Source organism: Mytilus californianus, unplaced genomic scaffold, assembly GCF_021869535.1.
Source record: "Mytilus californianus isolate M0D057914Y unplaced genomic scaffold, xbMytCali1.0.p SCAF_2, whole genome shotgun sequence".
Lineage (NCBI taxonomy): Eukaryota > Metazoa > Mollusca > Bivalvia > Mytilida > Mytilidae > Mytilus > Mytilus californianus.
In genome coordinates, this window is record NW_026262668.1 from 17,696,369 (window position 1) to 17,984,726 (window position 288,358).

Consider the following 288,358-nt stretch of genomic DNA (forward strand, 5'->3'; position numbering starts at 1 on the left):
TAACATCGATGGCTGAATATTCATAGCCTTATGGTGACGTTGTAACCCGCATAATTTCTGACATTAGATGATTTATAGGCTAGTCTTTTAAGGCCCCATTTGATTTTTCATGCTCTTAGAAGATGATATCTGAAGAAAGCTAGAAGTGTCATTCAATCATATTTGAGTTCATGCGATCCACTAAGTTTTTATTTTGTTTCTTTGATTTGTATATTTTTAATGGATTTATGAGATTTGAACGTCGTTATAATACTTTTGCTGAAATTCATCTTAGCAGTATCACTCATTACTACAAATAGCGCAATGATGAAACAAATCTTAATAGCCAGTAATACCTGTATTGTATTGACAAGCTTAACCTGAAAAAACTGAGGAAAGAAACATTAAGCCAACCCATGATCAATATTACCTCGGTGAGAAGATAAAGTGGTCTAGAATTACAACATATAAATACAGAAATTTAGAAAATCTGTTTCGTTCATTTTTCTTCTACAAATGTTGACTTTAATTTTGAATTGTAAAGCTCTGGTTTAACTTGCAAAATCTCACACTTTTCCTCCTTTGCTACATTTATATTTTCAAAATAAGTAATTTGGACTACATTTCAAAATGGGTACTCGAGGCATCTCATCGTCTACAACGTATGCCCCCTGTGGAGTTTGTGACACTTTTAAACTTTCTTTTGATATAATCTTAAAACGAGACGATAACTTTGGCTTAACTTTTTTCTATCAGATAAAAAAGCCACAATTATTTACAGCTGGAGACTTCCATGTCAATTGCCTAACTTTTGTTTGATTCTTCCTCGGTTGAGTAAAGCCTGATATAATTGATGTACTAACTAATCAAAACCATCAATATTTACATTGAGGGATTTGTTAACTGTCGAAATTAACAAAATGAACCGCTATTAAAGCGAAGAAACGGAAAATGATGGAAATTTAAAAAGATTGACTACACTGATTTAAAATATTTAAATGTAAAGTTACAGTAGGTTGTTTAAACTTATTAAATATAAGAACATCTTTTGAATATATTATTTCTACTAAAGAGAGGTGGAAGATACTACAGGTATATTCAAACTCATAAGTCGAAAACAAACTGACAATGCCGTGGACAAAAAACAACAACAACAAAAAAAGATCAAAGGACACAAAAAACTGGTGGTGATCTCATATAACATGCATGTGAATGTATATGCAATATAATATCAAAGTTTTTCAAAAACTAAAAAAAAGAGAAGTCTATAAATCCTGGCAAAATTAAACGCTCTACATAAATCGACCAAAAGAACGAATGGAAAACAAAAGTTCCTGACTTAGTACAGTCATTTTCAGAAGAAAATGGTGGGTTAAAACTGGTTTTATAGCTAGCTAAACCTCCCATTTGCATGACAATTTTTTCATAGTTTCGTTATATTGACAGCAATTGGGTGAACAACACTAACAGAAAAAATTAGTGAACGTGACAAATGCAGTTTCCAAAATTATAATAAATACTGAAAATAAAGAAAATAGTGTATTTCGTCCGTCAGCCCTTCCACAACTGAACTCCTCTGTCGTTGTTGGGCGACAACATATATATGGCCTTCCAAATACCGTTTCGATTCCTAACATCACTGAAGAGACATTAATTGTCGAAATCCGGATATGGTGTACAAATTTTTGCACCTCATGTTTGCGGTATACCATCTTTTCCGCAAGTTTATTGTTTTCTGTTTGGTTTTAAATTAATATAATTAAGATCCATTGTGTTACATCTGTGATCCGTTTATTTGGCAATCGCCATGGCAGTCAGCAGGGTTTAAGAACATCCGTTGTTCGACCTGCTAGTCAAATGCGTTTTGTTAAAATATACTTTTTCACTTTTTTGGTCTTTTGGAAAATGTTGTTTGTGCTGTATTTAGACCCCTCTACAAAGAAATTTGTTTTGCATGCACACGTATAAAAATTGCGGTTTTTATCCAACGCAATCATAGGTTTGAACGTTGTTTTCAATTTAGACTTGTTTATATATATATATATATATATATATATACAAGTCTAAATTGAAAACAACAAATAGCCTTCTTCGGTGTCAATAATTTTAACAATACTTAATAATTATTGACACCGAAGAAGGCTATTTGTTAAGCCGAAATATTTGTCAACACGATTTAATAACAACATCTTCGTATAATACCATCTTATATTAGTATCGTTGTGCAAATCTCTAGACTTATATAATTTTTCCTTATCTGCACAGTATCGTCTATTCTAGACGATCCGGTACATAGTAAATTTGCTGGTTGGTCCTTTTTATAGACTTTTATATATAACAAGTCTAAATTGAAAACAACGTTCAAACCTATGATTGCGTTGGATAAAAACCGCATATATATATATATATATATATTATCATTTTGACGTAACATTGACGTTTTACAGTACAATTAGAGTCAAATTTTTACATGACTGGTTTTATTTTCCTTTTAAGATCTTTCAATAATGTTTTACATTGTTTTGTATTCTTTGATTCAATATTTTTTTCTGTGTGCAATTTTTAAGTACAATTTAATACCGTCAAAAGCTGACGACTACTGATATATTCCATACGCCGTAGCCATAATCCCGTCTACTTTTTTTCGATTGGTACATCACCAAATGCGTCACTTGTTTACACGCAGTGAATATTACGACGGATGTCATTATTAAAGTCGGAAATGATACATACTCACCTTTCGGAGCACCCGAGCTCACAACCGTTCTTCTAAGGATTCATTTTGCTCAATTTTGAGTTTTCTATGCATTTTTTTGTGAACTGTTGGCGATGTTTTCATCCTTATAGGCCATCATTTTATATTATCCGAGTTATGAGTTTGTATTGTTCACTGGGTATAATCTCCCTCTTTACAAAAACTGATTTATTTTATCTTGCTGTTTTAACCATATCCCTTCATCAATAAAATTTCTGGGATTTTCGAAAATGCAAAATACGTTAGATTTATCATAAAGAATCAGCAAAATCTCTTTCTAAATGGTTAAAAAAGGTATTTTTCTTTAAAAAAATGTTTTTAATATGTAATCATTTATTGAGTTAATTGATAAGTTTATTTATTTCTGTTGAAAGAATACTCTTAGAAGATACCAGAAAACTTTTAATGGTAAACATGTATTTTCAAATACTGTATTAAATTTATAAAATTGTTAAAAGAATTTAGATATCAGAATCCATTTTATGCTCCTAGGTTAAAATTGCGAGAAAGAGGAAAAACAACAATAATAACAAAATAACAGAAATAAACAGACAAAATTTCTCAAATGCATGCATGTTCTTCAAATATATTTATATTTACAAGTTAGGAAAATACGGTAACGTGGTATGATTATCTGTGAGACACATTTTCAACAATGACCATAGAAACATGGGTGTAGACAACCCTACAGATCAACGTACGTTCTTCAACAAAAAATAGAGTATCGAAAGCTAAAAAACGCTAGTGTATAACAAACTGAGATAATTCAAGAGAAACCTAAAGCTAGGAATAAAGCTAGTAACATTACACGAAAAACAATATGGCAGATGGCAACCAACGACAACCCCTGGACTACAGGCTCTTTCAAAGACACACGATGAAAGTGGCGGGGTATAAAATGTCTGAGAGAGCGCAATCAACCCCGAACATGCGATGTATAATAGCACAATATTTGAACACACTGTTAAACTCAAATCATCCTTTACCTTAAAGAAATATTGACTTTTTACAAATGAATATTTTTTTTTTAACATATAAAAAAAAAACTTTATCATTTCGTGAATTAAAGCTAATTCTTTTACATCGCACTTTTCAACGCGAGTTATGCATGACGTAAATATTCTCGGTAAAATTTACATAATTAGTTTTTTTTAAAGTAAATTCATCCTGTTTATGACATTGACAGATGGTCCAGAATTTGGAGAAGATTGTTTTGTCAAATAAGATAAGTCAGTTTAACACAATTTTTACTACTTTTTATCACTCTATCAAATATGTTTTGAAAATTTCAAAGGCTAACATATTTTTAAAAACGAATAAGATTTTTTCAATCAAGGTTGCTTTTAATAAGTGTTCATTCAAAGTTATCTAAAAACATTGCTATGGTTTTTACCAAATAAGGATACCTTCTACAAATAAGTCCAATATAAACAGACAACAAGGTGGCCAATTAGAAAAATGAAGAAAAAAAAAGCCAAAAATCAAAGAACAGAAAAATAGAGCTTGCACAAAACAATCCAAACCTTAAACTGGGGATAAAAAACTCAGATGCTCAAAAACTTGTTATTATGCACCATATAAAAGTCAAGTGTCAAATGTCTCTTGTGCAGCCCTAAGACATTACCAAATTTATAAAACATCGGTAGTTGTAACTTCTAAAAACCTAAAACATTTCCGATTAAGGAAATTTAAAATGAAAGCACTGTTTCTTATGGCAACGGATACACAAGGCTATACCCGATAACAAGTAAAAATATAACTCGAAAAATGTATCCATTCATGAAATGTTACAACTGTGTACATCCTTTCCGTAAGTAAACTCTTTAGAGATCAAATCCTGAAATAAATGATGTTGCAGTTGTTGTAAAAACCTCGTACAAAATTAAATGTTTTGTAGTTTTAAGAATGGAAATAACAGTTTCAGAATGCGTGCGCCCATAGCGCATTTCTGGTGACTTTATCAAGAACGCTCCAACCTAAACATTTGAAAGCCAGGGATGTATAAACACGTTATAAAGACGAGAAAGATACCAAAGGAATATTCAAACTCATAAGTCGAAAAAAAACTGACAACGCCATGGCAAATCACAAAAAAAAAACGACCGACAGACAAACAAAGAACACAAAACACAACACAGAAAACTAAAGAGCAAGACAAACTCTACTGAAAACCGATTGATATGACCATGAAGAGATGCATAGCGTAGCTTAATCTGGAGATGCTAAACTTTCGAATGAAACAGGTATTTAATCGTAATCAATGTAATTCAAACTCCTTAGGCGACCTTTTTCCCTCAGTCACTTTTCTATATAGTACAAAACTCTCATTACAAATTGACAAATCACAACACCGCAAAACAGATAAAAAGCTGAAGGAGAAAAGTTGCAATTGTTATTTTGCTTTTCTAACAATTATTTTGATTTATTTGTACACTGATTTGTTAAAACATATAGGTTAACTGACTCAGCTTGATCAAACGTGCAATTTTAACAGAAATCAGTAATTACTTATTATTTAAAAAATGCTTCCCTCTTATGAATCATTCCTTTACACATTTCAAAGATTAAACCACGATGGCGGAATGAAAATGTCTGACAATAAAGACACCAATTAAAGTAAATATCTACAAATTAAGATTTTGATCATTATAATTAAACCTAATTATCACAATTCCAATAATTCATATCTCCAAATCAGCGTCATTAGGTCAAATGAGCGTTTTGTTACGCGATATATTTACACAAATTGTGTTATGACAAGAATTCGGGTCGAGACTGAAAATTTGAAAGTTATTATTCTGGATGAGTTGACAATCTAAATGCTCCAACTATCTCGTTAACGATGATCGTATTCATTTTGTACAATATAACAAAAGTTTATTATAGGCAATATAATGAATGCACATATCATAAAAAGACCCCGGTTAGATCTAAATGTCATTATTTAACTATTTCTTAAAACATCATGGAATTGTCAAGCACATTATCTCATTTGAAGATCGGCGTGAAATTCTGATACCTATATAGATATGTATTAGAACTTTGATTATCTATGTGTGGTGTATTTTATGTTCTTTACAAAGTTGTTGGTATCAATTTTACAACTTGAAAAGCAGCAAGCATTATCCTTTCACTCCACGTTCCGTTATACTTATGATGTTCTTTCACTGTATAAGTTAAATGTTTGGTGCCTATGTTAATCACATCTATACTATTTAAATCTAAATAAGCGTATTTGTATATCTAAAATGACCACAAATATGTTACACAACATCTCCATTCTCCGTTGAGCTCAGAATGTGACTGATCTCCTTATTTCTAAGTGTCGTACGCAATCCGAAAGGTTCCAGAAATGGTGAAAGAACTATGTACCTTGCCAGAGTACCTAAATGAACCTATGTTTTTGGTGAGAAGTTCATATTGCTCAATCTAAAGTTTTCCATATAGTTCTTAGTTACTTTTTTCCCATATAAATAAAGACAACAGTAGTATACCGCTGTTAAAGTCATAATTCGATTAAGCAAAAACAAATCCGGGTAACAAACTTAAACCGAGGGAAACACATCAACTATAAGTGGAAATAAACGGAACAACAGAAACAACAAAAGCAAACGGCAACATACATAGAAAAGGACTGGTAACAACTGCCATATTTCTGACTTGGTACAGGACATTTTAAGAAAAAAAAAATATAAGTCATTGCTTTTCGTTTTCGTTCGTCCATTGGCTTAATTATCTGTCCTTTGATTCAAGAGTTATATCAGTAGCAAGCGTCAGTCAATAAGTAACGAACTTTCCAACTCCTTCAGGCAAAGTTGACCTTGGATGGATTTGGCTATTGTTTTAGTGATCCTTTTGTAAACATGTTTTTTTATTATTCAGAAAACAGAGGTCTTAGACTCTTAACCTTTTCAATATTTATGACATTTAGTATTAATAGATAGTGAGTAAAAAGGGTCTTTTTTTGCCATTCCTTTTATCTAATGTTTTGTTTTGGACATGAACTTTAGATTGAAAGCTATTTTTATGATATTAAAGAAACAGTGATAATAGTATCGCCATGTTGGCTAAGATCAAGAAAAATATTTTGTATTGCTTGACACAAGAAACAAAATGTAAAACGGGACCATAGAATGAGGGTAAAAGTAAAGCTGTAACAAATTTAATGATGAAAAATAACAATAAAAAGAAAACAATAGGGGTTAACCGGGATGAAGGGCGGGAAATATTTACTGCCACTGAAAAAAATGAGGTCGTATTGGATAAGAACTGAAATCTAGCCATGCAACAGGCCACATATGGACCCCTCAAACAGCTGTTGCAATGGTTCTAAATTTGCACTCTTTCTACACGAGGCATCAGATTTAACGTCTCCATTCTAGCCGGACGTGGCTGCATTTTTATACACAACAAGAAGAAAGTAATAAAAACGAACAAAACATAACCTAACATAACATAACATACCATAACATAACGTGTAAAATCAAAGCAATTAGTCAGTCAAATATATTTATGATGTTGTCAAACAAACAATAAAACAAGAAATCCGTCAAACCTACAAAAAATATTTGTAAATCAAATGGAATTAAACCAAGCGTTCAAAATATAACCGTCTTTTCTACAATTCAAAAAGCACTGCCCTCAATAGTCACATGTAACAGGTCATTGAAAGATTTTAAAATTCCTTTATGTCCAGTAACTGTGAATAAACATGTCGATATTTAGTTTTTTTTTTAAATGTCTTCTCCAATGACAGTTTGTATTATCAAATCAATCTGCTTCACCAGTAATCAATGTGTCAATGAAAGAAGAAAGCATCAGTGTGTTCATTAGACTTGAAATCAACAGTTTATAATAAAAAAAAAAAACAATTACTATGCCCTACAACTGGCAGAATATCGAGGAAAATGTCAAGAAATGAAGCAGTTGCGGACAATGCAAAAAAAATGGGCAAAGCTCGAGCCAGATGAATAAAAAACTGGACAATTTATCTGAAAAGATGAAAACTGTTCGTTCACTCCTTGAATATAGCATCCAAAGTCTACGACGTACAATGAGCACACGGGGTTCTAACCCTTTCAAGAACACCGAGTTGTGGATGCTTTATAAACTCTCCACGACAGACATGATGTTGAGATAACAAACAAAGCCTCTATCAACAGTTTTGATTGTGAATATTTAACTTATGTACTTGGAACGAAGGGAGGAGATTTTTGTTAGAAAATCACTAATCCATCTTTCTCTCTTTTGGTTTGAACACAAAAAGACGATGGAAATTTCCCGTTCTTATACTGGATACCTATATAAAAAAAATCCTTATAAAGAACGATATATAACCGGGATATCAAGATATTCGACAAAACATCTTTCTAGAAGAGTGGCGAAAGATACCAGAGGGACATTCAAACTCATAAATTGAAAATAAACTGACAACGCCATGGTTAAAAAAGAAAAAGACAAACAGACAAACAATAGTACACAAAACACAACATAGAAAACTAAAGACTAAGCAACACGAACCCCACCAAAAACTGGAGGTGATCACAGGTGCTCCGGAAGGGTAAGCAGATCCTGCTCCACATGTGGCACCCGTCGTGTTGCTCATGTTATTAGAAACCCGGTAAATAGTAATTCGGTAGGTCACATTCCTGAAAAGGGAACGGGATTGTTTTAATGGTTTTTGACGAATCCCCATCTACTTGACATTGCTTGTTAAATATATCTTTTCACAATATTTCTGAAAGCCACCTGTTATTGTAAAATAAATGGTGGTAAGTTCTCTAGACGCCATCACGAGTTTGTTGACCGTTATGGAATATCCGTTTCACAGATGATAGCGGATATGTTCCCAATGTCGTAACTAGATCTACTGAAAAATCTTCAATCACAATCTTTAAAATTTGGCAGTAATATCAAAACTTTGTTTTTGCTACGCTTTACACTACTATTCCCCAGGCTGATTTGAAAGATTGAATACATAGTCTCATTAAACAGAGCTTTTTGTAGAAATAGTATTCATAGATACATTCTAAAGGCGGGATTTATGTTAAAAAAAACGGAACTATTTAACATACAATCCCGCCTTTACTAACCTTTCCCGTTTGATACGTGCCAATTGGCAGATTATTGCCAAACACCCCAAATTATCCAAGATCTTTCCCAAACCTCCTGTATTATCTTTTCGGAGACCAAAAAGTCTGAAAGACTTATTTGTGAGAGTTGATGTCTCCTCTAATAAAAGCTCTTCAACTGCAGGGTTGGTGCAAGTCGTGTGGTCTGACTTGCCAACAAATACTGAATACTCAAACATTTACTATTGCAATGTAACTTGCAAAACCCAGACTGTTGTTTACCTTCTTCGGTGTCGATGTGGCATGCAGTATGCTGGCGAGACAGAAAAGCCATTCAATAAACGCATGAATGGTCATCGAAGGGACTACACCTGCAAGCCCGACCTTCCCGTAAGTCGTCATTTGAGATCACCTGGGCACGCCCAAGCTGATCTCAAAAACCTTACCATCGATATCATAGACCACAAGGAGGGTTGGTCAAGGGCCGAAAGAATTGCTCGGGAAAGTTTTTGGATAAGAAAGTTAAGGACAGTTTCTCCAGAGGGCATTAATGGAAAAACATGGAATGAGTCCCTACCATCACTTTTTTCCTGTATTTCAGGCTTCTAAAGGACTCTTACAGTTTTAAGGAATTTATTCCTACTCCCAAACATCAATATTAAATTGCGGAAAAGACTTATCTATCCAGGTGAAATCGGATGTAGATGATAAGAAACTTTTGCAGCTCAATGTATATGTTGCACTTGAATTTAGCTGCCTTGAAAATAATACATAATTTGGATGAAGTTCAAGTTCAAAGTTCCAATGGACGTTGCTAACTTCAACTACCAATTTTGTAAAAATCTTGAACTTCATCCAAATTATGTATTATTTTCAAGGCAGCTAAATTCAAGTGCAACATATACATTGAGCTGCAAAAGTTTCTTATCATCTACATCCGATTTCACCTGGATAGATGCACGCTTGATAAAGCTAGTTAGTCTAGCGAAATATTGCGTTTATTTTCATCATTTTGTAAATATTTTAAACATTCTTATATTTACATACTAAATAGTGTGTTAAAATTACATTGTTAGGCAATCTATATATATATATATATATATATATATATATATATATATAAGGTAGTAAATCCAGAAAAGCGCTTCGGACGCATGAAATTATTAAACGTGTTTGTTTTCATTTTTTATAACATTCTTTTAAAAAGCTTGTTATTGTTACAGTAGCGAACATCCTTGAACACGTTTAAAAATAAGTAAATAAATAAACTCTATAGAATAATCGAAAAATTAACATCTAACTTTTATATTACTTATCAGTTGGTAAATAAGTTTTATTTTCATGTATCAATTTTTTATACAGACAATGGCAAGTTAATCAATTGTCTTTATACTGATTCTTACCCTTCTAACGTTGATGAAATACATTACTGTGGTTACTATTATTCTAAAGCAGTTCAGCACTTATTGAACCATTTGATTTTATTGCATATTCAATTGGGTAAAATTCAAAGTTGATAGCAATAAAAAAAACAGTAAGCAACGTATTGCAAATAAGTTTTATATGTCTACCCGAAAAATAGTAAACCAAAGTCATTAATTCAAAAGTAGACTAACAAAAATACCGAACTCCAAGGAAAATTCAAAACGGAAAGTCCCTTATCAAATGGCAAAATCAAAAGCTCAAACACGTCAAACGAATGGAGATCAGCTGTCATATTCCTGACTTGGTACAGGCATTTTCTTATGTAGAAAATGGTAAGTTTAGATACAGTTAAAAGATATAATTATCGATTGCTTGATTAATTTGTCTGGTATTATATCTTATTATATCATTTCATATTGTAAATGCAAACGTATGTGCACTAGACGTCTTTCCGGAGAAGCATTTATCAGGTTTTCTCAGGACAAAACATTTTAACACCTCATAAATAAAACATTTAAGAGTATCTGAAACCAATACTCCTGAATAGCGTATAAACGAAAAGAGCTGATTAACAATTAAAATCTGATTTCATGATGAAAAAATAATTAGGTTTAGAACTTAAGATCTTTAAAAAAAAATATTTTTTTTAAATTATAGACCGTAAGGTAATCGTTCTGAGACAAGCTATGTATAAATCTATCAAAAATTTGATATGTATTCATACAAAAGCGATTTACATTATCACAATAGAAATTGCAACAGTTGCCATTTCGTCAAATTGAGTTGATAGCTTGTTTTAATCGTAGATTATTTAAGTTGAAAAATGAAACCATATTTTCCTTTCATCTTGTCACGAAATGGGTATAAATGACATAATTATTATAAATTAGGATTAAATAGACCTGGAAAGTACTATTTCTGGCCAATATGATGTACACTTTATGTCAATTAAAATCAATATGATACCAAACAATAAATTTATAAATTTTATCATAATATAATAAAGTCCTCTTAATAAATCACCACCAAGCACTTTCGATCTCACTTGGTGTCCCTTTGATATGCATGTAATTCTAAACCTCAAGCTTAAAAAAAGAGAGAAAAAAATATAACACACACCAAGTAAAAACCAACTCATTATGTCAGTGTATTTATTGATAAGGTTTTAAGATTAAAGGTCGCAGACTAAGAGGTTTTCTGACTTGAAATGTTGTTGAGTTGTTATCTCATGACGTCACCTCATAGCTATTATTCGTGGAAATGTAAGCAGTTGGAATCAAAGGCAGTAAGACCAATAATAATCACATGGTAATGTCTCACTAACCGTCGTACTATTTCAAAGTTATATCCTAGGTATGTAATTTAAAGCAACAGCAGTCTACCGATGTCCAAGTCTCAATAATCGATTAACAAAGTAACAAGCAAGCAATGAAGGAAGAGCTTGAACTCTAAAAAGAGAGATACCGTGTGAATAGACAACTTTCGAGTTCGATGCATTTCCGTCAAAAACTTTGGTTTTAGTGAACATCATCCGTGCGTTTAGGGGCGTCGTCATTTCCGTTCCAATGTTGAGCGAGTGGTTGGAAAATTATAAAGCTATATGGCACGAATTATTCGGCAAATTGAATTCTCATAATTGTCTTTCAGCACTGCTGTCATTAGGGAATTGTGATTAAGAACCTACAGAACAAATATTATTTCTAGTTTATCCTGCACAATAACGATCACTAAGACGCTTGATGAACGTTTATAGTGCAGGGATACAGGCGATCCCCTCTATCTGGTAAATATCGTCATAAAGGCGCGCATAATTGACGATTTTTTTCCGGTGACGGACAAACTCGAAAGTGGTCTATTGATAGGGTACGCGTCGTCTGCTATGCATGCATCATTAATTTGCGGATCCACATTGAGTAAAAATCTAACAATCAGGAGTGAAAGACATATCCGGTAGAATTGCAGATAAAACCGACACCAAGACTGCAAAAAAAAAACGGTTCTTTTATAGCCGACTATACCGTTTTTCTCATTGTTGAAGGCCATACGGTTGCCTATAATTGCTTACATCCACTTCATTTGAACGTTGATGGATAGTTGTCACATTGTCAATCAAACCACATCTCCTTATTTTATATATGTAGTGTTGATGTCAGTTGTTCTTCCTTATAACTCTGATGGAACAGGGAACTTATAATACAGGAAAACCTGGATTATAAATTTATTACGAAGTTTAAAAAAATATATATTGAAATCTGAATTTGAACAGTAGGAAATGTATAATATATTTTCAAACACAAAGAAATAAAGATTTAAACACTAATAATTTCCTTTTGGCTACTGAAAAAACCAAAACAAAAACTTTAAAGCTATATAACCCCCGCCCGAAATACCTAATTACATGGACATTATGTCAGTGGTTAGAGGGCATTGCCGATGTTCGATGCCTGAAACCATTTGTATAGATATTGCAGGGTTTACATTCATTTTCAGAGAGCACCTGAGATCACCCTCGATTTTTGGTAGGGTTCGTTTTTCTCTGTTTTTACTTTACTATATTGTGTTTTGTGGACTGTTTGTCTTCGCTGTGTTATTTTGCACTGTCGTTGTGTCAGTTTGGGTTTGACTTAGGAGTTTGAATATCCGTTTGGTATCTTCCGCCTTTCTTTTAAGAACAAGGTACTAATTCAAGATGCCAAATACATTTGAACAAATATTGCAAAGAACTTGTTTTGCCGAGGGAAACCCAAAAATACAATATAAATGCAATTAATCATAAGATACCAAAAATTTTTATCGATCTAATGAGTCGTCTTTTTCAACAGATATTTGATAGTTTGTTCTTATGTTGTCCTGTAACATTACTGTTCCAGATTAGTGGGAGGGTTGGGCTCCCCCAAACATCTTTAACCCCGCCACACGTTATATGTTCCTGTTCTAAGTCAGTAGTCTGTATTGCAATGGTTGTGGTTTGTTGCTATAAATCATATTATGTTTTTTGTTTGCTGCTTTTGTACAAAACTCGGGCTGTTGATTTTCCCTTTTGAAGTGTTTTATATTTTGTTATGAATGAGCCTTTAATAGCTTCCTAAGCGGTATCGGTTTTGCTCATTATTGAATGCCGTACGGTGATCTATACTGTTAATAACATATAAAACCAGGTTTAATCCACCAATTTCTACATAAAGAAATGCCTGTACCAAGACAGTTGTTTTCCATTCGTTTGATGTGCTTGAGCTTTTGATTTTGCCGTTTGATAAGGGACTTTCCGTTTGGAATTTTCCTTGGAGTTCGGTTTTTTTGTTATTTCACTTTATACTCCATTTAGTCTCTGGTAGATAATTGTCTCATAGGCAATCATGCCACATCTCCTTAATTTGTATTGACATACCAGTGTCGACTAAGAAGACGAGGGACAAAATACAGTGTAAGTTCACTATGACCAATAAACCTATTGTCGCTTTTTATATTCTAATATTGACTGTGACTTAATTTGAACATTTGGGCGTATATTGATAGTTTCAAAATGTAGATAACACAGTCAAATAGATGATATCTTTTCGATTGATTTGAGTACAATACATATTTCTTTTTATCCGATAACGATAAAATTTATAGGGTTATATTGAAAAAATTTAACTAGCAAAAGTCTTTTAGTGTGTGAAAAGGGAACTGTGTATGATATGAACGGGTTTTAAGATATATATTCACAAACAAATCATATACTTCACAAGAGCGCAAAATACCCACCCATTTGACATTAGGGTATATTTTAGTTACAAGAATAATATCTTCAACGATTATGATTTCTGTTCACATATGAAAATAGTATTGACTTGTTTCTTAAGAGAATCAAAATATCATTTAAGATGCCTTTGCATTCAATTTTACAAAGCAGACACACCAGTCTAAGAATAACAATACAATTTGTTTTTAAAGTGCTCATCTGTTGAATTGAATAAAACCCCAAAGTTTCCTTTTTAATTAATGTCCCTGTTTCGCCAAAATGAATGTGTACAAATAATACTCTTCATATGAAGATCAAAGTGAAACTGTCCCTAGTCGTTAATTGACATACTAAAAAAGAAACTAGTACTGGTTGACACCGGAAACGTTTAAGAATTGAATGGAAAGTTTTAAAAGTGGTAGTGCTCAATCCAACAAATAGCAAATTGATATATTTTGCCCATCCAATCAGGATAATGACAACAATATCCATTCATACTATATACATAGTGAGAATATGTATTATGCATTGGTTATTGCATGTACACTATATAGACCAAAATATGAAATACGAAGTGTGACATCATGCAACACACTTTCAATTATTATTACATGTAGTAACAATATTTTCAGAAATTAAAGTTATGATCCTACGGTATTTAAGCTTTACTCAGTACTCGGTACTCGGAGTACAAATTCAAACAGCAATCCAGTATTTTGTTTGGTTGAATTCTGAGTTTGAGTAGGATCATCGAACTCTAATTTTTTATGACCTCAGGGCCACATCTCCGGTTGTATCTGTAGATACTAAAAGGTTATCATATTGTATAAGATGTATGTCTATATTGTTTTGGACCTAATGTTGACCTCTAGATATCTTTTGATTGTTGTGTTGTTTGATTGCTGTCTTATTGACCTATATCTTACATATCTTTTTTTTATTTCTATCTAAATATACTTGTTTCTATTACATATCTAGTTTGTGTCATGTTTAAAACAAATAAAATTCTTTCCGATAATTTCACTTATTCAAATATTATTGCGCAAAATCAGTTTTTTCCCCTATCTTTGATTAATTTCTAAACGATCTCTTTTTTAATTGTTGTTCTGTATAGATAAGTGATGACATGGCATTTGATTACCGAAGGGCTTAAGTTAACAACCCTTTTGAAATATACCAATATAGGAAAAAACTGAATGAAACGCGTTAACTGGAAACGGATTGAGACCGGTGCATCGACAGGGTAAGTGTCTCCTTCTATGAATGCAAGACCTGCTACAGAATGGCTATATAGACCAAATAAAAAAAAACATCATACGTTTCACAAACACGAATGTAGTACGTTCAAATAAAAGTATGTAAACACTTGAATTACTACTGTGGCTGTTAATGTAATGATACACAATTACACTTTCTTTAACCTGGTGTGCTGTGACAATATACAAAGATTAAATAAATATAATAACCTGTTTTATTTTGAATAAAGTAAACGATTGGTTAAATGAAAGCTAGTATTTACAAAATAGTTGAATTTTCTTTGAAAAGACTAAATTAAAAACTAGAAAAACCGAAATTCTTCTGACACGTAAAACCCTCCGATACCGTTATATATATATATATATATATATCTTTCAGAGATATAAAATTGTCAACCTTTAGAAGACTTGTTTGTGTACCAATCATTTACTCCCAAAATGCTGATTAATGATTGATATACACAAATTAATTCATATAAAAGAAATAAGAAATAAGAATATGGCAAAAACTAACGACAACTACTAAATTGCATGCAACAGCCTCAATCAAGTGATGGGGTTAAATGGATTCCTAGCACTAACCACCTGTGGCAGTGATGTAACACACAACATAAGAACACACTTTAACAACCAGTTGGAATGGGCTTGACTCGTCAGATCGGAATGAAGAGCGAAATAAACTTTAAAAAAAAAAACACATTAAGTTTTAATCTAACAATACTCGCAGTTATTGAAAGCTAATCCATAGCCAATTACAACTGATAAAGAAATCATATTTCCCTGATTAAGACATCAATTAGTATATATCCAACGGAGTAAGTGTAAAGACATCATAAATAGTTTAAGAAAAGCATGCCCTTATGTCATGCAAAAAGTATCGACAGGATGCAGACCAATAGTGTTCATAACAGTAATATAGTAACATAAATTTAGTTTAGTTGAATTTAAGATATAAATACATTTTTGTGGGTTTTTTCTCAGTAGTGCATTTTGGGAGAGAGAGGCGAAGAGAAAACAAAAAAAAGGAAATTCCGAAAAGTGGTGCGAAAAAGGGTTTGATACACTATAATTAAAAATGTATTCGAGTTTTTGGGCAAAGTTGTAGCTATCTTACCGTCGTTTAACATGATATGCACTTCATGTCGAATGAAGAAAGACTGACGCATTCAAAAGCATGGCATTTCGTTTTAAAAGAATTGCAATAAAAATGATGATAAACATTGAGTAATATCTGACCACGTTGTGAAACAGAAAAAATAAACCAAAACAACTCTTGATCTCAATAAGCCAATAAGTGCCAGCACGAAAAATAAACTGTATTATTTATCTAACATACTATGTCATTGTAACGGCATCTTCCGATAAAAGTACATAATTTAAGAACAGAAACAAAGTTTTGATATCACTCCAGTTTTTGATTGGGTTCATAAAAAGCTGAAAGGAGCTTATTGTTATGTGATATGTCAACTTGAAATTTTCTATATGCTTCAGAGAAAATTCACAGAGAACAATGCGAGAACAACACTTAAACGACCCTGACATTAATTGTTTGATACTGTCACCTTCATTGAGTGATGAATGCTATATTTCCCAATAATATTATCATAAAACATAAGTAACCATAAATATATTTGTTATTTAAAATCACTTCCACGACTCTCATTGGAACCATCGCAGAATAACTGTTGTATATGAAAATAAGTATCCATATATACGTGATACTCTTTTGTAAAATCACTTCTAACGACTCTCATTGGAACCATTGCAGATTAACTGTTGAAGGCGATTTTGTTTGAAAAATCGCCCAATTGAATGATAGTTATCTAATTTGATATTTATTTTGGAGGCAACGACCTAAATCATTAGTACTAATGTATTTTTTTTTGTCGGAAGCACATGTGAAATGAATTAAAAAGGTTCCATTAATAATATATATTTATATAGTTCTTATGATTAAAAAATGATACCAGAATCATTAGAATAATTATTTCCTTTTAATATTTCTTTAATTGAAATATTTACATTGGTATATATTTTGACTATCAATTTTCAAATTAATTTCATTGAAGTATTTTTATAATGGTATCTTATTCTAATACAAACTAATAGTTATTTACATCAAAGTTGAACATTATATGAACAAATATTGATATCCTTATTTGAAATTTACTTAAGTTTTCACACCTTGGTTTATTGGGTGATTGTATATAAAAATTGAAGTGTGTTAAGTGTGCATCAAAAAGTTACCTTAAGTTTTGTATGTGTCATGATACAAATACGTCCAAAATAAAAGTTTTCAAAAGATATAATGAGCGGATAGTTTCTCCACTTGAATACATACACAATCATGTGTTCTTGAAATGCAAACCTATTTTCCACTGGTATTTGCAAAAATATAGTATTGATTCATCATAATTTTTATATTTTCTCTTACGTAAATTTTTTCAAATTGCTAAATATATAAATAAGAAGATGTGGTATGAGTGCCAATGAGACAACTATCAATCCGAGTCACAATGCGTAAAAAGTAAACAACTATAGGTCAAAGTACGGCTTCAACACGGAGCCTTGGCTCACACCGAACAGCAAGCTATAAAGGGCCCCAAAAAGACTAGTGTAGAATGTATTTGCCAATGTGAAGAAAGAAAAACTACATCAATTTCACAATTATTTACACGTAAAAAAATACATGTGTTGTTACACACATTTTTTTAAGGACATGTTTATCTTTTGTATTATTTTTTAAGTAACCGAAAAAAAACATCTGTATTGGTCATTCTGTTTTTAAAATATTCCACATACTAGAAAATACATATTGATCTCTCGTCTCCTTACTTTTCCTGCATCGCACAATAGTCGATAAACATTGTTTCTCTCTCTTTTTTTAACACGAATTTCAGTTGTCACAAATGTTAATTCACAAACATAAACTTACTTCAACGTCATTTTTTCACACCGTTAGATGAAACTTTATTTTTTCTAGTGATAACGATTTCAAATAAAGTCAAAAATACAAATTTCATAATTGTAATAATGAATTAATATGTATCAATTTATAATTTTTCACAACCTTAGAATGAACCTACTTTGTGAGCTTTGGAAGATAATGATTTCAACTCAAGTCCTACAAAATTAATTGTAGTATTAAATTGTGTTTTATGAAGACAAAATCCATAAATATCTGAGTCTTCTATCAACCCAATGGGTTTTTAACGTTAAAGTGATACAACATCATTTTTTTTTTAAACTGGCAGTCTTTAAAAATCGCTGGAGTGCAAAATCTAGTTCTGAAAAAGTTCTATTCATAGACATACCAGTCATTATATGATTGACATTTTTCTATTAACAGAAATATCAGTCCTTGACTATTATCGGGTTCAAATGCACCGCATTCAACATATTTGAACATATTGAAATAATTTGATGGATCTTATTTGTACTCGAAAAATTCTTAGTCATTTATGAAAGCAGTAGGATCATTTTCCCTTGATTTAGTTTTACACTATGACTATTAAAAAAAGTCTTTCGAACGTAATTACTTTCATAGCATAACAGCCAATTAATTGTGTGTACTTTAAAAGAGAGGCGGAAGCTACCAAAGGGATAGTCAAATTCATTAGTCGAAAACAAACCGCCAATGCCATTGCAAACAATAAAAAACAACCAAAAGACAAACAAAATAGATATAAGAAGATGTGGTATGAGTGCCAATGAGACAACTCTCCATCCAAGTCAAAATTTATAAAGGTAAACCATTATAGGTCACAGTACGGTCTTCAATACGGAGCCTTGGCTCACACCGAACAGTGAGCTATAAAGGGCCCCAAAAATTACTAGTGTAAAACCATTCAAACGGGAAAACCAACGGTCTAATTTATATAAAAAACGAGAAACGAGAAACACTTATAAACCACATCAACAAACGACAACTACTGAACATCAGATTCCTGACTTAGGACAGGTGCAAACAAATGCAGTGGGTTTAAACGTTTTAATGGTACAAAACCTTCCAATTTTTTCCGAATCAATAGTGTAACATCACAACATAGAAAGACACACTATAAAAGTCTACAAAACACAACATAAAAACTGAAGACTGGGCAACACGAACACTACAAAAAAATAGGTTTCTATCAACACTTTAGTTTGTTTCTAAACGAAATGTTGACAAATTTTGAGTATTCGTCTCAAAACTGTTCAAGAAGGACATTGTTGACTCAAACCGAAATTATATCTGACGTAAAGCAAGGTATTGTATATCGGTAACAAAAAATTCATTTTGGGTAGCGATGTACCTTCGATGAAAAATTTTGTGAAAACTTGTATCAAAATGCCTTTAACAGTGACAAGTAGCTTTGAATATTTGCTTTGGATTTTATGGAAAATGTTAAATTGTGAAACTGGATTTAAAGTATATAATAAAGCCTCTTTTTGCTTTCAATTTCCAGTAGGATTTGACAGCTTTTAGATTTTGACCAGGCATGTGAGGTAAAACAAATACAGGGTAACGGCCCTAAACTTCTTTCTTTATATACTTTTAGAGGTAGTAGGAACCGTGATATGTGCTGGGGATAGCATCTATAAAACCAGGTTTAATCCACCATTTTCTACATAAGGAAATGTCTGTAGCAAGTCAGGAATATGACAGTTGTTTTCCATTCGTTTCATTTGTTGGAACTTTTGATTTTGCCATTGACAAAGGACTTTCCGTTTTTAATTTTCCTTTTAGTTCGGTATTTTTGTTATCTTTCTTTTTAAAGGGAGGGGATAATCCTGACAAAAATAGGAATAGTCTTATTTTCACCTGGATATACGTGATGTAGAAAAGCGGTTAGAACACCCTGCATTACCATATATAGTTATTTCGAATTAAGTTATGTATTTCATATTGTTTTCCCCATAATTTTGTAAACAGTAAAGGTTGCTTATTCAGAATCTCAGAATCAAGGACAACACATTTACTACAATAACATAAACGGTACAAATGTTTCTGCACCAGATGCGCATTTCGACAATCAATGTTTCTTCAGTGATACTCGAGGTCAAAATATTTGAAAATCAAAAACTTATCAAAAAGATGAAGAGCTGTATACAAAAAAGTATAGCCAAAGCCGGACAAGGAATCAGAGCTTTGCATGAGGGAGATACATTCCTTAATTTTGAATAATTTCCCAAATTTTGTAACAGCAATTTTAATAACACAAAATCCGTATTTTCATGCCAGTACCGAAGTACTGGCTACTGGGCTGGTGATGCCATCGGGGACTATCAGTCCACTAGCAGAGGCATCGACCCAGTGGTAGTAATAACATAAACGGTACAAATTTTTCTGCACCAGATGCGTATTTCGACAATCAATGTCTCTTCAGTGATGCTCGAGGTCAAAATATTTGAAAATCCAAAGTTTATTAAAAAGATGAAGAGCCATAAACCAAAAAGGACGAAAAAGTATAGCCAAAGCCGGACAAGGAATCAGAGCTTTGCATGAGTGAGATACATTCCTTTATTTTAAATATTTTCCAAAATTTTGTAACAGCAAATTTTAATAACACAAAATCCGTATTTTCATTCCAGTACCGAAGTACTGGCTACTGGGCTGGTGATACCCTCGGGGACTATCAGTCCACCAGCAGAAGCATCGACCGAGTACAAAATATAGACACACAACGGTCAGCATATTAAACCCAGTAACGAAAATAAAAGGAAAACCACATTAAAGCATTACGTCCGGAGTTTATACACATATTTTTGTAATAAATGATATTATATGATAGATATGAGTATAAAATGATTGTAATATCATGAGATTAAGATACGAAACAAAAAGATTTCAGCGACCATTCGCCGTCAATCTCAATGAAACAGACATGCCACCCAAATGACTGTGCTACTGCATCCCGCCATTGTGTTATTGTGCTATGGTAATTTGTTGTATTCTTGTCTTTCATTTTTGCTTATACGCTTTGTCTATATTCCTTTTTGTTTTTCTTTGTTGGCATATTTGTTAGTTTTTATAGTTATTAAGATTATAACACAATTTTGACTGCTGTTACCCTATTTTTGACATTTTAACCTATAATGTCTGTTTGTCAAGTTTAATCCACCATTTTCTACACAAGGAAATGCCTGTACCAAGTCAGGAATATGACAGTTGTTTTCCATTCGTTTGATGTGTTTGAGCTTTTGATTTTACCATTTGATAAGGGACTTTCCGTTTGAATTTTCATTGGAGTTTAAAGTTCGATATATTTGTTATTTTACTTTTTGATAACTATTGAAGGAATCAGAATGATAGGACAGAACAGTATCTTAGTTAATACAAGGACTGTGCTAATGCATTGATAACTATTGAAGAAATCAGAATGATAGGGTAGAACAGTATCTTATTCATACAAGGACTGTGCTACTGCATTGATATTTATTGAAGAAATCAGAATGATACGGTAAAACAGTATCTTAGTTAATACAAGGACTGTGCTAATGCATTGATAACTATTGAAGAAATCAGAATGATAGGACAGAACAGTATCTTAGTCAATACAAGGACTGCGCTACTGCATTGATAACTATTGAAGAAATCAGAATGATAGGGTAAAACAGTATCTTAGTCAATACAAAGCATTCCTATTTCATTGATAACTATTGAAGGAATCAGAATGATTGGGTAGAACAGTATCTTAGTCAATACAAGGACTGTGCTACTGCATTGATAATTATTGAAGAAATCAGAATGATACGGTAAAACAGTATCTTAGCCAATACAAGGACTGTGCTACTTCATTGATAACAATTAAAGGAATCAGAATGATAGGGTAGAACAGTATCTTAGTCAATACAAGGACTGTGCTACTGCATTGATAATTATTGAAGAAATCAGAATGATACGGTAAAACAGTATCTTAGTCAATACAAGGACTGTGCTACTTCATTGATAACAATTAAAGGAATCAGAATGATAGGGTAGAACAGTACCTTAGTCAATACAAGGATTGTGCTACTGCATTGATAATCATTGAAGGAATCAGGAAGATAGGGCAGAACAGTATCTTAGTCAATACACAATAATTAGACAAAACATAAAGATATAGCATTATGCTCTGTAGGCCATTACGTAAATATTTGGAGAATTTAAATAGTTTTGTTTGTGCCTAACTCTTTCCCTATTATCATCTCGATTAGTTGAAGAACAATGAAAAGTACACATGTAAAATCGCAAACTCAATCTGGACATCAAAATCAGTAATAAACAAATACATCATGTTCAGGAGGGGTATTTGCGAAACCAACATTCCCTCTACAACTGGTACTTCTCGAAATTGCCACCCTGAACATGACATTTGTTTTTATTCCATAATGTTTTGCTGTCAAGATTCAACATAACTAGAAAATTTGCATTAAATAGAACACACATAGGATAAGGCGCCTCCATGATAGATAAAAAAGGCACATTCGTTAAGGCAAAAACCACGACGGAGAGTGTAAAAAGGGCATATTTTTTGTGCAAATACCACGGCGGCGGTTAAACTTGAACGATATTCATTTCAAAAAGGAAACTACATAAAAAATCAACCAATCAAATACATCATACTTATATAAGTTGTAATTAAGCATAAAACAGAAAAGCAGCTACAAAAAACCCTCAATATTACATTACTAAAGTATGCTTACAAAGATGTATAGAGATTGGTAAAAATAAATGCACCAATATTCCAATTATTTATTATCAGGATAATTTACAGGAAAGTTTAATCATCAATGTCCAATGTAAATGATGGGAATGATTCTTGGTTTCCCACATCTACAATGATCTTTGTTATATTAAGTATTTTCTAAGTTCTACTTCATACTAATGCAATAAATAGTAACGTCAATATCTAAATTACTACACAGTCTATTGATAAACTTATTTATATATTTAATTACTTACTAATTGATTTCGTTCTAAAAATAGACAATAAGTGTTATATAAATTCTGACTGATTTACAACTCTCCTATATTCTTTTTTACTTTTCGGTTAAACGTTACAATTCATTATAAAGACGAATGACGACGCGGAATATGTTTAATGCTCACATTAACGTTTTAAAGTGGACCAATTAATGAAAAGCTTGGATTCAGATAACTTTGATGATAATCAATTAAGTGATGAGAAATTTATTGAAATGAGTAAAATTTTACCGTATTGAAATTGTATTGTTCGCACTTAATGCCAAGATACGGATCGTGAATCGGATTTAATAGTACTTTTAATTTAAATATCATATTTAGAAATTAGGATATTACATAATTATTTAAATTTTAACCATAAATTGCTCAGACCAGACAAAGCCATGTTTATAATAAATCGGGTAAAATACTAATTAGGAAGAAAAATTAGACATTTATTTAAATATTTTGGTAATATTGCCACCTCTCTGAACTGAAATTGACAGTTTTGTATTAATTGAAGTTTGGTTCATATTGTGTGTATCTGAATAATTTTTCTAAAGGAAGAAATCAATTGTTATCTCTTGTATTATGTAGTATATATCTGTATATAAATTCTTTTCAATTGGTTAACCAAATGATTAAGAATAAAGCATCAATTTTTAATATTGACTTCAGCTGCAACCTTTTGAATTTTGTACAGAAAAGATACTCGTCATTTTACAATTTATGTCCATTTCCTGAACTACAGTACCAGGCCCTAGAACTATTTTTCTCACTCTAAATACGTTTTTCTTGGTTTTGTTGCTGTATTATTGGTGTTTTTTTCGTTCCCACACTCACATCATCAAATACTAAAATGTGCATTTCGACAAACAGTACAATTTGAGATGTCTTTTTGGTTTTGTGTTCTGTTTGCTGTTTTATCAAAGTATAACCTTAGTTTCCTTCTAATCACATCTTTGTTTAGTGTTACTCGAGGCCATAATATTTGTGCATCTGTTAAGTCAAATGACTGACATATCACGAAAGAAAGAAGTTATGATTGAGATAAACATTATTTCTAAATGATTCTTTGGCTTTAGCAAAAATATGACCAGATCTTCATACACATTCTATACTTTATTTAAAAGCCCCCCTTTGCTAACATTAAAATTGAAGATGCGCATCATTTCGAGTTGTTGCCTGATGTAGTTTTCATAAATTTCACTCTTGATCAAATAAAAAGACCAAGCTTTATGAAGTTAAAAACGTAGCGTATTTCAGTGTTCTCGGACGCAGTCGAATAAATCATGACAGAAATAATGAATAGGAAAATAAACCACAAGAATACAAAATCATTAAAAGTAGAAATTGTCAGACAGAGTGCAAATAGTAAGAATAATATTTTGTCAAAGGTTTTGTTCACTTTTAATTTCAAATAAACTAATCATAGATATCACGATTAAAATTTTGTACGCCAGACTCGCGTTTCGCCTACAAAAGACTCACCAGTGACGCTCGAATAAAAAAAGCTTAAAAGGCCAAAGAAAGTACGAAGTTAAAAAGCGTTCAGGAACCAAAATTCCGAAAGGTTTTGCCAAACACAGCAAAGGTAATCTATTCTTAGGGTAGAAAATCCTTAGTATTTCGAAAACTCATAGTTTTGTAAGCAGTTGATTTATATTATGACCATATCAATGATAATTCATTTCAACACAGAGACAATCTACTCACATTTAATTATAAGGGTTGAGATTATTCAAATTGAAATTAGGTGAAATTCAGAAAATATGACGTCTCAACAAACAACAAATGTAGAAAAAATAATTTATAATCGTTTTCATGAAAGTACAGAGATTTTGGCTGATTTTTCAAATTCACCTCGGAGAAAAAAAAAATAGAAATCAATGCTTTAACAGTTGTTTAAGTATACTTTAACAGACTAAAAGTATGATTTCTTGAAAATTTGTTTTACTTAAACAATTGTATTTTGTGTCTATCAACATTTTCGTTTATATAATAGAATTGTTTTTAAATAATTCTTTTGTGCAGAATTAAAAACGAAGGAAGAAACACAGAAACAAATGTTTGTTTCATTAAATCGGAAATATTGACATAACCAACATTTAATTTTATTAATAATAGTAATAATAATAGTAATAACTAGAATTGCTATTGCAAGCAATAGCGGATGTCACCCGCCCCCATTGCCACGGTTACGGCAGCCATTCTGAAAATTCCAAAGTCGAATGCTAGATACTATATGCAAGTTAACATTTCTTTAAAGTTTCGTTAAATTTGAAGCATTTTGAAATTTTTTACATATTTGCTGTTTCCATGGCAACGGCAGCCATTTTGGAATTCCAAAATCAAAAGTCTAATTTCTTACTTGCCAGTTAACATTTATATTAAGTTTCATGAAGTTCGGAGCATTTTGATACTTTTGACAATTTTGCTATTTCCATGGCAACCGTTTCCATTTTACAAAATTCTAAATATTATTCCACAGTATTACATAATAAACAACAAATCTACAAAGTGTATTTTAAAATATGATCTTATTATTTAAAAAAATAAATGGTACTTATGTGTTTCCCATAGGGTCTATGTTAACCATTTTTAGGAAAAAATCGCTGCCATGTAGTTCCGAAGACAGCAAAATTATCAAAAACCTGCATATAGTGGACACCACTATTGCATAAAAAAATCATAATTCTAAGTTGAGGCATACTCAAATTATGCCCAAAAAACTAAAATTCTATTTTTCATATTTGTTCTGTTACCATGGTAACGGCCGCCATTTTAAAAAATCTATAGTCTAACTGCACATCTACAGTTAGTGGTGCTCATTATGGTAAACAATCATTAAGATTGGTTACATAAGCTCAGAGATATTTAGTGGACAAGAAAATAGGTAAGAAAAATAATAAGAAGAACAAAGTACAGAGAAAAAGCAATATGTCACCCGACATTGTCGATCGGGTGACATAATAATGAAAATTTATAAAGCACCCTATATAAAAAGTAAAAATTACTCTAAGGCGCTGTACATGCAGCAGGGTAATTAAAACAAATCAAAGAGAAAAACACAAAACATACACCATATCAGATGCAAATAATGAAATAAAAATACAACAAAAATGCCTACCATAAAAAGGTCAATACGGAAATACACGTAAAAACAAAATAATAAAATTTATCAATCTTTCTAAAATCATGCGAAACAACCAAAAACCCTAAAAAGGAATAAAAAATGTTGCATAAAAGTAGAAAGAAAAAGAGTTAAAACCCTTAAAAGAAAAAAAGAAAAATCTAATTAAAGAGCAATGCGATAAAAACGAGTTTAAAGATGAGATTTAAAGCACTCTAGGGACTTGCATTGTCTCAAACTGTTTGGGAGATTGTTCAAGAGAAATGCCGCTGTCCAATCAAATTGTCTTTCGCCGTACGTATTAGAAAAAGGTCCTTAAAATTTGTTGGCATCCTTAGTCTAATTTTTTTTCCAAATAAGCTAACTGTTAAAACTTGCCGTTGTGTCTTATTTTCTGCTGATTTGACAAGTTTTAAAGGTCACGGTGGGCCATATACTCGTAAAAAATGTTTGATTTGAAGGCAATCTTATGATTGAAAAAAAAACTCTCAAAGATGTATGTACAAACTTATTTATTTTGACAAATTAAATACTAACACATTTAAAATTAATTTCAAACTATGCAGTTGAAAAATTTACACTCTTTGTACGGTTTAGAATGATATTATATATCAATAAGATAACAACTCTGCAACACAATAAGAAACGGTGAATAAAAGACAAGCCTCTGTGTGTATTCCTTCATTTTATTGCCAAGGTTTAATCAACTTCCTGTTTGGTATCATTAGGTAAAGGAAATAAAAATAGTGGAAGTAAAAAAAAAAGCAGGTGACTCTAGAATTTAACAGATTTGTATGGACCAGTAAAAAAAACAAAACAAAATTCAATATCTAATGTGTTTTTGGGACTTCAAAAGATCAGTTTAAATACGCGTCTTTTTTGTCGTTTGATTGCTGTGACGTGTTTCATAATCCTCCTTTTATTAATTCAGAAAACAATTGATTTACAATAATAATAATAATAACAATTATAGATTCCAATATGTTAACAAAAAAAAAAAGAAAATTAATTCATTTGACAAAGGGTTAAAAAATGCCATTTTTATTTCAAAAAAGAAGAGAATTTAAATTTAATGAGCATAAAAAAATGCATCCCTATAAATAATAGGAAATTTAATTTATTTCATAGAACATCAGTTTAAATAAATATTTTACCAAAAACAATCATAATAAAAGAATGTAAATTTATTTTCAGAAATGATTGACCAACCAAATTGCTTCAAACCTTTCTCAAACAAATAATAGTACATCAGATGGGTGCATGACGTCTTAATCAAATATTTAATGAAGTTTTGAAGTGGCCATTAACTAAATCATATGCAGATTATGTGTAATGAAATCATACCACAAACTGAATTAAAACGGCGATTTGCTTAACAGATTGTTATGTGCAAATATTTAATGGTTATTTTTTGTCAAAGCTCTTTTGATAACGTATGCTATTAGACAACCCATAATTCATCTTTAAAAATTTTGATTAATAGAAAAAAAGCACAACTAATGATTTCAACAAATCGTATTTGCAATCGCATTTGTAAAAGTTATGGCTTCTCCTTTTTCAAATCGGGAATATCTTAATTTCTTTTAAATTCCAGTCACGAATATTGTATAACTATATGAAAATTAGGAGATATATGACTTTTTCCATATTTACCAAACTATATATTCAATATTTATATTTATGTTGTGGATAAGTTGTTTTTTGAACGCATCGTAATGTGTTCAGACTTTTAGTACCAGTTATCATTATTTTTACACGCCTCTTCTTTTACCATGCGGGAGATAAAAATGTTATCTTCAATAAGTAACCATGTTTCATCTACAAATTTATATTTTCCAGTCTGCCATTAAACACTTTCTTTTTGGAGTAGACCTGCAAATAAGGACACTTAATTGGGTTCAATTCTTTTTATATAATTTCGTTATACAAAATTCTAAAAAGTAAAATAACAAAAATACAGAACTCCAAGGAAAACTCAAAACGGAAAGTCCCTTATCAAATGGCAAAATAAAAAGCTCAAACTCTTCAAACGAATGGAAAACAGCTGTCATATTCCTGACTTGATACAGACATTTCTTTATGTTTAAAATTGTGGGTTAAACGAGGTTTTATAGCTAGCTAAACCTCTTACTTGTATGACAGAATTCCATTATATTGACAATGTGTGAGCAAAACAAACTGACACAAAAAGTAAAAAAAAATGGGGTACTGCAGTCAACATTGTGTTATAATCTTAATCACTTTATAAACAATGACAACAAAGAAAAACAAAATGGTATATAGACACTCTATAGACAAAGCATATAACCAAAAATGAAAGACAAGAATACAAAAAATAACCATAGCACAATAACACAATGGCGAGATGTATGAATACCGAGACACGCCAAAAGGATATTACCAAACATGGACGAAATAGTTACAAAGCCAAAAAAAAAAGAACACTATAACACGTAATCAAGATAATAAACAACGTCTATACTTTAAGACCATCATATATAATTTGTAAAGTTGATACGGAATATTTATCAACAAGGTCTTGGTATCTTCCGATGAACTTTTTTTAGAAAAAAGACGAGACGTTCTTTGACATGGCCTGGTTCATCAACTTTCTGTTAGACACTGATGACAATTTACAAAGTCTGAGTAGCAGCTGCAAAATCTTGAATACCGAATGAGTTGGGGAATATATATTCGATATGCAGGTGAAGTTGGTATATTGCTGCTAAGGTGGAGGAAATTCATAATTTCAAAATTAAAATCGTCTCGTTTGTAACCCGGATTTGTTTTTATCTCTATCGATTTATCGAGTTTCGAACAGCGATATACTACTGTTGCCTTTATTTGTCATAGATTCTGGTATTGAGATGACCAGTTTTGTCAAATTCGAGGTATTCGTCTAAAAATGAGGCGGAGGAAGCCGTGTCTGTTGTTTCCTTAATTTCTAGTTCTGGGGGATATATTATTTGAACCAAATCATAAGATATTGGGTTGTTAATGGAATGAACATCATCAATATATCTGAATGTGGAATTAAGTTATCTAGCTTCTTTGATCTGCTTGTTTTTGACAAGTGTCTTAAGGAACTCCGACTCATATGAAAATAAGAAGACGTCGGCAAAAGAGTAATGCCGATAATTTGTTGAAAAGGTCTACCTCCAAATTTAACAAATATTTTGTCAATAAGAAACTCCAGCATACTGATCATGTGTTTCTCGGTTTAGCACGTTTTAACTTTTTGTTTACTTTTAACAACATATGCAGTATGGTATCCCAAAGCAATAAATCTATAGCGTATGCTAACATTTTTATATAAAAAAGCATTGTGGATTATTTCTTTTAGACGATTTCTCAATTGCACATGGGGAAGGTGGTATAAAGGGTTAAAAAATCAAAGTTTTTGTTAGAATTAATTACAGAGACAAATCGAGATTAAGAATTATCCAGAAGTTCTTTAGAGTTTTTTATAATACACATATGGTTAATACCACTACGCGAGTTAACAATTTCATAGTATTTCTGAGGAATTTCTTTCACTGCGGACAGAATTTTTGTCAATCTAATGGACAATTCCTTTGTAGAACATGAAGATGAGCCGGCAATTGATTGTACCAAGTTTTGTGAAGCTTAGGTGTTCAATACAAACAAGGTAAGTCCTCAGAATTGCTGTTCGATGTAATGTTCATTGAAGCCATGAAGGACTTATGGTTCGCCAAAATCTCATCCTTGTAAAATGATATGTTTTTGTTTGTGGTATTACCTGAATGCTCATTTATTCCTACTTCTTTTACAAGACACTCGTAGAAGTATGATTTACATACAAAAACAATATTATTTGAAGCTTTGTCCTCAGGGACAACAACATATTTATCGTGAAGACTTGATAGACATTTCACAGCTTCTTCGTCTCTGAATACGGACTTTGGTCGATCAGTCACACAGTTTTTCAACTTTTGGATTCGACGTTTTATCAGAGACCTGATTAATTTAACCCATTCTGACAAAGTGTCCAGTTCAACCTCTTCTCGTTTAGTCCATGCCCTGGCGTAGTTCTCAATGGAAACCATATTTTTTTAAAGTTATAGTTCAAATTGATGTGTTCGGGTTCTCTGAACGTACGACCAGGATATATCACTTTTTTGAGATGTTCATGTTGAAATATGTTTAGATCCCAAGTAATAACATGGCCAGAGGGGCTGTAAATACGGCGAGTGGGAACAGTCAAATGTCAGGTTATTTTATGTATTCTTCTAAATCAAGGTCCTATAATGCTTGTGTATAGTTAAATACTTTAGATGCAATGGTTTTGGTGCAGGATACAAAAGGAACAAAATGATTTTGAAAATAAAGTGGATTTTTAGATGTTACCTCTTTGTGTTGAAGAACGTTGATGATATAGATAGCATCGATTCCTTTATTAGAAAACTGACCTGAAAAGAATTACCTATTTTCATCAGTGATAGTTCCAATCTTTCTCGTTTAAAAGACGGAAAAGAGCTACATCACAAATTATACTGACAAGTCTGTATATTGGAGAAAATGTATTTATACATCCCTTGTCAAGGGCATAATCTCTGAAACATTTTAGAAAATTAACAGGCAGTAAAAAAACTAATAGTTCTAATATAATGTAACTTAGCGGGTTCCCTAAATATGTAAAAGTGTCTTTTATTTAAATTGTGTATCAATGTTATATATAAATGTGATAAGCTTGTTCCATCCAATTGTGTACTTGTTAATATAGAAAATTTCACAACTTTCGCACAACAAATAGAGATATATACTATCTAAATAAATTGTTCACACAACAGTAAGTAATTCTTTATTTATACAATTTCATTTCAGGTTCTGTTATTATTCTATTGGTGATGGAACAAACCATTTAAATACGGTTGAAACACAGAAACACAGAAAGAAAAAATCAAGTTGTTTAAAAATGAATAATGAGTCGTGTATCTTGCTGTACAATTTTGCTAGATGTGAAAAAATATAAGAAGGTCAGAAGGGAGTTAACAATGGAAAATTAAATAAGTGATGTAACTTTTTGTATTTTTAAATAATTACATTACATGTATGTTTCAGAAAAATCCGTTATTTTGATTGGATAACAACGCTTTCGCGTCATACTAAAACTGACCTTCATATCCCAATGAAGTGTAATATTCATGATGACACGTGCCATCGCAATTAAGTGCACAGGTTAATTAAAGAAATAAATGAAAGAAATCGATTTTTCATGACCCTAGCAACAAATGTAATTACAAAAATTGAATGCTTCTTTAAACAATTTTATAGGGTTGTAATAGTGTTGATCGTGCGCACATTTCTAGAATGAAGCGCTTCCGCGCTTCATCCAAAATGTGCATTTAAAGTACCGCTGGGCGTTAAGTGGCCATCCATCATCAACATATTTGTTATTATGAATAATCTTTATATTTTCCTTTGTTACTTGTAACATGAATACGTATAGATGTAATAAAAAAGTGCGCGCACTTGTAAATAAAATTGATCCCAAATTGCCCGCAAAAGAAATACGCCGAATTCATTGATTGATAGTATCACTTATTTGGAGAAGATGATTCCAATTCTTATATCGCAGGTTTGCTCTAGAGAACTGAATATATGGACATGTATTATATTGTATAAACGTTCATCTATAAAGTAGTTTTAGATATTAAAACAGACATTACTATTCTTTTATTTTTATATTTTACAAATTTACATTTGTTTATAAACTAAGATTAGGTTAATAGCCATTTGACTATAATTACAAGATGCCGCATTTTATTAGTCTTTAACTTGTGATCCATGTTCCACTTTATGTTCACAGTAAACAAAGAACACGTTAAAAGCTTTATCTTGAAAAAAGAAAATATTCAAAGCAGTCACAATATCATTTACATAATCAAATATATCACCACAGCTTACGTCTAAATGGCCTGTAATAATACTATTCAATTTCAACACAACGAGAAACTCGATATATCATAGATACTGGATACCTTTTCAGTAGAGCGCAATTTTCCACATGTAACATACGCAATCTATTGAAAACAATTCTCGGTTAAGTCATCCAGTTAATTATCAACAATGGACCAATCAATTAAACGCCTTTGATTTGCTGCGGCACATGTCCCTATCGCGTAGAGTGTTAAATTTGTGTGAAAGATGAGTCCGGTTGCTGGTCTGAATATAGATATTACTGATAACGTTAAATGAAGATGTATAGTGAGCATTGAAATTGTGGCGGAATATTTGAATGTAAAGTTTACTTTTCCCAGAAATGCCATAATTTTCATTGCTTACACAGAAGAGAGAACACTAAAAAGTTTGAAAACGACTTTTTCATTTATATTGAATCCAATATAACTGTTGACAGGCAACATTTTCAAACACGTTTCCTTAAACAATAAGGCTTTTATGTAATATGTTTTGCAGATATTTAGGTTTTTGTTCTGTTGGAGCATTCCCGTTGTCAATAACTGGGCAACTATAGCATTTAAAAACGTTATATTTAAACACACTATTAAGTCTTAAACAATAGACAGATGTCAATACAAAAGTTCGAGTTATAAATTGCCCTACGTTTAAAATAGTGTGCATAGAATTAGCGGTGGACCAAAAAAGCTTATACCATTTACCTGCAATATATTTCATGAGTTATCCATGAACGAAGACATACATTTTATGTTTTAAAAAAATCTCCTTTCTTTAATTATATTGCATTAGTTCTACATTCGATTGCTTTGATCTGACATATATTGAAATAAATAGAATGTCTTGGACGTTCTAATTTCTAACTTCCAATAGTTGCATTCAAATGGAAACTTATTTAGATGCTTTTTTTTGTATTTGTATGAAGCAGAGCTCATCCATGTGTTTGCAAATATAGACTGAATAATTTCGCTGGATCGGGGATAGTTATTCGATCACAAACATTTTTAATCCCGTCACATTGTTCATGTGCTTGTTCCAAGTCAGGAATATCTATTTATGGTTGTCGTCGATTTTCTGTCTGTCATATTTGTTTTTCGTTCATATTTTAAGCTTAAGTCAGACATTTTATTTTTGTCTTTTGAATTGTTTAACATTTTTTCATACTGAAGCCTTTTATAATTTGCTATATGGTATGGGTTTTGTTCATTGTTGAAGGTGATACAGTGCTCTATAGTTGTTTACATTTTCGTACTTTGATCTTTGGTGGTTAGTTGTGTCATGGACAATCATACGATATCCCTTTTTTTATTTATATAGTAAAACGTTGGCCCATTGACAAATTGCTGTAAATATTCATTTTACAAGATTTGATAACAAAGGGATTTATAAACGAAAGCTATCGCTTGCAAAAAAAGATATACTCACAAATTATGTGCTCTACATATTTAACTCAAAGTTTAAGTAGAGTAAATATCATCATGTTTTGAATTTCATCATTTAAATCCACCATTTTCTACATAAGAAAATGCCTGTACCAAGTCAGGAATATGACAGTTGTTATCCATTCGTTTGATGTGTTTGAGCTTTTGATTTTGCCATTTGATTAGAGACTTTCCTTTTTGAATTTTCCTCGGAGTCCAGTATTTTTGTGATTTTACTTTTTATGAAGGTTGTAACTCAACCAAGCAAAGTTGACCTTTGATGGAAATGGCTATTATTTTAGGTCCTTTTTAGTCATATAGCTCTTCAACTGTTTCGGTTCTTATACATCCTTGTCTTTCAAATATTAGGCTTTTTGTGGTGTTGATGAAAGTAAATCAAGAGAAGTGTTTCGGACACATGAAATTTATAAAGTGTTGTTTTAATTTTTAGAACACTTGGTTAAATATTTGTTCCCGAGGGTAACATCAGCTCAGTAGTAAATATACTCGGTGCTGACATGATTTATAACAAAGTTTTCTAAATTGTCTGTATATAAATTTTGTAGTTATTAGGAAACTAGGGCTTCAGCTCCCTACGGAAAAATTGACATTAGATTAATTTGGTAGGTTTTTTTTTTTAGTTCTTTTTTGTCATTTAGCTCATCAACTGGTTCGGTTCTTACATCCTTTGCTCTCAAATATTCGATTTTGAGCGTTCCTGGTGAAGGTAAATCCAGAAAACCGGTTTAGCATCTTTACCATCAGTTAGTTCATGTCGATACTATTTTGATCAAGATAACAAACAATAAATAAACGCTATACTCAGATTGGAACTGAAAACAATGTTAACATCTTTACCGAGACTAAGTTCAAGTTAATCTTATTTTGATCAAGAAAACAAAAAATAAGATAAACTCTGTAAGCAATTTGGAACTTAAAACTATGTTTACATCGTTACCATGAGTAAGTTCAAGTCGGTTCTAATTGCATCAAAAAGATAACTTCAACGTTATAAACAGATAGGAAAAGAGCAAAGTAGGTCGGTACTATTCGAACCAGGAAAATACTAGAATCAACGCTTTAACCAGATTGGAATAAAGACTCTCTGGACCTCTTTTTCGTCTTTATTTTCTCTTCAGTTTTTAAAATATTTTGGCCTCGAGCATCACTGAAGAGACATTTATTGTCAAAATGCGCATATTTTGCAGTACAATTGGAACCGTTTATGCTATTGTTTTATCATGATTACAACAACAAAGAGATTTGGTATGATTGCCAATGAGACAACTCTACAGGTTTACATATATTTGTATGTTATTAGGTCAGTTAAAGGGGAACCAATTAGTGATAGGTCACTGATATCTGGTATGCAGATATAATAGCATTGACACATCTCATTTCCATGGAGATAATATGACATATGGCACCGGCCCCTCATCATGGTTCATTTACTTTGAATCTTTTGCATAATGAATAAGTTTACAAGTTAAAGCTTGTTTTTAAGGTTAGCTTGAAAGGAACCATTTATGATAAGTCAATGGTAATTGGTATTCAGTTTTATAAGCATGGACATTTCTCATGTCCATGGAGATTATTTGCCCCTGTACCTTCAATCATGGTTTATTGACTTTGAATGTTTAGTATTGATTACATGTTTAAATGTTTAAATTTTAATTTTATGACTTGCATGATACTATCATAATTACAAAAACCGAGACATATTTACGTGTCAACTATCATTGCTTGTTACATTGATTTTTCTCTTTCTAATCGATGTATGAGATTTGAAAATTGGTAAACTACTGTCTCTTTTATTAAGGAAATCCCTTGCTAGATTATTTCCTGTATCAAGATATTATATCAATATCCTTATTTTCATTAGTATTTTCATGGTCATACATTGTTTTGAATGCTCTTAACCACCACCTTTTTTCAAGGAATTTTAAACCAACAAAGAGGGGCGAAAGATGCCAGAGGGACATTCAAACTCATCAATCGAAAATACACTGACAACTCCATGGCTAAAAAAAAAAGACAAACAGACAAACAATAGTACACAAAACACAACATAGAAAACTAAAGACTAAGCAAAACGAACCCCACAAAACACTGGGGGTGATCTCAGGTGCTCCGGAAGGGAAAGCAGATCCTGCTCCACATGTGGCACCCGTCATGTTGCTCATGTTAGTAAAAACCCGGTAAATAGTCTAATTTGGTAGGTCACATTCGTGAAAAAGGGAACGGGATTGTAGTTACGACATTAGGAACATCAAGGCATCATGACCATAAGTGCATAAAAGCCATGGCAATATGAAAAAGATAAACCACAGCCCATTAATCATTACACGTACTCGGGTAACGTTTCTCGTGCATTAGGGGACCAGTGGTTCTCATTGCAATTAAAAACGAAGTAATAAATACTAGCCAATGCTACTGCAGTTGGGCCTTTTATCTACGATGGTATCACCAGCCCAGTAATCAGTACTTCTGTGTTGACATGAAATATCATTGATACAATCCTTTTTGTAAATTGAATGCTCTTCTGATTTTGTAACCGAGGTATAAATAATTTTAGATTAAAGAAACCACAGATGATACATTTTCCTCCGCCTCATTTTTATACATTCACCTCGAGTTTGACTACAGCGGTCATCTCAGTACCAGAATCTAAGACAAACTCAGACTTTGTAATACGTCATTGGTGTCTGAGCAAAAACAAAATAATGAGCCATAGTTTTGTCAAAGAACATCTAGAACTTTTTCTCAAAAAGGTTATTGATAGTACCAAGACCAAAAAGATAAATATTCAGTGTCTATTTTACAAATAACACAGGAGACCATGAGTTCTAAATTCTAGCTGCTGACGTTATATATCATTTTATTAACTTAACCGTTTTCCCTTCATATGTCTTTGTACTATTAAATTCCTTTTGATTGTATGACTCTTGACGTGGCTTGATATTTGTCAATCCAGCTTTCCGGTTTTTGGCTATGGGCGTTCCTGATGAGGGTGGGTAAAGAGGTGCGATTCGGGCGCTTGATGTTTTTGTAGTGTTGTTTTCATTTTATATATCCTTTTTATCATATTTTAGTTTATTTGTACTTGATCGGAAAGTTTATATGTCATAATGTTTTACTATACTTAATGCTGAATCCCAATTATAGTCACGTTAACCAATTATGTTTGTTCGGATTACTCGTTTAATTTTGTCAATATTCCACGTGCATGTTCCTTGCGTAAGTGCGTCACTATTTGTGATGTGCTGTGGTGTCTGCAGTTGATGGACGATGTTTGTTGTTGTTCTGCGGTTTGCATGTTGTGTCCACTATTATTTTATTTGTTTGTGCTGTCACGTAGTGTTGTCATTTTAGCGATATTTTTTAACATTGTCATATAAGCAGGAGGTTTGGCTAGCCATAAAACCAGGTTCAACCCACCATTTTTTCTTAAAATGTCCTGTACCGAGTCAGGAATATGGCAGTTGTTATCAAACAGTTCGTTTTTATGTATGTTGGCGTTTGTTTTTGTTGCACTTCAGTGTTCCTGTTGTTCCTTTGTTTTCCTCTTATAGTTGATGTGTTTCCCTCGATTTTAGTTTGTAACCCGGATTTGTTTTCTCTCAATCGATTTATGACTTTTGAACACCGGTATACTACTGTTGCCTTTATTTAAGCCACTATTTTTATCGGTAAGTGCCTGTACCAAGTCAGGAATATGACAGTTCTTTTCCAGTCCGTTGGTTGATATAGTCGAGAGTTTAATTTTGTCAGGTTTTATGGACTTCCCCGTTTTGGATTTACTATGGAGTTTGGTATTTTGTTACTATTTTTTACCTTTTACAGTGGTTTCGTTAGTTTCTGTCTGCCATGTTTTTTGCTAATTAATGTGTCATGAACTAGGCCGTTGGTTTATTTTTCGTCTAAGTTGTTTCACATTTTGTCATGTCTAGGCATCTTATAGCTGACTATAAGGTGTTGGTTTTGTTATTGTTGAAGGCCGTACATAACGTATATTTGCTAAAATACGCTTCATTTGAAATCTATTGGATGGTGTCATTGGCAATCATACAACGTCTCCTTATTTTACATTTAAAAAAAGCATGATTCTTTTTACAACTATTTGGTCGATGCCACCTGATGATGAAAGTTTCGTCTCTGAGGGTATCACCAGCCTAATGATCAGAACTTCTATGTTGAATAATACAATCATTTTTTTAATCTAATGTTATTCATATGTTAAAATATTCGAAACACTAAGGATTTTCTAACCACGGAATATATCACCTTTGCCGTATTTGGAAAATGTTTAAAAATATTTGGTTTTCAATGCTCTTTAATTTCTGACTTGATTTTGACTTTCCAATATGTTGATTTCAGCGTCACTGATGAGTCCTAAGAAGACAAAACAGGAGTCTAGTACGCCATATCATAAGCTTGGTATCTTTGATGAGTATTATTACCACTTTGTCGATGCCACTACTGGCAGTCGTTTCGTCCCCGAGGTTATCACCATCACAGTAATCAGCACGTCAGAGTTGACATGATATTTCATTGTTTCACTAATTTCTATTAATTTACTGTTATCAAAATGTTCAACTATTCGAAGCAATATGTATTTTCGAACCCAGGCATAGGCTACCTTAGTAGTTGGCGCAACATATTTTAAATTTCTGGTTTCAATGGTCTTCAACTTCGAATCTGAATTTGCAATTCCACTGATTGAAGTGCCACTGTTGAGTCTTATGTAGACACAACGTGTGCCATAAAAGCGGGAGGTTTGGCTAGCCACAAAACCAGGTTCAACCCGCCATTTTTTTCTTAAAATGTCTTGTAACAAGTCAGGAAAATGGCCATTGTTATATTATAGTTCGTTTCTGTGTGTGTTACATCTTTATGTTGTGTTTCTGTTGTGTCGTAGTTCTCCTCTTATATTTGATGTGTTTCCCTCAGTTTTAGTTTGTAACCCGGATTTGTTTTTTTCTCAATCGATTTATGAATTTCGAACATCGGTATACTACTGTTGCTTTTATTTGTGTACATAATACTGTAAATTAGCTCATTTTTGCATGAGATTAATTTTCGCGACTTTCGCGAGAAGAAAAATAACGCGAATATAAATCGCCGCGAATACGTATAACTTGGATCTTTCCTATATAACTACATCAAATTTATTTGAAAACGCGAAATTAAATCGCCGGGAAGTGGACTAGAAAGGGCTAAACGCGAAATAAAGTATCCGCGAAAATAAGTTGGTTTACAGTAGTTAGCCCGATACTTTGTGTTCAAAAATTTAGGAGGCTTGGAACCGCAAAACCTGGCAATACTTACTATTTGTTTTTTTTAATTAAAAAAGCGTTTGTTTAAGCTCATGAATGACTGCTAATGAAGTTTATCGATCTTTTAGTTAGCTAGGAATTTTCAAAAACGCCCTAGGGAAATAGTTTTCCTTTGTTGTATATTCCTTCTTTGTCGATATCTTGGTAAATGTTGCTACGTAGACTCTAATGGTGAGCTTATGACAAAACAATCTTTTCATTTTTTGTAATATATGACAGAGAGTTGAGTCAATCAAACTCCATCCATGCTACAGCCAAACTGCTTTTGAAATATTTTTGTTTAAATAGAACTTACGACCGAGAATCTGAACCTACTACTGGCATCTTTTTAAAATTTGGTCAACTGGAATTTCCTATAGAGGTTATTTGTTGTATTAACAATTAGAATACTAAATATGCCTAGTCTTTGTGCAATTCGATTATAACTATTGACAATAGATTTTCAACATTTCCCTGTAATTTGTTTTAATTTGGTTTGGTTAGTGATTGTGCTCCCAGGTGAGTCTACTTTGCATGTTTCACCTGTCACCTTCACAGGTGTTAAAAAAAGACAAACCAGTTAAGAAAAATGACCAGGACATGTTATTCTTTGTATAAACTGAATTTATAACACCTTAGCACGACATTAAATTATATTTCAAAATTATAATGGGATATCTCCTTTCAGATAAATACAATTTATAACTAATTTACTGTAATCATAATTCATAATTTATTTTCGTACATTTAAATAGTAGCGGAAATGGAAATATTGAAGTGACTTTGCAAGTATGTGTTAGCAAACTTACAAATACCACAGGAATAATCTTATAGTTCTGATAGTCGGGGGTTAAAACAAGCCATGAAGTTTTGTTCTGTTGTTCTATATAACCATGAATAAAAGTAGGATTTAAATGATTTGAGTGAATCAGGATTAATTTGGTAGAATGCGATATTTTGAGACTTTAAACAATCTCATCAGTTCAATATATAAGTCGAAGAAACAGCAAAGAACAATTTTAAGGCATAGCGGTAATTACAACAAAAACATAATAATGACGACAACAATAAATATTGAACTAAATTAGATGAAAACTAATGAAATTAAAAAAAGAATGATTAATATAAAAGCATTTTAGGTCAATTACAAGGGCATAAGACATGTGTAAGAAAAATGTAAGATTAGAAATTGAACAAAAGTTAAGCGTGATACAGGACGGAGGAACGGTCGTACAAAACATAGTGCCATATAGCAAGCTCCATTAAACCTTAAACGATAGCTACAGTTCCTTGCTTCAGGTAAAATGTAGTTTCACTAGTCCATTGCAGCTTTTTTGTCAGTTTGCCCAAAACAGATAACATTTTGAAATATATGGATTTCCGGGATATGTGATCATTTCCCCGTTAACGTTGGGTCAAATTTACGCCTTCAAATAAGTAGAAATACAAGGATGGAAGTATTATCAAGAAAAATCGTTGACACGAAGGTTTGGCGACACGGGAACTACAATTTTGACAAATTAATAACACATGACAAATTATTAATTATTTTATCAATAGATATACAAATGTCGTAAACATAAAAATTAAATGACTGAAAGTAAAAGACATATTAAAATTTTGTTGTTTAAAAAGATATCCAGTCAAATGGTGATTAGCGAATGTCGCAACAGATTTTTATCAGAATGAATGAATTATCATGGACCATCTAATCTGAGTATCTAGAACAGTTTCTGATTTCTCTAACGATAAATAACGCGCGACATACATTGTTTAAAACGACAGTCGCTGGGTTGTAGAGCAGTATACAGTAACTGTTAATCATAAAAAAAGTCAAAACTACAAATTAAGACTTTTGTGACAATTTTGAATAATTGTAGACAATTTGTTTTACCTAAGAGACAATCAAGCTGTATGACAAATATTTATTTTTAGATTAATCGATTTTCATTTTTTAATATGGGTGCAAGTAAACTGCGTCCATTCTAAAAGACATCTTACAAAACTCCTGCATCACGCAGTAATGAAAAAGTTATAAGTTTTAATTAACAAATATTCGTATGTACCGCTTTAATATCAAAATAGAAGAAAATAACACACGTATGATTCTAACCCCCTCCCCCCCCCCCCCCCCAAAAAAAAAAAAATTAAATAAAAATAAAAATGGCAATTATATTTTAAATTGCTTAAATACCCGTCAGAAATATTAAGCCGAGTCGGACTATCGATCCTGTCAATAAATATGATTTTGAAGAGAACGAAATAGATATAAGTAGATGTCTGAATACTCATTTGAGTAAAATCGGGAGAGACACTTCAAATTAACTGTATTGCAAACCTGATATCTGAATTGAATATAGCCCATTGCCGAGGCAAAAAAAAACCAGATAGCTATGAATTATTCGAGATGTTCTGTTTCAAATGCATTATGTTGGATTAAAGGACAATATTCCAAAGAGTTCCTATAGTATGATGGTGATACGATGGTCGAAACTTATGTGATCTATATATCTTTCTTTCTGTTTCTGTAACGATATCGACAGAATGGCAGCTAGAGTTGTAAAATGAGAGCGTAGTACAGTAGTTTACTGACATTCAGATCTGCTAAATCCATTAAGAAGAAACAAAGCAAATAAATAAAACAAAAATTGAAGGAATCGCATCAACTCAAAACGGACCGATACAGGGTGCGTCATCAGGGTAAGCATCTTCTGACATGCCTGCATAAAAACAGTTACAACCGGAAAAAACCTGGTCTGAGGATGACGTTTATATTGTGGATGCAAACGAATATGAATACCTCGGTTACGACTTTGATATTTCATATCAATGAAATAACTAATAGAAAGATCAAACTGATTGAATAGAAGAGATTTGAATTTCTTGGAACTGTCGCTTAATGCACAAATTATATTTTTTTATTGACGATGTTGGTTATTGGTTATGCTTGTAACGAATAAATTGGTTCATTTGATGATGTTTCGGAATAGATTACATTTCAAAACTTTCGAAAAAGGAGCGACAGATACCGGATGTAGAATCAAAACTCATAAGAAAGACCGGCAAAAACCTAAACGACAAAAAAGCAAACAACAATCTACAAAACTCTACATAAAAAACTGGAGAAGACTGATAAACACGAACCCAACCACAAATATAGAGTGATATCCCACTAAATGTTACTTTAAATAAACTACCAGATATTTATAAGTTTCATAACGAGTGATAATTGGATACCGCTTGATATCTGAAGAAGACTGATAAACACGAACCCAACCACAAATATAGAGTGATATCCCACTAAATGATACTTTGAATAAACTATCCGATATTTATAAGTTTCATAATGAATGATAATTGGATATCGCTTGATATCAACTCCAGTTATTAAATTTCAATATAATAATAAACGAGTCTTTGATGAGTTTATCATTATTATTTAAATTGAATAACTAATATCTAATGCTCACGAGTTGTTAAACCTATTTCTCGTATGATGAACATTCTCTTTGTGTAAAAAAGAAAAGTCTGCGACTCGTTAATATACCAGTATGACATCATATAAATTTTAATATCGGACATTTTAAAACTGTCTGTACGCTTCAGAATATAATAAAATTTAACAAAAATAAGATTTGCAATGAAAAGTGTAAGTATTTTTGTAAACGATGAAAAAACTCACATATCTCTGTTGTCATAAATGTTCACATCGTTTTGGCAGATAAAATTCATCAATGACCTAACGTAGGCCAATGGAAATGTCGCAATACCGTTTCATGATGCTGGATAGGCCAATAAAATTTACTTTTTCTGATCACATTACGTGCAGTATGATACGAAAAATATCTCTTCGTGCAACAAATAGACCAAAGGCCACAACCATAAGTGAAAGAATTTTAGTGCCTAATGTAGGGTAGATATTAAATAACGGTTTTATGTATGTCTATGCCTGTGTTCTAATAATTTAAAAATCGTTTTATTTATGTCTAGGAATGTGTTCTTACATTTTAGAGATTGTTTAGTCATGTCCAGGAATGTGTTCCAACATTTTAAAGATTTTTCTATTGATGTCCATGACTGTGTGCTAACATTTCAGGGATTGCTTCATCTATGTCCATGACTGTGTTACATTTTAAACATTGTTTTATTCATTTACATGACTGTTTTCTAACATTTTAGAGATTATTTTATTCATGTCAACGACTGTTTGCTAACATTTTAGATATTTTTATTAATGTCCATGACTGTGTGTTAACATTGAAGAGATTGTTTTAGAGGTTTTGTTTTATGTGTGACTGTAATAGTGATTTAAAGGACTTCTAGTTTTATTTCTTTAGTGTGTCATGTATGTCATTGTTCTTAGGGACTTCCATCATACAAATATAATCTACCATAGTTAATATAAGTAAATAGCAGCAGACGCACTTTCATTCCACAGTATTCATAGGAGATATATGTACATAAACGCGGCTATGGAATATTCATGGAATATACAAAATACAAACTGTTCGGGGAAAACTTAGTAGACATTCTTGTGGTGAGAAATATTTTGCGAAACATGAAAAAGAACGTTAAGGTTATGGCAATATCTACTATGGCTCTTCGAATCGGGCCAATTAAACAAGATTACACAGTCTAAAATGTTTAATTACACTTTACCAAAAGTAGGTGACCTCTTTCTTATAAAATCTCATGAACTAACCAAATAATGAAAACGAAACTTAACTTTTACCAATTAACTATGAAGGTTAGGTGGAAGTAAGGTTGGCCCTTTCGATGGACAATCAATCTATACATTGAATGTAGTTGACCTAATCATTTGACCATTAAAGCATGCAAATAAGATCAATGTCACATAAACATATATATATACCTTATAACTATTCTATAAAGCCTACATATGTGTCTAACTATTCACAGTATCGGAGAAATGGACATAAACACAAAACCAAAACCAACAAAACAAAACAAAAAAATGAGCAAAGGTCAGATGAACCTTGTCAGACGAACCTTGCCAGACGAACCTGCATACAATTGAATCATGCAAGACACCGAATATACTTAACATTAATTGATCAGGAAGTGAAATAAATACAGCTTGTACAATATAAATAACAAACAATTCATAACACTGGGGGCAATTGAGCACGTCAGTTATAAAATATGTTGAGACTTCTTTTTTGGTGCCGAAATCGTTTGTCAACATCGTAGTAAACACAAAGTTTAAAATATCTAGGTCAATCATGGTTTTGACCATTTATTCAACGGAGATGCATACAACATCAAAGATAAATGAACCAGGCGGTCATCTGACATAAAGCTTCGATCAAACGCATTTATACTCATCGGTCCATTGTCAGGGTTCAATATAAATAATATGGACCGGATACAAACATATGATAACAAATTGAATCTAGAAACTCACAACTAAATGCTTAAAAAAATCCGGTTAAATCTAATTTGATAATACATTCAAGAATAAAACATTGCTACATGCTCTGCTACATAATAAATTGTAAATGTCAACCGAGTGTGGTAATGCAATGATTTTTTTTTTAAATTAATAATCATTAAAAGGAAAATTTTAGTAAGTGTATTGTATGAATCGTTACGCCGTAAACTAGCCTAATTTTGAAGAAAACTTAACGTTAATCTCTGAACCATGAAATAAGGTCAAGGCCGGTCGAACCCTGTCTGATGGACATGTAGACTTAACAAAGATCACATATACCAAATATAATTATCATATTACTCATATTTTCAATCTAGCGTACACAATTATAAGACTGGTATCTATGATGAGTTTATTCACTTAAATAGTCACGCGGGATGTGTCAAAACTTCATGAAAATTTGTTAGGGCAGCATTGATTCGTAATAAATTGAAAGAATTGATGCATGGACGACGTGTGGACAGAGTATAACAAAAGTTAGCAAAGGGATGATTTCAGCTTCCCAATAAAAAAGTTTCCATTTCTATGTAGCAACATTCAAGCAGCGCATGCATACGGAGTATAAATCTCCCAATTGATACGATATTCCAGGGCTTGAATTTCCTATCATGATTTCCTTGATAGAGGGTTGCTGCTCACAAGAAACCTATTAAACCAAGTGGTGACGTTAAAGTCATCCCTTCGTAAATTTTACGGACGCCATCACGAGTTGGTTGATCGTTATGGAATATCCGTTTCACAGACGATAGCAGATATGTTCCAATTGTCGTAACTTCAATCGTATCCCCCTTTCCCCGAATGTGACCTACCGAATTAGACTTCTTCACTAACATGAGCAACACGACGGGTGCCACATGTGGAGCAGGATCTGCTTACTCTTCCGGAGCACCTGAGATAACCCCCAGTTTTTGTTGGGGTTCGTGTTGCTCAGTCTTTAGTTTTCTAAGTTGTGTTTTATGTACTGTTGTTTGTCTGTTTATCTGTTGGTCTTTTTCTTTTTTATCCACGGCGTTGTCAGTTTACTTTTGATTTATGAGTTTGAATGTCCCTTTGGTATCTTTCGCCTCTCTTTAGCAAAAGTACAATTTCAATTTAAAAGCGTGCAGAAAAGTCTTCCCTTTATCCTAAACACAATCCTGAATTTCCTCTGCTAAATTAGTAAAAGACTTTGGTAAGATTTATTTATTTCAGTACATTAATGTTATTCCCGGGGGTTAAAAGTATAAAATTAAAAATCTTTGGCCCAAAATAAATAAATAAAGAGTGTAGCCGGCTAATTTATTCTAGTACAACTTTACCCCATGTGAAGATCGCTGACACGTTTAAACTCTCTTTGATTAAATCTTGAAAAGAAATTATAAATGTGACTTTTTTTAAAGATCTGATAAGGATAAAAATTACAATCATTTATAAAATGTCAATTTCCTTGTTGTGGAAACTCCTCAATCTGTTTCCAATAATACTTTTACTTTTTTTAAATAGTAGTAAAATATGTAGTCTTACTTTATCGGACAGTATAATTAAACGAAATTATTTCGTACTGAATCGTACAATGATTTGGTCTACAGCGGATGAAAGTGCAATCATTTAATTCTTAAACTATGCCTAATATTTTTAAAAAGTGATTCACAATGCAAGGGAAATAACTCTTTATAAGTCAACAGCACATTTTCATAAATAACCATTTCATTAATTCTTACGATCGGCATCAGGCATCTTCAATTGATAGATTGTTGCAGTGTGTATGTTTCTTTTAACAAATGGATACATTTTATCGCTGTCATAACAGTTACATATAAAACAAATAAGAAGATCGGCATCACCTTCAATTGATAGATTGTTGTAGTGTGTATGTTTCTTTTACCAAATGGATACATTTTATCGCTGTCATAACAGTTACAAATAAAAAAATAAGAAGATTTGTAATGATCTCCAATCGAATAACTTTCTAACATATTCAAAATGACATAGATGCAAGCATCTATATCACAATTAGTAAAACCTATACTGCACGGACAGCTATAAAAGGGCACACGCTCACACACAGATTTATTCCCGCCACATTCTGTATGAGTCTGTCCCAAGTCAGGATGATGTTATTCAGTGGTTGTGTGTTACTTTATATCATATTTTGTTTTCGTTTATTGTTTTGTTAATAAATCAGGCCGTCAGTTTTCTCGCTTGAATTATTCTATATTTGTCATTTCAGGGCCGTATATACTTTGCTATGCGGTATGAGTTTTGTTCATTGTTGAAGGCCGTATAGTTGCTAACTTTTACGTCAGTTGGTCTCTGGTGGAGAGTTACCTCATTGGCAATCATACCACATCTTCATATTTTTGTATTTGAGCAAAGTGTGAAACCAAAGTGTACTTTTCCATTGAGTATGGTGATGAAGAACAATAGTTATCGCGTATAGTTGAATTACAGCCATTCTTCAAAGAGATATTTTCATTAAATGGACCGAGCTAAATGTATGTCAATAAACTCATCATATATACCAGGATTAAAATTTTGTATGCCAGAGGCGTGTGTCCGCTACAAAAGACTCACCAGTGACGCCCGAATCACAATACTTAAAAAGGCCGAATAAAGTACGAAGTTGAAAGGGATTGAGGGCTCCAAAATGTTGATAGGTCACTAAATTCGCATTTTTCATTTTTTGTTTTTGTTTTTGTTTATGCAGTTTGATACTTTTCTCATATCATGTTCACAAAGTTTATTTTTTCAAACAGCAGGTATTACATTTATGTTTCTTATTCCTGTATAAACAGGTTTAGGAAATATATGCTGGAAATCTTTTTCTAATTTTCCTTCAAATAAAAATAATCTATACTTAAAATTGTAAGGACCTAATCTTCCTATAATGACTTGTATGCTTTTGTCATTTAACGTTGAGTTTCCGGTAACACTGGCTTCCTAAATCTGTAATCTGTGAACAATACACAAAGGTACTTGTAACTTCTAGAATTCAACAAGAAATTCTCTTTTGTTATGGTCTATTGAGCTTTTTATTACTGAATTATTTTTTTTCAGTCTACACTACATAAAATTAATCTGTAAATCATTTATCTCAGAATCATTATGAGATTAATCAGGTAGTATTTTTGTTTAAATGAAATAGACAATTAAATCCCTATGAATAAATTAATGCATGTGTATATTTTACTTTTCAATTCATGCGTTATTTCTTAAGAATTAGAAAAATATATCAGTGATTCTCTCTGGAAAAATTTGGAATTTTATTTCAATTTCAGTTTAGATAATTAAGAAGCTAACTTGATAACACCTTATTTGGTGGGATAATTCCTTAAAAAATAATTAGTCTCTCTCTTTCCAAAAACGGTTCATCACTCAATACTCAAAATAGGAAACATTGATTTTGATATTAGCTAAAAAAAAAAAAAAAAAAACAAGTAAAAAAATTTTAAAACTTTTCATTTTAGATTTGTCCATTTTTCATTTATCAACAGTAAAGCCACTAGACTTCCTTTTAAAGACATTATTAAATATTTAGGACGATATCTAAAAGTCAAGAGAAATAACCGCCACAAATATTGAATTATGCAACTTTTTATTTGCAAAAATGAAATATAATCTAGTGGTGGGTTAAATGAATTTGGATAAAATAATGACTGATAATAGTTCTTATGCATATGAATTAGTCTTTGAATATAAAATGAAATGTTAAATTTGTTTATGCTTATTCCGATCTTTTGTAGTCCCATTATAACTTTGATGTTATGATAAAATGAATCTGTGAGCAATCTATTACTATTCATATTCTACTTAAATAAAGCGTGCAACATTTATTCCTTCCAAAATATCTTAACAAAAGGCATGTGTTTGTAGTGAAATAAACTTATGAGATATTCTCTGAAATAAATATGATGAAAAAAATTGTACATTCACAAATGTCAAATCACACTTTTGATTTGCATTGTTATATTCGTTCACGTCTCCCCACTTCTGATTACAAAATACTATTTAAAACAACGTGACATTATTTATGGAATAAATATTTTTCGATTCAGTTGATCTGAATAGACGTTTGTCAATATAGATGACTGAATAAAGAATTGAACTCAATCGTTACATCTTTATTATGCTATTTATGAGGAGAGTTCAAATAGCACATATCGGCGTATTTGGTGAGGGAGTTCTTATGTTGCAAGTTATTTTGATAGAAGAGTGGCAGGCAGAATACTTCTGATTATGAGAAATTTACTATGTTTCATATTTTTTTCAATAACGAATAGAAAATAGAAAATCCACAGAAAAACACACGAACACGAAATAACGTTACAGGCGCATGAACAAACGAGAAAAGACATTCATGTATACGCACAACTCAAATGTTTGACAATATAAAGTTCAATAACATCTAGGAGTGTAATCGGGCGCGCTAGAAGGGTTGACATATTCTGATTTGTATACCACATTCGTCTTCCTGGCAAGTTTAAAAATTTATGACGGGGTTTCTGTGATTCCTGGATTAACCTTTATAAGGTTTGCTCGTGGCACGACCCTTGTTCCTGGTTTTACCTTTATTACAGGCTGATATTCAGTAGAAATTAAGCAAAATAAATTGAAACTCTTTATAAAAAAAAGTAAAAAATAACAAAAATACCGAACTCCAAGGAAAATTCAAAACGGAAAGTCCCTTATCAAATGGCAAAATCAAATGCTCAAAAACATCAAACGAATGGAAAACAACTCTCATATTCCTGACTTGGTACAGATATTTCCTTATGAAGAAAATGGTGGATTAAAGAAAAGATATAAATGGTCAAGTTGGTATAGTTGTATTGTTTACGTCTGTTATCATGGGCTTCAATAGTTTGAAGTAGGTGCATAATTTATGATATTTTGCATTTAATATACGTGTGCATAGTTAACTAATAGTATGGAGCTTCGAGCTATTCGTAAACTTTTAAAGAAAGCCACATTTCACAAAACAGTCGTTTACGGTAGGTGCAAAACCCTGTGGATCTGTTTTGCGCATAAGCATAAATTAATTCCACAGAAAAAAAATCCACAGAAAGATAAAAGAATGATTTTTAAAGCAATAATCTCTGCCACCGGCAAATTTTTTGTGAAAAAAACCCCTAAAAAATGGCAATTATCTCATCAAAAACCGGGTGCACAAGGTCATGTTTTCTCTAACTGTTAATAACGTCTTTACACTAAATCCATTGGATGGTGGATGTGTACTGGTTGATATTTTGTTCTTAGATACATGATTTTTTTTCATTAGTTTTTATTGGCTTTGAACTAGCTGTCAGTAATTGCGAGTACTCTCAGATCTGTACATAGTGTCTTTTTGTTTTTGGGATGTGTAATTACCCGTCCACGTCCACTTTGTGTTTTTGTTAGATGCATTTCTGTTTGTATTCATCTGATGAGTTAAGCCATTTTCAACTGATTTTTATAGTTTGTTCTTATGTTTTTACTGTTACACCACTGTCCCAGGTTAGGGGAGGGTTGAGCGCTCACAAACATGTTTAACCCCGCCACATTCTGTATGTGCCTGTCCCATGTCAGGAGCCTGTAGTTCAGTGGTTGTGGTTGGTTCATGTCTGTCATATTTGATTTTCGTAATCTGTTTTGTTATAAATTAGGCCGTTAGTTTTCTCAATTGAATTGTTTCATATTTTTTTTCATGTCGGGGCCTTTTATAGCCGACCATACGGTATGGGATTTTCTCATTGTTGAAGTCGTACGGTTGCCTATAATTGCTTGCAACCACTTCAATTGAACTTTGGTGGATAGTTGTCTCATTGGCAATCATACCACATCTCCTTATTTTAATATATGTCGACCGAGTTGGTAGTTATAACATCAACGTTACCAATTTTACTGCAGCAAGTGCGCATTTTGACGATTTAGTGTCTCTTCTGTGATGCTCAAAGGCAAAAATATATTAAAATCTAAAGCCTAATAAAACGATTAAAGAGCTGATAAAACCAAAAATGACTACAAGTGTAGCCAGGATGATTCAAAATGTCTAGGTAGATTCAGAGAAAAATAGATTAAAAACTTTTGCGAAGAGACAGACGCCGTGTGATTTCCCTAAGGGACAAATAAGCTTAAAACGTAAACCATTTGTGACAGAAACAGATCGAAAGCTACAATAAACTAGCAATTTCCGAGAGCATGGATCGCCAACCTGCATTAATTTTGTACAATGAGCAAAAAATGCCTCTTATAAGAACGAAAGCATTAACACATGGCACATATCTGGCAAGTTTGATTTTAATTGGTTTAGTAATTTCTGAGGAGAAGACTTTTTGAAAGCGGCTGTGTTCCTTCTAAGGAATAGTTTTACCAGGTTTATTTTAATTTCACTTCGTCTGATTAAGCACCACATCGTCTTATTTTCAGAGAGGTAGAATAAAAAATGTAGAAGGTAAATACAAGATGTACTTTGAGCTATTGAATTTGCTAATTTACTATATCACTGCATATATATGAAGATATGCCTATATATGGGGTTTGAGCAAAGAGGAAGAACACAGAAGCATTTGATAACTTGTGAATTAAAATCAAAATTTCATTTATGTGGATAACATCTTAAATTTATATAAGTATTGGTCATCGATAGGAGATACTTGCATTAAAAAGCAAATATTCTTCTGAGATGAAAACAATCAACATTAGGTCGAGCTTACAGTCGTCAACGTTTTTTACCATGCACACACGAATTTGAAATGAGGGAAAATACTTAAACGAAAGATAAAAATCATCCTATTGTGAGATAAAAGATGTTAACAATCCTAGATTGTCTTACGAGGACAAAATGATAGAAAACACATGGAAAAGTAATGTGTGAGACACTCCAACTGATTTAGGGTAGCACTGACGGACGACTTCAAACTAAAATCCTTGACAAACGTGATGATTTCATCTTTCCATTTGTCTACTTTCCATTTCTCATTAGTAACATATCCTCTGTCCCATCGTATGGCGTTTACATATCTAAATTAATTCACAAAGCTCGTACATGTTCACACTGTACGGACTTCATTGTGAATGAACCGGAAGATAACAAGTGAACATTCTCAAAATATGAAAAGAGGTATGTTCCTTACTTGAAACTACTCTCAAACAGAGTTCACCATCACAAATTTTTCAGCCGATACCAAGTGTCCGTATATCAACTCACTAACGACATACTCTCGCGGTGTTAGGTCTTTAGATACCTGGATAGTAGTTTGATCTGTAATTTCCATGATTCTCATTGCGGGTGATGCATGAACAGAAGGAAACGTTTTCCATGTCCAAGAACCCCCTGTGAGAGGTTTAGCTGGCTATAAAACCAGGTTTAATCCACCATTTTCTACATAAAGAAATGCCTGTACCGAGTCAGGAATACAACAGTTGTTTTCGATTCGTTTGATGTGTTTGAGCTTTTGATTTTGCCATTTCATTAAGGACTTTCCGTTTTGAATTTCCCTTGAAGTTCGGTATTTGTGTTATTTTACTTTGTTTGGGCCATTGAGGTCGTACAATGCATCCTAGTTAACATCGATTTACAGATGAATATCATGAAATATTATAAAGACAGTCAAAATTGGTCATAATATGCATATGATATCTATATAGCAAATAGTGTAGAACGTTTCATGAGTTTTTCAAATCCAATTGCATTACGTAACAACAAAAGTAATCCGGCAGAATCATTCACAGAAATCTATGCTAGCTGGCGATATTCAAAGCAGCAAATAGTAATCAGAACCAATACAATGTCTTACTACAAGCCAATGGATCCAGACGACGATAAGGAAATCAATTCATCAATGTCACAAAGACAAATAAGTTAATACACCATACCTGGGCGTATTGATATCGGAACTAATCAAATCAAATTATTCTCCAATTGAACAGCAACATGTATAATCAATTGTGTTTTTGCATTTTTACATGGCTTAAAAAAGGCTGAAGCCGTAAATTCGCTAGAGAGTTATTTCAGCACCGAAAGTTTTATTGTTAGGTTTGTAAAATAAATATTTATTTAGTAGTTTAGAGGGTCATTAGGGGCAGGTATATCGATTTCAATTTATATTGAAAGTTGGCATGGACGAAACAATATTTCAATAACAGTCTTTTGCGTGGCTGTAACCTTTCAGAATGTCAATCGACTGATCGGTCAGTGAAGACCGATTTTAACCAGTATTTAACGGCTACCCCCCCCCCCCCCCCACACCTTGTCTGTTAAAATTTATATTTTCATCTTCCTATATATTTAATCACACATTCAACTTCTACATCATTTGGTCTCTGGTGGAGAGTTGTCTCATTGATAATCATACCACATCTTCCTAATTTTATATTCAGGTTAGAAAAAAAAAATGCCAGTCACTGACATTTGATCAAATTACTATAAATCAAAACGTTTTGTCTAATATAATTCATCTATTTTGACAGTTAATGTGATGAATTTATCGAAATTTCTTTCTCTGTCATACAACCAAACTGATCAGCTGGTAAATGAAAATAACAATTAATAAATTTCGTGCGTCCAAAGCCAATTTTCATATATTAAAAAACAAAAGAACAATATTTTGGTAAGCATCTTAACTTTTTTTTTTATGATAATTTTTTTTATCGCCATGTTGAATTTCTAACGAAGCCAAAAAAAAATACTTTAAAAACCCGCTCATATTCATACATTCCTATCACCCTGGAGCAATCTAATTAAAATATAGAACTCGGGTATGCAGTATAACGAAATCCGAGTTCTATATTTTAATTAGATTGACCCTGGAGTGACCTTATAGTTAGACAGTCGTACCAATTACTGATTTATTCCAAAACAAAACAAATCCTTGTAGACCGACAAGTTAGACGGATTTGTCTAGAAAAAGAAATCGTGCCACATTTTTAGCTAGATGGTAGACTGTCAGTCCCCGACGGTATCATCATCTCAGAAGTCAGTATTTCGGTAATGGCATGATTTATGACAAACCTTTCTGAAATTGTCCAATTATAAATTAAGATATTATTAAGGAACTAATGTTTCAACCCCCTTAGGCAAAGTTGACCTTTGATGGATTTGGCTATTATTGTAGGTCCTTTTTGTTCTTATAGCTCTTCATTTGTTTCGGTTCTTATACATCGTTGGCATTCCAATATTCGGCTTTGAGCGTTTCGGATGAAGGTAAACCCAGAAAGCGCTTCGGACGCATGAAATTTATAAAGTCTTGTTTAAATTTGTATGTATAGATATTTGGAAAAGCATGACTGGTTTTTGAGATTTAAAGTCTCAATGAACCGGGAAACGCATGTCCAAGGTACAAAAACTTTACTCGATTGTACGCATTGGATGAATATAAAAGCACGTGAATTTACGATTAAAAAACTTTTGATTCATAATGATATATAAAAATGAAATTTTGGTCGACGAGTAGGATACATATCCGTGATTTGTACTAGAGTGTTACACAACACATAAAATACGAGCTTATGATATAGATTTTACAGTGAAACGAATTCACTGCAAAATTGTGTGATCAGCTAAGGGGATCAATAAAGGAAACACCACAAAATAAAACGTAGAAATTACAAAAACAACAATTATTTGATAGTATTACAATTATTATGATAAAGTTAATTAGCTGCAGAGTGGTGTATATTTTTTTTTAATTTTATTCTTGTGGAAACGTAATTACTCAGCGTAGTAATTTGTACGTTTCGCTTAACTAGCACGTAAATAAAATAAAGATTTATTTGTGGACTATGAACAAAAAAATAAAATAAAAAAATTACTGAACTCCAAAGAAAATTAAAACGGAAAGTCCCTTATCGAATGGCAAAATCAAAAGCTCAAACACATCATACTGTAAAACAACTGTCATATTCCTGACTTGGTACAGGCATTTCCTTATGTAGAAAATGGTGGATTAAATCTGGCTTTATAGCTAACTTAACATCTCACTTGTATGACAGTCGCATAGAATTCCATTATATTGCCAACAAACAATGTGTGAGCAAACCAAACAGACATAATACGTAAAAATGTCAAAAATTGGGCAACAGCAGTCAACATTCTGTTGTAGTCTTAATCACTATAAAAACAAACAACTATGTCAACAAAGAAAAACAAAATGGCATATATACACTCTATAGACAAAGCACAAAAGCAAAAAATGAAAGACAAAATTACAAAAAGTAATCATAGCACAATAACACAATGGCGGGATGTATAAATACCGAACCACGCCAAAAGGATATTACAAAAAATGAACTAAACAGTAAAGGTTACAAATATACAAAGACAAATAAAAAGAACACTATAACACGTTATTAAGATGATAAACAATGGCAGTACCTCGAATCTATACTTCAAGACAATCACGTATTATTTGTGAAGTTGATACGGAATATTTATCAACATGGTCTTGGTATCTTCCGATGAACTGTTTTTTTTAGAAAAATGACGAGACTTTCTTTGACATAACCCTGGTTCATCAACTTTCTGCTCAGATACTGGTGACGTTTTGTAAAGTATGAGTAGCAGCTGCAAGCTATTGAATACCAAATGAGTTGGGAAATGTATGGTATATTGCTGCTAAGGTGGGGGAAATTGATAATTTCAAAATTAAAATCGTCTTGTTTGCTATAGATTCTAGTACTGAGATGACCACTTATGTCAAATTCGAGGTATAAGTATAAAAATGAGGCGGTGGAAGCCATGTGTGTTATTTCTTTAATTTCTACTTCTGGAGGATATATTATTGGAAACCAATCAGAAAATTTTGGATTGTTAATGGAAATAACATCATCGATATATCTGAATGCGAAATTAAATGATCTGGCTTCTTTGAACTTCTTGTTTTTGACCAGTGTCTGACGGAAATCCGACTCATATGAAAAAAAGAAGAGATCGTCAAGGAGAGGCACGCAGTTCGTTCCCATAGAAATGCCGACAATTTGTTGAAAAAGTCTACCTCCAAAGTTAACAAATATGTTGTCAATAAGAAACTTCAGCATACTGATCACTTGTTCCTCGGTGTAGCATGTTTTATCTTTTTGTTTACTGTTAACAAAATATGCCGTATGGTATCCCAAAACAATAAATTTTATAGCGTATTCTACCATTTTTATATTGAAAAGCATTGTGGATAATTTCCTCTAGACGATTTTTCAATTTCACATGGGGAATGTTGGTATAAATGGTTGAAAAATCATAGGTTTTGATAGAATTACTTTCAGAGAAAGATTGATTTAAGATTATCCAGAAGATCTTGAGATTTTTTCAGAATTGACATATGGTTAATACCACTACGCGAGTAAACAGTTTCGCAGTATGTCTGAAGACCTTCTTTCACTGCGGACAGAATTTTTGTCAATCAAATGGATAATTCTTTTGTAAGAGAGAGGCGAAAGATACCAGATGGACATTCAAACTATGGTCAAAAATAAACTGACAACGACATGGCTAAAAAGACAAAGACAAACAGACAAACAGACAAGTACACAAAACACAACATAGAAAACTAAAGACTGAGCAACACGAACCCCAACAAAACCTTGGGGTGATCTCAGGTGCTCTGGAAGGATGAGCAGATCATGCTCCACATATGGGACCCGTCGTGTTGCTCATGTTAGTACAAACCCGGTAATAAGTCTCTTTCGGTAGGTCACATTCGGGAAAAGGGGGACGGGATTGTAGTCACGACGATTGGAACATATCCGCTATAATCTGTGAAACGGATATTCCATAGAGGACAACCAACTCGTGATGGCGTCTGTAAAATTTACGAAGTGATGACTTCAACTTCACCACTTGGAACTCTTGGTTTATAGATTCCTTGTGAGCAGCAACCCTCTATCAAGGAAATCATGATAGGAAATAAAAGCTCTGGAATATCGTATCAACTCGGAGATTTATACTCCGTATGCAGGCGCTGCTGGAATGTTGCTAAATAGAAATGGAAAGTTCACAATTGGGAAGCTAAAAGCATCCCTTTTGTCGTAAAGTTTTGTTTTCAACCGGCCCTCATTGTCAATTTCTAGTTGTCAGTCAAGATATGAGGCAGAATTAACTGTATCTGTTTTTACCTTTATCTCAAGTTCGATGGGATAGATGCGTTTAATATAGTCAATAAATTTTGAATTATTTAGTTAGAGAACATCATCTATATAGCGGAAAGTAAAGTTAAAGGATACTGCTATAACATGCAGATGAGTGTTCAATTTACCGTTGTTTGTACGGAATTATGTGAAGCTTAGGTATCCAACACAAACAAGGTAAGTCCTCAGATTTTCTGTTCAATGTAATGTTTATTGAAGCCATGAAGGACTTATGATTCGTCAAAATCTCATCCTTTTCAAAAGATATGTTTTTGTATGTGGAATTACCTGAGTGCTCATTTATTCCTAATGCTTTTACAAGACACTAGTAGTATTACGATTTACATACAAAAATAATATTATTTGAAGCTTTGTCCGCAGGAACAACAACATATTTATCGTAAAGGGATGATAGACATTTCGCAGCTTCTTTGTCTCTAAATACGGACTTTGGTCGATCATTCACACAGTTTTTCAACTTTTTGATTCGAAGTTTTATCAGAGACCTGATTGCTTTCATACATTCCGACAAAGTGTCCAGTTCAACTTCTTCTTGTTTAGTAAATGCTCTGGCGTAGTCATCAATGGTATCCATAATTATTTTGAAGTTATGGTTCCAAATGATGTGTTGGGGTTCTCTGCACTTAAGACCATGAGATATCACCTTTCGGAGATGTTTGTTTTGAATTATGTTTAGATCCCCCAGTAATAAAACAGCTATAGGGGCTGTAAATATAAGGCGAGTGGGATCAGTCATATGTGAGAGGGTTTTTAGATATTTTTCTAAATTAAGGTCCTGCAAAATGTTTGCTTATAGCTAAATAATAGGTGCAATGGTTTTGGTGTAACTGCAGGATACAATAGGAACAGACTGATTTTGAAAAATAAAGTGGAATTTTAGATGTTATCTCTTTATGATGTTGATAGCATCGATTCCTTTATCAGAAAACTGAACTGGAAAGAATTTCCTATTTTCATCATGCAATGGTTCCAATCTTACTGGTTTCAAAAGACGGAAAAAAGCTACATCAAATTATACTGACTAGATATTGGAGAAAATGCATCCCTTGTCAAGTGCATACTCTCTCAAACGTTTTAGAAAATTAACAGGCAGTGAAACAAGAACAGTTCTACTGTAATGTAACCCTAGAGGATGATGAAGATGTGAAAGATCTAAATTTGGAAGACTTTTTTTACATTGGGCCGATAGTAATAAGTTTGCCCCTTACAACACTTGGGTCTTAAGTTCGAATGAAATAAGTTGATTACATTTACATAACAAATATAGACCATTATCAGAGAACTGTTGTTGTATAATTGTTTCAGTAGTCTATCATGCCTGTTGTAGACTGTTATTGTCATTTTTCGTTTTTTTCCCATGGTATTGTCAGTTTGTTTTCGACTTATGAGTTTGAATATTTCTTTGGTATCTTCCTCTTTTTTAGTACTCCAAGGCTGTCAATAGTAGGATTCCTACTATTAAATTCCTTAATTACTAGATGAAAAACCGTTAATGAGCTGGATTTTCTTAGACGAGGAACACCAAGATAGATTTTGCTCTTAAATGGAGATGGTAGCTTTTTGGGCGATGACTGTTAACAAGATAATGACCGATCAAAATTTCAGTGTAGGCAGGTGTCAAGCTTATAGAGGATTTCTTTCGGCAGATTTCATTGTAAACGTCATCATCGTCAGGTTTTTGTTATTTATTGATATTTTTAAGTGTTAATTTCATTTGGTGTTATACATGACTGTGAATATTAAATAAAGATACATTGACTGCAGGACTTCATAGTTTATAATCAAAACAAAGGCCAAGATCTTTTTTGTTATCATAATCGTTATCACTAGGAGGAATCTGAAATATAATGATATTATAGTTTATCTAGCACACAAAAAATATCTTTTATCTGTCTAAGAAACAAAGATTCTTTAAAAACAACAACAACAAAACGTTACCTACAAAAATGAGACAGATTCAAATTTTAAAAGTTGCAATCTAATATTGGATTATCGTTAGCAAACGACAGCAGATTTTGCATTGATGAATTTCCTCATATATACAAATACAAAGTGTCAATAGGTGACCTAAAAAATCAACCAGAACAAACATTAAACATAAAAATGCACAACTGCATGTGCTTGGAATAATTTATCATGTTTGGCTCCACTCCTATGTTAACTCTAAGATAATATGTATTGACGAACTTCCACATATATGTAAAAATGCAAGGTCCATGTTTTACAATGGGAAACCCTAACAATACATCTAAGTTATAAAATATGGAGGCGCATAACTATATGTGGTGTGAAGTAATTTTTCTTGTTAAGTTCTAACCTTTGTGGTCCTTTGTGATAGATCAACATTATGTAAGTTAAGGATGAATGCTTATACTTCATCAGTTGAAAGAAGGCGATATTTAGATATAGCGAAGTAGGGAAGGATATGTATTTGATGCAAAAATGGAGACATTGCAGATGAACTACATTTTCTTTTAAAATCCTCAACCTATAAATATTTGAGAGAAAACCTCATCAAAAAATTAAATAGTGTTCTATTGAACAACAAATTGCTTTCTTTATCAAATAACTTGCTTATATCAATTCTGAATAGTAATCCTCCAATAGTATTAAAAATTGTTGTAAATTATTTGAATGAATGCTTGTTGGTAAGAAACTCATTGTCAAAAGATACTTGATTTTTATTTTTTTTCTCATACTTATCCACTGTCACTCCTTCATCATACATTCATTAGTGTAGTTTGTCTGTATTTTTTTGTTGCCATACTCATTTATTATTAATGTGTTAGTGCTAATAAAGTTATAACTGTTATCCTATGTAAACTGCAAGGGACTATGCTAAGATAAAACCCAATCTAGCTCCTAGGAGCTGATTCTTTCATCTTGCAAAAAATATGACTTTCCGATGTAGGTTTTTACTTTTTTATTGATTTGTTTTTCTGGAATTATTTATTTTCAACTGAACAGCTTTTTGATGGTGTTCAAGTGAAATTAAAGTCAATATGTTTTTACTTTGGTACTAGGAATATGTGTTTGTTTACTTAACATCAGGATGAAAATATATTTACAAAATCCTACCAGGCCTCCCTGTCTTTCTACTAATAAAATTAACCCCACCTAAGCTGCCATAATAATATTAAAGACCAATAAAATTACTTGATGATCTCAATTTCCATTATTGTACTAAGAGGTCAAAAGCTTATAACATTTATCATTTAGGGGCTATAACTCAAATTAACAGTTATTTGACAGTTGCAATTCTATTGCAGGCTGACTATTAATCACCGAGGATAATCCTGGTTTTTTTTTTATGTCCCGTTTGGTAAGATATCTCATACGTATTCAAGTAGTTATATATCTTTTGCTTTCAAATTTTTGGTTTTAGCGTTTTGGCTAACCAAATCTTTAAAGTGTGTTTTTTTTCACTGGTTGATACCGCTGTCGATCGACTGTTATTTCCCGAGGGTAACATCAGCTCAGAAGTCAGTCCTTCTGTACTGACATGATTTATTATATCCTTTTCTTAATTTTTCCGTTGATAAACTAAGAAATTATCCAGAAACTAATGCCCCCCTTTTAGATACGTTGACCTGAGAATTTGTTTATGCTCCTTCTGCCATATAGCTCCTCATATATTTAGGTATTAATATTCATATAGCCTGATCTTTAAAAAAAAAATGAACGTTCCAGATGAATTAAATCAAGAAAAAGGTTTTGGCGCACAAAACTTTAACTTGTTCTTTACCTGGTTTAAAATTACTAAGATATATTCAATAAATGTACCCCACTTTTGACTTTTAATCTATTATGTCTGTTTGTTTTGCTCACACATAGAAACGAACTATTTGATAACAACTGCCATATTCCTGACTTGGTACAGGACTAGTCAGGAATATGACAGTTGTTTTCCATTCGTTTGATGTGTATGAGCTTTTGATTTCGTCATTTGATAAAGGACATTCCGTTTTGAATTTTCCTTGGAGTTCGGTATTTTTTTTTCTTTTACTTTTTTTCATATATAATTTTATTCTCCAATTTATCAATAAGCTCTATTTTTTATACAAAATCAGTATCTTAAATTAATTGAAAAAAATAAGTTTTATAGTGCCTTTTCCGGGAAAACTGTCAAATCAAAATTTAAAACAAAATAAACTTTGTCAGCCTTGGAAACTTCCTCCATTTTGAGTGTCCAATAGAAGTCTGAACTCTATCCAACCATATAAATACTTGTATGACAAAATACCCAGGGGGATATTTTAATCGGAAAAGAAGACCATAAAGCATTGCATCTTCTTAAATAAAAACGTATTAACTATTTGTTCTGGAATTAATTCTCAAACTTAGGACATCATAATTAAAAGTTAATTTTATTATTTCGAAAATGAAAATTGCTTTATGCCATCCTGCAATCATTCATCTTTAAAGTAAAATGATATTTATTAAAATCAATAAGCAATCATAAGATGGGTTAGTAAAAGACTCATGTTTGAACAATAGTTGTTTAAATACAAATTAGATGGGACATTGATACTGAAAAACAATCTTAGTTTTATTTCTCTTTATGTATTGGTCTCATATGCCATTGCTTAATACGTTTTATGCCAAGCTTTTATCCTTTCACTTTGTTAGTGTCTATCAAAATGTGTAGTGATTGCTGGTCCCATGGTCAGTACGTAGAGGAATGCTTGCTTCATTGTTATAAGTTAGCGTAGGTCCAGAAATCACAGTTTGAAATGCTTTGTTTCTACTTGCATGCCCTTTAATTTGTTTTCTTTTGCATGAAACTGTGTGACTTTAATGGGATAGGCGGTTAGAGAGCTCACAAGAGCTCATATAGAATTGAGAAGTTTTAGAGTTCTAATATAACGTTCTACTTTCGCTTTGTAAACAAGCAATGTTCTAATTCAAATAGAACATGGGGTGAACGTGATTGACGTATGTCACACTTAAAGTTGGGTCCTGAGGAGCGATTCGGACGCAAGAGAGTTTTTACAGTGTTGTTTTCATTTTGTTTACTGTAAATTCAGAAATTGTAATGAGGTTTTAATTAAAGCGAATAAAGCGGCTGGGTGAGTATCGCAATAATAAGAAATCGCATTCTGAATTCGTTACACATATGTGCCTTCTTAAATCGTAATAATTAATCTCGCATTTATATATATTCTTCAAAAATCGCAATAATAAATGCACCCAATAATTTCTGAATTTCTGAATTTATTTATATTTTACTTAATTTGTACTTTATCTAGAAGGTGTGCGCTACAAACGGTATTATCGATTAACTACAAATACTTTTCTATCGGCGTCTTTGTTAATATACTGTCAACTACAACAACTTGTTTTGCCTCTTTGTTAGAATTATTTGTATGGTTGTTTGAATTTTTGAGTTAGTATGTTTACACAATTTTGACTGCTTGGTCCCAATTATTGTCACATTTACCTACTATATCTGTTTTGTGTTGCTCATCAAATTTTGTCAATTTAAACAGACGATAAACAACTATCATACAAGTGGGACGTTTAGCTAGCTTTAAAAACAGGTTTAATCCACCATTTTCTTCGGGTATTGTCAGTTTGTTTTCGACTCATGAGTTTGAATATCTCTTTGGTATCTTCCTCTTTTTTAGTACTCCAAGGCTGTCAATAGTAGGATTCCTACTATTAAATTCCTTAATTACTAGATGAAAAACCGTTAATGAGCTGGATTTTCTAACAGACGAGGAACACCAAGATAGATTTTGCTCTTAAATGGAGATGGTACAGCTTTTTGGACGATGACTGTTAACAAGATAATGACCGATCAAAATTTCAGTGAAGGCAGGTGTCAAGCTTATAGAGGATTTCTTTCGACAGATTTCATTGTAAACGTCATCATCGTCAGGTTTTTGTTATTTATTGATATTTTTAAGTGTTAATTTCATTTGGTGTTATACATGACTGTGAATATTAAATAAAGATACATTGACTGCAGGACTTCATAGTTTATAAACAAAACAAAGGCCAAGATCTTTTTTCTTATATTAATCGTTATCACTAGGAGGAAACTGAAATATAATGATATTATATTTTATCTAGCACACAAAAAATATCTTTTTATCTGTCTAAGAAACAAAGATTCTTTAAAAACAACAACAACAAAACGTTACCTACAAAAATGAGACAGATTCAAATTTTAAAAGTTGCTATCTAATATTGGATTATCGTTAGCAAACGACAGCAGATTTTGCATTGATAAATTTCCTCATATATACAAATACAAAGTGTCAATAGATACGCTAAAAAATCAACCAGAACAAGAATTAAACATAAAAATGCACAACTGCATGTGCTTGGAATAATTTATCATGTTTGGCTCCACTCCTATGTTAACTGTAAGATAATATGTATTGACGAACTTCCACATATATGTAAAAATGCAAGGTCCATGTTTTACAATGGGAAACCCTAACAATACATCTAAGTTATAAAATATGGAGGCGCATAACTATATGTGGTGTGAAGTAATTTTTCTTGTTAAGTTCTATCCTTTGTGGTCCTTTGTGATAGATCAACATTATGTAAGTTAAGGATGAATGCTTATACTTTATCAGTTGAAAGAAGGCGATATTTAGATATAGCGAAGTAGGGAAGGATATGTATTTGATGCAAAAATGGAGACATTGCAGATGAACTACATTTTCTTTTAAAATCCTCAACCTATAACTATTTGAGAGAAAACCTCATCAAAAAATTAAATAGTGTTCTATTGAACAACAAATTGCTTTCTTTATCAAATAACTTGCTGATATCAATTCTGAATAGTAATCCTCCAATAGTATTAAAAATTGTTGTAAATTATTTGAATGAATGCTTGTTGGTAAGAAACTCATTGTCAAAAGATACTTGATTTTTATTTTTTTTGCTCATACTTATCCACTGTCACTCCTTCATCATACATTCATTAGTGTAGTTTGTCTGTATTTTTTTGTTGCCATACTCATTTATTATTAATGTGTTAGTGCTAATAAAGTTATAAACTGCAAGGGACTATGCTAAGATAAAACCCAATCTAGCTCCTAGGAGCTGATTCTTTCATCTTGCAAAAAATATGATTTTCCGATGTAGGTTTTTACTTTTTTATTGATTTGTTTTTCTGGAATTATTTATTTTCAACTGAACAGCTTTTTGATGGTGTTCAAGTGAAATTAAAGTCAATATGTTTTTACTTTGGTACTAGGAATATGTGTTTGTTTACTTAACATCAGGATGAAAATATATTTACAAAATCCTACCAGGCCTCCCTGTCTTTCTACTAATAAAATTAACCCCACCTAAGCTGCCATAATAATATTAAAGACCAATAAAATTACTTGATGATCTCAATTTCCATTATTGTACAAAGAGGTCAAAAGCGTATCACATGTATCATTTAGGGGCTATAACTCAAATTAACAGTTATTTGACAGTTGCAATTCTGTTGCAGGCTGACTATTAATCACCGAGGATAATCCTGGTTTTTTTTTTATGTCCCGTTTGGTAAGATATCTCATACGTATTCAAGTAGTTATATATCTTTTGCTTTCAAATTTTTGGGTTTAGCGTTTTGGCTAACCCAATCTTTAAAGTATGTTTTTTTTTCACTGGTTGATGCCGCTGCCGATCGACTGTTATTTCCCGAGGGTAACATCAGCTCAGAAGTCAGTCCTTCTGTACTGACATGATTTATTATATCCTTTTCTTAATTTTTCCGTTGATAAACTAAGAAATTATCCAGAAACTAATGCCCCCCCCTTTTAGATACGTTGACCTGAGAACTTGTTTATGTTCCTTCTGCCATATAGCTCCTCATATATTTAGGTATTAATATTCATATAGCCTGATCTTAAAAAAAAATGAACGTTCCAGATGAATTAAATCAAGAAAAAGGTTTTGGCGCACAAAACTTTAACTTGTTCTTTACCTGGTTTAAAATTACTAAGAAATATTCAATAAATGTACCCCACTTTTGACTTTTAATCTATTATGTCTGTTTGTTTTGCTCACACATAGAAACGAACTATTTGATAACAACTGCCATATTCCTGACTTGGTACAGGACTAGTCAGGAATATGACAGTTGTTTTCCATTCGTTTGATATGTTTGAGCTTTTGATTTCGTCATTTGATAAACGACATTCCGTTTTGTTTTTTCCTTGAAGTTCGGTATTTTTTTTTTCTTTTACTTTTTTTCATATATAAGTTTATTCACCAATTTATCAATAAACTCTATTTTTGAGAGAAAATCAGTATCTTAAATTTATTGGAAAAATAAGTTTTATAGTGCCTTTTCCGGGAAAACTTTCAAATCAAAATTTAAAACAAAATAAACTTTGTCAGCCTTGGAAACTTCCTCCATTTTGAGTGTCCAATAGTAGTCTAAACTCTATCCAACCATATAAATACTTGCATGACAAAATACCCAGGGGGATATTTTAATCGGAAAAGAAGACCATAAAGCATTGCATCTTCTTAAATAAAAACGTATTAACTATTTGTTCTGGAATTAATTCTCAGACTTAGGACATCAGAACTAAAAGTTAATTTTATTATTTCGAAAATGAAAATTGCTTTATGCCATCCTGCAATCATTCATCTTTAAAGTAAAATGATATTTATTAAAATCAATAAGCAATCATAAGATGGGTTAGTAAAAGACTCATGTTTGAACAATAGTTGTTTAAATACAAATTAGATGGGACATTGATACTGAAAAACAATCTTAGTTTTATTTCTCTTTATGTATTGGTCACATATGCCATTGCTTAATACGTTTTATGCCAAGCTTTTATCCTTTCACTTTGTTAGTGTCTATTAAAATGTGTAGTGATTGCTGGTCCCATGGTCAGTACGTAAAGGAATGCTTGCTTCATTGTCATAAGTTAGCGTAGGTCCAGAAATCACAGTTTGAAATGCTTTGTTTCTACTTGCATGCCCTTTAATTTGTTTTCTTTTGCATGAAACTGTGTGACTTTAATGGGATAGGCGGTCAGAGAGCTCACAAAAGCTCATATAGAATTGAGAAGTTTTAGAGTTCTAATATAACGTTCTACTTTCGCTTTGTAAACAAAGCAATGTTCTAATTCAAATAGAACATGGGGTGAACGTGATTGACGTATGTCACACTTAAAGTTGGGTCCTAAGGAGCGATTCGGACGCAAGAGAGTTTTTGACAGTGTTGTTTTCATTTTGTTTACTGTAAATTCAGAAATTGTAATGAGGTTTTAATTAAAGCGAATAAAGCGGCTGGTTGAGTATCGCAATAATAAGAAATCGCATTCTGAATTCGTTACACATATGTGCCTTCTTAAATCGTAATAATTAATCTCGCATTAATATCTATTCTTCAAAAATCGCATTAATAAATGCACCGAATAGTTTCTGAATTTCTGAATTTATTTATATTTTACTTAATTTGTACTTTATCTAGAAAGTGTGCGCTACAAACGGTATTATCGATTAACTACAAAGACTTTTCTATCGGCGTCTTTGTTAACATACTGTCAACTACAACAACTTGTTTTGCCTCTTTGTTAGAATTATTTGTATGGTTGTTTAAAGTTTTGAGTTAGTATGTTTACACAATTGTGACTGCTTGATCCCAATTATTGTCACATTTACCTACTATATCTGTTTTGTGTTGCTCATCAAATTTTGTCAATTTAAACAGACTATAATTAACTGTCATACAAGTGGGACGTTTAGCTAGCTTTAAAAACAGGTTTAACTCACCATTTTCTTCGGGAAATGTCTGTACCAAGTCAGTAATATGACAGTTGTTTTTTCACTCGTTCCGTTGATTGATAACGTTTGATTTTGTCACTTTTTATGGACTTCCCCTCTTTCAATTTTTCCCTGTAGTTTTGGTTTTTTTTATACTTTTTTATAATGTCACTTGTATTTAGAATAACGCAGGAGATCAAAACGGACATTTGTGTTGTTGTTCCGCGCTAAGAAAATAAATAAAGTCATTCTTAAAATAATTGTATAAAGTAGTTTATATGTATCTGTTCATTTTTTAAGCGTGTCATGGTTCGTTTTCGATACCGTGTTGGCTTCATCAAATCAAAATGCCAGCCTTTCTACTGTGTCTTAAAGGTCCACTTCGACGTACAAAAGTTATAAATCGTCCTATTAGAATCGGAGTAATTCTATCATGACATGCTCTATATTCATTTAAAAATGGAAATCTCCTCGAATGTGACCTATCGAATTAGACTTATCACCGGTTTGTTCCTACATGAGCAACACGACAGGTGCCACATGTACAACAGGATCTGTTTACCCTTCCGGAACACTTAACCCTAGTTTTGTTTTAAAGGGGTTCGTGATGCTCTTGCTTTGGTTTTAAGTGTTGTTCTTTGTGCTTTTTAATGTGTTAATGGTCGTGTTGCTTTTACCAGTAACAGTCTTTCTATCCTTTGTTATGAATAACGTTACAATTAAGTATAAAAATATTGACAAATATATCGCATACCCAGGTTAAAATGAGCATAAAGCATGGCATGAAAGAATTATGTCTTAAACAGTCTCCTTTGTTTTGGAAAACTTGGATTTGTCCTAAAACATAGTTGCAATGTATTTACTTTTTTGTATACCACATAAATGAAATGACATTGTCATTATATTACGTGTTGAGAATAGTACGAAGTAATTACGTTACGTTTCCCGTATTTACGTTCACATGTGTGTGACGTTACTAGCACCTTGTATGGGCTTCGCCATTGTAAATAATATACGCAAAGTAAACACAACGCAAAGTACATATACGACTTACTTAGTTTATTCCACACATTACGTAAATAGATTACCAAGACAATGAAGTAAAACCTATCTAAGTATTACCTGAACCCCTCATTGACTGAGTCGATCAAATCAGGGATGTTTACGACATAAACTTGTTAGATAATTAAAGTTTCACTACATGTCTTTAATTCAGATTTTTGTAGACAGCTGTAAAGTTTACAGGTGATTTGATTAGACAGATTTCACTTTTAATGTCATAACCTTGGCTGTGAATATCCAATAAACACCATAACTGCTAGACTTCACAGGTTGCAAAATAACCAAAACCTATGATCGTCTTGATATTATAATCTGCTTATATAGTAATATGACGGAATAGTGATGCATGCATAGCTGGATATGCTTGCCTTGTCGACGCAATCGGGCTTACAGTCATAACACTTTGAGTATGATTATCGTACTTAGACTTTATTGACAAACTTTCACATATGTAAAAATGCAAACTCCGTGATTTGATATGGAAAACTCTTAAAATCCATCTAATTAGAAATAATAGAAAAGTGCATAACTATATATGGTGTATGTAATTCTTTCATGTTTAGTTCTATCCTATGTGAGCTTCAAGAGACTTAGCATTGTTAAACTTCCCCATATTTAGATATGGTAAAAACCATATGTTGCTAAAATAATGATCCCCTCAACTGGTAAAAATATAACCTTTTAATTCTTTAATGATCTATTGTCCTTGAATTGTGTATTTTCAATTCAACAGCTTTTTGAATGTGTTCAATTGAGATAAGATAATTTGTTTTATATTTGGTACTAGGATAATATTTTTGTTTACTGTACATCAGGACGGAAAAAATATATTTATGAAATCTTCCCAATCCTGCCTTTCCTTCTGTTAATTAAATTTCCCTCCACTAAGCAACCATCCTACCTATGAAATGATTTGCAGATAACAATTTCCTTATTTATTTTTTGTCTTCACAATTTCTTTCTATTTATTATTGTGAAAAAAAAGTTTATAAAAACCATCACTAAAGGCTAAAAAATCAAATTAATAGTCAATTGACAGTTTAAATTTGAAATTGGTATCTTCTTCCAAGGTTATTTTCGTGTTCGTGTTGCTCTGTCTTTAGTTTTTTATGTTGTGTTTTGTGTACTGTTTGTGTTTTCGTCGTTTTACGTTTTTTGCCATGGCATTGTCAGTATGAATTTGAATGTCCCTTTGGTATCTTTCGCCTCTCTAGTTTTCAAAATAAAAGGCTTCAATGATAATATTTGAAAAAAATCGTCATCTTTGGGCATAACTTTTATTAGGAGTTACTTGGTTGTTGCAGTCATTAAAGCACTTATAACTTGTAGATTCATATTTGGCGGTAAGAGTTACTTGTTTACTGATATTCAAAAACTTTTGAAGTTTTCGTAATTAGGTACATATCTGGATAATTTAACAATAAGTCAATCACATTTTGTTTATGGAATGATTGAAATGTGCACATGTCAGTCTGGCATGGTTCATCTTACCTTCAACTCATTTTTGTTGATCAATGGTCAAAATTAAGTTCTCTTGTCAAATACTATATTGTACCACCTAGGTTGTTTAGTGGAAGCGTGTTTGCTTCCGAGTGCGGGAGGTCGTGGGTTCAATCTCCCTCCAGGTCAATATAGACTCAAAAATGGTAGTTGCTGCTTCTCTGCTTAGCACTTTTCTCCCTAAGAGCAGACTGGGCTGCCAAGAGTCAGAATAATGTGTTTAGGAAGGTGGCATGTCTTCCAGTTGACAGTTACCTTATGCTCTAGCATGTTAAAATCTGACTCAATGTGTAGGTCTAGTGCAAGGCAGGGTTTATATTCATTTCACGTTAATAGAAAAGAAAGGATATGCGTTATCCGCCCACGACACAAAATCAGTACACGCACAGCAATGAAAACATTACCATGGTCTTGTCCAGAATATACATTGAACTTGCCACCTATATACCATACCGCATAGGTTTACCATATTTGGTGTATAAAATGATTGTAATGCGTAAATTCCGTCTTGCAAAGTTCATCTGTCCTTGACATCAAGATTAATTGGACAACACTCAGTTAACATGAACATGTCCGTTTCTTAGATACAAGTAGCTAAATATATCAACTATTTTTGGTATATAAACTCATCATAGATACCAGGCATAAATGGTATATACTAGTATATAGATACATGTCCTTCCAACAGAGTTAATCTGACCTTCACCACAAATTCATTGATCATTGACATTGTTAATTTATATAATACCTGCAGTAAGCCCCTAGTCTTTAGTAAGGCTTGCAACATAAAATTTATAAAGACATTTCAGCGTGTGCACTCTTGTTATTGAAATAATTTCTAAAATGAAATCAATTTCATACAATTTACAATTCTACATTTCAATCACAGGGACTCGGTTAGCAGATTAAAATTTTGGTTATCAATGTTTTTCAAATCTTTTTTCGTATTTCCTGTCTATTTGTATTACATTATTAACGTTTTTAATGTTGTCATAAATATTTCTTTGTTTTCTAGCAATGTGCAGTTTACTATCCATATCCGTATACTGAAAAATCCTAGCTGACAAACAAAATTTTAATCTGCTAACCGAGTCCCTGTGATTTCAATCCCTTAAGTTAATACAAGAGAGGCGAAGGATACCTAAGGGGCATTCAAACTCATAAGTCAAAAAAATAAACTGACAAAGCCATGGCTAAAAAGGAAAAAAACAAATAAACAAACAATAGCACACAAAACACAACGGTAAGCAGATCCTGTTCCACATGTGGCATCCGTCATGTTCTCATGTTAGTACAAACCCGGTGATAAGTCTAATTCGGTAGGTCATCATGTTCAAACATAAATTATTCCTTTGGGAAAAAATAACTTGGTCTTAATCAAGGCGGATGTTTTGAATGCCTAAATAGAAATTTGTACATCTGGATTGAACAAAAAAAACTGCAACCTGTTTTAGGAAGATAACTATATCTCAGTTCTCCAAAATTAAGAATAGTTCACATTTACAAATTAACTTTACTGTTGATTATTCGTCATTTAAATAACTAAATAACAAAATTAGGCTAGAATAAGATTTGCAGAAGTAAGAGACAGGTTTCTGAGGCGATTGTTGAAAATCAGAACATTTCCACCCATTTTTGGTCCATGAAGTCATATTGGACTTTTTAATCAGTACCAAAGTAACAAAACTTGGCAATTGACTTCTAACGAACATTTCTGTATGGTTTGTTTTCAATTCACTAATCACTTTATCTGATCTTGACAAAAAAGCAAACTGTTACTTGACATAGCTTATCAGTGTGAACTTTGACCTCTACTGCTTGTCATATGAAATTCCAATCAACACCTAGTGAACACACGTGTAAGGATCATAACATGAACATAATTGCTAAGTTGGATTACAATTGGTTAAGTTGTTCTTGAGAAGTTTTCGAAATTTCAGCTGATCTGATATTAGGCCATGGTGGTTACGTTTGTTGACTAATCTGCACTAAAAGTAATACTTGGAAAGGATCTTGTATGGAACATCATCGCCAAGTTAAGTTTCATTCTATTCAGTGGTTCTCAAAATGAAGATCAAAATCTGAAAAGTTAACAGACAGTTGACAGACAACAGATAATGGCAAAAGATCGACTGGCCTTTGGCAAGGTTTTAGCAAAAACAAGAAATGAGCTGTCAAATTGACAGCAAACCAGGTTTTCTGTATTTTGAAGGCGCTTTCAGGCTTGTTTAACTATTAGTTATTGCAACTTAACAACATAAAGTGCCATTTTCCAATCTACCAAGGACCATTACTCCTGAACATTAAAAGTGAAAATCTTCAATATCGAACTTGACCTCCATTTAGTCATCACTAACAGCATATTAAAATTTGAAAAGCATTGGTGAAACCATTCATAAGTTATTGCACAGACCAACATAAAGTGTCATTTTCCAATATATCAAGAACCATAACTCATGAACAGTAAAAGTGAAAATCTACAATATTGATCCTGATATCTGTTTTGTTATCAGTAACAACATATTAAAATTTGAAAAGCAATGGTTGAACTGTTTATAAGTTATTGTATAGAAACTGTTGGCAGCCACCTGCCATACTTTACCAAATTAATAACCAGTTTTTTCCTACGGAAAAAGAAGTCAATAAAGAGTATTCTATGCATTTTAATAAAAGGAGTTCTATGGTATATATAAAAATAAGGAGATGTGGTATGATTTCCAATGAGACAACTATCCACCAAAGTTCAAATAAAGTGGATGTAAGCAATTATAGGCAACCGTACGGCCTTCAACAATGAGAAAAAACCATACCATATGGTCGGCTATAAAAGGTCCCGACATGAAAAATATGAAACAATTCAATTGAGAAAACTAACGGCCTAATTTATAACAAAACAATTAACGAAAAACAAATATGACAGATATGAACCAACGACAACCACTGAACTACAGGCTCCTGACTTGGGACAGGCCCATAAAGAATGTGGCAGGGTTACACATGTTTGTGAGCGCTAAATCATCCCCCTAACCTGGGACAGTGGTGTAATTGTACAACATAAGAACAAACTAAAAAAATCAGTTGGGTAGGCTTAACTCATCAGATGGAAATGCATCTAAAAAAAACACAGAGTGACTGTGGACGGGTTCTTATACATCCCCACAACAAAAAAGACAGATCTGAGAGTACTCACAGTTACTGACAGCTAGTTCAATGCCAATAACAACTAATAAAAAAAATCATGTATCTAAGACTATATGTCTATTGGACAGCAACAGAATGACTAAATAAACAAAAGACACATATGTTTTGTTTTGAGTCCTTTCTGTGTCTGTACTGACATCAAGATTCCTTCTTTCAGGTCTTTTTTGTGTTTACTCAGTGGTATACATAAAATTCCTTTTGAAACTAGAGGCTCCATGGTGCCCATGGCAAGTGATACATCATAGTATAATTCACAAATTGAAATCTTTGAAAGAGCAATTACTCCTATATTGAGCCAATGATGGTTTCAGTCACATTGGGTTTTTGTAGATCATGTATTGCTGATAAATAAAAGATTTTCTGTACCCATTATGGCTTTCAAAATATTAGACAATAACTTGCATTTTTAATGAAATCCAAGTTGAGCTAGATTAATATTGAATACCATATTCAACAAGGATAAACTTTAATCCAAGTTGAGTTTTAAATTTAGGAGTCTATTTTTAACAAGAATAAATCTGAATCCAAGTTGAATATTACAACCATATTTTTTCAATAGGGTCCAGTTGTAAAATGTATAGTCTATTTCAAAGTTGTAAATTAAATAGTCCATTTCATAAGCTTTTTTTTTTTTGCAACAAGGATAAAAATAAATCCAAGTTGTAGTTATAATAATTTTTCGATAGAGTCAAAGTTGAAAAATTATAGTCTATTTCGAAGTTGTAAATTAAATAGTACATTTCACAAAATAAGTTTTACAACAAGGATAAATATAAATCTAAGTTGTAGTTATATTTCATTAACGTCAAAGTTGAACGTCTATAGTCTATTTCAAATTTGTAATATATATAGTCTATTTCACAAAGTAAGGATAGATTCATAATCCAAATTGTGTTTTAATCAATTTCAACAAGGATAAAAAGTCATCTAAGTTGAATAATTCTTAAAAAAAAAAAGCACAAGATTAACAAGGATAAAATTTAATCCAAGTTGATTAGTAAATTGAAACTCTTGATTCCATTTAGCAGTCAAAAGTAAGATGTATAATTTTAGAAATAGACAACCTAGTATGTCTACGGGATCAATGTCTTTAGGTAGGGGAAGGGGAAGGGGACCTGGAATAAACCCACCTAGTAGTTTAGCCATTTCCAACCATGCCATATCATCTGGGAATATGGAGGCCCATTTTTCAGGGGAACCTAGAAACTCTCATGATTATTTTAATGCAAGGTTGAATATCCCTGAATTCAATCATGGGGAGACAATAAATAAGTATCCAAATATATGGCCTACTTCAATTAATAAAGGAGAGAGGGAGATAACTCATTTGACTGATGAAAATCCTCGTACCATGGATCATACTATCAACTTACCTGCTATAAGTAAAGAAATTGAGAATAACTCTAACCCGTTCCTTGTTCCAACTCAAGTCGAAGTGATAGCGCTTTAATTTCAAGATCAACCAATTCTGATAGTGATGAGCTCACACAATTAAGAAGACAATTAGATGCCTTAAAGAATGAAAATTTTGAATTAAAGAGAACAGCCCAACAAAACAGCCTCCCGATACCAAGTTCATGTCAAACAAACCCTAATCAAAATCGGTTGAACACAATTACCCAGTCAACAGAGCAGTTAGGGCCAATTGTATATGCTGGTACCCATAGTTATGTAAACCAAGATATTGCAAGTAGCAAAATTTCACAGAATCCATTTATTAACAATAACATGAACCGGTATACTCAGAATCAATTTTTGAGCAACACATATCCTAACAATACAGTTCAAAGAGGTGACTACTCACAAAATCCAATTCCAAATAGCAACTTTATGCAGAGTAAAGACCCAAACAGTAATTTTCTACAATATCCAGTTCAAAACAGAGATTCCCAACAGTATCAACCAATCACAGAGCCAAACTTGATAGCAATACAGCAGCCCAGTGGACCACAGTATATCAACACATCAGAAGTTACAACAGTAGATGAAAATGGACGCAGAACAAGAGTGCCATTCTATAACGGGTAGGATCCATGGAATGCATATGTGATGCAATTTGAATTGATTGCAGAAATGAATAATTGGAGTCCATCAACCAAAGCCATAGAACTGGTTACAGCTCTCAAAGATGAAGCAATGGTCTATGCCTCATTTCTTACACCAGAGACAAAAAGAACATATTCAGAACTTTGTAGTCATGTCCAACAGATTCGGAGACCATGGGTACCCTGAAATATACAGACAAGAGCTTCATACTCTGAGAAAGTATGATTGAGAAACAATTCCGGAGTATGCTTCAAGGGTCGAGATGTTAGTCAGGAAGTCTTTCCCCACAATTGACACAGCAACACAGTACACTTAGTGTGGAGTATATGCTTAGAGGATTGCCGGACCAGAGTATTGATATTGAGCTACTGACAAAAAGGATTACCAGCATAACAGAGGCAATACACCAAGTTACCCTGTATGAAACATATAAGAGAGGTACAAGAGATAGAAACATCCGTCAGCTTGGTAAAACAGATGACATTTAAAGAAATGATTGCGGGTCCGAAGATATAGAGGTCAGAAAAGTAGGAGGGAAAAGATTTGTTACAGAGGAATGATTGACTCAGTTTGAAAGAGGAATTGCGGAGACACTAGAGACAACCATTAAGAGAGAAATGGCAAAGTACTATACACAACAGGAGTATGACAGTAGTCAATGGCAAAATAAGCAAGTGTATAAAGACCATACGACCAAGATGAAGAATTCCAGATGCTTTAACTGTAATGAGGAAGGCCATTACATAAGAGATTGTACAAAAGAAAAGAGAAGCCCTATCATAAGAAAACAGAAGTGGCTTTATAAGGAATAATGAAAGGAGTCAACCCCAAACTGAAGTCTTTAAACTGCTAAGGGTTGAGACTATCGGCCGAGTGTCAGCCCCTAAACATGGTAAAGAAAAAGTTAAAGAGAATAATTTGAAATATGAAGAGAAACCTTGCCAAATGAAAGAGCATTTGATTGAACCGAAAAAATCAATGAATACCGCTTATATAAAGAGATCATTTAAAGAAGATAGCCTAGATATACGGGACCTAGATTTAAACCTAGAGATGTTGTTTGACGAGTCTAAGGAGATACAACAGAACACACCAGAGAACAAACAAAAGGAGGTAATGGGTAGTGCAGAACCGATCAACAGGATAGAAGGAAAAATTATCATTGCTCGGGTGACAGCAGCTAGCATTACAGTTCCAGTGGTCATTAACAAGATTGTGACTAATGCAGTTATTGACACTGGAGCAGAGGTGACGGTTCTTAGTGAAAAGCTGTATAAACAGATTCCTGAGGGTCAACGGCCAAAATTAAGGAGAGCAACAAGGAATTTGGTGGTTGCTGATGCTGGAAAGAACCTAACAACAAGAGGAATTACAGAGGTAGACTTTGATCTAGGAAGTGAAACCTTCAAATGGCCAGTGTATGTAGCACCTATTGGTGACAATATGCTATTAGGTTGTGACCTGATAGAGGACATGGACATCACAATTAATTCCAAGAGAGGCCTACAGATAAATGGTCAGTGGATTGATTGTGAGACTAAGAGGCAAACTAATGGAGTAACCAGAGTCGGAGAAAAGGACACCAATTCTGGGCTTATCATTGACAAAGAAGCGGAAAGAAGTGAGTTCCTGTCAACCAGAGATTCAATGGTAGAGCCGGTAAGGGCAGATGACAGAAAACCCATGGTAGCAAGTACGCAGGACATGCATGTATATATAGGAAATATTACAAGTGCAAGTTATAAGGGTACACAGACGGACAAGGTCGATGTCCAGATGTTGCCTGAACTGTTGCAACAAATTACAGAAGAAAATGTAAATGTTACAAAAGAAAATGTAAATGTTACAAAAGAAAATGTAAATGTTACAGAAGAAAACGTTAATGTAACAGAAGAGAACGTTAATATTACAGAAGAAAATGTAAATGTTACTGAAGAAACCATTAATGTTACAGAAGAAAACGTTAAAATTATAGAAGAAAATGTAAATGTTACAGAAGAAAACGTTAATGTTACAGAAGAAATTGTTAATGTTACAGAAGAAATCGTTAATATTACAGAAGAAAATGTAAATAATACAGAAGAAAATATAAATGTTACAGAAGAAACTGTAAATGTTACAGAAGAAAATATAAATGTTAATGAAGAAAATGTTAATGTTACAGAAGAAAATGTTAATGTTACAGAAGAAATTGTGAATGTTCCAGTAACAGAAGAAAATGAAAATGTTCCAGTTACGGAAGAAATTGTAAATGTTTCAGTTAAAAAAGAGGATGGAAACATGTTCTGTCAGGAGGAAAAAATAAGTCAACTGAAAGAAAGTTTCCGTAAAACAGATTTAGACCAAACTAAGAAAGAACTTGAGAATGAAAAACAGGTAGCTCAAGACACACAAAAAGATTGGAGGAAAAGGAAGAAAAGAGCAGAAGAAGACACAGAAAGAGAAAAGAACAGAAGAGGACACATAAAGAGAAAAGAACAGAAGACACAGAAAGAAAGAAAAAAAGAGACAGACCAATAATACAGTGAAGTTGTTGGACAAAGAAGACATTTAAAATTTTAAAAAACATTTTATTATACTGGTAGACACAAAACTACAAATGTGTTGACATTATTTATATGTATATTGTTTTATATATCATTGGTACACTTTTACTATTATACGTGTCAAGAATCGTGATATCAGGTTATTCATGATCTAGTCAACATTGCCAAAAAAAAAAAAATTTTATAAAACAAATTTTGAAATTTTCTTAATTTTAATATTCTACTGAGACAGCAGGTGCTTGTTTAGATTTTGTTTGATTGTATCTAATGATTTAATATTTCGCAATTATTTAATTTTCGAGACGAAATTCTATTTGGACGGAGGGCAGTATTGTGAACGTTAAATAACGCGGTTTTACCTGTGTGTTTACGTAACATCGTTCCTGGCAAAATTGACAGTTGCTGATTTAGCGTTACGAAATTCCGCCAACATGTAGCATTCGAATAACATCTTTGTTTTCTAGCTTGTTATTAATCCTACATTTCTTTAGTTACTTGTATTCATATGCTTTATATTGATAAATTGGGGTCGATACGTATGAAATCTTGATTGCTTTCTTTATAATCCAATATTTACGTATGTATTGACAGTGATTTATATGATTAACCTTGACCGGTAGCGACCTATTTTCTTACACGCAAGGATAAAGCGTGCCAAGTACTATAATAAAATGCTCCGCTGGGCGCAGCTTGATACGACCGCAGAGGTCGAACCCTGAACAGTTGGGGCAAGTATGGACACAACATTCAAGCTTGATACAGCACAGAATTTGGATTGTATTTAAATATTTGACACAGCATAGGTTTCTGACACAGAATGAATGTGGTCTAAGAACTTAAAAATTTTTAATTTACATCTTCAAACCATATCATTATTATTTGCTTTTATATATAAATCAGAAATAACCAATTTAAATTAGAAAATTTTAAAGAAAAAAAAGGAAAAAAAAATCCCCCCCCCCCCAAATTTTTTTGAACCCCCTTATGATTCATCACCCCCAAACTCGATCCCAGCCTTCCCTTTGTGGTATGGTACCTTACAGTACAATTTCAGAGAGATCCATACACTTGAACACAAGTTATTGTCTGGAAACTAGAAAAATGCTTGATTTTTGGCCCCTTTTTGGCCCAAAATTTCTAAATGTTTAGGGCAATTACCCCAAAACTCAAACCCAGCTTTCCCTTTGTGATATGGAACCTTGTAGTACAATTTCATAAAGATCCATACACTTACACACAAGTTATTGTCCTGAAACTAGAAAAATGCTTGTTTTTTTGCCACTTTTTGGCCCCTAATTCCTAAAATTTTGAGGCAATTAACCCCAAAATCAATCCCAGACTTCCCTTTGTGGTCTGGTACCTTGCAGTACAATTTCAGAGAGATCCATACACTTGAACACAAGTTATTGTCTGGAAACTAGAAAAATGCTTATTTTTGGCCCCTTATTCCTAAATGTTTTGGGCAATTACCCCCAAACTCAATTCCAGCTTTCCCTTTGTCATATGGAACCTTGTAGTACAATTTCATAAAGATCCATACACTTACACACAAGTTATTGTCATGAAATTAGAAAACTGCTTGTTTTTTGCCCCTTTTTTGGCCCCTAATTCCTAAAATTTGGAGGCAATTACCCCCAAAATCAATCTCAGCATTCCCTTTGTGATATGGAACCTTGTGGTACAAATGTCAGAGAGATCCATACACTAACACACAAGTTATGTCTGGAAGTTACAAAAATGCTTATTTTTGGCCCCTAATTCCTTAACTGTTGGTACCATAACCCCCAAAATCAATCCCAACCTTCCTTTTGTGGTATTGAACCTTATGGTAAAATTTCATAGAGATCCATTCACTTAAACTAAAGTTAGAGTGCGAAAACCAATTTGTCTTCAGACGACGACGACGCCGACGCCAACGTCATACCAATATACTACTGCAAAATTTTTTTGCGGTCGTATAAAAAGGGGATTTCGGACCGGCAAAACGAATTTGAACTCATCTTTACAGAAACTTAATAGGTAAATACTTCACGCACGAAAATCACAGAAAACCGTTAAACATATAGTACTTTCATTCTTTGTAGTAATTTATAGTTATAATAATAATTTCTATTTCTTGAAATAGTAGTTTAGTTGTTATTTTATTTAGAAAACCCGGCAAAGGTATTTCAACTATTGAATAGAATAAATATCTAGAGACTAAAAGTATTGTAAGAAAGATTGAGAACAATCTTTACAAGTGGTAACAAAGAAGATCTTTGTTCAGGAACTAAAGATGCTAAGTGATTGCAAATTCAAACTGGCTATTGAAGTTTTTGAAATAAAAAAAAAAGTCATTTAATGGTAATAAATCTTATAACTAGTGTGGTAATTTGACCATGTTGACTTTCTCACAGATATTATTTTGCTGATCATTTTTGCTTTCACTCTCCAAAAATGGATAAAAGTCATCATTCAGGGGAAATAACTCCTATAAAGAATCAATTGACAATTTCTGACACAGTAACTGATTTGTAGATCTTATTGTGCTGAACATTTTTGATATATACTGTTGCTCCCGATCTATTTTTGTTTTAGCAAAAAATTCATAAAATGGTAAAAATGGTCCTTCAGGGCAATGACTCCTAAAAGAAGTCAGTTGGTAATTTGTAGTTCTGATTGTGCCTAACATCTTTGCTCATTTCAATTTCTCTCTGTCTATAACAGTTTCTGCAAAAAATGAAAAAAAAGATAACAATCATCTTTCAAAGACAACTATAAGCACTCAATTGACAATTTTGGCCAAGTATGACTTATTTGTAGAACTTATTTTGCTGAACACTATTGCTTTTAAAATTTCTCTTTATCTATAATAGTTCCTGAAAAAAGCAAAAAATTGTTATAATTAGTCTTACAAGGACAATAATTATGAGTTATTGATGATTCATCCATTGTTGAACATTTTCTACTATCCAACTATTCTCTCTATCATCTATAGTTTTGTATAAATTAAAATGTAAAAAGGGTAAAAATCATCATTTAAAGGCAATAATTCCTATAAAGTGTCAATTGAAGATTTCCAACAAGTTGACTAATTTATAGATCTTATTGTTCTGGTCATTTATACAGAATAAAAATTCTCTCTATCTGTTATTTTTTTTCAAGATAATTACTAAAAACTGTGAAATTTGCACAATTTGATATTTCAGGGGCAATAACTCCAAATTTGGTCATCTGGTTTTTCAAAAAATTCCACTGGAGATAAACCTTGACCTGCTGATCAAAAATATACTGCCAGATTTCTTTAGAATTTGAGATATAAAAATTTACATTTCAGGGCAATAACTCTAAATTGGGTTGTACAATTTTCTGGCAATTCTGCAGGAGACAGAACTTGACCCGCTGATAATTTTAATAACTGCTTTAGTTTTTGAGCACTACATTTTCCCCTATGTTCTATTTTTAGCCATCGGGGTCTGGTTTCTGATATATGGACAAGAATAAAAACACAAATGTTATACTAGATACTCTAAGGATCTTTCAGCCCAAGTTTGGTTGAAATTGGTTCAGAGAAGATCTTTGAAAAAGTTTACACCGAACGACAGATGCAAAGGGATGGCAAAAGCTCTTAAGGTGCAGATTTGACTCTTGATAAACAATTTTGTAAAAGTACTCCATGTTACATATTCATTAAATATTATCAAACATAAATTTGCAGACATTATTTATTAAAGAGTAATAATATAAAGACCAGACCTCTGTATAATAAATATTGTAATGGATCTCATTCCCATTAATTGTTCTTGAATCACTTACTCATATCAGTGACTCACAAATAATTACAATAGGTACATGTTACATAAACAAATATCATTTTAACTGGTTTATTTGTTTGTTTTAGTTTTTAATATAACTCAAACACAATGATCTCCATAACAGACAATTAAGGCCAAATGATTAGGTCGTTCAGTATCTATTTTCCTTTCGTCCCTCAATAATTCCTAGTCACATCCTCTCGTGTTTTTCCTGTATTTTTAGGCATTTTCTTTCCTGATCCGTCATCCAGTTCCTTGGACTTGTAATAATGAGGTGCAACTTCTAATAACCAGCTGTTTTCTATTTCTATTACCTAAAATTAATTATATCACATGTTAAATAAATCACTGATGATTATGTTTCATTCATAATTCACTGACAATTTTATTGTGTATAACCAGTTTATCTTAAGCAATTTGTCAAATAACAAAATATCCACAATAACCAGGTCTAATCTGGAAAGGCTTGTGGTGTGTGTGTGTGTGTGTGTTCTTAACTGAAATGCTATAAATAGACATTAATTTTATTGGTAAACTTCCTTTATTCAGGGATGATTTTGCTTTTAAATAATATTTACTGAAAAAATCATTACAACTTATTTGAAAACACCTCAACACCCTTTCAAACGTCTCTTTTTCTACCAGATTTTAGTAGATTCTGCAACTTTTGAAAAACATTTAAGAATAAGAAAAGGAATATAACTGAAATCAGGTTTAGATAACTGATAAAAATCAACCCTGTTTAATCAAAGTTCCTATACCAGTGAATGCTAATTGGTTTTGATTTATTTGTTTGTAAACATGTATTTTTGAAACAAAACAAGAGTTGATATACTATAATGTCTTGCCGGCTGCAACATTTGAAATATTATACAACTGATGAACTCTGAAACTAGGTTCAAGGACAAATTAAACCGGTCAAATACACATGTACATCTTATAATAAATTCACATACAAAACATAGTTGCTCTCAAATATGTTGAATTTCAAAGGTAATGATCTAGGCCAAAAACATTAAACCTGTCTAATAACATCAATGTGAATGAAGTTGAAGCTTAACATTTCTAGCTAGCTATAAAACTAGGTTTAACCCGCCACTTTCTTCTGAAAATACCTGTCCCAAGTCAGGAATATGACAGTTGTTTTCCCCTTGTTCCGTTGGTTGATAACGTTTGATTTTGTCAGTTTTTATGGACTTCCCCTTTTTGAATTTACCTTGGAGTTCTGTATTTTTGTTAAATTTTTTTTTCACAGACCTATACTTCTTAAAATAATACATACATCAAATGCTTTGTTACTTAGGAAAAAGATATAATAACAAATAATACCGAAATTCAAGTTAAATTCAAAAAAGGGAAGCCCAGAAAAACTGACAAAATAAAAGGCTCGACTAAATCAACCAACAGAAAGACTGGAAAACAGCTGTCATATTTCTGACTTGGTACAGACATTTTCCGAAGAAAATGGTGGAATAAACCTGGTTTTATAGTTAGCTAAAACCAACAATTTATGTGACAGCTAGCTAGTTGTATATAGTTTTGCTTTATTGACAAAATTGTTTGAGAAATCCTAGATTAGTCCCAACCCTTAAAAATAAATTTAAACACTAGTATGTCAAAATAAGTTCATGGCCATATGAGTCGGAGTATATATAATATTTATGACATATGTCAGATGGACATATCCTCATAACAAATAATCAATAACTATAAACCTGTCTGAGTTTCAGAGAAATAGGCTGAATGGTGACCTCTAGATGCCAACTTTTCTGTCATTTGGTCTCATAGGCAATCATACCACATCGTCTTGTTTTAGCTGGACTACTGCACACATTTATTCATAAATTTATCGTAAAGTGCTTAAATATTCATATCTATGTTTATTTGCTTCAGTGTCTTTTAAGCACCTGACCTTGGTGACTCCTGCATTTGGATAACTATAATATTTGTTCAAATGCATCAGCTATGAAGAGGAGTTTACTCATAAAAGCTTATTTCATAATGGATATGATGCTGCTTCTTGTGCATGGTCAACTAACATTGAACATTATGGTTTATGGTTTATATGGTTATATTATTAGTTTTAGGTTTCTTAGTTGTTACATTTTTTTTGTATACCTTTATCATAAATTGTATTTTTTATTTATTAATTTTTGAAAACATAATCACCTGTCTCATGAATTCTTTAGTGGTGAAAACAAGTTCATGATAGATAAGCCATCTTGGTCGATCTTCAAACAAACTACTGTTAGGGTGTACCATAACTGTTTGCTGATGTTTTACAGTTCTGTAATTACCTCCCTTTGATAATCTAGCTGTGTGGTAGAAAAATCCTGCTGTGATGGCCTGAAAAAAAGCAATAAATCACATTTTCAAAATTAGATTCTGAAGCAAATAATGTATACACAAGAAGAACACAATAGATACTCAAGAAGAACACAATAGATACACAAGAAGAACACAATAGATGATCAAGAAGAACACAATAGATACACAAGAAGAACACAATAGATACACAAGAAGAATAGATAGATGAACAAGAAGAACACAATAGATACACAAGAAAAACACTGTAGATACACAAGATGAACAAATAGATATACAAGAAAAACACAATAGATGAACAAGAAGCACACAATAGATGAACAAGAAGAACACAATAGATACACAAGAAGAACACAATAGATACACACGAAAAACACTATAGGTACACAAGATGAACAAATAGATACAGGAGAAAAACACAATAGCCACACAAGAAGAACACAACAGATACACATGTCATTGAATTAGATAACTTTCAACTTATTTGTTACCAGATACACATCCCATATCAAAACTCCGTTAAATTGATGCTTAATATGTTGCCTCTTTTTGCTTGCATTTATAGGACAAAGTAATGATGTTCATATCAGGACTGTTCCATTTAAAAACATACATGGTACCCAGCCCAGGGGAGGCACTTTGAATTTTACTCTTTCACTGTACAATAAAATGCTCCCCTGGGGCGCAGCTTGATACAACCTCAGAGGTCGAAACCCTGAACAGTTGGGGCAAGTATGGACACAACATTCAAGCTTGATACAGCACTGAATTTGGATTGTAATTAAATATTTGACACAGCATAGGTTTCTGACACAGAATGAATGTGGTCTAAGAACTTAAAAAATTTTAATTTACCTATTCAAACCATATCATTATTATTTGCTTTTATATATAAATCAGAAATAACCAATTTAAAATGGAAAATTTTAAAGAAAAAAAAAGGAAAAAAAAATCCCCCCCAAATTTTTTGAACCCCCTTATGATTCATCACCCCTAAACTCAATCCCAGCCTTCCCTTTGTGGTATGGTACCTTGCAGTACAATTTAAGAGAGATCCATGCACTTGAACACAAGTTATTGTCTGGAAACTAGAAAAATGCTTGTTTTTTGGACCCTTTTTGGCCCCAAATTCCAAAACGTTTAGGGCAATTACCCCCAAACTCAAACCCAGCTTTCCCTTTGTGATATGGAACCTTGCAGTACAATTTCATAAAGATCCATACACTTACACACAAGTTATTGTCCTGAAACTAGAAAAATGCTTGTTTTTTTGCCCCTTAATGGCCCCTAATTCCTAAAATTTTGAGGGAACTACCCCCAAAATCAATCCTAGCCTTCCCTTTGTGGTATGGTACCTTGCAGTACAATTTCAGAGAGATCCATACACTTGAATACAAGTTATTGTCTGGAAACTAGAAAAATGCTTATTTTTGGCCCCTTTTTGGCCCCTTATTCCTAAACGTTTTGGGCAATTACCCCCAAACTCAATTCCAGCTTTTCCTTTGTGATATGGAACCTTGTAGTACAATTTCATAAAGATCCATACACTTACACACAAGTTATTGTCATGAAACTAGAAAAATGCTTGTTTTTTGCCCCTTTTTTGGCCCCTAATTCCTAAAATTTGGAGGCAATTACCCCCAATATCAATCCTAGCATTCCTTTTGTGATATGGAACCTTGTGGTACAATGTCAGAGAGATCCATACACTTACACACAAGTTATTGTCATGAAACTAGAAAAACGCTTGTTTTTTGTCCCTTTTTGGCCCCTAATTCCTAAAATTTGGAGGCACCTACCCCCAAAATCAATCCCAGCATTCCCTTTGTGATATGGAACCTTGTGGTACAATGTCAGAGAGATCAATACACTAACACACAAGTTATGTCTGGAAGTTACAAAAATGCTTATTTTTGGCCCCTAATTCCTTAACTGTTGATAACATAACCCCCAAAATCAATCCCCACCTTTCTGTTGTGGTATTGAACCTTATGGTAAAATTTCATAGAGATCCATTCACTTAAACTAAAGTTAGAGTGCGAAAACCAATGTGTCTTCGGACGACGGAGACGACGACGCCAACGTCATACCAATATACGACCACAAAATTTTTTGCGGTCGTATAAAAACACCACTCATAGATGAGACTTTGAAGTATCCTCCCTAGGTCCCGTGCACTTTTTTTCTGTTAAAGTCTTGAGGGTATTTTAGCCTGCAGTAAGATTTAATTAATTCTTTTGCATATTATTAAACAATAAAAATCTTTTGTTGTGTCAGTAACAAAAAATAAACTTCTAAAATAAAATTCTACAAAAGTGCAATACTTAATTCTAACTTACAATATAAAAATAAGGAGATGATGTATGATTGCCAATGAAACAACTATCCACCAGAGTACAAATGAAGTGGATGTAAGCAATTATAGGCCACTGTAAGGCCTTCAACAATGAGAAAAATACATACTGTATAGTCAGATATAAAAGGCCTCATCATGAAAAATATGAAACAATTCAACGAGAAAATAAACAGCCTCATTTATAATATGCAATTTACAAAATAATAAAAATGACAGACATGAACCAACAACAAACACTGAACCACAAAGGCTTCTGATTTGGGACAGGCACATACAGAATGTGGCGGGGTTAATATTTTTTTAGGGAAAAAAATTGCATTGGAAATGGCTGCACAGGGGAAGCACTTTTGTTTCATTGTTTGTGAAAACATCAATGGTTCATGAAGTTTTTAATTTGTGTTTAAAGAGTAACAGATTTGAATTCATTGGAAATAATGTATACTGTATAGTACTAAATTTTTTAGTTTGAAGCAAGCATGAATCATCAAAAATTCAAAAATTGATACCCCTGAACAAAAATATCTTTACAGTTATACCTATACATAAACTTAGACTGTTGGTTTTCCTGTTTGAATTGTTTTACACTAGTCATTTTGAGGCCCTTTATAGCTTGCTGTTCGGTGTGAGCCAAAGCTCCGTGTTGAAGGCTGTACTTTGACCTATAATTGTTAACTTTTTATAAATTGTGACTTGGATGGAGAGTTGTCTCATTGGCACTCATACCACATCTTCTTATTTATATCATCATAGATACCAGGGTTAAAATTTTGTATGCCAGACCAGGGCCTAATCTAGGAATTTGAAGAGGGAGAAGTGACTTCTCCTTCCATGAGAGAGAAGGGAGAAGTGGTCAACTTCTTGGAGAAGTGAGATTCCATTACCGTTCGGTTGCATCGTGTTTTCAAGCTTATCACTAAGGAAATTGTTTTATATTCAATAAAAGATGTACTTGCAGTTTTTTCAGATGTTATTGTACACAATGTATATATAGAAAGTTCTTAATAAAAAGGTTTAGACAATATATAGTTGTTATTTATTTATTGATACCATAATGTGTTCTAAATAAAATTTGTTGATTTGGGACATGAGGGAGTAGCATAGTAATATTATCAAGATTATGATGCATTAAATTCATGTGCATCTGCCTCAATTTATTTTTAAAACTCCAGAAAAATATGATGAATTTCACATGACTGGGAATTTAATTTATATCACCACTTGTCATTGTTTTGTAAAACATTATTGAATGTCCAGGACACTTATGTTAGTTGTAGTAAATTGAGATTATCGTTAAAGATTGTAAGTTTATAAATGAAAATATCTTTCAATCTCAAGTTAATTATCCGATAAAGGGCTAATTTATATCATTTTTTAAAAATATCATCCATATCAACGAAGTGGTCATGAGAAAAAATCCACTGCTGATCACAATCTGGTCGAGTGTCGTACGTTTGCAATCACATTATCCATCAGCTGTCTTTCTACCTTTTATATTTCAATTTTTATTCAATGAATATAATAAATCTACCATTAATTCCCACCCTTTACCTACTGAATAGTAAAATTGATCGACTCGTGTAGGTAATAAAAATAAAACAAATCAGCTGAGTGATTACACAACATCCTCAGATGAAAATCATCGTAAAACGATAACTTAAACAGACAGTCAGTTTTCCGTTTGAACAGTTTTGAAAGTTATATCCGAGGATGTTCAAAGTCGCTGTTGTATTTATTTAATTTGATTGTTTACAGTATTAGTCCTGGGTCGTTTCAGAAATCTCGATTTTCCTTGTCAGCCGCCATTTTTTTTTATCTGTGAGACTTGTCAATCACAAGTTGTCTCCCTTTTACCGATTTTGATAGCGATTTGACTTCGCTATGAAGTCAGTCGGCCGGCGAGATTTAGCGATTTTCAAAATTCTTTGGCGACTTAAATCGTCATTTCGCCGGCAAGATTATGGCCTGCCAGACGTGCGTTTTGTCTACAAAAGACTCATCAGTGACACTCGAATCAAAAAAGTTAAAAAGGCCAAATAAAGTACGAAGTTGATCAGCATTGAGGACCCGAAATTCAGAAAGGTTTTGTCAAATAAAGCTAAGGTAATATATTCCTGGAGTATAAAGTGTTCTCCACTATCAAGTTTGTTTATCATAAAAAAAAAATTTATTTACATTTCAAGAAATATTATAATGATCCTTTTAAATGATACACAGGCAAATTTTGCTCACATGCATTGCACATGAATCACTCATGATATTCACTTGAAATTCACCTCAAATGAGTTTTTACATGAAACTCAAGTGAATAGAGATTCACATGAATCTCACATGAATTTTTTAATGTGAACTTTACAAACAAACAAAAATTGGTATTTTTCATGACTTTAATTAAATTTGAAAATTTAGATGTTATTTGACCAACTTTATTTTGAAAATTCATGTGAAAAAAAATTGTGTGATTTTTACATGAAATTCTTTTGTGTGAGTTTCAGGTATAAGCTCTTTTGAGGTAAAAATTCAAGTGAGATATTTTTGATAAATTACTTAGTTTTACTGCTATGAATGAAAATGCAGGATTTACTATATTGATTTATAATTCAATGTACAGATGAATTTGTATTGAAAACTCACCACTCTTTTCTCTCTCTCTTTCTCTCTATCTTATATATGTATATTTAGAAAAAAAAAAAATGCTTCCTAAGAAAGATGAATATTGATTAGATAATATTGATAGATTTATATATTATATATTGCTAATATATTTGTGTATATTATGCTGTTAATTGGAAGTTATAAATAATAATATATTCAAGTGAGATTCAGTGAATATGAATTGACCTGAAATTTATGTGAGTGAAATTTTACTGTGTAAATTTCTCTAATCAAATGCAAAGTATGTGTATTTTTTACCTTTCTAAGTGCGGTTGTGTCACCAGGTTTTGAAGTCACTTCAATCTCAACTCTTTCTAACAATCCTTCTAACTGGTCTCTAACATCTCTTGCTCGTTTCATTGACCGATGTTGAATAAAGTTTTCAAAACACCACTGAGTGGAGTAATCAGTTTCCTCCCATTGTTCATAAATATTTAATAAAGTCAGATGATCTCCCCCTGGTCGGAAGAAATTCTGCCTGGCAGTATCAGCATGAACCACTTTATCTTTAGGACGGTAAAATATTGAATTATTAACAGATAACATTGCTGTAATGGATAAAATTTCTTTTGCACACTGATATCTGAAATTAAAAATGTGAAAACAGTGAGAAAAAAATAAACATCCTATATTAATACATATGAAAAAATAAAAATTTCTAAATTTCAAAAAATTTGCTGCACACTATTTCCAAAATGCAAGATTGCAACTAGAATATAAGTTTAGCACCTTGCAGAATATTATTGGACTCTACATCATTTTCTTCATGCAATACAATGTTATCTAATAAGTAAACAGTCAGAAGCTGGAGACTTGAGTACCGAGACATAAAGTTTTCTTCTAAATCTTAAAACAAGAGTGCACACGCTGAAATGTCTCACCTGTTTTACTGACCATTGATTTTATGTTGAAAGTCTTAAAGATAAAGGTTTTACTACAAGTATCACATAAACTTAACATTTTTATAGATCTATGACAATGAGGTCATGGTCAGATAAAAACTGTCACACAGACATGTACACCTTACAATTATTCCATACACCAAATACAGTTGACCCATTGCTTATGGTAATTGAAAAACAGACCAGAACACAAAAACTTAACCTTAACCAATGAACCATGAAAATGAGGTCAAGGTCAGATGATACTGGCTAGACAGACATGTACACCTTACAATCATTCCATACACCAATTATAGTTGACCTATTAATATTAGTATTTGAAAAAAAAACCAAAACACAAAAACTTAACAATGACCAATGAACCATGAAAATGAGGTCAAGGTCAGATGACACAGGCTAGACAGACATGTATACCTTACAATCATTCCATAAACCAAATATAGTTGACCTATTGCTTATAGTACTTGAAAAACAGACCAAAACACAGAAACTTAAACATTGACCAATGAACCATGAAAATGAGGTCAAGTTCAGATGACACCAGCTAGACAGACATGAACACCTTACAATCACTCCATACACCAAATATAGTTGACCTGTTGCTTACAGTACTTGAAAAACAGACCAAAACACAAAAAATTAACAAATGACCAATGAACCATGAAAATGAGGTCAAGGTCAGATGAAACCTGCCAGTCTGACATGTACCCCTTACAATCATTCCATACACCACATTTAGTTGACCTGCTGCTTGTAGTGTCTGAGAAACGGACCTAATCACCTAACTTTAACCTTGATCACTGATCCATGAATTGAGGTCGAGGTTAGGTTAACCCTGTCTGACTGACATGTAGATGTTACAAGGAACCCATATATCAAATATAGTTATCCTATTGCTCATAATAAGTGAGAAATTCACACGACAAAAAACTGTAATTTGTTTTCAAGCAGTTGCTAAACCATGAAAATGAGGTCAAGGACAATAGGCATATGACAGACGGAAACTTCGTAACATAAGGTATCTGCATACAAGGTATGAAGCAACCAGGTCTTCTACCTTCTAAAATATAAAGCTTTATACAAATAGTTTACGCCCCTGCCACCGCCGCTGCCGGATAGTAACACCTATGTCTCGTATACTGCGACTTTCGTCGCAGGCTTGACAAAAATTACTTATCTAATGTATTTTAAAAATAAATTTCTAGTTCTAAGTATTTTCATTACGGAAAATTTTTTCACGTAAATGCATACAGAATTAACAGAAACTTAAATTGCTTAGAAATCTTAAAAATATACCAATTTGAAATGATAAAATTTCATTAACAAACAAATTTGTGAATCTGGGTCAAAACTCTACTTTGACATATATTCAAAAACGTTTACATCTAAGGAAAATGTGTACTAAGTTCCAAGTTCATTTGTATATGATTTCTTGGTAAGCTACCTTCAAACCTTTAAACCTAAAAATTGTACTGATTTCATACTATCACTTTTTCCTGTTCAGTACACTACAATATCCGAGTCAAATCCCTTATTTGTAAATAATTTTCTTGTCATAAGGAACATGTGAACTAAATTGCAAATTGATGACACCATGATAAACTATCTTAAACCTAATATGGAACAGACAATAAGTCAGAAAGACAGAGACACAAAAACATAATGAACCTTTCTATCTTTGGTGGAGGATAAAAAATAAAAACTGCTTCGCTGAGCGCAGCTGGATACGCCCGCAGAGGTCCAACCCTGAACAGTTGGGGCAAAAATGGACACAATATTCAAGCTTGATACAGGTCTGAATTTGGATTGTATTAAATATTTGACATATTATAGGTTTCTGAATAAATGTAGTCAAAGAACTTGAAATTGGTTATATGAATTGAATTTATATTCAAGTAAAGATTTTTTGCTGTTGTGCAATACACTGTGCTGTTGCGCAATACTTAGTAAATCTGTTGTCAGACTATAAACAATTAAAGTTCAATTAATTCTCAATGTCATATTAGAAATTTATGAAAATGTAAAGGGAGCTTACATCAATAGATATAAACAATTCACCAAAGTTTCATGATAACTGCTGAAAGCATTTTTGACTTTTTGTCTGAAAACTGGAAAATCCCCCTTTTTTTATGAATAAAACCCTGTAACTCTGAAAAGTAAAATCTAAAATATATAAAAATCGAAAGGGAGCTCATTTCTATAGATATAAACAATTCACCACAATTTCTTGCAAGTTGGTGAAAGCATTCTTGAGTTATTGTCCGAAAACTGGAAAATCCCCCTTTTTTTAATGAATAAAACCCCATAACTCGGAAACGTAAAATCTAAAACTCATAAAAAACGAAAGGGAGCTCACGTCAATAGATATAAACAATTCACCAAAGTTTTATGCAAATTGGTTAAAGCGTTTTTGAGTTAATGTCCGACATGTTGACGATGGACGGACAGACAGACGGACAGACGGACGGACGGACAGACGGACAGACAAACAAAGGTATACCATAATACGTCCCGTAAACGGGCGTATAAAAACAATCCTCAAGTGCATTCAAACTCACTGTTCTGAGGCCAGTATCATCTTAGACATCATAGGATCTACAGGAAATTCTGCCATTCTCCTACCAAGTTTAGTCAACTCTCCACGATTATTCAAGGCTCCTAGAGCATACAGTTGTTCTAATGCCAGAACTAATGTCTCATGTGGTGGAGGATCCATAAAATCAAAATGAATCAGGTCATTTATACCCAAACTTTTGAGCAGTAAGACAACATTGCCTAAGTTTGTTCTCTGAATCTCTGGTATTGTATTATCTTCAAGTTCATTTTTGTATGCCCATGCAGTATACAGTCTGAAACATTTCCCTGCTGACACACGCCCAGCTCTTCCTGCTCTCTGATTGGCTGATGCCTAAAATTAAAACAGCTTTAATTACATATTTCGTCATATAGACAAAAAAGACTTTCCGTCTTTCATTTCAATAATGACACAAGATTCAAATAAAAAATCTCTATTTGATAGCAGAGGATTATAATAGCAAGCAACCTTAATCTGAATTAAATTGAGTCGACTGTATTGACTTGTTGAATTGTAATGAAAATAAGATAAGTAAACTCTACAAGTCAGGAGCCTGTAATTCAGTGGTTGTCGTTTGTTGCTGTGTAACATATTTGTTTTTCGTTCATTATTTTGTACATAAATTAGGCCGTTAGTTTTCTTGATTGAATTGTTTTACATTTGTCATTTCAGGGCCTTTTATAGCTGACTATGCGGCATGGGCTTTGCTCATTGTCGAAGGCCATACGGTGACCTATGGTTGTTAATTTCGGTGTGATTTGGTCTCTTGTTGAGAGTTGTCTCATTGGCAATCATACCACATCTTCTTACTTTTATATCTACAACACCATTAGTGGCTAGGCAATCATACAAAGCATGCAAAAAATATGTTGTCACTCTCATGTAATAGTGACAACATAAACAAATGTTTTTGTTTTTTTATTATGCCTTATAAACCTCATGCTTAGCATACAAAAATAATCATTGTTTTTCAAGTATGATTCAAATTTCAAACAAAGGGAGACCTGATAAGGTTCAAAGACACAAAGTATCAATATAATAGTACTCCCAGCTCTAAAAGTTTGTTCAGAGCCTAATTTCAACTAATAAATAATAATAAACAAAAAATGTTTCTCCAGTACTGTTCTTCATTTATCTGTGTTGCTTCTCCTCATTTTGAGACAGATATCATTAAATGGAAAGCTTGACCAATTATGATCATGTGTTTTATAGATGAATTTTTCATTTCCATTTTATGAATAGACTGTCCCAGTTGACCTGGGGTCATTCATGGGGAAAACACATCATAGAATTTCGTGACATGAAGCTATTTGCTTTATGACATAAACTTTTTTTCTGTTAAAAAGCATGAATTTAAAGATTAGTTATTGTTTTAACTTGATCTGCTAGAGTAAAAGAGTTGAATTGAATACTTAAAAAAAACCTGAACATAACCAAATGATTATGTGACTATCCAAAGACAGAACCCTTGTTCTTTTGTTTTTAGTCAATCAATAGAATTAGGTGATTTATTTGCAGACTTTTGAATTGTTTCAAAACATCAGGACTGTCATTTAGAGCATACTCTATTATTTGGACCAACTCTTCATGGTAGGCTCTAGATTTATTCGTACTGCCTTGTGTTACTGGGATTCTATCTGACATTAACCACATATCTATTTATCTTAATTATGAGTATTCTGGAAGTTATGGTTTGACTGTAACTTATCTTTGATATAGGTGTAACAACTAATGATTCATAATGACTATTCTGGAAGTTATGGTTTGACTGTAACTTACCTTTGATATTGGTGTAACAACTAATGATTCATTATGACTATTCTTGGGAGTTATGGTTTGACTGTAACTTATCTTTGATATAGGTGTAACAACTAATGATTCATTATGACTATTCTGGGACATATGGTTTGACTATAGATTACCTTTGATATAGGTGTAACAACTAATGATTCATTATGACTATTCTGGGAGGTATGGTTTGACTGTAACTTACCTTTGATATAGGTGCAACAACTAATGATTCATTATGACTATTCTGGAAGTTATGGTTTGACTGTAACTTACCTTTGATATAGGTGTAACAACTAATGATTCATTATGACTATTCTGGGAGTTATGGTTTGACTGTAACTTATCTTTGATATAGGTGTAACAACTAATGATTCATTATGACTATTCTGGGACATATGGTTTGACTGTAGATTACCTTTGATATAGGTGTAACAACTAATGATTCATTATGACTATTCTGGGAGGTATGGTTTGACTGTAACTTACCTTTGATATAAGTGTAACAACTAATGATTCATTATGACTATTCTGGCAGTTATGGTTTGACTGTAAGTTACCTTTGATATAGGTGTAACAACTAATGATTCATTATGACTATTCTGGGAGGTATGGTTTGACTGTAAGTTACCTTTGATATAGGTGTAACAACTAATGATTCATTATGACTATTCTGGAAGTTATGGTTTGACTGTAACTTACCTTTGATATAGGTGTGACAACTAACGATTCCATCCCTGTCCTAGCATTGTAACTGTTTTGTTTACAAAATCCTGGATCAATGACATATTTGATTCCATCAATGGTCAAAGAGGTCTCTGCTATATTAGTGGCTAAGATGACCTAAAAAAACAAAAAACAGCATATTTCTTGTTTGCTTGTTTGTTTTAGACAGGAATAAAAGCCCTGTTCATTGATAATTTTCTATGTTTTCTATGTATTGTGTGCGATTTTTTCCCATGTACATTTACTCCATATCCTTTCATTTTCTATTTAGAAAAAAACATTGTTTTGTTCATTCATACTGCAACTTTATGGCACAGAAAAATAAGATTTCTACTGAAGATGCAGCTATATTAACACACAAAAAGGGTGCTGGCTTTAACTTACAGCTGATAAATATAAAGTTGTAAAAAATCCATCTTTCCGATTTGATCACCTTAAAACTGTTCAAAGGGTAATAACTCAACTTGACAAATAGACAAGAGTAGACATTTATACCTCACATTTGTGGCTTCCATGAAATGTAAGTATTTGTGGGTAGGAATTAAATACACAAAATGTAACTATTTTCATGCTTTAATGACTTCCATGAAATCTATATGGGCTATTTATAGTTATTGACACAACAGTTGCTGCTGATATAATAAACATATTTCAAGCAGTACCTTTCTGGCTCCTGGTGGTGTTGGTTCAAAGATCTTTGCCTGCATATCTGATGGAAGGTTGGCATATATAGGTAAAATAATAAGCTCTTTAATCTTACTGCCAAGTTTTCTTGTCCTCTCCTATAAAATAAACATAAAGCACATTCATAAACTGATTTATGGGTTTAAAATTGTTCAGTTAAATGTAGCAATTAGTGTGATCCTTATCAGCCACAAATACTATTCAAGTGCAATCACATAACCTGTTTCTCATTTGTCAAATTCTATAATTTGAAATATTTTACTGAGATTCTGCATATAAACTACATAATTTTAACTGAAGGCTCTACTAAAGTAGGCATTTTTGACCTTCGATGGTTTGGTGGTGTTTTTTTTTTTTATTTTTGGAGGTATCCAATCTTTAAGGTATTAGCATACATACTGAAAATTTATTAAAAAAAAAAGCCCTTTCCACTTTTTGTTCACAGTATACCATGTATTGGGAAATTTCAGTGTGTGTCTAATTTTTGCTAATTTTACCGTGAAATTAACCCTACATGAACATTTCGCTGTTAATTAAAGTGCATTGTACAAGGGTATGAAAAGTGAATAATAAACACAGCAAAGATTTAAATGTCCAATCTGTCCCAATCTGCAAACAAAACCTGGCGCAAAACAACCCAATGAATGGTATTAAATCTCTGTGACATCAGACTATAAATTTTCATAAATGTGCAGTTCTGTTTCAATGTTCTGTCCTTATGTTCAAGAATTTACCTACTGGCTCATTATTTTTCAACCATCTGTTAGATCTTCAAACAACCATGGATTTCAATATTTTACCAATTTTCATCTTTAGAAACAACATTTATATCTTGCTTAAAGTGACAGATTTAATGATATCTATCCTATACAGTGGACAGATACCCTAATATTTCACCAATTGGTTCCAATTCCTTCTGACAGCAAAGCAAACTAGCATATCTTCAGCGGATTAAAAACAAATAATAGCCCCTCCCATTTTACCTGTAACATTTCACTCCATGTTTCTATCTCCTTCTGACAGCCAAGCAGATTGAATACAATTGATAGCCCCTCCAATTATTTACCTGTAACATTTCATTGGATGTTTCTATTTCTTCCTGACCAGTCATGAACACCAGAATATCTCCAGTAGGTTGAGTGACATGTATTTGTAGAACTGATACAACAGCAGCATCCAAGTAGTCAGCCTCCGGGGCTTTGGTATAGTATATATCTACAGGATACCTTCTACCAGGGATACGGAATATAGGAGCATCATCAAAAAACTGTAACAAAATTATTAAAATAAAATAATAAACTTAACACAGAGATATGTGTCGCCTTTTTGTTATTTTGATATTAAAATGCAAATGTTGAAATTAAATTAGCAATACTTTAACATGTAAGTTATGCAAAATATTCAGTCAATGAACTATTACTGAAGGTACAAGGCCAAACAATCTCCATGGAAATGAGATGTGCCAATGCTAGTACAACTGCATACCAAATATCACTGACCTACCACTAGTGGTTCCCCATAAACAGACCTAATCATAAACTAATACATTGTTGACACCGCTGCTGCCACCACCACCCCAAGCAGCATACCTATGTCTCCCTTTTTTTCCGTCAAGGGGAGACAAAATTAAGTAAACAATAAGTGGCATAATTTAAACCATATAATCTTCCAAAATCAGAAAATTAATAATGGACTGGTTATGTTATTAGTATTAGTGCCAAAAATATCTTCAACCCCTATAACACTTAAAAGAGTTTGTGTATGTTATAACCGTCTGCGTATATGTAATTTTGTATCTGAACTTTTGTTTACACTAGGTTTTATAAATTTAATCAATGTTTTAAACTGACATAACAATTTCATACTTCAGAAAACTTCTCTGCATCCAAGGTAGCACTAGAAATTAGAAGTTTAAGGTCTGGTCTGAATCTGGCTATATCTTTAACTAATCCAAACAATACATCTGTATGTAACGTTCTTTCATGAGCTTCATCAATTATCATTACACTGAAGAAAAAAAATAATTCAATTAAAATCTAATTTCAAATTATTGTAATGGCAGAACTTTTGGATTCATTTCCTGTCAGGAAAAACATAATGTATATACAATAAAACACGGTTTTGACAGTTTTCTTGAATATTCTGATCCAAATTGCCAATTTATTCTAATTTTCCTAAAATGAATATGATTTTCTTTAAATCATGGTTTTCTACTAGATCAAAACATCTAGCACGACTGACTCTCATTACTTCAATCTAATATTTTTACCAGTCTGTAACTAATATAACCTGCCATTTGCATGTGATTTCTTCAATAATAAACAATATAATTAGATGTCACGCTTATAAATCTCCTGAAGCATACATAAAACCTATAAATGTCTGTTGTTTACTTTTAATGTCAGAAGCTTATCTATGACATCTTACTGTTGAAGTACCAAAGACAAGAACAATGTCTCACTGAATTTTTGATTTAAGAGATTTTTACATGGAATAGTTTGTTTATATGGCATAAGACCCAAAGCTCATTTCCTTAGTTCAACTATAAATCTCTAGATAAACTCAATTTGTGACTTTTTAAACCTACTTTAACATAGGCTAAGCTTATAATACAATTATCTCCTAAATAGTTGTGAACATAAAAAATGAAAGTATTTAACTGTTGATAAATGTCTATAAAGTTTGGGCTATTTATGAAAACTAACATGAAATTCTGTACTTAAACAGTCAGATAAGATAAAATAGATAAGACCACAAGCTTTTAACTTCTAAAAGAGTCTTGAAAACCTAGTAAAATGAAAAATATTTAGGAATATAAAGCTTCTATTTGTTCCTTTGGAAAAGCGTTGACTGAAGCACATTTTGTATGACACGTGGAACCCAATAAAATTACAAAAAGAAGCAATTCTTATTATTACATTTTTATGCTACAACCATAAAATTACGAGCTATAGCAAATTTTTCATTCCTTTTCCTTTGCATTGTTGTGAAGCTGTCATGAGAAGCATGTGCTGTCATGAATGTTGAATTTTACTGAGAAAAACAATTTGATATTAAAATGCCTCACAATTGCTTTCAGTCAATAAAACTATGGATTCTTACGAAAAATACATGTAGTGTAATTATAAGGAATGCATATTTGTTTGATTAAGCCTCCAAGATCTACCTACTTTCCTTCCCTATCTTACATCACTGACTCAAATGATTACCTATATCTTCCAAGATCTGGTTCTACTCCCCCCCTCCTTCCCAAAAACTAATCTTACATTATTGACTCAAATTATTACCTATATCCTCCAAGATCTGGTTCCGACAGGAATTCTCTTAACAACATACCATCTGTCATATACTTAATAATGGTCCTCTCTGATGTACAGTCTTCAAATCTAATACTGTATCCCACCTACAAAAATATACATAATTCATGTTCCATTACACTTATCTGACAGATTCTCTAATTAATCTATCAATTCTATATTTTAAGATCTTTTTACTGTAGAAATGTAAGGTGTACATGTGATTTCCAGAAATTTTCTTGACAGATATCTCATTTATTCCTTTCAAAGAAACAGTAAAATCAAGGATTACCATATGCAAGAAAATTTTCTTTATTATTAAAGAAACTGACCAACTGTGGATGTTTAATGTTTGTGATTTCCTAATAATTTTTATGACGGAGGTTGTGGCAGAAAATGTTGTATATTTTAGATAATTCATCAAACATAGAAGTCGTATTTCAATGTGAAGCTCACAAAATTTCTGTCTGTAAATGCCTTTGAAATATATCAAAAGTTTTCAATCAATTAGTGAACAAGCATTCTGAGAGTATTGCTAGCAATACATAGTCCCCTACCGGTTAAAAATTCATTGTACTGGAACAAAATGCTAACTTAATCTATAACTTGTCATGGTGTAAACTATATAATAAATATCAAGTCAATATCTTCAAGCATGACGAAAAAAAGTGTGGAAAACTGATTATTTGAGTGAATTTTCTAAGTCCAAGGACCATAACTCTGCATAAAATCATCAGACTGGAACAAAATTCGAACTTGATCTGTAACTTGTCATGATAAAACTATATACCAATTATCAAATCAAAATCTTCAAGCATAACGAAAAAAAAGTGCGGAAAACTGATTATTTGAGTGAATTTTCTAAGTCCAAGGACCATAACTCTGCACAAAATCATCAGACCGAAACAATCTTTGAACTTGATCTGTAACTTGTCATGATAAAACAATAAACCAAATATCAAATCAATATCTTCAAGCACGAAGAAAAAAAGTGTGGAAAACTGACTTCGTCAGCAGGGGACTAATAAAAAGAATGACAACAAGGGAATTTCAACCTAAAATGCATGATCTACATACAGCAAAGTGAAAAGGAATATGTTGTCAAAAAATCGTTTAAAAGGAAGCTTAAAGGCTAAAATTTCAATTCAATTCTATCTTTATGGAGAATAACTTTACACTTCCTAAACAACTGGTCAATGATGATGATGATGGATGGTTGCTTAACGTCCAACGACAAATTAATATGCATATTCAGGATGAGAACATTTTAATGTAATATAAATAAGAAGATGTGGTATGAGTGCCAATGAGACAACTCTCCATCAAAATCACAAGTTACCCTGCTTTGTACTAGTCTAACATGCTGAACCATATTTTTCATGCGCTAGTTTACAAGGTAACAGTCCACAGGAAGACTTGTTACTTTACCCAGACACATTATTCTGACTCCGAGCCGACTAGTCTTTGCTCTTACTCCTTAATGCTGCATGCTTAGCGGAGAAGTAGCAAATACCAATTTTAATTTTTTTCTTCATATTGGTCATCTTTCTTTCTATATCAAGCTTTTATAAGTTAATTGAAAATGAAATTAAATCCGATAAAAACCAAGTTGTACTAACCTCATTCCCCAGTTTATATCCCATTTCCTCTGACACCCTGGCTGCTACTGACATGGCTGCCACTCTCCTCGGCTGTGTACAACCAATCTTCTTTTCTCCTCTAGTATATCCCTAAAACAATAGAGTTAATCACTGATACACACATTACTGATATTTATACTATTAATTTACACAGATAAAATTTTTATTTTAGGAAAACACGTTCTAACAGTACTATGAGTTTTTGTAAGTACTTAGTTTTTATTTTACTTTTTCACTTTCTAAACAAATAAACATTGATCAAGTTAATGGTAAAAGTCTTACACATATTTAATGGCTATAATTTGATCCAAAATCAAATACCATTGTTTCAACTTATATGCTTAAACCTTGTGTAATAATCTAAAAGTACCAATTTTACTGTACCAGATGCACAATTCGACAATTAATATCTCTTCAGTGATGCTCAAGGCCAAAATATTTGAAAATCCAGGTAAGCTTAAGTATCTATTAAAAAAAAAAATTGTCTCCCTGTTACTTACTGCCTGGACGAGATATGTGGTATTTGAGTTGTCCTTCCTTTCACTTAATGCCTGGGTGAGATATTATGGTATTTGAGTTATCTCCCCTGTTACTTACTGCCTGGTTAAGATATTGTGGTATTTGAGTTGTCTCCCCTGTTACTGCCTGGGTGAGATATTGAGGTATTTGATTTTTTTCCCCTGTAACTTACTACCTGGTTGAGATATTGTGGTGTTTGAATTGTCTTACATGTTACTTTCTATAAAAATAAGAAGATGTGGTATAATTGCCAATAAGACAACTCTCCACATGTTAAAATATTGCCGTATTTGAGTTGTCTCCCGTTACTTACTGCCTGTGTGAGATATAGTGGTATTTGAGCTGTCTCTCCTCTTTCTGCCTGGGTGAGTTATTGTGGTATTTGAGTTCTCTCTTCTCTTACTTACTGCCTGGTTGAGATATTATGGTATTTGAGTTGTCTCCCCTGTTACTTACTACCTGGATGAGATATGTGGTATTTGAGTTGTCTCCCCTGTTACTTACTACCTGGATGAGATATGTGGTATTTGAGTTGTCTCCCTGTTACTTACTGCCTGGACAAGATATGTGGTATTTGAGTTGTCTCACTGTTACTTACTGCCTGGATGAGATATGTGGTATTTGAGTTGTCTTCCCTGTAACTCACTGCCTGGACAAGATATGTGGTATTAGAGTTGTCTCCTAGTTACTAACTGCCTGGACCAGATATGTGGTATTTGAGTTGTCTTCCCTGTTACTCACTGCCTGGACGAGATATGTGGTATTTGAATTGTCTTCCGAGTGACAAACTGCCTGGACGAGATATGTGGCATTTGATTTGTCTTCCATGTTACTTACTGCCTGGACAAGATATGTGGTATTTGAGTTGTCTCCCCTGTTACTTACTGCCTGGACGAGATATGTGGTATTTGAGTTGTCTTTCATGTTACTTACTGCTTGGACGAGATATGTGGTATTTGAGTTGTCTTCCCTGTAACTCACTGCCTGGACAAGATATGTGGTATTTGAGTTGTCTCCCTGTTACTTACTGCCTGAATGAGATATGTGGTATTTGAGTTGTCTTTCATGTTACTTACTGCCTGGACGAGATATGTGGTATTTGAGTTGTCTCCCTGTTACTTACTGCCTGGACGAGATATGTGGTATTTGAGTTGTCTTCCCTGTAACTCACTGCCTGAATGAGATATGTGGTATTTGAGTTGTCTTCCCTGTTACTCACTGCCTGGACGAGATATGTGGTATTTGAATTGTCTCCCCTGTTACTTACTGCCTGGGTGAGATATTGTGGTATTTGACTTATCTGAGCTATTACTTACTGCTCAGGTGAGATATTTTGGTATTTGAATTGTCTCCCCTGTTACTTACTGCCTGGACGAGCTATGTGGTATTTGAGTTGTCTTCCTGTTACTTACTGCCTGGACGAGATATGTGGTATTTGAATTGTCTCCCCTGTTACTTACCGCCTGGGTGAGATATTGTGGTATTTGACCTATCTGACCTATTACTTACTGCTCGGGTGAGATATTTTGGTATTTGAATTGTCTCCCCTATTACTTACTGCCTGGACAAGATATTGTGGTATTTGAGTTATCTCCCTTGTTACTTACTGCCTGGTGAGATATTGTGGTATTTGAGTTATCTGTCCTCTTACTTACTGCCTGGGTGATATAGTGTGGTATTTGAGTTATCTCCCTTGTTACTTACTGCCTGGGTTAGATATTGTGGTATTTGAGTTGTCTTCCCTGAGCCTGTCTCCCCTTCTATGATAAGAACTTGATGTTCCTCCATGGCAGCAATCAAATCTTCTTTGAAAGGATAAATAGGTAAACTTTTCTGTGTTTCTTCTATTGTTAATTTCTTCATCTCACTTTCTGACAAATCTGGTTCATCCTGTAAATATATATCTAATCATACTGGGTCCTTAACATCAAGATATGACATGGATTATACAAAGTTAAGTCCTGTAGTGACAAACTTAATAATAGTAACCAACCCTTAGACTTCTTTCCACCACAAAATTTTACCTGAAATCACTCTTTTGAAATTTGAAAAAATAGTTCTTCTTAACCACAATATTAACTGCTTTAACCTGTATTCCATATCTATAATTCAATTCTTCTAAGATATAAAATACCACACCCACCAAACAAAACAAAACAACTGTTGGCTATATTGGCATCTTACTATTTTAGACAAACATTTATCATTTCTCCAGGATGATTTTATCAACAGTTTTTACCTTTCTGGTCCCTGGCATCTGTAAAGCTTGAATAAATTCTATTTCCTCATCCATAATCACATCGTAGTCCTTTACAGACTTTTTCTCTCGTGCCTTCTCTTTGGCATCCTTGGCTCCAAATCTCATAATTGCTGCCCCTACATGATCCTCTTCCCAGCGCTTTTGTTCATAATTTGGTCCTTTTTCTGTTTCATCTTCTTCATACTTTTCTGTAGGTTTAACATCATCTTTAGGCATGTAATAATGGTCTGCTTTCTGTTTCTCGCCAGCTTTACGATGTTCTTTTGCCAATTGCAACACTTTTTTCTTGTATTTCATATCTTTCTTTTCTCTTTCTGTTAAACTAAGTAAAAAACACTGTGTATATAACACTTATTTCCAAAACACTTATTTCTGTCATTTCAAAACTTAAGAAATTAAAATTTGACAATCATTTCAGCTAACAATGGTATTGGCAGTTCATGGGGGTGCACATAGAACTTAACCCCCCCCCCCCATCCCCTACCCCCACCCCAAAACCCCTAAACAAAATGCATAAATAGTTAACACCAGTGTGTCAAAAAATGTGCTCCTTTTTTTTTTATTTGCTTGTCTCACATTAATAGTATTTGTATAGAATGTTCACAATTCCTTTGTGATGGGTAGATCTGATTCTGTTAGTTTAAAAATTAATAGCTTTCTAAGCCATGCACATATTTTGATACAGAATCACTGCATAGCAGGATTTCAAAACAAAGAGCAAGTCAGATAAATTGTAATCCCATTTTCAATTTATCTCTTTTCCATGTGTAAATGAAGGCACTCGAGACAATTTAGGTACCATTTAGATGTCCAAGGGCAAGGAATCTTGTCATAACACTTCATAGTTTTTGTTGCATATATTTTAGACATATTTAGGGCATAGCACTGGATCCAGTGTCCTGTAATCGTTTTTAGCCTGGTCGTTAGGACCACTAATGCAATAAATATGTCGGTCCCAGTGAAAATTTGGTGTATTTGCAGAAAATTTTGGCTATAAATTATTGCCATACATGTAGGTATAAATTAATTTAGGCCAATTTGCACACTAATTATATGGTTTCATTTCTAACATTGATAAAAATTGTAATTAGGAGCTATACTAAGTACCAAACAACCTAAAAACAAGCATTCTGTGAGTATTGCATGGCAATACATAGTCCCCTACCGGTTAAAAATTCATTGTAATGGAACGAAATTCTAACTTGATCTTTAACTTGTCATGGTGTAAACGACATAAAAATATCAAATCAAAATCCTCAAGCATGACGAAAAAAACTGTTGAAAACTGATTATTTAAGTGAATTTTCTATGTCCAAAGACCATAACTCTGCACAAAATCATCAGACCGGAACAAAATTCCAACTTGATCTGTAACTTGTCATGATAAAACTATATACTAATTATCAAATCAATATCTTCAAGAATGACCATCAAACCTACCACTAAATTCTTCAAAAATTTACCAAAGAAAAGGAAAAAAATCCAAAATGTCATTTTGTCTTTTAAAATTTTTAAAAAAATGAGTTATTTCCCTTTGAACAGAAATCTACTAATTAATAAGTATTTCATCAAAATTTTAATTCTAGGTAAAGGGCTTTAACTGAACAAAGAGAAAAGCTAAAATCGTGAAAATTGAACTTGATCTGTAACTTATCATGATAAAACAATAAATCAAATATCAAATCAATATCTTCAAGCATGAAGAAAAAAAGTCTGGAAAACTGATTTGCCAGACAGACAGACAGACAGACAGAGTGCAAACCTAAAGTCCCCTTCAACTTCGTCGGTAGGGGACTAAAAAGAATAAAACTACCACAACCTTTTTATTGAACATCAGGACCACTAGTACACTCAAAATTGGTGGACCCAATTAATTTTTCAAGATCACTACTATTCAAGAACACTGTGGCTCCCCCTTTACTCAACACCTGTTTCAAAACAGACAAATAAATAACTCACAAAAATAATGGAATCAGATACAAAAAAAACAGATACAAGATACATACGGCATGTCACCAAATAAAAATTCTTCATCCATGATTTCAGCTTCTAAATCGTCTAGTTTATCCCTATGTCTCTTTTTATAGTAGTCTCTTCGAGATTTCTTCCTTAAGTCTGGTATTATGTTATTTCTGCTTTCTCTCTCTAATTGCAGACGTTTTGTTGCCTCTTCATATGCCTAAAAAGAAAATATAATGAAAACAATCAGAAACTATAAATCGATAAAAAGACAGAAAATACCATGACCAAAAGAAAAACAGAAAAAGATATTCACACAAATGTTATGATTAAACTGATTAAAATAAGAACTAAATCATTGATTGATTGATTGTTGCTTGCTTAACGTCTAATGGCAAATCAACTTAATCATTGAAAAGAACTTCATCTTATATACTGAGCATTCTACTGAGCACCTGTAGGGCTGCCTACTTGGAAAAGTTTTTCATTACTATTATATAGTTAGATGGTACCATACATTACCTAAATTTTCAAAAATTATAATTAACTAAATTTTCATTTTCACATACAAAAACCAACAACTTTTATACCATATTATTTTGTTATTCAAGGGAGTTGATATAGCTTCAGGGGAGTTAACTTTTGGCATGCCTATAAACTTCAATATTCTGTTGTTACAAGTTTTAGCTATGGTGATATTGAAGATGGAATCTGATCACAGAAATGAATTTGAAAAGTAGAATATGACATAAAATTCCTATCAAATAAGGTACAAAAGAAATGTTGTGTCATTATAAAATGAAAAAGAAAGCAAATATTTTAATTTTGTCTGATTTGTTGATTACATTTGTATTACAGGTTGAATTTGGCGGGAGACCTTGTTAAACTTTTGTTATTTTAGAATGCTCATAAAAATTTGGTTCCCCACTTATCCTTATATATATTTTTAAAAAAATGGTTTAGGGCTTCTTATATATTTTTAGAAAAATGGTTTAGGGCTTCTTAAACCATTTTTCTAAAAATATATATAAGGATAAGTGGGGAACCAAATTTTTATGAGCATTCTAAAATAACAAAGGTAACAAACTATAATGCATTCATTTCAAAATGTGCAGTCTGCATAAAGACATCTCACCCTTCACAGACACATTACTCTAACTCTGAGCTGATCAGTCTTTGTTCTTACTACTAAATGCAGTGTGCTTAGGTAGCAATACACAGTTAGGAGTTTGGTTTCGCATTTTGGCCCCGGTGGATTTTTCAAATATGAAAGTTATTGTGTAATAAAATTCATTTTTAGACAGCTGAGTACTAATTTAGCCTTCAAAGGTGGTTTATAAGAACATCAAGATTATTTTTTACATGTTTTATGGGCTATTTTCTGTTTGACTCTCCGTATTTTCATAGCTAGACCGGTCATCGGTCCAGAAATTAATGTAATGTTTACAAACACTTTTTTTCTACACGAAGTTTTTGACGCAATTTTACAAAAAAATGAGACGAAAGACATATGATTTTCATTGGATTTATTGAAAGATATATGTAGACAGTTTCAGAAAAGGTATTACTTGAAGTGATTGAAATTCTACTTTTGGTCAAATTTTGGGAAAATATGTTACATCTTTTCCCCCCTTTTTGCTATATTTTATAACAAAAAAATGCAGATTGTTGCCATGGATACACCAAAATGAAATTATATTTTACCATTTTATATACTGGATATGAAATCTATGGAAGATTCTGATTACATACATATGCACATATATGACACAAACAGTAAGCTTAATATTGCAAGAAGTCAATGAAAAAGGGATGGTAAAATTTATGAGGGAAAATTTTAACATTTTTTCCTAACTGTTTATTGCTACCTTAGCTTAGAAGCAACAAATATGTATTTTGAAGTCCTTGGATTTACCCAGCAAAGGGTTCAAGTTACCCTCAAGGCTAGCATGCTACAACAAGACCACTGAGCATTTCAGTAACAAATATCATATCTTTTTTTTTCAATTATGCATCTCATCCTTCAACATATCACAAAACCACAAAAAATTGTAACTCATCTGTGATGTCAATACGGCATGATATAGGAAAATTTGAAATTTCATTGTAATAATAGAGTTGTGCCCCTTTGACCAAAAAAAAATCTTCATTTAAATAAAGTTGTACTAACTGAAAGCTTACGAGTTTTACAAAAAAAAAAATCATTTTGTTTAGATAACACATCTGATGAATTTCTGTTTTTAATGAAAATTTCTTGATATCAAGTATTTCTGTTTTAAATGAACAAGTCAGTCTGTGAAATATTTACTTAGAAATACCCATTTTTCTCTACCTTTTTCTCTGATTTTGACATGACTTTTCTCTGTGAATCTTTATCTTTTTCTCTTAGTCTGTTAGCAAATTTATCCCTTTCTTCCAGATCCTGTAACCTTTCTTTTTCTGAATCACTTGAGTCCGAATCCATTTTATCATCTGCATCAAGGTCCCTAAAAAGATTACAAATTTCAAACTTCTCACACAGCATAGTATATCAGTTTTTTTTTTTTCTGTTTCTACAAATTCTCCAAAGTTTTTTCACTTTGTATTTTGAAACAACTGACACTACAGACTAGTTTGTGATAAGTTCTTGACCATTCCTAGCATTATTAAAAAACCTCTTAAGGTTAAAAACAATATTTTTCCCAACAAAAATGCAGTATAAATGTACATTCTAAATTCTACAGCAAAATAAAGCATTTTTGTGGTCAAAGGTCTTACTGGACATGCCTTCTGTCAACTGTTGAAGACTACATACGGACCTCTGGATGTTTTGTGGTAATTTGTGTTTGGGTAGCTGTCTTATTGACACATACTCCACCTCTCCTCTTATTTGATTATATCACAAAAAGTTTGATCAGTAAATCAATAACTTACATTAAATGTCAAGATAAAGGTAGAATTTAAGTGGTTGTTTCGATGTCAAAACTGGAACTTAGCTTTTCCACAAGAAGAACAGCAATAAAAGCATTTTTCATATAATTTAAGATTCGAAATGAGTAAATTGGACAATAGTGTGTTAGTAAATCAATTCTTTTTCTGTTTGTTAGGAATTGAAATTATAATAATTTATAATTCATTTTGTTTTAATAATTATTGTTCAGACAAACATACACTGCCTTTTTTCTTAATTCCTAAAATTCCAAATTTTCAAGAGTAAATGTGCTTTTATACGTGTTAAGAAAGTTAAAAATTTATTTCTAAGAAATCTGTTTTAGATCAAAACTAACAGCATGATATTTTCATAACAAAAATATCAACAATATTTTATCTTACATAATAGAAATAATCATTATAGCTCAGCATGCATTTTCTTTATAAAATATAGACAAATAAATTTACTATTTTTACGAAATTATCTGAAAAAGACTATTTATACCTGTTAATAGTTTCAAAAACTATTTACTGTGTATGAACTTTTTACTGTGTATGTGAACTATTTACTGGAAGTAAACATTTTTCCAGTAAAAAGACTATTTACCTGTTAATAGTTTCAAAACTATTTACTGGGTATGAACTATTTAGTGGAAGCAAACATTTTCCCATACTTTCTCTATAATAAAACACTTATTTACTGGTTGTTAGGACAATAGCAAGTTTATTGTCCTCATAGCCAGTAAATAACAGTATACTATTAATCTGTGATGTTTATACAAATTGTACATGATTATTTTATTTTATGTAACAGCTTATAACAAACGTATCATTTATAAACTGAAGTGTAATTTTTTGGTTTAACTTTACATGATTTTTATTGTTTGTTCTAATTTTGTGCTGTTACACCACTGTCCCAGGTTAGGGGAGGGTTGACGCTCAAAAACATGTTTAACCCTGACTCATTCTTTATGTGCAAGTTCCAAGTCAGGAGCCTGTAGTTCAGTGGTTGTCTTTTGTTCATGTCTTTCATATTTGTTTTTCATAAATTGTTTTATTATAAATTAGGACTTTGGTTTTCTCAATTGAATTATTTCATATTTTCATGTCAGGGCCTTTTAAAGTCGACTATATAGTACGGGTTTTTCTCATTGTTGAAGGCTGTACTGCTAGCTATAATTGATTACATCTACTTCATTTGAACTTTGGAGGATAGTTGTCTCATTGGCAATCATACCTCATCTCCTTATTTTTATATGTACTTATACATTTTCCTACCTATCTGGATTTGCATCACTTTCATCTGAAGATTCTTGCTTTCTGCGTAAATGCTTCTGTCTTTTTTCTGCCTTCCGTCTCTGAAAGATAACAAACACCTCTAATAATCTATCCTCTGTAAAGCTTGGACGCCAAAAAATGTCTTGTGTGAGCATTGCTCAATTTTTTGCTTGAAAAGAAATAAGAGTTGAACATATTGTATTGACACCTCTTACAGAACGTATGTTGACATCTAGATTTCTTTTGGTTTATTTTTGTTAAGTCGCTGTCTCATTGCTTGCCCAATACAGTATCCCATGTCTCCTTTAATTCATAGTTCACCTAAATGTAAGCCAACTCAAATCTACACAACCTTTTTCTATATATTTCTATTAGATGGATTGGTTTACCTTTGGTTGAACAGAATATTCATCCTCATCACTTCCAGATGAAACAAGCTTATAACTCTGGTTCTTCTTTTGTAGCTCTAATGATTGCCTTTCTAAAACTCTTCCTGCCTTTTCTGTAACAGCTTTTCTTGGTGCCTGAAAGTATTGATTTAGCAAATTTCTTCTCCTTTTAACATATTGTATTAAAGAACATATACACAATATACAATAATACTCAGATCAATAACACATAGATTACTTAATAATTGTGTTTCTGGAATTCTGACCTACATTGTACATGTAGTCATGACCTGTTGTAGAATTTTTCAGCAATTACACTTTTGAAAAAAATTTTGGTAAGATATATATCTCTTTCATCTCTTCACTCTACATGCCCTATATCTAGCACAATTTCAACTCCCAATTTTCTAAGAAAATCATATCTATTAATGAAGTATATTCCTTTCCAAAGTAAAGATGGCTTTATTGGGGAAATTATCAAGGCATGGAGGTCATAAAAATGAAGCATGAAGGTACACCAACTATGACACAGAAATTGATTAAAATAAATTAACAGCATGGAAATTAAATAAATGTAAACTATGGTATGCAGTATGGCTTTTGCTTATTGTTGAAGGCTGTACATGGACCTAAAGTTGCTAACTTCTATGTCACTTGGTCTCTGGTGGAGAGTTGTCTCATTGGCAATCATACAGCATTTTTTTTTTTTTTTAATAAAACCAATTGTTGTCTTCTACGTCTTCTCATATAATTTATGATGGCATGTAACTAAACTAAACTAAACCCAGGAGGGATTGTGCTTGATTTTCATATGATGAAGATATATTCTTTCAATCAGTTTAATTGACGTCGGGAGCTGGCATGTCACTCAGTTACTGCTTGTAGTGACTAAGTCCTTTGTTCATTTATGTCGATAATTGTCATTTTGCTTAGTTTCTTTTGTTTACTATTCTAACATCAGACTCAGACTTCATTTAAACTGAATTTTACTGTGCATATTGCTGTGTGTTTGTTTATTCTTCATTGCCTAGATGTATAGGGGGAGGGTTCAGATCACACAAAACATGTTTAACCCCACAGTATTTATGCGCCTATCCCAAGTCAGGAACCTCTAGCCTTTGTTAGTCTTGTGTGTTTTTTAATTTTAGTTCATTTATATGTTTTAGATTTTAGTGTGGCGACTATTTTGCTGAACTAGTATACATTATTGTTGAGGGGCCAGGTGAAGCCAGCCTCCGGGTGCGGGATTTTCTCGCTTCGTTGAAGACCCATTGATGGCCTTGGGCTGTTTTCTGCTCTTTGGTCGGGTTGTTGTCTCTTTGACACATTCCCTGTTTCTATTCTCAATTCTATTACAATCTATCTTAAATACTTCAGAGAAAATTATCAATCTACATGTAACTTGGATAATAACTAGTCACACAATTACTTTTTTTTACTTTTGCTTATGCCACTGACATCATTCTTTAAAATGATTGTGGCCTATAGACTTTTTTTCCATAAGCTAACCTTTAATTAACATGATTAAATTCATATAATCCTTCAAATTTAACAAAAGATATGAATATGTTTTAGTCTTCAAGATCAAACTTTTAAATCTACAGGCCGAGAGCTCAATTTTTGGAAAATTTTAGTTAGATTCTGATGGCCTGTAGAGATGATTTTTACAGGCCCCAAAGCAATTTTACAAGACTTGGCTGCTGGTTCTGTGTTATCATCATGAAGACTAATGTTTTATTACATGTATTATACAATGTATTGTTTTATAAAACATGTGCTTCTAACATGTCTAATTATTTTATCTAAATCTTTGGACATGTATTGCTATTGAAATATTTTTTGTTGGTAATACATTAAAACATTCAATTATATGTTAAACATTCTTAATAAATGTAAAAAAAACATGCACAGAGGACTTAGTTTTGTATATAAATATACATGTATATATACATGCACTGTTTCAATAATTTCCCGAACATATAATCCACAGAAACGCAATTGATATAACTTTAAAATGAACACATAAATACATGAATATATAAAACCTAGAACCATTCAATAATAAAAGATGAGGGCCAAAAAACTCTGGGTGAACATGTAGATGTACATGTAAAATGGGCGACAAATCTCAATACCAATAGAAGACTTTCATATTCATCATTTCTCTTGCATTTTTCGATGTCAGAATGCTTAAGCTATCACATCATAGTAATAGATGATTGTTCAATAAAGTCATTTACACCAATTGACCCTGGGTCTACCATAGTCCTATCATATAAAGACTTTGTAGGTCCATATTGTTTGCATTCAATGCTTTTTATAGGACATCTTTTTTTACTATCAATGTGTGGTTCAGCATTGATATATAGTCCAAGTGCATTTGCCCTTGGTCTCTTTTCCATTCAAGTGACTTGTATTATTTATTCCTTCAACTTGCTTTTCTGGATAAGAGACAAGGTGGACCTCTGTGAGCAAACTATATGATAAAATTATTTTATTATTTGTATTGGCACTCTAGCATGGCAGTTAAAGATATGAAACTTTGAAAGAACTAAACTAATATATAAAAAAATAATAATAATTATAAGAATATGTTTTATGTTGTGATATTTCATATGATTATATGTATGATATATATTCTATGATAGACATGATAATCTCATCCACTATATGTGAATTTTAATTTTACTTCCATTTATATGTTTATGTGTTATGAATGAGACTGTATTGTATATTGTTGTCATTACGTCCCGTTAGGGACCCTTGGCCTTGATTGGAAAATAAAGAACTTAGAACTTTTAGTAATATGTCTTATTGACTTATATTATATGACTAGGGTCCACTGGTGTAACTCATTCATAAACAAGTTGCCGCTGGACGTAAAACAGCCATCCATCATCATTATCTGACATCATTCATAAACAAAAACTCAAGATCTGTTCACTCAGTCTGTTGTATCGGCAATGAGAATTCGTGAGAAAATTATCGAAATCAACTCTTTTCTGTAAACACAACTTCAATGAGTTTTTTAGAAGACTATATAGATTACCCTTTCCCATAATTCCTTCGCAAACTGAATAACTTGCGCATTTATGTCAACTGCTTCAGTTTCTCTAAGGCTATCAATGAATCCATCTGAACTTGTTGCTTTTTTACACAAACCAATCAAATACTGTGAGATGTATTTGTCAGATATTCCTAAGATGTCATGCAGTCTGTCGCTGACCCATGTATCAAGGGATGACATTGTTAACTAGTAATGTGTTTGGTGATTATTATGAGAAATCGGGAAACTTAGTTTTTGTACTGGAGGCTGACATATTGAAAACGATTTCTCGCGTTTTCGTGACGTTTTGTGCATGACAAGGGAGGCAACTGCAAAGGGTCTCACTAATTAGCGACAAGAAGCGTCAAAAAGCGACAAGAAGCGACAAGAAACGTCAAGAAGCGTCAAGAAGAATAAATTTAGCGACAAGAAGACTATTTAGCGACAAGAAAACTTCAAAAAAATATTATTATAACAAATATATTAAAAAAAATATGCATTGACAGCAATAAAGAGATTTCATTTTTTTTTTATTATATTGATAGATGAAGAAATTAATGAGTCAAGATAACATTTGGAGGTTTGCCTGTGATCTGAACAATTTCTTTCAAAGAATTAATATTGATGACAGCTTGCATATATCATCAGCAATATTTTGTTTGTTTAATAGGATAGGTACCTATGTATTCTGCTATTGCTTTATTCATGGTTTCAAGAGAATGAATGGCCAGGCATTTTTTTCGAACCAGCTGATTATTTTCTTGTAAGAATGACTTCTTTTCATAAAAGCATAATGACGGTTAAGGATGAACAAATTGGTTGGAGTAACGGACGTGTGTCCCTTATTGTATTGCTACAATAACATTCAATTAACACCTATAACTTTGTACACGCGTCAGACTATGACAACTAGACGCGCCAGAATATACAATAATTGTAAATAGTGAGCAACTGTTGAACACTCAACATTGTCTATAATTACCTTTAATCTTCAATCAACTTTAAACTATGCATAAACATCATACATATCGTTTGATAAGTCAATACCCAAATAAAATATTCACGTTTTAGTAACATTATCTTTTCTGGACACTGATTCACGTATAATCATGGCATTTTGCAGGCAGTCAGTTTATTATATTTTAGACAAAGAGAGTGTTAAAAAAATTATAAAATGAATATATTATTGTTCTAAAACACAAGAACATGTAAAAATTAATATCATACTATGACAGGAAAATTTCTATATTTATCAATATCTATCAATATATCTAAAAAAAAATGAAAATCACTTTACTTTCCGTATAAGAATTTTATTAATCTAATCAAGAACCCTTAAAGGGCATCATTTACAACAATATTAAGCACAATATGATTGGAAAAAAGAAAAACTATATCCTAATATAATACTATCATATATTGGACAGGATCAGAGCCTAACACATCATGTGTCTTACATAACATTAACAATAATTGCATAATAATTTTATATATTTTGTATCCACCTGGATCTTATTTCTAAACACTTAATTATATAATTGCCTAGGCACATAAGAGTTGGTAAATGCTCATTTGTGAACAGCCAGAAATATTTTTTATCCTTGGGTAATTCTTTAAAATTATTACAAAAACTGTTTACTTTATCCCATAATAAAATAAAAAAATATATTAAAATAAAAATGTCAATGCATATTTTTTTAATAAAATAAAAAAATATATTAAAATAAAAATGTCAATGCATATTTTTTTAATATATTTATTTTAATAATATTTTTATTAAGTTTTCTTGTCGCTAAATAGTCTTCTTGTCGCTTCTTGTCGCTAAATTTATTCTTCTTGTCGCTTCTTGACGCTTCTTGTCGCTTCTTGTCGCTAAAATTCTTCTTGTCGCTAATTAGTGAGACCGACTGCAAATATTAAGGTGGGTTTGATTTATTTTGCCCACATTCAGAAATTTAAATAATTTGGTTTTTAATTTTGTATATGTCATTCAAATCTAAATTAGACTCAAGTTAAATATAAACACATTTTCACTGCCTTAACTGCCTACTCGCCGAAAGAAAGTATTCAATGTTTTTCCAACATATAAATTCAGTTGGTAGTCAAACATTCCTGAACTTGTGAAAAGAGCTCACGCATGGTGATTGAGGTAAGTATATATTGAAAACAGAAATTAGTCTACAGTAAATGATGGCAGATGTCATCCTTTAAATGAACAATAAATAACATACTGAGAGTGTGAGTTTTTGTAAAAATATGTTGAATTTTTAAACAATTCCTTGGTAAACAGTGCGACAATGACTACTTGTCAGTGTAAATTATAAAATTATTTGTTACCCTTTTCCTTAGTCAAAATAATTGTGACGCTTGAAAGGCTATTTTAACGTTTTACTGTGACGCCTTCCTATGACATTACTAGTATAACATCAAAGCCATTGGTTTCATCTGGACTTAGAGAAAACTTTTGCAATGAAATCTTTATTGAATACTGACGTTAAGAAATGTTTGCACACTATGATAACATGTATAAATATAAAAAAAATTTTATCAAAATTTCCCTGATTTCCCATGATCGTTCACTTTGGGAGAATATTGAATATATCTACCAAAAAAACTCCCTAATATTTGATAGACCCTAATATCTGACATGTCTTTATGTATATCATCTGAAAATTTAGGTCTGTCAAATTTTACAATTTGGTTTTAAAAGTTATTGTAGTGTTCAAGCTGAATGAACTATCTGTAGAAAATGTTCCTGACTCCGTGAAGGTTTCCATAAGTCTTCGCCAGAAGTCGCGTTCCAGATGAACAAATAATGCTTCCGTTTTAGAAGTGTCATCACACCAGACAAAGTAAAGTTCTACAAGTCACCCTAGGATTCCCGACATGCTCTAAAGAAGCTCCAAGGAAAAATTTGTCGACCTCGATTTTCAGTAATATTGCCTTATGTCGTCACATGAGTTTTGAAAAATTATCAATCCAAATGCACATGATTCCAATATTGGACAAAATAAACATGTTATTCTCTAATATGGACTTTGAATTGTCTGCTGTCATTTTCTCCAACATTGAAATAGCCACACAGGATGCAGAATATAGAGTATTATAAGCAAGAAACCATAGAAAAATTTGATTTTGCAATGTTTGTTTATGTTCCGCCTTCTTTGTTATTAAAATTGTAGGGGGGCCCAGGGCTTGAAATTAGCGGTTGTCTGGTCGTCATAGACAACTTCAAAATTGTGGTGGGCAACTTAAAACTTTGCAATTTAACTGTTTGGTTGTCAGGTTGTTTTATTGCTGGTAAGGAAAAAAAAATCATGTAAAATTTCACCTGAGAATGATGCTTTCAGGTCTCTTTATGTATTGCAAGTTTTGTTTATTCATAGAACCTATAATTTATTGAAAGCGTTAATGCGATCCTTCAATTTTCCCTGAAGTCTCCCTGTCAGGTTCTGAAGGTTTTTTGGACCTGAGTGGTCTTTTGTTCCAGTTAATTGTAATTGTTCAAGCATTACTGGTCTAGTCAGTGTTTTATCAGTCTTTTACATTATGAGTATTACAAAATTCTTACATCTCCACTGGTCATTTGGTCCAGTTATTGATGTCAGTTTACTGATCCAAACCATTTATTACTGGACATTGCAACATGTCTGACGGACCTTGGGAATGACTGCTCTGTTGGCTCTTCACTAAGTCTGCACAAAAATCTTCTCCAACTACTAGTCTGAAGACCAATATTCATACATTTTCCTTATGTGTCTTAACAAAGCTGTGCAAAAATTTACTTGTCTAGGGGCATCTTACTTGTGGCTAACAGTGAAGGCTGTTAACTTCTCCCTGTTCATGCTGTTGGCTCTTCACTTCTCTCAGTTTGGTTGCCATGGAGAAGTCAATTCTCCATATAATTCTGAAGTGTGGTGACCCCTGTTTGTCTGTCTGAATAGAGTCCAGGTTGATGAACCTACATGGCCAACATTGCCTCTAATAGAGCATAGAGGTCAAAGTTGAGTTTTTGGCTTATATCTCCAAAACTAAAGGAATTAAAGAAAACCTATCAGGATATCATATATATGGTAATGTCTACTCTGAAAATTTTAGAAAAATCTGTGAATTTGTTTTGGAGTTACATTTTGTATTGCCCTAAAATGTAGATTGTTTGTCTCACCTTTCTGGTAGTGTTGTTTGTCAGCATCAACAATTGTTAAGTTTTTTTTATAGGAACTACTTGTGATAGATCTATGATCTTTTCTATAAAGTTGCATTACTATCAGTCATATCAGTTTGACGACTAATTCGAGGCCCTGCCACCGTAGGTCATGGTCCAGAGACTTTGAATAAATTAGCAATTTTCAATGTTAAGTTTGACAGGAACTACTTATGATATAGACAATGAAGTTTCTGCAGAGTTGCATTACTATCAGTACATCTCAGTTTGACAATCATTTTGACGAGCTACCCCTATGTCATAGTCTGATAGGCGAGACATATCTCTGTGTTAACAGTTTATTTAGACTTTATTGACAGTTCTTGGCTATAGTTTTGAAAAGAAAATGAGTAAGAATAAAAGGAGAAATTGTTAAATGATTAGCATGGCAAGTTCTATCTACCTTCATGGAAATTTATGAAATTTGGGCAGAAGCTTGTTTTAAATATGACCAAAATACAGTATCCAGAGCAAAATTAAAAAAAAAATTATTTTCATTTTTCCAAATTTTACTGATAAATGGACTTACTTTTTAAGTCAACATTATACTTTTACACTGACAGCAGCAATTGCAGGAGAGACAAAGGGTTCTGAAGAACCCCATAGGAATTTTATTCAATTTTACCCCTATAGCCCATTTTGTGTAGTTTTCACGAAAATTTGGCTTACCTATGGCATGTATGGTAAGTCTACAATACCACAAACTGACATAAAATACATGTACTTAAACATGTTAAAATACTTCATGTAAATTATGTCGTCAATATGTTTGATAAAATTTACATTACAATATCTGTTGTCAACTTAATGTATATGAAATTAAAAAATGTAATGGGATGAGACAATTATCCACGAAAGAACAATGATCTTAACTTATAGATTTGTATGATTATATTGTACATGTACATGTTTCATATTTTTCCTGAAGTTTATTGCATTTTATAAACTATTGAAGGGCAAGGAATATTAATTTCCTTTCATGTAGTATGCCCAACTTTTTCTTCCCGCTATTCCATTATAGTATCAGTGATTGCTTTGGGGGAAAAAGGCAGCAATGAAAGTAGGTACTTTTATGAACAATGAGGCTAGACTTAAAAATATTTCTGTTTGCCCAAACACTACCGACCAGTCTCAGGTGGGGGTAGGTAGGTAGGGAAATTCTTTTTTTATGCCCCCGCCGTAGCGGAGGGGGCATTAAGTTTTACCCTTGTCCGTCTGTACGTACGTACGTACGTACGTACGTCCCGAAATTGGTTTCCGTTCTCTAACTTCAGTTTGCCTCAACCAAATGTTATGAAACTTATACACAATGCTTATTACCACAAAACACAGATCAAGTTTGAATTTTGGTGGCGTCACTTTAACCGATCTAGAGTTATGCCCCTTTATAAAAGGAAATATTGCAAAATTTTTAGTTTCCGTTCTCTAACTTAAGTTTGCCTCAACCAAATGTTATGAAACTTATACACAATGCTTATTACCACAAAACACAGATCAAGTTTGAATTTTGGTGGTGTCACTTTAACCAATCTAGAGTTATGCCCCTTTATAAAAGGAAAAATTGCAAAATTTTTATTTTCTTCTAAATATCAAGTTTATATAATATATTTTTAAAATTGGAGTTATCTTCCTTTGACCATGATTATAGTTGAATCAACTACAATCATTGCTTTATACAATGCAATGTTTAATTTTGACTTCCACTGATAAAACACAGATCAAGTTGAATTTGGGTAGTGTCACTTTAACCATTATTGAGTTATGCCCCTTTATAAATAGAAAGATTGCAAAATTTTTTAGTTTCCATTCTGTAACTGAAGTTTTCCCCAGCCAAACATTATGAAACCTATACACAATATTCATTACCACAAAACTCAGTAAGGATCAAGTACAATTTTTTTGTTTCAGTTCTCTAACTTGAGTTTGCCTCAACCAAATGTTATGAAACTTATACACAATGCTTATTACTACATAATACAGATTAAGTACGAAATTAGGTGGCAACACTTTTACCATTCTAGAGTTATGTCCCTTTATAAACATAAAAATTGCTGAATTTTTTAGTTTGTCTCAACCAAATGTTGTAAAACTTATACACAACCGTTCTAGAGTTATGCGTGTTTACAAATAGAAAAATTGCTGAATTTTTAGTTTCTGTTCTCTACTTAAGTTAGCCTCAACCAAATGTTATGAGACTTACACACAATGCTTATTACCACAAAACTCAGATCAAGTTCAAATTTGATTAGCGTCACTTTTACCGTTCTTCAGTTATGTCCCTTTATAACTATATGATATGCAAGCGGGGGCATCATCTGTGTCCACATGTGGACACTATCCACATTTATTTTTTTTTTTTACTTTTAGAGAAAAATAGGGGAAAAAATTATTTTACCTTGTAAACAACTTTTAAAATGAAAGACTATTATAGAGTTTTGTATAAATTGTCAGACACATATGCCATGATCTATAATTTTGTACTAGAAAGATTTTTTCTATTAACAGTTTTTTTTTCAGCATTCATCCTCAATGTTCACACTTTTTTCTGAATGTTTACATTGTAAATACAGACAAACATTTTAAATGAGTTTATACTCGGTACTACGAGAGAAAAATATTTCCTTGAAATAAGAAGAGAGATCAATGATAAAATCACACCAACAAAATGGAACTGCACCTTCACGAACAAAACAGTGATAGTACAATTGCTTATAGACAGTTCAAAATATAAGGAGCTGTTTGATAACTGTGAAAAATTCCAGGAAAATATTAAAAACAAAACCAGAAATATATTATTCCAAATGCATATAGAAAGATTGAAAATTATGGACAACAAATAGCAAGACATATAGTGCATATACGTATATATATACATGTACATATATCTCAAAATGGAGGAAATGACAAACAAATGAAAATAGTGTTTTTCATAAGTGACATATATATACAAACACAGAGTCTGAAGCTCTGGACAAATATTAAAAGCTATGAAAATGAAATTAATTAATTAATAAAAAGGTCCCTGTAAATATGCCATGCATGATACTTTTATTGTTTTATATTTATATGTGCTGTACATATGTTGGAAGAAACGTTTTTGTTTTGTTCTTTCAAATTTAAAGTTAAGGAAAAACTCCATATATTTAAAGTGTCTCCTAATTTTAGGAGGCTCATACTAAGAAGAAGAATGGAAGAAGTTTATTTGAATACAAAATTCAAATACAAAACACTTGAACAAAACACTGTTGACAGAACTTCTGTCAGAATAATATCATTTTAATCAAATTTTAATGCCGAATCAAATTCCTGAACAACTTGGATTGGTTCCTCAAAATCGAGCTCAAACGAGTGTCCCGATCGGTCAGAGACAGTCGCACAAATTTCATCAGTTTTCCGTAGCATGAAATCATCATCACACACTTTATCAAACACCTCTTTCCATGTTTTAGCGTTTTCAAAACGATAGAATTTGTTGGAAACTACGGGTTTTGATTTTAATCCAACCTTTATTTGTACTAGACGGTAACATGTTTTTAGCTCACCTGGCCCAAAGGGCCAAGTGAGCTTTTCTCATCACTTGGTGTCCGTCGTCCGTCGTCGTCGTTAACTTTTACAAAAATCTTCTCCTCTGAAACTACTGGGCCAAATTTGACCAAACTTGGCCACAATCATAATTGGGGTATCTAGTTTAAAAAATGTGTCCGGTGACCTGGCCAACCAACCAAGATGGCCGCCATGGCTAAAAATAGAACATAGGGGTGAAATGTAGATTTTGGCTTATATCTCTGAAACCAAAGCATTTAGAGCAAATCTGACATGAAGTAAAATTGTTTATCAGGTCAAGATCTATCTGCCCTGAAATTTTCAGATGAATCGGACAACCCGTTGTTGGGTTGCTGCCCCTGAATTGGTAATTTTAAGGAAATTTTGCAGTTTTTGGTTATTATCTTGAATATTATTATAGATAGAGATAAACTGTAAACAGCAATAATATTCAGCAAAGTAAGATCTACAAATAAGTCAACTTGACCGAAATGGTCAGTTGACCACTTAAGGAGTTATTGCCCTTTATAGTCAATTTTTAACAATTTTTCGTAAATTTTTGTAATCTTTTACCAAAATCTTCTCCTCTGAAACTACTAAGACAAATTTAACCAAATTGTCCACAATCATCATTAGGGTATCTAGTTTAAAAAATGTGTCCGATGACCCCGTCTGCGAACCAAGATGGTCAACATGGCTAAAAAATAGTACATATGGTAAAATGCAGTTTTTGGCTCATATCTCTGAAACCAAAGCATTTAGAGCAAATCTGATGAGGATAAAATTGTTCATTAGGTCAAGATCTATCTGCCCTGAAATTTTCAGACCAATCAGACAACACGTTGTTGGGTTGCTGCCCCTGAATTGGTAATTTTAAGAAAATTTTGCAGCTTTTGGTTATTATCTTGAATATTATTATAGATAGAGATAAACTGTAAATAGCAAAGTTAGATCTACAAATAAATCAACATGACCAAAATTGTCAATGGACCCCTTAAGGAGTTATTGCCCTTTATAGTCAATTTTTTACAATTTTCATAAATTTTATGAATTTTTGTAAATTTTTATACGACCGCAAAAAAATTTTTGTGGTCGTATATTGGTATGACGTTGGCGTCGTCGTCGTCGTCATCCGGCGGCGTCGTCGTCCGAATACACATTAGTTTTCGCACTCTAACTTTAGTTTAAGTAAATGGATCTCAATGAAATTTTACCATAAGGTTCAATACCACAAAAGGAAGGTGGGGATTGATTTTGGGGGTTATGGTACTAACAGTTAAGGAATTAGGGGCCAAAAGGGGCCAAAAATAAGCATTTTTGTAACTTCCAGACATAACTTGTGTGTAAGTGTATGGATCTCTCTGACATTGTACCACAAGGTTCCATATCACAAAGGGAATGCTGGGATTGATTTTGGGGGTAATTGCCTCCAAATTTTAGGAATTGGGGGCCAAAAAGGGGCAAAAAACAAGCATTTTTATACGACCATGACAATATCTTGTTTGTAAGTGTATGGATCTTTATGAAATTGTACTACAAGGTTCCATATCACAAAAGGAATACTGGGATTGATTTTTGGGGTAATTTCCTCCAAATTTTAGGAATTAGGGGCCAAAAAGGGGCAAAAAACAAGCATTTTTCTAGTTTCATGACAATAACTTGTTTGTAAGTGTATGGATCTTTATGAAATTGTACTACAAGGTTCCATATCACAAAGTGAAGGCTGGGATTGATTTTGGGGTTAATTGCCTCAAAATTTTAGTAATTAGGGGCCATAAAAGGGCAAAAAAAACATGCATTTTTCTAGTTTCAGGACAATAACTTGTGTGTAAGTGTATGGATCTTTATGAAATTGTACTGCAAGGTTCCATATCACAAAGGGAAAGCTGGAATTGAGTTTGGGGGTAATTGCCCTAAATGTTTAGGAATTTGGGGCCAAAAAGGGGCCAAAAAACAAGCATTTTTCTAGTTTCCAGACAATAACTTGTGTTCAAGTGTATGAATCTCTCTGAAATTGTACTGCAAGGTACCATACCACAAAGGGAAAGCTGGGATTGAGTTTGGGGGTGATGAATCATAAGGGGGTTCAAAAAATTGGGGGGGGGATTTTTTTTTCCTTTTTTTTCTTTAACATTTTCCATTTTAAATTGGTTATTTCTGATTTATATATAAAAGCAAATAATAATGATATGGTTTGAATAGGCATACATGTGAACCTCCCGACGGGAGTACAATAATCCCGTTTTCAGGGGTCTCCTCCCGACCTCCCGTTGAAGAGGAAAAAATCCCGTGTATGAAATTTTTCATGTATGAAAAATTTCTGCCCAACATATCATCTCAGGCATCTGGTGTAACTGACATTACCTGAAGTTATATTTTACCTGTAAATCAATTAACATGCATAATTATATGGCTTCACTTGTCAGCTTGGGTGTCAAACATACAGGTAATCAACGATTTTTACCTCAGGCTAACTGCCGTTGTGTAACAAAAACTGTGTATTTATTGGGTTACTTCCCTTGATTTATCCTGTTTTAAGTTACTTTCCTTTTAATAATGAAAATTTTTAAAAGAATATAAATAAAATATAAATTGAACAAATAATCATAAAAGGATGGTTATTAAATGATTTTAAATGTCTTAGGACAAATAAAAAAATAATAATTTGAAAATTATTTGAGGATTCTAGACTTCCTTTCAAGGCTTAAATTGAAATTTATATAATAACTATGACTCTAATTTTACAGATAAAATGATTTTCTGAGTTTGCTAATAAAAACTATTTGCAAGAGAAAAAAAAAAAATAAAAACTATTTGCAGATAGCTAAACAAATGTTCTGGTTGCAATGATTGTTTTATAGAATATGAAGTAAAAAATTTAAAGAACATACTGGAAAAATACAATGTTAGATTGAACATGTAGAATATAAAGATGGAGAAACTTTATAAGTACAAGGGTACTATAAACATAATAAATTGGATGGAAAGTTGAAGAAAACACACTTTAAAAGACCATTTTTACAGCACACGGTTACATTTACAACAAAATTAATGTCGATTAAAAACCTCCTGATCTGAGTCCTAATCTCCTGACCAAAATTTCCCAATCTCCTGATCTGAGTTTCACAGTCCATCACATGTATGAATAGGTAAATTGAAAATTTTTAAGTTCTTAGACCACTTTCATTCTGTGTCAGAAACCTATGCTGTGTCAAATATTTAATTACAATCCAAATTCAGTGCTGTATCAAGCTTGAATGTTGTGTCCATACTTGCCCCAACTGTTCAGGGTTCGACCTCTGCGGTCGTATCAAGCTGCGCCCCAGCGGAGCATTTTATTACAAAATATTTTCCACTGTAACTACCGGGCCAAGTTCATTATAGATATAGAAAATAGTAAGGAGCAAGAATGTTCAGTAAAGTAAGATCTACAAACACATCACCATCACCAAAACACAATTTTGTCATGAATCCATCTGTGTCCTTTGTTTAATATGCACATAGACCAAGGTGAGCGACACAGGCTCTTTAGAGCCTCTAGTTCATCCATATCAATTGGAGGCTTTAATACATAACACAAATTGTCCTGTGATAAAGCGAGGTCAGATCGGATCAGGTTATTCTATGCAACAAACTCACGACAAAACTCCGCAAAAATAAAAACATCACGCATTTTGAAGAAAAAAAAAGATTTTGACTCTGGTGCTTTTTTATGGGTCGGTCGGGTTAGGGCAAACCACCCTATTCTTTTTTATGGCCTGATCCTGGTCTTTATTAAGGTGTTTTTGGAATGATTCTTTAATGTCTTTCCTAAAGTTTAATGCCAAATTAGGTTATTCAGATGTTTGGGAATAAAAAAAATGCAGTAAGTTGATAGTTCAGTAAAATAGTTTAGAAAATTCAGCATAATTTTGAATTTATTTCTCACTTTTATTAGCATGATTAGTCCAAGAAGGCCAGCAAAATCCATGCAATATACTTTTTTTCATATTACCAACTTTTGACTCAAGGTTATATAATTTTCTACAGGTTACCTATTCTGTGGTAGGACAAATCAAACATATAATCTGTGCAATTTAGGGGCAAAGTTTACTGTTTTCAGATTATTTTAGCGTGTATAGATAACAAAACAATTATTTTTTCCACAAATTAATGCACCAATTGCAAGCTTGATTTTTCTTCTTTAAGTAGCTCTTACTTGACCGAGTACCAGGATGTCCTACTAAAGAATAGGTAACCTGTTGAAAAATTATATAATTCCGAGTCAAAAGTTGGTAATATGAAAATAGTCTATTGTAATATTCTCTTGAACATTTCAGTAGAGGAATGTTAAATGGCTGACAGAATTATTATTTGCTAAATTTTATAGAAAAATTAAAAAAAAAAATTTTGACCAATGTCTCCTGTTACTGGTGATAATACTTCTCTATATATAGTACAGTATCATACATGTATGCAATGACAAACATTTGTAAATAACTACCATTTACAATTTAAGCATGTTAAGATAAACATTGAGAAAACTTGTGCTACCTTTCAGTTGTAAATATTTACAGTACTGTACACAAGTAAATAAACATGTTTTGAAACAAAGGATAAGATCAATACTGTGGCCTAATATAAGTACAACAATGACCTAATTTAAGGACAATTTTCCAATACACCAATAAGAATCAGGATTGGATAAAATGTCAATACATATAATTTTATCAATGGTTGAATAATTAATATTGGGTTCAAGGTTACACATGGTTTAAATGTTTTGTTATTAGTTCCAATCAAGGATTTATAACTAATATACCTCCTTGTTTCAATCAAGTGGTTGTGATTTTGCCAAGACATTGATTATGAATTATTAATTGCGTATTGATGTTGTTAATTGTATTTTGCAGACCATATGTATAATTAGATAGTACAGGGATTGGACCGATGTATTACAAATTTAGGTAAGTAAGACTTTTTAGTTTTTTTGAGTGGATGTTGGTGGCATGATAGAATCAATAAATGTTTAGAAGGTGTTTATTGAAAATTTCCAAAAGAATTCCAAAGACCCAATGGAATGAACTAATGAATTTCTCATGGGCATGAGTTACATTTCTGAATCTCATTAACACAGTCAAATGGTAAAAAGTTAATTATACCAACCAGTCAGTCCCTTTATGTGAAGCAACAAACAACCCATGTATCTCAGTTCTAGAATTGTATTTGTTAAGGATTTTTCAGTTTAAGAGACAGTGAAGAGCTTGTCCTATGGGGGTGGATGACTGTCAATTTAAAAAAAATGAATGAATGAAATTGAAATCCTATGCAAAATAAAAAACAGTAAATATTATGAGAAGTGATATATCAACCATCTAATACAAGACTAATGTTGAATCTAACAGAAATAACCCTGACTACAAATGGCTACCTTCGGACAAAATTTAGAACATTTTGAAATGGGCTGACTAATACCAAACTTTTGTGAAATGATACATCTTGTTCACGTGATCCCCTTTAAATGTGTTTTATAAACCAGCAGAAATTAACATATGATCATGATGATTGCCATCTCAATTGGAGATAGAAATTTGGACAAAAAAGAATTAGCGGTAGTTAAATTATGCAAGGGTTTTATTAATTTTTGGTTTAGGCATCTGCCAACCCAATTTTTCAAAATTTTATTCCCATTTGCTCTTCCATATTCATTATTCCTGAATTATGAATAAAAATATATGTGTAGTTGTATTTTAAGGTGCCTCTATACCATTGAAATCCAAGGAGCCTTTTAAAATTGATGGGGCTATTCAGGTTCCTGTGTTCCCTCTTGTTTTATGCCTTGCTTTTTATTACCCTTAGTTATAGAAAGCAAGTGACTGGTATCTATAAAGGTAATCAGACTCATAGTTAAGGATAATTTTTTGTCCTTTTCAAGTATATTTAGTTTCCTAAGGGCATTGGAAACCAAACGCGCAAAATGGTAAAAGTTTCTTTTGAATATCTACAGTATTCCCAGAGAATCGTTAAGATTCTGTAAGTCGCTATTGAATGAAACTTTTGAATTTAACCTACTAAGATATGAAATGACATGCATAACAGTTACTAATTTCAGTACAAACATGACAAGTGTGTTTGATGTATGGTTAAAAATATTCCTAATTTAACAGTTCCCAACACCAGTCAGAGTATGTCAGTATTATGTAATAGGTAAGGTCCTGTAAGATTGTTATTTTTATCAAATTCAAGGGTTTTTAATTGTGTCAAGGTTTTATTTTGTTTTCGTTTGTGACTTTAAACTACGCAATCTTTATACTTAAATAAAAATATGTAGGACAGTTGTTTAATTGACATTCATTTTATATTAAATATTGATTTGAAAGATTCTTTTTATAATTTCACTTAGCTGTAAATCATTGTCTGTATTTTCTACATGTGGCATGAAGCATGAAATGTGCATTTATTACAATTTTAAAAGATGCATTCAGTTGTAATTGCATTTTGCAGTTTCAAAGAGAAAAAAACAACTATTAGTCTGTTTGAATATTTAATATATCTTTATATCATATTTTTTATGTTTGTAATTTATTTTTTTGTTCCAATTTAGCCAATGAATCTAATCAATTGAATTACAAAACTTTTAAAGTTTTCAGTCCAACATTTTGTTTACTATACTCTTCTTTTTTTTTTTTTACAGTTCTTGTCAAATTCTGAACTTAAAATTCTTAGAGTTTGATGTTAAGAGGTCAGGCCTGCATTTTACAAAAACTAAAATTGATCGTTAACTGAACTTCAGTGTTCATGACTCACAATTTAAGGTGTAAAATTTATTTGAGACACCCATGCCGGATTATAAAGTCAGCATAATTTCAAAGTCAAACACAACTTCCGCTGACTTGTCAAGGTCAAAACTAAATGAATTTGTTAATTCTTTTCAATGAATTAATTAATTGTTGAATTGGTAAAGTAATCACATCTAATCTAGTGAAGTCAAATATATAATGACAAAATGGCATAAATGAAGCAAATAGGACCATCAACATGAGTTTCCCAATATCTCAGACTTTGATATGAGGTTCCAACTATGATGTTTCAATTGTTAGTCCCCTAAAGACAAAGTCGAAGGAGACTATAGGTTTGCACTCCGTCTGTCTGTCCATCCGTCAGTCCAGATATTGATTTGATTTTACCATGACAGTGTATGTTTACTTGTGTTTGTTAATATGTCTTTTTGATGGAGTTAAGTCACTGCCTAAGTTAGGAACCTGTATCAGTGGTTGTCATTTGTTGATGTGGTTCTTAAGTGTTTCTAGTTTCTCATTTTTTATACAGATTCGACCGTTGGTTTTCCTGTTTGAATTGTTTTACACTAGTCATTTTGGGGCCCTTTATAGCTTGCTGTGTGAGCCAAGGCTTCGTGTTGAAGGCCGTACTTTGACCTATAATTGTTTATTTTTTACACATTGTGACTTGGATGGAGAGTTGTCTCATTGGCACTCATACCACATCTTCTTATTTCTATCTATAACAGATAGCAAATCTCAGTCTAATTTTATTTATACTCAGATAGAACAACTTACAATTTTAGAACAATTATATAAGGACTTTTGTTAGTGGATTCACATTTCTAAGAACAAAAAAAGATTTCATTTCTACTACAAGTAATTCATGTACTGTTTTCTGTGTATTGTTTTGTGGACTTAAGTTTGTCTTTACTCTTTTTTGCCATGGTGTTGTCTAAGTTTTTTTCAACTTTTGATTTGTGCTTGTTCCCTGGTATCTCATTCTCCCTCATTTTAATTAGATTTTTACAGAAAAAGTCATTTTAAAGGATTACGCTTGTAGGTCATCTGAATTGATCCTTTTGTGTAGAATGAATTTAAATTGTTTGGGCTAACCAAAATTATGTTAAGGTCTGCCAAGATTTTTATGCCCCCGCTATGCCCCCGCCTAAGTGGAGGGGGCATTTAGTTTTACCTTTGTTCGTCTTTAGTTTGCCTCAACCAAATGTTATCAAACTTATACACAATGCTTATTACCACAAAACACAGATCAATTTTGAATTTTGGTGGCGTCACTTTTACTGTTCTAGAGTTATGCCCCTTTACAAATGGAAAAATTGCTAAATTTTTCATTTTTATACGACCGCAACAAATTTTTGTGGTCGTATATTGGTATGACGTTGGCGTCGTCGTCGTCCGAAGACACATTGGTTTTCGCACTCTAACTTTAGTTTAAGTGAATGGATCTCTTTGAAATTTTACTATAAGGTTAAATACCACAAAAGGAAGGTTGGGATTGATTTTGGGGGTTAAGGAATTAGGGGCCAAAAAGGGGCCAAAAATAAGCATTTTCTAGTTTCCAGACAATAACTGTGGAATGGTGTATGGATCTCTCTGAAATTATACTTCAAGTTTCCATACCACAAAGGGATGGTTAGGATTTGCTTTGGGGGGGAAGGGGGTCATGGCTCAAACCGTTTAGGAATTAGGGGCAAAAAAGGGGGAAAAACAAGGTTGTCCTGGTTAATGGACAAATACTTTAGTACAAAACATAATTTAAAGCAGTGTAAGGGAGATAAATCAAATACATCATTGAAATTACCTCCCTTACACTGCTTTTAAATTATGTATCAAGTAATGGTTAATGAACAATTAAGATAATTTAAAACAGTGTAAGGGAGGTAATCCAAATACAACGTTTGGCTACTTCCCTTACACTGCTTTTAAATTATGTTTAAAGAAATGCATATATATTTATAAAGGAAGACCAGTAAAAATATCTGCAAATGTTACATCTTTTTTATTTACAAAAAAATCCATATGAAAGATCTGACACTATATTTTAAATTCTATTATAAAATAGATTAAGTTAGCACTATGGTAAATTTAAATGGGTAATTATGGTTGCAAACTCCATTGGAAATTTGAATTGAGATTATGACCATATCTTGAGGGAAAGAATATTTTGGGGGAAAAAAAGGGGGTGGGGGGGGTAAAAAAAAATTGTGGGGGGGTCAATTTTTTCTCATTTCAGATTTCAGAAATTAAAAAGAATTATTCTTCAAATATTATTTTTTTTCAAATTTCAAATATTGAAAAATTTCAAGAAGTAATCTTTAATTGCACAGTATGGCGCATTAGATTTGTAAAATCTTTGACCACATTTATATGCAAGTACCTTTTCCATGGAAATTTTATAGCCCCACCCCCTCATCATGGTTTATTGACTTTGAAACTTTTACATAGTTTACAAGTTAATGTTAGGGTTTGTTTAAAGGGAACAACTTATAATAAGTCAATGGTATTTGGTATGCAGTTGTATTAGCATTGGTACATCTCATTTCCATGGAGATTGTTTAGCCATGTACCTTCAGTCATGGTTCATTGAATTTGAATATTTGCATAACTTACATGTTAAAGTATTGCTGTTTTAATTTCAACATTTGCATTATCAAAATTACAAAAAGGCGAGACATATCTCTGTGATAACAGTTTATGAATATAGGTCATTGTGATTAATCAGGTCAAACAAACAAAAATATAGATGCACAAGACAAGGTTTTAGAGCTTGTTTCCTGACCATATTTATGGGAAAAAAATAGTTGGTTGCTTGTAAAACTGAAAGTGTTAATTAAGAAAACAGGAAGTTACAATAAATATTCAAATTTTCACTAAACATGGCACTAATATATCTAATATTAGTAATAGTGTTTAGCTCATTGACTCTTCTTTCTTGAAGTACCTTATCTGTCTTTATATCTCAACAGATGACAAAGTTACAACATTTCAAACATACACAGTTACATTTGAAAATACATGTTCTACTTTTAATGAGTGTGTCTTTATTTTGAACTCTGCTATCTATGATCATGATGATAAATTCTTTGTGCTCTCCTTTTGTATACATGACACTTGAATATTGTACTTGTCAATGTCAAATGCTATTATATTTGACTTGTCATAAATATTATGAGCTTAAGGTAAGCAAAGGTATATTCCCTAATTATGAAATACTTGTACAAAAAAATACAATACAATTATTCTATGTTGTAAAGTTTGAGAAATGATTATTCTTGAATTTTGTCATTAATTTTAAGTGATAAAGTATTTTTCTTAATTATAAAATGTATGAATATAAATGTTATTTATGATTGTTTTCATATAGTTTATTTAAAGAAACAACTACATATTCTTGGCTTTTGTCATTGTCTCGCCTGCTACGAAAGTCGTGGAAAGCGAGACTTAGGGATTGTTTTTCCAGCAACGTCATCACAGTTGGCATCAACAATTGTTAAGTTTTCTGCTTAAGTTAGTTTGATAGGAAGTCCTTGTGATAGATCATTGATATTTTCTATAAAGTTGCATTACTATCAGTACATATCAGTTTGACGATTATTTCAAGGCCCTGCCCCCTAGGTGATGGTTCAGCAACTTGAATTAATAAGCAATTTTCAATGTTGAGTTTTCTGCTTAAGTTAGTTTGGTAAGAACTACTTGTGATAAATCAATGATATCTTCTATAAAGTTGCATTACTATCAGTACATATCAGGTTGAAGACTTTGTCAACTCCCTGCCCCTGTAGGTCATGGTCCAGTGACTTTCAATTAATTACCAATTTTCAATGTTAAGTTTTCTTAAGTTAGTTGGATAGGAACTACTTACATTAGACAATGATATTTTCTATAAAGTTACATTGCTATCTTTACATCTCAGTTTGTTGATCATTTCGAGGCCTTGCCCACTAGTTAATGGTCCAGCGACTGAATTAATTAGAAATGTTGCTGTCCATCAGATTGTCTTTTTCTGAATCTTATGCGGACAGGCTAGACATATCTCTGTGTCAGCAGTTTATTATTTTTTCCAAGTTAACAAAGGTATCTTCTCTTGTTGAGAATAAAACATGTAATCAGATTATATGTAGTATAGTAGAATAATAAAAGACCTGGATGAAATATTTAGGTTAATTGAGATCAATGTCTATGTTATCTCCTAATACCACTTTTTCATTTTGCTGTGATTCTTATTTGAGTCTTTCTATTAATACTTTGTTGCTATATGAACATAAAAGTGTTTAAAAGTTAGCTGTTTGTTGGTCTAGCGATTCTAGTATCAGGGTCATATGTTCTCACTGAATATGAGTGGACAATAAATGTACAACCAATTAACCATCCATACATACATCTTTCAGAGATGATATCATCTTGGGTTTTAAAGTTACCCCTAAATGGAACTATGGTATGATATATCAGATCAATAGCCAATGTCTTTTATCGTCTATTTTACAAAGATCAACTTAAAGTTTTATCACCTTGACACTTAAACATGCATTATCAGAGGTCATTCAACTCTTAGAGCAATCACCAATAGGTCATTGTAGTCATGACCAGACACCTGTAATTCTGATGATGTCATAATATAACCACATGGTTTAAAAATTTGCAATTCAGGTGCCTGTAAGTAAATTCTTTAGTTCTTGAAATACTTTTAATGCTAGTTTTTATAGTTTTTTGGAAATTACTTTTCTGATTCATGTATAGTGTTTTAAACACCTTTGAACCCATAATTCACATACAAATTTCATTTTTATAAAGCAGAGGAAATAAAGTTTTTACATAATTTTAAATACTTTATAATTTCAAGTTATACTACTTTCTGTACACAAAGACTGTTTTAAGAACAGTTATACAAAAGAGTTAATATAAACATTAAACACACAGAGTAAATGTACTTGCTATAAAGGGTATTCAGTTTAGGTCATAAAGGGTGATTACATCTTTTCAGACTTTTTTTGGAAAGAGTTTTAAACAAATTTGTGTGCCTGAGGGAACATTACATTTTAAGGAAACCTACAGTCTTGAACAACAAAACATCTTGAACATAATCAATTTGTGGGAATTAGAATTTTGATATCTGTTTAATCAATGATAATGTTTAAGAATTAATAGAAACATACAGACTTTTGTCATTGAACATCTCAAACAATACTACAAACTTTTCTGGACTACTTCTATTTACTTAATGGCTTTCTGTCTTTGACACATCTTATTTTCAGCCAGCCTTTCTCAAATTTATCTTCTTTTTTTTTTGTAATGTTGTAGGTATTTTTTATCTTTTTACCTTTTAACCATGATATTGCCCTTCCTTTTTCCACTCAATTTTTTTACTACCCCTTTATTATCTTCTGATAATTTGCTTTCTTTCTTTACATTTCATCATTTGATGATTTTCTTTTTATAACCCCACTGTCGGAGTTTGTATTCACCTTCATCCAAAATATTTTCTGTCACACTTTTCTCAGGTACAAATGTACTACTGAACAGAATTCCTTCATATTTGATCAACAGCTTGACATTGATATGTTGTAATGTGTGACCTCTATTTGGATTGGTCAGACATTTACTTCCTGTTTGTAGATTCTTTGATTTAATAATTATGTTGAATGAACTTACCCGGCCACATTCTGTATGTGCCTGTCCCAAGTCGGGAGCCTGTAGTTCAGTGGTTGTTGTTGGTTCATGTCTGTCATATTTGTTTTTCGTAAATTTTTATGCCCCAGCCGTAGCGGAGGGGGCATTAAGTTTTACCCGTGTCCATACTTACAGACGGATGTATGTCCCAAAGTTGGTTTCCGTTCTCTAACTTTAGTTTGCCTCTACCAAATATTATGAAAAATATACACAATGCTTATTACCACAAAACACAGATCAAGTTTGAATTTTGGTGGTGTCACTTTTACTGTTCTAGAGTTATGCTCCTTTACAAACTGAAAAATTGCTGAATTTTTCGTTTCCGTTCTCTAACTTAAGTTTGCCTCAACCAAATGTTATGAAACTTATTTGTTTTTATACGACCGCAAAAATTAAAAATTTTTTGGTCGTATATTGGTATGACGTTGGCGTCGTCGTCGTCCGGCGTCGTCCGAAGACACATTGGTTTTCGCACTCTAACTTTAGTTTAAGTGAATGGATCTCCATGAAATTTTACCAAAAGGTTCAATACCACGAAAGCAAGGTTGGGATTGATTTTGGGGGTTATGGTACCAACAGTTAAGGAATTAGGGGCCAAAAAGGGGCCAAAAATAAGCATTTTTGTAACTTCCAGACAATAACTTGTGTGTAAGTGTATGGATCTCTCTGACATTGTACCACAAGGTTCCATATCACAAAGGAAAGGCTGTAATTGATTTTGGGGGTAATTGCCTCAAAATTTTAGGAATTAGGGGCCAAAAAAGGGGCAAAAAACAAGCATTTTTCTAGTTTCATGACAATAACTTGTGTGTAAGTGTTTGGATATTTCTGAAATTGTACTACAAGGTTCCATATCACAAAGGGAAAGCTGGAATTGAGTTTGGGGGTAATTGCCCGAAACTTTTAGGAATTGGGGGCCAAAAAGGGGCCAAAAATAAGCATTTTTCTAGTTTCCAGACAATAACTTGTGTTCAAGTGTATGGATCTCTCTGAAATTGTACTGCAAGGTACCATACCACAAAGGGAAGGCTGGGATTGAGTTTGGGGATGATGAATCATAAGGGGGTTCAAAAAATTTGTGGGGGGATTTTTTTTTTTCTTTTTTTTTTCCTTTTTTTCCTTTTTTTTTTCTTTTAAAATTTTCCATTTTAAGTTGGTTATTTCTGATTTATATTTAAAAGCAAATAATAATGATATGGTAGGAGATACACACCAAACAGGATGTGTAAATTATTATCTAATAAGTATTGTGCAATAGCAAGAAATTTTCAATTGCACAGTATTGCACAATAGCAAGAAATCTTCAATTGCACAGTATTGCGCAATAGCAAGAAATCTTCAATTGCACAGTATTGCGCAATAGCAAGAAATATCAAATAGCACAATATTGCGCAATAGCAAGAAATTGTCAATTGTACAGTATTGCGCAATAGCAAGAAATATTCAATTGCACATTATTGTGCAAAAGAAGATACTTCGTATAAATTGCTTATTTCTTGATCAATTTCAATGGGGTTTTATTCTTGAATTCTTGGGGTTCTTTAATATGCTGAATCTAACCGTGTATTAAGTTTTTGGATTTTGGGCCCCGTTTTTAAATTGGTCCACATTGAGGTCCAAAGGGTCCAAAATTTAACTTTGTTTGATTTCATCAACAATTGAATTATTGGGGTTCTTTGATATGCTGAATCTAACCGTGTATTTAGATTCTTAATTTTTGGTTCCGTTTTCAAATTGGTCTACATTAAGGTCCAAAGGGTCCAAAATTAAACTTAGTTTGATTTTAACAAAAATTGAATTTTTAGGGTTCTTTGATATGCTGAATCTAAACATGTATTTAGATTTTTGATTATGGGCCCAGTTTTCAAGTTGGTCCAAATCGGGGTCCAAAATTAAACTTTGTTTGATTTCAACAAAAATTGAATATATGGGGTTCTTTGATATGCTGAATCTAACCATGTATTTAGATTTTTGATTTTTGGGCCCCGTTATCAACTTTGTCCACATTGAGGTCAAAAGGGTCCAAAATTTAACTTTGTTTGATTTCATCAAAAATTGAATTATTGGGGTTCTTTGATATGCCTAATCTAACCGTGTATTTAGATTCTTAATTTTTGGTTCCGTTTTCAAATTGGTCTACATTAAGGTCCAAAGGGTCCAAAATTAAACTTAGTTTGATTTTAACAAAAATTGAATTTTTAGGGTTCTTTGATATGCTGAATCTAAACATGTATTTAGATTTTTGATTATGGGCCCAGTTTTCAAGTTGGTCCAAATCGGGGTCCAAAATTAAACTTTGTTTGATTTCATCAAAAATTGAATTCTTGGGGTTCTTTGATATGCTGAATCTAACCATGTATTTAGATTTTGGATATTGGACCATAATAGGTGAATGTCCAATTTAAAATTTTTAAGTTCTTAGACCACATTCATTCTGTGTCAGAAACCTATGCTGTGTCAAATATTTAATCACAATCCAAATTCAGAGCTGTATCAAGCTTGAATGTTGTGTCCATACTTGCCCCAACTGTTCAGGGTTCGACCTCTGCGGTCGTATCAAGCTGCGCCCTGCGGAGCATTTTATTCTCATTGTTGAAACCATATGGTTGCCTATAATTGCTTACATCCACTTCATTTGAAATATGGTGGATAGTTGTCTCATTGACATCATACCACATCTCCTTAGTTTTGTCTCGCCTTGACGGAGTCAAAAAGCGAGACATAGGTATACTGTTTCCGGCGTAGTCAGCGTCAACAATGTATTAGTTTGTGATTAGGTCAGTTTATGGGGAACCACTAGTGGTAAGTCAATCATATTTGGTATGCAGTTGTATAAGCATTGGCATATCTCATTTCCATGGAGATTATATGGCCCGCCCCCTCAGTCATGGTCTATTAACTTTGAAACTTTTGCTTAGTTTTCATGTATTAGTTTGTGATAAGATCAGTTTATGGGGAACAACTAGTGGTAGGTCAATGATATTTGGTATGCAGTTGTATATGCATTGGCATATCTCATGTCCATGGAGATTATTTGGTTCGGCCCCCTCAGTCATGGTCTATTGACTTTGAAACTTTTGCTTAGTTTACATGTATTAGTTTGTGATTAGGTCAGTTCAAGGGGAACCATTAGTGGTAGGCCAATGTTAATTAGTATGCAGTTGTATAAGCATTAGTAAATCTCATTTTCATGGAGAATATTTGGCCCAGCCCCCTCAGTCATGGTCTATTGACTTTGAAACTTTTGCTTAGTTTACATATATTAGTTTGTGATTAGATCAGTTTAAGATGAACTGCTCATGTTATGTCAATGATATTTGGTATGCAAATGTATTGGCATTTGCAAGTTTCGTTTCCATTGAGATTATATAGCCCCATCCCCTCATCATGGTTCATTGACTTTGAAACTTTTACATAGTTTATAAGTTAATGTTTATGTTTAGGTTTGTTTAAAGGGAACGACTTATAATAAGTCAATGATATTTGGTATGCAGTTGTATTAGCATTGGCACATTTCATTTCCATGGAGATAGTTTAGCCATGTACCTTCAGTCATGGTTCAGTGACTTTGAATATTTGCATAACTTACATGTTAAAGTATTGCTATTTTAATTTCAACATTTGCATTATCAAAATTACAAAAAAGGCAAACATATCTCTGTGTTAACAGTTTATTATATTAAAATTTTTCATCAATTTTTTCACAAGTACTACAAAACAGAATGACTTCATATTTAGTCAGCAGCTTGACCATGATGAATTGTGATGTGTGACCTCTCTTTGGATCTGTCAGACACCTACTTCCTGTTTGAGGATTCTTTGAGTCTTTGAATATGTTGAATGAACATTAAAAAATTGACAGTAATGAATTGTAATGTAACCATTGTCGGATCTGTTTGACACTGAGGTTCGACACCCACTTCCTATTTTCCAATACATTGAATTATGAGTAGGGGTATGCTTAGCATGACAATGTGTGCATTATTAACTTTTCATTTACATTTGTATCACCTTAACAGTCAGACTGCCCTACTAACAGTCAATCTCAATGTATTTGCAATTTTTCCTGGATTATTTCTTCTGTTCAGAATATTGTTACTGAATTATATAGATTTATATCACTAATGCTAACAGGGCTTGACAATAACGCTTGTCCGGTTGTCCGGTACCAGAGGAAATAAAGGTCGGACAAGTAAAAGTCATGTCAGGCTTGTAAAATCATACTGTAGAAAATAAATTAAATCCACTTTTGATGATCAAAGTAATAAACAAAAAACAGAAAAGAAGATAAAAACAAATATGAATTTTGACTTGTGTACTTGCATAGATAATTTAAAACTGGTTCTTTGTCAGATACTTTATAACAGATAAAACCATACTATTCTTGGAAACCAGTCTTACAGGATGGATGTCATGTGCTTTGTAGATAAGGTAACATGACAGTTCGGCACAGGCATGGAAATGAATGGGCTCCATGTTTAATGGACAGTTCGGCAAGGAGACATTTCGGGACCAAGACAAACCAGTACATGATCCCTACCCTTTTATGTTGCTTTATAATAAATATGATAAATTTTATTAAACAAAAGTGTTTTTAAAATAAAAATGAAGAAATTATTGACCATTAAATTCATAAAATCATATTTGATCATATGTAGACAAAACAATACTTGATTGCGTTTGAATAAACATTTTAATATATTAAAAACAAAGCTGATTGTAGTAGGACATTAATCATAATAATCAATATTTTATCAACATAAAAGACCAGGATACAAACCAAATGAGTGTAGACAGACAGGCCTACCCAACTGTGCCTCATGTGCAGAGTCTGATGATCTAGACTTTGGCATTGATGAAAAATAGAACCTAAGTCCTGTGACATGACTAGATTCAATTGTTCTCGACTCATATTTTTTATACGACCACAAAAAATTTTTTGCGGTCGTATATTGGTATGACGTTGGCGTCGTCGTCGTTGTTGTCGTCGTCGTCTGAAGACACATTGGTTTTCGCACTCTAACTTTAGTTTAAGTGAATGGATCTCTATGAAATTTTACCATAAGGTTCAATACCACAAAAGGAATGTTGGGATTGATTTTGGGGGTTATGGTACCAACAGTTAAGGAATTAGGGGCCAAAAAGGGGCCAAAAATAAGCATTTTTGTAACTTCCAGACATAACTTGTGTGTTAGTGTATGGATCTCTCTGACATTGTACCACAAGGTTCCATATCACACAGGGAATGCTGGGATTGATTTGGGGGGTAATTGCCTCAAAATATTAGGAATTAGGGGCCAAAAAGGGGCAAAAAACAAGCAGTTTTCTAGTTTCATGACAATAACTTGTGTGTAAGTGTATGGATCTTTCTGAAATTGTACTACAAGGTTCCATATCACAAAGGGAAAGCCAGAATTGAGTTTGGGGGTAATTGCCCTAAACGTTCAGGAATAAGGGGCCAAAAAGGGGCCACAAATAAGCATTTTTCTAGTTTCTAGACAATAACTTGTGTTCAAGTGTATGGATCTCTCTGAAATTATACCACAAGGTTCCATATCACACAGGGAATGCTGGGATTGATTTTGGGGGCAATTGCCGCAAAATATTAGGAATTAGGGGCCAAAAACAAGCATTTTTCTAGTTTCATGATAATAACTTGTGTGTAAGTGTATGGATCTTTCTGAAATTGTACTACAAGGTTCCATATCACAAAGGGAAAGCTGGAATTGAGTTTGGGGGTAATTGCTCAAAAAGTTAAGGAATAAGGGGCCAAAAAGGGGCCAAAAATAAGCATTTTTCTAGTTTCCAGACAATTACTTGTGTTCAAGTGTATGGATCTCTCTGAAATTGTACTGCAAGGTACCATACCACAAAGGGAAGGCTGGGATTGAGTTTGGGGTGATGAATCATAAGGGGGTTTCAAAAAATTTGGGGGGGGGGGGGGTTTCCTTTTTTAGCTCACCTGGCCCAAAGGGCCAAGTGAGCTTTTCTCATCACTTGGCGTCCGTCGTCCGTCATCCGTAAACTTTTACAAAAATCTTCTCCTCTGAAACTACTGGGCCAAATTTAACCAAACTTGGCCACAATCATCATTAGGGTATCTAGTTTAAAAAATGTGTCCTGTGACCCTGCCAACCAACCAAGATGGCCGCCATTGCTAAAAATAGAACATAGGGGTAAAATGTAGATTTTGGCTTATATCTCTGAAACCAAAGCATTGAGAGCAAATCTGACATGAGGTAAAAATGTTTATCAGGTCAAGATCTATCTGCCCTGAAATTTTCAGATGAATCGGACAACCCGTTGTTAGGTTGCTGCCCCTGAATTAGTAATTTTAAGGAAATTTTGCCGTATTTGGTTATTATCTTGAATATTATTATAGATAGAGATAAACTGTAAACAGCAATAATGTTCAGCAAAGTAAGTTCTACAAATAAGTCAACATGACCAAAATGGTCAGTTGACCCCTTAAGGAGTTATTGCCCTTTTATAGTCAATTTTCAGTGATCTGGAAGGATTTTTTCTCTATGGGCCCAGGGCCCCCCAAAAATAAATTCAATGGGCCATTTTTAGAATTAATGGGCCATGTTGTCAAATGAGTGGGCCATTCCTTTACAATAAAAAAAAAATAAAAAAAGTGTATATTTCACTGTACTTACAAGTATGATTCTAACTAATATCATGGATATTGTTCCTGTGATTTTGTTATTTCAATTTCAATGAATATACAATAACTTTTTCCAAACCGGGCAATATTTACGATAACCTTTATTTACAATGTTAAAACTGGTACTGTTCCCTTGTTCATGTTCATGTTTTTTTTTACATTAAATTTGGGTCTTCGTCGATACCATACTTATTCCAGGCGTTCCGTATTAGAGGACGTTTCTGGCATTTTTTCTGCACTTGTATTATTATTACTTCATCACGATGACAAGAATAACAGTAGAGAGCAACGTTAATTGATAAGACACAACAACAGTTCGCTGAAGGCATGTTTACAAAATGTCAAAACGAGCCAAAGACCAAAAAAATTGACAAGGACAGTTAAGCCCCTTTTATGGAGACAAATACTATACTATTCATAAAAAGGCTTTGGGTTTTTCAATCGAAATAATAGCAAGCTTACTTAAAAGATTATAATTAGAGAAGAATTCTCGCCTGTACTAGCCAATTTTCACAAATTTAAAGTTGTTTATAAAAAATTATATCATGAATGATGGTTAATTACGTTTTTGGGTAATCAGCATGCAGTCATACCGCATGTTGCTATTATTACCATAGGAAAACACCCGAGACGTCCCAAAAATATATAGGTGCTCCTATCATTGGAGTAAACACTACACAGTTGTGTACTCACACATGGCGGCACGAAATACGATCGGAAATCCATTTGACGATATCTCTAAGTTTCAAAACGAAGTGAAAAATATCATGCGCCACGCTGGCGCTTACATTTGTCACTCTATGCGCCATTTCTGGTCGATAAGCGCAATTGGCGCATGGCGCACATCCTTCCCGATCACTGAATTTTTAACAATTTTTCGTAAATTTTTGTTATCTTTTACAAAAATCTTCTCTGAAACTACTAAGATGAATTTAACCAAAGTTGTAAACAATAATCATTAGGGTATATAGTTTTAAAATTGTGTCTGATGACCCTGCCCGCGACATGGCTAATAATAGTACATAGGGTAAAATGCTGTTTTTGGCTCATATATCTAAACCCAAAGCATTTCGAGCAAATCTTTCAAAACAAAATTGTTCATTAGGTCAAGATCTATTTGCCCTTAAATTTTCAGACCATTCAGGCAACCCGTTGTTGGGTTGCTGCCCCTGAATTGGTAATTTTCAGAAATTTTTTCAGCTTTTGTTTATTATCTTGAACATTATTATAGATAGAGATAAACTGTAAACAGCAATAATGTACAGCAAAGTAAGACCTACAAATAAGTCAACATGACCAAAATGGTCAATTGACCCCTTAAGGAGTTATTGCCCTTTATAATCAATTTTTAACAATTTTCATAAATTTTGTAAATTTTTACCAAATAATTTTCACTGAAACTACTGGGCCAAGTTCATTATAGATAGAGATAATTGTAAGCATCAAGAATGTTAAGTAAAGTAAGATCTACAAACACATCACCATCACCAAAACACAATTGTGTCATGAATCCATCTGTGTCCTTTGTTTAATATGCACATAGACCAAGGTGAGCGACACAGGCTCTTTAGAGCCTCTAGTTTTCTTTTTTTCCTATTTTTTTTCTTTTAAAATTTTCCATTTTAAGTTGGTTATTTCTGTTTTATATTTAAAAGCAAATAATAATGATATGGTAGGAGATACACACCAAACAGGATGTGTAAATTATTATATAATAATTATTGTGCAATAGCAAGAAATTTTCAATTGCACAGTATTGCACAATAGCAAGAAATGTTCAATTGCACAGTATTGCGCAATAGCAAGAAATCTTCAATTGCACAGTATTGTGCAATAGCAAGAAATATCCAATAGCACAATATTGCGCAATAGCAAGAAATTGTCAATTGTACAGTATTGCGCAATAGCAAGAAATATTCAATTGCACAGTATTGTGCAAAAGAAGATACTTCGTATAAATTGCTTATTTCTTGACCAATTTCAATGGGGTTTCTATTCTTGAATTCTTGGGGTTCTTTAATATGCTGATTCTAACTGTGTATTAAGTTTTTGGATTTTGGGCCCCGTTTTTAAATTGGTCCACATTTAGGTCCAAAGGGTCCAAAATTAAACTTTGTTTGATTTCATCAAAAATTGAATTATTGGGGTTCTTTGATATGCCGAATCTAACCGTGTATTTAGATTCTTAATTTTTGGTTCCGTTTTCAAATTGGTCTACAGTAAGGTCCAAACAGTCCAAAATTAAACTTAGTTTGATTTTAACAAAAATTGAATTCATAGGGTTCTTTGATATGCTGAATCTAAACATGTATTTAGATTTTTGATTATGGGCCCAGTTTTCAAGTTGGTCCAAATCGGGGTCCAAAATTAAACTTTGTTTGATTTCAACAAAAATTGAATATATGGGTTTTTTGATATGCTGAATCTAACCATGTATTTAGATTTTTGATTTTTGGGCCCCATTATCAACTTTGTCCACATTGAGGTCAAAAGGGTCCAAAATTAAACTTTGTTTGATTTCATCAAAAATTGAATTCTTGGGGTTCTTTGATATGCTGAATCTAACCATGCATTTAGATTTTGGATATTGGACCATAATAGGTGAATGTCCAATTTAAAATTTTTAAGTTCTTAGACCACATTCATTCTGTGTCAGAAACCTATGCTGTGTCAAATATTTAATCACAATCCAAATTCAGAGCTGTATCAAGCTTGAATGTTGTGTCCATACTTGCCCCAACTGTTCAGGGTTCGACCTCTGCGGTCGTATCAAGCTGCGCCCTGCGGAGCATTTTATTATAGGATATCAAGAAATATAAATCAAATTCTGTTCTATTGTTTTAATTCATTAAAATGTTCATTGAATCAACTTAAAATGCATAAAGGTTAATATTAAGAATTTTTTTTTGGACAAGTTGCAATTCTATTCGGACAAGTAAGTTTTGGTATGTACTTGTCCTATTGGGCAAGTTGAAAAAAAAAGTTATTGTAGAGGCCTGGCTAAATCTAAATACGAAAATTAATTCAATGCCAAAGATTGACTGAAGATTAAATGTTGATTTATTATGACTGTATTAATTATTACAAGTTCAATGCCAGTGTTGTGTTACGTAAGAGTCTACCTGTACAGGTATATTAAGAAGTACATGTAGTTTGTTAAGATTACATTGTAATCAAGTAAGTAAATATTTATCTTAAGGATGTACACCTCTGAGGAGCCAAAAATTTCTAGAATTAAACTTTTATTCTTAACCTGATATTTGGGTATATATGACTGTAAAAAAAATAATTGGTGAAGAAAAAATCATATGGTGGTGCACTTCTTTTTTTTCTACGGCCCTTTGAAAGTACCCAATTTTGATGATTTTCCCATTTTCATCAGTTTTTGCCCATTTTTGGGCAATTTTCTTGAAAAAAATCACAGTTCTACAATTAAACTTTTTTTCGTACTTTCAATAAAGATGAAGCATGTGATGTGGGCCAATCTGAATAAATTCAACTTAAAAAAAATATAGGTTGGTGTTAATATAAGAAAGTTTTATCATATTTTGATGCTTTTTCGTGTCAAATTTACCATGCTGTCAATTTTGTATATTTATGATTTTTCTTTGTTTTAAGAACAAAATGCATATTATTTCAACTTCTTTGTTATTAATGATTGAAAAAATACGTATCTTAGAAATTTGAAAAGAAAAAAGTGATATGGGATGTACATGTTTCTGGTAAAATCATTTCTTGTACCTCTCACCCATTTTCTCAAAAAATTGGCTAAAAAGACTGACTTGATTGGTAATAAAATTTGAAAAATTTATTACTCAAAAACTACTTATTGTAAATACACAATTTTTTCACAGAGTTTAGTTTGATTATGAAATTTTTAAATTCATTGCTATCTTCCACTTGTATCACATGTTTTGGAATTAATTCCAGAACAAGATTTCAACGAGACTGAAACGTCAGAAGAATTATACATTCTTAATGTATCATTTATTTATTTAATTAATTGATTGATGTTTGCTTTATGCCGCCTCAGCACTAAAAGTTTATATTGCATAAATTATTCCTTTAAAAGATATTGTTTTATTAGTTACTTTGAAGTATTTGGGGTTTTCTTTTTTTTTTTTAGCTCACCTGGTCTAAATATAAATATTAAAAAAATAATTTGAATATGTATGATGACCGTTTCTTTTTTTTGCTATCTTTATAAACCTAAGGCCACTAGTGCTTTTAGGGTTTTTATCATGCAGTGAATACAAAATTTGAAAAAATTCTCAAAAATTCATTTTCACCTGTATGTAAAATTATTTCATATTTTTCTACATCTGATTCATCTCTCAGTTTGGGAAAGTATGTTCAGTAGATACTGTATTTTTTGTCTAATCACACCGATAAGATACATTGACTTAAGTAGAGTACACAAAAGAGCAAAATCAAATAAGTCAACATGACAATTTTTGACAGATTTTTATCACGTTGGGGCCTTTTATAGCTGACTTTACAGTTTGGGATTATGAGTTTTTCTCATGGTTGAAGGCTACACAGTGACCTATGATTGCCTTTATCTTCATCATTTGAACTCTTGTGGATAGTTGTCTTATTGGCTATCATCCCACATTTCCATATTTTAGTATATGATTATTTTAAAACTTTATATTTTGCTGAAACTAGAGTAAACATTGACTAAATATAAAAAATAAAGCTCAATATGATTCAACTTAAAACAGAATAAAGTTTACAGTACGTCTCTTCATTGGAAGGAAACAACATCATGAACATGACTTTATGTGTTGTGTCTGTCCCACTGCCCTGGGTGACCTTACATAAATTGTTTAAGATTAGATTCCCAAGATCATGAACTCTTCTGAAAGGAGATAATATTTGAGATATTTATTAAGGTAAGATTAAATGTATAAACAATGCGTTCAAAGTAATTTTTTCCATTAAAGGGTATAAAAGTAGTGTTTGTAGCACTAATGCATAGTCTAAATTGATTGTTTACATTTGGTTTCACCTTTTACTATGACTGCATGGAATCAATTTGAGCATTGTCGAAAGACAAAATTAAGAATTAGTGCGGCTTAAATTTCTATTCAAAAATATGGTGGTATAAATATCCTTTCTGCTAGAAATGAAAAAGCAAACTATTTAGCCAAAATATGAGGTCAGGGGTAAAAAAATTGTGAGGCCAGAGACCTTAGGCTTCTATAACTGTGTTAGAACCAGTAATGGTTTGAAGGACCTTTCAAAATATTATGGGGGCCTTAGTGGCTTACTGGTATAAGTAATTCATCTACAGTGGCAGTGGTCACTAGCCTGACAACACTGAGGTAGTGAGTTTGAACCTGGTTTGTGGTAGATGTGTTCCACCCTGATCTTGTTTTGACAAGGAATACCATTTTTCCTACTGAAGGTTGTGGTTCTCTCTGGGTATCTGGTGGTCAATGATATAGCCTGACAAGTGCTGAAAGTTGTGGTTCTCTCTGGGTATCTGGTTGGCGATGATATAGCCTGACAAGTACTGAAGGTTGTGGTTCTCTCTGGGTATCTGGTTGGCGATGATATAGCCTGACAAGTACTGAAGGTTGTGGTTCTCTCTGGGTATCTGGTTGGCGATGATATAGCCTGACAAGTACTGAAGGTTGTGGTTCTCTCTGGGTATCTGGTTGTTGATGATATAGCCTGACAAGTACTGAAGGTTGTGTTTAATGTCAGAGTAACAGTCAATCAAAATATTATGCTTGCTTGCTTACAAACATGGAAAAACAAATCTTTTTCAAAAGCCTTATTACTAGGTTAAACAAATCTCTTCATTAGAGCACATTCTAGGCTTCAAAGTCAGCAAATTTTGGATATATTGTCAAAAAACGACATGAAAGCTTTAGGAAACCCTATGATCTACAATGTTCTGTAGCCAAAAGTTGCAAATGATGATATAAGAGTTATGGTCCTCGGACTTATAAAATTCATGCAAATATTAAGTTTTCCAAATTTTTTTTTGTCATGCTTGAAGATATTGATTTGATATTGGTTATATAGTTTAACCCCATGACAAGTTATGGATCAAGTTAGTTGTTCCAGTACAATGAATTTTTCACTAGTTGGGGACTATGTATTGCCATGCAATACTCTCAAAATGCTTGTTAAAAATACAATTTATTAATTTATTACTTTTACAAAGGAGAAACATTTATCTCATATGAATTTATAACTTTTTATAGGAAGAATATATAAAAATATATAAACAAGAAAATATAGTGTTCGTAATATTACGTAATTGGTTTCCTGTAGATAGATAGTTTATGTGAATCAGATCAGTCATGTGCAATACAACATCAGATAACCTTGAATAGCTCAAAGGACCAGCCAGTCTGAACTATTGCCATCACTATAGTGGCCTTTGTCATCCATAAAAGAATTTAATAATCTTCCACTTTGAAATCATTACCTTTGTTGGATCCAAACTTTGCCCACCTTGTGATAGGGGGTTTAATGACCCTATTGTCAAACCGGCAAGGCCCTTATTGCTAAAAATAGCACCAAGGGATTTCAATATTAGGTTTTATTGTCCCCCACACAACCCGTTGCGGGGGACATAGAAATAAAAGGCCTTGAATATAAGTGATGATAAATTATTTTTAACGAGTTATGCCCTTGGAAATATTAATTATAACGGAAATCGCATTGCATTTGCTCTGAAGCCTTCATTTCTTTAAGATATTTATAAAAAAAATTTAAAGAACAAAAAATAAGTTTTTTTTTAGTGATTACCCTTGTACCTTGGATAGATAAAATATGTGCAACGCTGGGGACATTGGAACTCTGTTGTTTTATCTAATTCTTGTTTTGGACCAATTGCTTTAAACTTTTAAAGGAAATATGATACATTTGTAAGGAATTTTTAAGAAGTATTGATAATAACCATGCCTTCTAAAGAACAGCTTTCCACTATTGACTACCACACATATATATATATGATGTTTACATAACATGCAATAATTGCATACAGAAAAGGTGGTCTATTCCTATGATAAAGCTGTGACTGTCATGCATTATTTCTTCAATAAATCGCAAAATGTTCAAAGGTTATAGAAAATTAAAATTTAACAATTAAAAATAATAAATATAAGAATGAGGAGATGTGGTATGATTGCCAATGAGACAACTATCCACCAGAGTTAAAATGAAGTGGTAGTAAGTTTATTGTATTTCATATTTTACATAATTTGGTTTACAATATTTGACAGTTTACCGATATATTTCGTAATTAAATTAAAAAATAAAGACTAAAACTTGAATTACTCAAAGATAAAATTAGGATTTCCAGACCACATTGAAAATCTAAAAAGAAATAGGAAACTGTTAAAATTACTCAATGTTAAGCTTTCTGTTAAAAAGCTCATTATATAATTTAAGTACATTATTATAACTCAATTTAAAAGAAAGTAGGATCTTATGAAAAGGCAGAAGTTTAAAAACTAGAATGTCTGCTTGTCTGAGATTAGTCACTTTTAGCTGGACAGGATAAATACATGTTTTTATAACTGTCAAAAAGTGTTTACGACAAAGTGGCTGACTTCTATGAATAAAATTCAGGAAGCAATTAGACTAAACTAATCACCTAATAAAATTTTTACATGCTGTTTTTCTATTTTCAGATTCATTTAACATTTAATGGAAAACAAGATATAGTTGGTAACCATGGATATCATTACGAACGGCAACAGCGACACACACATAAGTCAAATAGAGGCTAACCTTGAACATGAAGCAACAGAACACAGAACCAATTTATTGACTAACCTAAATACACTTCGTAGAGAGAAGCAGTTGTGTGATGCTATTCTAGTCATTGGTCGTCATGAAACTCCAATTCACAGAGCTGTTGTGGCATCTTCCAGTACTTACTTGTTGGAAATGTTCAAGAAAGATAAAAAGGAAAAGAAAGAAGGGCAAACACAGAACATGTATAAATTAAAGGACATAGACTATGAAAGTTTTCAGTATCTTTTGGATTATATCTATACTGGCAGGTAGGTATCTCTATACAGTAAATCAACACTTTAGTGAAGGAAAATGTAAAATTATCTCATTTATTAGCTCAGATGGCCTACATTTAACTCATACAAAGATCTCCTCTGAAACTACTGCGGCAAATTTAACCAAACTAACTTGGCCACCATCATCAATATGGTATGACAAACATGGCCGAAGTGGCTAAATATAGAACATAGGGATAAATTGCAATTTATATCTATTAAAAGTATCTTGAAAACCGCAGTAGATGGTCCGAGTACACAGTTATCGTCCTTTGATTTTCGTTGTCCACACATATAGTCCCTAGTGTGGACAGTGTGTTACTTGCCAATTTTTTTTATACCCCTTCCAAATTTATTTCTCCATGTTTTATGCCTCAAATAGCAAGTAGGGGGATGAAATTACACTGTAAAAAAATTTGGGTCATGAATTTTAAAGTAAAGTAGTGATTTGGTCCAGCTGAAAAAGGTTAAAAATAAGCACTTCGGAAGCTGTCAAAAGATTTCAAGACCCCCTTAACATAAAATTGTCCATATTTTGAGTTAGAGCCGATGAAGTTTTCTATAATTTTGATATAATTTGTCCCAAAAGTAGTACAACACACTGTAAAAATATTATTGAGAAAGCGCAGGTGGGATTTTTTTAATTTTCATTTATTGTCTAAAAGAAATGCACTTCGAAATAACTGTGTACTCGGACCTAAGAGGTGAAATCAGGAAATATAGAATCTGTACTTTGGCAACTTCCCTGAATGATTTGATGGTGTCAATTTGTCAAATAGCATGAAACTAAAGGATTTAAACTTTTATTTGATAGAATTTCTGCAAAAATGACCAATTTTGGCATTATATGGTCAAAATAAGCATTTCATAGCTTTTTCAATTTTAATGCATAAGTGGCATTCTGACTTTCTATCTGACAGGTTTTCATGTGTCAATATTTGTGTTTCTATGCTTTAATCCAGTTGTATTACTCATTTGTGAACTCTGAATCTACAGAAAAGAAGATTATCTCAGACAATATGTGCAAAATGTGTTGTATAAATGACCCTCGTCTAACGCCCTGTTTGGATCAAGTTAAATGTGAGGAGCTTGGTACATAAAAGTTGAAGTCCATAATAAAGACCTCACTAAATTTGTATAAAAAGCACTTAACAATGTCTTTTGTACCTGTTTCATTTCACATAGTATCTTTCTTTTCTTCTGTAGGATAGCAAGTGGTTCAAATATAAGCCTGTTGAGACTAAAATTACCTGCAAGTTTTTCACTAAAAAGTGAAAAATCTTTATATCAGACCATACTGTCTGCAAAAAAAGTTGAATGCAAGAGTCTTTTTGTGCTCAGATTTATTGTATCATGTCACCTGAGTATAGAAATGATAGAAAAGACACACATTTTTATTTCCTATAGCTTCAATATGCATTTTTATATGTAAATATGTGCTACGGGCTAAATTGACCCTAAATTATTTTCAGTCTTACTTGGCCTAAGACCCTTTTAAACTAATATGACATGTTATTTGTAAGTTTTCTTTCCATTTAAAGTACATTAATTACATATGTAAGGATTATTTATAACCAAAAAGCTTCAAAAATTTTAAATTGCTGGAAAATATTACATATTCATATTTTGAGTTAGAGCCGATGAAGTTTTCTATAATTTTGATATAATTTGTCCCAAAAGTAGTACAACACACTGTAAAAATATTATTGAGAAAGCGCAGGTGGGATTTTTTTAATTTTCATTTATTGTCTAAAAGAAATGCACTACGAAATAACTGTGTACTCGGACCAGATAGAGAAAATCTGACCGGCACAAAAATGTTCAAAATAATGAGATCTACAAAATAGAAAAAACAAAGGATATTGGGTATCCATCCATGACACAAAATCAGTACATGCACAGCAAAAAAACACACAAAAGCAAAGGAAGAGTGCTTTTATTGCTGTTCTTCATATCAAAGTCACAGTGAGGCCTTCCACACTTTAGCAAAAAATCTCTCACCTCACTGCAGGTTTAAGACAGCCCCTTGCACTGATTTGAGCAGAATTCTCTGCAAAATAATTAGGGTAGACTTTTGTAAGATATAACACCACCGAATCAGGCCCGGTCAAAAAGAACATACTAGAAAGTAGTACATATTTAAAACAAAAAAGTTCCTATGCATAGGTCAATGTAGGTGTTACAGATGTCTATTGACTGTCAGACGACTTATAGGAGTTACTGCCGTTAAAAGACAAATTTTACCATTTTTTTTTTACATTTTTGCCTATTATCTCAAAAATTATATTAGATAGACAGAAACTTTAAACAGCAAAGATGATCAGCAAGACAAGATCTACTAACAAGTCAACTTAAAAGAAATCCTTGACACATTATTTCCATTGAATTAAGATTTTCCCAATTTTTTCCATTTTTGCCTACCGGTATTATCATGATTATCATGAAAACCTTAATAGCAAAAATGATCAGCAAGACAAGATCTAAAAATAAGTCAACACAACTGAAGTTATTGGTCGATTCCTGATTGAAGTTATTGCCCTTTAATGCTATATTTTTGCCTATAATCTTGAAAGCTATAGGATAATTGAAAGGTGTGTGAAGTTTGAGATTTTCAAAAATTATTAACATTAATTTTACAGAGGCTGATAGTTATAGATTTACTAATCTAAAAATTCAAATGTTCAAGGTCTGAATGAACAACACATTAATTCATGAATGAATGTAGCGCATGAGTTAATTTTCAGTGCTTTTCGGTCACGATTTTGATATTTTTTTGATATTTGAATTGTTGGATGGATAATTCTTTTTATTACATTGAATTTATTTTAAAATGAATTATAAAATATAAAGAACTATATCTCTTTCTATGCATTCTTAATTTGTTTTGATGCACTACCATCAACCACAATTTGACAACACAATGGGTTAATGTCAGATTTATTTCATATGTAAAATTATTTGTTTTTTTTTTTCACTGGAAAATCATGCTATTTCATTGCACCCAATACAATAAATAGCATTAATTAATTTTTCTACAAAAATGATTAGAAAGCATGATTTGAAACATATTTGTGATAGTTGAATACTGAGGGCATGCAAGTACAAAATGAAGATATTTAAATGAGAGGTGCTGTTTAGGTAGAAAAATGCCTTGGTAAATAAACTATTTGTACTAATTTGCCCTTTATATTTGCAGGTCTAAAAACATTTAAAGAATGACCATTATATATGTATTGTAATAAGATCTGTTTGTATGGGTGTCCTTTTATTCTTCTGTCTAAAGACAATTGATATTTTTATCATCCCTTCCAAACCCACTTGGCAAATTTGAAACAAACATTGCAGGAAACTTTTAATTGAGGAATTGGTGATTGCAAGCAACTCTATTTGTAGTAAAAACACTATCTGTAATTTAAATTTTTATTTTATAACACCATGTGTGCTCATGCCATAACTTGGCATCCATCCTTTTTGTTGTTGTCCATCATGAACTTAAAAAAAAAATTCATTCCTCTGAAAACACTAAGTCAAATGTTTTAAAACTTGACAGTAATGATATTATAACATGTCCTTTACAAAAGCTTAAGAAGTTAGAGCAGTCTGATGAGAGAAAAATATGATTAGGTCAAGCAACCCTGCAATTTTCAGAAAAATCAAAAATCTAATTCTAGAGTTATTGCCCTTGATATTTTGCTGTTTTTGGCTGGATTATTTTGATGAATGGAAAAAAAAATTATTTACCCCATATCTCTTGTTAGCTTCTTACTTTAAGTAGTTAGTTTTACTGTTTCTTTTACCATATCATGCTAATTGCTTGTTCTGCTTTCAGGTTGGCAGTTCCTGGCCCATGTGTCAAGGCGGTCTACAAAGCAGCCGTCAAACTGAAAATAGCCGACGCTGCCAGAACCTGTTCCCAGTTTCTTGCTTCCAATCTCTCCGTAGCCAACTGTTTAGGTATTTTATATCTACCTATAAAATGTTTATAGGTAGATGTTCCCATAATCCTCTTAACTTCCTTTCTCCTTGTTTCTTTCCTTTCTGTTATTGTGGATTGTGTCCAGTGTGTTGTCACAGTGATGACGAAGAATGGTGCTTCCACTCCAGATAAAAGTTGTCTCCCCTAAGTGGGATTTCAAGAAAAGAAATTTTAAAGAAATTTCAAAAATGGTAAGATCCAAAAATAAAAACACCTTAATATTTGTAAATTATAATTCACATTATTTTGTATAAGTAAAGACAAACTCTAAATTAAATATTTACCTAACGCAGAAACTCATAAAAATCTGTGATTATTTAGAAGAAAAAATCATTTAAGCAAAAAAATTAAAAAATACGTTTTTTAATACAGAATTTCGAAATAATCTTTCTCAAGTTTTTGGTTTCAAAGAAAAAGTTATGATTTGATTTTTGAGTATTAAATTAAGCTCATAGTTATGAAGAAAAACATTTTTTGAAGCTTTGTTTTATTAACCAGAATTGGATTCCTATGTACCATAATTTTATAGTAAGTATCATGAATGTTAAGCTTAAGATTTTTATGGTATTTCATGAATTAAAGTAAAGGACATTTTTTTCATATTATAATTCAGTGATTAAAAGTAATTAAAAACCACAAATATTTTGCCCTTTTATTTAAAACAGTCTACTTTCATAGACATAAGTAAATAATTCTGTAAAAAAAAGTGAGAATTAGTGATTGGGCAGGCATACAAAATTTGAAAACATGGTTGTACCTTAAAACCTATCAGAAGCATGGAATTTCATCATATTTGTCCCAAACATAGACATGTCTGTCATATTTTTTGTTAATTTTTATTACCTTTTTGTTTTTGTTTCGATTGGTTAGTTGGTGTTGTATCAGCATTTACCACAATTTTACTTCCATAAGAAATTATCACCTTTGAAAAGAGGAGTTTTGTTTCAGTTATTTCTAGTTTGGTTAATGCTTCTCGGTCTTTTGAGCATTTTTAATGGTTAACACTTAGATTATAACTTTACAATCCTTTCTGTACAAAAATGGAGACACTCTAAGACTTATTTCTTTGTACAGTATTGTAAAATAAGCTCAAAAGACTAAGCAGGATTATTTGTCTGATCAAAGTAATAGAATTTCCTGCAATAAACATTATAGTCTATTTGTGTCTCAACTGCAAAAAATGTAAAGGTCAAATAACCTCAATATTAAACCCCATTTTCATCAATTGAACAATTTTTAAATAAGAATATTAAAAAGGAAGCACACATTGTTGAAAAAATTATCTGTTTGTGGTCTGACTTAACTTACAATTTAATGCTTAAAGTATGCATATCGCTTTTTGCAAGTCAATTTCAGTTTTCAAAGTTTTTAATGGGTTAACCAAAAAAACATTTTGGAATGTCCTACTTCTTGTATTTCCATTTGTGATGTCATTGGGTCATAAAACACGCCTTCTTAGCTTACCTGGCCACAGCGTATCTTAGCTTACCTGGCCACAGGGTATGTGAGCTGTTGCCATCACCTTGCATCTATCGTCAGTTATCTCCATTCTAATGCAACCAAAAGAAAACATACATTTTTTTTAAAATCAGACACACATCTGTTCTTGAACATGCAAATTGCAATCATCAATCGTGGAATTAATGATCTGATATTTGTTGGGTTATACAATCAAAATGAATATTTAAAAACAATGTTGCATTGGAATCATTATCTAACCTAAAGAAGAAAGTTGTCACAAATTAGCAAAAAAAAGATGATGGTGAACAAATATAAAGTTGAGCTATACATCCTCAGGTATGACGATATGTATAGGGGTTGACAGTGTTTTGTCATGATTACTTTTTCAGATGCATGAAAGCAATGATTGGAGGATTAGGTATTGTGTTGTACTGTAACTATTATATCTACATATCAGTACAGTAGACTTTATAAACCAAAAGAATTCTTGTGTGGTTTTTATGAGATAAATGTGTTGTAAACTTATTTAAAATGGCTAATAGTTTCAACAGATCATAAAAAAAATTCATGACATCTTTCATTGGTTTTGATCATGGAATCACTTTTATACACCATTTTATGAAGTCATGACCTATTAAACCTAAAAATATGTACATAACATTAAAAATATTTTCAAGTTATTAAAGTAAAAATTGAAAGTTTAACCTTATAGAACAAAGAAATAAAAAATATATTTGTAAAGGAATTGTTTGAATGATATCAAAATAAATGGGACATTGGTTAAATTAATATTATTCTATTAGTAATGTTCTATGGTATTGTGTAATCACAACATTGACAGTACAACATCCTTGGTCCATTTTACTAATGTGTTGCAGTGGACATCTTTTCTTTACTAATAGTACAATTTTTTAGTTAATTCTTGGGTTTATTTTTGAATCTGCGAACTATTTGTATTATACAAACCACATTTCTCGTTTTAAATTGATTCTCTCTTATTTGAACTTTTATTTATGACTTCAAATTTTTTTACTATTTTAAGATAATGCCATTATTTTTGGCATTACAAATTTAAAATATACGTCAATTAAAAAAAAAAAAAAACAGGGTTTAAATCACTAGAAAAAGATGTTTTTTTCAAGTAGATTAACCATGTAAATAGATTTGACATTCAATATTTCCCCACTCTGATTTAAAAATTCAGTGTATAAAATGCTTCATTTTCAAAACTTTATAAACTTTAAAATTGTGTACTATAAGTGTAACATTGATGCTTATTTGACAGTATTATATAAAAGATATATTTTAACATTGGTTATATACATTTAAAAAGGAGGAAAGTTTGCTTAGAAATTAAGGACTTTTTTCCTTTGCTTTACAACTATTATATATATGAAAAAAGCAACACACAGTTTTTTCAAATACAAGTTTTAATAGAATTGTTAGAGAAAAGCCTGATAAAATAGCGTGTATACAAGATGATAATGTATTAATTCAAAAACTATTTTCAAAAATATATATCGTAAGTGAGGGTACAAAATAAAAAAAAGTCGACAAACCACATTAAATGAAAAAAGGCAGCATATTGATACCACCACTTCTATGATATGAATGTTTCAAAACAAAAGAATATGATTAGATATCTAAATAACAGTCTGTCATTACAAAAATAAGTGTCATTTAGTTATCTAACGATACGTTTATTGACAAAGTTTTCTGGATAAAGATTTTAATTTTTTTCCTTTCTTGTTAATTGAATAGCTTCAACTATCAGAATTTTGTATTAATAATATGCAGATTTCATGTTACATGTATATTAAAACATGAAATTTATTTCTGTCAATACAATATGGTGATAGTATCATCTTCTTAACTGATTATCTATAATGTAGTTTGTTCATCTTCAGGTGTACGTAGGTTTGCTGTAGATGATGAACTGAGGAAAAAAACAGACCTATTTATCCAAAACAACATTAACAGTGTCACATGTAGCAAACTGTTTTTTGGTCTTTCAACAGTACAGGTAGAAATTATTGGTAAGTAGAAACTTTTCTGTTGGTTTTCTCTCAGGACTGGTAGAAATTATTGGTAAGTAGAAATTTTTCTGTTGGTTTTCTCTCAGGACTGGTAGAAATTATTGGTAAGTATAAACTTTTCTGTTGGTTTTCTCTCAGTACAGGTAGAAATTATTGGTAAGTATAAACTTTTCTGTTGGTTTTCTCTCAGTATCGGTAGAAATTACTGGTAAGAATAAACTTTTCCGTTGGGTTCCCCTCAGTGTAAGTAGAAACTTTTCCTTTGGTTTTCCCTCAGTGTAAGTAGAAACTTTTCCTTTGGTTCCCCCTCAGTGTAAGTAGAAACTTTTCCTTTGGGTTCCACTCAGTGTAAGTAGAAACGGTTCCGTGAGTTCCCCTCAGTGTAAGAAGAAACTTTTTCTTTGGGTTCCCCTCAGTGTAAGTAGAAACTTTTCCTTTGGTTCCCCCTCAGTGTAAGTAGAAACTTTTCCTTTGGTTTTCCCTCAGTGTAAGTAGAAACTTTTCCTTTGGGTTCCCCTCAGTGTAAGTAGAAACTTTTCCTTTGGTTTTCCCTCAGTGTAAGTAGAAACTTTACCTTTGGTTTTCCCTCAGTGTAAGTAGAAACTTTTCCTTTGGTTCCCCCTCAGTGTAAGTAGAAACTTTTCCTTTGGGTTCCCCTCAGTGTAAGTAGAAACTTTTCCTTTGGTTCTCCCTCAGTGTAAGTAGAAACTTTACCTTTGGTTTTCCCTCAGTGTAAGTAGAAACTTTACCTTTGGTTTTCCCTCAGTGTAAGTAGAAACTTTACCTTTGGGTTCCCCTCAGTGTAAGAAGAAACTTTTTCTTTGGGTTCCCCTCAGTGTAAGTAGAAACTTTTCCTTTGGTTCCCCCTCAGTGTAAGTAGAAACTTTTCCTTTGGTTTTCCCTCAGTGTAAGTAGAAACTTTACCTTTGGTTCCCCCTCAGTGTAAGTAGAAACTTTTCCTTTGGTTTTCCCTCAGTGTAAGTAGAAACTTTACCTTTGGGTTCCCCTCAGTGTAAGAAGAAACTTTTTCTTTGGGTTCCCCTCAGTGTAAGTAGAAACTTTTCCTTTGGTTCCCCCTCAGTGTAAGTAGAAACTTTTCCTTTGGTTTTCCCTCAGTGTAAGTAGAAACTTTACCTTTGGTTCCCCCTCAGTGTAAGTAGAAACTTTTCCTTTGGTTCCCCCTCAGTGTAAGTAGAAACTTTTTCTTTGGGTTCCCCTCAGTGTAAGTAGAAACTTTTCCTTTGGTTCCCCCTCAGTGTAAGTAGAAACTTTTCCTTTGGTTCCCCCTCAGTGTAAGTAGAAACTTTTCCTTTGGGTTCCCCTCAGTGTAAGTAGAAACTTTTCCTTTGGTTTTCCCTCAGTGTAAGTAGAAACTTTACCTTTGGTTCCCCCTCAGTGTAAGTAGAAACTTTTCCTTTGGTTTTCCCTCAGTGTAAGTAGAAACTTTTTCTTTGGTTTTCCCTCAGTGTAAGTAGAAACTTTACCTTTGGTTCCCCCTCAGTGTAAGTAGAAACTTTTCCTTTGGTTTTCCCTCAGTGTAAGTAGAAACTTTTCCTTTGGGTTCCCCTCAGTGTAAGTAGAAACTTTTCCTTTGGGTTCCCCTCAGTGTAAGTAGAAACTTTTCCTTTGGTTCTCCCTCAGTGTAAGTAGAAACTTTTCCTTTGGTTCTTCCTCAGTGTAAGTAGAAACTTTATCTTTGGTTCCCCCTCAGTGTAAGTAGAAACTTTTCCTTTGGTTCTCCCTCAGTGTAAGTAGAAACTTTTCCTTTGGTTCTTCCTCAGTGTAAGTAGAAACTTTATCTTTGGTTCCCCCTCAGTGTAAGTAGAAACTTTTTCTTTGGTTCCCCCTCAGTGTAAGTAGAAACTTTTCCTTTGGTTTTCCCTCAGTGTAAGTAGAAACTTTTCCTTTGGGTTCCCCTCAGTGTAAGTAGAAACTTTTCCTTTGGTTTTCCCTCAGTGTAAGTAGAAACTTTACCTTTGGTTTTCCCTCAGTGTAAGTAGAAACTTTTCCTTTGGTTCCCCCTCAGTGTAAGTAGAAACTTTTCCTTTGGGTTCCCCTCAGTGTAAGTAGAAACTTTTCCTTTGGTTCTCCCTCAGTGTAAGTAGAAACTTTACCTTTGGTTTTCCCTCAGTGTAAGTAGAAACTTTTCCTTTGGGTTCCCCTCAGTGTAAGTAGAAACTTTTCCTTTGGTTTTCCCTCAGTGTAAGTAGAAACTTTTCCTTTGGGTTCCCCTCAGTGTAAGTAGAAACTTTTCCTTTGGTTCCCCCTCAGTGTAAGTAGAAACTTTTCCTTTGGTTTTCCCTCAGTGTAAGTAGAAACTTTTCCTTTGGTTCCCCCTCAGTGTAAGTAGAAACTTTTCCTTTGGGTTCCCCTCAGTGTAAGTAGAAACTTTTCCTTTGGTTCTCCCTCAGTGTAAGTAGAAACTTTTCCTTTGGTTCTTCCTCAGTGTAAGTAGAAACTTTATCTTTGGTTCCCCCTCAGTGTAAGTAGAAACTTTTCCTTTGGTTCTCCCTCAGTGTAAGTAGAAACTTTTCCTTTGGTTCTTCCTCAGTGTAAGTAGAAACTTTATCTTTGGTTCCCCCTCAGTGTAAGTAGAAACTTTTTCTTTGGGCTCCCCTCAGTGTAAGTAGAAACTTTTCCTTTGGTTTTCCCTCAGTGTAAGTAGAAACTTTTCCTTTGCTTTTCCCTCAGTGTAAGTAGAAACTTCATCTTTGGTTCTCCCTCAGTGTAAGTAGAAACTTTTCCTTTGGGTTCCCCTCAGTGTAAGTAGAAACTTTTCCTTTGGTTCCCCTCAGTGTAAGTAGAAACTTTTCCTTTGGGTTCCCCTCAGTGTAAGTAGAAACTTTATCTTTGGTTCCCCCTCAGTGTAAGTAGAAACTTTATCTTTGGTTCCCCCTCTGTGTAAGTAGAAACTTTATCTTTGGTTCCCCCTCTGTGTAAGTAGAAACTTTTCCTTTGGGTTCTGCTCAGTGTAAGTAGAAACTTCATCTTTGGTTCTCCCTCAGTGTAAGTGGAAACATTTCCTTTGGTTTTCCCGCAGTGAAAGTAAAGCTTTTCCTTTGGTTTGCCTTCAATACAGGTAGAAATCATAAGTTAAAAGTTTATATGCTGAAACGGTACAAATAATTTACCTTATGTAAAGAAATTATGATAGGTTAAACTTTTCTCTGGTTGACCAAAAGTACAGTCTGCTATTGCTGATATCAGCCCTAATATTAGAAAACATGTCCAATAAATACTTTTCCTTTACTTGCCATATCAGCAATGCAAACCCAAAAATATGATGAGAAAATATGCTACTTTCAAGAATATTTAGATTAAAACGATAATCGGTAATCTTTTTTGTGTTTTTGGGGTTCATGCAATCAAAACCCCACTGGGACTGACTAGATAGTGATATTTTCTAGACCTCATTACTACCATTTGAGAGCACAAAAACATAGTGCATTGAGGTGAACATTGAAAGGCCCTGACATAGAAAATTTGAAGCAATTCAAACGAGAATACAAACCACCTAATTCATAATACAATTTATGAAAAACAAATATGACAGACATGAACCAAAGACAACCACTGAACTACAGGCTCTTGACTTGGGACAGGCTTCCATGTATATGTCATGCAATTTATCAATGAAATGAAATAAATACCGAAATATTCAAGTTCTCCAATTCAAAATATTGCCTTCAATTACTTAAAAAATGCAATGGATAAAAGGAATGCAAATTTTACCCTCCAGTGCTCACAAACATTTAAATTCATTTATTTCATCTTTCTGAATGCCAAAATTTTTAATTTTAATTGACAGCTTGTATAACTTTGACTGAACCCTTAGATTTAATGACTATTACAGGTGCAGATGAAGAATTAATAGAACCCAGTAACAGTCATCACATGGCAGAGTTAGTACTTAGCTGGGCCAGAGATAGTATAGATACAGAAAAACCAAGACTAGATAACCTAACTGAACAGGTAAGAATTGATAGAACCCAGTAACAGTCATCACACGGCAGAGTTAGTACTAAGTTGGGCCAGAGATAGTATAGATACAGAAAAACCAAGACTAGATAACCTAACTGAACAGGTAAGAATTAATAGAACCCAGTAACAGTCATCACATGGCAGAGTTAGTACTTAGTTGGGCAAGAGATAGTATAGATACAGAAAAACCCAGACTAGATAACGTACATCAACGTAAGAATTAATAGAACCCAGTAACAGTCATCACATGGCAGAGTTAGTACTTAGTTGGGCAAGAGTTATGGGGTTTTATTCATTAAAAAAGGGAGGATTTTCCAGTTTTCGGACAATAACTCAAAAATGCTTTCACCAATTTGCAAGAAACTTTGGTTGATTGTTTATATCTATTGACATGAGCTTCCTTTTGATTTTTATAAATTTTAAGTTTTATGTTTCTGAGTTATGGAGTTTTATTCATTAAAAAAAAGAGGGATTTTCCAGTTTTCGGACAATAACTCAAAAATGCTTTCAGCTGAGTTCTCATGAAACTTTGGAGAATTGTTTATATCTATTGATGTAAGCTCCCTTTCAATTTTTATAAATTTTAGATTTTACACTTCCGAGTTGTGGGATTTTATTCATAAAAAAGGGGTGATTTTCTAGTTTTCGGACAATACCTTTAAAGTGCTTTGAGCAGTTATCATTTAACTTTGGTGACTGGTTTATATCAATTAAGATAAACTCCCTTTAGTTTTTCACAAATTTCTGATATGACATTTAGAAGTTATTGAACTTTATTGGTAAAAAATGCAACGGGCGTATCATTCGCTCATAGTGCAGCTGTTTATTGCCTTTTCTGCAACAAAAGTCACTGAACATGAGAAAGGTACAGTGGAGTCATTATCGTGGATCCCAATTTTCATGGGATTAGGTAAAAATTGTACTTGTGGGAATATTTGATATCATGTTGGTTTTGCCAAAGTCTGCATACAAGCCTATAGAAAATATCTACTTAGTTGTACATTTAAATTTGTGGTTCACCTTTACCAACGAAATCTACAAATATTGGTATCCAACGAATAAAAATGAATCTTCAGTATACTTATCTGGTTGTAATGACATTGCTAACTTTTTATGCCCCCGCCGTAGTTGTGGGGGCATTAAGTTTTACCCTTGACCGTCTGTACGTACGTCCGTATGTCCCAAAATTGGTTTCCTTTCTCTAACTTGAGTTTGCCTCAACCAAATGTTATGAAACTTATACTCAATGCTTATTACTACATCATACAGAGTAAGTACGAAATTTGGTGGCGACACTTTTACCATTCTTGAGTTATGTATGTCCCTTTATAAACATAAAGATTGCTGAATTTTTCATTTGCGTTCTCTAACTTTAGTTTGTCTCAACCAAATGTTATAAAACTTGTACACAACCGTTCTAGAGTTATGCGTGTTTACAAATAGAAAAATTGCTGAATTTTTATACGACCGCAAAAATTGAAAATTTTTTGGTCGTATATTGGTATGACGTTGGCGTCGTCGTCGTCGTCGTCGTCGTCGTCGTCGTCGTCGTTGTCGTCGTCGTCGTCGTCCGGCGTCGTCTGGCATCGTCCGAAGACACATTGGCTTTCGCACTCTAACTTTAGTTTAAGTGAATGGATCTCCATGAAATTTTACCATAAGGTTCAATACCATGAAAGGAAGGTTGGGATTGATTTTGGGGGTTATGGTACCAACAGTTAAGGAATTAGGGGCCAAAAAGGGGCCAACAATAAGCATTTTTGTAACTTCCAGACAATAACTTGTGTGTAAGTGTATGGATCTCTCTGACATTGTACCACAAGGTTCCATATCACAAAGGGAAGGCTGTAATTGATTTTGGGGGTAATTGCCTCAAAATGTTAGGAATTAGGGGCCAAAAAAGGGGCAAAAAACAAGCATTTTTCTAGTTTCATGACAATAACTTGTGTGTAAGTGTTTGGATATTTCTGAAATTGTACTACAAGGTTCCATATCACAAAGGGAAAGCTGGAATTGAGTTTGGGGGTAATTGCCCGAAACGTTTAGGAATTGGGGGCCAAAAAGGGGCCAAAAATAAGCATTTTTCTAGTTTCCAGACAATAACTTGTGTTCAAGTGTATGGATCAAGGCTTCCAAAACGGTCATATATTCCGGACATTTGTATAATGTCCGGTAAAAGTCCGGCTGGGAAAAGCATGAAACGGTCATCTACTTTTTAGTTTTCAAGGCTTTCTTACGAGACGGTCATTTTAACATAATTCGCGATCTTTTTGACCCAACCTTTTGCCTTTAACAGCCACACATTTCCGGTCATAAAAGTGACATGATCATTAAGTACTATCAAAATAACCCCTACTTTAATACCTTCTCATTTTAATCAAGGCTAATTAGTTGTCGGACAGCTGAAATTTACCTGTTCAGGTGACAGGTAAACTATTTTGAACCGGACATTGATCGGTCTATTCAAAGTTATTTTCTTACATTTCAGTGCTTTGCATCTAATCAATTTAGTCAAAAAGATTTAAATGATCAGAAATGCGTTTACAAATATGATTTGATGAAAAAATTAAAAAGGTGAAAATGAAAAATCGTCATAACCACATTGTTTGAACCGAAGATCTTTGAACTAATACATGTGTGCGCATGTGCGCAGGTGTGAAATTTAATTATGCATCCTAATTTCTTAAAAAAAATGCTTAAATTGACATTGATACCTTTATCTCACGTTTATTTCGAATATTTTCTTGAAGAAATAACGTAGAAAGAGCTACTTGCACTCATTCATGCTTTGCAAACGTACACGGAATTTACGTATCCGTCACTGGTAGATGTTTTACCATTGTCAAGATAACATCCGGTTAGATTTAAAAACGAAAGTAAAGTTTTTTGACAACGTTATTTTGAACAAATAAAGAGTCTAAGGCAGATATAAGTACGCTGATGTTGCACACTTCGAATGATGCACTGCCAATTTAACAGTTTACGTCAGAACTTCGAATTTGAATCAAAGAAAGTTTAATATCATTTTTTTTTAATGTCAATCATTGGGATGGCCAACTCGGCAACTGATTACCATAATTGCCTTTTGTTTATTTAGTCTTAAGGGATTAAAAACGGGATAATATATAAAATGTCCGGCTGGCTAAAAATAATTTTGGAAGCCCTGGTATGGATCTCTCTGAAATTGTACTGCAAGGTACCATACCACAAAGGGAAGGCTGAGATTGAGTTTGGGGGTGATGAATCATAAGGGGGTTCAAAAAATTTTGGGGGGGGGGGATTTTTTTTTTTTTCTTTTTTTCCTTTTTTTTTTTCTTTTAAAATTTTCCATTTTAAGTTGGTTATTTCTGATTTATATTTAAAAGCAAATAATAATGATATGGTAGGAGATACACACCAAACAGGATGTGTAAATTATTATATAATAAGTATTGTGCAATAGCAAGAAATTTTCAATTGCACAGTATTGCACAATAGCAAGAAATCTTCAATTGCACAGTATTGCGCAATAGCAAGAAATCTTCAATTGCACAGTATTGCGCAATAGCAAGAAATATCCAATAGCACAATATTGCGCAATAGCAAGAAATTGTCAATTGTACAGTATTGCGCAATAGCAAGAAATAATCAATTGCACAGTATTGTGCAAAAGAAGATACTTCGTATAAATTGCTTATTTCTTGATCAATTTCAATGGGGTTTTATTCTTGAATTCTTGGGGTTCTTTAATATGCTGAATCTAACCGTGTATTAAGTTTTTAGATTTTGGGCCCCGTTTTTAAATTGGTCCACATTGAGGTCCAAAGGGTCCAAAATTTTACTTTGTTTGATTTCATCAAAAATTGAATTATTGGGGTTCTTTGATATGCCGAATCTAACCGTGTATTTAGATTCTTAATTTTTGGTTCTGTTTTCAAATTGGTCTACATAAAGGTCCAAAGGGTCCAAAATTAAACTTAGTTTGATTTCAACAAAAATTGAATATATGGGGTTTTTTGATATGCTGAATCTAACCATGTATTTAGATTTTTGATTATGGGCCCAGTTTTCAAGTTGGTCCAAATCGGGGTCCAAAATTAAACTTTGTTTGATTTCAACAAAAATTGAATATATGGGGTTCTTTGATATGCTGAATCTAACCATGTATTTAGATTTTTGATTATGGGCCCAGTTTTCAAGTTGGTCCAAATCGGGGTCCAAAATTAAACTTTGTTTGATTTCAACAAAAATTGAATATATGGGGTTCTTTGATATGCTGAATCTAACCATGTATTTAGATTTTTGATTGTTGGGCCCCGTTATCAACTTTGTCCACATTGAGATCAAAAGGGTCCAAAATTAAACTTTGTTTGATTTCATCAAAAATTGAATATATGGGGTTCTTTGATATGCTGAATCTAACCATGTATTTAGATTTTTGATTATGGGCCCAGTTTTCGAGTTGGTCCAAATTGGGGTCCAAAATTAAACTTTGTTTGATTTCAACAAAAATTGAATATATGGGGTTCTTTGATATGCTGAATCTAACCATGTATTTAGATTTTTGATTATGGGCCCAGTTTTCAAGTTGGTCCAAATCGGGGTCCAAAATTAAACTTTGTTTGATTTCAACAAAAATTGAATATATGGGGTTCTTTGATATGCTGAATCTAACCATGTATTTAGATTTTTGATTGTTGGGCCCCGTTATCAACTTTGTCCACATTGAGATCAAAAGGGTCCAAAATTAAACTTTGTTTGATTTCATCAAAAATTGAATATATGGGGTTCTTTGATATGCTGAATCTAACCATGTATTTAGATTTTTGATTATGGGCCCAGTTTTCAAGTTGGTCCAAATCGGGGTCCAAAATTAAACTTTGTTTGATTTCAACAAAAATTGAATATATGGGGTTCTTTGATATGCTGAATCTAACCATGTATTTAGATTTTTGATTATGGGCCCAGTTTTCAAGTTGGTCCAAATCGGGGTCCAAAATTAAACTTTGTTTGATTTCAACAAAAATGGAATATATGGGGTTCTCTAATATGCTGAATCTAACCGTGTATTAAGTTTTTGGATTTTGGGCCCCGTTTTTAAATTGGTCCACATTGAAGTCCAAAGGGTCCAAAATTTAACTTTGTTTGATTTCATCAAAAATTGAATTATTGGGGTTCTTTGATATGCCGAATCTAACTGTGTATTTAGATTCTTAATTTTTGGTTCCGTTTTCAAATTGGTCTACATAAAGGTCCAAAGGGTCCAAAATTAAACTTAGTTTGATTTTAACAAAAATTGAATTTTTTAGGGTTCTTTGATATGCTGAATCTAAACATGTATTTAGATTTTTGATTATGGGCCCAGTTTTCAAGTTGGTCCAAATCGGGGTCCAAAATTAAACTTTGTTTGATTTCAACAAAAATTGAATATATGGGGTTCTTTGATATGCTGAATCTAACCATGTATTTAGATTTTTGATTTTTGGGCCCTGTTATCATTTTTGTCCACATTGAGATCAAAAGGGTCCAAAATTAAACTTTGTTTGATTTCATCAAAAATTGAATTCTTGGGGTTCTTTGATATGCTGAATCTAACCATGTATTTAGATTTTGGATATTGGACCATAATAGGTGAATGTCCAATTTAAAATTTTTAAGTTCTTAGACCACATTCATTCTGTGTCAGAAACCTATGCTGTGTCAAATATTTAATCACAATCCAAATTCAGAGCTGTATCAAGCTTGAATGTTGTGTCCATACTTGCCCCAACTGTTCAGGGTTCGACCTCTGCGGTCGTATCAAGCTGCGCCCTGCGGAGCATTTTATTAGTTTCTGTTCTCTACTTAAGTTAGCCTCAACCAAATGTTATGAGACTTACACACAATGCTTATTACCACAAAACTCAGATCAAGTTCAAATTTGGGTAGCGTCACTTTTACCGTTCTTCAGTTATGTCCCTTTATAACTATGTGATATGCAAGCGGGGGCTTTATCTGTGTCCACATGTGGACACTATCCTTATTTATTTGTATACAGTTTATACGGATGATAGTAGAGCTATAAAGCATTCCACATATTGTATAGAGATGGCTTACGGTGTAGAGTTTCCATTTCACATATATGTCAGCTGTCCTTGGCCTCATTTACATGGTTTAATGACATACCAAATCAGTATTAATTTTCTTGATTAAATCATTTAATCAATTACATTTGAGTTATAGGTCAGCTATGTGTGATCTGTAAAAATCAACAAAATTTCATAATATTTCAATGCAATGAGTCTGTTTAGTTTTCGTGTTACATGGATTATTTCATCAAAAAATGAATCTGATGATAGGATGTCCAAACTGTAAAGAAGAAAAGGCAGATGAAATCTCACAACACAAAAGCAAGGATTTGACCAAGAGAAACGTAAATGTTTTGCAAATGAATTGTAAGGGGTTGGATTTTTACAAAACATCTGGCCTAATGTCTAGCAAATATTGTGCATTGTTCCCAAATCAGAGTGATAAGGAAAGTCCTCTAGTTAATTTCTTTTTTTTTTTATTCACAAAAGTTACATTTTGTGCTGAAGAACTGAAGTATAAGAATTCATAAACATAAAACATTATGCATCATAGAAAAAAGTAAAATAACAAAAATACTGAACTCCAAGGGAAATTCAAAACGGAAAGTCCTTTATAAAATGGCAAAATCAAAAGCTCAAAAACATCTAACGAATGGAAAACAACTGTCATATTCCTGACTTGGTACAGGCATTTCCTTATGATGAAAATGGTGAATTAAACCTGGTTTAATACAGATAACACAGGTAAAAAAAATTAATGAAAATAAAATTATGAAAAAAGTTGCTTGCATATATCTAGTTGCGAAAAACAAAACAAATTAAGACAAGTGGATGAAATATGTCTAGCTTGCTTGTTTTTTTTTTTTTTTTTTTTTTTTTAAACCCTGGTGTATAGAAGGAGTGAGATAACAGTAACAATTATTGTCTAATTTATATCACCTTTTTATAGGTTAATATATTATATTTGAACAAAGACAACACTCTGACAGACTTTAAGGACATTAATGATGAAAGGACAAAAGAAGAAGATGATGTTCGTGAATATAAATGTATTGTGAAAAGACATGTAAGTTTGAGTATTTTTTCCAAAAAAGAAACCAATTATTTTCAGTGTTAAAAAGTAAACAACAAATGTAAAAAATAAAAGGTATTTGGTATTCATGTCTATCTTTTTTTCTGCATGGTGATTATGTGTTTATAGTACAGTCGACTCCACTTAATTGCATACCGCTTAATAGCATAATTCGGTTAATTGAATAGTTTTCTCCTGCACAAAACCATTTCCCATTCATCTAATGTTAAATTGTCCGGTTATATTCATAGCTCTACAAGTGGCCTTTCGGTTTATTGCATAGAAAATAATCGCCTTCTAGATATGCTTAGTTAAAGCTGACGAGATTTTTGACTGGAAACGGCAATTTGGTGAGCATATTTTTCTTGAATGCATTATTATTTTTGTTATTATTTCATATTTACTTTTGTGTTATTTAAATAAAGTTTTAAAACAGTTTCTTTCGTGTTTTTATGATGGAATTTGATTTAAAAATAAACGTCGATGTCTACACAGGTAAAGTTTCCCATGTTGTATTTTAAGCCTCGAGGTCATAAAAATGTCAAACAGGTAATTGTTGTTAAAACACTGACCATTCTATCTCAAAAGGTGTTAATAATTGATTGGATTTCAAACATTTTTCAAAGATTACATTTGGGGTGAATTTTAAAAACAATAACGCCTGCTAATTATCGATCATCCAATGTGAACTCTCGTAATTGGGCTTGGGGTGATCTGCATTTATGTTAAATATTACAGGGTATTTATATATGGTTAAAGAATGTTATACATCAATCATTTATTATACGACCGCAAAAATTAAAAAATTTTTGGTCGTATATTGGTTTGACGTTGGCGTCGTCCGGCGTCGTCCGAAGACACATTGGTTTTCGCACTCTAACTTTAGTTAAAGTGAATGGATCTCCATGAAATTTTACCATAAGGTTCAATACCACGAAAGGAAAGTTGGGATTGATTTTGGGTGTTATGGTACCAACAGTAAAGGAATTAGGGGCCAAAAATAAGCATTTTTGTAACTTTCAGACAATAACTTGTGTGTAAGTGTATGGATCTCTCTGACATTGTACCACAAGGTTCCATATCACAAATGGAAGGCTGTAATTGATTTTGGGGGTAATTGCCTCAAAATTTTAGGAATTAGGGGCCAAAAAAGGGGCAAAAAACAAGCATTTTTCTAGGTTCATGACAATAACTTGTGTGTAAGTGTTTGGATATTTCTGAAATTGTACTACAAGGTTTCATATCACAAAGGGAAAGCTGGAATTGAGTTCGGGGGTAATTGCCTGAAACGTTTAGGAATTGGGGGCCAAAAAGGGGCCAAAAATAACCTTTTTTCTAGTTTCAAGACAATAACTTGAGTTCAAGTGTATGGATCTCTCTGAAATTGTACTGCAAGGTACCATACCACGAAGGGAAGGCTGGGATTGAGTTTGGGGGTGATGAATCATAAGTGGGTTCAAAAAATTTGGGGGGGGGGGGATTTTTTTTTTTTCTTTTTTTTTCTTTTTTTCCTTTTTTTTTCTTTTAAAATTATCCAGTTTAAGTTGGTTATTTCTGATTTATATTTAAAAGCAAATAATAATGATATGGTAGGAGATACACACCAAACAGGATGTGTAAATTTTTATATAATAAGTATTGTGCAATTCCACAGTATTGCACAATAGCAAGAAATCTTCAATTGCACAGTATTGCGCAATAGCAAGAAATCTTCAATTGCACAGTATTGCGCAATAGCAAGAAATATCCAATAGCACAATATTGCGCAATAGCAAGAAATTGTCAATTGTACTGTATTGCCCAATAGCAAGAAATATTCAATTGCACAGTATTGTGCAAAAGAAGATACTTCTTATAAATTGCTTATTTCTTGATCAATTTCAATGGGGTTTTATTCTTGAATTCTTGGGGTTCTTTAATATGCTGAATATAACCGTGTATTAAGTTTTTATACGACCGCAAAAAAATTTTGAGGTCGTATATTGGTATGACGTTGGCATCGTCGTCGTCGTCGTCGTCGTCGTCGTCCGGCGTCGTCGTCCGAATACACAATGGTTTTCGCACTCTAACTTTAGTTTAAGTGAATGGATCTCTATGAAATTTTACCATAAGGTTCAATACCACAATAGGAAGGTGGGGATTGATTTTGGGGGTTATGGTACCAACAGTTAAGGAATTAGGGGCCAAAAAGGGGCCAAAAATAAGCATTTTTGTAACTTCCAGACATAACTTGTGTGTTAGCATATGGATCTCTTTGACATTGTACCACAAGATTCCATATCACAAAGGGTCAATGCTGGGATTGATTTTGGGGTTAATTGCCTCAAAATTTTAGGAATAAGGGGCCAAAAGGGGGCAAAAAACAAGCATTTTTCTAGTTTCATGACAATAACTTGTGTGTAAGTGTATGGATCTTTCTGAAATTTTACTACAAGGTTCCATTTCACAAAGGGAAAGCTGGAATTGAGTGTTGTGGTAATTGCCCAAAACGTTTAGTAATAAGGGGCCTAAAAAGGGGTTTAAAATAAGCATTTTTTAGTTTCTAGACAATAACTTGTGTTCAAGTGTATGGATCTCTCTAAAATTGTATTACAAGGTACCATACCACAAAGGCAAGGCTGTTATTGAGCTTGGTTTGGGGGGTAAGGGGGGTGGGGGTGATGAATCATAAGGGGGGCGGGGGTCAAAAAAGGGGTAATTTTTTTTTTCCCTTTTTTTTTTGTTTAAAATTTACATTTTAAGTTAGTTATTTTTTATCACGAAGAGAAAGTAGGAATTGAGTTTTGGGGTTAATTGCTCAAACATTTATGAATAAGGGGCCAAATATTGGTCGAAAATAAGGATTTTTTTAGTTTGCAACAAAAACTTGTGTTCAAGTGTATGGATCTCTGTGAAATTGTATTGCAATGTACCATACCACAAATTGAAGGTTGTGATTGAGGTGGGGGATGATGAATCAAAAGGGGGTTGAAAAAATGTGTGGGGGGTAGGATTTTTTTTTTTCCTTTTTTTTTTCTTTAAAATTTTCCATTTAAAGATGGTTGTTTCAGATTTATATATGAAAGAAAATAATAATGATACCGTTATATATCATGAGGAATTGAAATTTAAAATTATGTATATTGGAAATTTAGGTTACATTGGAAAGTAATTGGCTTTGGAGGGGGGGGGGGGGGTGGTTATGGCTCTAATGTTTAAGGAATAAGGGGAAAAAAGGTTAAAAAACAAGAGTTTCCATTTTAATAGACAAATAATTGAGTAAAGAACATTATTTAAAAGCAGTGTAAGGTTGGTAATTCAAACTCATTTAAATATCTCATCTACACTGCTTTTAAATTATGTAAATTGGAAATTTGCCAATAACTTTATTGTTAATAAATGCATTGGAAATTTGCCAACAATTTTAGTGTAATAAACTTCATTGGAAATTTGCCAATATAAAATTTTGCTGATGAAGGTTTTTTGTTTACCTTTAGCCTTGACTATGAAGTCATTTTCTATTTTTATAGCCTTATGATGTAGTTGAATTATTTAATACTTTTATGATGTGTTTAAATGGGGTTTTATCATGTTTATGGTTGCAAATTTATTATTTTAGTATAATAAACTCCATTTAAAATTTGCCAATAAAAAAAATTTTTGTTTATTTTTAGCTATGATTATGATGTCATTTTCTATTTTACTTTTATGGTTGCAAAGAAATTTTTATTTTTAGATATTACTGTTAAATAATGCTGATTAAGGTTTTTGCTATGTTTAGCCATGACTATGATGTCATTTTCTATTTTAATATCTGTTATGATGTATTTAAATGGGCTTTTATGGTTACAAAGGAATTTTATTTTTAGATATTACTATAAAATGTTGCTGATGCTGATTAAGGATTTTGTTTATTTTTAGCCATGACTATGATGTCATTTTCTATTTTAATACCTTTATGATGTAATTTCCATTTTTAGATATTACTGTTAAATGATGCTGATTAAGGGTTTTTTGCTATGTTTAGCCATGACTATGATGTCATTTTCTATTTTAATATCTTTATGATGTATTTAAATGGGCTTTTATGGTTACAAAGGAATTTTATTTTTAGATATTACTTTAAATGTTGCTGATTAAGGATTTTTGTTTATTTTTAGCCATGACTATGATGTCACTTTCTATTTTAATACCTTTATGATGTATTTAAATGGGCTCCCATGTATTTAGATTTTTGATTATTTATACATGTTACCAAATTGGTCCACATTGAACAAAAACGGTCCAAATTTCAACTTTATTACATTACATCAAACATTGAATTCTACATATTCTTTGATATATTGAAATTAACAAACAATTTAGTTTATGGATATTCCACCATAATAGGTAAATTAAATTTTTTCCAGTTCTTACACCACATTCATCCTGTGTCAGAAACCTATGCTGTGTCAAATATTTAATGACAATCCAAAGTCATAGCTGTATCAAGCTTGAATTTTGTGTCCATACTTGCCCCAACTGTTCAGGGTTCGACCTCTGCGGTCGTATCAAGCTGCGCCCCAGCGAAGCATTTTATTGGATTTTGGGACCCGTTTTTAAATTGGTCCACATTAAGGTCCAAAGGGTCCAAAATTTAACTTTGTTTGATTTCATCAAAAATTGAATTATTGGGGTTCTTTGATATGCCGAATCTAACCGTGTATTCAGATTCTTAATTTTTGGTTCCGTTTTCAAATTGGTCTACATTAAGGTCCAAAGGGTCCAAAATTAAACTTTGTTTGATTTCAACAAAAATTGAATATATGGGGTTCTTTGATATGCTGAATCTAACCATGTATTTAGATTTTTGGGCCCCGTTATCAACTTTGTCCACATTGAGGTCAAAAGGGTCCAAAATTAAACTTTGTTTGATTTCATCAAAAATTGAATTCTTGGGGTTCTTTGATATGCTGAATCTAACCATGTATTTAGATTTTGGATATTGGACCATAATAGGTGAATGTCCAATTTAAAATTTTTAAGTTCTTAGACCACATTCATTCTGTGTCAGAAACCTATGCTGTGTCAAATATTTAATCACAATCCAAATTCAGAGCTGTATCAAGCTTGAATGTTGTGTCCATACTTGCCCCAACTGTTCAGGGTTCGACCTCTGCGGTCGTATCAAGCTGCGCCCTGCCGAGCATTTTATTTTTAATATTTCATGAAAAGAGCATTTACTTCTAATTATTATATTTTCTCACTTTAAACACTCGTGTCCAGCAAATTACCCGTACAGGGCCCCATTACTGCTTTGTATATACGAAACTAAAGAGGTTAAATAAACAGTGTTACATCACTGTGCAAGCTGTAAAATACTGCATATCAAAGGCAGTTCATTATACATCTATTGTTAAAATGATTATAAACTGTGTAGTATTGTTAAACAGTTTATTTTAATCAAAGCGTAACAATGTACATTGTACATACCGGTCATAGAAACATATCTATTTTTGGAACAATTTGTTTTATTTCCTATCCCAAGTAAAGGAAACGTCGGTACGCACATAAACTAAAACAAAATGTGTTTATAATCTTTATTGAAAGTATACAAAATAAAATAACATGTATGACACTAGACATATAACTTTTATTAGAATAAATCAACATTCAATATGTTGTAAGTGATTATAGACTTTCATCTTTCTTCAGGGATTTCCTTTACTCATCTGTTCTATCGATGTTTTTTGACTCCGTAATTTGGCATTTCGGATATAAGCATACTCCGCTTTATTGCATAATTTTGTCTGACAAATAGGCTATGCAAATAACCGGAATCGACTGTACATGTATCAATATTCAATTTCTAGCTATATACCAAGTTTATAAGAACACCATGGAGACCACTATGCTTAAACAATTCTGTGTCTGTAAATTTTGTACGGCAAGAAAAAAATATATATTTAGATCAGATTCTTTTTGCTTTTTATGCACCAGCCATAGGCAATGGGGGCATTAAGTGTTACCCTTGACTGTTTTTCCGTCCTTCCGTCCAGATTTTTGTTTCTGCAGTCTAACTTAAGTTTGCCTCATGCAAATTTAATCAAACTCATACACAATGCAGAGAATCAAAACTTGCAGACAGAGTCTGAATTTGGGCAGTGATTCACTTACTGTTCTATAGTTATGCCCCTTTATAACAAGGAAAATTGCGAATTTTTTCCATTCCACACTCAAACTTAAAGTTTTCCTCATCCAAATTTTATGAAACTCATACACAATGCTAAGAACCGCAACACTCAGATGGAGTTTGAATTTGAGTTGTGAGTCATTTACTGTTTTAGAGTTTTGCCCCTTTTAAACTTGGAAAATTGCAAAGCTTGAGCGAGGGCATTCGTGTCCTCAGACACATTCTTCTTTTATTTTTTATAAGATTCAGTAAAATAACAAGTGTTCTCCAAGTCAGAGTTCATCTTGTTTTTTTTTTTCTATAATAAACTGAAGGATATTCTAGGAAAAAATGTATGGAGGGGTTGGACGATACTTTTTTAGCTCACCTGGCCTAAAAGGCCAAGTGAGCTTTTCTCATCACTCATCGTAAAGTTTTACAAAAATCTTCTCTGAATCTACTGGGACAAATTTAACCAAACTTGGCCACAGTCATTATTAGGGTATCTAGTTTAATAATATTTCCAATGACCCCGGCCTGCCAACCAACATGGCCGACATGGCTAAAAATAGAATATAGGGGTAAAATGCAAGTTTTTTCTATTATCTTGAAAACTGCTATGAATAGAGAAAATCTGAAAGGGGCAAAAATGTTCAAAATGATGAGATCTACATACTGTTTATGACTTCAAAACTGTCTTGACGACTTCTTATATGAGTTATTGCCCTTCAATGACGGATTTTGCCGATTTTTTTCATGATTGCCTTATATCTGAAAAACTATAATAGATAGGAAGAAACTTTATATAAAAAGAATGACCAACAAGTCAAGATCTACAAATAAGTCCACATAGTCGAAATCATCAAACAACTCCTTATTTGAGTTATTGCCCTTTGATTTACTCTTTATAGGAGTGATTTTCTTAATTGATATTTTTTTACCGTTTTTTTGTGTTTTGGGCAAAAGCTAAAGAAAATAGAGAGAAACTGTAATCAGAAAAAATTATCAGCAATACAAGATCAACAGAAAAAAAAAAAGATTTTTGTCATGAATTCTATTCTAGTCCACAATGTTGGAGAGAGTCCATTGTTAAAGATGCTAATAGACCTAAGTGAGCAACACAGGCTCTTTAACGTGAATCATGAATGAGATGTAATACATGTGTACATATAAATATTTTCATATGTACCATTACTTTTTAGGTAGTGCCACAGAAGGACCCAGTTGCCAATTTAAACAGTCCACTGAATGGAAATGTTCTGAAATTTAATATTAATCCTGAAAACCCGATCTCACCTAAAGAATGGTTAGTTATAGCTGACTACCAAACCAAAGATAAAACTTTTATGTCCTTGTGTATGCTGAATGGTGACCTGTCTGTTTTATCTATACATTGTCGAACAAAGGCACACAGTCCTCCAGACAGTGGATCAGAAGCACCAGACTCACCCACCACTAATTCTATGACCTTGGAAAGAGCAGTGTCCTTGACACCATTAGCATCAATGACAGTACCTCGATGTGGATTTGGTATGACGGTTGTGAATAAAAAGCTATTTGCCTGTGGTAAGTGTAATTTATTCTAATATTCAATTGTTTTGAACATGTCAGTGGCAACAATTTTATAGTTCACCTGGCTAAAAGATATATCTCCACGACAACAGTTCCAACCTCACTTAACAAAAGAAATACCTCTCTAAAAGCCAACTTTTAAACTGCACCTGACAGTCTAATAAGGCCACAACTGTGAAACAGTTTGTACACAGACCTATATTTGATACTTTTTACTTAAAATTAAGATGGTTATATATATTCTGTAAGGAAATCTAGTATATTGTTTTATTGTTACTTTCAGTTTCATATCAAACAGAAATGTGATACCTTATTTTGGTTTCTATGCAATTAACAAAAATACAATACTTTTTTTTTTTTTTCAAGCAAGGAAAATGGGGATTAAGATTTATGATATTTTATGACTTCAATCAGTTGTTCTGTTTACACTGAAAAAAAAACTTTTCAAAAACCATTTGGCCATTATTTTTCAAATGATATTTGGTATGCAGTTGTATTTGCATTTACACCTCTCATTTCCATATGGCCTCAGTAGCTGAGTAGTCTTAAGAAGTTTAAGTATCACTAGCCTGTCAACACTGAAGTTCCAAGTTTGGACCCCTCATGTGGCAGGTGAATTCAACTCAAATCGTAATTAAATGGGATTGTCAGTTTTCCTGCTGAAGGTTGTGGTTCTCTGTTGACACTTTAGCTTCCTTCAACAATATAAAGTGGTTGCCAAAATATAGTCAAGAGTACTGAAAGTGGCGTTGATGAATCAATGAGATTTGGTATGCAGTTGCATTAAGATCACCAAACTTTTAATATGCACACATATTCTTTTTATGCCCCTGTCTTCACTGGAGGTGTTACCCTTGTCTGTCCTTACGTACATTGTATGTACGTCCCTAAATTGGTTTCTGTTCTTTAACATTAGTTTACCTCAACCAAATGTTATGAAACTTATACACAATGCTTATTACCACAAAACACAGATCAAGTTTGAGTTTAGGTGGCGTCACTTTTACTGTTCTCGAGTTATGCCCCTTTATAACATTATATGCAAGCAGGGGCATCATCTGTGTCCCATGCACACATTCTCCATTTAGCTTTTACAAAATATTGTTAATTAGATCTCATTCAACAGGTGGCTATGATAGAGGAGAATGTATGAAATCAACTGAGTTCTATGATTCCCAGAAAAACAAATGGATTCCTGCTGCAGATATGTCTGTCCCTAGAGGGCGCTTCTCTACAGAAAATGTTCAAGATGTAATATATGCTGTTGGTGGTTCAAATGGTCAAATAGAACAGAAGACAGTAGAATGTTATAATTATGAGAATGATAAATGGTCAACAGTATCTCAAGTGGCAAAGGCCAAAGTTTCTCAAGGTAAAAACTATGTCATTATACATGTAGTTAGATAATAGACAAATTAGGGTGAAATCTGGGCATGATAATATAGTATAGAGTCAAGTGTATTAAAAACAGCCAAGTTAGCTTGTTCTTCTTACATGACCCTGTGTTGCAAGATCAGTGCTTTAATTATTAAATGACATTTTTCAATGTAATATAGACAGTGCTTTAAATAATATATTTTACAGTGTTTGAAAATGACAGTCTTTAAGTTTCTAGCAAAATTACTTTATTTTAAATGCTTAAAAACCATGCATAACTTGTTAATGTTTGTTAACTTTTCATCTATTGATCATGTTATAAATGTATAGCATATTTCTTTCTTATATGACTACACCAATGACATTGAATACAAACAAAAAAGATGGAGGCATGAATAAAACACTATGCTTTAATTTTCTCTTTGTACTCATAGGTAACATGCGTAAGGTTAAATCATAGTACTTTATTTACGAGCAGTCAACAATCAAAAACAAAAACAAAACCAGAATCAGAATCTTCTCAATATTTCTTTCAACTGATATCATTCAGATAGGTAGGCTACAAGGGTACTGTAAACACATTGATATTACATTCAGATTGAAGAAAAACACTCTAAAAGACCATTTTTCATCAGACATTTACGACAAAATTAATGTCGACAAAAACCTCCAGATCTGAGGTCTAAATTCCTGAGTTTCACAGTCCATCACATGTATGGGGTACTGTCAAATGGTCAGCTGGGTGGGCACTTATCACTGATGAAGATGGTTTGAATATGACAGTGGGTACTGTCAAATGGTCAGCTGGGTGGGCACTGGTCACTGATGAATGGTGTGAATATGAAAATGGGTACTGTTAGATGATTATTGAATCATTTACAACAATAACCAACTGACAAAACCTCACCATCACAACTAAAATTATGAAATCTGTAATATGACCTGGACATCACTATACGTGAAATGAATAAAACAAAAAAGAAGAAATGATTAAATGTTAATAAGATAAATTATAACACATACAAATTAATAAAGGATTGATAAATAAATCCTGCGGATAATAGCTTACTTGTTAAGATATCAGAAGTTTAGTTGCTGTTCTGAAGTTCTTTACTGTACTACAAATCTTACCCATGTTTATATACATGATGAATAATAAAGGTGTTAATTAAAGGTGTGATTTTTTTTGTTATTTTATATGTCAATTTCAAGCAACTGACAAGGAGTGATTAAAGAAATTGAGACAAATATCAGCTTGTTTACCTTCTTGTAAATTTGCAACAGTTTTCAGATATGAGGGTCTTTTTTGCTCTCATTAGTTATCTCATATTCAGTAATATACTAGCTAGTTAAATCTGTTGGTAGAAAGGAAAACAAAATGAATAAGAGAAAGACTTGAAAAACGTTTAAAGATCATTATCTATGGATGCTGTCATCCAAATAAAACTTTGGTAGACAGCTGGTGTACCTAATAGACGTATTTACACTTGTATGCAAATTTGTCAGTCATTACATAAAATCACACAGGTTCCCGTAAACTTTGACATCATAATTCAAAACGACGTCACAATTAAAAAGTGATTGTTGCCTGAAGTCAAAAGGTGATTAGGAGTAGATCTAAGGTCATTTTGAGGCAAAATATAGCTAAATACCAGAAGTGTAAATACGTTTATAAAAAACATACAGTAATATGAAAATAAGTAATCTATTCAATAAGGAAATAGTCTTCTTTTCTGGTCCTTTATTAGTCTCTTATCTATTAATCTTATAGTTTTTAGCTCACCTGGCATCGCTTGTCATCCGTTATCTTTTACAAAATTCTCCTCTGAAACTACTGTGCCAAATTTAACCAAACTTAGCCACAATCATCATTGGGGTATCCAGTTAAAAAAAAATGTGTCTGATGACCCCACCTGCCAACCACCATGGCTAAAAAAAGAATATTGGGGTAAAATGCAAGTTTTCTCTATCTATAAATAAAGAAATTCTTAAGGGGCAGAAATGTTCAGAATGTTGAGATCTACATACTAAAATTGAGAATGGAAACGAGGAATGTGTCAAAGAGACAACAACCCAACAAAGAGCAGAAAACAGCCCAAAGCCACCAATGGGCATTCAACACAGCAAGAAAATTCTGCACCCATAGGCGGGCTTCAGCTGGCCCCTAAACAATAATGTATACTAGTTCAGCAAAATTGGACGTCACACTTAACTCCAAAACATATAAATGAACCAAAATTAAAAATCATACAAAACTAACAAAGGCCAGAGGTTCCTGACTTGGGAAAATTGAGGCTGGGTTAAACATTTTTTATGAGATCTCAACCCTCCCCCTATACCTCTAGTCAATGTGAAATAAACAAACACACAGCAATACTGTCCATTTACATCGAAACTGTCAGACAACTTCTTATAGGAGTTATTGCCCTTTAATGACAATTTTTACTTTTTTTTTTTTTTCATTTTTGCCTTTCTTGAAAAATTATAATAGATAGAGAGAAGCTTTAAATAGCAAAAATGATCAGTAAGACAAGATCTACAATTAAGACTTCATGACCGAAATGGTTAGACGCCTCCATGTTCCAAGTTATTGCCCTTCAATGACGTTTTTTTTAACCAATTTTTTGCGTTTTTGCCCACTGTGTTGAAAACTTTTAATAGATAGACACTTTAAATAGCAAAAATATTCAAATCTTAAATTTACAAAGTTTTTCAGAGATAATGGTACACCATTTCTACTACTGGTTAGTTTTTGTCTCACCTTGACAGAGTCAAAAAGCGAGACATATGTATGCTGTTTCCGGCGGCTGCGGCGTCAACAATGTATTAGTTTGTGATTGATCTAGTTTAAGGTGAACCACTAGTGGTTGGTCAATGATATTTGGTATTCAGTTGTATTAGCACTGGCACATCTCATTTCCATGGAGATTATTTGACCCTGCCCCCTCAAGTCAAGGTCTATTGACTTTGAAACTTTTCATAGTTTACATGTATTGGTTTGTGATTAAGTCAATTAATGGGGAACCACTAGTGGTAGGTCAATAATATTTGGTATGCAGTTGTATAAGCATTGGCATATCTCATTTCCATGCGAAATATTTGGCCTGCCCCTGCAGTCATGGTCTATTGACTTTGAAACTTTTGCTTAGTTTACATGTATTAGTTTGTGATTAGGTCAGTTCAAGGGGAACCATTAGTGGTAGGCCAATGTTAATTGATATGCAATTGTATAAGCATTAGCACATCTCATTTCCATGGAGAATATTTGGTCCCGCCCCCTCAGTCATGGTCTCTTGATTTTGAAACTTTTGCTTAGTTTACATGTATTAGTTTGTGATTAGATCAGTTTAAGATGAACCGCTAATGTTAAGTCAATGATATTTGGTATGCAAATTTATTAGCATTTGCAAGTCTCGTTTCAATGGAGATTATTTAGCCCCACCCCTCATCATGGTTCATTGACTTTGAAACTTTTACATAGTTTACAAGTCAATGTGTGTGTTTAGGTTTGTTGAAAGGGAATGACTAATGATAAGTCTATGGTATTTGGTATGCAGTTGTATTAGCATTGGCACATCTCATTTCCATGGAGATTGTTTTGCCATGTACCTTCAGTCATGGTTCATTGACTTTGAATATTTGCATAACTTACATGTTAAAGTATTGCTATTTTAATTTCATCATTTGCATTATCAAAAGTACAAAAAGACGAGACATATCTCTGTGTTAACAGTTTATTGAATATTCCTCACTGCTCATACATGTTTTACCTTGATCAGCCATTCAATGTGTAATGCTTTCTACCATCATAGTTATTCAGGAGATGAATTGTATACAAGAGTAATATCAATTTATATCTGTGGTCACTTTCAGCATTGGTATGTGTAGATAACAAGTTATATTGTATTGGTGGTTGTGTGGGACCCAAAAGTGTCCCTGACTGTGAAGTCTTTGATCCAGAGACAAAGAGTTGGTCCAAAATAGCACCATTAAATACAGGTAAATATTATCTATAAAGTTGTATGATCTACATAGTATATGTTGGAAGTCACTCAGATGATGAACCTTTGAGTCTTATTCCAATTTTTGGTAAAGATTAACTTTTTATAACCCCCCACCATATTGCAATCAGCTTGTCCATTTGTCCAACAAATATATGCATAAAACTTTTCTTGGGTCCTGCTGAACAGAATGAGTACATGGTAAGCAGCTTGAGATTGATGAGTTATAACAAGCATTTTATCAATCTGTCGGACAACTACTTCATGGTTAACGATACTTTGAATTTTTCAATATGTTGAGTGAACTTTTAAAAAAGTTGTCACACATGTCTCTAGTACTACATACCATAATGACTTCATATATTGTCAGCAGATTGGCAGTGTTTTGTTTTAAGACTTTTCAGATCTGTCATACACCTACTTCCTAGTTTCGGTTTTAAGACTTTTCAGATCTGTCATACACATACTTCCTAGTTTCGGATACCTTTAATAATGAGTAAGGTAGGCTCATTAGAACAAGGCATGCATTCTTGTAACTTGTATTATTCTTCTTTTCTATCCTATCACAGTTTTTTCACAGCAGATTTCAGAAATTGTAAGTAGTATTTGGTTATGGTGGGTCTATATGTATAATTGTGCAAGAAAATTCAGGTGATGACCTCATTGCAACCGAAATATGGGAAAATAAAAAATGTAGGATCGTGTTACCCCTTAATAAAATAGTAATAAGATGAAGCTTTAGAATTATTTATACCCAAAGATCATCACGGTAATGCAATGGTAATAAGATCAAAATTTAAGATTATACACAGATATAATAAATTATTTTGTATGCCTGTACCTAATTGCAAAGATACCTGATTACCTTAACTGTGGCCTTAACATTTTTTTTAAATTTAAGGATATGAAGAATTTGCATTGTATTTGTAGGAAGGTACCAGATTGCAGCTTGCTATCACAAAGGTTTCATATATGCCATTGGAGGTACCGATGGTTGGAATGTTTTAGGAATTACTGAGGTGTATGATATTAAAACAGATAAATGGGTATTGGGACCAAGTTTGAATGTGGTTCGTAGAGGTGCTGGTTGTGATATATTCAATGGTAAATATAGCTTTTATCAGATAAGTTGTGATGTGTTCAATGGTAAATATAGCTTTTATCAGATGATGTGATGTGTTCAATAGTAAAGATAGCTTTTATCAGATGATAAGTTATGATGTGTTCAATGGTGAATATAGCTTTTATCAGACCATAGTTGGTATCTTGTACCAATAGATTGTGGAATTTTGCTTTGAAATAAAATTAAAAGAATATCTTATAGCTTAGTGATAAATTTGTAAAGAGTAAAATTATTAACCTTGATAAAACAATTCAGTGATGAGCAATTTATTTGCTTTGAGACATTTGTTACAATTGTGAAAAAAGGACAGGGTTTCTCTTCAGAAAGAAACTGATTGTAAGTTATACTAATATGTTCGTAACTTACAAGTATATTTTCTCTTAAGATTTTTTCTGAAAAGAGTCCCAGTTTCCTTGTAACTCAAGTTTAAAAGCTACGTTATTTTGACATATTAGACCTTGACACAAAATTCAATCATAATAATCAGTTAAACAGGCAAGACATTATAGTAAGTGTACTCTTGTTCATACTTCTGATTTATTTTTAGGTAAAATACATGTTGTTGGCGGAAGTGATGGATCTAATAGTCTGAAATCTGTAGAAATTCTGGACAACAACAACTTTATACTTGGAAGTTCAATGAGTATAGGTAGAGCCAATGTGGGTGTGGTCAATCTTTCCAATCGACTTTATGCTGTTGGTGGATTTAGTGGCAAAAAGTTCCTTGATACATTTGAATACCTTGACCCAAAATCAGAAGAATGGTGCAGTTATGTTCCAGTGGAAGAGGTTCAGAAATCACAGAAAAATGGAAATGCTTCAACTTAAATAGTTATTTATTTTGGTAATTTTTTGGGGATCTCTGGTCCAGATGATTTCACCTGTATTATCAACCTTAATAACACATCCTTATAATGCCGGTGAAATATTAAGGAATCCCTTTATGTTCATCATTTCCTCCATTCCTGCCAGTTGTCTCCCATTTATTTATCTTACAAGAGTTATCTGTCCTTTGGGAGTATATCTTGTATATTCTGATTGCTATCATGTCAAATTGGTCCATTGTTTTTTGCTATCAAAAAAATTCTGTAAGTGGAAATTATTGCAACGAAATTTTATAAGATAATGAAAGTTTCAAAAAATTTAAGACTGGAGAAGTATTTTAGAAAAGGAAAACAAATTGGTATGCAGTTGTTTCAAAAATTTATTCTATCAATAAAGATAAATGTTGCTAAACAAATACCAAAATAGGGGATGCAAAGTTACTAAAGGTAATTGATGGCCTCTTTAAAAGGGAGCATATTTTTTCTCCCCTAGACAGTTCTATAAAATATTCATGTTTTTTTTTATTATTGAGGATTTCTCATGAATCAGTCTTATCAAGTTACATTCCGAAATATATCATGACCATGACTGAAACTAGTTTTTATATTAATTGCATTCTTTTTTCAGAAATCACGAATCATGCATAAGTATCAATTTATATTCAAAAAGAAGATCAGGGAAATCAATGAATTCTTATTTTAATCATCCTTAAAATTCTACAGTAGCCTCAAATGTACTTTTTTTTTTAAATCAAATTAAGTGACTACCACTTTGTGAAGCTGCATTTTGAAACATTGACAGTAGATTCCTTATTTTAACATGTGGTTAAAATCTGAAGAAAAAGATATAAACTTATTGTAGATTTCCATTAATACTTTTATTAACTCAACATTTCAAATTATGTAATTTGTACAATTTGATTTGATGCTATCAAAAGTTTGAAGAACAAGGACAGCATGTGTGAAAAACAATTAGTTATTGTTGTTTTAGTGGTATCTGAATTGGTTTAATTTAGTTGATGCAAAAAATGACAAATTAATATCTAAGCTTTCAATTGAATAAATTATTAAATGTGATTATTATTAAAATTCATGTTACTATATATACTTGGACATTCTTTTACCTTCACTTGTATATATTGTAGTGTTTCATTTACGTGAAGTTCAAACTCTAGATTGGTCTAGATTTAGGGTGTGGACAATACATTGCAGTAGAAAGATCCTTTTGAGTCCAGTTCCCCTTAAGTAAAAGAAATTTCTCGCTTCTTGTTACAAATTATTTACAGATCCTCAGTTTATTTTAGACGGATTTTTTTACAAACCTTGATAGTTTAAATGACACTTTGTCTTAATAGTTTTCAGTTTGTTCAGAAAGTTAGCAGTTTTCATTCCAGAATCAAAAGGCAGCTTAAATGTGATGTGAGGTGATTTAACAGCTTGTATCAACACATCTGATTAACTGTGAAAATTTACCTGGAAAATCAATAGCAAAGTGTTCGTGAAGATTTACCTGTCTTGGCACTTATTTCCTGTTGATGTGAAAGTTAATTTTTTTTATAATATTGTATGTATTTATTCTGCATGAAGTGGATCTTTGTCTCTCTTCCTTTTATGTGAAAGTATTTCTATGTTTTTGTTTTCTTTTTTCTTTTTTTAATAAAAACTCCATAATTCAATGACAATTTTTTTCTGTAAGTTTAATTGTTCAAGATATCTTTTTTTCTGTAATTAGTAATAAACAGATTTTCAATATATTTTAATTATTTATTTGATACTAAATAACAGTGTCAAAAATCTATATTATTCTTATATTTGAAATATAACATCTAATTGACAGAGTTCCATGAGGTATATAATTTTTGTATATGTGGTATATAATTGTCAATACTTGAAAGGTGGCCAGATACTGGTCTGTGGTTCCCATTTCTTAACCTTTCTAAATCACTTCATGTTCTTATCCCTACAGTTATCTCCCCTTATGACTACATCTACACACCAGTGTCACTTCCTCATTTTATCTGCAGGGTACACAATACAAGTATTATATTTGATAAATCATGATATTTCTATTACATAGTGCTGTTTTAAAACAAAGAAAAAAATTTTTGATTATTTAATTTCTTTGCACTGTTTTTGATATTTCTACAATCAACAATTTGCTCAAATATTTGTCATTTCAATTTTTTTCTACATTTATTTTGTTAGGCAACATGGCGTTGTATGAAAAGATATTTTGAATTTGGAAGTTTAAGTTTCTTTTGTTTTTCTGAAGTACTAAATAGATTGTTTTGGTATAACTGCAAGACACTTGTTTTCTAAATTGCAGTATCGTCAGCAGTTGCAAATTAGTATGTTTTCATGCAAAAATGTTACTACTTAGGGTTGTTTAACGCTTTTGACTACCATTGAGGGTATTCAAGGTCGTTCAACACACCCGTAATACTGTATTTAAACATATTAACCTCATCATTTCTTGAAATTTTTTATGAGTTTTGCAGAAAACAATATATTTTTCCACATATTATTTCTGTTGATGTTATATATATATATATATACAAAACTATCTAAAGCATTCTTATAAAATATGTTTATAGATGTAAAATAATGTCAGTAATAAGTAAATTATATATTAATCGCATGTGTCACAATTTTTTATTGAAAGATATTTTGTACCAGACCAGTTAAAGGCATTTTTATTGTGTTAGAGTAGTATAAGATGCCAAGGAAGTATGTTATTTTCTTTATTTGCCACTATATTGAGGTGTATCTGTATCAATAAATCGGAATATTCGTATGGAAGGAGGTTAAGTTATAAAGATTTATGTACAGAAGACCATGATAACTCACGGAATAACTTCTGGGAAGGTTGTACCCTATAAGCAATTTTTGTTTTCATTTTGCTTTAGAAATTTTAGAACAATGCATGAGGTAAAGATTAGTGTTTAGTCAGTTGACAAAATCACTGTTGGGAGGATTGTAGATGATTAACAATTTTGGGTATTCTTTTGTGCTTTAAAATTTAAGAATACACGTGTAGTATTAAAATATCAAAATTATAAAGTGTTTTGTAATTGTATCTAAGACTTTGTCAGAGTTAATAAAATTGTGAACAATTTAATCTGGCCCATATCAAAATGTGAACTACACAACAGAAAGATGTTTTGAAAGCAGTTGAGTGTTGAATAGACTAATCTAAAGAATAATTGTCTTTTTGATGATAAATTTAAAAGATAAAGTACATGGTACTAGTGATAAAGGATGTAATTATGTTAGAAGATTATTTGAATAACTGTTAGTCATTTTTGATTGGTTTAACCATTTGTAGAACTATGACTTAATTGTATATAAATCTGTTGGAAATTTTGTTAAATAATTTGAAAATATTTATTTGTACTAATTGATGATTTCATAATTTTTCCAATGAATTTATAGATGAAATACCCTAATGCATTGTGGGTCCCCTATCAATAAAGCTAGGAAGATAACACACTATAGTCTTTTTCTGTCCATATTTTACATTTTTTCTACTGGATAGAGATGGTGAATTGATCCAGTTTTTGATCTCGTGTTTTGTTATATATAAGAAGATATAGATAAATTGTGAGTGTGATCTGATAATATTTTGTCATGCCCAATGATTAAGAATGATGTTTGGAGATTTTAACAGCTTTCCACTTTTTCATAATCAAAGGTTATTTTTTGTTTTGATCTGTTGATTATTTTCAGAATTATATCTCTCGGACTTTAAAGATATATAAAAATTAACAAATGTCTTCAGATATTGCTTTAATTGGTAGGGGACATATATTGCTCAGATTGCTTGTTTATTAGGACTTGTACATACAAAACATTAATTCAGAAAGGTTAATCTAATTGAAACAGAATGAAATAAATGTTAATATTTAATTTGTCATTATATTAGATACGTGATTTCATCATACAAAGAAACAATCTATTGTATTGTTTATTTGTTCAAAATTTAAATAACTGTATTCATTTTGTACATTGTTCAGTTTCCATACTTTGCAAAAAAAGACATTATAAGGCCATTCAGAAAAAAAATGTTCCGTTTTTCAGGCCCATGTATGAAATTTTGTATTTGTATCATTTGAAAAAAATACATTGGAAAGAGAATTAGAATATGTATTTTGAATGGTTTACGTTCTTTAACAAAATACTGACCATAATTATTCCAGACAGTCCAGGGTATATGTTTCCTATATTTGTTACAATAAATAAAAGTTTACTGAATACACGTTTTTGTGTTTTGAATTATTTACAGAAATTTGGGGTTTACAGTAAAGGTTAATGCTTATGTTTTATTAACCAGATTTTGAAAGTAAAAATCGGTTACTGATTTGGGGATGTACTGCGGGCGGCTTCCAAACAGTGTCCGTTCATTAACATGCAAACTCTTTGACGAAATTTTTTCAAATTTAGATATGTTGTTTCTTGTGACTAAATGAAGGTCAAGACCAATTTTCACGATTTAAGCTTTTCTCGTTGTTGAGTTGTCGACCTTTTAGTAGCCAAAAGTTATACGCATTATATGATTGAGTTATTTCCCTTTGAACAGAAATTGTGATTTGCAAATATCATTTTGATTAGATAATAATCTGTTTTTATTAAAGGATATATTTCATTACACTGCATTGTGTAAATAAAGTTGTTGACATTGATAGATAAGTTGCAGATCTATATTAGTTTGTGACAAATGAAAGAAAAAATATTGGGAACTATTAATTATATATATAAAGTTTGATTACACTAAGTGTTTTTAAATAATTTTCACCTGTTATCAGATAACAAAGCATCTGGTAAATATCTTATCACACAATTATAATTGGAGTGACAGATTTATTTGAAATTTTTTTGTTTAAGTTTTGATGATGATGAGATCTGTAGGACTCTATAAATAAAGTTTGAATTTAACTGTTCATTATTAGACATTTTGAAGATAATTACAGATAAGTTTTATAGATTTTTAAAAGATATTGTATTAATGATAAATGACATTTTGGATTTTTTTTTCTTGTTTTCTTTGGTAAATTGTTTGAAGAATTTTGTGGTAGGTTTGTTTTGTTATTCTGTATAAACTTATTTTCTGAATGCTATATATTTTTTTTTATGAAGTGAACTCCTTTAAAAACTAAGCTTAGTTTGTCTATTAATAAACATATATTTAGATTTCTGATTTTGGGCCCAGTTTTCAAGTTGGTCCAAATCGGGGTCCAAAATTATACTGTGTTTGATTTCAACATAAATTTAATATATATAGGGTTCTTTTAAATGCTGAATCTAAACCTGTATTTATTTTCATTATTGATAAGATAATACCACATTGAGGTCCAAAGGGTCCTAAATTAAACTTTTGTTTGATTTCATCAAAAATTTAATTCTTGGGGTTCTTTGATATGCTGATTCTAACAATGTACTTAGATTTTGGATATTGGACCATAATAGGTAAATGTCCGATTTCAAATTTTTCAGTTCTTTGACCACATTCATTTTGTGTCACAAACCTATGCTGTGTCAAATATTCAATCACAATCCAAATACAGGGCTGTTTTAAGCTTAAATAATGTGTCCATACTTGCTCAACTGTTCAGGGTTCGACCTCTGCAGGAAAATCCGGTTTGCTGTCACTCTGACAGCCTCTTGTGTTAATGAATATTTTGTGGAGTGTTACTGTATAGTAACTGACTGATTGATAGCACATGGTCATGTGACTATCACCTCAGTGGTGTGTTGGTAATGTGATCAACCTGAGTGCTGGAGGTCCTATATATATGTTTGATCTTCCGGCAGGTCAAACTAAAGATTGGAAAATTGGTACCTTTTTTGCTAAGCATGCTGCGTTTAAAGTACAAAGACTGGTCAGCTTGGATTCCAATGTGTCTTCCTTTAGACTAACTTTGGAATCGAGCTATGTTTGTTGGCTTGTTCAAAGCAGGTTCATTTTTAAATTACATTAAAAAAGTATAACAAAAATACCCAATTCGGATCCATCAGCTAAAACTAACACAAGACATACAACCCAACTGACTTAAAAATTCAAACAAACATAGAAATTAATCTATCAAAGACGTCGACAGAAATGGTGTGGTAGATATAGATTCTTACATTGGTACCAGTGGATTATCAGATTCAATCCAGATAGTTAAATTATTGAATTTTAAAGTCCTAGGCTCGAGATTGGATAAATCAGATAATCTACGAGTAACTATGTAAGAATCAATTCAATCTGTTTTATTTAATGATTATCAAATAAATTTTCATTTTCGATAAACAAAACTCCCCTTTGAATGCCTTCCACATTCCACAAAGCTGTCAATTCCTCTAACACCTGTTAGCACATTTCAATTCATCCAGTGAGCTGATAAAGGTTATGACCCTTAAACTCAGCCAATCATCTTCTTAGATCATTGACAACCACTTATTGATTAATAAATTTTTTTATACAATGGGTTCCGGAAAGGGTTAAAATGCCAAAGAATTAGAGAAAAAGTAATAAATTCATCATGTTCTTCTCTTAAATATACTTGTAATAATGTCACTGAATGTTAAACAGCCTTTCATCAATCCATTGATATTATTGTAAAGACCTTGGAATTCTCTCTATCATTTCTTTACAATGGAGTCAGATTTTTAGAAAAAAGGCTTTGAAACCAAGAGCTGTGCAAATGATTCCATAGGCCTTTTAAGTGACTGGTGCTTCTAATGAAATTGGGAAAGTTATTCTTAAAGACACCTGAATGTGAGGAAGAAATGCATTACACATCAACTAGCTTTAGAATTTGTTGTATGCTGCTGTTTACAAATGAGACAACATGTGATATGGATCTTCACAAATATGATAGAAAATTTCTGAGTTGCAAGTGAAGATTTAACTGTAATAAGAATTTGTTTTGTAAATCATCCTCTCTGTGAATTATCTATAAAGTCAAATACTTATATTCATACTTGAAGGTTTGTATAATCCAAGATATTAATTAATATGTGACAAATCTGTATCCCTTTGAGATTAAAATACTGTAAATTCAGAAATTATTGCGTGCATTTATTATTGCGATTTTGTCATTTTAGACTAAAATGCGATTTTAATTTTTGCGATATTGAGAAAAATCCTGTTTAATTCATATAAAAAATTTCAAAATGCGAGTTTAAATTATTGCGATTATAACCCTGTCGCATTTTTCCCAATAATTTCTGAATTTACAGTAATATAAAGACAAAAAGTGCAAATAATACAAATGAAACATATATATTGTAAATAGCCTAACCCCTGTTGTTTACCTGAGAAAAGGAAATGGTGCTTCTTTTAAAGGTATGTGGTCAGTTGTCTTCTGGTTTTATATTGTATGTGTGGGTAGTGGTGGTTGGAAAGGTTGCTCAAATTCTTTTCTCAGGCTTTTGTCTTGCCCACCAGGATGTAGCCATGTACAGAAAGAAACATTTATGCTTGGAAATAACCATGTATCAAAAGGAACATTGCTGTTATTTCTGTTCTTGATCACACATATCAGAAAGTCTTGTGAAGAGCTAATTAACCCCAACTGACATCAAAATCAAGAATGGGACTTCTTGCTGCCTTCAGAGCTATTTATGAAAGAAACTTAATATTCTTGGAAGTAAATATGCAGGAGATGTCAAAATCTAGTGATACTCTTCTACAACCTGTTTACTGCTGTTTCCTCCAGTGATACTTCATGTTTTTAGTCCCCTACCGACAAAGTAATAGGGGACTTAAGGTTTGCACTCCGTCTGTCTGTCTGTCCATCGGTCAGTCCGGCAAATCAGTTTTCCACACATTTTATGCCTTAAGATATTGATTTGATATTTGGTATATCGTTTTATCATGACAAGTTACAGATCAAGTTCGAATTTTTTTCTGGTCTGATGATTTTGTGCAGAGTTATGGTCCTTGGACTTAGAAAATTCACTCAAATAATCAGTTTTTTTCGTCATGCTTGAAGATATTGACTTGATATTTGTTATATAGTTTACACCATGACAAGTTATAGATCAAGTTAGCATTTTGTTCCAATACAATGAATTTTTAACAGGTAGGGGACTATGTATTGCCGTGCAATACTCTCAGAATACTTGTTGTTTTAGTGATATGATTACATTGTTCCATCTTTACTTACGTGTGGGGTTAAATACTAGAAGTCTATTTGTGTGAGTATTTGTGGTTGAATACTAGTAGTCTATTTGTGTAGGTATTTGTGGATTAATACTAGTAGTCTATTTGTGGTTAAATACTTGTAGTCTACTTGTGTAGGTATTTATGGTTAAATACTAGAAGTCTATTTGTGTAGGTATTTATGGTAAAATACTAGTTGCCTACTTGTGTAGGTATTTATGGTTAAATACTAATAGTCTACTTGTGTAGGTATATGTGGTTTTATACTAGTAGTCTACTTGTGTGGGTATTTATGGTTAAATCCTAGTAGTCTATTTGTGTAGGTACTTATGGTTAAATACTAGTAGTCTATTTGTGTAGGTACTTATGGTTAAATACTAGTAGTCTACTTGTGTAGGTAATTATGGTTAAATACTAGAAGTCTATTTGTGTGGGTATTTGTGGTTAAATACTAGGAATCTATTAGTGTAGGTATTTATGGTTAAATACTAGTAGTCTGTTTGTGTGTGTACTTGTGGTTAATGCTAATAGTATATTTGTATGTGTATTTGTGGTTAAATGCTAGTAGTCTATTTGTGTGGGTAATTGTAGTTAAATGCTAGTAGTCTATTTGTGTGAGTATTTGTGGTAAAATACTAGTAGTCTATTTGTGTAGGTATATGTGGTCAAATACTTGTAGTATACTTGTGTGGGTATTTGTGGTTAAACACTAGGAATCTATTAGTGTAGTATTTATGGTTAAATACTAGTAGTCTGTTTGTGTGTGTGTACTTGTGGTTAATGCTAATAGTATATTTGTATGTGTATTTGTGGTTAAATGCTAGTAGTCTATTTGTGTTAGTATTTGTGGTTAAATACTAGAAGTCTATTTGTGTGAGTATCTGTAGTTAAATACTAGAAGTCTATTTGTGTGAGTATCTGTAGTTAAATACTAGTAGTCTATTTGTGTGGGTATTTGTGGTTAAATACTAAAAGTCTATTTGTTTAGGTATTTATGGTTAAATACTAGGAATCTATTAGTGTAGGTATTTATGGTTAAATACTAGTAGTCTGTTTGTGTGTGTACTTGTGGTTAATGCTAATTATATATTTGTATGTGTATTTGTGGTTAAATGCTAGTAGTCTATTTGAGTTAGTATTTGTGGTTAAATACTAGAAGTCTATTTGTGTGGGTAATTGTAGTTAAATGCTAGTAGTCTATTTGTGTGAGTATTTGTGGTAAAATACTAGTAGTCTATTTGTGTAGGTATATGTGGTCAAATACTTGTAGTATACTTGTGTGGGTATTTGTGGTTAAACACTAGGAATCTATTAGTGTAGGTATTTATGGTTAAATACTAGTAGTCTGTTTGTGTGTGTACTTGTGGTTAATGCTAATAGTATATTTGTATGTGTATTTGTGGTTAAATGCTAGTAGTCTATTTGTGTTAGTATTTGTGGTTAAATACTAGAAGTCTATTTGTGTGAGTATTTGTGGTTAAATACTAGTAGTCTATTTGTGTGAGTATTTGTGGTTAAATACTAGAAGTCTATTTGTGTAGGTATATGTGGTCAAATACTTGTAGTATACTTGTGTGGGTATTTGTGGTTAAACACTAGGAATCTATTAGTGTAGGTATTTATGGTTAAATACTAGTAGTCTGTTTGTGTGTGTACTTGTGGTTAATGCTAATAGTATATTTGTATGTGTATTTGTGGTTAAATGCTAGTAGTCTATTTGTGTTAGTATTTGTGGTTAAATACTAGAAGTCTATTTGTGTGAGTATTTGTGGTTAAATACTAGTAGTCTATTTGTGTGAGTATTTGTGGTTAAATACTAAAAGTCTATTTGTTTAGGTATTTATGGTTAAATACTAGGAATCTATTAGTGTAGGTATTTATGGTTAAATACTAGTAGTCTGTTTGTGTGTGTACTTGTGGTTAATGCTAATAGTATATTTGTATGTGTATTTGTGGTTAAATGCTAGTAGTCTATTTGTGTGGGTAATTGTAGTTAAATGCTAGTAGTCTATTTGTGTGAGTATTTGTGGTAAAATACTAGTAGTCTATTTGTGTAGGTATATGTGGTCAAATACTTGTAGTATACTTGTGTGGGTATTTGTGGTTAAACACTAGGAATCTATTAGTGTAGTATTTATGGTTAAATACTAGTAGTCTGTTTGTGTGTGTACTTGTGGTTAATGCTAATAGTATATTTGTATGTGTATTTGTGGTTAAATGCTAGTAGTCTATTTGTGTTAGTATTTGTGGTTAAATACTAGAAGTCTATTTGTGTGAGTATCTGTAGTTAAATACTAGAAGTCTATTTGTGTGAGTATCTGTAGTTAAATACTAGTAGTCTATTTGTGTGGGTATTTGTGGTTAAATACTAAAAGTCTATTTGTTTAGGTATTTATGGTTAAATACTAGGAATCTATTAGTGTAGGTATTTATGGTTAAATACTAGTAGTCTGTTTGTGTGTGTACTTGTGGTTAATGCTAATAGTATATTTGTATGTGTATTTGTGGTTAAATGCTAGTAGTCTATTTGTGTTAGTATTTGTGGTTAAATACTAGAAGTCTATTTGTGTGAGTATTTGTGGTTAAATACTAGTAGTCTATTTGTGTGAGTATTTGTGGTTAAATACTAGAAGTCTATTTGTGTGGGTAATTGTAGTTAAATGCTAGTAGTCTATTTGTGTGAGTACTTGTGGTTAATGCTAATAGTATATTTGTATGTGTATTTGTGGTTAAATGCTAGTAGTCTATTTGAGTTAGTATTTGTGGTTAAATACTAGAAGTCTATTTGTGTGGGTAATTGTAGTTAAATGCTAGTAGTCTATTTGTGTGGGTATTTGTGGTTAAATACTAAAAGTCTATTTGTTTAGGTATTTATGGTTAAATACTAGGAATCTATTAGTGTAGGTATTTATGGTTAAATACTAGTAGTCTGTTTGTGTGTGTACTTGTGGTTAATGCTAATAGTATATTTGTATGTGTATTTGTGGTTAAATGCTAGTAGTCTATTTGAGTTAGTATTTGTGGTTAAATACTAGAAGTCTATTTGTGTGGGTAATTGTAGTTAAATGCTAGTAGTCTATTTGTGTGAGTATTTGTGGTAAAATACTAGTAGTCTATTTGTGTAGGTATATGTGGTCAAATACTTGTAGTATACTTGTGTGGGTATAAGTGGTTAAACACTAGGAATCTATTAGTGTAGGTATTTATGGTTAAATACTAGTAGTCTGTTTGTTTGTGTACTTGTGGTTAATGCTAATAGTATATTTGTATGTGTATTTGTGGTTAAATGCTAGTAGTCTATTTGTGTTAGTATTTGTGGTTAAATACTAGAAGTCTATTTGTGTGAGTATTTGTGGTTAAATACTAGTAGTCTATTTGTGTGAGTATTTGTGGTTAAATACTAAAAGTCTATTTGTTTAGGTATTTATGGTTAAATACTAGGAATCTATTAGTGTAGGTATTTATGGTTAAATACTAGTAGTCTGTTTGTGTGTGTACTTGTGGTTAATGCTAATAGTATATTTGTATGTGTATTTGTGGTTAAATGCTAGTAGTCTATTTGAGTTAGTATTTGTGGTTAAATACTAGAAGTCTATTTGTGTGGGTAATTGTAGTTAAATGCTAGTAGTCTATTTGTGTGAGTATTTGTGGTAAAATACTAGTAGTCTATTTGTGTAGGTATATGTGGTCAAATACTTGTAGTATACTTGTGTGGGTATTTGTGGTTAAATACTAGAAGTCTATGTGTGTAGGTATTTGTGGTTAAATACTAGAAGGGTATTTGTGGTTAAACACTAGGAATCTATTAGTGTAGGTATTTATGGTTAAATACTAGTAGTCTGTTTGTGTGTGTACTTGTGGTTAATGCTAACAGTATATTTGTATGTGTATTTGTGGTTAAATGCTAGTAGTCTATTTGTGTTAGTATTTGTGGTTAAATACTAGAAGTCTATTTGTGTGAGTATTTGTGGTTAAATACTAGTAGTCTATTTGTGTGAGTATTTGTGGTTAAATACTAGAAGTCTATTTGTGTGGGTAATTGTAGTTAAATGCTAGTAGTCTATTTGTGTGTGTATTTATGGTTAATGGTAGTAGTATATTTGTATGTGTATCTGTGGTTAAAATCTAGTAGTCTATTTGTGTTGGTAATTGTGGTAAAATGCTAGTAGTCTATTTGTGTGAGTATTTGTGGTTAAATACTAGTAGTCTACTTGTGTAGGTTTATGTGGTCAAATACTTGTAGTATACTTGTGTGGGTATTTGTGGTTAAATACTAGAAGTCTATTTGTGTAGGTATTTATGGTTAAATACTAATAGTCTATTTGTGTGTGTATTTATGGTTAATGGTAGTAGTATATTTGTATGTGTATCTGTGGTTAAAATCTAGTAGTCTATTTGTGTTGGTAATTGTGGTAAAATGCTAGTAGTCTATTTGTGTGAGTATTTGTGGTTAAATACTAGTAGTCTACTTGTGTAGGTAGTTATGGTTAAATACTAGAAGTCTATTTGTGTGGGTATTTGTGGTTAAATACTAAAAGTCTATTTGTGTAGGTATTTATGGTTAAATCCTAGTAGTCTACTTGTGTAGGTATTTATGGTTAAATACTAGAAGTCTATTTGTGTAGGTATTTATAGTAAATACTAGTAGTCTACTTGTGTAGGAATATATGGTTAAATACTAGTAGTCTACTTGTGTAGGTATTAATGGTTAAATACTAGTAGTCTACTTGTGTAGGTATTAATGGTTAAATACTAGTAGTCTACTTGTGTATGTATTTGTGGTTAAATACTAGTAGTCTATTTGAATGGGTATTTGAAACTCATTGCCACTGTACTTTCGTTTGTATTGACTATAGAAATAAGAAATGTGGTATGATTGCCAATGAGACTTACCACTATGCAGAATCCAAATGATGTGAATGTAAGACACTATAGTTCACTGTACAGCTTTTGTCAATGAGCAAAAACCATACCGTTTATATAGTCCGTTTAAAGGCCTTGACATGACAAAATGTAAAACAATTCAAATGAAAAAAAAGACAAGACAGCAACCAACGACAACCACTGAACTATAGGCTCCTAACTTCAGGTTAAAAGTACAAGAAGGGTTTATGTATATGTACAAATTACTAGTAGAACACACACATTGTATTTGAAAATCAAAGGCCTTCATGTGCAAAAACGACACGGACGGAAACAAAAATATCAATTGAATGTATCATCCCAATTAAATAAAAGAACCAGCGATTTTTGTCGCCTGTGATTTCGTCGCAGTATGCAAGACATAAGGATTACTATCCAGAGGAGGCAGCGTAAACTATTTGTATAGTTTTATATTTCAGAAGGTAGAAAACCTTGATGCTTCATACCATGCATGCAGATGCCTTGTGTTACGAAGTTTCTGTCTGTCAAATGTCCATTGTCCTTGGCCTCATTTTCATGCTTCACTGACTGCCTAAAAAAACTAACGTCAGACAGGGTTCACATGACGTCGACCTCATTTCATGGATCAGCGATCAAGGTTAAAGTTACGTGATTATGTCTATTTCTCCGATACTGCAAGCAGTAGGTCAACTATATGTGGTGTATGGAATGATTGTGAGAGGTACATGTCAGTTTTGCATGTTTTTTCTGACCTTGACCTTATTTTCATGGTTTATTGGTCAATGTTAAGTTTTAATACTAAAAGCAATAGGTCAACTATATTTGGTTCATGGAATAATTGGTTTTCGCACTCTAACTTAAGTTTAAGTGAATGGATCTCTATGAAATTTTACCATAAGATTTAATACCACAAAAGGAAGGTTGGGATTGATTTTGGTGGTTATGGTTCCAACTGTTAAAGAATTAGGGGCCAAAAAGGGGCCAAAAATAAGCATTTTTGAAACTTCCAGACAATAACTTGTGTGTTAGTGTATGGATCTCTCTGACATTGTACCACAAGGTTCCAAATTACAAAGGGAATGCTGGAATTGATTTTGGGGGTAATTTCCTCAAAATTTTAGGAATGAGGGGCAAAAAATAAGCATTTTTCTAGTTTCCAGACAATAACTTGTGTTCAAGTATATGGATCTCTCTGAAATTGTACTGCAAGGTACCGTACCACAAAGGGAAGGCTGTGATTGATTTTGGGGGTAATTGCCTTAAAATTTTAGGAATTAGGGGCCAAAAAGGGGCAAAAACAAGCATTTTTCTAGTTTCAGGACAATAACTTTTGTGTAAGTGTATGGATCTTTATGAAATTGTACTACAAGGATTCATATCACAAGGGAAAGCTGGGTTTGAGTTTGGGGGTAATTGCCTTAAACGTTTAGGAATTTGGGGCAAAAAAGGGACAAAAAACAAGCATTTTTCTAGTTTCCGGACAATAACTTGTGTTCAAGTGTATGGATCTCTCTGAAATTGTACTGCAAGGTACCATACAACAAAGGGAAGGCTTGGATTGAGTTTGGGGGTGATGAATCATAAGGGGGTTCAAAAAATTGGGGGGGGGGGAGGTTTCTATTTTAAGACTTTTATGATGTATCTAAATTGGTAATTATGGTTGCAAACTCATTGGAAATTTGAATTGAGATTATGACCATATCTTGAGGGAAAGAATTTTTTTTTTGGAAAGGGGGGAGGTGAAAAAAAATTTAGGGGGAGGGGTAAAAAAGAAATTGTTGGGGCAATTTTTTTTTCATTTCAGATTTCAGAAATAAAAAAGAAAATTTCTCCAAATATTATTTCTTTTTGCTAAAAAAAAGGGGGGGTAATTTTTTTTTTTTTTTTGGGGTGGGGGTCAATACGCAACAGCATAGTGTATTTCTCAAAAGGAAAAAAAAGGGGGGTAAATTTTTTTTTTTTTTGGGGGGGGGGGGGGGGGTCAATTTCGCAACAGCATAGTGTATTGCACGAAAGCAAAAAATTGAATATAAATTCACCAATTCTAAGTTCTTTGACTACAGTTATTCGGTGTCAGAAACCTATTATGTGTCAAATATTTATTTACAATCTCCAAATTCAGACCTGTATCAAGCGCGAATATTGTGTCCATTTTTGCCCCAACTGTTCAGGGTTGGACCTCTGCGGTCGTATCCAGCTGCGCTCAGCGAAGCATTTTAATGTGTTTTGATCTGTTTTCAATTACTATAAGCAATAGGTCAACTATATTTGGTGTATGGAATAATTGTTAGGTGAACATGTCTGTTTGACAGGATTTATCTGACCTTGGCCTCATTGTCATGGATCTTTAAAAATGTTAAGTTTATGTGATAATTGTAAAACCTTTATCTTTAAGACTTTCAACATAAAATCAATGGTTACTTAAGTAGGCAAGACATTTCAGAGTGTGCACTCTGTTGAATACAAAATCTGCAACAAAATTGCATTAGAAATAGCAACAATACCAACGCTTATTGAACATATAATTTCAAATGGCAAATGTTTGTTAAAACTTTCACTAAGAGGTAACAATCCACTTGGAAATTAAAAACAAATGTGTGCCAAAAACACTAAGCCTTTCCAAAGTATTAGACATATTTTCATCATGCTTGCAGTTTAAAGTTTTGGTAGGCTTGCTTGCTTTGTTTGTATAAATGTTTCCTCAAGCATTGTAATCAAGATTGACATCTGCAATCAATAGATAGGAGGGGATTCAGTTTGTATATATTATACTTATAAATGTTATTGGATGTTAAGTATAATGCAGAGTATAATGTATACAAGCTGAAGCCCCGCCTATCTATAATTGATTACAGATGTCAATCTTAATAACAATGCTTGAGCAAACATTTAGACAAACAAAGCAAGCAATCTAACTAAACCTTTAAACTACAAGCATTAGGAAAAATAGCCCTTATCTTGAGCAATCATAGGTCTGTAATTTTTCCTATGGAATACCATGCAGTCAAAGATAAAAAACTTAATCACATTGTGTTAATTACACACAATGCTACTTTTCTGTGTCTTTTTAGAGAGTTCCTGACACAAAACCGCTTTTCAAATGTGTAAAATCTATTGTATCAATAATCAAAGTCGTCTACTTGTAAAGAGATGTTAATTAATCAAACTGGGATTCTAAAACATATCCAAGGAAAAAATGGCTATAACATGTAGTTTTGAAAAGGAATGATCTACATAGACACAAATATCCTGTCATGCCAAGAAATTGCCTCCGTTGAAATTTTGCAAACATCCCATAGAGCAAATTACATGGATGATTAATATTGACCATTTGGTATATGGCCGTGTTCTAAGCGACACGTACTTGCAGGTCATAAATTAATTTGTTGAATGAAATCAAATCTTTAACTACTAATAGGTGCCGTAGGAGGTCCACCGGAATTTTTAGCGAGGATTTCTTGGCATGTAACAGATAGAAAACTCAGGATTACAATTTATAGAACAGACAAGGGGCAGTGGCAAATATTTCGTGTATATTATGAACACAGAGAAGATTACCCCGGCACCCTTTGCAAAAAAAAATCCTTCTTTTTCTTCTATGTGCCTTCGGACTTTATGTTTTGAACTGTAGTTTCACTTTCCATATTCGGTATTCATTCTAATGTAACCTCCACGTGGCAAACATCACGTGATGCAGGAATGTAGTATCTTGGAGTTAGGCTATTTCTTTCTTTTCGGGCGGGGACTCCAAGCAGACAACATGCATTTATATAACGGCACTGTAGATTTTCTTATTAAATAAAGAAAGTTCCCGGTCCGGTACATGAGTAGATTGGTTAGAAAGCAAGATTTTAATTTTAATTAGATTGGAAAGCCTTATTTGGGGGTTGAAATTGGAGAGCACCAAAAAAAGAAAGGGGGGGGGGGGGGGTTCCACAGGGAATATTTTTATCTTATGAACTCAACATTCGAAAGTTTTTTTTTTTTATTTAATTAAAAGAGAGAAAAACAAATGTAAGACAAATTGTGAATGATCTTTCTTCCTTTATCACGTGAGGGAATCTCGCATATATCTGGTTTACCGTCAAACCGAGCACATGTCTTTTGGTTATTTCTGTCACTAGGTGGCTGTCTCATTGACGTTTACCCCATATTTTTTCATTGAAGCACAATGCACACGTATATGTTTTAGAACATGAAGTTAAGGTTAAAACTTTCATGTCATGAATAATAAAGTGAAAAAAAAGCAAAAAAAGAGACTCAAAGAACTAAATAGAAAAAGACGAAATGATCTGATTTTAGAAAAATGACCTGTTTGGTCGCTCGTAATCGATTGTCTACAAATATAGTTCCTGTCATTTGTAATGAATGTAAACTTTAATATCTGTGGGTTTTTTTTCATATAAAATTTTATGGTTAAAATTATTAGTTATGTTATTTCTTTTATAGTGGATTTTAAGATATTTTTTATTATGCTTTAGAACATTAGGGCATTGTGGGACTATGTGTCAAAGGTGTATGATTGAGGGGCAACTCGTTCTATAAAAGCCGTGACTGGTCGCATGTGTCTTGTGACATCATTTCATGTCTAAGCAGTCCCAAATAAGTACATTTTTGAGTATACGCCAAGACGAGCATCATATTTTCAACTTTTGTTTCATTTTGTAGACTGTGTACCTCAAATTTTTTAACTGAAAAAAAAATGTCTTCATCGGGAACTCTCCAGCTGAAACCTACACTCTTCAGTTTAGCAGGGACAATACTCTGTTTCTTTAATTTTGTCATTTTTGCGCATGGGATCGTTAAAGACACTGTCAGTGGTTCAAAGTATTGCTTGTCAAAGACATGTCTACTAAGTTAGCAAATGCTGCATTCGAATAGGGACTGTTCTATTCATTCTCAGAAATTTTGCAATCTTTTGACATAGAAATTACCCTTTTCTGCTTAAAATAGATATTCTACATTATAAGGTGTCGACAATAAGTTAGTAATGGAACTTGGATAACTTTGAAAAGTTTAATTTGTTTTAAGCCTTAAACAAAAGGTTGCCACATATGTAATATGATGGACACACCAACCTTTAAAGACAGGTCCCTTTAATGTTGCCTTATCCTCGGAAATCTTAAATATCTGCTCAATACTTATTGCTTTCCCCTAAAATAGCTGACAAATAAATAAAATAGTTCTGCTTTAAAATTCATCTATTCTCCTAGTTATTCAAAATTATTAGAGGTTAAGCTTTTTCATGTCCAACGGCACATATTACAGTGTTATCCGGATTCACCATTATACGATGCGGGAAAATTGCTATTGTCAAATTCAATTTAAAAAAAATAGATTCGTGTTTAAAAAAACTACGAGATGTGTTTGAAACGTCTAAGATATACAATGATTGATGTATTCATTGTTGGTCTTTAACGCCACTTTTATCATTATTTTCTATTTCATGGTGACCAACTTTTTTTGTGTGTAGAAAGCTGGGACGCCCGGAGAGAACCACTGACCTTCGGCAAGGAAACTGTCAATCCTAGTCAATTAAGATTGGAGTCGAACCAAGCTACCACGTGTAGGGTTCGAACTCTGAGATAAGCAATGTAGCAGTAATTTTCACTAATGAAAGAAACTTGTTTCTCACTTTATCCAGTTTTCGTTTGATATATAGTTTTATTTTCTATTATTCAAGTTGAAGAAGCCAAGACGTTTTAAAAACGAATTGAAGAAAAAAAGGTAGCCAAGTGCATAGTTCTTTCAAACATATTCTTTTATCGCTGAGATGCTGTCTCGTAGTAACAGATAGAAAACTCAGGATTACAATTTATAGAACAGACAAGGGGCAGTGGCAAATATTTCGTGTATATTATGAACACAGAGAAGATTACCCCGGCACCTTTGCAAAAAAAAATCCTTCTTTTTCTTCTATGTGCCTTCGGACTTTATGTTTTGAACTGTAGTTTCACTTTCCATATTCGGTATTCATTCTAATGTAACCTCCACGTGGCAAACATCACGTGATGCAGGAATGTAGTATCTTGGAGTTAGGCTATTTCTTTCTTTTCGGGCGGGGACTCCAAGCAGACAACATGCATTTATATAACGGCACTGTAGATTTTCTTATTAAATAAAGAAAGTTCCCGGTCCGGTACATGAGTAGATTGGTTAGAAAGCAAGATTTTAATTTTAATTAGATTGGAAAGCCTTATTTGGGGGTTGAAATTGGAGAGCACCAAAAAAAGAAAGGGGGGGGGGGGGGGGGGGGTTCCACAGGGAATATTTTTATCTTATGAACTCAACATTCGAAAGTTTTTTTTTTTTATTTAATTAAAAGAGAGAAAAACAAATGTAAGACAAATTGTGAATGATCTTTCTTCCTTTATCACGTGAGGGAATCTCGCATATATCTGGTTTACCGTCAAACCGAGCACATGTCTTTTGGTTATTTCTGTCACTAGGTGGCTGTCTCATTGACGTTTACCCCATATTTTTTCATTGAAGCACAATGCACACGTATATGTTTTAGAACATGAAGTTAAGGTTAAAACTTTCATGTCATGAATAATAAAGTGAAAAAAAAGCAAAAAAAGAGACTCAAAGAACTAAATAGAAAAAGACGAAATGATCTGATTTTAGAAAAATGACCTGTTTGGTCGCTCGTAATCGATTGTCTACAAATATAGTTCCTGTCATTTGTAATGAATGTAAACTTTAATATCTGTGGGTTTTTTTTCATATAAAATTTTATGGTTAAAATTATTAGTTATGTTATTTCTTTTATAGTGGATTTTAAGATATTTTTTATTATGCTTTAGAACATTAGGGCATTGTGGGACTATGTGTCAAAGGTGTATGATTGAGGGGCAACTCGTTCTATAAAAGCCGTGACTGGTCGCATGTGTCTTGTGACATCATTTCATGTCTAAGCAGTCCCAAATAAGTACATTTTTGAGTATACGCCAAGACGAGCATCATATTTTCAACTTTTGTTTCATTTTGTAGACTGTGTACCTCAAATTTTTTAACTGAAAAAAAAATGTCTTCATCGGGAACTCTCCAGCTGAAACCTACACTCTTCAGTTTAGCAGGGACAATACTCTGTTTCTTTAATTTTGTCATTTTTGCGCATGGGATCGTTAAAGACACTGTCAGTGGTTCAAAGTATTGCTTGTCAAAGACATGTCTACTAAGTTAGCAAATGCTGCATTCGAATAGGGACTGTTCTATTCATTCTCAGAAATTTTGCAATCTTTTGACATAGAAATTACCCTTTTCTGCTTAAAATAGATATTCTACATTATAAGGTGTCGACAATAAGTTAGTAATGGAACTTGGATAACTTTGAAAAGTTTAATTTGTTTTAAGCCTTAAACAAAAGGTTGCCACATATGTAATATGATGGACACACCAACCTTTAAAGACAGGTCCCTTTAATGTTGCCTTATCCTCGGAAATCTTAAATATCTGCTCAATACTTATTGCTTTCCCCTAAAATAGCTGACAAATAAATAAAATAGTTCTGCTTTAAAATTCATCTATTCTCCTAGTTATTCAAAATTATTAGAGGTTAAGCTTTTTCATGTCCAACGGCACATATTACAGTGTTATCCGGATTCACCATTATACGATGCGGGAAAATTGCTATTGTCAAATTCAATTTAAAAAAAATAGATTCGTGTTTAAAAAAACTACGAGATGTGTTTGAAACGTCTAAGATATACAATGATTGATGTATTCATTGTTGGTCTTTAACGCCACTTTTATCATTATTTTCTATTTCATGGTGACCAACTTTTTTTGTGTGTAGAAAGCTGGGACGCCCGGAGAGAACCACTGACCTTCGGCAAGGAAACTGTCAATCCTAGTCAATTAAGATTGGAGTCGAACCAAGCTACCACGTGTAGGGTTCGAACTCTGAGATAAGCAATGTAGCAGTAATTTTCACTAATGAAAGAAACTTGTTTCTCACTTTATCCAGTTTTCGTTTGATATATAGTTTTATTTTCTATTATTCAAGTTGAAGAAGCCAAGACGTTTTAAAAACGAATTGAAGAAAAAAAGGTAGCCAAGTGCATAGTTCTTTCAAACATATTCTTTTATCGCTGAGATGCTGTCTCGTAGTAACAGATAGAAAACTCAGGATTACAATTTATAGAACAGACAAGGGGCAGTGGCAAATATTTCGTGTATATTATGAACACAGAGAAGATTACCCCGGCACCTTTGCAAAAAAAAATCCTTCTTTTTCTTCTATGTGCCTTCGGACTTTATGTTTTGAACTGTAGTTTCACTTTCCATATTCGGTATTCATTCTAATGTAACCTCCACGTGGCAAACATCACGTGATGCAGGAATGTAGTATCTTGGAGTTAGGCTATTTCTTTCTTTTCGGGCGGGGACTCCAAGCAGACAACATGCATTTATATAACGGCACTGTAGATTTTCTTATTAAATAAAGAAAGTTCCCGGTCCGGTACATGAGTAGATTGGTTAGAAAGCAAGATTTTAATTTTAATTAGATTGGAAAGCCTTATTTGGGGGTTGAAATTGGAGAGCACCAAAAAAAGAAAGGGGGGGGGGGGGGTTCCACAGGGAATATTTTTATCTTATGAACTCAACATTCGAAAGTTTTTTTTTTTTATTTAATTAAAAGAGAGAAAAACAAATGTAAGACAAATTGTGAATGATCTTTCTTCCTTTATCACGTGAGGGAATCTCGCATATATCTGGTTTACCGTCAAACCGTGCACATGTCTTTTGGTTATTTCTGTCACTAGGTGGCTGTCTCATTGACGTTTACCCCATATTTTTTCATTGAAGCACAATGCACACGTATATGTTTTAGAACATGAAGTTAAGGTTAAAACTTTCATGTCATGAATAATAAAGTGAAAAAAAAGCAAAAAAAGAGACTCAAAGAACTAAATAGAAAAAGACGAAATGATCTGATTTTAGAAAAATGACCTGTTTGGTCGCTCGTAATCGATTGTCTACAAATATAGTTCCTGTCATTTGTAATGAATGTAAACTTTAATATCTGTGGGTTTTTTTTCATATAAAATTTTATGGTTAAAATTATTAGTTATGTTATTTCTTTTATAGTGGATTTTAAGATATTTTTTATTATGCTTTAGAACATTAGGGCATTGTGGGACTATGTGTCAAAGGTGTATGATTGAGGGGCAACTCGTTCTATAAAAGCCGTGACTGGTCGCATGTGTCTTGTGACATCATTTCATGTCTAAGCAGTCCCAAATAAGTACATTTTTGAGTATACGCCAAGACGAGCATCATATTTTCAACTTTTGTTTCATTTTGTAGACTGTGTACCTCAAATTTTTTAACTGAAAAAAAAATGTCTTCATCGGGAACTCTCCAGCTGAAACCTACACTCTTCAGTTTAGCAGGGACAATACTCTGTTTCTTTAATTTTGTCATTTTTGCGCATGGGATCGTTAAAGACACTGTCAGTGGTTCAAAGTATTGCTTGTCAAAGACATGTCTACTAAGTTAGCAAATGCTGCATTCGAATAGGGACTGTTCTATTCATTCTCAGAAATTTTGCAATCTTTTGACATAGAAATTACCCTTTTCTGCTTAAAATAGATATTCTACATTATAAGGTGTCGACAATAAGTTAGTAATGGAACTTGGATAACTTTGAAAAGTTTAATTTGTTTTAAGCCTTAAACAAAAGGTTGCCACATATGTAATATGATGGACACACCAACCTTTAAAGACAGGTCCCTTTAATGTTGCCTTATCCTCGGAAATCTTAAATATCTGCTCAATACTTATTGCTTTCCCCTAAAATAGCTGACAAATAAATAAAATAGTTCTGCTTTAAAATTCATCTATTCTCCTAGTTATTCAAAATTATTAGAGGTTAAGCTTTTTCATGTCCAACGGCACATATTACAGTGTTATCCGGATTCACCATTATACGATGCGGGAAAATTGCTATTGTCAAATTCAATTTAAAAAAAATAGATTCGTGTTTAAAAAAACTACGAGATGTGTTTGAAACGTCTAAGATATACAATGATTGATGTATTCATTGTTGGTCTTTAACGCCACTTTTATCATTATTTTCTATTTCATGGTGACCAACTTTTTTTGTGTGTAGAAAGCTGGGACGCCCGGAGAGAACCACTGACCTTCGGCAAGGAAACTGTCAATCCTAGTCAATTAAGATTGGAGTCGAACCAAGCTACCACGTGTAGGGTTCGAACTCTGAGATAAGCAATGTAGCAGTAATTTTCACTAATGAAAGAAACTTGTTTCTCACTTTATCCAGTTTTCGTTTGATATATAGTTTTATTTTCTATTATTCAAGTTGAAGAAGCCAAGACGTTTTAAAAACGAATTGAAGAAAAAAAGGTAGCCAAGTGCATAGTTCTTTCAAACATATTATTTTATCGCTGAGATGCTGTCTCGTAGTAACAGATAGAAAACTCAGGATTACAATTTATAGAACAGACAAGGGGCAGTGGCAAATATTTCGTGTATATTATGAACACAGAGAAGATTACCCCGGCACCTTTGCAAAAAAAAATCCTTCTTTTTCTTCTATGTGCCTTCGGACTTTATGTTTTGAACTGTAGTTTCACTTTCCATATTCGGTATTCATTCTAATGTAACCTCCACGTGGCAAACATCACGTGATGCAGGAATGTAGTATCTTGGAGTTAGGCTATTTCTTTCTTTTCGGGCGGGGACTCCAAGCAGACAACATGCATTTATATAACGGCACTGTAGATTTTCTTATTAAATAAAGAAAGTTCCCGGTCCGGTACATGAGTAGATTGGTTAGAAAGCAAGATTTTAATTTTAATTAGATTGGAAAGCCTTATTTGGGGGTTGAAATTGGAGAGCACCAAAAAAAGAAAGGGGGGGGGGGGGGGTTCCACAGGGAATATTTTTATCTTATGAACTCAACATTCGAAAGTTTTTTTTTTTTATTTAATTAAAAGAGAGAAAAACAAATGTAAGACAAATTGTGAATGATCTTTCTTCCTTTATCACGTGAGGGAATCTCGCATATATCTGGTTTACCGTCAAACCGAGCACATGTCTTTTGGTTATTTCTGTCACTAGGTGGCTGTCTCATTGACGTTTACCCCATATTTTTTCATTGAAGCACAATGCACACGTATATGTTTTAGAACATGAAGTTAAGGTTAAAACTTTCATGTCATGAATAATAAAGTGAAAAAAAAGCAAAAAAAGAGACTCAAAGAACTAAATAGAAAAAGACGAAATGATCTGATTTTAGAAAAATGACCTGTTTGGTCGCTCGTAATCGATTGTCTACAAATATAGTTCCTGTCATTTGTAATGAATGTAAACTTTAATATCTGTGGGTTTTTTTTCATATAAAATTTTATGGTTAAAATTATTAGTTATGTTATTTCTTTTATAGTGGATTTTAAGATATTTTTTATTATGCTTTAGAACATTAGGGCATTGTGGGACTATGTGTCAAAGGTGTATGATTGAGGGGCAACTCGTTCTATAAAAGCCGTGACTGGTCGCATGTGTCTTGTGACATCATTTCATGTCTAAGCAGTCCCAAATAAGTACATTTTTGAGTATACGCCAAGACGAGCATCATATTTTCAACTTTTGTTTCATTTTGTAGACTGTGTACCTCAAATTTTTTAACTGAAAAAAAAATGTCTTCATCGGGAACTCTCCAGCTGAAACCTACACTCTTCAGTTTAGCAGGGACAATACTCTGTTTCTTTAATTTTGTCATTTTTGCGCATGGGATCGTTAAAGACACTGTCAGTGGTTCAAAGTATTGCTTGTCAAAGACATGTCTACTAAGTTAGCAAATGCTGCATTCGAATAGGGACTGTTCTATTCATTCTCAGAAATTTTGCAATCTTTTGACATAGAAATTACCCTTTTCTGCTTAAAATAGATATTCTACATTATAAGGTGTCGACAATAAGTTAGTAATGGAACTTGGATAACTTTGAAAAGTTTAATTTGTTTTAAGCCTTAAACAAAAGGTTGCCACATATGTAATATGATGGACACACCAACCTTTAAAGACAGGTCCCTTTAATGTTGCCTTATCCTCGGAAATCTTAAATATCTGCTCAATACTTATTGCTTTCCCCTAAAATAGCTGACAAATAAATAAAATAGTTCTGCTTTAAAATTCATCTATTCTCCTAGTTATTCAAAATTATTAGAGGTTAAGCTTTTTCATGTCCAACGGCACATATTACAGTGTTATCCGGATTCACCATTATACGATGCGGGAAAATTGCTATTGTCAAATTCAATTTAAAAAAAATAGATTCGTGTTTAAAAAAACTACGAGATGTGTTTGAAACGTCTAAGATATACAATGATTGATGTATTCATTGTTGGTCTTTAACGCCACTTTTATCATTATTTTCTATTTCATGGTGACCAACTTTTTTTGTGTGTAGAAAGCTGGGACGCCCGGAGAGAACCACTGACCTTCGGCAAGGAAACTGTCAATCCTAGTCAATTAAGATTGGAGTCGAACCAAGCTACCACGTGTAGGGTTCGAACTCTGAGATAAGCAATGTAGCAGTAATTTTCACTAATGAAAGAAACTTGTTTCTCACTTTATCCAGTTTTCGTTTGATATATAGTTTTATTTTCTATTATTCAAGTTGAAGAAGCCAAGACGTTTTAAAAACGAATTGAAGAAAAAAAGGTAGCCAAGTGCATAGTTCTTTCAAACATATTCTTTTATCGCTGAGATGCTGTCTCGTAGTAACAGATAGAAAACTCAGGATTACAATTTATAGAACAGACAAGGGGCAGTGGCAAATATTTCGTGTATATTATGAACACAGAGAAGATTACCCCGGCACCTTTGCAAAAAAAAATCCTTCTTTTTCTTCTATGTGCCTTCGGACTTTATGTTTTGAACTGTAGTTTCACTTTCCATATTCGGTATTCATTCTAATGTAACCTCCACGTGGCAAACATCACGTGATGCAGGAATGTAGTATCTTGGAGTTAGGCTATTTCTTTCTTTTCGGGCGGGGACTCCAAGCAGACAACATGCATTTATATAACGGCACTGTAGATTTTCTTATTAAATAAAGAAAGTTCCCGGTCCGGTACATGAGTAGATTGGTTAGAAAGCAAGATTTTAATTTTAATTAGATTGGAAAGCCTTATTTGGGGGTTGAAATTGGAGAGCACCAAAAAAAGAAAGGGGGGGGGGGGGGGGTTCCACAGGGAATATTTTTATCTTATGAACTCAACATTCGAAAGTTTTTTTTTTTTATTTAATTAAAAGAGAGAAAAACAAATGTAAGACAAATTGTGAATGATCTTTCTTCCTTTATCACGTGAGGGAATCTCGCATATATCTGGTTTACCGTCAAACCGAGCACATGTCTTTTGGTTATTTCTGTCACTAGGTGGCTGTCTCATTGACGTTTACCCCATATTTTTTCATTGAAGCACAATGCACACGTATATGTTTTAGAACATGAAGTTAAGGTTAAAACTTTCATGTCATGAATAATAAAGTGAAAAAAAAGCAAAAAAAGAGACTCAAAGAACTAAATAGAAAAAGACGAAATGATCTGATTTTAGAAAAATGACCTGTTTGGTCGCTCGTAATCGATTGTCTACAAATATAGTTCCTGTCATTTGTAATGAATGTAAACTTTAATATCTGTGGGTTTTTTTTCATATAAAATTTTATGGTTAAAATTATTAGTTATGTTATTTCTTTTATAGTGGATTTTAAGATATTTTTTATTATGCTTTAGAACATTAGGGCATTGTGGGACTATGTGTCAAAGGTGTATGATTGAGGGGCAACTCGTTCTATAAAAGCCGTGACTGGTCGCATGTGTCTTGTGACATCATTTCATGTCTAAGCAGTCCCAAATAAGTACATTTTTGAGTATACGCCAAGACGAGCATCATATTTTCAACTTTTGTTTCATTTTGTAGACTGTGTACCTCAAATTTTTTAACTGAAAAAAAAATGTCTTCATCGGGAACTCTCCAGCTGAAACCTACACTCTTCAGTTTAGCAGGGACAATACTCTGTTTCTTTAATTTTGTCATTTTTGCGCATGGGATCGTTAAAGACACTGTCAGTGGTTCAAAGTATTGCTTGTCAAAGACATGTCTACTAAGTTAGCAAATGCTGCATTCGAATAGGGACTGTTCTATTCATTCTCAGAAATTTTGCAATCTTTTGACATAGAAATTACCCTTTTCTGCTTAAAATAGATATTCTACATTATAAGGTGTCGACAATAAGTTAGTAATGGAACTTAGATAACTTTGAAAAGTTTAATTTGTTTTAAGCCTTAAACAAAAGGTTGCCACATATGTAATATGATGGACACACCAACCTTTAAAGACAGGTCCCTTTAATGTTGCCTTATCCTCGGAAATCTTAAATATCTGCTCAATACTTATTGCTTTCCCCTAAAATAGCTGACAAATAAATAAAATAGTTCTGCTTTAAAATTCATCTATTCTCCTAGTTATTCAAAATTATTAGAGGTTAAGCTTTTTCATGTCCAACGGCACATATTACAGTGTTATCCGGATTCACCATTATACGATGCGGGAAAATTGCTATTGTCAAATTCAATTTAAAAAAAATAGATTCGTGTTTAAAAAAACTACGAGATGTGTTTGAAACGTCTAAGATATACAATGATTGATGTATTCATTGTTGGTCTTTAACGCCACTTTTATCATTATTTTCTATTTCATGGTGACCAACTTTTTTTGTGTGTAGAAAGCTGGGACGCCCGGAGAGAACCACTGACCTTCGGCAAGGAAACTGTCAATCCTAGTCAATTAAGATTGGAGTCGAACCAAGCTACCACGTGTAGGGTTCGAACTCTGAGATAAGCAATGTAGCAGTAATTTTCACTAATGAAAGAAACTTGTTTCTCACTTTATCCAGTTTTCGTTTGATATATAGTTTTATTTTCTATTATTCAAGTTGAAGAAGCCAAGACGTTTTAAAAACGAATTGAAGAAAAAAAGGTAGCCAAGTGCATAGTTCTTTCAAACATATTCTTTTATCGCTGAGATGCTGTCTCGTAGTAACAGATAGAAAACTCAGGATTACAATTTATAGAACAGACAAGGGGCAGTGGCAAATATTTCGTGTATATTATGAACACAGAGAAGATTACCCCGGCACCTTTGCAAAAAAAAATCCTTCTTTTTCTTCTATGTGCCTTCGGACTTTATGTTTTGAACTGTAGTTTCACTTTCCATATTCGGTATTCATTCTAATGTAACCTCCACGTGGCAAACATCACGTGATGCAGGAATGTAGTATCTTGGAGTTAGGCTATTTCTTTCTTTTCGGGCGGGGACTCCAAGCAGACAACATGCATTTATATAACGGCACTGTAGATTTTCTTATTAAATAAAGAAAGTTCCCGGTCCGGTACATGAGTAGATTGGTTAGAAAGCAAGATTTTAATTTTAATTAGATTGGAAAGCCTTATTTGGGGGTTGAAATTGGAGAGCACCAAAAAAAGAAAGGGGGGGGGGGGGGGGGTTCCACAGGGAATATTTTTATCTTATGAACTCAACATTCGAAAGTTTTTTTTTTTTATTTAATTAAAAGAGAGAAAAACAAATGTAAGACAAATTGTGAATGATCTTTCTTCCTTTATCACGTGAGGGAATCTCGCATATATCTGGTTTACCGTCAAACCGAGCACATGTCTTTTGGTTATTTCTGTCACTAGGTGGCTGTCTCATTGACGTTTACCCCATATTTTTTCATTGAAGCACAATGCACACGTATATGTTTTAGAACATGAAGTTAAGGTTAAAACTTTCATGTCATGAATAATAAAGTGAAAAAAAAGCAAAAAAAGAGACTCAAAGAACTAAATAGAAAAAGACGAAATGATCTGATTTTAGAAAAATGACCTGTTTGGTCGCTCGTAATCGATTGTCTACAAATATAGTTCCTGTCATTTGTAATGAATGTAAACTTTAATATCTGTGGGTTTTTTTTCATATAAAATTTTATGGTTAAAATTATTAGTTATGTTATTTCTTTTATAGTGGATTTTAAGATATTTTTTATTATGCTTTAGAACATTAGGGCATTGTGGGACTATGTGTCAAAGGTGTATGATTGAGGGGCAACTCGTTCTATAAAAGCCGTGACTGGTCGCATGTGTCTTGTGACATCATTTCATGTCTAAGCAGTCCCAAATAAGTACATTTTTGAGTATACGCCAAGACGAGCATCATATTTTCAACTTTTGTTTCATTTTGTAGACTGTGTACCTCAAATTTTTTAACTGAAAAAAAAATGTCTTCATCGGGAACTCTCCAGCTGAAACCTACACTCTTCAGTTTAGCAGGGACAATACTCTGTTTCTTTAATTTTGTCATTTTTGCGCATGGGATCGTTAAAGACACTGTCAGTGGTTCAAAGTATTGCTTGTCAAAGACATGTCTACTAAGTTAGCAAATGCTGCATTCGAATAGGGACTGTTCTATTCATTCTCAGAAATTTTGCAATCTTTTGACATAGAAATTACCCTTTTCTGCTTAAAATAGATATTCTACATTATAAGGTGTCGACAATAAGTTAGTAATGGAACTTAGATAACTTTGAAAAGTTTAATTTGTTTTAAGCCTTAAACAAAAGGTTGCCACATATGTAATATGATGGACACACCAACCTTTAAAGACAGGTCCCTTTAATGTTGCCTTATCCTCGGAAATCTTAAATATCTGCTCAATACTTATTGCTTTCCCCTAAAATAGCTGACAAATAAATAAAATAGTTCTGCTTTAAAATTCATCTATTCTCCTAGTTATTCAAAATTATTAGAGGTTAAGCTTTTTCATGTCCAACGGCACATATTACAGTGTTATCCGGATTCACCATTATACGATGCGGGAAAATTGCTATTGTCAAATTCAATTTAAAAAAAATAGATTCGTGTTTAAAAAAACTACGAGATGTGTTTGAAACGTCTAAGATATACAATGATTGATGTATTCATTGTTGGTCTTTAACGCCACTTTTATCATTATTTTCTATTTCATGGTGACCAACTTTTTTTGTGTGTAGAAAGCTGGGACGCCCGGAGAGAACCACTGACCTTCGGCAAGGAAACTGTCAATCCTAGTCAATTAAGATTGGAGTCGAACCAAGCTACCACGTGTAGGGTTCGAACTCTGAGATAAGCAATGTAGCAGTAATTTTCACTAATGAAAGAAACTTGTTTCTCACTTTATCCAGTTTTCGTTTGATATATAGTTTTATTTTCTATTATTCAAGTTGAAGAAGCCAAGACGTTTTAAAAACGAATTGAAGAAAAAAAGGTAGCCAAGTGCATAGTTCTTTCAAACATATTCTTTTATCGCTGAGATGCTGTCTCGTAGTAACAGATAGAAAACTCAGGATTACAATTTATAGAACAGACAAGGGGCAGTGGCAAATATTTCGTGTATATTATGAACACAGAGAAGATTACCCCGGCACCTTTGCAAAAAAAAATCCTTCTTTTTCTTCTATGTGCCTTCGGACTTTATGTTTTGAACTGTAGTTTCACTTTCCATATTCGGTATTCATTCTAATGTAACCTCCACGTGGCAAACATCACGTGATGCAGGAATGTAGTATCTTGGAGTTAGGCTATTTCTTTCTTTTCGGGCGGGGACTCCAAGCAGACAACATGCATTTATATAACGGCACTGTAGATTTTCTTATTAAATAAAGAAAGTTCCCGGTCCGGTACATGAGTAGATTGGTTAGAAAGCAAGATTTTAATTTTAATTAGATTGGAAAGCCTTATTTGGGGGTTGAAATTGGAGAGCACCAAAAAAAGAAAGGGGGGGGGGGGGGGGGGTTCCACAGGGAATATTTTTATCTTATGAACTCAACATTCGAAAGTTTTTTTTTTTTATTTAATTAAAAGAGAGAAAAACAAATGTAAGACAAATTGTGAATGATCTTTCTTCCTTTATCACGTGAGGGAATCTCGCATATATCTGGTTTACCGTCAAACCGAGCACATGTCTTTTGGTTATTTCTGTCACTAGGTGGCTGTCTCATTGACGTTTACCCCATATTTTTTCATTGAAGCACAATGCACACGTATATGTTTTAGAACATGAAGTTAAGGTTAAAACTTTCATGTCATGAATAATAAAGTGAAAAAAAAGCAAAAAAAGAGACTCAAAGAACTAAATAGAAAAAGACGAAATGATCTGATTTTAGAAAAATGACCTGTTTGGTCGCTCGTAATCGATTGTCTACAAATATAGTTCCTGTCATTTGTAATGAATGTAAACTTTAATATCTGTGGGTTTTTTTTCATATAAAATTTTATGGTTAAAATTATTAGTTATGTTATTTCTTTTATAGTGGATTTTAAGATATTTTTTATTATGCTTTAGAACATTAGGGCATTGTGGGACTATGTGTCAAAGGTGTATGATTGAGGGGCAACTCGTTCTATAAAAGCCGTGACTGGTCGCATGTGTCTTGTGACATCATTTCATGTCTAAGCAGTCCCAAATAAGTACATTTTTGAGTATACGCCAAGACGAGCATCATATTTTCAACTTTTGTTTCATTTTGTAGACTGTGTACCTCAAATTTTTTAACTGAAAAAAAAATGTCTTCATCGGGAACTCTCCAGCTGAAACCTACACTCTTCAGTTTAGCAGGGACAATACTCTGTTTCTTTAATTTTGTCATTTTTGCGCATGGGATCGTTAAAGACACTGTCAGTGGTTCAAAGTATTGCTTGTCAAAGACATGTCTACTAAGTTAGCAAATGCTGCATTCGAATAGGGACTGTTCTATTCATTCTCAGAAATTTTGCAATCTTTTGACATAGAAATTACCCTTTTCTGCTTAAAATAGATATTCTACATTATAAGGTGTCGACAATAAGTTAGTAATGGAACTTGGATAACTTTGAAAAGTTTAATTTGTTTTAAGCCTTAAACAAAAGGTTGCCACATATGTAATATGATGGACACACCAACCTTTAAAGACAGGTCCCTTTAATGTTGCCTTATCCTCGGAAATCTTAAATATCTGCTCAATACTTATTGCTTTCCCCTAAAATAGCTGACAAATAAATAAAATAGTTCTGCTTTAAAATTCATCTATTCTCCTAGTTATTCAAAATTATTAGAGGTTAAGCTTTTTCATGTCCAACGGCACATATTACAGTGTTATCCGGATTCACCATTATACGATGCGGGAAAATTGCTATTGTCAAATTCAATTTAAAAAAAATAGATTCGTGTTTAAAAAAACTACGAGATGTGTTTGAAACGTCTAAGATATACAATGATTGATGTATTCATTGTTGGTCTTTAACGCCACTTTTATCATTATTTTCTATTTCATGGTGACCAACTTTTTTTGTGTGTAGAAAGCTGGGACGCCCGGAGAGAACCACTGACCTTCGGCAAGGAAACTGTCAATCCTAGTCAATTAAGATTGGAGTCGAACCAAGCTACCACGTGTAGGGTTCGAACTCTGAGATAAGCAATGTAGCAGTAATTTTCACTAATGAAAGAAACTTGTTTCTCACTTTATCCAGTTTTCGTTTGATATATAGTTTTATTTTCTATTATTCAAGTTGAAGAAGCCAAGACGTTTTAAAAACGAATTGAAGAAAAAAAGGTAGCCAAGTGCATAGTTCTTTCAAACATATTCTTTTATCGCTGAGATGCTGTCTCGTAGTAACAGATAGAAAACTCAGGATTACAATTTATAGAACAGACAAGGGGCAGTGGCAAATATTTCGTGTATATTATGAACACAGAGAAGATTACCCCGGCACCTTTGCAAAAAAAAATCCTTCTTTTTCTTCTATGTGCCTTCGGACTTTATGTTTTGAACTGTAGTTTCACTTTCCATATTCGGTATTCATTCTAATGTAACCTCCACGTGGCAAACATCACGTGATGCAGGAATGTAGTATCTTGGAGTTAGGCTATTTCTTTCTTTTCGGGCGGGGACTCCAAGCAGACAACATGCATTTATATAACGGCACTGTAGATTTTCTTATTAAATAAAGAAAGTTCCCGGTCCGGTACATGAGTAGATTGGTTAGAAAGCAAGATTTTAATTTTAATTAGATTGGAAAGCCTTATTTGGGGGTTGAAATTGGAGAGCACCAAAAAAAGAAAGGGGGGGGGGGGGGGGGGGGGGTTCCACAGGGAATATTTTTATCTTATGAACTCAACATTCGAAAGTTTTTTTTTTTTATTTAATTAAAAGAGAGAAAAACAAATGTAAGACAAATTGTGAATGATCTTTCTTCCTTTATCACGTGAGGGAATCTCGCATATATCTGGTTTACCGTCAAACCGAGCACATGTCTTTTGGTTATTTCTGTCACTAGGTGGCTGTCTCATTGACGTTTACCCCATATTTTTTCATTGAAGCACAATGCACACGTATATGTTTTAGAACATGAAGTTAAGGTTAAAACTTTCATGTCATGAATAATAAAGTGAAAAAAAAGCAAAAAAAGAGACTCAAAGAACTAAATAGAAAAAGACGAAATGATCTGATTTTAGAAAAATGACCTGTTTGGTCGCTCGTAATCGATTGTCTACAAATATAGTTCCTGTCATTTGTAATGAATGTAAACTTTAATATCTGTGGGTTTTTTTTCATATAAAATTTTATGGTTAAAATTATTAGTTATGTTATTTCTTTTATAGTGGATTTTAAGATATTTTTTATTATGCTTTAGAACATTAGGGCATTGTGGGACTATGTGTCAAAGGTGTATGATTGAGGGGCAACTCGTTCTATAAAAGCCGTGACTGGTCGCATGTGTCTTGTGACATCATTTCATGTCTAAGCAGTCCCAAATAAGTACATTTTTGAGTATACGCCAAGACGAGCATCATATTTTCAACTTTTGTTTCATTTTGTAGACTGTGTACCTCAAATTTTTTAACTGAAAAAAAAATGTCTTCATCGGGAACTCTCCAGCTGAAACCTACACTCTTCAGTTTAGCAGGGACAATACTCTGTTTCTTTAATTTTGTCATTTTTGCGCATGGGATCGTTAAAGACACTGTCAGTGGTTCAAAGTATTGCTTGTCAAAGACATGTCTACTAAGTTAGCAAATGCTGCATTCGAATAGGGACTGTTCTATTCATTCTCAGAAATTTTGCAATCTTTTGACATAGAAATTACCCTTTTCTGCTTAAAATAGATATTCTACATTATAAGGTGTCGACAATAAGTTAGTAATGGAACTTGGATAACTTTGAAAAGTTTAATTTGTTTTAAGCCTTAAACAAAAGGTTGCCACATATGTAATATGATGGACACACCAACCTTTAAAGACAGGTCCCTTTAATGTTGCCTTATCCTCGGAAATCTTAAATATCTGCTCAATACTTATTGCTTTCCCCTAAAATAGCTGACAAATAAATAAAATAGTTCTGCTTTAAAATTCATCTATTCTCCTAGTTATTCAAAATTATTAGAGGTTAAGCTTTTTCATGTCCAACGGCACATATTACAGTGTTATCCGGATTCACCATTATACGATGCGGGAAAATTGCTATTGTCAAATTCAATTTAAAAAAAATAGATTCGTGTTTAAAAAAACTACGAGATGTGTTTGAAACGTCTAAGATATACAATGATTGATGTATTCATTGTTGGTCTTTAACGCCACTTTTATCATTATTTTCTATTTCATGGTGACCAACTTTTTTTGTGTGTAGAAAGCTGGGACGCCCGGAGAGAACCACTGACCTTCGGCAAGGAAACTGTCAATCCTAGTCAATTAAGATTGGAGTCGAACCAAGCTACCACGTGTAGGGTTCGAACTCTGAGATAAGCAATGTAGCAGTAATTTTCACTAATGAAAGAAACTTGTTTCTCACTTTATCCAGTTTTCGTTTGATATATAGTTTTATTTTCTATTATTCAAGTTGAAGAAGCCAAGACGTTTTAAAAACGAATTGAAGAAAAAAAGGTAGCCAAGTGCATAGTTCTTTCAAACATATTCTTTTATCGCTGAGATGCTGTCTCGTAGTAACAGATAGAAAACTCAGGATTACAATTTATAGAACAGACAAGGGGCAGTGGCAAATATTTCGTGTATATTATGAACACAGAGAAGATTACCCCGGCACCTTTGCAAAAAAAAATCCTTCTTTTTCTTCTATGTGCCTTCGGACTTTATGTTTTGAACTGTAGTTTCACTTTCCATATTCGGTATTCATTCTAATGTAACCTCCACGTGGCAAACATCACGTGATGCAGGAATGTAGTATCTTGGAGTTAGGCTATTTCTTTCTTTTCGGGCGGGGACTCCAAGCAGACAACATGCATTTATATAACGGCACTGTAGATTTTCTTATTAAATAAAGAAAGTTCCCGGTCCGGTACATGAGTAGATTGGTTAGAAAGCAAGATTTTAATTTTAATTAGATTGGAAAGCCTTATTTGGGGGTTGAAATTGGAGAGCACCAAAAAAAGAAAGGGGGGGGGGGGGGGGGGGGGTTCCACAGGGAATATTTTTATCTTATGAACTCAACATTCGAAAGTTTTTTTTTTTTATTTAATTAAAAGAGAGAAAAACAAATGTAAGACAAATTGTGAATGATCTTTCTTCCTTTATCACGTGAGGGAATCTCGCATATATCTGGTTTACCGTCAAACCGAGCACATGTCTTTTGGTTATTTCTGTCACTAGGTGGCTGTCTCATTGACGTTTACCCCATATTTTTTCATTGAAGCACAATGCACACGTATATGTTTTAGAACATGAAGTTAAGGTTAAAACTTTCATGTCATGAATAATAAAGTGAAAAAAAAGCAAAAAAAGAGACTCAAAGAACTAAATAGAAAAAGACGAAATGATCTGATTTTAGAAAAATGACCTGTTTGGTCGCTCGTAATCGATTGTCTACAAATATAGTTCCTGTCATTTGTAATGAATGTAAACTTTAATATCTGTGGGTTTTTTTTCATATAAAATTTTATGGTTAAAATTATTAGTTATGTTATTTCTTTTATAGTGGATTTTAAGATATTTTTTATTATGCTTTAGAACATTAGGGCATTGTGGGACTATGTGTCAAAGGTGTATGATTGAGGGGCAACTCGTTCTATAAAAGCCGTGACTGGTCGCATGTGTCTTGTGACATCATTTCATGTCTAAGCAGTCCCAAATAAGTACATTTTTGAGTATACGCCAAGACGAGCATCATATTTTCAACTTTTGTTTCATTTTGTAGACTGTGTACCTCAAATTTTTTAACTGAAAAAAAAATGTCTTCATCGGGAACTCTCCAGCTGAAACCTACACTCTTCAGTTTAGCAGGGACAATACTCTGTTTCTTTAATTTTGTCATTTTTGCGCATGGGATCGTTAAAGACACTGTCAGTGGTTCAAAGTATTGCTTGTCAAAGACATGTCTACTAAGTTAGCAAATGCTGCATTCGAATAGGGACTGTTCTATTCATTCTCAGAAATTTTGCAATCTTTTGACATAGAAATTACCCTTTTCTGCTTAAAATAGATATTCTACATTATAAGGTGTCGACAATAAGTTAGTAATGGAACTTGGATAACTTTGAAAAGTTTAATTTGTTTTAAGCCTTAAACAAAAGGTTGCCACATATGTAATATGATGGACACACCAACCTTTAAAGACAGGTCCCTTTAATGTTGCCTTATCCTCGGAAATCTTAAATATCTGCTCAATACTTATTGCTTTCCCCTAAAATAGCTGACAAATAAATAAAATAGTTCTGCTTTAAAATTCATCTATTCTCCTAGTTATTCAAAATTATTAGAGGTTAAGCTTTTTCATGTCCAACGGCACATATTACAGTGTTATCCGGATTCACCATTATACGATGCGGGAAAATTGCTATTGTCAAATTCAATTTAAAAAAAATAGATTCGTGTTTAAAAAAACTACGAGATGTGTTTGAAACGTCTAAGATATACAATGATTGATGTATTCATTGTTGGTCTTTAACGCCACTTTTATCATTATTTTCTATTTCATGGTGACCAACTTTTTTTGTGTGTAGAAAGCTGGGACGCCCGGAGAGAACCACTGACCTTCGGCAAGGAAACTGTCAATCCTAGTCAATTAAGATTGGAGTCGAACCAAGCTACCACGTGTAGGGTTCGAACTCTGAGATAAGCAATGTAGCAGTAATTTTCACTAATGAAAGAAACTTGTTTCTCACTTTATCCAGTTTTCGTTTGATATATAGTTTTATTTTCTATTATTCAAGTTGAAGAAGCCAAGACGTTTTAAAAACGAATTGAAGAAAAAAAGGTAGCCAAGTGCATAGTTCTTTCAAACATATTCTTTTATCGCTGAGATGCTGTCTCGTAGTAACAGATAGAAAACTCAGGATTACAATTTATAGAACAGACAAGGGGCAGTGGCAAATATTTCGTGTATATTATGAACACAGAGAAGATTACCCCGGCACCTTTGCAAAAAAAAATCCTTCTTTTTCTTCTATGTGCCTTCGGACTTTATGTTTTGAACTGTAGTTTCACTTTCCATATTCGGTATTCATTCTAATGTAACCTCCACGTGGCAAACATCACGTGATGCAGGAATGTAGTATCTTGGAGTTAGGCTATTTCTTTCTTTTCGGGCGGGGACTCCAAGCAGACAACATGCATTTATATAACGGCACTGTAGATTTTCTTATTAAATAAAGAAAGTTCCCGGTCCGGTACATGAGTAGATTGGTTAGAAAGCAAGATTTTAATTTTAATTAGATTGGAAAGCCTTATTTGGGGGTTGAAATTGGAGAGCACCAAAAAAAGAAAGGGGGGGGGGGGGGGGGGGGGGTTCCACAGGGAATATTTTTATCTTATGAACTCAACATTCGAAAGTTTTTTTTTTTTATTTAATTAAAAGAGAGAAAAACAAATGTAAGACAAATTGTGAATGATCTTTCTTCCTTTATCACGTGAGGGAATCTCGCATATATCTGGTTTACCGTCAAACCGAGCACATGTCTTTTGGTTATTTCTGTCACTAGGTGGCTGTCTCATTGACGTTTACCCCATATTTTTTCATTGAAGCACAATGCACACGTATATGTTTTAGAACATGAAGTTAAGGTTAAAACTTTCATGTCATGAATAATAAAGTGAAAAAAAAGCAAAAAAAGAGACTCAAAGAACTAAATAGAAAAAGACGAAATGATCTGATTTTAGAAAAATGACCTGTTTGGTCGCTCGTAATCGATTGTCTACAAATATAGTTCCTGTCATTTGTAATGAATGTAAACTTTAATATCTGTGGGTTTTTTTTCATATAAAATTTTATGGTTAAAATTATTAGTTATGTTATTTCTTTTATAGTGGATTTTAAGATATTTTTTATTATGCTTTAGAACATTAGGGCATTGTGGGACTATGTGTCAAAGGTGTATGATTGAGGGGCAACTCGTTCTATAAAAGCCGTGACTGGTCGCATGTGTCTTGTGACATCATTTCATGTCTAAGCAGTCCCAAATAAGTACATTTTTGAGTATACGCCAAGACGAGCATCATATTTTCAACTTTTGTTTCATTTTGTAGACTGTGTACCTCAAATTTTTTAACTGAAAAAAAAATGTCTTCATCGGGAACTCTCCAGCTGAAACCTACACTCTTCAGTTTAGCAGGGACAATACTCTGTTTCTTTAATTTTGTCATTTTTGCGCATGGGATCGTTAAAGACACTGTCAGTGGTTCAAAGTATTGCTTGTCAAAGACATGTCTACTAAGTTAGCAAATGCTGCATTCGAATAGGGACTGTTCTATTCATTCTCAGAAATTTTGCAATCTTTTGACATAGAAATTACCCTTTTCTGCTTAAAATAGATATTCTACATTATAAGGTGTCGACAATAAGTTAGTAATGGAACTTGGATAACTTTGAAAAGTTTAATTTGTTTTAAGCCTTAAACAAAAGGTTGCCACATATGTAATATGATGGACACACCAACCTTTAAAGACAGGTCCCTTTAATGTTGCCTTATCCTCGGAAATCTTAAATATCTGCTCAATACTTATTGCTTTCCCCTAAAATAGCTGACAAATAAATAAAATAGTTCTGCTTTAAAATTCATCTATTCTCCTAGTTATTCAAAATTATTAGAGGTTAAGCTTTTTCATGTCCAACGGCACATATTACAGTGTTATCCGGATTCACCATTATACGATGCGGGAAAATTGCTATTGTCAAATTCAATTTAAAAAAAATAGATTCGTGTTTAAAAAAACTACGAGATGTGTTTGAAACGTCTAAGATATACAATGATTGATGTATTCATTGTTGGTCTTTAACGCCACTTTTATCATTATTTTCTATTTCATGGTGACCAACTTTTTTTGTGTGTAGAAAGCTGGGACGCCCGGAGAGAACCACTGACCTTCGGCAAGGAAACTGTCAATCCTAGTCAATTAAGATTGGAGTCGAACCAAGCTACCACGTGTAGGGTTCGAACTCTGAGATAAGCAATGTAGCAGTAATTTTCACTAATGAAAGAAACTTGTTTCTCACTTTATCCAGTTTTCGTTTGATATATAGTTTTATTTTCTATTATTCAAGTTGAAGAAGCCAAGACGTTTTAAAAACGAATTGAAGAAAAAAAGGTAGCCAAGTGCATAGTTCTTTCAAACATATTCTTTTATCGCTGAGATGCTGTCTCGTAGTAACAGATAGAAAACTCAGGATTACAATTTATAGAACAGACAAGGGGCAGTGGCAAATATTTCGTGTATATTATGAACACAGAGAAGATTACCCCGGCACCTTTGCAAAAAAAAATCCTTCTTTTTCTTCTATGTGCCTTCGGACTTTATGTTTTGAACTGTAGTTTCACTTTCCATATTCGGTATTCATTCTAATGTAACCTCCACGTGGCAAACATCACGTGATGCAGGAATGTAGTATCTTGGAGTTAGGCTATTTCTTTCTTTTCGGGCGGGGACTCCAAGCAGACAACATGCATTTATATAACGGCACTGTAGATTTTCTTATTAAATAAAGAAAGTTCCCGGTCCGGTACATGAGTAGATTGGTTAGAAAGCAAGATTTTAATTTTAATTAGATTGGAAAGCCTTATTTGGGGGTTGAAATTGGAGAGCACCAAAAAAAGAAAGGGGGGGGGGGGGGTTCCACAGGGAATATTTTTATCTTATGAACTCAACATTCGAAAGTTTTTTTTTTTTATTTAATTAAAAGAGAGAAAAACAAATGTAAGACAAATTGTGAATGATCTTTCTTCCTTTATCACGTGAGGGAATCTCGCATATATCTGGTTTACCGTCAAACCGAGCACATGTCTTTTGGTTATTTCTGTCACTAGGTGGCTGTCTCATTGACGTTTACCCCATATTTTTTCATTGAAGCACAATGCACACGTATATGTTTTAGAACATGAAGTTAAGGTTAAAACTTTCATGTCATGAATAATAAAGTGAAAAAAAAGCAAAAAAAGAGACTCAAAGAACTAAATAGAAAAAGACGAAATGATCTGATTTTAGAAAAATGACCTGTTTGGTCGCTCGTAATCGATTGTCTACAAATATAGTTCCTGTCATTTGTAATGAATGTAAACTTTAATATCTGTGGGTTTTTTTTCATATAAAATTTTATGGTTAAAATTATTAGTTATGTTATTTCTTTTATAGTGGATTTTAAGATATTTTTTATTATGCTTTAGAACATTAGGGCATTGTGGGACTATGTGTCAAAGGTGTATGATTGAGGGGCAACTCGTTCTATAAAAGCCGTGACTGGTCGCATGTGTCTTGTGACATCATTTCATGTCTAAGCAGTCCCAAATAAGTACATTTTTGAGTATACGCCAAGACGAGCATCATATTTTCAACTTTTGTTTCATTTTGTAGACTGTGTACCTCAAATTTTTTAACTGAAAAAAAAATGTCTTCATCGGGAACTCTCCAGCTGAAACCTACACTCTTCAGTTTAGCAGGGACAATACTCTGTTTCTTTAATTTTGTCATTTTTGCGCATGGGATCGTTAAAGACACTGTCAGTGGTTCAAAGTATTGCTTGTCAAAGACATGTCTACTAAGTTAGCAAATGCTGCATTCGAATAGGGACTGTATTCATTCTCAGAAATTTTGCAATCTTTTGACATAGAAATTACCCTTTTCTGCTTAAAATAGATATTCTACATTATAAGGTGTCGACAATAAGTTAGTAATGGAACTTGGATAACTTTGAAAAGTTTAATTTGTTTTAAGCCTTAAACAAAAGGTTGCCACATATGTAATATGATGGACACACCAACCTTTAAAGACAGGTCCCTTTAATGTTGCCTTATCCTCGGAAATCTTAAATATCTGCTCAATACTTATTGCTTTCCCCTAAAATAGCTGACAAATAAATAAAATAGTTCTGCTTTAAAATTCATCTATTCTCCTAGTTATTCAAAATTATTAGAGGTTAAGCTTTTTCATGTCCAACGGCACATATTACAGTGTTATCCGGATTCACCATTATACGATGCGGGAAAATTGCTATTGTCAAATTCAATTTAAAAAAAATAGATTCGTGTTTAAAAAAACTACGAGATGTGTTTGAAACGTCTAAGATATACAATGATTGATGTATTCATTGTTGGTCTTTAACGCCACTTTTATCATTATTTTCTATTTCATGGTGACCAACTTTTTTTGTGTGTAGAAAGCTGGGACGCCCGGAGAGAACCACTGACCTTCGGCAAGGAAACTGTCAATCCTAGTCAATTAAGATTGGAGTCGAACCAAGCTACCACGTGTAGGGTTCGAACTCTGAGATAAGCAATGTAGCAGTAATTTTCACTAATGAAAGAAACTTGTTTCTCACTTTATCCAGTTTTCGTTTGATATATAGTTTTATTTTCTATTATTCAAGTTGAAGAAGCCAAGACGTTTTAAAAACGAATTGAAGAAAAAAAGGTAGCCAAGTGCATAGTTCTTTCAAACATATTCTTTTATCGCTGAGATGCTGTCTCGTAGTAACAGATAGAAAACTCAGGATTACAATTTATAGAACAGACAAGGGGCAGTGGCAAATATTTCGTGTATATTATGAACACAGAGAAGATTACCCCGGCACCTTTGCAAAAAAAAATCCTTCTTTTTCTTCTATGTGCCTTCGGACTTTATGTTTTGAACTGTAGTTTCACTTTCCATATTCGGTATTCATTCTAATGTAACCTCCACGTGGCAAACATCACGTGATGCAGGAATGTAGTATCTTGGAGTTAGGCTATTTCTTTCTTTTCGGGCGGGGACTCCAAGCAGACAACATGCATTTATATAACGGCACTGTAGATTTTCTTATTAAATAAAGAAAGTTCCCGGTCCGGTACATGAGTAGATTGGTTAGAAAGCAAGATTTTAATTTTAATTAGATTGGAAAGCCTTATTTGGGGGTTGAAATTGGAGAGCACCAAAAAAAGAAAGGGGGGGGGGGGGGTTCCACAGGGAATATTTTTATCTTATGAACTCAACATTCGAAAGTTTTTTTTTTTTATTTAATTAAAAGAGAGAAAAACAAATGTAAGACAAATTGTGAATGATCTTTCTTCCTTTATCACGTGAGGGAATCTCGCATATATCTGGTTTACCGTCAAACCGAGCACATGTCTTTTGGTTATTTCTGTCACTAGGTGGCTGTCTCATTGACGTTTACCCCATATTTTTTCATTGAAGCACAATGCACACGTATATGTTTTAGAACATGAAGTTAAGGTTAAAACTTTCATGTCATGAATAATAAAGTGAAAAAAAAGCAAAAAAAGAGACTCAAAGAACTAAATAGAAAAAGACGAAATGATCTGATTTTAGAAAAATGACCTGTTTGGTCGCTCGTAATCGATTGTCTACAAATATAGTTCCTGTCATTTGTAATGAATGTAAACTTTAATATCTGTGGGTTTTTTTTCATATAAAATTTTATGGTTAAAATTATTAGTTATGTTATTTCTTTTATAGTGGATTTTAAGATATTTTTTATTATGCTTTAGAACATTAGGGCATTGTGGGACTATGTGTCAAAGGTGTATGATTGAGGGGCAACTCGTTCTATAAAAGCCGTGACTGGTCGCATGTGTCTTGTGACATCATTTCATGTCTAAGCAGTCCCAAATAAGTACATTTTTGAGTATACGCCAAGACGAGCATCATATTTTCAACTTTTGTTTCATTTTGTAGACTGTGTACCTCAAATTTTTTAACTGAAAAAAAAATGTCTTCATCGGGAACTCTCCAGCTGAAACCTACACTCTTCAGTTTAGCAGGGACAATACTCTGTTTCTTTAATTTTGTCATTTTTGCGCATGGGATCGTTAAAGACACTGTCAGTGGTTCAAAGTATTGCTTGTCAAAGACATGTCTACTAAGTTAGCAAATGCTGCATTCGAATAGGGACTGTTCTATTCATTCTCAGAAATTTTGCAATCTTTTGACATAGAAATTACCCTTTTCTGCTTAAAATAGATATTCTACATTATAAGGTGTCGACAATAAGTTAGTAATGGAACTTGGATAACTTTGAAAAGTTTAATTTGTTTTAAGCCTTAAACAAAAGGTTGCCACATATGTAATATGATGGACACACCAACCTTTAAAGACAGGTCCCTTTAATGTTGCCTTATCCTCGGAAATCTTAAATATCTGCTCAATACTTATTGCTTTCCCCTAAAATAGCTGACAAATAAATAAAATAGTTCTGCTTTAAAATTCATCTATTCTCCTAGTTATTCAAAATTATTAGAGGTTAAGCTTTTTCATGTCCAACGGCACATATTACAGTGTTATCCGGATTCACCATTATACGATGCGGGAAAATTGCTATTGTCAAATTCAATTTAAAAAAAATAGATTCGTGTTTAAAAAAACTACGAGATGTGTTTGAAACGTCTAAGATATACAATGATTGATGTATTCATTGTTGGTCTTTAACGCCACTTTTATCATTATTTTCTATTTCATGGTGACCAACTTTTTTTGTGTGTAGAAAGCTGGGACGCCCGGAGAGAACCACTGACCTTCGGCAAGGAAACTGTCAATCCTAGTCAATTAAGATTGGAGTCGAACCAAGCTACCACGTGTAGGGTTCGAACTCTGAGATAAGCAATGTAGCAGTAATTTTCACTAATGAAAGAAACTTGTTTCTCACTTTATCCAGTTTTCGTTTGATATATAGTTTTATTTTCTATTATTCAAGTTGAAGAAGCCAAGACGTTTTAAAAACGAATTGAAGAAAAAAAGGTAGCCAAGTGCATAGTTCTTTCAAACATATTCTTTTATCGCTGAGATGCTGTCTCGTAGTAACAGATAGAAAACTCAGGATTACAATTTATAGAACAGACAAGGGGCAGTGGCAAATATTTCGTGTATATTATGAACACAGAGAAGATTACCCCGGCACCCTTTGCAAAAAAAAATCCTTCTTTTTCTTCTATGTGCCTTCGGACTTTATGTTTTGAACTGTAGTTTCACTTTCCATATTCGGTATTCATTCTAATGTAACCTCCACGTGGCAAACATCACGTGATGCAGGAATGTAGTATCTTGGAGTTAGGCTATTTCTTTCTTTTCGGGCGGGGACTCCAAGCAGACAACATGCATTTATATAACGGCACTGTAGATTTTCTTATTAAATAAAGAAAGTTCCCGGTCCGGTACATGAGTAGATTGGTTAGAAAGCAAGATTTTAATTTTAATTAGATTGGAAAGCCTTATTTGGGGGTTGAAATTGGAGAGCACCAAAAAAAGAAAGGGGGGGGGGGGGGGTTCCACAGGGAATATTTTTATCTTATGAACTCAACATTCGAAAGTTTTTTTTTTTTATTTAATTAAAAGAGAGAAAAACAAATGTAAGACAAATTGTGAATGATCTTTCTTCCTTTATCACGTGAGGGAATCTCGCATATATCTGGTTTACCGTCAAACCGAGCACATGTCTTTTGGTTATTTCTGTCACTAGGTGGCTGTCTCATTGACGTTTACCCCATATTTTTTCATTGAAGCACAATGCACACGTATATGTTTTAGAACATGAAGTTAAGGTTAAAACTTTCATGTCATGAATAATAAAGTGAAAAAAAAGCAAAAAAAGAGACTCAAAGAACTAAATAGAAAAAGACGAAATGATCTGATTTTAGAAAAATGACCTGTTTGGTCGCTCGTAATCGATTGTCTACAAATATAGTTCCTGTCATTTGTAATGAATGTAAACTTTAATATCTGTGGGTTTTTTTTCATATAAAATTTTATGGTTAAAATTATTAGTTATGTTATTTCTTTTATAGTGGATTTTAAGATATTTTTTATTATGCTTTAGAACATTAGGGCATTGTGGGACTATGTGTCAAAGGTGTATGATTGAGGGGCAACTCGTTCTATAAAAGCCGTGACTGGTCGCATGTGTCTTGTGACATCATTTCATGTCTAAGCAGTCCCAAATAAGTACATTTTTGAGTATACGCCAAGACGAGCATCATATTTTCAACTTTTGTTTCATTTTGTAGACTGTGTACCTCAAATTTTTTAACTGAAAAAAAAATGTCTTCATCGGGAACTCTCCAGCTGAAACCTACACTCTTCAGTTTAGCAGGGACAATACTCTGTTTCTTTAATTTTGTCATTTTTGCGCATGGGATCGTTAAAGACACTGTCAGTGGTTCAAAGTATTGCTTGTCAAAGACATGTCTACTAAGTTAGCAAATGCTGCATTCGAATAGGGACTGTTCTATTCATTCTCAGAAATTTTGCAATCTTTTGACATAGAAATTACCCTTTTCTGCTTAAAATAGATATTCTACATTATAAGGTGTCGACAATAAGTTAGTAATGGAACTTGGATAACTTTGAAAAGTTTAATTTGTTTTAAGCCTTAAACAAAAGGTTGCCACATATGTAATATGATGGACACACCAACCTTTAAAGACAGGTCCCTTTAATGTTGCCTTATCCTCGGAAATCTTAAATATCTGCTCAATACTTATTGCTTTCCCCTAAAATAGCTGACAAATAAATAAAATAGTTCTGCTTTAAAATTCATCTATTCTCCTAGTTATTCAAAATTATTAGAGGTTAAGCTTTTTCATGTCCAACGGCACATATTACAGTGTTATCCGGATTCACCATTATACGATGCGGGAAAATTGCTATTGTCAAATTCAATTTAAAAAAAATAGATTCGTGTTTAAAAAAACTACGAGATGTGTTTGAAACGTCTAAGATATACAATGATTGATGTATTCATTGTTGGTCTTTAACGCCACTTTTATCATTATTTTCTATTTCATGGTGACCAACTTTTTTTGTGTGTAGAAAGCTGGGACGCCCGGAGAGAACCACTGACCTTCGGCAAGGAAACTGTCAATCCTAGTCAATTAAGATTGGAGTCGAACCAAGCTACCACGTGTAGGGTTCGAACTCTGAGATAAGCAATGTAGCAGTAATTTTCACTAATGAAAGAAACTTGTTTCTCACTTTATCCAGTTTTCGTTTGATATATAGTTTTATTTTCTATTATTCAAGTTGAAGAAGCCAAGACGTTTTAAAAACGAATTGAAGAAAAAAAGGTAGCCAAGTGCATAGTTCTTTCAAACATATTCTTTTATCGCTGAGATGCTGTCTCGTCATGCCAAGAAATTGCCTCCGTTGAAATTTTGCAAACATCCCATAGAGCAAATTACATGGATGATTAATATTGACCATTTGGTATATGGCCGTGTTCTAAGCGACACGTACTTGCAGGTCATAAATTAATTTGTTGAATGAAATCAAATCTTTAACTACTAATAGGTGCCGTAGGAGGTCCACCGGAATTTTTAGCGAGGATTTCTTGGCATGTAACAGATAGAAAACTCAGGATTACAATTTATAGAACAGACAAGGGGCAGTGGCAAATATTTCGTGTATATTATGAACACAGAGAAGATTACCCCGGCACCCTTTGCAAAAAAAAATCCTTCTTTTTCTTCTATGTGCCTTCGGACTTTATGTTTTGAACTGTAGTTTAATTTTCCATATTCGGTATTCATTCTAATGTAACCTCCACGTGGCAAACATCACGTGATGCAGGAATGTAGTATCTTGGAGTTAGGCTATTTCTTTCTTTTCGGGCGGGGACTCCAAGCAGACAACATGCATTTATATAACGGCACTGTAGATTTTCTTATTAAATAAAGAAAGTTCCCGGTCCGGTACATGAGTAGATTGGTTAGAAAGCAAGATTTTAATTTTAATTAGATTGGAAAGCCTTATTTGGGGGTTGAAATTGGAGAGCACCAAAAAAAGAAAGGGGGGTGGGGGGGTTCCACAGGGAATATTTTTATCTTATGAACTCAACATTCGAAAGGTTTTTTTTTTTATTTAATTAAAAGAGAGAAAAACAAATGTAAGACAAATTGTGAATGATCTTTCTTCCTTTATCACGTGAGGGAATCTCGCATATATCTGGTTTACCGTCAAACCGAGCACATGTCTTTTGGTTATTTCTGTCACTAGGTGGCTGTCTCATTGACGTTTACCCCATATTTTTTCATTGAAGCACAATGCACACGTATATGTTTTAGAACATGAAGTTAAGGTTAAAACTTTCATGTCATGAATAATAAAGTGAAAAAAAAGCAAAAAAAGAGACTCAAAGAACTAAATAGAAAAAGACGAAATGATCTGATTTTAGAAAAATGACCTGTTTGGTCGCTCGTAATCGATTGTCTACAAATATAGTTCCTGTCATTTGTAATGAATGTAAACTTTAATATCTGTGGGTTTTTTTTCATATAAAATTTTATGGTTAAAATTATTAGTTATGTTATTTCTTTTATAGTGGATTTTAAGATATTTTTTATTATGCTTTAGAACATTAGGGCATTGTGGGACTATGTGTCAAAGGTGTATGATTGAGGGGCAACTCGTTCTATAAAAGCCGTGACTGGTCGCATGTGTCTTGTGACATCATTTCATGTCTAAGCAGTCCCAAATAAGTACATTTTTGAGTATACGCCAAGACGAGCATCATATTTTCAACTTTTGTTTCATTTTGTAGACTGTGTACCTCAAATTTTTTAACTGAAAAAAAAATGTCTTCATCGGGAACTCTCCAGCTGAAACCTACACTCTTCAGTTTAGCAGGGACAATACTCTGTTTCTTTAATTTTGTCATTTTTGCGCATGGGATCGTTAAAGACACTGTCAGTGGTTCAAAGTATTGCTTGTCAAAGACATGTCTACTAAGTTAGCAAATGCTGCATTCGAATAGGGACTGTTCTATTCATTCTCAGAAATTTTGCAATCTTTTGACATAGAAATTACCCTTTTCTGCTTAAAATAGATATTCTACATTATAAGGTGTCGACATTAAGTTAGTAATAGAACTTGAATAACTTTGAAAAGTTTAATTTGTTTTAAGCCTTAAACAAAAGGTTGCCACATATGTAATATGATGGACACACCAACCTTTAAAGACAGGTCCCTTTATAATGTTGCCTTATCCTCGGAAATCTTAAATATCTGCTCAATACTTATTGCTTTCCCCTAAAATAGCTGACAAATAATTAAAATAGTAGTTCTGCTTTAAAATTCATCTATTCTCCTAGTTATTCAAAATTATTAGAGGTTAAGCTTTTTCATGTCCAACGGCACATATTACAGTGTTATCCGGATTCACCATTATACGATGCGGGAAAATTGCTATTGTCAAATTCAATTTAAAAAAAATAGATTCGTGTTTAAAAAAACTACGAGATGTGTTTGAAACGTCTAAGATATACAATGATTGATGTATTCATTGTTGGTCTTTAACGCCACTTTTATCATTATTTTCTATTTCATGGTGACCAACTTTTTTTGTGTGTAGAAAGCTGGGACGCCCGGAGAGAACCATTGACCTTCGGCAAGGAAACTGTCAATCCTAGTCAATTAAGATTGGAGTCGAACCAAGCTACCACGTGTAGGGTTCGAACTCTGAGATAAGCAATGTAGCAGTAATTTTCACTAATGAAAGAAACTTGTTTCTCACTTTATCCAGTTTTCGTTTGATATATAGTTTTATTTTCTATTATTCAAGTTGAAGAAGCCAAGACGTTTTAAAAACGAATTGAAGAAAAAAAGGTAGCCAAGTGCATAGTTCTTTCAAACATATTCTTTTATCGCTGAGATGCTGTCTCGTCATGCCAAGAAATTGCCTCCGTTGAAATTTTGCAAACATCCCATAGAGCAAATTACATGGATGATTAATATTGACCATTTGGTATATGGCCGTGTTCTAAGCGACACGTACTTGCAGGTCATAAATTAATTTGTTGAATGAAATCAAATCTTTAACTACTAATAGGTGCCGTAGGAGGTCCACCGGAATTTTTAGCGAGGATTTCTTGGCATGTAACAGATAGAAAACTCAGGATTACAATTTATAGAACAGACAAGGGGCAGTGGCAAATATTTCGTGTATATTATGAACACAGAGAAGATTACCCCGGCACCCTTTGCAAAAAAAAATCCTTCTTTTTCTTCTATGTGCCTTCGGACTTTATGTTTTGAACTGTAGTTTCACTTTCCATATTCGGTATTCATTCTAATGTAACCTCCACGTGGCAAACATCACGTGATGCAGGAATGTAGTATCTTGGAGTTAGGCTATTTCTTTCTTTTCGGGCGGGGACTCCAAGCAGACAACATGCATTTATATAACGGCACTGTAGATTTTCTTATTAAATAAAGAAAGTTCCCGGTCCGGTACATGAGTAGATTGGTTAGAAAGCAAGATTTTAATTTTAATTAGATTGGAAAGCCTTATTTGGGGGTTGAAATTGGAGAGCACCAAAAAAAGAAAGGGGGGGGGGGGGGGGGGGGGGTTCCACAGGGAATATTTTTATCTTATGAACTCAACATTCGAAAGGTTTTTTTTTTTTATTTAATTAAAAGAGAGAAAAACAAATGTAAGACAAATTGTGAATGATCTTTCTTCCTTTATCACGTGAGGGAATCTCGCATATATCTGGTTTACCGTCAAACCGAGCACATGTCTTTTGGTTATTTCTGTCACTAGGTGGCTGTCTCATTGACGTTAACCCCATATTTTTTCATTGAAGCACAATGCACACGTATATGTTTTAGAACATGAAGTTAAGGTTAAAACTTTCATGTCATGAATAATAAAGTGAAAAAAAAGCAAAAAAAGAGACTCAAAGAACTAAATAGAAAAAGACGAAATGATCTGATTTTAGAAAAATGACCTGTTTGGTCGCTCGTAATCGATTGTCTACAAATATAGTTCCTGTCATTTGTAATGAATGTAAACTTTAATATCTGTGGGTTTTTTTTCATATAAAATTTTATGGTTAAAATTATTAGTTATGTTATTTCTTTTATAGTGGATTTTAAGATATTTTTTATTATGCTTTAGAACATTAGGGCATTGTGGGACTATGTGTCAAAGGTGTATGATTGAGGGGCAACTCGTTCTATAAAAGCCGTGACTGGTCGCATGTGTCTTGTGACATCATTTCATGTCTAAGCAGTCCCAAATAAGTACATTTTTGAGTATACGCCAAGACGAGCATCATATTTTCAACTTTTGTTTCATTTTGTAGACTGTGTACCTCAAATTTTTTAACTGAAAAAAAAAATGTCTTCATCGGGAACTCTCCAGCTGAAACCTACACTCTTCAGTTTAGCAGGGACAATTACTCTGTTTCTTTAATTTTGTCATTTTTGCGCATGGGATCGTTAAAGACACTGTCAGTGGTTCAAAGTATTGCTTGTCAAAGACATGTCTACTAAGTTAGCAAATGCTGCATTCGAATAGGGACTGTTCTATTCATTCTCAGAAATTTTGCAATCTTTTGACATAGAAATTACCCTTTTCTGCTTAAAATAGATATTCTACATTATAAGGTGTCGACATTAAGTTAGTAATGGAACTTGAATAACTTTGAAAAGTTTAATTTGTTTTAAGCCTTAAACAAAAGGTTGCCACATATGTAATATGATGGACACACCAACCTTTAAAGACAGGTCCCTTTAATGTTGCCTTATCCTCGGAAATCTTAAATATCTGCTCAATATTTATTGCTTTCCCCTAAAATAGCTGACAAATAATTAAAATAGTTCTGCTTTAAAATTCATCTATTCTCCTAGTTATTCAAAATTATTAGAGGTTAAGCTTTTTCATGTCCAACGGCACATATTACAGTGTTATCCGGATTCACCATTATACGATGCGGGAAAATTGCTATTGTCAAATTCAATTTAAAAAAAATAGATTCGTGTTTAAAAAAACTACGAGATGTGTTTGAAACGTCTAAAATATACAATGATTGATGTATTCATTGTTGGTCTTTAACGCCACTTTTATCATTATTTTCTATTTCATGGTGACCAACTTTTTTTGTGTTTAGAAAGCTGGGACGCCCGGAGAGAACCACTGACCTTCGGCAAGGAAACTGTCAATCCTAGTCAATTAAGATTGGAGTCGAACCAAGCTACCACGTGTAGGGTTCGAACTCTGAGATAAGCAATGTAGCAGTAATTTTCACTAATGAAAGAAACTTGTTTCTCACTTTATCCAGTTTTCGTTTGATATATAGTTTTATTTTCTATTATTCAAGTTGAAGAAGCCAAGACGTTTTAAAAACGAATTGAAGAAAAAAAGGTAGCCAAGTGCATAGTTCTTTCAAACATATTCTTTTATCGCTGAGATGCTGTCTCGTCATGCCAAGAAATTGCCTCCGTTGAAATTTTGCAAACATCCCATAGAGCAAATTACATGGATGATTAATATTGACCATTTGGTATATGGCCGTGTTCTAAGCGACACGTACTTGCAGGTCATAAATTAATTTGTTGAATGAAATCAAATCTTTAACTACTAATAGGTGCCGTAGGAGGTCCACCGGAATTTTTAGAGAGGATTTCTTGGCATGTTTAGAAAAATGACCTGTTTGGTCGCTCGTAATCGATTGTCTACAAATATAGTTCCTGTCATTTGTAATGAATGTAAACTTTAATATCTGTGGGTTTTTTTTCATATAAAATTTTATGGTTAAAATTTTTAGTTATGTTATTTCTTTTATAGTGGATTTTAAGATATTTTTTATTATGCTTTAGAACATTAGGGCATTGTGGGACTATGTGTCAAAGGTGTATGATTGAGGGGCAACTCGTTCTATAAAAGCCGTGACTGGTCGCATGTGTCTTGTGACATCATTTCATGTCTAAGCAGTCCCAAATAAGTACATTTTTGAGTATACGCCAAGACGAGCATCATATTTTCAACTTTTGTTTCATTTTGTAGACTGTGTACCTCAAATTTTTTAACTGAAAAAAAAATGTCTTCATCGGGAACTCTCCAGCTGAAACCTACACTCTTCAGTTTAGCAGGGACAATACTCTGTTTTTTTAATTTTGTCATTTTTGCGCATGGGATCGTTAAAGACACTGTCAGTGGTTCAAAGTATTGCTTGTCAAAGACATGTCTACTAAGTTAGCAAATGCTGCATTCGAATAGGGACTGTTCTATTCATTCTCAGAAATTTTGCAATCTTTTGACATAGAAATTACTCTTTTCTGCTTAAAATAGATATTCTACATTATAAGGTGTCGACATTCAGTTAGTAATGGAACTTGAATAACTTTGAAAAGTTTAATTTGTTTTAAGCCTTAAACAAAAGGTTGCCACATATGTAATATGATGGACACACCAACCTTTAAAGACAGGTCCCTTTAATGTTGCCTTATCCTCGGAAATCTTAAATATCTGCTCAATACTTATTGCTTTCCCCTAAAATAGCTGACAAATAATTAAAATAGTAGTTCTGCTTTAAAATTCATCTATTCTCCTAGTTATTCAAAATTATTAGAGGTTAAGCTTTTTCATGTCCAACGGCACATATTACAGTGTTATCCGGATTCACCATTATACGATGCGGGAAAATTGCTATTGTCAAATTCAATTTAAAAAAAATAGATTCGTGTTTAAAAAAACTACGAGATGTGTTTGAAACGTCTAAGATATACAATGATTGATGTATTCATTGTTGGTCTTTAACGCCACTTTTATCATTATTTTCTATTTCATGGTGACCAACTTTTTTTGTGTGTAGAAAGCTGGGACGCCCGGAGAGAACCACTGACCTTCGGCAAGGAAACTGTCAATCCTAGTCAATTAAGATTGGAGTCGAACCAAGCTACCACGTGTAGGGTTCGAACTCTGAGATAAGCAATGTAGCAGTAATTTTCACTAATGAAAGAAACTTGTTTCTCACTTTATCCAGTTTTCGTTTGATATATAGTTTTATTTTCTATTATTCAAGTTGAAGAAGCCAAGACGTTTTAAAAACGAATTGAAGAAAAAAAGGTAACCAAGTGCATAGTTCTTTCAAACATATTCTTTTATCGCTGAGATGCTGTCTCGTCATGCCAAGAAATTGCCTCCGTTGAAATTTTGCAAACATCCCATAGAGCAAATTACATGGATGATTAATATTGACCATTTGGTATATGGCCGTGTTCTAAGCGACACGTACTTGCAGGTCATAAATTAATTTGTTGAATGAAATCAAATCTTTAACTACTAATAGGTGCCGTAGGAGGTCCACCGGAATTTTTAGCGAGGATTTCTTGGCATGTAACAGATAGAAAACTCAGGATTACAATTTATAGAACAGACAAGGGGCAGTGGCAAATATTTCGTGTATATTATGAACACAGAGAAGATTACCCCGGCACCCTTTGCAAAAAAAAATCCTTCTTTTTCTTCTATGTGCCTTCGGACTTTATGTTTTGAACTGTAGTTTCACTTTCCATATTCGGTATTCATTCTAATGTAACCTCCACGTGGCAAACATCACGTGATGCAGGAATGTAGTATCTTGGAGTTAGGCTATTTTTTTCTTTTCGGGCGGGGACTCCAAGCAGACAACATGCATTTATATAACGGCACTGTAGATTTTCTTATTAAATAAAGAAAGTTCCCGGTCCGGTACATGAGTAGATTGGTTAGAAAGCAAGATTTTAATTTTAATTAGATTGGAAAGCCTTATTTGGGGGTTGAAATTGGAGAGCACCAAAAAAAGAAAGGGGGGGGGGGGTTCCACAGGGAATATTTTTATCTTATGAACTCAACATTCGAAAGTTTTTTTTTTTATTTAATTAAAAGAGAGAAAAACAAATGTAGGACAAATTGTGAATGATCTTTCTTCCTTTATCACGTGAGGGAATCTCGCATATATCTGGTTTACCGTCAAACCGAGCACATGTCTTTTGGTTATTTCTGTCACTAGGTGGCTGTCTCATTGACGTTTACCCCATATTTTTTCATTGAAGCACAATGCACACGTATATGTTTTAGAACATGAAGTTAAGGTTAAAACTTTCATGTCATGAATAATAAAGTGAAAAAAAAGCAAAAAAAGAGACTCAAAGAACTAAATAGAAAAAGACGAAATGATCTGATTTTAGAAAAATGACCTGTTTGGTCGCTCGTAATCGATTGTCTACAAATATAGTTCCTGTCATTTGTAATGAATGTAAACTTTAATATCTGTGGGTTTTTTTTCATATAAAATTTTATGGTTAAAATTATTAGTTATGTTATTTCTTTTATAGTGGATTTTAAGATATTTTTTATTATGCTTTAGAACATTAGGGCATTGTGGGACTATGTGTCAAAGGTGTATGATTGAGGGGCAACTCGTTCTATAAAAGCCGTGACTGGTCGCATGTGTCTTGTGACATCATTTCATGTCTAAGCAGTCCCAAATAAGTACATTTTTGAGTATACGCCAAGACGAGCATCATATTTTCAACTTTTGTTTCATTTTGTAGACTGTGTACCTCAAATTTTTTAACTGAAAAAAAAAATGTCTTCATCGGGAACTCTCCAGCTGAAACCTACACTCTTCAGTTTAGCAGGGACAATTACTCTGTTTCTTTAATTTTGTCATTTTTGCGCATGGGATCGTTAAAGACACTGTCAGTGGTTCAAAGTATTGCTTGTCAAAGACATGTCTACTAAGTTAGCAAATGCTGCATTCGAATAGGGACTGTTCTATTCATTCTCAGAAATTTTGCAATCTTTTGACATAGAAATTACCCTTTTCTGCTTAAAATAGATATTCTACATTATAAGGTGTCGACATTAAGTTAGTAATGGAACTTGAATAACTTTGAAAAGTTTAATTTGTTTTAAGCCTTAAACAAAAGGTTGCCACATATGTAATATGATGGACACACCAACCTTTAAAGACAGGTCCCTTTAATGTTGCCTTATCCTCGGAAATCTTAAATATCTGCTCAATATTTATTGCTTTCCCCTAAAATAGCTGACAAATAATTAAAATAGTTCTGCTTTAAAATTCATCTATTCTCCTAGTTATTCAAAATTATTAGAGGTTAAGCTTTTTCATGTCCAACGGCACATATTACAGTGTTATCCGGATTCACCATTATACGATGCGGGAAAATTGCTATTGTCAAATTCAATTTAAAAAAAATAGATTCGTGTTTAAAAAAACTACGAGATGTGTTTGAAACGTCTAAAATATACAATGATTGATGTATTCATTGTTGGTCTTTAACGCCACTTTTATCATTATTTTCTATTTCATGGTGACCAACTTTTTTTGTGTTTAGAAAGCTGGGACGCCCGGAGAGAACCACTGACCTTCGGCAAGGAAACTGTCAATCCTAGTCAATTAAGATTGGAGTCGAACCAAGCTACCACGTGTAGGGTTCGAACTCTGAGATAAGCAATGTAGCAGTAATTTTCACTAATGAAAGAAACTTGTTTCTCACTTTATCCAGTTTTCGTTTGATATATAGTTTTATTTTCTATTATTCAAGTTGAAGAAGCCAAGACGTTTTAAAAACGAATTGAAGAAAAAAAGGTAGCCAAGTGCATAGTTCTTTCAAACATATTCTTTTATCGCTGAAATGCTGTCTCGTCATGCCAAGAAATTGCCTCCGTTGAAATTTTGCAAACATCCCATAGAGCAAATTACATGGATGATTAATATTGACCATTTGGTATATGGCCGTGTTCTAAGCGACACGTACTTGCAGGTCATAAATTAATTTGTTGAATGAAATCAAATCTTTAACTACTAATAGGTGCCGTAGGAGGTCCACCGGAATTTTTAGAGAGGATTTCTTGGCATGTTTAGAAAAATGACCTGTTTGGTCGCTCGTAATCGATTGTCTACAAATATAGTTCCTGTCATTTGTAATGAATGTAAACTTTAATATCTGTGGGTTTTTTTTTCATATAAAATTTTATGGTTAAAATTTTTAGTTATGTTATTTCTTTTATAGTGGATTTTAAGATATTTTTTATTATGCTTTAGAACATTAGGGCATTGTGGGACTATGTGTCAAAGGTGTATGATTGAGGGGCAACTCGTTCTATAAAAGCCGTGACTGGTCGCATGTGTCTTGTGACATCATTTCATGTCTAAGCAGTCCCAAATAAGTACATTTTTGAGTATACGCCAAGACGAGCATCATATTTTCAACTTTTGTTTCATTTTGTAGACTGTGTACCTCAAATTTTTTAACTGAAAAAAAAATGTCTTCATCGGGAACTCTCCAGCTGAAACCTACACTCTTCAGTTTAGCAGGGACAATACTCTGTTTTTTTAATTTTGTCATTTTTGCGCATGGGATCGTTAAAGACACTGTCAGTGGTTCAAAGTATTGCTTGTCAAAGACATGTCTACTAAGTTAGCAAATGCTGCATTCGAATAGGGACTGTTCTATTCATTCTCAGAAATTTTGCAATCTTTTGACATAGAAATTACTCTTTTCTGCTTAAAATAGATATTCTACATTATAAGGTGTCGACATTCAGTTAGTAATGGAACTTGAATAACTTTGAAAAGTTTAATTTGTTTTAAGCCTTAAATAAAAGGTTGCCACATATGTAATATGATGGACACACCAACCTTTAAAGACAGGTCCCTTTAATGTTGCCTTATCCTCGGAAATCTTAAATATCTGCTCAATACTTATTGCTTTCCCCTAAAATAGCTGACAAATAATTAAAATAGTTCTGCTTTAAAATTCATCTATTCTCCTAGTTATTCAAAATTATTAGAGGTTAAGCTTTTTCATGTCCAACGGCACATATTACAGTGTTATCCGGATTCACCATTATACGATGCGGGAAAATTGCTATTGTCAAATTCAATTTAAAAAAAATAGATTCGTGTTTAAAAAAACTACGAGATGTGTTTGAAACGTCTAAGATATACAATGATTGATGTATTCATTGTTGGTCTTTAACGCCACTTTTATCATTATTTTCTATTTCATGGTGACCAACTTTTTTTGTGTGTAGAAAGCTGGGACGCCCGGAGAGAACCACTGACCTTCGGCAAGGAAACTGTCAATCCTAGTCAATTAAGATTGGAGTCGAACCAAGCTACCACGTGTAGGGTTCGAACTCTGAGATAAGCAATGTAGCAGTAATTTTCACTAATGAAAGAAACTTGTTTCTCACTTTATCCAGTTTTCGTTTGATATATAGTTTTATTTTCTATTATTCAAGTTGAAGAAGCCAAGACGTTTTAAAAACGAATTGAAGAAAAAAAGGTAGCCAAGTGCATAGTTCTTTCAAACATATTCTTTTATCGCTGAGATGCTGTCTCGTCATGCCAAGAAATTGCCTCCGTTGAAATTTTGCAAACATCCCATAGAGCAAATTACATGGATGATTAATATTGACCATTTGGTATATGGCCGTGTTCTAAGCGACACGTACTTGCAGGTCATAAATTAATTTGTTGAATGAAATCAAATCTTTAACTACTAATAGGTGCCGTAGGAGGTCCACCGGAATTTTTAGCGAGGATTTCTTGGCATGTAACAGATAGAAAACTCAGGATTACAATTTATAGAACAGACAAGGGGCAGTGGCAAATATTTCGTGTATATTATGAACACAGAGAAGATTACCCCGGCACCCTTTGCAAAAAAAAATCCTTCTTTTTCTTCTATGTGCCTTCGGACTTTATGTTTTGAACTGTAGTTTCACTTTCCATATTCGGTATTCATTCTAATGTAACCTCCACGTGGCAAACATCACGTGATGCAGGAATGTAGTATCTTGGAGTTAGGCTATTTTTTTCTTTTCGGGCGGGGACTCCAAGCAGACAACATGCATTTATATAACGGCACTGTAGATTTTCTTATTAAATAAAGAAAGTTCCCGGTCCGGTACATGAGTAGATTGGTTAGAAAGCAAGATTTTAATTTTAATTAGATTGGAAAGCCTTATTTGGGGGTTGAAATTGGAGAGCACCAAAAAAAGAAAGGGGGGGGGGGGTTCCACAGGGAATATTTTTATCTTATGAACTCAACATTCGAAAGTTTTTTTTTTTATTTAATTAAAAGAGAGAAAAACAAATGTAGGACAAATTGTGAATGATCTTTCTTCCTTTATCACGTGAGGGAATCTCGCATATATCTGGTTTACCGTCAAACCGAGCACATGTCTTTTGGTTATTTCTGTCACTAGGTGGCTGTCTCATTGACGTTTACCCCATATTTTTTCATTGAAGCACAATGCACACGTATATGTTTTAGAACATGAAGTTAAGGTTAAAACTTTCATGTCATGAATAATAAAGTGAAAAAAAAGCAAAAAAAGAGACTCAAAGAACTAAATAGAAAAAGACGAAATGATCTGATTTTAGAAAAATGACCTGTTTGGTCGCTCGTAATCGATTGTCTACAAATATAGTTCCTGTCATTTGTAATGAATGTAAACTTTAATATCTGTGGGTTTTTTTTCATATAAAATTTTATGGTTAAAATTATTAGTTATGTTATTTCTTTTATAGTGGATTTTAAGATATTTTTTATTATGCTTTAGAACATTAGGGCATTGTGGGACTATGTGTCAAAGGTGTATGATTGAGGGGCAACTCGTTCTATAAAAGCCGTGACTGGTCGCATGTGTCTTGTGACATCATTTCTTGTCTAAGCAGTCCCAAATAAGTACATTTTTGAGTATACGCCAAGACGAGCATCATATTTTCAACTTTTGTTTCATTTTGTAGACTGTGTACCTCAAATTTTTTAACTGAAAAAAAAATGTCTTCATCGGGAACTCTCCAGCTGAAACCTACACTCTTCAGTTTAGCAGGGACAATACTCTGTTTTTTTAATTTTGTCATTTTTGCGCATGGGATCGTTAAAGACACTGTCAGTGGTTCAAAGTATTGCTTGTCAAAGACATGTCTACTAAGTTAGCAAATGCTGCATTCGAATAGGGACTGTTCTATTCATTCTCAGAAATTTTGCAATCTTTTGACATAGAAATTACCCTTTTCTGCTTAAAATAGATATTCTACATTATAAGGTGTCGACATTAAGTTAGTAATGGAACTTGAATAACTTTGAAAAGTTTAATTTGTTTTAAGCCTTAAACAAAAGGTTGCCACATATGTAATATGATGGACACACCAACCTTTAAAGACAGGTCCATTTAATGTTGCCTTATCCTCGGAAATCTTAAATATCTGCTCAATACTTATTGCTTTCCCCTAAAATAGCTGACAAATAATTAAAATAGTAGTTCTGCTTTAAAATTCATCTATTCTCCTAGTTATTCAAAATTATTAGAGGTTAAGCTTTTTCATGTCCAACGGCACATATTACAGTGTTATCCGGATTCACCATTATACGATGCGGGAAAATTGCTATTGTCAAATTCAATTTAAAAAAAATAGATTCGTGTTTAAAAAAACTACGAGATGTGTTTGAAACGTCTAAGATATACAATGATTGATGTATTCATTGTTGGTCTTTAACGCCACTTTTATCATTATTTTCTATTTCATGGTGACCAACTTTTTTTGTGTGTAGAAAGCTGGGACGCCCGGAGAGAACCACTGACCTTCGGCAAGGAAACTGTCAATCCTAGTCAATTAAGATTGGAGTCGAACCAAGCTACCACGTGTAGGGTTCGAACTCTGAGATAAGCAATGTAGCAGTAATTTTCACTAATGAAAGAAACTTGTTTCTCACTTTATCCAGTTTTCGTTTGATATATAGTTTTATTTTCTATTATTCAAGTTGAAGAAGCCAAGACGTTTTAAAAACGAATTGAAGAAAAAAAGGTAGCCAAGTGCATAGTTCTTTCAAACATATTCTTTTATCGCTGAGATGCTGTCTCGTCATGCCAAGAAATTGCCTCCGTTGAAATTTTGCAAACATCCCATAGAGCAAATTACATGGATGATTAATATTGACCATTTGGTATATGGCCGTGTTCTAAGCGACACGTACTTGCAGGTCATAAATTAATTTGTTGAATGAAATCAAATCTTTAACTACTAATAGGTGCCGTAGGAGGTCCACCGGAATTTTTAGCGAGGATTTCTTGGCATGTAACAGATAGAAAACTCAGGATTACAATTTATAGAACAGACAAGGGGCAGTGGCAAATATTTCGTGTATATTATGAACACAGAGAAGATTACCCCGGCACCCTTTGCAAAAAAAAATCCTTCTTTTTCTTCTATGTGCCTTCGGACTTTATGTTTTGAACTGTAGTTTCACTTTCCATATTCGGTATTCATTCTAATGTAACCTCCACGTGGCAAACATCACGTGATGCAGGAATGTAGTATCTTGGAGTTAGGCTATTTCTTTCTTTTCGGGCGGGGACTCCAAGCAGACAACATGCATTTATATAACGGCACTGTAGATTTTCTTATTAAATAAAGAAAGTTCCCGGTCCGGTACATGAGTAGATTGGTTAGAAAGCAAGATTTTAATTTTAATTAGATTGGAAAGCCTTATTTGGGGGTTGAAATTGGAGAGCACCAAAAAAAGAAAGGGGGGGGGGGGGGGGTTCCACAGGGAATATTTTTATCTTATGAACTCAACATTCGAAAGTTTTTTTTTTTATTTAATTAAAAGAGAGAAAAACAAATGTAAGACAAATTGTGAATGATCTTTCTTCCTTTATCACGTGAGGGAATCTCGCATATATCTGGTTTACCGTCAAACCGAGCACATGTCTTTTGGTTATTTCTGTCACTAGGTGGCTGTCTCATTGACGTTTACCCCATATTTTTTCATTGAAGCACAATGCACACGTATATGTTTTAGAACATGAAGTTAAGGTTAAAACTTTCATGTCATGAATAATAAAGTGAAAAAAAGCAAAAAAAGAGACTCAAAGAACTAAATAGAAAAAGACGAAATGATCTGATTTTAGAAAAATGACCTGTTTGGTCGCTCGTAATCGATTGTCTACAAATATAGTTCCTGTCATTTGTAATGAATGTAAACTTTAATATCTGTGGGTTTTTTTTCATATAAAATTTTATGGTTAAAATTATTAGTTATGTTATTTCTTTTATAGTGGATTTTAAGATATTTTTTATTATGCTTTAGAACATTAGGGCATTGTGGGACTATGTGTCAAAGGTGTATGATTGAGGGGCAACTCGTTCTATAAAAGCCGTGACTGGTCGCATGTGTCTTGTGACATCATTTCATGTCTAAGCAGTCCCAAATAAGTACATTTTTGAGTATACGCCAAGACGAGCATCATATTTTCAACTTTTGTTTCATTTTGTAGACTGTGTACCTCAAATTTTTTAACTGAAAAAAAAATGTCTTCATCGGGAACTCTCCAGCTGAAACCTACACTCTTCAGTTTAGCAGGGACAATACTCTGTTTTTTTAATTTTGTCATTTTTGCGCATGGGATCGTTAAAGACACTGTCAGTGGTTCAAAGTATTGCTTGTCAAAGACATGTCTACTAAGTTAGCAAATGCTGCATTCGAATAGGGACTGTTCTATTCATTCTCAGAAATTTTGCAATCTTTTGACATAGAAATTACCCTTTTCTGCTTAAAATAGATATTCTACATTATAAGGTGTCGACATTAAGTTAGTAATGGAACTTGAATAACTTTGAAAAGTTTAATTTGTTTTAAGCCTTAAACAAAAGGTTGCCACATATGTAATATGATGGACACACCAACCTTTAAAGACAGGTCCCTTTAATGTTGCCTTATCCTCGGAAATCTTAAATATCTGCTCAATACTTATTGCTTTCCCCTAAAATAGCTGACAAATAATTAAAATAGTAGTTCTGCTTTAAAATTCATCTATTCTCCTAGTTATTCAAAATTATTAGAGGTTAAGCTTTTTCATGTCCAACGGCACATATTACAGTGTTATCCGGATTCACCATTATACGATGCGGGAAAATTGCTATTGTCAAATTCAATTTAAAAAAAAAAGATTCGTGTTTAAAAAAACTACGAGATGTGTTTGAAACGTCTAAGATATACAATGATTGATGTATTCATTGTTGGTCTTTAACGCCACTTTTATCATTATTTTCTATTTCATGGTGACCAACTTTTTTTGTGTGTAGAAAGCTGGGACGCCCGGAGAGAACCACTGACCTTCGGCAAGGAAACTGTCAATCCTAGTCAATTAAGATTGGAGTCGAACCAAGCTACCACGTGTAGGGTTCGAACTCTGAGATAAGCAATGTAGCAGTAATTTTCACTAATGAAAGAAACTTGTTTCTCACTTTATCCAGTTTTCGTTTGATATATAGTTTTATTTTCTATTATTCAAGTTGAAGAAGCCAAGACGTTTTAAAAACGAATTGAAGAAAAAAAGGTAGCCAAGTGCATAGTTCTTTCAAACATATTCTTTTATCGCTGAGATGCTGTCTCGTCATGCCAAGAAATTGCCTCCGTTGAAATTTTGCAAACATCCCATAGAGCAAATTACATGGATGATTAATATTGACCATTTGGTATATGGCCGTGTTCTAAGCGACACGTACTTGCAGGTCATAAATTAATTTGTTGAATGAAATCAAATCTTTAACTACTAATAGGTGCCGTAGGAGGTCCACCGGAATTTTTAGCGAGGATTTCTTGGCATGTAACAGATAGAAAACTCAGGATTACAATTTATAGAACAGACAAGGGGCAGTGGCAAATATTTCGTGTATATTATGAACACAGAGAAGATTACCCCGGCACCCTTTGCAAAAAAAAATCCTTCTTTTTCTTCTATGTGCCTTCGGACTTTATGTTTTGAACTGTAGTTTCACTTTCCATATTCGGTATTCATTCTAATGTAACCTCCACGTGGCAAACATCACGTGATGCAGGAATGTAGTATCTTGGAGTTAGGCTATTTCTTTCTTTTCGGGCGGGGACTCCAAGCAGACAACATGCATTTATATAACGGCACTGTAGATTTTCTTATTAAGTAAAGAAAGTTCCCGGTCCGGTACATGAGTAGATTGGTTAGAAAGCAAGATTTTAATTTTAATTAGATTGGAAAGCCTTATTTGGGGGTTGAAATTGGAGAGCACCAAAAAAAGAAAGGGGGGGGGGGGGTTCCACAGGGAATATTTTTATCTTATGAACTCAACATTCGAAAGTTTTTTTTTTTATTTAATTAAAAGAGAGAAAAACAAATGTAAGACAAATTGTGAATGATCTTTCTTCCTTTATCACGTGAGGGAATCTCGCATATATCTGGTTTACCGTCAAACCGAGCACATGTCTTTTGGTTATTTCTGTCACTAGGTGGCTGTCTCATTGACGTTTACCCCATATTTTTTCATTGAAGCACAATGCACACGTATATGTTTTAGAACATGAAGTTAAGGTTAAAACTTTCATGTCATGAATAATAAAGTGAAAAAAAGCAAAAAAAGAGACTCAAAGAACTAAATAGAAAAAGACGAAATGATCTGATTTTAGAAAAATGACCTGTTTGGTCGCTCGTAATCGATTGTCTACAAATATAGTTCCTGTCATTTGTAATGAATGTAAACTTTAATATCTGTGGGTTTTTTTTCATATAAAATTTTATGGTTAAAATTATTAGTTATGTTATTTCTTTTATAGTGGATTTTAAGATATTTTTTATTATGCTTTAGAACATTAGGGCATTGTGGGACTATGTGTCAAAGGTGTATGATTGAGGGGCAACTCGTTCTATAAAAGCCGTGACTGGTCGCATGTGTCTTGTGACATCATTTCATGTCTAAGCAGTCCCAAATAAGTACATTTTTGAGTATACGCCAAGACGAGCATCATATTTTCAACTTTTGTTTCATTTTGTAGACTGTGTACCTCAAATTTTTTAACTGAAAAAAAAATGTCTTCATCGGGAACTCTCCAGCTGAAACCTACACTCTTCAGTTTAGCAGGGACAATACTCTGTTTTTTTAATTTTGTCATTTTTGCGCATGGGATCGTTAAAGACACTGTCAGTGGTTCAAAGTATTGCTTGTCAAAGACATGTCTACTAAGTTAGCAAATGCTGCATTCGAATAGGGACTGTTCTATTCATTCTCAGAAATTTTGCAATCTTTTGACATAGAAATTACCCTTTTCTGCTTAAATAGATATTCTACATTATAAGGTGTCGACATTAAGTTAGTAATGGAACTTGAATAACTTTGAAAAGTTTAATTTGTTTTAAGCCTTAAACAAAAGGTTGCCACATATGTAATATGATGGACACACCAACCTTTAAAGACAGGTCCCTTTAATGTTGCCTTATCCTCGGAAATCTTAAATATCTGCTCAATACTTATTGCTTTCCCCTAAAATAGCTGACAAATAATTAAAATAGTAGTTCTGCTTTAAAATTCATCTATTCTCCTAGTTATTCAAAATTATTAGAGGTTAAGCTTTTTCATGTCCAACGGCACATATTACAGTGTTATCCGGATTCACCATTATACGATGCGGGAAAATTGCTATTGTCAAATTCAATTTAAAAAAAATAGATTCGTGTTTAAAAAAACTACGAGATGTGTTTGAAACGTCTAAGATATACAATGATTGATGTATTCATTGTTGGTCTTTAACGCCACTTTTATCATTATTTTCTATTTCATGGTGACCAACTTTTTTTGTGTGTAGAAAGCTGGGACGCCCGGAGAGAACCACTGACCTTCGGCAAGGAAACTGTCAATCCTAGTCAATTAAGATTGGAGTCGAACCAAGCTACCACGTGTAGGGTTCGAACTCTGAGATAAGCAATGTAGCAGTAATTTTCACTAATGAAAGAAACTTGTTTCTCACTTTATCCAGTTTTCGTTTGATATATAGTTTTATTTTCTATTATTCAAGTTGAAGAAGCCAAGACGTTTTAAAAACGAATTGAAGAAAAAAAGGTAGCCAAGTGCATAGTTCTTTCAAACATATTATTTTATCGCTGAGATGCTGTCTCGTCATGCCAAGAAATTGCCTCCGTTGAAATTTTGCAAACATCCCATAGAGCAAATTACATGGATGATTAATATTGACCATTTGGTATATGGCCGTGTTCTAAGCGACACGTACTTGCAGGTCATAAATTAATTTGTTGAATGAAATCAAATCTTTAACTACTAATAGGTGCCGTAGGAGGTCCACCGGAATTTTTAGCGAGGATTTCTTGGCATGTAACAGATAGAAAACTCAGGATTACAATTTATAGAACAGACAAGGGGCAGTGGCAAATATTTCGTGTATATTATGAACACAGAGAAGATTACCCCGGCACCCTTTGCAAAAAAAAATCCTTCTTTTTCTTCTATGTGCCTTCGGACTTTATGTTTTGAACTGTAGTTTCACTTTCCATATTCGGTATTCATTCTAATGTAACCTCCACGTGGCAAACATCACGTGATGCAGGAATGTAGTATCTTGGAGTTAGGCTATTTTTTTCTTTTCGGGCGGGGACTCCAAGCAGACAACATGCATTTATATAACGGCACTGTAGATTTTCTTATTAAATAAAGAAAGTTCCCGGTCCGGTACATGAGTAGATTGGTTAGAAAGCAAGATTTTAATTTTAATTAGATTGGAAAGCCTTATTTGGGGGTTGAAATTGGAGAGCACCAAAAAAAGAAAGGGGGGGAGGGGGGGGGGGGGGGGGGGGGGGGGTTCCACAGGGAATATTTTTATCTTATGAACTCAACATTCGAAAGTTTTTTTTTTATTTAATTAAAAGAGAGAAAAACAAATGTAAGACAAATTGTGAATGATCTTTCTTCCTTTATCACGTGAGGGAATCTCGCATATATCTGGTTTACCGTCAAACCGAGCACATGTCTTTTGGTTATTTCTGTCACTAGGTGGCTGTCTTATTGACGTTTACCCCATATTTTTTCATTGAAGCACAATGCACTCGTATATGTTTTAGAACATGAAGTTAAGGTTAAAACTTTCATGTCATGAATAATAAAGTGAAAAAAAGCAAAAAAAGAGACTCAAAGAACTAAATAGAAAAAGACGAAATGATCTGATTTTAGAAAAATGACCTGTTTGGTCGCTCGTAATCGATTGCCTACAAATATAGTTCCTGTCATTTGTAATGAATGTAAACTTTAATATCTGTGGGTTTTTTTTCATATAAAATTTTATGGTTAAAATTATTAGTTATGTTATTTCTTTTATAGTGGATTTTAAGATATTTTTTATTATGCTTTAGAACATTAGGGCATTGTGGGACTATGTGTCAAAGGTGTATGATTGAGGGGCAACTCGTTCTATAAAAGCCGTGACTGGTCGCATGTGTCTTGTGACATCATTTCATGTCTAAGCAGTCCCAAATAAGTACATTTTTGAGTATACGCCAAGACGAGCATCATATTTTCAACTTTTGTTTCATTTTGTAGACTGTGTACCTCAAATTTTTTAACTGAAAAAAAAATGTCTTCATCGGGAACTCTCCAGCTGAAACCTACACTCTTCAGTTTAGCAGGGACAATACTCTGTTTTTTTAATTTTGTCATTTTTGCGCATGGGATCGTTAAAGACACTGTCAGTGGTTCAAAGTATTGCTTGTCAAAGACATGTCTACTAAGTTAGCAAATGCTGCATTCGAATAGGGACTGTTCTATTCATTCTCAGAAATTTTGCAATCTTTTGACATAGAAATTACCCTTTTCTGCTTAAAATAGATATTCTACATTATAAGGTGTCGACATTAAGTTAGTAATGGAACTTGAATAACTTTGAAAAGTTTAATTTGTTTTAAGCCTTAAACAAAAGGTTGCCACATATGTAATATGATGGACACACCAACCTTTAAAGACAGGTCCCTTTAATGTTGCCTTATCCTCGGAAATCTTAAATATCTGCTCAATACTTATTGCTTTCCCCTAAAATAGCTGACAAATAATTAAAATAGTAGTTCTGCTTTAAAATTCATCTATTCTCCTAGTTATTCAAAATTATTAGAGGTTAAGCTTTTTCATGTCCAACGGCACATATTACAGTGTTATCCGGATTCACCATTATACGATGCGGGAAAATTGCTATTGTCAAATTCAATTTAAAAAAAATAGATTCGTGTTTAAAAAAACTACGAGATGTGTTTGAAACGTCTAAGATATACAATGATTGATGTATTCATTGTTGGTCTTTAACGCCACTTTTATCATTATTTTCTATTTCATGGTGACCAACTTTTTTTGTGTGTAGAAAGCTGGGACGCCCGGAGAGAACCACTGACCTTCGGCAAGGAAACTGTCAATCCTAGTCAATTAAGATTGGAGTCGAACCAAGCTACCACGTGTAGGGTTCGAACTCTGAGATAAGCAATGTAGCAGTAATTTTCACTAATGAAAGAAACTTGTTTCTCACTTTATCCAGTTTTCGTTTGATATATAGTTTTATTTTCTATTATTCAAGTTGAAGAAGCCAAGACGTTTTAAAAACGAATTGAAGAAAAAAAGGTAGCCAAGTGCATAGTTCTTTCAAACATATTATTTTATCGCTGAGATGCTGTCTCGTCATGCCAAGAAATTGCCTCCGTTGAAATTTTGCAAACATCCCATAGAGCAAATTACATGGATGATTAATATTGACCATTTGGTATATGGCCGTGTTCTAAGCGACACGTACTTGCAGGTCATAAATTAATTTGTTGAATGAAATCAAATCTTTAACTACTAATAGGTGCCGTAGGAGGTCCACCGGAATTTTTAGCGAGGATTTCTTGGCATGTAACAGATAGAAAACTCAGGATTACAATTTATAGAACAGACAAGGGGCAGTGGCAAATATTTCGTGTATATTATGAACACAGAGAAGATTACCCCGGCACCCTTTGCAAAAAAAAATCCTTCTTTTTCTTCTATGTGCCTTCGGACTTTATGTTTTGAACTGTAGTTTCACTTTCCATATTCGGTATTCATTCTAATGTAACCTCCACGTGGCAAACATCACGTGATGCAGGAATGTAGTATCTTGGAGTTAGGCTATTTTTTTCTTTTCGGGCGGGGACTCCAAGCAGACAACATGCATTTATATAACGGCACTGTAGATTTTCTTATTAAATAAAGAAAGTTCCCGGTCCGGTACATGAGTAGATTGGTTAGAAAGCAAGATTTTAATTTTAATTAGATTGGAAAGCCTTATTTGGGGGTTGAAATTGGAGAGCACCAAAAAAAGAAAGGGGGGGAGGGGGGGGGGGGTTCCACAGGGAATATTTTTATCTTATGAACTCAACATTCGAAAGTTTTTTTTTTATTTAATTAAAAGAGAGAAAAACAAATGTAAGACAAATTGTGAATGATCTTTCTTCCTTTATCACGTGAGGGAATCTCGCATATATCTGGTTTACCGTCAAACCGAGCACATGTCTTTTGGTTATTTCTGTCACTAGGTGGCTGTCTTATTGACGTTTACCCCATATTTTTTCATTGAAGCACAATGCACTCGTATATGTTTTAGAACATGAAGTTAAGGTTAAAACTTTCATGTCATGAATAATAAAGTGAAAAAAAGCAAAAAAAGAGACTCAAAGAACTAAATAGAAAAAGACGAAATGATCTGATTTTAGAAAAATGACCTGTTTGGTCGCTCGTAATCGATTGCCTACAAATATAGTTCCTGTCATTTGTAATGAATGTAAACTTTAATATCTGTGGGTTTTTTTTCATATAAAATTTTATGGTTAAAATTATTAGTTATGTTATTTCTTTTATAGTGGATTTTAAGATATTTTTTATTATGCTTTAGAACATTAGGGCATTGTGGGACTATGTGTCAAAGGTGTATGATTGAGGGGCAACTCGTTCTATAAAAGCCGTGACTGGTCGCATGTGTCTTGTGACATCATTTCATGTCTAAGCAGTCCCAAATAAGTACATTTTTGAGTATACGCCAAGACGAGCATCATATTTTCAACTTTTGTTTCATTTTGTAGACTGTGTACCTCAAATTTTTTAACTGAAAAAAAAATGTCTTCATCGGGAACTCTCCAGCTGAAACCTACACTCTTCAGTTTAGCAGGGACAATACTCTGTTTTTTTAATTTTGTCATTTTTGCGCATGGGATCGTTAAAGACACTGTCAGTGGTTCAAAGTATTGCTTGTCAAAGACATGTCTACTAAGTTAGCAAATGCTGCATTCGAATAGGGACTGTTCTATTCATTCTCAGAAATTTTGCAATCTTTTGACATAGAAATTACCCTTTTCTGCTTAAAATAGATATTCTACATTATAAGGTGTCGACATTAAGTTAGTAATGGAACTTGAATAACTTTGAAAAGTTTAATTTCTTTTAAGCCTTAAACAAAAGGTTGCCACATATGTAATATGATGGACACACCAACCTTTAAAGACAGGTCCCTTTAATGTTGCCTTATCCTCGGAAATCTTAAATATCTGCTCAATACTTATTGCTTTCCCCTAAAATAGCTGACAAATAATTAAAATAGTAGTTCTGCTTTAAAATTCATCTATTCTCCTAGTTATTCAAAATTATTAGAGGTTAAGCTTTTTCATGTCCAACGGCACATATTACAGTGTTATCCGGATTCACCATTATACGATGCGGGAAAATTGCTATTGTCAAATTCAATTTAAAAAAAATAGATTCGTGTTTAAAAAAACTACGAGATGTGTTTGAAACGTCTAAGATATACAATGATTGATGTATTCATTGTTGGTCTTTAACGCCACTTTTATCATTATTTTCTATTTCATGGTGACCAACTTTTTTTGTGTGTAGAAAGCTGGGACGCCCGGAGAGAACCACTGACCTTCGGCAAGGAAACTGTCAATCCTAGTCAATTAAGATTGGAGTCGAACCAAGCTACCACGTGTAGGGTTCGAACTCTGAGATAAGCAATGTAGCAGTAATTTTCACTAATGAAAGAAACTTGTTTCTCACTTTATCCAGTTTTCGTTTGATATATAGTTTTATTTTCTATTATTCAAGTTGAAGAAGCCAAGACGTTTTAAAAACGAATTGAAGAAAAAAAGGTAGCCAAGTGCATAGTTCTTTCAAACATATTCTTTTATCGCTGAGATGCTGTCTCGTCATGCCAAGAAATTGCCTCCGTTGAAATTTTGCAAACATCCCATAGAGCAAATTACATGGATGATTAATATTGACCATTTGGTATATGGCCGTGTTCTAAGCGACACGTACTTGCAGGTCATAAATTAATTTGTTGAATGAAATCAAATCTTTAACTACTAATAGGTGCCGTAGGAGGTCCACCGGAATTTTTAGCGAGGATTTCTTGGCATGTAACAGATAGAAAACTCAGGATTACAATTTATAGAACAGACAAGGGGCAGTGGCAAATATTTCGTGTATATTATGAACACAGAGAAGATTACCCCGGCACCCTTTGCAAAAAAAAATCCTTCTTTTTCTTCTATTTGCCTTCGGACTTTATGTTTTGAACTGTAGTTTCACTTTCCATATTCGGTATTCATTCTAATGTAACCTCCACGTGGCAAACATCACGTGATGCAGGAATGTAGTATCTTGGAGTTAGGCTATTTCTTTCTTTTCGGGCGGGGACTCCAAGCAGACAACATGCATTTATATAACGGCACTGTAGATTTTCTTATTAAATAAAGAAAGTTCCCGGTCCGGTACATGAGTAGATTGGTTAGAAAGCAAGATTTTAATTTTAATTAGATTGGAAAGCCTTATTTGGGGGTTGAAATTGGAGAGCACCAAAAAAAGAAAGGGGGGGGGGTTCCACAGGGAATATTTTTATCTTATGAACTCAACATTCGAAAGTTTTTTTTTTTATTTAATTAAAAGAGAGAAAAACAAATGTAAGACAAATTGTGAATGATCTTTCTTCCTTTATCACATGAGGGAATCTCGCATATATCTGGTTTACCGTCAAACCGAGCACATGTCTTTTGGTTATTTCTGTCACTAGGTGGCTGTCTCATTGACGTTTACCCCATATTTTTTCATTGAAGCACAATGCACACGTATATGTTTTAGAACATGAAGTTAAGGTTAAAACTTTCATGTCATGAATAATAAAGTGAAAAAAAAGCAAAAAAAGAGACTCAAAGAACTAAATAGAAAAAGACGAAATGATCTGATTTTAGAAAAATGACCTGTTTGGTCGCTCGTAATCGATTGTCTACAAATATAGTTCCTGTCATTTGTAATGAATGTAAACTTTAATATCTGTGGGGTTTTTTTCATATAAAATTTTATGGTTAAAATTATTAGTTATGTTATTTCTTTTATAGTGGATTTTAAGATATTTTTTATTATGCTTTAGAACATTAGGGCATTGTGGGACTATGTGTCAAAGGTGTATGATTGAGGGGCAACTCGTTCTATAAAAGCCGTGACTGGTCGCATGTGTCTTGTGACATCATTTCATGTCTAAGCAGTCCCAAATAAGTACATTTTTGAGTATACGCCAAGACGAGCATCATATTTTCAACTTTTGTTTCATTTTGTAGACTGTGTACCTCAAATTTTTTAACTGAAAAAAAATGTCTTCATCGGGAACTCTCCAGCTGAAACCTACACTCTTCAGTTTAGCAGGGACAATACTCTGTTTTTTTAATTTTGTCATTTTTGCGCATGGGATCGTTAAAGACACTGTCAGTGGTTCAAAGTATTGCTTGTCAAAGACATGTCTACTAAGTTAGCAAATGCTGCATTCGAATAGGGACTGTTCTATTCATTCTCAGAAATTTTGCAATCTTTTGACATAGAAATTACCCTTTTCTGCTTAAAATAGATATTCTACATTATAAGGTGTCGACATATTTTTTCATTGAAGCACAATGCACTCGTATATGTTTTAGAACATGAAGTTAAGGTTAAAACTTTCATGTCATGAATAATAAAGTGAAAAAAAAGCAAAAAAAGAGACTCAAAGAACTAAATAGAAAAAGACGAAATGATCTGATTTTAGAAAAATGACCTGTTTGGTCGCTCGTAATCGATTGTCTACAAATATAGTTCCTGTCATTTGTAATGAATGTAAACTTTAATATCTGTGGGGTTTTTTTCATATAAAATTTTATGGTTAAAATTATTAGTTATGTTATTTCTTTTATAGTGGATTTTAAGATATTTTTTATTATGCTTTAGAACATTAGGGCATTGTGGGACTATGTGTCAAAGGTGTATGATTGAGGGGCAACTCGTTCTATAAAAGCCGTGACTGGTCGCATGTGTCTTGTGACATCATTTCATGTCTAAGCAGTCCCAAATAAGTACATTTTTGAGTATACGCCAAGACGAGCATCATATTTTCAACTTTTGTTTCATTTTGTAGACTGTGTACCTCAAATTTTTTAACTGAAAAAAAATGTCTTCATCGGGAACTCTCCAGCTGAAACCTACACTCTTCAGTTTAGCAGGGACAATACTCTGTTTTTTTAATTTTGTCATTTTTGCGCATGGGATCGTTAAAGACACTGTCAGTGGTTCAAAGTATTGCTTGTCAAAGACATGTCTACTAAGTTAGCAAATGCTGCATTCGAATAGGGACTGTTCTATTCATTCTCAGAAATTTTGCAATCTTTTGACATAGAAATTACCCTTTTCTGCTTAAAATAGATATTCTACATTATAAGGTGTCGACATTAAGTTAGTAATGGAACTTGAATAACTTTGAAAAGTTTAATTTGTTTTAAGCCTTAAACAAAAGGTTGCCACATATGTAATATGATGGACACACCAACCTTTAAAGACAGGTCCCTTTAATGTTGCCTTATCCTCGGAAATCTTAAATATCTGCTCAATACTTATTGCTTTCCCCTAAAATAGCTGACAAATAATTAAAATAGTAGTTCTGCTTTAAAATTCATCTATTCTCCTAGTTATTCAAAATTATTAGAGGTTAAGCTTTTTCATGTCCAACGGCACATATTACAGTGTTATCCGGATTCACCATTATACGATGCGGGAAAATTGCTATTGTCAAATTCAATTTAAAAAAAATAGATTCGTGTTTAAAAAAACTACGAGATGTGTTTGAAACGTCTAAGATATACAATGATTGATGTATTCATTGTTGGTCTTTAACACCACTTTTATCATTATTTTCTATTTCATGGTGACCAACTTTTTTTGTGTGTAGAAAGCTGGGACGCCCGGAGAGAACCACTGACCTTCGGCAAGGAAACTGTCAATCCTAGTCAATTAAGATTGGAGTCGAACCAAGCTACCACGTGTAGGGTTCGAACTCTGAGATAAGCAACGTAGCAGTAATTTTCACTAATGAAAGAAACTTGTTTCTCACTTTATCAAGTTTTCGTTTGATATATAGTTTTATTTTCTATTATTCAAGTTGAAGAAGCCAAGACGTTTTAAAAACGAATTGAAGAAAAAAAGGTAGCCAAGTGCATAGTTCTTTCAAACATATTCTTTTATCGCTGAGATGCTGTCTCGTCATGCCAAGAAATTGCCTCCGTTGAAATTTTGCAAACATCCCATAGAGCAAATTACATGGATGATTAATATTGACCATTTGGTATATGGCCGTGTTCTAAGCGACACGTACTTGCAGGTCATAAATTAATTTGTTGAATGAAATCAAATCTTTAACTACTAATAGGTGCCGTAGGAGGTCCACCGGAATTTTTAGCGAGGATTTCTTGGCATGTAACAGATAGAAAACTCAGGATTACAATTTATAGAACAGACAAGGGGCAGTGGCAAATATTTCGTGTATATTATGAACACAGAGAAGATTACCCCGGCACCCTTTGCAAAAAAAAATCCTTCTTTTTCTTCTATGTGCCTTCGGACTTTATGTTTTGAACTGTAGTTTCACTTTCCATATTCGGTATTCATTCTAATGTAACCTCCACGTGGCAAACATCACGTGATGCAGGAATGTAGTATCTTGGAGTTAGGCTATTTCTTTCTTTTCGGGCGGGGACTCCAAGCAGACAACATGCATTTATATAACGGCACTGTAGATTTTCTTATTAAATAAAGAAAGTTCCCGGTCCGGTACATGAGTAGATTGGTTAGAAAGCAAGATTTTAATTTTAATTAGATTGGAAAGCCTTGTTTGGGGGTTGAAATTGGAGAGCACCAAAAAAAGAAAGGGGGGGGGGGGGTTCCACAGGGGAATATTTTTATCTTATGAACTCAACATTCGAAAGTTTTTTTTTTTATTTAATTAAAAGAGAGAAAAACAAATGTAAGACAAATTGTGAATGATCTTTCTTCCTTTATCACGTGAGGGAATCTCGCATATATCTGGTTTACCGTCAAACCGAGCACATGTCTTTTGGTTATTTCTGTCACTAGGTGGCTGTCTTATTGACGTTTACCCCATATTTTTTCATTGAAGCACAATGCACACGTATATGTTTTAGAACATGAAGTTAAGGTTAAAACTTTCATGTCATGAATAATAAAGTGAAAAAAAATCAAAAAAAGAGACTCAAAGAACTAAATAGAAAAAGACGAAATGATTTGATTTTAGAAAAATGACCTGTTTGGTCGCTCGTAATCGATTGTCTACAAATATAGTTCCTGTCATTTGTAATGAATGTAAACTTTAATATCTGTGGGTTTTTTTTCATATAAAATTTTATGGTTAAAATTATTAGTTATGTTATTTCTTTTATAGTGGATTTTAAGATATTTTTTATTATGCTTTAGAACATTAGGGCATTGTGGGACTATGTGTCAAAGGTGTATGATTGAGGGGCAACTCGTTCTATAAAAGCCGTGACTGGTCGCATGTGTCTTGTGACATCATTTCTTGTCTAAGCAGTCCCAAATAAGTACATTTTTGAGTATACGCCAAGACGAGCATCATATTTTCAACTTTTGTTTCATTTTGTAGACTGTGTACCTCAAATTTTTTAACTGAAAAAAAAATGTCTTCATCGGGAACTCTCCAGCTGAAACCTACACTCTTCAGTTTAGCAGGGACAATACTCTGTTTTTTTAATTTTGTCATTTTTGCGCATGGGATCGTTAAAGACACTGTCAGTGGTTCAAAGTATTGCTTGTCAAAGACATGTCTACTAAGTTAGCAAATGCTGCATTCGAATAGGGACTGTTCTATTCATTCTCAGAAATTTTGCAATCTTTTGACATAGAAATTACCCTTTTCTGCTTAAAATAGATATTCTACATTATAAGGTGTCGACATTAAGTTAGTAATGGAACTTGAATAACTTTGAAAAGTTTAATTTGTTTTAAGCCTTAAACAAAAGGTTGCCACATATGTAATATGATGGACACACCAACCTTTAAAGACAGGTCCCTTTAATGTTGCCTTATCCTCGGAAATCTTAAATATCTGCTCAATACTTATTGCTTTCCCCTAAAATAGCTGACAAATAATTAAAATAGTAGTTCTGCTTTAAAATTCATCTATTCTCCTAGTTATTCAAAATTATTAGAGGTTAAGCTTTTTCATGTCCAACGGCACATATTACAGTGTTATCCGGATTCACCATTATACGATGCGGGAAAATTGCTATTGTCAAATTCAATTTAAAAAAAATAGATTCGTGTTTAAAAAAACTACGAGATGTGTTTGAAACGTCTAAGATATACAATGATTGATGTATTCATTGTTGGTCTTTAACGCCACTTTTATCATTATTTTCTATTTCATGGTGACCAACTTTTTTTGTGTGTAGAAAGCTGGGACGCCTGGAGAGAACCACTGACCTTCGGCAAGGAAACTGTCAATCCTAGTCAATTAAGATTGGAGTCGAACCAAGCTACCACGTGTAGGGTTCGAACTCTGAGATAAGCAATGTAGCAGTAATTTTCACTAATGAAAGAAACTTGTTTCTCACTTTATCCAGTTTTCGTTTGATATACAGTTTTATTTTCTATTATTCAAGTTGAAGAAGCCAAGACGTTTTAAAAACGAATTGAAGAAAAAAAGGTAGCCAAGTGCATAGTTCTTTCAAACATATTCTTTTATCGCTGAGATGCTGTCTCGTCATGCCAAGAAATTGCCTCCGTTGAAATTTTGCAAACATCCCATAGAGCAAATTACATGGATGATTAATATTGACCATTTGGTATATGGCCGTGTTCTAAGCGACACGTACTTGCAGGTCATAAATTAATTTGTTGAATGAAATCAAATCTTTAACTACTAATAGGTGCCGTAGGAGGTCCACCGGAATTTTTAGCGAGGATTTCTTGGCATGTAACAGATAGAAAACTCAGGATTACAATTTATAGAACAGACAAGGGGCAGTGGCAAATATTTCGTGTATATTATGAACACAGAGAAGATTACCCCGGCACCCTTTGCAAAAAAAAATCCTTCTTTTTCTTCTATGTGCCTTCGGACTTTATGTTTTGAACTGTAGTTTCACTTTCCATATTCGGTATTCATTCTAATGTAACCTCCACGTGGCAAACATCACGTGATGCAGGAATGTAGTATCTTGGAGTTAGGCTATTTCTTTCTTTTCGGGCGGGGACTCCAAGCAGACAACATGCATTTATATAACGGCACTGTAGATTTTCTTATTAAATAAAGAAAGTTCCCGGTCCGGTACATGAGTAGATTGGTTAGAAAGCAAGATTTTAATTTTAATTAGATTGGAAAGCCTTGTTTGGGGGTTGAAATTGGAGAGCACCAAAAAAAGAAAGGGGGGGGGGGGGGTTCCACAGGGGAATATTTTTATCTTATGAACTCAACATTCGAAAGTTTTTTTTTTTATTTAATTAAAAGAGAGAAAAACAAATGTAAGACAAATTGTGAATGATCTTTCTTCCTTTATCACGTGAGGGAATCTCGCATATATCTGGTTTACCGTCAAACCGAGCACATGTCTTTTGGTTATTTCTGTCACTAGGTGGCTGTCTTATTGACGTTTACCCCATATTTTTTCATTGAAGCACAATGCACACGTATATGTTTTAGAACATGAAGTTAAGGTTAAAACTTTCATGTCATGAATAATAAAGTGAAAAAAAATCAAAAAAAGAGACTCAAAGAACTAAATAGAAAAAGACGAAATGATTTGATTTTAGAAAAATGACCTGTTTGGTCGCTCGTAATCGATTGTCTACAAATATAGTTCCTGTCATTTGTAATGAATGTAAACTTTAATATCTGTGGGTTTTTTTTCATATAAAATTTTATGGTTAAAATTATTAGTTATGTTATTTCTTTTATAGTGGATTTTAAGATATTTTTTATTATGCTTTAGAACATTAGGGCATTGTGGGACTATGTGTCAAAGGTGTATGATTGAGGGGCAACTCGTTCTATAAAAGCTGTGACTGGTCGCATGTGTCTTGTGACATCATTTCTTGTCTAAGCAGTCCCAAATAAGTACATTTTTGAGTATACGCCAAGACGAGCATCATATTTTCAACTTTTGTTTCATTTTGTAGACTGTGTACCTCAAATTTTTTAACTGAAAAAAAAATGTCTTCATCGGGAACTCTCCAGCTGAAACCTACACTCTTCAGTTTAGCAGGGACAATACTCTGTTTTTTTAATTTTGTCATTTTTGCGCATGGGATCGTTAAAGACACTGTCAGTGGTTCAAAGTATTGCTTGTCAAAGACATGTCTACTAAGTTAGCAAATGCTGCATTCGAATAGGGACTGTTCTATTCATTCTCAGAAATTTTGCAATCTTTTGACATAGAAATTACCCTTTTCTGCTTAAAATAGATATTCTACATTATAAGGTGTCGACATTAAGTTAGTAATGGAACTTGAATAACTTTGAAAAGTTTAATTTGTTTTAAGCCTTAAACAAAAGGTTGCCACATATGTAATATGATGGACACACCAACCTTTAAAGACAGGTCCCTTTAATGTTGCCTTATCCTCGGAAATCTTAAATATCTGCTCAATACTTATTGCTTTCCCCTAAAATAGCTGACAAATAATTAAAATAGTAGTTCTGCTTTAAAATTCATCTATTCTCCTAGTTATTCAAAATTATTAGAGGTTAAGCTTTTTCATGTCCAACGGCACATATTACAGTGTTATCCGGATTCACCATTATACGATGCGGGAAAATTGCTATTGTCAAATTCAATTTAAAAAAAATAGATTCGTGTTTAAAAAAACTACGAGATGTGTTTGAAACGTCTAAGATATACAATGATTGATGTATTCATTGTTGGTCTTTAACGCCACTTTTATCATTATTTTCTATTTCATGGTGACCAACTTTTTTTGTGTGTAGAAAGCTGGGACGCCTGGAGAGAACCACTGACCTTCGGCAAGGAAACTGTCAATCCTAGTCAATTAAGATTGGAGTCGAACCAAGCTACCACGTGTAGGGTTCGAACTCTGAGATAAGCAATGTAGCAGTAATTTTCACTAATGAAAGAAACTTGTTTCTCACTTTATCCAGTTTTCGTTTGATATACAGTTTTATTTTCTATTATTCAAGTTGAAGAAGCCAAGACGTTTTAAAAACGAATTGAAGAAAAAAAGGTAGCCAAGTGCATAGTTCTTTCAAACATATTCTTTTATCGCTGAGATGCTGTCTCGTCATGCCAAGAAATTGCCTCCGTTGAAATTTTGCAAACATCCCATAGAGCAAATTACATGGATGATTAATATTGACCATTTGGTATATGGCCGTGTTCTAAGCGACACGTACTTGCAGGTCATAAATTAATTTGTTGAATGAAATCAAATCTTTAACTACTAATAGGTGCCGTAGGAGGTCCACCGGAATTTTTAGCGAGGATTTCTTGGCATGTAACAGATAGAAAACTCAGGATTACAATTTATAGAACAGACAAGGGGCAGTGGCAAATATTTCGTGTATATTATGAACACAGAGAAGATTACCCCGGCACCCTTTGCAAAAAAAAATCCTTCTTTTTCTTCTATGTGCCTTCGGACTTTATGTTTTGAACTGTAGTTTCACTTTCCATATTCGGTATTCATTCTAATGTAACCTCCACGTGGCAAACATCACGTGATGCAGGAATGTAGTATCTTGGAGTTAGGCTATTTCTTTCTTTTCGGGCGGGGACTCCAAGCAGACAACATGCATTTATATAACGGCACTGTAGATTTTCTTATTAGATAAAGAAAGTTCCCGGTCCGGTACATGAGTAGATTGGTTAGAAAGCAAGATTTTAATTTTAATTAGATTTGAAAGCCTTATTTGGGGGTTGAAATTGGAGAGCACCAAAAAAAGAAAGGGGGGGGGGGTTCCACAGGGAATATTTTTATCTTATGAACTCAACATTCGAAAGTTTTTTTTTTATTTAATTAAAAGAGAGAAAAACAAATGTAAGACAAATTGTGAATGATCTTTCTTCCTTTATCACGTGAGGGAATCTCGCATATATCTGGTTTACCGTCAAACCGAGCACATGTCTTTTGGTTATTTCTGTCACTAGGTGGCTGTCTTATTGACGTTTACCCCATATTTTTTCATTGAAGCACAATGCACACGTATATGTTTTAGAACATGAAGTTAAGGTTAAAACTTTCATGTCATGAATAATAAAGTGAAAAAAAGCAAAAAAAGAGACTCAAAGAACTAAATAGAAAAAGACGAAATGATCTGATTTTAGAAAAATGACCTGTTTGGTCGCTCGTAATCGATTGCCTACAAATATAGTTCCTGTCATTTGTAATGAATGTAAACTTTAATATCTGTGGGTTTTTTTTCATATAAAATTTTATGGTTAAAATTATTAGTTATGTTATTTCTTTTATAGTGGATTTTAAGATATTTTTTATTATGCTTTAGAACATTAGGGCATTGTGGGACTATGTGTCAAAGGTGTATGATTGAGGGGCAACTCGTTCTATAAAAGCCGTGACTGGTCGCATGTGTCTTGTGACATCATTTCATGTCTAAGCAGTCCCAAATAAGTACATTTTTGAGTATACGCCAAGACGAGCATCATATTTTCAACTTTTGTTTCATTTTGTAGACTGTGTACCTCAATTTTTTTAACTGAAAAAAAAATGTCTTCATCGGGAACTCTCCAGCTGAAACCTACACTCTTCAGTTTAGCAGGGACAATACTCTGTTTTTTTAATTTTGTCATTTTTGCGCATGGGATCGTTAAAGACACTGTCAGTGGTTCAAAGTATTGCTTGTCAAAGACATGTCTACTAAGTTAGCAAATGCTGCATTCGAATAGGGACTGTTCTATTCATTCTCAGAAATTTTGCAATCTTTTGACATAGAAATTACCCTTTTCTGCTTAAAATAGATATTCTACATTATAAGGTGTCGACATTAAGTTAGTAATGGAACTTGAATAACTTTGAAAAGTTTAATTTCTTTTAAGCCTTAAACAAAAGGTTGCCACATATGTAATATGATGGACACACCAACCTTTAAAGACAGGTCCCTTTAATGTTGCCTTATCCTCGGAAATCTTAAATATCTGCTCAATACTTATTGCTTTCCCCTAAAATAGCTGACAAATAATTAAAATAGTAGTTCTGCTTTAAAATTCATCTATTCTCCTAGTTATTCAAAATTATTAGAGGTTAAGCTTTTTCATGTCCAACGGCACATATTACAGTGTTATCCGGATTCACCATTATACGATGCGGGAAAATTGCTATTGTCAAATTCAATTTAAAAAAAATAGATTCGTGTTTAAAAAAACTACGAGATGTGTTTGAAACGTCTAAGATATACAATGATTGATGTATTCATTGTTGGTCTTTAACGCCACTTTTATCATTATTTTCTATTTCATGGTGACCAACTTTTTTTGTGTGTAGAAAGCTGGGACGCCCGGAGAGAACCACTGACCTTCGGCAAGGAAACTGTCAATCCTAGTCAATTAAGATTGGAGTCGAACCAAGCTACCACGTGTAGGGTTCGAACTCTGAGATAAGCAATGTAGCAGTAATTTTCACTAATGAAAGAAACTTGTTTCTCACTTTATCCAGTTTTCGTTTGATATATAGTTTTATTTTCTATTATTCAAGTTGAAGAAGCCAAGACGTTTTAAAAACGAATTGAAGAAAAAAAGGTAGCCAAGTGCATAGTTCTTTCAAACATATTCTTTTATCGCTGAGATGCTGTCTCGTCATGCCAAGAAATTGCCTCCGTTGAAATTTTGCAAACATCCCATAGAGCAAATTACATGGATGATTAATATTGACCATTTGGTATATGGCCGTGTTCTAAGCGACACGTACTTGCAGGTCATAAATTAATTTGTTGAATGAAATCAAATCTTTAACTACTAATAGGTGCCGTAGGAGGTCCACCGGAATTTTTAGCGAGGATTTCTTGGCATGTAACAGATAGAAAACTCAGGATTACAATTTATAGAACAGACAAGGGGCAGTGGCAAATATTTCGTGTATATTATGAACACAGAGAAGATTACCCCGGCACCCTTTGCAAAAAAAAATCCTTCTTTTTCTTCTATGTGCCTTCGGACTTTATGTTTTGAACTGTAGTTTCACTTTCCATATTCGGTATTCATTCTAATGTAACCTCCACGTGGCAAACATCACGTGATGCAGGAATGTAGTATCTTGGAGTTAGGCTATTTCTTTCTTTTCGGGCGGGGACTCCAAGCAGACAACATGCATTTATATAACGGCACTGTAGATTTTCTTATTAAATAAAGAAAGTTCCCGGTCCGGTACATGAGTAGATTGGTTAGAAAGCAAGATTTTAATTTTAATTAGATTGGAAAGCCTTATTTGGGGGTTGAAATTGGAGAGCACCAAAAAAAGAAGGGGGGGGGGGGGGGGGGGGGGGGGCTGGGTTCCACAGGGAATATTTTTATCTTATGAACTCAACATTCGAAAGTTTTTTTTTTATTTAATTAAAAGAGAGAAAAACAAATGTAAGACAAATTGTGAATGATCTTTCTTCCTTTATCACGTGAGGGAATCTCGCATATATCTGGTTTACCGTCAAACCGAGCACATGTCTTTTGGTTATTTCTGTCACTAGGTGGCTGTCTTATTGACGTTTACCCCATATTTTTTCATTGAAGCACAATGCACACGTATATGTTTTAGAACATGAAGTTAAGGTTAAAACTTTCATGTCATGAATAATAAAGTGAAAAAAAGCAAAAAAAGAGACTCAAAGAACTAAATAGAAAAAGACGAAATGATCTGATTTTAGAAAAATGACCTGTTTGGTCGCTCGTAATCGATTGCCTACAAATATAGTTCCTGTCATTTGTAATGAATGTAAACTTTAATATCTGTGGGTTTTTTTTCATATAAAATTTTATGGTTAAAATTATTAGTTATGTTATTTCTTTTATAGTGGATTTTAAGATATTTTTTATTATGCTTTAGAACATTAGGGCATTGTGGGACTATGTGTCAAAGGTGTATGATTGAGGGGCAACTCGTTCTATAAAAGCCGTGACTGGTCGCATGTGTCTTGTGACATCATTTCATGTCTAAGCAGTCCCAAATAAGTACATTTTTGAGTATACGCCAAGACGAGCATCATATTTTCAACTTTTGTTTCATTTTGTAGACTGTGTACCTCAAATTTTTTAACTGAAAAAAAAATGTCTTCATCGGGAACTCTCCAGCTGAAACCTACACTCTTCAGTTTAGCAGGGACAATACTCTGTTTTTTTAATTTTGTCATTTTTGCGCATGGGATCGTTAAAGACACTGTCAGTGGTTCAAAGTATTGCTTGTCAAAGACATGTCTACTAAGTTAGCAAATGCTGCATTCGAATAGGGACTGTTCTATTCATTCTCAGAAATTTTGCAATCTTTTGACATAGAAATTACCCTTTTCTGCTTAAAATAGATATTCTACATTATAAGGTGTCGACATTAAGTTAGTAATGGAACTTGAATAACTTTGAAAAGTTTAATTTGTTTTAAGCCTTAAACAAAAGATTGCCACATATGTAATATGATGGACACACCAACCTTTAAAGACAGGTCCCTTTAATGTTGCCTTATCCTCGGAAATCTTAAATATCTGCTCAATACTTATTGCTTTCCCCTAAAATAGCTGACAAATAATTAAAATAGTAGTTCTGCTTTAAAATTCATCTATTCTCCTAGTTATTCAAAATTATTAGAGGTTAAGCTTTTTCATGTCCAACGGCACATATTACAGTGTTATCCGGATTCACCATTATACGATGCGGGAAAATTGCTATTGTCAAATTCAATTTAAAAAAAATAGATTCGTGTTTAAAAAAACTACGAGATGTGTTTGAAACGTCTAAGATATACAATGATTGATGTATTCATTGTTGGTCTTTAACGCCACTTTTATCATTATTTTCTATTTCATGGTGACCAACTTTTTTTGTGTGTAGAAAGCTGGGACGCCCGGAGAGAACCACTGACCTTCGGCAAGGAAACTGTCAATCCTAGTCAATTAAGATTGGAGTCGAACCAAGCTACCACGTGTAGGGTTCGAACTCTGAGATAAGCAATGTAGCAGTAATTTTCACTAATGAAAGAAACTTGTTTCTCACTTTATCCAGTTTTCGTTTGATATATAGTTTTATTTTCTATTATTCAAGTTGAAGAAGCCAAGACGTTTTAAAAACGAATTGAAGAAAAAAAGGTAGCCAAGTGCATAGTTCTTTCAAACATATTCTTTTATCGCTGAGATGCTGTCTCGTCATGCCAAGAAATTGCCTCCGTTGAAATTTTGCAAACATCCCATAGAGCAAATTACATGGATGATTAATATTGACCATTTGGTATATGGCCGTGTTCTAAGCGACACGTACTTGCAGGTCATAAATTAATTTGTTGAATGAAATCAAATCTTTAACTACTAATAGGTGCCGTAGGAGGTCCACCGGAATTTTTAGCGAGGATTTCTTGGCATGTAACAGATAGAAAACTCAGGATTACAATTTATAGAACAGACAAGGGGCAGTGGCAAATATTTCGTGTATATTATGAACACAGAGAAGATTACCCCGGCACCCTTTGCAAAAAAAAATCCTTCTTTTTCTTCTATGTGCCTTCGGACTTTATGTTTTGAACTGTAGTTTCACTTTCCATATTCGGTATTCATTCTAATGTAACCTCCACGTGGCAAACATCACGTGATGCAGGAATGTAGTATCTTGGAGTTAGGCTATTTCTTTCTTTTCGGGCGGGGACTCCAAGCAGACAACATGCATTTATATAACGGCACTGTAGATTTTCTTATTAAATAAAGAAAGTTCCCGGTCCGGTACATGAGTAGATTGGTTAGAAAGCAAGATTTTAATTTTAATTAGATTGGAAAGCCTTATTTGGGGGTTGAAATTGGAGAGCACCAAAAAAAGAAAGGGGGGGGGGGGGGGGGGGTTCCACAGGGAATATTTTTATCTTATGAACTCAACATTCGAAAGTTTTTTTTTTTATTTAATTAAAAGAGAGAAAAACAAATGTAAGACAAATTGTGAATGATCTTTCTTCCTTTATCACGTGAGGGAATCTCGCATATATCTGGTTTACCGTCAAACCGAGCACATGTCTTTTGGTTATTTCTGTCACTAGGTGGCTGTCTCATTGACGTTTACCCCATATTTTTTCATTGAAGCACAATGCACACGTATATGTTTTAGAACATGAAGTTAAGGTTAAAACTTTCATGTCATGAATAATAAAGTGAAAAAAAAGCAAAAAAAGAGACTCAAAGAACTAAATAGAAAAAGACGAAATGATCTGATTTTAGAAAAATGACCTGTTTGGTCGCTCGTAATCGATTGTCTACAAATATAGTTCCTGTCATTTGTAATGAATGTAAACTTTAATATCTGTGGGTTTTTTTTCATATAAAATTTTATGGTTAAAATTATTAGTTATGTTATTTCTTTTATAGTGGATTTTAAGATATTTTTTATTATGCTTTAGAACATTAGGGCATTGTGGGACTATGTGTCAAAGGTGTATGATTGAGGGGCAACTCGTTCTATAAAAGCCGTGACTGGTCGCATGTGTCTTGTGACATCATTTCATGTCTAAGCAGTCCCAAATAAGTACATTTTTGAGTATACGCCAAGACGAGCATCATATTTTCAACTTTTGTTTCATTTTGTAGACTGTGTACCTCAAATTTTTTAACTGAAAAAAAATGTCTTCATCGGGAACTCTCCAGCTGAAACCTACACTCTTCAGTTTAGCAGGGACAATACTCTGTTTTTTTAATTTTGTCATTTTTGCGCATGGGATCGTTAAAGACACTGTCAGTGGTTCAAAGTATTGCTTGTCAAAGACATGTCTACTAAGTTAGCAAATGCTGCATTCGAATAGGGACTGTTCTATTCATTCTCAGAAATTTTGCAATCTTTTGACATAGAAATTACCCTTTTCTGCTTAAAATAGATATTCTACATTATAAGGTGTCGACATTAAGTTAGTAATGGAACTTGAATAACTTTGAAAAGTTTAATTTGTTTTAAGCCTTAAACAAAAGGTTGCCACATATGTAATATGATGGACACACCAACCTTTAAAGACAGGTCCCTTTAATGTTGCCTTATCCTCGGAAATCTTAAATATCTGCTCAATACTTATTGCTTTCCCCTAAAATAGCTGACAAATAATTAAAATAGTAGTTCTGCTTTAAAATTCATCTATTCTCCTAGTTATTCAAAATTATTAGAGGTTAAGCTTTTTCATGTCCAACGGCACATATTACAGTGTTATCCGGATTCACCATTATACGATGCGGGAAAATTGCTATTGTCAAATTCAATTTAAAAAAAATAGATTCGTGTTTAAAAAAACTACGAGATGTGTTTGAAACGTCTAAGATATACAATGATTGATGTATTCATTGTTGGTCTTTAACGCCACTTTTATCATTATTTTCTATTTCATGGTGACCAACTTTTTTTGTGTGTAGAAAGCTGGGACGCCCGGAGATAACCACTGACCTTCGGCAAGGAAACTGTCAATCCTAGTCAATTAAGATTGGAGTCGAACCAAGCTACCACGTGTAGTGTTCGAACTCTGAGATAAGCAATGTAGCAGTAATTTTCACTAATGAAAGAAACTTGTTTCTCACTTTATCCAGTTTTCGTTTGATATATAGTTTTATTTTCTATTATTCAAGTTGAAGAAGCCAAGACGTTTTAAAAACGAATTGAAGAAAAAAAGGTAGCCAAGTGCATAGTTCTTTCAAACATATTCTTTTATCGCTGAGATGCTGTCTCGTCATGCCAAGAAATTGCCTCCGTTGAAATTTTGCAAACATCCCATAGAGCAAATTACATGGATGATTAATATTGACCATTTGGTATATGGCCGTGTTCTAAGCGACACGTACTTGCAGGTCATAAATTAATTTGTTGAATGAAATCAAATCTTTAACTACTAATAGGTGCCGTAGGAGGTCCACCGGAATTTTTAGCGAGGATTTCTTGGCATGTAACAGATAGAAAACTCAGGATTACAATTTATAGAACAGACAAGGGGCAGTGGCAAATATTTCGTGTATATTATGAACACAGAGAAGATTACCCCGGCACCCTTTGCAAAAAAAAATCCTTCTTTTTCTTCTATGTGCCTTCGGACTTTATGTTTTGAACTGTAGTTTCACTTTCCATATTCGGTATTCATTCTAATGTAACCTCCACGTGGCAAACATCACGTGATGCAGGAATGTAGTATCTTGGAGTTAGGCTATTTCTTTCTTTTCGGGCGGGGACTCCAAGCAGACAACATGCATTTATATAACGGCACTGTAGATTTTCTTATTAAATAAAGAAAGTTCCCGGTCCGGTACATGAGTAGATTGGTTAGAAAGCAAGATTTTAATTTTAATTAGATTGGAAAGCCTTATTTGGGGGTTGAAATTGGAGAGCACCAAAAAAAGAAGGGGGGGGGGGGTTCCACAGGGAATATTTTTATCTTATGAACTCAACATTCGAAAGTTTTTTTTTTATTTAATTAAAAGAGAGAAAAACAAATGTAAGACAAATTGTGAATGATCTTTCTTCCTTTATCACGTGAGGGAATCTCGCATATATCTGGTTTACCGTCAAACCGAGCACATGTCTTTTGGTTATTTCTGTCACTAGGTGGCTGTCTCATTGACGTTTACCCCATATTTTTTCATTGAAGCACAATGCACACGTATATGTTTTAGAACATGAAGTTAAGGTTAAAACTTTCATGTCATGAATAATAAAGTGAAAAAAAAGCAAAAAAAGAGACTCAAAGAACTAAATAGAAAAAGACGAAATGATTTGATTTTAGAAAAATGACCTGTTTGGTCGCTCGTAATCGATTGTCTACAAATATAGTTCCTGTCATTTGTAATGAATGTAAACTTTAATATCTGTGGGTTTTTTTTCATATAAAATTTTATGGTTAAAATTATTAGTTATGTTATTTCTTTTATAGTGGATTTTAAGATATTTTTTATTATGCTTTAGAACATTAGGGCATTGTGGGACTATGTGTCAAAGGTGTATGATTGAGGGGCAACTCGTTCTATAAAAGCCGTGACTGGTCGCATGTGTCTTGTGACATCATTTCATGTCTAAGCAGTCCCAAATAAGTACATTTTTGAGTATACGCCAAGACGAGCATCATATTTTCAACTTTTGTTTCATTTTGTAGACTGTGTACCTCAAATTTTTTAACTGAAAAAAAAATGTCTTCATCGGGAACTCTCCAGCTGAAACCTACACTCTTCAGTTTAGCAGGGACAATACTCTGTTTTTTTAATTTTGTCATTTTTGCGCATGGGATCGTTAAAGACACTGTCAGTGGTTCAAAGTATTGCTTGTCAAAGACATGTCTACTAAGTTAGCAAATGCTGCATTCGAATAGGGACTGTTCTATTCATTCTCAGAAATTTTGCAATCTTTTGACATAGAAATTACCCTTTTCTGCTTAAAATAGATATTCTACATTATAAGGTGTCGACATTAAGTTAGTAATGGAACTTGAATAACTTTGAAAAGTTTAATTTGTTTTAAGCCTTAAACAAAAGGTTGCCACATATGTAATATGATGGACACACCAACCTTGAAAGACAGGTCCCTTTAATGTTGCCTTATCCTCGGAAATCTTAAATATCTGCTCAATACTTATTGCTTTCCCCTAAAATAGCTGACAAATAATTAAAATAGTAGTTCTGCTTTAAAATTCATCTATTCTCCTAGTTATTCAAAATTATTAGAGGTTAAGCTTTTTCATGTCCAACGGCACATATTACAGTGTTATCCGGATTCACCATTATACGATGCGGGAAAATTGCTATTGTCAAATTCAATTTAAAAAAAATAGATTCGTGTTTAAAAAAACTACGAGATGTGTTTGAAACGTCTAAGATATACAATGATTGATGTATTCATTGTTGGTCTTTAACGCCACTTTTATCATTATTTTCTATTTCATGGTGACCAACTTTTTTTGTGTGTAGAAAGCTGGGACGCCCGGAGAGAACCACTGACCTTCGGCAAGGAAACTGTCAATCCTAGTCAATTAAGATTGGAGTCGAACCAAGCTACCACGTGTAGGGTTCGAACTCTGAGATAAGCAATGTAGCAGTAATTTTCACTAATGAAAGAAACTTGTTTCTCACTTTATCCAGTTTTCGTTTGATATATAGTTTTATTTTCTATTATTCAAGTTGAAGAAGCCAAGACGTTTTAAAAACCAATTGAAGAAAAAAAGGTAGCCAAGTGCATAGTTCTTTCAAACATATTCTTTTATCGCTGAGATGCTGTCTCGTCATGCCAAGAAATTGCCTCCGTTGAAATTTTGCAAACATCCCATAGAGCAAATTACATGGATGATTAATATTGACCATTTGGTATATGGCCGTGTTCTAAGCGACACGTACTTGCAGGTCATAAATTAATTTGTTGAATGAAATCAAATCTTTAACTACTAATAGGTGCCGTAGGAGGTCCACCGGAATTTTTAGCGAGGATTTCTTGGCATGTAACAGATAGAAAACTCAGGATTACAATTTATAGAACAGACAAGGGGCAGTGGCAAATATTTCGTGTATATTATGAACACAGAGAAGATTACCCCGGCACCCTTTGCAAAAAAAAATCCTTCTTTTTCTTCTATGTGCCTTCGGACTTTATGTTTTGAACTGTAGTTTCGCTTTCCATATTCGGTATTCATTCTAATGTAACCTCCACGTGGCAAACATCACGTGATGCAGGAATGTAGTATCTTGGAGTTAGGCTATTTCTTTCTTTTCGGGCGGGGACTCCAAGCAGACAACATGCATTTATATAACGGCACTGTAGATTTTCTTATTAAATAAAGAAAGTTCCCGGTCCGGTACATGAGTAGATTGGTTAGAAAGCAAGATTTTAATTTTAATTAGATTGGAAAGCCTTATTTGGGGGTTGAAATTGGAGAGCACCAAAAAAAGAAAGGGGGGGGGGGGGGGTTCCACAGGGAATATTTTTATCTTATGAACTCAACATTCGAAAGTTTTTTTTTTTATTTAATTAAAAGAGAGAAAAACAAATGTAAGACAAATTGTGAATGATCTTTCTTCCTTTATCACGTGAGGGAATCTCGCATATATCTGGTTTACCGTCAAACCGAGCACATGTCTTTTGGTTATTTCTGTCACTAGGTGGCTGTCTCATTGACGTTTACCCCATATTTTTTCATTGAAGCACAATGCACACGTATATGTTTTAGAACATGAAGTTAAGGTTAAAACTTTCATGTCATGAATAATAAAGTGAAAAAAAAGCAAAAAAAGAGACTCAAAGAACTAAATAGAAAAAGACGAAATGATTTGATTTTAGAAAAATGACCTGTTTGGTCGCTCGTAATCGATTGTCTACAAATATAGTTCCTGTCATTTGTAATGAATGTAAACTTTAATATCTGTGGGTTTTTTTTCATATATAAAATTTTATGGTTAAAATTATTAGTTATGTTATTTCTTTTATAGTGGATTTTAAGATATTTTTTATTATGCTTTAGAACATTAGGGCATTGTGGGACTATGTGTCAAAGGTGTATGATTGAGGGGCAACTCGTTCTATAAAAGCCGTGACTGGTCGCATGTGTCTTGTGACATCATTTCTTGTCTAAGCAGTCCCAAATAAGTACATTTTTGAGTATACGCCAAGACGAGCATCATATTTTCAACTTTTGTTTCATTTTGTAGACTGTGTACCTCAAATTTTTTAACTGAAAAAAAAATGTCTTCATCGGGAACTCTCCAGCTGAAACCTACACTCTTCAGTTTAGCAGGGACAATACTCTGTTTTTTTAATTTTGTCATTTTTGCGCATGGGATCGTTAAAGACACTGTCAGTGGTTCAAAGTATTGCTTGTCAAAGACATGTCTACTAAGTTAGCAAATGCTGCATTCGAATAGGGACTGTTCTATTCATTCTCAGAAATTTTGCAATCTTTTGACATAGAAATTACCCTTTTCTGCTTAAAATAGATATTCTACATTATAAGGTGTCGACATTAAGTTAGTAATGGAACTTGAATAACTTTGAAAAGTTTAATTTGTTTTAAGCCTTAAACAAAAGGTTGCCACATATGTAATATGATGGACACACCAACCTTTAAAGACAGGTCCCTTTAATGTTGCCTTATCCTCGGAAATCTTAAATATCTGCTCAATACTTATTGCTTTCCCCTAAAATAGCTGACAAATAATTAAAATAGTAGTTCTGCTTTAAAATTCATCTATTCTCCTAGTTATTCAAAATTATTAGAGGTTAAGCTTTTTCATGTCCAACGGCACATATTACAGTGTTATCCGGATTCACCATTATACGATGCGGGAAAATTGCTATTGTCAAATTCAATTTAAAAAAAATAGATTCGTGTTTAAAAAAACTACGAGATGTGTTTGAAACGTCTAAGATATACAATGATTGATGTATTCATTGTTGGTCTTTAACGCCACTTTTATCATTATTTTCTATTTCATGGTGACCAACTTTTTTTGTGTGTAGAAAGCTGGGACGCCCGGAGAGAACCACTGACCTTCGGCAAGGAAACTGTCAATCCTAGTCAATTAAGATTGGAGTCGAACCAAGCTACCACGTGTAGTGTTCGAACTCTGAGATAAGCAATGTAGCAGTAATTTTCACTAATGAAAGAAACTTGTTTCTCACTTTATCCAGTTTTCGTTTGATATATAGTTTTATTTTCTATTATTCAAGTTGAAGAAGCCAAGACGTTTTAAAAACCAATTGAAGAAAAAAAGGTAGCCAAGTGCATAGTTCTTTCAAACATATTCTTTTATCGCTGAGATGCTGTCTCGTCATGCCAAGAAATTGCCTCCGTTGAAATTTTGCAAACATCCCATAGAGCAAATTACATGGATGATTAATATTGACCATTTGGTATATGGCCGTGTTCTAAGCGACACGTACTTGCAGGTCATAAATTAATTTGTTGAATGAAATCAAATCTTTAACTACTAATAGGTGCCGTAGGAGGTCCACCGGAATTTTTAGCGAGGATTTCTTGGCATGTAACAGATAGAAAACTCAGGATTACAATTTATAGAACAGACAAGGGGCAGTGGCAAATATTTCGTGTATATTATGAACACAGAGAAGATTACCCCGGCACCCTTTGCAAAAAAAAATCCTTCTTTTTCTTCTATGTGCCTTCGGACTTTATGTTTTGAACTGTAGTTTCACTTTCCATATTCGGTATTCATTCTAATGTAACCTCCACGTGGCAAACATCACGTGATGCAGGAATGTAGTATCTTGGAGTTAGGCTATTTCTTTCTTTTCGGGCGGGGACTCCAAGCAGACAACATGCATTTATATAACGGCACTGTAGATTTTCTTATTAAATAAAGAAAGTTCCCGGTCCGGTACATGAGTAGATTGGTTAGAAAGCAAGATTTTAATTTTAATTAGATTGGAAAGCCTTATTTGGGGGTTGAAATTGGAGAGCACCAAAAAAAGAAAGGGGGGGGGGGGGGGGGGGGTTCCACAGGGAATATTAGACAAATTGTGAATGATCTTTCTTCCTTTATCACGTGAGGGAATCTCGCATATATCTGGTTTACCGTCAAACCGAGCACATGTCTTTTGGTTATTTCTGTCACTAGGTGGCTGTCTCATTGACGTTTACCCCATATTTTTTCATTGAAGCACAATGCACACGTATATGTTTTAGAACATGAAGTTAAGGTTAAAACTTTCATGTCATGAATAATAAAGTGAAAAAAAAGCAAAAAAAGAGACTCAAAGAACTAAATAGAAAAAGACGAAATGATCTGATTTTAGAAAAATGACCTGTTTGGTCGCTCGTAATCGATTGTCTACAAATATAGTTCCTGTCATTTGTAATGAATGTAAACTTTAATATCTGTGGGTTTTTTTTCATATAAAATTTTATGGTTAAAATTATTAGTTATGTTATTTCTTTTATAGTGGATTTTAAGATATTTTTTATTATGCTTTAGAACATTAGGGCATTGTGGGACTATGTGTCAAAGGTGTATGATTGAGGGGCAACTCGTTCTATAAAAGCCGTGACTGGTCGCATGTGTCTTGTGACATCATTTCTTGTCTAAGCAGTCCCAAATAAGTACATTTTTGAGTATACGCCAAGACGAGCATCATATTTTCAACTTTTGTTTCATTTTGTAGACTGTGTACCTCAAATTTTTTAACTGAAAAAAAAATGTCTTCATCGGGAACTCTCCAGCTGAAACCTACACTCTTCAGTTTAGCAGGGACAATACTCTGTTTTTTTAATTTTGTCATTTTTGCGCATGGGATCGTTAAAGACACTGTCAGTGGTTCAAAGTATTGCTTGTCAAAGACATGTCTACTAAGTTAGCAAATGCTGCATTCGAATAGGGACTGTTCTATTCATTCTCAGAAATTTTGCAATCTTTTGACATAGAAATTACCCTTTTCTGCTTAAAATAGATATTCTACATTATAAGGTGTCGACATTAAGTTAGTAATGGAACTTGAATAACTTTGAAAAGTTTAATTTGTTTTAAGCCTTAAACAAAAGGTTGCCACATATGTAATATGATGGACACACCAACCTTTAAAGACAGGTCCCTTTAATGTTGCCTTATCCTCGGAAATCTTAAATATCTGCTCAATACTTATTGCTTTCCCCTAAAATAGCTGACAAATAATTAAAATAGTAGTTCTGCTTTAAAATTCATCTATTCTCCTAGTTATTCAAAATTATTAGAGGTTAAGCTTTTTCATGTCCAACGGCACATATTACAGTGTTATCCGGATTCACCATTATACGATGCGGGAAAATTGCTATTGTCAAATTCAATTTAAAAAAAATAGATTCGTGTTTAAAAAAACTACGAGATGTGTTTGAAACGTCTAAGATATACAATGATTGATGTATTCATTGTTGGTCTTTAACGCCACTTTTATCATTATTTTCTATTTCATGGTGACCAACTTTTTTTGTGTGTAGAAAGCTGGGACGCCCGGAGAGAACCACTGACCTTCGGCAAGGAAACTGTCAATCCTAGTCAATTAAGATTGGAGTCGAACCAAGCTACCACGTGTAGGGTTCGAACTCTGAGATAAGCAATGTAGCAGTAATTTTCACTAATGAAAGAAACTTGTTTCTCACTTTATCCAGTTTTCGTTTGATATATAGTTTTATTTTCTATTATTCAAGTTGAAGAAGCCAAGACGTTTTAAAAACGAATTGAAGAAAAGAAGGTAGCCAAGTGCATAGTTCTTTCAAACATATTCTTTTATCGCTGAGATGCTGTCTCGTCATGCCAAGAAATTGCCTCCGTTGAAATTTTGCAAACATCCCATAGAGCAAATTACATGGATGATTAATATTGACCATTTGGTATATGGCCGTGTTCTAAGCGACACGTACTTGCAGGTCATAAATTAATTTGTTGAATGAAATCAAATCTTTAACTACTAATAGGTGCCGTAGGAGGTCCACCGGAATTTTTAGTGAGGATTTCTTGGCATGTAACAGATAGAAAACTCAGGATTACAATTTATAGAACAGACAAGGGGCAGTGGCAAATATTTCGTGTATATTATGAACACAGAGAAGATTACCCCGGCACCCTTTGCAAAAAAAAATCCTTCTTTTTCTTCTATGTGCCTTCGGACTTTATGTTTTGAACTGTAGTTTCACTTTCCATATTCGGTATTCATTCTAATGTAACCTCCACGTGGCAAACATCACGTGATGCAGGAATGTAGTATCTTGGAGTTAGGCTATTTCTTTCTTTTCGGGCGGGGACTCCAAGCAGACAACATGCATTTATATAACGGCACTGTAGATTTTCTTATTAAATAAAGAAAGTTCCCGGTCCGGTACATGAGTAGATTGGTTAGAAAGCAAGATTTTAATTTTAATTAGATTGGAAAGCCTTATTTGGGGGTTGAAATTGGAGAGCACCAAAAAAAGAAAGGGGGGGGGGGGGTTCCACAGGGAATATTTTTATCTTATGAACTCAACATTCGAAAGTTTTTTTTTTTATTTAATTAAAAGAGAGAAAAACAAATGTAAGACAAATTGTGAATGATCTTTCTTCCTTTATCACGTGAGGGAATCTCGCATATATCTGGTTTACCGTCAAACCGAGCACATGTCTTTTGGTTATTTCTGTCACTAGGTGGCTGTCTCATTGACGTTTACCCCATATTTTTTCATTGAAGCACAATGCACACGTATATGTTTTAGAACATGAAGTTAAGGTTAAAACGTTCATGTCATGAATAATAAAGTAAAAAAAAGCAAAAAAAGAGACTCAAAGAACTAAATAGAAAAAGACGAAATGATCTGATTTTAGAAAAATGACCTGTTTGGTCGCTCGTAATCGATTGTCTACAAATATAGTTCCTGTCATTTGTAATGAATGTAAACTTTAATATCTGTGGGTTTTTTTTCATATAAAATTTTATGGTTAAAATTATTAGTTATGTTATTTCTTTTATAGTGAATTTTAAGATATTTTTTATTATGCTTTAGAACATTAGGGCATTGTGGGACTATGTGTCAAAGGTGTATGATTGAGGGGCAACTCGTTCTATAAAAGCCGTGACTGGTCGCATGTGTCTTGTGACATCATTTCATGTCTAAGCAGTCCCAAATAAGTACATTTTTGAGTATACGCCAAGACGAGCATCATATTTTCAACTTTTGTTTCATTTTGTAGACTGTGTACCTCAAATTTTTTAACTGAAAAAAAAATGTCTTCATCGGGAACTCTCCAGCTGAAACCTACACTCTTCAGTTTAGCAGGGACAATACTCTGTTTTTTTAATTTTGTCATTTTTGCGCATGGGATCGTTAAAGACACTGTCAGTGGTTCAAAGTATTGCTTGTCAAAGACATGTCTACTAAGTTAGCAAATGCTGCATTCGAATAGGGACTGTTCTATTCATTCTCAGAAATTTTGCAATCTTTTGACATAGAAATTACCCTTTTCTGCTTAAAATAGATATTCTACATTATAAGGTGTCGACATTAAGTTAGTAATGGAACTTGAATAACTTTGAAAAGTTTAATTTGTTTTAAGCCTTAAACAAAAGGTTGCCACATATGTAATATGATGGACACACCAACCTTTAAAGACAGGTCCCTTTAATGTTGCCTTATCCTCGGAAATCTTAAATATCTGCTCAATACTTATTGCTTTCCCCTAAAATAGCTGACAAATAATTAAAATAGTAGTTCTGCTTTAAAATTCATCTATTCTCCTAGTTATTCAAAATTATTAGAGGTTAAGCTTTTTCATGTCCAACGGCACATATTACAGTGTTATCCGGATTCACCATTATACGATGCGGGAAAATTGCTATTGTCAAATTCAATTTAAAAAAAATAGATTCGTGTTTAAAAAAACTACGAGATGTGTTTGAAACGTCTAAGATATACAATGATTGATGTATTCATTGTTGGTCTTTAACGCCACTTTTATCATTATTTTCTATTTCATGGTGACCAACTTTTTTTGTGTGTAGAAAGCTGGGACGCCCGGAGAGAACCACTGACCTTCGGCAAGGAAACTGTCAATCCTAGTCAATTAAGATTGGAGTCGAACCAAGCTACCACGTGTAGGGTTCGAACTCTGAGATAAGCAATGTAGCAGTAATTTTCACTAATGAAAGAAACTTGTTTCTCACTTTATCCAGTTTTCGTTTGATATATAGTTTTATTTTCTATTATTCAAGTTGAAGAAGCCAAGACGTTTTAAAAACGAATTGAAGAAAAAAAGGTAGCCAAGTGCATAGTTCTTTCAAACATATTCTTTTATCGCTGAGATGCTGTCTCGTCATGCCAAGAAATTGCCTCCGTTGAAATTTTGCAAACATCCCATAGAGCAAATTACATGGATGATTAATATTGACCATTTGGTATATGGCCGTGTTCTAAGCGACACGTACTTGCAGGTCATAAATTAATTTGTTGAATGAAATCAAATCTTTAACTACTAATAGGTGCCGTAGGAGGTCCACCGGAATTTTTAGCGAGGATTTCTTGGCATGTAACAGATAGAAAACTCAGGATTACAATTTATAGAACAGACAAGGGGCAGTGGCAAATATTTCGTGTATATTATGAACACAGAGAAGATTACCCCGGCACCCTTTGCAAAAAAAAATCCTTCTTTTTCTTCTATGTGCCTTCGGACTTTATGTTTTGAACTGTAGTTTCACTTTCCATATTCGGTATTCATTCTAATGTAACCTCCACGTGGCAAACATCACGTGATGCAGGAATGTAGTATCTTGGAGTTAGGCTATTTCTTTCTTTTCGGGCGGGGACTCCAAGCAGACAACATGCATTTATATAACGGCACTGTAGATTTTCTTATTAAATAAAGAAAGTTCCCGGTCCGGTACATGAGTAGATTGGTTAGAAAGCAAGATTTTAATTTTAATTAGATTGGAAAGCCTTATTTGGGGGTTGAAATTGGAGAGCACCAAAAAAAGAAAGGGGGGGGGGGGGGGGTTCCACAGGGAATATTTTTATCTTATGAACTCAACATTCGAAAGTTTTTTTTTTTATTTAATTAAAAGAGAGAAAAACAAATGTAAGACAAATTGTGAATGATCTTTCTTCCTTTATCACGTGAGGGAATCTCGCATATATCTGGTTTACCGTCAAACCGAGCACATGTCTTTTGGTTATTTCTGTCACTAGGTGGCTGTCTCATTGACGTTTACCCCATATTTTTTCATTGAAGCACAATGCACACGTATATGTTTTAGAACATGAAGTTAAGGTTAAAACGTTCATGTCATGAATAATAAAGTAAAAAAAAAGCAAAAAAAGAGACTCAAAGAACTAAATAGAAAAAGACGAAATGATCTGATTTTAGAAAAATGACCTGTTTGGTCGCTCGTAATCGATTGTCTACAAATATAGTTCCTGTCATTTGTAATGAATGTAAACTTTAATATCTGTGGGTTTTTTTTCATATAAAATTTTATGGTTAAAATTATTAGTTATGTTATTTCTTTTATAGTGGATTTTAAGATATTTTTTATTATGCTTTAGAACATTAGGGCATTGTGGGACTATGTGTCAAAGGTGTATGATTGAGGGGCAACTCGTTCTATAAAAGCCGTGACTGGTCGCATGTGTCTTGTGACATCATTTCATGTCTAAGCAGTCCCAAATAAGTACATTTTTGAGTATACGCCAAGACGAGCATCATATTTTCAACTTTTGTTTCATTTTGTAGACTGTGTACCTCAAATTTTTTAACTGAAAAAAAAATGTCTTCATCGGGAACTCTCCAGCTGAAACCTACACTCTTCAGTTTAGCAGGGACAATACTCTGTTTTTTTAATTTTGTCATTTTTGCGCATGGGATCGTTAAAGACACTGTCAGTGGTTCAAAGTATTGCTTGTCAAAGACATGTCTACTAAGTTAGCAAATGCTGCATTCGAATAGGGACTGTTCTATTCATTCTCAGAAATTTTGCAATCTTTTGACATAGAAATTACCCTTTTCTGCTTAAAATAGATATTCTACATTATAAGGTGTCGACATTAAGTTAGTAATGGAACTTGAATAACTTTGAAAAGTTTAATTTGTTTTAAGCCTTAAACAAAAGGTTGCCACATATGTAATATGATGGACACACCAACCTTTAAAGACAGGTCCCTTTAATGTTGCCTTATCCTCGGAAATCTTAAATATCTGCTCAATACTTATTGCTTTCCCCTAAAATAGCTGACAAATAATTAAAATAGTAGTTCTGCTTTAAAATTCATCTATTCTCCTAGTTATTCAAAATTATTAGAGGTTAAGCTTTTTCATGTCCAACGGCACATATTACAGTGTTATCCGGATTCACCATTATACGATGCGGGAAAATTGCTATTGTCAAATTCAATTTAAAAAAAATAGATTCGTGTTTAAAAAAACTACGAGATGTGTTTGAAACGTCTAAGATATACAATGATTGATGTATTCATTGTTGGTCTTTAACGCCACTTTTATCATTATTTTCTATTTCATGGTGACCAACTTTTTTTGTGTGTAGAAAGCTGGGACGCCCGGAGAGAACCACTGACCTTCGGCAAGGAAACTGTCAATCCTAGTCAATTAAGATTGGAGTCGAACCAAGCTACCACGTGTAGGGTTCGAACTCTGAGATAAGCAATGTAGCAGTAATTTTCACTAATGAAAGAAACTTGTTTCTCACTTTATCCAGTTTTCGTTTGATATATAGTTTTATTTTCTATTATTCAAGTTGAAGAAGCCAAGACGTTTTAAAAACGAATTGAAGAAAAAAAGGTAGCCAAGTGCATAGTTCTTTCAAACATATTCTTTTATCGCTGAGATGCTGTCTCGTCATGCCAAGAAATTGCCTCCGTTGAAATTTTGCAAACATCCCATAGAGCAAATTACATGGATGATTAATATTGACCATTTGGTATATGGCCGTGTTCTAAGCGACACGTACTTGCAGGTCATAAATTAATTTGTTGAATGAAATCAAATCTTTAACTACTAATAGGTGCCGTAGGAGGTCCACCGGAATTTTTAGCGAGGATTTCTTGGCATGTAACAGATAGAAAACTCAGGATTACAATTTATAGAACAGACAAGGGGCAGTGGCAAATATTTCGTGTATATTATGAACACAGAGAAGATTACCCCGGCACCCTTTGCAAAAAAAAATCCTTCTTTTTCTTCTATGTGCCTTCGGACTTTATGTTTTGAACTGTAGTTTCACTTTCCATATTCGGTATTCATTCTAATGTAACCTCCACGTGGCAAACATCACGTGATGCAGGAATGTAGTATCTTGGAGTTAGGCTATTTCTTTCTTTTCGGGCGGGGACTCCAAGCAGACAACATGCATTTATATAACGGCACTGTAGATTTTCTTATTAAATAAAGAAAGTTCCCGGTCCGGTACATGAGTAGATTGGTTAGAAAGCAAGATTTTAATTTTAATTAGATTGGAAAGCCTTATTTGGGGGTTGAAATTGGAGAGCACCAAAAAAAGAAAGGGGGGGGGGGGTTCCACAGGGAATATTTTTATCTTATGAACTCAACATTCGAAAGTTTTTTTTTTTATTTAATTAAAAGAGAGAAAAACAAATGTAAGACAAATTGTGAATGATCTTTCTTCCTTTATCACGTGAGGGAATCTCGCATATATCTGGTTTACCGTCAAACCGAGCACATGTCTTTTGGTTATTTCTGTCACTAGGTGGCTGTCTCATTGACGTTTACCCCATATTTTTTCATTGAAGCACAATGCACACGTATATGTTTTAGAACATGAAGTTAAGGTTAAAACGTTCATGTCATGAATAATAAAGTAAAAAAAAAGCAAAAAAAGAGACTCAAAGAACTAAATAGAAAAAGACGAAATGATCTGATTTTAGAAAAATGACCTGTTTGGTCGCTCGTAATCGATTGTCTACAAATATAGTTCCTGTCATTTGTAATGAATGTAAACTTTAATATCTGTGGGTTTTTTTTCATATAAAATTTTATGGTTAAAATTATTAGTTATGTTATTTCTTTTATAGTGGATTTTAAGATATTTTTTATTATGCTTTAGAACATTAGGGCATTGTGGGACTATGTGTCAAAGGTGTATGATTGAGGGGCAACTCGTTCTATAAAAGCCGTGACTGGTCGCATGTGTCTTGTGACATCATTTCATGTCTAAGCAGTCCCAAATAAGTACATTTTTGAGTATACGCCAAGACGAGCATCATATTTTCAACTTTTGTTTCATTTTGTAGACTGTGTACCTCAAATTTTTTAACTGAAAAAAAAATGTCTTCATCGGGAACTCTCCAGCTGAAACCTACACTCTTCAGTTTAGCAGGGACAATACTCTGTTTTTTTAATTTTGTCATTTTTGCGCATGGGATCGTTAAAGACACTGTCAGTGGTTCAAAGTATTGCTTGTCAAAGACATGTCTACTAAGTTAGCAAATGCTGCATTCGAATAGGGACTGTTCTATTCATTCTCAGAAATTTTGCAATCTTTTGACATAGAAATTACCCTTTTCTGCTTAAAATAGATATTCTACATTATAAGGTGTCGACATTAAGTTAGTAATGGAACTTGAATAACTTTGAAAAGTTTAATTTGTTTTAAGCCTTAAACAAAAGGTTGCCACATATGTAATATGATGGACACACCAACCTTTAAAGACAGGTCCCTTTAATGTTGCCTTATCCTCGGAAATCTTAAATATCTGCTCAATACTTATTGCTTTCCCCTAAAATAGCTGACAAATAATTAAAATAGTAGTTCTGCTTTAAAATTCATCTATTCTCCTAGTTATTCAAAATTATTAGAGGTTAAGCTTTTTCATGTCCAACGGCACATATTACAGTGTTATCCGGATTCACCATTATACGATGCGGGAAAATTGCTATTGTCAAATTCAATTTAAAAAAAATAGATTCGTGTTTAAAAAAACTACGAGATGTGTTTGAAACGTCTAAGATATACAATGATTGATGTATTCATTGTTGGTCTTTAACGCCACTTTTATCATTATTTTCTATTTCATGGTGACCAACTTTTTTTGTGTGTAGAAAGCTGGGACGCCCGGAGAGAACCACTGACCTTCGGCAAGGAAACTGTCAATCCTAGTCAATTAAGATTGGAGTCGAACCAAGCTACCACGTGTAGGGTTCGAACTCTGAGATAAGCAATGTAGCAGTAATTTTCACTAATGAAAGAAACTTGTTTCTCACTTTATCCAGTTTTCGTTTGATATATAGTTTTATTTTCTATTATTCAAGTTGAAGAAGCCAAGACGTTTTAAAAACGAATTGAAGAAAAAAAGGTAGCCAAGTGCATAGTTCTTTCAAACATATTCTTTTATCGCTGAGATGCTGTCTCGTCATGCCAAGAAATTGCCTCCGTTGAAATTTTGCAAACATCCCATAGAGCAAATTACATGGATGATTAATATTGACCATTTGGTATATGGCCGTGTTCTAAGCGACACGTACTTGCAGGTCATAAATTAATTTGTTGAATGAAATCAAATCTTTAACTACTAATAGGTGCCGTAGGAGGTCCACCGGAATTTTTAGCGAGGATTTCTTGGCATGTAACAGATAGAAAACTCAGGATTACAATTTATAGAACAGACAAGGGGCAGTGGCAAATATTTCGTGTATATTATGAACACAGAGAAGATTACCCCGGCACCCTTTGCAAAAAAAAATCCTTCTTTTTCTTCTATGTGCCTTCGGACTTTATGTTTTGAACTGTAGTTTCACTTTCCATATTCGGTATTCATTCTAATGTAACCTCCACGTGGCAAACATCACGTGATGCAGGAATGTAGTATCTTGGAGTTAGGCTATTTCTTTCTTTTCGGGCGGGGACTCCAAGCAGACAACATGCATTTATATAACGGCACTGTAGATTTTCTTATTAAATAAAGAAAGTTCCCGGTCCGGTACATGAGTAGATTGGTTAGAAAGCAAGATTTTAATTTTAATTAGATTGGAAAGCCTTATTTGGGGGTTGAAATTGGAGAGCACCAAAAAAAGAAAGGGGGGGGGGGGTTCCACAGGGAATATTTTTATCTTATGAACTCAACATTCGAAAGTTTTTTTTTTTATTTAATTAAAAGAGAGAAAAACAAATGTAAGACAAATTGTGAATGATCTTTCTTCCTTTATCACGTGAGGGAATCTCGCATATATCTGGTTTACCGTCAAACCGAGCACATGTCTTTTGGTTATTTCTGTCACTAGGTGGCTGTCTCATTGACGTTTACCCCATATTTTTTCATTGAAGCACAATGCACACGTATATGTTTTAGAACATGAAGTTAAGGTTAAAACGTTCATGTCATGAATAATAAAGTAAAAAAAAAGCAAAAAAAGAGACTCAAAGAACTAAATAGAAAAAGACGAAATGATCTGATTTTAGAAAAATGACCTGTTTGGTCGCTCGTAATCGATTGTCTACAAATATAGTTCCTGTCATTTGTAATGAATGTAAACTTTAATATCTGTGGGTTTTTTTTCATATAAAATTTTATGGTTAAAATTATTAGTTATGTTATTTCTTTTATAGTGGATTTTAAGATATTTTTTATTATGCTTTAGAACATTAGGGCATTGTGGGACTATGTGTCAAAGGTGTATGATTGAGGGGCAACTCGTTCTATAAAAGCCGTGACTGGTCGCATGTGTCTTGTGACATCATTTCATGTCTAAGCAGTCCCAAATAAGTACATTTTTGAGTATACGCCAAGACGAGCATCATATTTTCAACTTTTGTTTCATTTTGTAGACTGTGTACCTCAAATTTTTTAACTGAAAAAAAAATGTCTTCATCGGGAACTCTCCAGCTGAAACCTACACTCTTCAGTTTAGCAGGGACAATACTCTGTTTTTTTAATTTTGTCATTTTTGCGCATGGGATCGTTAAAGACACTGTCAGTGGTTCAAAGTATTGCTTGTCAAAGACATGTCTACTAAGTTAGCAAATGCTGCATTCGAATAGGGACTGTTCTATTCATTCTCAGAAATTTTGCAATCTTTTGACATAGAAATTACCCTTTTCTGCTTAAAATAGATATTCTACATTATAAGGTGTCGACATTAAGTTAGTAATGGAACTTGAATAACTTAGAAAAGTTTAATTTGTTTTAAGCCTTAAACAAAAGGTTGCCACATATGTAATATGATGGACACACCAACCTTTAAAGACAGGTCCCTTTAATGTTGCCTTATCCTCGGAAATCTTAAATATCTGCTCAATACTTATTGCTTTCCCCTAAAATAGCTGACAAATAATTAAAATAGTAGTTCTGCTTTAAAATTCATCTATTCTCCTAGTTATTCAAAATTATTAGAGGTTAAGCTTTTTCATGTCCAACGGCACATATTACAGTGTTATCCGGATTCACCATTATACGATGCGGGAAAATTGCTATTGTCAAATTCAATTTAAAAAAAATAGATTCGTGTTTAAAAAAACTACGAGATGTGTTTGAAACGTCTAAGATATACAATGATTGATGTATTCATTGTTGGTCTTTAACGCCACTTTTATCATTATTTTCTATTTCATGGTGACCAACTTTTTTTGTGTGTAGAAAGCTGGGACGCCCGGAGAGAACCACTGACCTTCGGCAAGGAAACTGTCAATCCTAGTCAATTAAGATTGGAGTCGAACCAAGCTACCACGTGTAGGGTTCGAACTCTGAGATAAGCAATGTAGCAGTAATTTTCACTAATGAAAGAAACTTGTTTCTCACTTTATCCAGTTTTCGTTTGATATATAGTTTTATTTTCTATTATTCAAGTTGAAGAAGCCAAGACGTTTTAAAAACGAATTGAAGAAAAAAAGGTAGCCAAGTGCATAGTTCTTTCAAACATATTCTTTTATCGCTGAGATGCTGTCTCGTCATGCCAAGAAATTGCCTCCGTTGTAATTTTGCAAACATCCCATAGAGCAAATTACATGGATGATTAATATTGACCATTTGGTATATGGCCGTGTTCTAAGCGACACGTACTTGCAGGTCATAAATTAATTTGTTGAATGAAATCAAATCTTTAACTACTAATAGGTGCCGTAGGAGGTCCACCGGAATTTTTAGCGAGGATTTCTTGGCATGTAACAGATAGAAAACTCAGGATTACAATTTATAGAACAGACAAGGGGCAGTGGCAAATATTTCGTGTATATTATGAACACAGAGAAGATTACCCCGGCACCCTTTGCAAAAAAAAATCCTTCTTTTTCTTCTATGTGCCTTCGGACTTTATGTTTTGAACTGTAGTTTCACTTTCCATATTCGGTATTCATTCTAATGTAACCTCCACGTGGCAAACATCACGTGATGCAGGAATGTAGTATCTTAGAGTTAGGCTATTTCTTTCTTTTCGGGCGGGGACTCCAAGCAGACAACATGCATTTATATAACGGCACTGTAGATTTTCTTATTAAATAAAGAAAGTTCCCGGTCCGGTACATGAGTAGATTGGTTAGAAAGCAAGATTTTAATTTTAATTAGATTGGAAAGCCTTATTTGGGGGTTGAAATTGGAGAGCACCAAAAAAAGAAAGGGGGGGGGGGTTCCACAGGGAATATTTTTATCTTATGAACTCAACATTCGAAAGTTTTTTTTTTTATTTAATTAAAAGAGAGAAAAACAAATGTAAGACAAATTGTGAATGATCTTTCTTCCTTTATCACGTGAGGGAATCTCGCATATATCTGGTTTACCGTCAAACCGAGCACATGTCTTTTGGTTATTTCTGTCACTAGGTGGCTGTCTCATTGACGTTTACCCCATATTTTTTCATTGAAGCACAATGCACACGTATATGTTTTAGAACATGAAGTTAAGGTTAAAACGTTCATGTCATGAATAATAAAGTAAAAAAAAAGCAAAAAAAGAGACTCAAAGAACTAAATAGAAAAAGACGAAATGATCTGATTTTAGAAAAATGACCTGTTTGGTCGCTCGTAATCGATTGTCTACAAATATAGTTCCTGTCATTTGTAATGAATGTAAACTTTAATATCTGTGGGTTTTTTTTCATATAAAATTTTATGGTTAAAATTATTAGTTATGTTATTTCTTTTATAGTGGATTTTAAGATATTTTTTATTATGCTTTAGAACATTAGGGCATTGTGGGACTATGTGTCAAAGGTGTATGATTGAGGGGCAACTCGTTCTATAAAAGCCGTGACTGGTCGCATGTGTCTTGTGACATCATTTCATGTCTAAGCAGTCCCAAATAAGTACATTTTTGAGTATACGCCAAGACGAGCATCATATTTTCAACTTTTGTTTCATTTTGTAGACTGTGTACCTCAAATTTTTTAACTGAAAAAAAAATGTCTTCATCGGGAACTCTCCAGCTGAAACCTACACTCTTCAGTTTAGCAGGGACAATACTCTGTTTTTTTAATTTTGTCATTTTTGCGCATGGGATCGTTAAAGACACTGTCAGTGGTTCAAAGTATTGCTTGTCAAAGACATGTCTACTAAGTTAGCAAATGCTGCATTCGAATAGGGACTGTTCTATTCATTCTCAGAAATTTTGCAATCTTTTGACATAGAAATTACCCTTTTCTGCTTAAAATAGATATTCTACATTATAAGGTGTCGACATTAAGTTAGTAATGGAACTTGAATAACTTAGAAAAGTTTAATTTGTTTTAAGCCTTAAACAAAAGGTTGCCACATATGTAATATGATGGACACACCAACCTTTAAAGACAGGTCCCTTTAATGTTGCCTTATCCTCGGAAATCTTAAATATCTGCTCAATACTTATTGCTTTCCCCTAAAATAGCTGACAAATAATTAAAATAGTAGTTCTGCTTTAAAATTCATCTATTCTCCTAGTTATTCAAAATTATTAGAGGTTAAGCTTTTTCATGTCCAACGGCACATATTACAGTGTTATCCGGATTCACCATTATACGATGCGGGAAAATTGCTATTGTCAAATTCAATTTAAAAAAAATAGATTCGTGTTTAAAAAAACTACGAGATGTGTTTGAAACGTCTAAGATATACAATGATTGATGTATTCATTGTTGGTCTTTAACGCCACTTTTATCATTATTTTCTATTTCATGGTGACCAACTTTTTTTGTGTGTAGAAAGCTGGGACGCCCGGAGAGAACCACTGACCTTCGGCAAGGAAACTGTCAATCCTAGTCAATTAAGATTGGAGTCGAACCAAGCTACCACGTGTAGGGTTCGAACTCTGAGATAAGCAATGTAGCAGTAATTTTCACTAATGAAAGAAACTTGTTTCTCACTTTATCCAGTTTTCGTTTGATATATAGTTTTATTTTCTATTATTCAAGTTGAAGAAGCCAAGACGTTTTAAAAACGAATTGAAGAAAAAAAGGTAGCCAAGTGCATAGTTCTTTCAAACATATTCTTTTATCGCTGAGATGCTGTCTCGTCATGCCAAGAAATTGCCTCCGTTGTAATTTTGCAAACATCCCATAGAGCAAATTACATGGATGATTAATATTGACCATTTGGTATATGGCCGTGTTCTAAGCGACACGTACTTGCAGGTCATAAATTAATTTGTTGAATGAAATCAAATCTTTAACTACTAATAGGTGCCGTAGGAGGTCCACCGGAATTTTTAGCGAGGATTTCTTGGCATGTAACAGATAGAAAACTCAGGATTACAATTTATAGAACAGACAAGGGGCAGTGGCAAATATTTCGTGTATATTATGAACACAGAGAAGATTACCCCGGCACCCTTTGCAAAAAAAAATCCTTCTTTTTCTTCTATGTGCCTTCGGACTTTATGTTTTGAACTGTAGTTTCACTTTCCATATTCGGTATTCATTCTAATGTAACCTCCACGTGGCAAACATCACGTGATGCAGGAATGTAGTATCTTAGAGTTAGGCTATTTCTTTCTTTTCGGGCGGGGACTCCAAGCAGACAACATGCATTTATATAACGGCACTGTAGATTTTCTTATTAAATAAAGAAAGTTCCCGGTCCGGTACATGAGTAGATTGGTTAGAAAGCAAGATTTTAATTTTAATTAGATTGGAAAGCCTTATTTGGGGGTTGAAATTGGAGAGCACCAAAAAAAGAAAGGGGGGGGGGGGGGGGTTCCACAGGGAATATTTTTATCTTATGAACTCAACATTCGAAAGTTTTTTTTTTTATTTAATTAAAAGAGAGAAAAACAAATGTAAGACAAATTGTGAATGATCTTTCTTCCTTTATCACGTGAGGGAATCTCGCATATATCTGGTTTACCGTCAAACCGAGCACATGTCTTTTGGTTATTTCTGTCACTAGGTGGCTGTCTCATTGACGTTTACCCCATATTTTTTCATTGAAGCACAATGCACACGTATATGTTTTAGAACATGAAGTTAAGGTTAAAACTTTCATGTCATGAATAATAAAGTGAAAAAAAAGCAAAAAAAGAGACTCAAAGAACTAAATAGAAAAAGACGAAATGATTTGATTTTAGAAAAATGACCTGTTTGGTCGCTCGTAATCGATTGTCTACAAATATAGTTCCTGTCATTTGTAATGAATGTAAACTTTAATATCTGTGGGTTTTTTTTCATATAAAATTTTATGGTTAAAATTATTAGTTATGTTATTTCTTTTATAGTGGATTTTAAGATATTTTTTATTATGCTTTAGAACATTAGGGCATTGTGGGACTATGTGTCAAAGGTGTATGATTGAGGGGCAACTCGTTCTATAAAAGCCGTGACTGGTCGCATGTGTCTTGTGACATCATTTCATGTCTAAGCAGTCCCAAATAAGTACATTTTTGAGTATACGCCAAGACGAGCATCATATTTTCAACTTTTGTTTCATTTTGTAGACTGTGTACCTCAAATTTTTTAACTGAAAAAAAAATGTCTTCATCGGGAACTCTCCAGCTGAAACCTACACTCTTCAGTTTAGCAGGGACAATACTCTGTTTTTTTAATTTTGTCATTTTTGCGCATGGGATCGTTAAAGACACTGTCAGTGGTTCAAAGT

At 33.0% G+C, this 288,358-nt stretch overlaps 2 protein-coding genes and 1 long non-coding RNA gene across 5 annotated transcripts; 2 read left to right on the top strand and 1 right to left on the bottom strand.

Moving 5' to 3' along the window:
• Nucleotides 1–80,270: 80,270 nt before the first annotated feature.
• Nucleotides 80,271–112,002, bottom strand: LOC127729373 (pre-mRNA-splicing factor ATP-dependent RNA helicase DHX16-like). Its single transcript, XM_052237191.1, has 17 exons — nucleotides 111,687–112,002; nucleotides 108,638–108,772; nucleotides 108,249–108,328; nucleotides 106,393–106,546; nucleotides 104,108–104,280; nucleotides 102,081–102,423; nucleotides 101,546–101,731; nucleotides 99,302–99,412; nucleotides 97,674–97,789; nucleotides 96,252–96,393; nucleotides 95,453–95,653; nucleotides 94,365–94,484; nucleotides 93,679–93,819; nucleotides 91,172–91,521; nucleotides 87,970–88,294; nucleotides 82,548–82,724; nucleotides 80,271–80,692 (listed from the first exon to the last, which is right to left on the bottom strand). Exons 1-17 carry the CDS (start codon nucleotides 111,882–111,884, stop codon nucleotides 80,555–80,557), a joined length of 3,090 nt encoding a protein of 1,029 aa, XP_052093151.1. The 5' UTR covers nucleotides 111,885–112,002; the 3' UTR covers nucleotides 80,271–80,554.
• A 1,792-nt stretch (nucleotides 112,003–113,794) lies between these two features.
• Nucleotides 113,795–184,430, top strand: LOC127729377 (influenza virus NS1A-binding protein homolog). Of its 3 annotated transcripts, XM_052237196.1 has the most exons (12): nucleotides 113,795–113,832; nucleotides 124,323–124,376; nucleotides 146,199–146,573; nucleotides 150,409–150,533; nucleotides 153,924–154,052; nucleotides 157,906–158,024; nucleotides 165,030–165,146; nucleotides 172,485–172,848; nucleotides 173,981–174,226; nucleotides 178,105–178,230; nucleotides 179,163–179,336; nucleotides 179,903–184,430. In XM_052237196.1, exons 3-12 carry the CDS (start codon nucleotides 146,242–146,244, stop codon nucleotides 180,181–180,183), a joined length of 2,013 nt encoding a protein of 670 aa, XP_052093156.1. In that variant the 5' UTR covers nucleotides 113,795–113,832; nucleotides 124,323–124,376; nucleotides 146,199–146,241; the 3' UTR covers nucleotides 180,184–184,430. The 3 variants fall into 3 exon arrangements, with proteins under 3 accessions (XP_052093156.1, XP_052093155.1, XP_052093157.1); XM_052237195.1 differs by lacking the exon at nucleotides 113,795–113,832 and having other exon boundaries at nucleotides 124,187–124,376; XM_052237197.1 differs by lacking the exons at nucleotides 113,795–113,832; nucleotides 124,323–124,376; nucleotides 150,409–150,533 and having other exon boundaries at nucleotides 146,401–146,573.
• LOC127729389 (uncharacterized) lies at nucleotides 161,317–164,962 on the top strand. The gene is made up of 2 exons (XR_007994605.1): nucleotides 161,317–161,966; nucleotides 163,265–164,962. It is a non-coding gene; the product is annotated as an uncharacterized LOC127729389 (long non-coding RNA).
• Nucleotides 184,431–288,358: the final 103,928 nt, after the last annotated feature.

Excerpts from the sequence above, each read along its gene's own strand:
- LOC127729373 (XM_052237191.1), bottom strand. The coding sequence starts at position 111,884 with ATGTCATCCCTTGATACATGGGTCAGCGACAGACTGCATGACATCTTA. Across the intron at positions 108,329-108,637 it reads AATATTCTGTTCAACCAAAG|AGACGGAAGGCAGAAAAAAG; the intron begins GTAAACCAATCC and ends GTTATCTTTCAG. Across the intron at positions 80,693-82,547 it reads CTAAAGAATTCATGAGACAG|GTAATAGAAATAGAAAACAG; the intron begins GTGATTATGTTT and ends AATTAATTTTAG.
- LOC127729377 (XM_052237196.1), top strand. The coding sequence starts at position 146,242 with ATGGATATCATTACGAACGGCAACAGCGACACACACATAAGTCAAATA. Across the intron at positions 146,574-150,408 it reads GATTATATCTATACTGGCAG|GTTGGCAGTTCCTGGCCCAT; the intron begins GTAGGTATCTCT and ends TTCTGCTTTCAG. Across the intron at positions 178,231-179,162 it reads AATAGCACCATTAAATACAG|GAAGGTACCAGATTGCAGCT; the intron begins GTAAATATTATC and ends TTGTATTTGTAG.